At 32.2% G+C, this 239,390-nt stretch overlaps 9 protein-coding genes and 1 pseudogene across 26 annotated transcripts; 8 read left to right on the top strand and 2 right to left on the bottom strand.

The window, feature by feature from the left end:
- Positions 1-11,457: 11,457 nt before the first annotated feature.
- Positions 11,458-12,837, bottom strand: LOC148622271 (uncharacterized). Its single transcript, XM_088572007.1, has one exon. The coding sequence runs from the start codon at positions 12,652-12,654 to the stop codon at positions 11,566-11,568; it is 1,089 nt and encodes a 362-aa protein (XP_088428133.1). The 5' UTR covers positions 12,655-12,837; the 3' UTR covers positions 11,458-11,565.
- Positions 12,838-20,634: 7,797 nt separating this feature from the next.
- LOC148622270 (protein unc-13 homolog B-like) lies at positions 20,635-163,492 on the bottom strand. Of its 18 annotated transcripts, XM_088571995.1 has the most exons (42): positions 126,548-126,815; positions 121,665-121,694; positions 111,182-111,281; positions 102,885-103,002; positions 100,238-100,361; positions 94,118-94,200; positions 89,844-89,892; positions 86,851-87,373; positions 86,110-86,196; positions 76,295-76,460; positions 63,683-63,759; positions 62,677-62,764; positions 60,351-60,428; positions 59,639-59,858; positions 56,304-56,424; positions 55,559-55,665; positions 53,292-53,433; positions 52,696-52,737; positions 52,143-52,270; positions 46,284-46,399; positions 44,907-44,969; positions 44,253-44,350; positions 43,755-43,905; positions 43,412-43,480; positions 42,767-42,856; positions 42,400-42,411; positions 40,349-40,614; positions 38,837-38,922; positions 38,336-38,462; positions 36,782-36,878; positions 35,660-35,803; positions 35,007-35,084; positions 34,723-34,758; positions 33,347-33,424; positions 32,749-32,999; positions 32,292-32,346; positions 30,614-30,685; positions 30,346-30,375; positions 28,860-28,874; positions 27,493-27,814; positions 25,054-25,213; positions 20,635-24,523 (listed from the first exon to the last, which is right to left on the bottom strand). In XM_088571995.1, the coding sequence occupies exons 1-42, from the start codon at positions 126,696-126,698 to the stop codon at positions 24,235-24,237; spliced, it is 5,139 nt and encodes a 1,712-aa protein (XP_088428121.1). In that variant the 5' UTR covers positions 126,699-126,815; the 3' UTR covers positions 20,635-24,234. The 18 variants fall into 18 exon arrangements, with proteins under 18 accessions (XP_088428121.1, XP_088428123.1, XP_088428115.1 ...); XM_088571997.1 differs by lacking the exons at positions 28,860-28,874; positions 30,346-30,375; positions 126,548-126,815 and adding exons at positions 29,175-29,276; positions 163,357-163,492; XM_088571989.1 differs by lacking the exons at positions 28,860-28,874; positions 30,346-30,375; positions 55,559-55,665 and adding exons at positions 29,175-29,276; positions 54,794-54,900 and having other exon boundaries at positions 126,548-126,821.
- A 28,045-nt stretch (positions 163,493-191,537) lies between these two features.
- LOC148622269 (uncharacterized) lies at positions 191,538-193,955 on the top strand. Its single transcript, XM_088571986.1, has 5 exons — positions 191,538-191,603; positions 191,711-192,160; positions 192,402-192,572; positions 192,808-193,098; positions 193,351-193,955. The coding sequence occupies exons 2-5, from the start codon at positions 191,717-191,719 to the stop codon at positions 193,855-193,857; spliced, it is 1,413 nt and encodes a 470-aa protein (XP_088428112.1). The 5' UTR covers positions 191,538-191,603; positions 191,711-191,716; the 3' UTR covers positions 193,858-193,955.
- A 2,391-nt stretch (positions 193,956-196,346) lies between these two features.
- LOC148622268 (uncharacterized) lies at positions 196,347-199,167 on the top strand. The gene is made up of 5 exons (XM_088571985.1): positions 196,347-196,394; positions 196,962-197,411; positions 197,660-197,830; positions 198,020-198,310; positions 198,563-199,167. Exons 2-5 carry the CDS (start codon positions 196,968-196,970, stop codon positions 199,067-199,069), a joined length of 1,413 nt encoding a protein of 470 aa, XP_088428111.1. The 5' UTR covers positions 196,347-196,394; positions 196,962-196,967; the 3' UTR covers positions 199,070-199,167.
- A 3,315-nt stretch (positions 199,168-202,482) lies between these two features.
- Positions 202,483-205,295, top strand: LOC148622267 (uncharacterized). The gene is made up of 5 exons (XM_088571984.1): positions 202,483-202,522; positions 203,090-203,539; positions 203,788-203,958; positions 204,148-204,438; positions 204,691-205,295. Exons 2-5 carry the CDS (start codon positions 203,096-203,098, stop codon positions 205,195-205,197), a joined length of 1,413 nt encoding a protein of 470 aa, XP_088428110.1. The 5' UTR covers positions 202,483-202,522; positions 203,090-203,095; the 3' UTR covers positions 205,198-205,295.
- Positions 205,296-208,602: 3,307 nt separating this feature from the next.
- Positions 208,603-211,423, top strand: LOC148622266 (uncharacterized). Its single transcript, XM_088571983.1, has 5 exons — positions 208,603-208,650; positions 209,218-209,667; positions 209,916-210,086; positions 210,276-210,566; positions 210,819-211,423. Exons 2-5 carry the CDS (start codon positions 209,224-209,226, stop codon positions 211,323-211,325), a joined length of 1,413 nt encoding a protein of 470 aa, XP_088428109.1. The 5' UTR covers positions 208,603-208,650; positions 209,218-209,223; the 3' UTR covers positions 211,326-211,423.
- Positions 211,424-214,730: 3,307 nt separating this feature from the next.
- On the top strand, positions 214,731-217,551 carry LOC148622265 (uncharacterized). The gene is made up of 5 exons (XM_088571982.1): positions 214,731-214,778; positions 215,346-215,795; positions 216,044-216,214; positions 216,404-216,694; positions 216,947-217,551. Exons 2-5 carry the CDS (start codon positions 215,352-215,354, stop codon positions 217,451-217,453), a joined length of 1,413 nt encoding a protein of 470 aa, XP_088428108.1. The 5' UTR covers positions 214,731-214,778; positions 215,346-215,351; the 3' UTR covers positions 217,454-217,551.
- A 3,272-nt stretch (positions 217,552-220,823) lies between these two features.
- LOC148622264 (uncharacterized) lies at positions 220,824-223,679 on the top strand. The gene is made up of 5 exons (XM_088571980.1): positions 220,824-220,906; positions 221,474-221,923; positions 222,172-222,342; positions 222,532-222,822; positions 223,075-223,679. The coding sequence occupies exons 2-5, from the start codon at positions 221,480-221,482 to the stop codon at positions 223,579-223,581; spliced, it is 1,413 nt and encodes a 470-aa protein (XP_088428106.1). The 5' UTR covers positions 220,824-220,906; positions 221,474-221,479; the 3' UTR covers positions 223,582-223,679.
- A 2,393-nt stretch (positions 223,680-226,072) lies between these two features.
- LOC148622263 (uncharacterized) lies at positions 226,073-228,930 on the top strand (annotated as a pseudogene).
- Positions 228,931-231,196: 2,266 nt separating this feature from the next.
- Positions 231,197-234,160, top strand: LOC148622262 (uncharacterized). Its single transcript, XM_088571979.1, has 5 exons — positions 231,197-231,408; positions 231,976-232,425; positions 232,674-232,844; positions 233,034-233,324; positions 233,576-234,160. The coding sequence occupies exons 2-5, from the start codon at positions 231,982-231,984 to the stop codon at positions 234,080-234,082; spliced, it is 1,413 nt and encodes a 470-aa protein (XP_088428105.1). The 5' UTR covers positions 231,197-231,408; positions 231,976-231,981; the 3' UTR covers positions 234,083-234,160.
- The last annotated feature ends 5,230 nt before the right edge of the window (positions 234,161-239,390 follow it).

Here is a 239,390-nt window from a genome sequence, read left to right as displayed (position 1 = left end):
AGTCCTCTGCAGGTTAAAGTTAATGTGAAGTCCAGAGAAGCCATTGAATATTGTGAAATTAGCATAGAAGCCTATGGGAAGAGGAATTAGTGGTTAAGCTGAAGCCATGGCAAAATGAAAAGTTTCTTGAAATAGCTTTAAACTACTTGAAGATCTTGTTAACTTTGCCATGAGAGGAATACACTACAAAAATCCTTCAAAATATGCATTTTTTTAAGTTATAGGTCCAAATTATGGAGAATTGGTCTTTTTGGCTGATTTTTATGTCCTATCTTGTAAAAAGCGTAGAAAATTTAGTAAAAATATCAAATATTAAACTTTGAGGGCTATATTTACCTAAATATGGTGGTAATAAGCACTTGAAATCAAGTTTTGTGTAGATTTGAGCAAAAATTAGGTTAGAAATGAGGAAAAACTCACTTTCATTACTGCGGTTAAGGTCATATAAGCATTCCCCTATGGCAACATGGAAAATCCATTATTGAGTACTTTTTTTGCTTTGAGTAAAAACTTGAGACGCTTTCTGTCTCGTCTTGATGTATTTATAGAAAGCAGAAATATGGGAGGCTACGACAAAAATGAACAGCATATGATGTGTCCAGCTCCATGCATAATTGACTTTTCCTATCATTGCTCCATTGCTACTCGTGCCAAATATATCACCTTTTGTGAAAATTTAAAGATTTAGGATTTTTGACATGTGATCAAGAAAAAGGGGGAGGCATGTCAGAAATAAATTTTTAAAAATAGACCAATTTCTCAGAAAATGATTACTTTTAAAACTATTTCTTCATTAATATTGTTAAAAAACAAGTTGTGATATTGATATTTTTTATTTGAAAAGTCAGAAAAAGTTCTTTGCAAATATTTAATGCATTTAAGTATGGTAGAATATTGTCACTTTTTTGCTCGCACAACTTGGTTACCCTATATTTAAAAATCAAGTATTTAAAAAAGTGCTTGTCACATTTCACTGAAACTTTGCAAATGCATTCAGTATGTGTGTAGGAAGATACCAGTATAGTTATTAATTTTTTCTAAGACAAAAAGTGACTCTAGGTTACAGACCACCAATTCAACCAATGAGCATTTGGAACGTAGGCAAAAATAGTCCTACGCAGAAATTACCCCTGTTCCTCATAGTGCTGTGAAAAAAGTTCTCATCTTATTTAAAAAATTTAAACAGTTGCTGAAAGAAAATACATTTCTGTACATTTTATAGGTGCATTTTGCTTCTTGTGATGTGAAGCCTAATCTCCATAATGATTTTTAAATATACCCCTATCTTGTGAAAACACTGGGATTTCCCATGCTATTTATAGACCCTTCACTTCCGGTGACCAGTACTGCACTGCAAGTCTGCTAACCCCACATGCCATTCTGAGGATTGTGAGCTGACATATGTAGAATCATGCTGATATATAGTCCTCTGCAGGTTAAAGTTAATGTGAAGTCCAGAGAAGCCATTGAATATTGTGAAATTAGCATAGAAGCCTATGGGAAGTGGAATTAGTGGTTTTTAGCCTATAAATCTTCGGAAAAAAATTCTTATAAAATCATTTTTCGAAATAATTCAATTTTGCAACTGTATTTGGTTTTCTATAATGCATACGAACTCTTGAGAAATATTTTCAGAATTTTATCACAACAGACATAGAAATTCCCATTAGGCTTAATGCATTTTTAATTTTAAATATTTAAATATAACTTTGATTTTTATGTTTGAATGTTGGAACAGCTATTTGAATGTTTGGTGTAAATATAAAAAAAAACAGATGACTTTAAGTAATTTGAATATTTATACATGTCAATACAGTATTATAAAGGATGTTTTCTGATGTGCATAAGGGTCAGACAGAAGGTTTTTGCGTATATCCAAAAGTGTTAAGTTTAGCCAAATTCTGACTTTGAAAAAGTGTTCAACATGATGAGGTCTATCTTCTGTCGCATTTTCGTTTTAATCTGTTAAACCATGTTTGAGCCATTGCCTTCTGCTATTTTTTCTATTTTTAATGTTTTAATATTTCTTTCAAAAATCTTCACATCTGACACTACTTGACCAATTATAACCAATCTTGGTATGAATGTTACTGGGGTATTTTGCGTAGAACTGATGTGTTGATTTTTGATCTGTCGAAAAACATCGCCGACATTACTCAAAATAGAACATAAGAGTTAGTCCCATATATCAAAACCGCTAGGTTAAGCCAATCCTTTCATTGTCGAAATGATTCTTTTGACAAGGCCTACGCAAGTCTGCATTGAATCAAAGATGTCGGACGACTCCTTGTAAGAAAAAAAACACGACTTTTTTTTAGTTTTTAGTTAATATCTTGAAAACTACGATAGATAGAAAGAAACTATCCTTGAAATTATCCTTATGATAAGGCCTTCAAAAGTCTTCACGGATCAAGAATGTCGGACGACTCCTTGTTTGAGTTTTTGTCCTTGAAAGGTGAAAAAATGATGTCTAAGCAGTTTTCAGTCTTCATCTTAAAAACTGCAATAGAGAGTCTAAGAAATAAACTCAAGCCAAAGTACTTTAACCCCGCTGCATTTTTGCGCCTGTTCCGAGTCTGGAATTTCTGCCCTCTGCATGTCTTGTTTCGTTTTCACCTTTTTATGTTACGTGAGTGTATAGGAGCAGATCTTTCGCTGTACCTGTGTATATTGATGTTTTGGGGGCAGTTGCAACGTACCCTGTGGTATGAAGATTTCCTCGTTCATTGGTGGTCCCAGGCCAACATTTTCATCCCGGTGAGTTTTTTTTTTTGTCTCTGACATATACACCATACATATTCTCGTAATAGTTCAATTGATGAAATTAATATCCTTATATGTTCTGCCTAAGTCTATGTTTGAGTCAAAATTGTCGGACAACTCCTTGTTAGAGTTATTGCCCTCGAAAGGCAAAAAATGAACCAGGTTAGCGATTCAGGCTCCTGTTAAATTACGTCCGCAGCTTCACGATTCATGGTCCATGTCGTTAGCATCTATAAGCGATACACGTGCAATATGACTAGGCTCCGATATTAAAACATCTAAATGGAATGTCCCCATTCAATGACAATAAGCTTCTATAAATGTAAGTCCAATCCCTAACCGCTTCAATCTGGGCAGTGTTTAGTTTGACCGGTGATAATGGCTAATCAAGGTCCCCAAAGACTAGTTCGTGATATAGAACAACAGTCAAGTGTGTTCGTTTTTGGTAGTACGCAAACTTTAATGAACATAGGCAGGAGTGGCGCATGTAATTGTATCTCATTTTCTAACTTGGTGTTTCAATGCAGTATATATGGAATCACAACCTTCTTTTTGTCTCTATAAGATCCGACGTTTTCGTCGGGTTTCATGACAATTTTTGAAAGATGTCATTGGATGCCCTTCAAACTATTTCATGTCCGTATTCGAGTAATAATTATCCATGTTTACAATCTTTGGCTCGTTCTCACAGTGCTCGTTCTTCACTCAATGGATCTTTCCTTACGACTAACAATTATGAAACTACATAATGGCAAAACGCATAAGTATCCGATAGGTACTGCCTCCACTGATCTGATGCTAACAAACGTGACTAACCACTAATCTCCAAGTGCAACGCTGTGAAATGACTTACCTGCCCCCGTTTATGAAAGTAACCTTAACGGAAGAACTTTTTCACTTACTTTTAATATTGTGCTGGTTCATAGTCAGGAGATGTCGGTCATTAATGTGTCTTTGTGTCGTTACATTACTTTTCTCATTTCATCTGGAAGAATTTTACAGTAAACTTTATTACTTTTGTTGTCAGTGCCTTTCAGAGTTTACACTTGTTGAATAACTTTTGGTGATCAAATAATTACTATTTGAGATTTAGGTTGTACGCTGATGCATTTATTGCGTTTCACTATGACTGTTCTCTTTTTTTCAATTGCAAAGTTGCCCTTTTTGATATGTAGAACTACCTTAAAGGGATACCGTTTGAATACTATAACACCAGGTGAATATGGAATTGTTTGTTTGAATTTAACCCTATTTTAAATGAGTCTACCGCACTTGGCTATTAATCATATTTTGAGTATGGAGACTTGTTTTGGAAGTAGAATAAAAAAGAGAACAGATATGGTAAAACGTAACAAATACACCAGCGTATAACCTAAATACAAAATAGTAAATAGTTTTAGAGATCGCCAAAAGTTTTTCAACAAGGGTAAATACACACCTTCAAGTAAGCTCTGAAAGGCTCCAGCAACAAAAGTAATGAAATCCACGGTAATAGAACGATGACAATTCTTCAAAATCAAACTAACAAAAGAAATATACTGACACAAAGACACATTAATGACCAGCATCTCCTGACAGACGCACGAATGTAGGTTGTTTTGGCATTTTTGTCGATGAAGCTACGACAGTGGCTAAAATTGACCTAGGAATCACATGAAAATCTCGCTAAATATCATAATTTGCGGTAGCACTCTCGTGCATCCGCGATCAATACCATTGTGAATGGAAAAGAGTAAAACGTGAAATGGAAAGGAGTAAAAATAACAATGAAATTGATAGTTAATCAAACAGCATGCAAGGGAAAATTCGCATCTTCCATTTTATTTAGAAATCCTTGTAATATTTACGCATTATTTAATGACTTGTTTCTTCGGACTGTTGATCATGTGGTGAAAAATTGTTGCAGTCGCCGGCCATCTCATGCGCATGAAAATCTCACGTGGCCTTGGAAGAAAAGTTTCTGAAGCTGAAAGGGACGCCAAACGGGAAATTGTTTGAATAAATAAGGTGAGTTACTGCACGAATACATTTCCTAATGTAGACACAATTCTTTCATTACAAATGCTATTTGCGAACAAGTTTTGATTATCTTGAGAGAAAGCTTGGATATTTTTTTTTCTGTATCTGTATCCCCCGCGAGTACTCTAGCATCATCCCGCCATTTTGGATTTCTCCAGTTGAGCATCATGACAAATCTAAATGTATTCTTTAATTTGCCTGACAATATTTAGATGTAAACTTAAAATAGCTGAAAATAGTATTTGAGGGACAAAGTTTTATATATTTCAATATTGAAGGGAAAACGAATCCTTTTTCTCTGCCAGTCAACCCGTTAGTACAGTACTTTCGGGCCACCCCGCATGCATCTCAACAGACGAACATCATGTCAAATCTTCTGTATTAATCCTGTTTATTTTTTTTTATCTCATTGATGTACAATATTTGTAAAATGTTCTTTGTACTCTGTTAGTTTATGATAAATAGGTATGAATCTATCATGAGCACATCATAGTCGTCCTGGTAATTTACCTTTTTTTTTTGCTGTTTGAACTTTTTTAATCAGTTTATAATTATGCAACAACAGCTAAAGTATAGGTATTGCATGCTATACATTCGTTGTATGTACCAACAAATACTTGTAACATGTTTTTTTCCAGAATGAAATGTGGAAAATTATAAGTAAAAAGAACAAATTTTACTGCTTTGGCTATCTTTGTTTTTTGAAAGATAAGACTTGTTTACAAAGTGTTACTTGTAAACAGTACAAAAACCTAGTTTCAATTGATGTATTTTTATCATTGTCATCATATACACATATTTACAATTAACAACACATGTTGAAAACTGTGTAACGTACTTGCTTTTTGTCAAAGTTTAGAATAGATAGTAAAAATGTTATTTACCAAAAGTTTTCAGTTTCTGTTTATTTAGAATATTTTGACAGCATTGCATTTAGTAGGGATGGGATTTGCTAGTTATCTGATAAAGCCATTAAACAAATATACGAGGTCCATTAGTACTGAAAGATACAAGTTGTTTGAATAACATGAAAATACAGATTGTTTCTATCACAGTCTTGAAAACCCTTTTTGCGTCTCTCAGGACTGCTCCATTTTATGACTCTGTTAGTAATTTTATTTAGTAGAGGAGAAAGAACCTTGGTTTTGGATGAACTACTATGTTGATGCTTTGATCTGATTGTATGGTCATAATTCATTTTGAAAGTAATTAGACACCAAAAATGGCAAATTTACATGCTTTGACACAGGAACACAGGATTCAACAGTGGTTTAACTAATGAGTCTTTGTCCATGTATGACTAAGGGAGAACTTGGAGCTGTATAAATATTTGCTTCAATTCTATGATAAATAAAAGCAAAAACTATGAAGTGAAGTCATATGAAAAAGCAAAAAAAAAAAAAAAAAAAAAAAAAAAAAAAAAAAAAAAAAAACATGGCAGAGTGGATTAACATGTATATTTTTAAATGTGTATCGTCAAATCTGTGTGTGTGAAAAGTATAAAAAGATTGTGAGCCATTTCCCCCATTCGTCTTGTCAATTAAGGAAGCCATGGCTGCACATCTAATAAACGGTCTTTGGAAAAAAAATCTTCTAAACGAAAGAATGGTAAAAATATTACTTTCCCTAGTTGAAAATATTACAATCCTTTTTTATGATTAGAAATGTGATTGGGCAGTAAGAAACAGCAAAATATGAAGGCTTCATTGACTCAGTATTTCAGTACTTTGATTTTTTCTTTCTCATGCCCAGTGCTTAAACAATGTAACTGCATAACAACAGCGATAAGTCTAACTTAATCTGTTTAGCCCATGGAGGGTAAAAGTACGTTCGTATCGTATTATTATCACTGTATATGAGACAAGGATCAAGTTTTTTTTTCAGGAAAGTACCCTCAGTGCAGCTAGAACAAGGGGGTGGTTCCAGATACAAGAAACTATAATATACTGTAATATAAGTTTCATTCATGTTCGTAGATCAGAATTGATATAGCAGTCGCCAGAGCCTTTAGATTTGTAAAGCCTGTTAGCATCTGCAATTGTCTTGCACTACCGCAGGAAAATAGTCCCATTGGCTTACCTCGTTAATGTTCAAACGCAGATAGTTAGGTACTCTTTATAGGTATTTTTAATACATCATGATTAATTCGATGCTATTTACGCCAATAAACAAACCGAATAAACAACTTTTACTGCGAACTAAATATACTAATTTAATTTGGTTGAATAGACAATGATTCAATTAAAAGTAGTTGACATGTAACCTCTTATCAGTACCTGTTTATTTCTATGCGTTTACCCGAATAAACCAATCGCTCACTGTCGATATATTCAAATTGCCTATAGATGCTTTATTCCTAGTTAAAGACGCCAAAATGTTAAATATATAAATCCCTGTAGACGCTTAATAAAGCTTTTGATGATTAACTAGAAATGAAAACCCTGCGAGATTATAAATAGTCATCGTTCATAGAAATGAAATATAAAGAGGTATGCTGAGTACCAATTGGACGAACTGTTTTCATATATTTCATGCAGGCTCTGGCTGATCCATACACTAAGTATTTACAAAAATGTGGCAGTGGTTCCGATCAAGAAACTTGTATAAAGAAAGAGTATCCAGGGAGGGAATACACGTCCTGTTTCAGGCTATTATGTGCCGTTCATTTTTGCCAATCTTTTAACAAAAGGGTCGTATAAGCCCCGAAACTATCCTGATGTATTACCCATTGTATCGTGTATTTCTATTACGGTTACCGCCTCGTGACATCGGTGGTTGTCTAGAAAAGCAGTGGACGCTTACCCTACCGGTTCATCTAGTCCATGCTCCCTGTTTTAGTGGAGTCCTAGTTGCGTTTTTACTTTTGTTACTTTGTATGTATCGTGCTGGTGTGTCCGTTTTCCATTTCTGGTATTTGTCCTTGGATAGCATTCTTTTAATTTCCGCTAGAATGTTTGTTCCCTTGATCACTCTTTGACAGACAGATTCGACCTAGAGGTCGATAAAATGAATTTCGACTTGAAAATTTATTAACTGGGAGAGGCCAGCTAGTAGTTAGAGGTGTAATACCCCAGTTTCGGGAACCATTCGCCTGCACATATAAGAAAGTAGTTCGAAATGACATGAAGTAGTCCTAAGATTGTATCTCATTTTCTCATAGTTAAGTAGAGATATAAAACTTAGTATCATCTGAAAGCTGAGTGAATCAGCAGTAGTCTTAAAACTACAGTTTCTTTTCTAAGTAAAATAATTCTGGGCAAAAACTCTATGCCCTTGATATGACTAAATTTCAAAACGAAAGTAGTGATTTCTGCATCTGGCTACTTTGACTTTACGGTTCTTTCTTAGAAGGCACATAACTTAAAGGTATGTTGACATTTTTATGAGAGTTAAGATATAGGGTGCCCATGATAATGAAACCTCTCCAGCACTGTCTGTACTCATGTAAAATTTGCTATGAGTCTTAAAAATAACTGAATTTAACATAGAAAGTAATGGAGCCATGAAATGGTAGTATTAGGCCTTGTAGTTCGATTACAATATGCAATATGTCAAAGAGTTTGTGTTCATTTATCCAGGTGTTTCATGTAAACCAACATCAAACCTGAATATAACGCGAACCGGTGCAGTGCAACGATGCATCGTGGATTTTGGTGTGTGCGTTTTTTTTAATGGTCTTCGTAATCAGAATGATTAATTTAAAAATAAATCCAAGAATTCAATATGATATTAACCATTTACAACAATAAGCTTGTGTTAAGATACGTTTGAATTCGTTCCCCGAACTTTCCCTTTATACCCTATTTTTGAAATTTGACGATTATCTGAGGCGTAAAAATTCAAACGATCGATATAAATTGATGCAGTACATGAGTACTTTAATATACACCTGAAACTGCTGAACAAGATAAAACTTGGTATGAAGTAATGACACTGTATTACCAGTAAATATTGGAATTATGCCCATTTGAACTTTCTAGACATATACTATTTCATCATAATCGTTAATATTACTCCTCTGAACTGTTCTACAGAATTTTACACAACTTGATATGTTGTAAGAGCACAACAAAAGTTGTACATGCTACCAGAAATTTTACTTTCTCAAATTTGTGGTAGTTATGACACTTTGAAAGTTGTTTCCTGTAATTTGTATATTTTCTGGGGTATAAGCAAACGCGACTTGAGACAGTCAAACAGTCTATGTACGTAACAGACACTTTCCCACCTTACAATCACGCCGATTTAAAAAAAAAAAAACGTAATATTAGGAGGAAATCTGTGAAAAAAAAACAGCTTGTTTGAAAATTATTCATTGAGACGTCATCTAGTGCCACATTATTATTCCTTCTTGATAATGCTTCGCTGATAATTAAGATTTGTGATATTTTTGGGGGTGTATCTTTTCGAATGTTTAAGTTATGAACAGCGTTTTAGGTGAAACAACTGACATGAAGAGGTCATCGACTTAACATATAATATCACTGAATAAGTGGTTGGTGGAGTTTCCTTTCTCGTTTTATTTTTCTATTGTTTTGTAATTAGACCTCACTGACTTATAAAAAAAAATGTCGTTTAAAGAGATCGTTTTTGTTTAAGCAGACATATCTGTTATTATGCATCCGTTCAGGTTTTTTATTTATTTTTAGGATTCACATGGGCTTCTAATTCAATACTTTTAAGTTCATTTACATCGAACTATTATTAGCTGTTTGTTCCGGACTTAAAGGTTACATCCTTGAAACCAAATGTTATGTTTTTGATATTCCGGAAAGACCATACGTATCAAACTGCATAACATCATTGCTGATAATATCGATCAGAAATCGTTGTAATATGATTAATTATATCCATCGGGAAGTTTTGAGCAAACTATGTGTGTGTATGTTTTTTACCCTGATGTTGTCATTTTTTATACGGACATTCCTTTTCACTATTCCGTTGAAAACTGTCTAGATTTTATTACTTCGGTAATTTTGCTATTCCCTTGTGATTTTAACTAAGTGACAGATTCTTAAAAAAAAATCCCTATATAGCTTAGATGGCCGAGTGGTCTAGGGCGCTGGACTTTGTGCAGGCGGTGTTGCCATAGATGTCACAGCGGTATGAGTTCGAGTCCCTAGCCTAGCTGGCCGAGTGGTCTAGGGCGCTGGACTTTGTGCAGGCGGTGTTGCCATAGATGTCACAGCGGTACGAGTTCGAGTCCCGCGGAGGGAACGACCAAAAATTTGCATCGCAAATTTGACAGTTCTAACATCGTTGGGAATTTTTCAGACCCCTTTCTCTCTCTCTCTCTCTCTCTTTCTCTCTCTCTCTCTATATATATATTCTTACTGTAATGGTGCTCATTCCGAAATGATTACCACATTTTATTTCTGTTTTGAATAATATACTTTTTCAGATGCCTGTAATTTCAGTTTTGTTCCACTCAGTCGTTTGTGAAAATTCCCGTGCACACACGAGTGCTTAAAATGATCCCCGGAATTACTGATTAGTGACAACCTAGCTCATTGTACTCTATAATGGCGTGTATGTTGCAACCATACAACAGTAGTGTGAGTTAATTGAAATCAAATACGAAATATTCTAATGATAGAAATTGCGAAACGCAACAAAAGCACCATCGTATAAGCGGTATAAAAATAGTAAATATTAAAGAGATCACTAAAAGGTCTTCAATAAGTGTAAATACACCTTCAAGTGTAAGCTCTGGAAGCAACAAAAGTAAAAAAAAATCCACGGTAAAAGAACAACACTTTTTCAAACCAAACTAAAAAGTCAAATAACGACACGAAGAGGCATCAATGACTAACATCTCCTGACTGTGACAAATTCTTGTATTAGGGTAGATTTCCTTTACAGGGCAGTTTCCTACCAAATAGTTAATTCATATTTCAAAATATCGAATAAAAGTCAATTATAATTAATTTTTTTTATACAAAACTTTTCAAATATTCCGTCTATAATGTATGTTAAGAGCAAAAATCTAGGGTATTGCACGAAGACCGAAATGATAGTCGTTTTTCATTTTCTTGATGTTTTTTATCCAAGTCTTTGAATTGTCGTTCATGTACATCTCCGTGGAGTATTTGTTTAGACAGGGAATGTAGTATTTATTAAGACAGAATAACTCCAACAAAACAACTGACTCTTAATAAACCATTAGGGACTCACTCGATCGGCATTAGAGCTACTCACCAAAATAATTTTAGTCCATCTAAATGTTCTACTTCTCCTCATACATAGCAGATCAAAGATGTTTATTGTAGACTGCTATAAAAATCCTTGAGCAGATATATAGGGGTTTACCCAAATACTTAATCCATTTACTTCTGATCATTTTCAATGAAAAAAAGAAGTATATGTATTTATTCTGATTACTTCACTAAAGAAATACTGTATATGTCTATGGATTTCTTTTTTTTTGTAGAGGGTATGTACGAATATTAAATCTGGCTATTGTTGTGTAAATTTCTATCTTTAAAGTTAACTGACAAACATATGACGACTCCAACTACAGTAACACACGTTATTTCAATCTTTCTCTCTTATGGGTATATTTCAATGTGAAGTGAAGTGTCGGGTAAATATTAATACAAAAACAAACAAAAACAACAAAAACAATAAATAAATTCTTATACTGTTGACTTAGATTTTGGCTTATTTATCAACAAATTCATACCAATGTTTATTATTAGAAATCAAGAGTTTCAACAACTTAAAACAGTTAATTATAATATATAAATATTCAATAAAGCCGTAACAAATTATTCAATTATTTTTCTAAACAATGATATAACTACTGCGTGTTCGCCTTCTCCATGAGTTTCTGCTCACTTGTAACTCTCTTCGAAATCTTTGACTCATTATTAGATACAGCCAAAAATTAAAGAAGCAGCCGAAAGAAATAATGTGTGGTAGATACTGAAGAGTTTTTGTCATCCACGAGCTTGCTATTCTAAGATCGAGACTTATAGAAACTATTACGCTTGGGAGTTCCGATAGGATAAAAATTAAAGTTATGTAGATTACAATAACTGAAGATCGACGGTTTCTTGTCCGTACAGCTTTACTCTCTAACCATAGAGTTTTACGTAGAAATGTCAACCGTGAAGTAATGTACAATGTTGTCGTAATCTGTATCACTATGGAAACAAGCAGAATTCCAGATCTGAGGTAGTGAGATGAGTCGAAAAATTTTTTAACTGTTACATGATTAGTTCTAAGTGTTTTACAACATCCACCATTATTTGTAGGGCTAAAACGAAAGAAAAACGCGTACGGCATTTCTAAGCCCAAGCAAACTATTAATATCGATAGAGAAACAATAACAGCACATTTCTTGTTCAAGTGTGACTTACTGAATAGTGGAAAGACCATCACCATTATCTTCTGTAAGCCCAGCGTCGTTGTTATGACAATTGCAGACGAATGAAATCCTGAACTTAAAATATTCCTTGACCAATAACCAAACATACAGAAGGGAAACTGTTCAAACGAAGCTGTTACCATGCTATATATGCCAAAAGCAGTTCCATTGTACCAGTTAAATATGGCACCAATATGTTCAGGAACAAACCAGAAAAACACTGATAGTGTATCACAGAGCGCCAGAACAGACAGTAATATAGAAACTGGCGATAACAGTTTTGGCTTCAGAAAAATCCTTATAATTATAATGTTCTGTAAAATTAGAATGTATGCTAGTCCGGCTCCAAAATGTGACAGCCATTGCGATTTTGAAAACATAAATGGCAAAATATTATCCTCATATTTGCACAGATTGCTCGTTGAAAAGTTCATACCTGTGAAAACCGTGGCATTAAGCATCAATTCATATTCCAGAGTGTCAGCTGAGAATTGGCTGTCCATGACAGAGATGACTGCTGTAGCTATCTCGAACACCCCGTCACTTCCCAATTGTTCTCAACTGTAAACACGCAATTATTTGCTAATAAGGAAAAGTCATCTGTGGCTTAACAGTTAATTTCTGTTAAAGACAACTTATTGATTGGGGTCATTTCATGCATATTAAATCAGCATGAACATTATTACCCACACACTTTAAACTGAGGTTGTCTAGCATGTCTTTTTAACTTATATATAATTGTAGCTTCCGACCAAACAGGAACTTCAAAATTTATAACTGTGCTAACCTTTAGGTTAGTCAATACCAAATAAAACTGGAAAGATAATAAAATCGAACAGAGAAAACAAAACGTTGTGTGTGTATATAATTGGCTTTTATAGGAATGAATAGACATCCAGTGTTATTGTGATTTACATCCTTAAGCTCCTTTGAAATGTGAATGAAAAAATGTGAATACTGTCTAACCCAGTGTTATAGACTTCTGTAGATTTACATTGATATGAATTGATATGACTGCATATAATGATTAGCGAACACTCAGGGCACGGTAAAGACAGGTGTAGATAAGTGTTCCGTTTATACAGGGCTTGGTATATAGCAAATATTTGTAACGACAGATATAGAAAGGCATTCAGTTTATGTAGGGTTATGTATAAAGCAGAGTTCGTGAAAGACCGATAATGATTGGTGTTTGGTTTATTCAGGGTTCGGTATAAACCAAAGTTTGTGAAAGACAGATAAGGATTGGTATTTGGTTATTCAGGGTTCGGTGTAAACCAGTGTTCGTGAAAGACCAATAGGGATTTATGTTTGGTTTATTCAGGATTTAGTGTAGACAGGTTTGATCAAGACATGTACATTTCTATATACAATAGGTGTTTGTTTCACTTTTTCGAAAAAGACAGAGTATCATGAGACGATTAAAGAAGGTTTAGTCTTCGACGAATTTGCAGAGCTTAACTAATCACTGAGGACACTGAAGTCAAGTAAATAATCAACAGGACATTCACATAACAAGCTCCTGTTGAGATTTTCAACAAAAAAAATTATCACGGTTCTGAAGAAAGACAAACAAGTTTTCTATGATTTTCATGTTTTTGTCAAGACATACTTTACATTTCTGAATGGGTAAACCAAGCTAGTTATTAAGTAGACAGTTTTAGACATGATTCATTATATAATAAGTGGCTGTTGGGAGGAAATTAAAGACTGAAATGTTACAGATCTAATATATCACGAAATATCGCGTGTCTATTGACATCGAGAGGAATCTTCAATAAGAGCATTTACACTTTTCTTCGTGTAAAATTGTGTAACTTGTGTAACTTTTGGTTAAAAATATATCACTGCCGTATGTGGGTAGTACACACTAATATTTCAATTATTTAATTAGTCATTTCAGCATTGCTTCATTCCATAAGTATATACACATATTCAGTTACCCAAATATGGACCTGGAACGCTATTATAGTTTTACTGCCATTAATTGAGAAACAACTAATTAGCAACTCTGAAACTGCCAACTGAAGGCAATCGTAGACATTGAAGCTCTGAAAAGAGATGATTTCACGAGTACTTGTGGTTTTGGGATTCTAGTAAGATTGGTCAAAGCACTGTTTCCCTGCTAAGAGTAATTATGGGAACCAAGATTCTAGCGGAAATCAAAAGAATGTAACCCAGGGACAAAGACCATCACAACAAAGAACACAAAGCAACCAAAATAATACATACAAAGTAACAAAAGTAAATGAGCAACTCGGACTGCACGGAAAACTGGGACATGGATCAGGTGCACCGGTAGGGTAAGCGTCCTCTGTTTTTCTAGAAACACCCGCCGAGTTGCTCATAAAAAGTCAAGTCCGGGGTAGACAAACGAGGAAAGAAAAACTATGACCCGTCCGGTGAATAAATCGGTTTTCATGGTGCAGATGGATACACCATAACGATCCACGAGTTCCTGATGACGACCATATAACATCTGTAGTGATGACTTCAAACCTGTAGCAACATAACCCTGTTCCAGAAGCCTATTTGTTAGAGTTCTAGCGCGATATTAAAAGTCAGCAGGGGCGTAGCTAGGCCTGTTTTAGTTGTACGCAAAATTACGGCGAGGGGTCTTTGGGGGAGAGGTCGCTCAAGGCCCCCAGTGAGTCCGGCAAGGCACAGCCCTGAGGGAAACTCCTGAATTTTAACGATTTTGGAGCCAGTTTTTCAGAGCCTATACTACGTTCATGGTATGCATATGTGATAAAACGTAAACGTATGTATACGGAAAAGTACAAAATTTCAGGAATTGATGGTTTTGATATCGCGAAATACTTTATGGTGTATATTGGAGTATCATTATGCATTAAAAAGGATTTGTCATTGCATAAAACCTTTATTTCATCTTTAAAATGTGTGTTTTTATTTTTGTTACTTTTTCCGAAAGTACGCAACTGCATATTTGCGTATAGGCAGCTACGCCCCTGTTCTTTCTTTCGGATCAGATCAGCTATATAGCCAACCTCACAAGAGTGAAGGAATAGGTCAGCAAGTAGAGGAGCACAATTTGTACCCATTGGAATGTCGACCGTTTGTTGAAAAACCTGTCCACCGTACTGGAAGATTATGTTGTCGATAAAAAATTCCATGCAGAATTTTTGAAAAAAAATCTTCCTCTGTTTATTTGGAAGATGATTTGGAACTGTTTTCACAAAGTATGAGGAATCTCTACCAAGAACTATATATTTGTATCTAGTTGTGCCATCTTTTTTGGAGAAACGACGATATATAATGTTTTTGAGTCGGGATTTTAACTTAGTATGGGGAATAGAAGTATAAAGTGTTGAAAATCATAGGTTTTAATGTTATTATATTCTGATAATAATCTTGAATTGAGGGTTTCCAGAAGATCTTTCGAATTTTTCAAGATCCACATTGAATCAATATCACTTCGGTAGTAACATTGATTGATTGATTGATTGATGGGGTTTAACGTCCGAGCAGCAATGTTTCAGCTATATTCAGACGATGAACATGAGATTGATGATAAAATGAACATGAAATGATGATGAAATGAAAAAAAAGGGATGGGGCACAAGGATATTGGGTCGACAAATTTTGATTGCCACTAGAAAAAGAGAGGGATGGGTAAAGTCGGCAATTTAGCCTCCTATGGCGGAGCGCAAAGGTTCCTACTCCTATCGAATACCACAGCAGGGTTCTTTAACGTGCGAGGAACGTGACATCTTTCCCAACACGGTGCACGACTATGGTTTTTCGTATTATAGCCTGACAACCCCAGCATGTAACACGCCAGGGGTACTCCATTCCACCACCTGGGGCACGCATCCCAGTTGCTCCGTGGGCAGAGTGCCTAGTCCCCGACTGGGTTTATGAGCACTATTTAGTCGCCTTTTACGACAAGCTTAGCGCTGCTGCAGGCCTATTCTTTTAACACCAGGACTTGCACGGGAATTTGTAGTAACAAATGTTGTGGTAGGACTGGAAACCCTCTTCGACAGCTGTGAGTATAGAAGTTAAAATTATTGAAAGAGGTTTGGTGGTACATTTAGCAGATTCAGTTATGTAGCGTTGTTTGTATGGATTCCTGTGGAGTTTAGGAATCTAGTACATAGACGGTAAATCACAATCATCGTCTTTGGTAGAGTGACCAAAAGAGGATAGCACAGATTTATGGTTTCCCACTAGCTCTTTTTTGGTGAGTGTAGTGGCAATATAGGTCTTATCACTGCTATTATTTTCTACGTTTACCTCTGATAAACGCTGACATAAGGGAAGCAGGCAAAATAGATGATTTTCATACATGTCTGGGTGGCATACTGTGTTTTCTTAAGGGTGGTTCCTTATTTACGGTATTAGCTCATTGATAGTAGAACAAAACAGTGATGTCAGGCGTATTGACCATGCAAGGCATAAAAATATCTATTTGAAAAGGTGAAAGTATTATGCAACATATGAAACTATTCTGGAACACCATGTATATGTTTATGTTTGAAAACAAAGGTTATTGTCATTTCAAAGCTTATTGAACCTGGAAATCAGATTAGGTTTAACGTAAACCCACTGCGTAATTCATTCATACGTATTTGTGAATAAAAGGTCAATGAACGATTTGAGGATTTATTATCATGTTTTATGAACAATTCGAAATCATGGGAAAGATGTCGGAGATAAAAACAAACAAAAAAACAAACAAAAAAAAAAAAAAACAAAAAAACAAAAAAACAAAAAACCCAGGTGTTGGAATGAAGAATACTGTTGTTTCAGTGAAACAGAGGAACTTCGCCAATCTGAAGACATAAGAACAGATCTTACGCAACCTTGAATACTGATTTCTTCTAAATTTCTAAAATCGATTTTTAATGTGTGCGAACAAACCATAGTCTTGAATAAGTTATGAGTCACGTGAGAACATTACAGACTTTATCGCCGTCACAATTAACTCACAAATTTTAAAAACTTTTGTCCTAAGCCGCCACTTGAGACTCATTAGAGCAAATGGTTGAACGACTTACTGCAATATATCTGTACAACTAAGTTACTAAGCTATGGTGAGTAATGAGTAAGTTAATGTTTGACTCTCAAAAAGAAAATTTCACTTGAGTTAGGGAAGACTTTCAATAATCTAGGTACAACTATTTTCTTTCTCAATTAGTTTAAGACAGATTATGGAAAAAAACAAAAAGGTATATAAAATAAATAAATTTAAAAAAAAAACAAAAATCAAACAAAAAAAAAACGGTCTAATCCTTGATATCAAGAAGCCTTAATGGTATATCCATCTGCACCATGAAAACTGATTTATTCAACGGGTCATAGTTGTCCTTTCCTCGTTTGTCTACCTCGGACTTGAGTTTTTATGAGCAACTCGGTGGGTGTTTCTAGAAAAACAGAGGACGCTTAACCCACCGGTGCACCTGGTCCATGCTCCCAGTTTTTTGGTGGAGTCCGAGTTGCTCATTTGTTTTTGTTGCTTTGTATGTATGATTTTAGTTACTCTATGTTCTTTATTGTGTGTCTGTTTTCCAAGTCCGGTCTTTATCCGTGGATTACATTCTTTTGATTACCGCTATAATCTTGGTTCCCTTGATTACTCTTAACCAACTTACGAAATGATGACTGTGCTGGGATGGTAAACAGATGAAACACGATTCGGGTGGAAATCAAATGAATATATTCCCAGGATATAGACTAGACAAGAAAAATTGACACACACAACAAAGAATACGAAAAATCCAAAATAATACGTACGAAACCAAAGAACATGACCTACACGGGACTCCACTGAAAACTGGAAACATGGACCAGCTATACCGGTAGGGTAAGCGTCATCTGAATTTCTAGAAGAACCCGCCGAGATGCTCATAAAATGCCACGCCCATTGTAGACGAAAGAAAAAAGAAAAATTATGACACGGTGAACAAACCAGTTCTCACAGTGCAGATGGATACACCATAACGATCCACGAGTTCATGATGACGACAACAAAACTTCTGTAGCGGTGACCTTATTTTTGAAGCAACAAAACCATGTTCCAGAGGGCGAACTGTAAAAGATTTAGAACGGTACAAAATGTTTCAGCATAATGTATGAGTTGTGATATGAAAACCCCACGCGCAGGTGCTGAAATGTTGCCACACATGAAAGGAAGTTGACTACGGAATGATAAGTCATCGCGTTTATCGTATATTTCCCTGTTCTTAGATCTCTAAGTGTATATCAAGATATATTTTATCTCCAGCTCTTTGGGGGTATATCCGATGTAAAAAAATCCTGAAACTAATATTGTTTAAAGACCTTACGTATGGCACGAGAAAAAAAAGAGTTGCATTTTGCCTGAATATATAAAGTCCTTGAACTTAAAATTTTCAGCTCAAATGATAGTTTATCGTACTAATATTCAGGGCAATGATATTCTAGGTGACTAAGACCTAAACGAAAATAATTCAGAGGGTTTTGATTGGCGGCCGATTCTAATTTAACTGATGTAACTTAATTATAGCTTAGCGTCCAAAACGGAATAATGACTTTTATCTGGGGTTCAAAACCTATTTACTGGATTATAACTTATTTTGTACTGGGTCCTTAACTCATTTAGTGTATTTCAACTTATTTTTATATAAGTGATCGATTTTGACTTGTTTTTGACTGGGATCTGACACGTTTGCTTGATTTTGACTCGTTTTTGACTGGAATCTAACACGACTTGTTTAAACTGGATTTTGATTTGTTTACAGCTGGGATCTTTACACATTTACTTGATTTTGACTTGTTTATGAATGGGATCTGACAAATTTACTTGATTTCGACTTGTTTATAACTGGGATCTGACTCATTTACTGGGTATTAAACTCATTCATTGTTTTTTTTTTGGTTAAATACCAGGGTCCAGAACTCATTTATAGTATTTTGACTTGTTTTTTTGTAATACTAGGACTTATAGGAATTATTTACTGGGTTTTGAGTTGTTTTGTATGGGGTCCTGGACACATTTACTAGATTCCGATGTATTTGCCTCATTTCAGTCTTGGTTCTGTACTGTTTTATTTTTACCTTTGTGTCTGGGATCTTTACAAGCTATTCATCATAGTGTAATGTTACCAGAATAAGTAATATCTGAGGTACAGGTCAATGCCCCTCAAATCATAGTGTCTAAGAAAAATAATGTTAGGCTTTACTAATTTTAAAATTGAATGTGTAACAGAAAGATGAAGACTATGCTGAAGAAAAAATCCCCATGATCAATTTCTAGGCCTAATATTTAGACATTATCATGGATCAAGTAGGGCTCACACCATGTGGCAAGTACTTATAGGTTCTGAATCAACATGAAGTTGTATGCTTTGTCAAATTAGATATAACCTCACTTTCAGCAATAGTAAGAGGCTCACCTGGTAAAATTTCGCCTTTCAATGGCAATAAATTCAACAAGGAGTTGTCCAACAATTTTGACTCGATAAGACGTTGGCAGGACTTATCATAAGGATAATTTCTGCCATTGAAAGTTTCTTTCTTCCTGTCATCGTTTTTAAGATATTGGCTGGATTTTTCATTTTCATTTTTCACCTTTCAAGGGCAATAACTCTTACAAGGAGTCTGTAAATTTTGAAACCTTGGAAACTTTTGAAGGCTTATAATTAGGATAATTTCAGCAATTGAAATAATTTGGCTAAACCTAACGGTTTTGGAGATATATGCGAAGAACTACTGTCTGACCCCTATGTTCTATTTTTAGTAACGGTAGCCATATTTTTGATGGATAAAAAATCCCCACATCAGTGTTATGCAGGTCATCCCAAGAAACGTTCATACTAAATTTGGTTCCAATTGGTCAAGTAGTTTCAGAGAAGATTTTTTAAAGAAATAACATAAAAAATAGCTAAAAACGTCGAAAAATGGCAATAACTCCAACATGGCTTAACAGATAAAAAACGAAAATTTGACTACAGATAGATCTCATCATGCTGAACACTTTTACACTATGTAAGAATTGGCTGAACCTTACAGTTTTAGAGATGTTTTTTGACGGATCAAAAATCCCCACATTAGTTCTATGCATGATACCCCAGGAAACATTGATACAAAGTTTGGTCAAGTAGTGTCAGAGGAGAAGACTTTTGAAAAATTGTTGATAACGTTGAGGACGGATGCCAAGTGGTGGAAACAGCTCGCATGGTCTTCGGCCAGATGAGCTAAAAATGGCCTGTGGTGCCCATCTTTAAAATGCATCAGACAACAACAATCAGCCCTCTGTGATTCCAATATACCACCAAATCATTGAGTGGGGGTATAACTATTTAACGAACAATTATTTAGGTTCATTTGATACCTAGATCTCTGTTACATTTTTTTTATTCTTAACTTCAAACTTACTGCATAGCTCTTACATACCTCCTTGAATTGTGAATGAATGTAGGAGTATCAAACTTTTCCCTACATTTAAACCACCTACAAAAATCACAAATAAAGAGAGAGACTAAAAGATTATGAATATTTATTGTTAATAATAATATACATAACAAAAAAGATTAAAAAAAAGTAACAATGGATTTCAAGCTACCACAACCGTTTAATCCAGGATTATTTTACAAGAACATCGTCATATAAATTTGACAACAAAATAGACCTAAATATTCATAAATCTATATAAATAACTTTATAATTCTACAACCTTTAAATTGTTATTTCATTGGAAACAAAACCCATCACAATTATCAGGCAAGTCATTCTAGTGGTGGATTTAATCCAAACAGATTAGAAAAGCTTACCAGACCACAGAGAGCCATTCATGACATTGAAAAATGCCTACATCAGAGGAGATTATTACAATTTCACCAACTACAACCAAGGATACAGTAAAAGCATATTTCAAAGATGGTCTTGACAACTTTTACAATTAAAGAAAAGAATTCTCTTACATTGCTGTTGAGGGCTTTTGTACCACTTGAGAATTTAGAAAACTTCTGAATCTGACCACTTCTAATAAGTGAAAGTACATAACAAAACTCTGTCTGAATAGAAAAACAAAGGAGAATATATTGTAAGATGAATGCCTTGCCTGACTATCATTAAATATTCTAACTGTTATAATAATTTTTCAGCCTTTGTAAATGAACTCAAGCATCTACAAGTTTTATATACCTAACCATTACACAAACCAATATTAAAATCATGCTACATCAGGGGTTGGATAACATAAATGTAATTATCGAGTATCTTTCCTAATATATGTCAACATCATTTAGCAAATCTATATGATGTTATGTTAATACATAGATGGAACATAGAAAAGATTAAGTATAATTGAATATATGTCTATAAAAAAATCAGGATTAATCGTAACTGAACATGTACAATTTGATTCCATATAATATATTGCACTATGGAATGTTTTACCCCGTAAGTCAGTGAAGTGGAATTTCAGTTTCCCTGATTACTCTTCCTACATTTTCTTACATGCTTAATGAACTAAAAACAAAAAAACTTAAGAGCTCAAATTCTTGATATTGCACTTTTCAAAATATTTATCAAAACAGGACAAGAGCTTGTTTAAAAAATACCATGACCCAAAAGTCAAAATAAACCCTAGATAATGATTCCATGTGCTCTATGCCATAAAGCTTACTTAACACAGCTTATTTTCATAAGCAAGATAATATAAATCATCTGTTTTTCTGATAAGTTTTGTTTTGTCTCCAAATAAGAAAACATTACAAACTCAGAAGAAATTGCACATTAAAGTAAGTTTGCCTTTCTGGGACTGAAATCACATTTGCCTTTCTGATTTAAAAAACCAATTAGAAATGAATTACATCTCACTACAGTCTGCTAGAAATCACTGAGTTTAAAAGCATGAATAATTTATTTTTTATTTTTTCAACTGAAAAATTAATAAAACTAAGCTTTGTTTTATAAAACCCAATTGCTTCATTTTGACACAGGTATAATATTTACTTAAAGTATCACTTATCAGTAAAAAATAGAATATTTATGAGAAAAAAAACCCAAAACAATGTAAGTTCAACTGAACAAAAATATTAATTGGAGTTAAGTATATACTTTTTAAACACAAAGTTATAAAATACACTAGTATTTTACACATGGGCAAATAGCATATCAAATGCACAAACTATGGCAACTTTCAATCAGGGGAGTTTCAAAATGGTATGAAAAGAAAGTATAAACCAACTTGAGTTCAAATTTCAGCTCAAAATACATCAAACCATAACTCCAATGAAACAGATATTGATATATCAATTTTTTATCTACTTTAGCTGTTTTTCTTCAATTCATTATAAAATGTATTTGTACTTCTCATACAAATCTAATGTAATGAACCTATAGGTTCATGACATTACATAGTCACATTAATGTTCTTAAGTTAATTTGTTGTGCTGAAATAATCAGTCATTTTTATTTATACGTCTTGTGATGGAGTTTGGATTCTAAATAAATATTTTGACATGGTAGAGCTTTTCATTACTTGTTCTTAAATAAAAAATAAACTTTCATTACATGAAAATGACACCTAATGCATTTTTAATTCATTATTGATGTCCCATATTGTTTCAAATGTTAAAAGCATGTGCATTCTGAATTCATTCCATATGATTAAATTATCAAAAGATTTTACAATTATTAATTAGTAATATATCTACAAATTTGGCCCATAGCCAAACTGTATATTGGTAACTCAAGCCTACTTGTAAAATATTTCTGTGTCTATAGTAACAAATTGTACATTGTTTTTTTTTACATTTTCATAACTTGGCCTTAAAAAATAAAACTTCTAACAGCAATTCAAAACTATTTTGATCGAAATATAGCACCCAAAAATTTATCATTTTTTAAAGAGGAACATTATAAAAGAATTACGTTCAATGAGGAAAAAAAGAAGAGTCAGAAAAAACAGAATTTTCACTACATTGTTGAAAATTGGTAGCAATACAAACAACCATTAGACATGAAAAATATAACAGATTAACTAATGGGATGATTCAATAGAGACATTATAAACTTTGATTCTAAATATAGTAACTATATTATGATAAATAAATAACTCTACATCACATTTCTTGAAAAAAAAAAAAAAAACTTTACAACTACTATACCATGGTAACTGGAATCCTGCAATGCCTTAGAAAAATATGAAAACATCTGTCTTTTGCAACAGATTCTGCATCCACACAGTGATTTCAGGGAAACTGTGCACTTTGCAAAACAACAGTTACCGGAGATTGGTACAATTCACTACTATAGCAACTGAATACACCCGTTCTAAGATGAAGTACAAAGGTAGATATTAGAAAGATCATCATGAAATGTGTAGGACTTCAAAATTCTACTAACAAAGAGATTATCACAGGTTAGAACTAACATCAACAAGTTGACTTGGTTTAGAAAGATTAATGAATTCTTGGCCTACAGTTACATGTATTTTATGAAAAAGACTTATAAAAAAAAAATTTTCATTAGATATATCTAAACTTAAGATTTAAAGTGCAACATAAAAAATGAGTCCAATAGAAATTTAAATTAAAGTCTGACTAGATATAGAGAGTTCAAAATATTTCTTTTTAATTTCAAAAGTATACACTTTGTAATGCAAAAAAAATAACAATATTATTTTTACCAGTAATCACTGAACACTTAAAATTAATGAATAATTCTCTACATAATTAAGTCTTAATGAAGATCTTCATTGTCAGATAAAGCCTACAAAATAATAGCTGGATGCTTTACTATAAAACAAACCTAAATGTAGAAATGTATAAAAATGTCTATACAGGTATATGATACATGATTTGAGCATAATTTGTAAAGAATTTCAATTGGAGATGCAAATTTAACATATAACAATGACCATAAATTAAATAAATAACATATAAATTATAAATGAAGGAGAAATATTATGTTTGATTATGCAAGTCAGACATCAGAAAAAATCAGGACCAACATTTGAACTTCCTTACAAATGCTTGGTATGATTCTGGTACCCAAAACTACCTATCACCATGGAAACAGACAAGAATCCAGTAGGACCAGAGACAAAATAGAATCCCAATGACCTAATAATGTCATTTCATGACTTCCTCTGCATGTCGGACTTCTGATTTCAGTTTCACAAATTCTTTGGCAACTTCGTCGTTAGTTCTCTGTGACAAAATTCTAAGAATAGTCCATCCTGTTTCATCGAGATGTATTCTGGGACAGAGAGAGCACCAACATGCACAACTTCCTTGCTCAATAATGTTCTTCAACTGCATTACAGCAACACCTATTAAGCGATCTTCTCTAGCAAAACAATAGTCTTTGACACAAATATGGAGTTCATATGCATCAGGTTCATCCTCATTACCAAGAATGCTGCAGGAAATAAAACATTCATCAAATATATAAGGAAAAAAATATTCTTTACTTATTTTTAAAATTTTTTAATGTTATCTCAAAAGTGTCACACAATTTTACTCATCCTCTACTTTTCTATCATTTATGACCATGCAGTAAGTACTTTAAGTGTGATAATATTCCCAATTCCCACAACTAATCCCAGCATCTTAGTCATAAGTACTACTTAATTTAAAAAGTATTGTTGGTACCACTTAAAAATACAGCTAGTGGCAGTCAGTACATACTGCATTATGAAGATATATTTTAATAACTTGCTTTGTGAAATCTATGTGAAGTTCATAATTGCAGCTTTCCACAGCAACATTGTGCAGGAACATACAACTAAATGTATATACCACTTGTAATATTTTATATGTGGACAAGAATCAGTCCTATCCCATTTGTCATCGTGATTAATGTTTAATGGAATTTTCTGCAAATCTATATAAGTATACAGATACTGTAAAGCTGTAAGAACTTACAATAATCAGGATGTATATACTTACAATTGAAATGTTTCATTAAATTTTGGTGACCAGTTGTTACTTTTTGATTTTGTGGAATGTTTACGACGTTTGTCACTAAGGTGAGGACCTATAATGATAACTTCAACAAATGGTCGGAACATGGATGATGTCTGCCACTTCAGGTCATTGGCTGCCACAACTATAAACAAAAAAAAAAGAAGACTGAAGTGTAAGTTTGTAATTTTTACAAGTGGGGTTCTATGGATTCATTTATACACCAATAGCAATCTTGCAAATTTATTTTACTATGCAATGAACAATAGTGGAGAAATTGACATTTTTCATTCTCAAGGTTCCAGTCAATTTATGCTTGTGACATCAGAGGCACAAACCAGAAGTACAGATATCTAAAGACCAGTAAATAAGTTTTACAATGTAGGACCAATGTGGTCGGCAAATAGAAAAGCTTGTCAAAATTCAACTTATTTAGTTAGTGCACCATTTCATATTGTAAAGACCATAGACCTGTAATTGCAGATTTATGAAAAAAATGTAAAGATAAAATTGCTTTTTATGACAATAAATTTGTCACAGTTACAAAAATATTTTCTGTATTAGCAAGACTTACAAACGGGCATTTCTTAGTATGACCACAAATCCAGTTTATCGATCGACAAAGTTGTCATGAAAATAATTTACGTGGTGACATAGTTAATTATATTGTATATTGTAGCTTCTCAGGCCTAGACAGTCTTCCATTAGTAAATTCCCGGCCTGAGGAATAACACCACTTGGAGATACCTTAATTACAAATCAAACAATTAACCAGAGATTGTTCAATAAATGAATTGTCATCAATTTTAGCTCTGAATTAGCTTCAGATCACCATTTTATAACTTGTTGATACAGTACATGTTATCCTGTATCTTATCATATAGCATCAAATGAAGCAGAAACCGTGAGAACATATAATTTTTATTTTTTCCTTTCAGAAACTTTTTAAAAAATTGTACAAGCTTATTTGGGTATTAGCTTGGTCACTGATTTAATTGTTTAATTACTTAATTAAGCTATAACAACCTATCAGGTAGTTAATCGAAATATACAGGATGTGACTAGCGTGCTTGTCCACCCATGTAATAGCACGGTGACAATATACATGAAGTAACTGACATGGATGTTTAATGTATATCGTATAACCGCATACACAGGTTTAGGGTTACGGAACTCTTTATTACATGCATAAATCAGAAAAAGTCATATGACAAGTTTTCAGACAACAAAAAATTGTGCAAATATCTAAGTTAATCAAGACTTACATATAAGAATCAAAGTTCAGATAGACCAAGACAAAGTATTACAAATTAAAGTCTGCAAAAATTGCTTAAATAGGTAAATAGTTGAATTCAGAAATTCATGGATATGAATATAATGAGACATAATTTGTAAGATATTTAAATCATAAACAAATTAAGCATTGATATATAATTGATAGAGTTTTTTTTTTTCGTTTCCATCATCATATCATCAACCTAAGAGACTTTTATAAAAAAAATTGTTCCTTTTTGTCGGCACAGAAAACATTAGAAGAGCAAAAATACCTGAAAATATGTAGTCTGGTAATCAGACATATTGCTTTTAACGAAAAAGTCACATGACTGCTCAAGATTGAAAAAATGCATCCTTAAAATGTATTTTTCGCAGAAACTAGGCAGAAATGAATTAGTTTTCCTTGAAAACTAAAGTAAGCTCTAAGCATACCCAAATTTTGAAAAAAAATCTTGAACTTACACTTTAAGGTATGCATTTGAAAATATAAAAATAATTCAGTTTGTAATAATTAAATAATTACATTTACTGCCCATATAATTAAATAATTACATTTACTGCCCATATAATTAATAAAATGCTAGTCTAATTGGATATTCAGCTCTGCATGTGATGTTTCTTCAGTTGATGAAACACATCTTATAATGATGTATATATGAAGCACTAGCAGGCTTCATTGAAAATATGCTTAGTCAATGCTATAAACACACCAATGAAACATTCAATCCTTTCGTAAAACTGCACATTTTTTATTAAAATTACTGATCTATCATCAAGCCCAATTTTGTATGCCTCAAATGACATGTCATCTTAATATGTACAAAGATAGAAATCTGTTCTTCTCCTTTACATGTTAAAAATTTATCAAATCAAGGTCGCAAATTCTGAAAACAATAAACAAATCTGGCAGTAAGCCAAATAGCAGAAAGAGTGAACAAGTTGAATGCAAGATCCCCTGATTTAAGGCCTTTAACTGTAACTTTATGCTACCTGGTGCCTGGGTGAGTACTGACCTTTAACTGTAACTTTATGTTCCCCTGTGCCTGGTTGAGTACCTACCATTAAGGATAACTTTATGTTCCCAAGTGCCTGGGTGAGTACTGCCTTTAACTGTAACTTTATATTCCCTGTGCCTAGGTGAGTACCTACCTTTAACAGTAACTTTATGTTCCCCAGTGCCTGGGTGAGTAATGAGATCAACTTGAATGGACACCTCTCCAACAGGATCTTTATTGCCCAGCTCATCCTGGGAGGTCTGTGTGCTCACAAATGTCTTGATTAAAGTGTCTGTCGTCTGTGTGTACAGTGACAGTGCATATCTTAGGGACTGCAACTCAGGACTCTTGTCCAGGAATGTTTTCTTCAATCCTTGTCCTCCAGCATGGAAAAACTGTTTGATTGTATCTAGAGCCATGTCTAACACAGCACACTGTTTGGGACTTAGATTCTTCTCTGCTTCCCTAGACATGTCCTACAAATTGACATAGCAGAGTAGATATACATTCTAAATCAATTAAGGAAACATCAGATGAAAGATAAACTGTAAAATAATTTTTAATATCAATATCAATATTTGATATTTCCTTTTCTTATATATTGAAAATAAAGTGAAAATAAAGTGAACATATGTATCCTATTAACAAATGATTTCAGACTTTAAAACCTTGTCTCCTAAGACAGTTAAAACTTATTTTTTATAGAATGTAAAGTTGAAAAAAAAAGAACTAAAACATCTTTGCACTGTAATAAAAGAATCATGATTAAAACATCCCACTGTCACTAGCTTGAAATATGATAACTATGGTTATCTTAGATGGCTTCAGTAAGATAGACTAATGGACAGTTCATTTGTTATCTGGAATAATGACAGACATCTTAACAGTACATTATTCAATATGTACAAAGCAATAGCATTTGGCAATAAGTTTATCTCAGCCTATACAGACCATCTCCATTGATCATTGGAGTATACCATTACAAAAGCTTGAAATGTAATGATATGTCTATATGAGTTGAAGCACATAGAATTATATCAATGCTAGCAGTATTTGGTATATAAAACTTGAATCTAACAGCAATTTGATGCCATATCTGCTAAAATGTCATTATAGCTAATGATAATAAAATCTGTCTGTATCATTGTATATACATCTACTTATATCAAAAAAGTGATTACTAAGAAACATCAGCATGCAGCACTACAAAGCAAGGTTTAGCAGCAATGTTTGACATGCTATCACTCAAACATGCAGAAATAAGAACAGGTGATGCTAAAATGAACTGTAAAATGTGCTGTTGATAAATATAGTGCTGAAAATGATTACTGTTGAAGTGACAATTCTATAGCTAACTTATGAACACCTAGGACTTCATTTTGATTATTCCAATAAAAATGCTCACAGGAAAATTTTGTTAGTTAACAAATTAAATTCAAAAGCAGTTTCATGGTCAATATCTTAAATTTTCAGTTATAATATCCTAGTTGTTTTAATTCCTCTTCCAATAATAACTTTTACCTTGAGAGGGAACACCTTAAATTATACACATAATTGCTTTGTAAGCAATTCGTCTATAAAGTAGCAATGACTTCATACACAAAAAAAACCCCAATAAAATAAGGACTCCAGATAACACTTTTAGGATGTGTGTGCTTTATATATCAATAGTTTTTTCATCACTCTGCTCTACAAACTCATATAACTACAACAAAACAAAACTCGTAAATAAGGAAAATTCTGAAGACAAATAAACAGAAATAAAGATCAATACTCTAACATTGGTATGATTTATAAATAAAGGGAGACAACACAGTGGACAACATCAGGTTTCACCTGGATCATAGGCACATTCATAGGCATTTGGCTGACATGGTTGAGGAAAAGGCGAGAAACATCTTCGATCTTAGCCTGTGCTGTCCCAGGCAAGGGAATTAGCTGAAAGAGCAGGTCATAACACATTGTATTTACTTTCTGATAATTTGATTGGCATACCGTAAGAGTAATATTTCTTCATCTATGGGGCGTGAATTTAATGGACTGTCCCAAACCATTTTCTTGGTATAAATGATCAACAGTTTTCTGTATAAATCACATGATACTGTATTCCTCATCATTGAATTTATTAGATTGGCTGATCCATTATTTGAGGTTAACAGGACTTCATTTATTATTGATTGTGCCTGTCATATAATATTCTACAAGATTTCATGCCAATATCAATACATATATTTTGAAGAGATATTCATATATGACAAAATACAGTCTCATGCAAGGGAGAATGTTGATGCACAATGGACCTATCAATGAAATCTTAAAAAGCAAGGTAGAGGTCAAAGGGTAGAGACAATTCTAAGACTACAACCAACACTTGGAGATAATTAACTGAAAAATAAAAATAAATAAATTGACAATATCATGTTTCAGCCATCATATTCAAAAGCTGACAACGTTGAAAAAGAAAGGTGGTAATCTGGATTGTAGACTTACACCACCAAAGATAAACCGTCTAGGCTTATCAAAACCACCTTTGGCTGTTAATGTTAAATACTGAAACAGTACAGGAATAAAATCATCATCAGACACTATATAATCCACCCATATTTCACTTTGATACCATATCTACCAAGGAAAACTCACAGAAATTTACCTTGTAGATATAATTTGTTTCATCCAAGCTTTTCATAAATCATCAAATCAACATTTTCAATAAAATGGGACAAATATGGAAATATCTATCACCAAAATGCATTAGGGTAAAAAGCAATCAAATGACCAAAACCTACAATATATATTTTAGCATTTCTACCAAAAATATCTGTCATTCTGTATCTATTGGTAAGAAAACAAGAATGTCAAATCTCAGATACACTGTTGATCACAAGCCAAAAACATCATAGGGAAAAATTAATCAATTGAAAAATTTCCAAAATAAGATTCCAGAATGATAGATGTAAGATTATATTTCTGAAAAGCATTTCTTTCATTTATAAAACTGCATCAATACCCTTTGCTCCTTTTCTTTGTCATCCTTGGACTTTAAAACAAAGCATGGAGATTAAAATATATTTTAAAAAAAGAAAAAAATTCCCTAAAAATACTTAAATAAAAATTGACTCAGTAGGTGATAAACATTAAAAATAGCCATCTAACAATACTAGAGAAAACAATCCATTTGACCTTAATAGATGTCAGGTTAATGTTTATTTTTAAGTATTTGTTCACTAATATTCAACATTTGATTTGACACACACAATAAGAAGACAGATGATTACCTGTCTGGGATCAGAGAGAGGGGGAAGCACTACTATTTTCTCCATTGTATAAACCACTATCCTCCATAGTTCCTGGAAAATAAAAAAGATTATTTTCTTTCAAATTGTAATGTGACAAACTTGTCTAGATACCATCAAACAATTTATCCCATTTAAGTTTAGTACACACTGCTAGGAAATCCAAGTATGATACAGTGTTATGTCTACTAGGTAAGATTTCGTAGTGCCACTTTTGATTTGCTGGTTACTGACCAAACTAACAGGTTGCAAGTGAACTTATTTATGACTGCCAAATCAACAATAATCACTTCCAAAACCTTCAAATACATTGCATAAACAATTTTAGTCTAGTTTAAAAAAAGGAAGAAAGAGTTTGTACGGAAAGGAAATGTAAGGCTTAAACAAGCATTTTCTCTAGTTATGAGCCGAGTGCAAATCCTTTCTCTATTAGTTACCATAGCAATTTCACCTTAAAATATTTGACACCCTCTACTTAAACAGAAAGTAGCCAAATTGCAGGATAAAAATAAGTTATCGTCTATTAAAGTACAAATACCCAGACAATATCCTAGGTCCCAAGGAGTCTGAATCACTCACCCAGTTACATTTTTGCCTTTCAAGGGCAATAACACTAACAAGAAGTTGTTCAACAATTTTGACTCAATGAAGACTTTGGTAGGACTTATCATAAGGATCATTTCATCAATTGAAAATTTCTTTTTATTTATCATAGTTTTCAAGATATTGGCTGAAAACTGCTAAAAACACCATTTTTCTCCTTTCAAGAGTAATTACTCTATCAAGGAATCATTTGACATCTTTGATCCTCAAAGGCCTTATCATAAGGATCATTTCAGCATGAAAGTTTCAATGTTTCATCATAGTTTTCAAGATATTGGGTGATAACTGTAAAAAAATTGTCATTTTTTCACCTTTCAAGGGTAATAACTCTAAAAAGGAGTTGACAGACAATTTTGATCAAATGCTGAGATTTGTAGGCCTTATAAAAAGGATCATTTCAGCAATTGAAAGAATTTGGCTTAATCTAACAGTTTTGGAGGTGTATGGGAAAACCTCTAATTGACCCCTTTGTTTCATTTTTAGTAACAGTGTCCATGTTTTTTGACGGATAAAAAACCCCTCATCAGATCTATGCAGAATATCCTTAGGAATATTCATACCAAGTTTGGTTTAAATTGGTCTGGTTGATTCAGAGGAGAATATTTTTGCAAGTAATAATGTAAAAAATAGCCAAAAAAACATCGAAAAGGGCAACAACTCCAACATGGCTTCACAGATTAAAAGGAAAATTTGACCAGAGATAGATGTCATCACTCTGATCATTCAGACCTGTCGTCAGAATTTTGCTAAACCTAATGGTTTTGGAGATGTGTAGAAAAAACTTCTGTCTGACACCTATGCTCCATTTTTAGTAATGGCAGCCATGTTTTTCGACACATCAAAAATCCCCATGTCAGTTCTCTGCAGAATACTATAAAGAACATTCAAACCAAGTTTGGTTCTAATAAGTCATGTTTTCAGAGAACAGTTTAGAAAATTTGTTAACAATGACAGATGATGACGGACTGCAAAGTAATGGTAATAGCTCATATTGTCTTAGTCCTAGTGAGGTAAAAAAGAGAAGAAATATGACTGTATTATTATCTTGATTAGTTACCTTTAGCAGTCTTTTCAACACTGTCTTCTCACACACTCTAGCAAATAGTTGTAAACTGAAGCAAAACTAACAATGTTAGTAAAACACATCTAATTATTTGGAATTTTATTAATTAACTGAGCAGTAAACATGCAAATATGGAATAAGAAACAGAATTTTTATCAAAACTTAAATGATCCAAAGCTATTAAGTATGTTAGAAATTAGGTTGCCAAAATTTAAAACTCAAATAAAATCTGCTTTGGTTTCATTAGGTCATTAGTTCATACTTCATTATAAAAGGTGAAACCAAATAAATCCATTCTATTCTACATTTGTTTTGGCATAAAAAGTGCTATGGAAGCATCAGTAAATAAAAAAATAGTTTATTCATGTCTTATAAATGTACACAAATGCAATGCTGTGAAACTACCTTTATGAATGGAAACAGCAAGATACAACTTGCCAGAATATCCTACCTGCTATCTAAAACATCCATTAATGGTCTAAGAACAGTGTAACTCTCTTGCTGTATATTATTTCTCTGACTGGGTTGAGCCAAGGAGACCTGCCCTGCCCCCTTTACTTTGGCTAGTAAAGTACCTAACTCTTGCATACTCTGTTGTATTTGAGATTCCAGACTTTTGGCAAAGGCGGTAGCTAGGTTGTCTAGTACAGTGTTAAGCTTCTGTTGGAGTTCATTCAGTATTGTAGCTGCTGACTCATCCAACTGGAAGAAAAATGATACCAACATCACATAGCTTTGATGTGAAAAAATTACATCAAGAGTGTTATGTTTTCTTTCATAAAAATATCCAAGAAATTAGCAAATGTATGCATTTTAATACTAGTAAATTTTAAAATTTAAATACTAGTTTAAATTGTAAAGTATATACATAAAAAGCTTAACCATATGTTTGCAGCAAATATTTCAGTAGTGTAATAGGCTAGAATGTGGCTTGCTTATGTTACACATCTATATAGGTATAGTTTATTATCCAAGGCATTTTTTCTTTGATGTAAGTTGGGACTGATTACATGTATTGAGTAATAAAAGTACAATAAAGGTGATCATACCTTCTCTCCTCCCATAGACTCAAATACTTTCTCTAGTTGTACCCTTAATTGTTGTATATTGTTCATTAATGTACATGCCTGTGATGAAAAAAAAGGTATTACAGAAAATTAATTGATCCTGGCTAAAGATAAATCATTTAAACTACACCAATTTTGAAAGTCCATATTTTATTCAAAAATGCACCTAATACATCATGGTGACCATCTAGTTTTTTTTTTTCTAAAAGATAGTCCATGTTTATGCTTACCTACAAACCATGTTCATCATATTTATGCAAATATTGTAAAATTTTACTAGCAATATATTTCACATACACATTTAACTAAAGTGAAGTTCTAAATTTGTTTTTCTGATATTTAATTGTTGCTACCTGGACATTTTCTTACATCTCCTTTTAATTAAAATAATGACTGAAATCACTTTACTTGTAGAATCAAATGGTTTCTTAAACAATGTCTTGTAAACAATTCTCAGCTCAGTCCATGTTCAATAAAGAGCTGTGCTGTAAGCACATGATACTCCCGTTACCCTTTTAACTTGTCCTTATGCTTTGCTTTTAATGAAGTTATATGATCAACTTGAAATACTGTGAGCCCTGTCAAATATTCTCCCCCTCCCCCAAAAAAAGTAAATAAAAAATGCACAAAAAAGTCACTATCATAACAAATGATCCATTTTCAACGATTTTTCAACAAATAAATTTCCTTGGCCGTTTCTGCGTTTTTCTAAAGAGTAAAACTTCATAACACAGAATGTCAAATTTGACATTTATACAAATTGGAAGGAAGCTTACTTCAATAGATATGAACAATTCACCAAAGTTTCATAATAGTTAGTGGAAGTGTTGTACAGTTATTGTGCGAAAATTTGATAATCTCCCTTTTTTAAAGTATAAAATTTATAAAAATCGAAAGTGATTTAATGTCAATAGATATGAAAAAATCACCAAAGTTTCATAAAAGAAGGTGAAAGTGTTTTTGAGTTATTGTCCAAAAACTTGAAAATCCCCCTTTGTGGAGTATAAAAATTCATTACACGGAAATGAAAAATCTGAAATTTATAAAAATTGAAAGGGATTTTACATCAGATATAGACAATTCACCAAAGTTTAATGAAAGTTGGTGAAAGTGTTTTTGGGTTATTGTCCAAAGTGTTGACGGACAACGGTATACCATAATATGCCCTGTCTTAGACAGGCGTGTAAAAAAACAGAGGAACAAAAATTCTGTTGAACATCACACCAAAAAAAGTTTGAGTAAGTACTATTTAATAAAAAGTTCATAGTATTAGATTAACCCCTGTACTGCATGCTTATAATGAATGTCATTCTTAAAATGTAGTAATGTTAAAAAGTTACACGACACATGCAGCTTACCGATTTACACAAACATTTGTAGGGGTGATCTTGGAACTAAATAAATATAATTGATAGTAAAGCAATGTTAAAATGTCAGCATGCAGACTCTGAGTTCACTGTGAAGTAGGTTTCAGTCATTTCTCAAGTCTCAGTATACCGAAATCCACTATAATAAATGATATTTGTAAAACACTTTACAAATGAAATATTTCATTGAAAAAATTAAATAGAAAGTTTAATGCAATTTTAGATGGCATTCTAACTTATTCTAGGATTTATCATACATTATATGGTAAACTTACATCCTTTTGCTTGTGTGTGTATTTTTCAAAATCTCTTTTAACAATATCTGCATAGGCTAATAGTACTTTATTTACAGTCTGAAATTAAAAACATAGTGTTAATTACCTAAAAAAAAAAACAACCAAAAAACAAAAACAAAACAACACAATATAGACTAGGAACATATTTAGCTCTAGTTATCTCCCTTTTGAAACTTTAAGGACCAATGATGAAATGCTTAATAATTCAAACATGACACTGAATCTTAACAATATGCTCCATTCTTTTGGGACTTGATTTTTCCTGTATTTGAAGTGCTTTCTCCAGGAACACATTCTTATCCAATATCTATGAAACATTCTCTTTCAAGAATTTATTCCATCTCTATCAAGAATTTATTCCATATATACATAAGTTCATACATGTTCTGTTTGGCTATTATTCACATAGCACTTAGTAATTCTATTTCCACATAATACACATGCTATATTTTCTACTGCAGCTAACAATTACAAAAAGACTCAAGATAAAGATCTTGAATTACTTAGCAATACTAAGCATACCCCTGCAGAATTGTACTTGATCAGAGAAATGCTACAATACATCTGTTTCAGTCAGTTAAAGGATTAACAGCCCACCTCCTTCTCTTACAGAGCAGGGTATTAAAACTTACATTGGCAAATCTCTGCATGTAAATTTTGACGATGTCTGGGTCAGGACATTCTAATTTTTTTATGACATCACTACACTGATTTAATTGTGTAAATACATCCACAACAGAGGAGGAAAACAAAGCATGTTCTGCACTCTTCTGGAACTGAAATGATGATATACATATAATGAAATATGATATTGCTTAAAAATAAATGGAATATTCAGTTTTTTAAATAAAGTTTATGAGTGTAATAGTAATAAAAATACCTGTTATTCAATTTTGGAATAATAGGATTTTAATTGGTAAGAGTGAATAACTGTAATATGATCAGGAGTGCAAAAGAAAACAAAGATTTATAGAGTGTATGGAACTTGTTAAGCATACCAGTTAAATCTTCTTGGCATAAGTAATTATATCAAGGTTATTTGCAATATCTCTTGGCATAAGTAATTATATCAAGGTTATTTACAATATCTCTTGGTATAAGTAATTATATCAAGGTTATTTACAATATCTCTTGGCATAAGTAATTATATCAAGTTTATTAACAATATCAATTTATTATACAGATTTTCTCCTGAATTTATTGCTATTTTCTACATAAATTTTACATTTTTCAATTGGTGTATTAATACTTAATTGTTTTTGTAGGAGAAATTCTGAGAGTGAAATTACAGATTTATTTTACAGTGTGAATTATCAAATATTTTTAAGCAGGGAGTATTTGAAAAAAATCACTGCTATCTATATAATAATGCCATGTCATTGCATGCATTTATTGCTGTGAATATATATTTAAGCTCTCTTAAGTTTCAACATTTACTACTTTAGCAAGCTTCTCATTTCTGAAAATGGTAAACATTTCCTACTGTGCAGTTTGAATATTGCAATAGGAATTCCTTCACATATTTTACACCAATAAATCAAATGCAATGATCTCTTTAACTTTCAGTATCATTTTCATGACTTTTACCATGTTTAGTTCATGACAATAGAACATCAATGAGCACCAAAGTTCTATAGCATAGGACAACCAGATTGTATCCCACCTCATCACTTCAATAAATCTGTTTCATTGAATCTGAGCTTTTTTGAGATATTATTTTCTGATACTGGTATTATACAACATGTGAAGCTTACATCATCTTTCTTGTCTCGCTCATAAGCACTGTGTAGATATTCCATAGAGACATCATCATTCTCATTTAACCATTGTAGTACAAAAGGTACAAACCACCTGAAATAGACATAAATAAAATCTGAAATATACATAACTTCAGTAAAATCTGAAATAGAGAAACAGAGCATGAAACAATAAACAGCGACCAAAATTGTTTATCTATATAAAGTCTATAAACCACATTTGGAATCAATCTGTCCATTGGAAGCAGAGATTTTTGTGACCAAAGTTAGGACAGATGGACAGAATGATCTAATATGCCACCCACATGTTGGGTGGGAGGGGGGGGGGTGATGTAATAAAATCAGCTAATCAGTAGTCCAACCTTTGTTATTGTTTGTACTTAAAATTAGATAGGATTTCATATACATTTATCTACAAATATCATTCTGAGAATGATAACTAACTAAGGGGTCAGTATTGTCTGACCCAGAATTATATCCACGGATCCTGAAACGGTAAAAAATGCTGGTCATTGACTGACAAATTTTGCAAATGACCGATGACCATTTTCCAATATCGGACATAAAAAATTGCCAATCCTTATAAATTACAGTCTGCTTGGTTTTATTAGTGTATAAACATCCAGTCTACCAGTCTCCTAATTGTTTATTGGAAATTAATTGACAGGTGTGTGTTAATTTTAGCTGATGTGCAGCCACCTGTGACTGTGATTTACCTGTAACTGATAAGTTGATTGCACAATGGAATTAACCGAACACATGCAGCCCCATTGCGTATTTGAAATAATTGAAGTGTCTCTGAGAATTTTCAAACATTTAATTATTAGTTGATTAATTAAGAAAAAATATTGACCAGTCTATCATTTTCCCGCCAATCTTTCAGAGGTAACGAAAGCACATGGAACTGAAACTACGAATCGGTCGTAGTTTGTAATTATTAATTCATCTATTAAATTGTTTTAACACAGAAGTCTACAGACCATTTAATATACAACATGTGTTCGCGATTTTCTTTTATAAATAATCATCACTTGGAAGTAATCGGCAGTTTGTTTATAGCTATGTAATGAAAAAGTCCTAAAGATACAATGTTTTGTTTACTTGTTAGAACGTCCACATGTGGTTGAAACCAAATCTGTTCACCCGTTCGGTTATTTTGTAAAAGACAGAGCATGTGATGAAATAACACAATTTTCAATATTTATCTTAAAATAACTACATGGAAAATGTTTAAGTTTATTTTGGATCTGCTGAATTTTGATAAAATGTCCGGCATGGGCTGTCAAAATTTCCAGACCCTTGATTATATCATATTTTATTTATCAAAAATTTGCAGTATCCTTTATGACACATGTATCCAGGATGTCAGAACAATAACTCACTCTTGATACTCCGGCTGTCAGAATGATAACTTACTTAGGATACTCAGGATGTCAGAATTGTAACTTATTTGTGATACTCAGGCTGTCAGAATGATAACTTACTTAGGATACTCAGGATATCAGAATTGTAACTAACTAATGATACTCAGGCTCCAGATTTTTAACTTACTTTGGATACTCAGGAATTTCTCCTTTAAAAGTAGGCACATCATTTACATATTTGTTATACAGCTGTTTTACTTGGAAGTGAAGATTCATATATTCAGAACTTTTACATGTTCTTTCTTTTTCATGGACTGCAAAAAAAAAAGTACAAATCTAAATAAAACAAGACAAGAACCAAGATGTTTAAATAGTAAGTTCTTCCAATTAAAGGAACAAGTCATAAAATTTAAATTAAATAATTTGTACATTGATTTTATGCAGTTACTGAATAAAAATGTATTAAATTTCACATATGCCTGTTTGATAAAATTTAATCTAGAAAGTTAATAATTAAAATTAACCATATTGTAACTTTCATTCAATTAAAGTACAAACTGATATTTCAGTGCTTTAAATCATCTTGATTTTTGAAAGATAAACAGAAGATGTTTCCTGTATTATATTGGTACATTGTAGCTAGTACCTTTTTTTCAAATTTCTTTATCAAAGTTTCCATAAAACATACCTTGAAGTGCATAGCAGGCATCCTGTGCAAATAAAGTCCACATGTTAGAGGCACTGACTTGTCCCACATTCAATTCCTGTGGAAACCTGAAATTAAATAATCAATTCATATAGACAGTACTTAAAATTAGTACACTAAACAAAAAACTATTTTACAATTTCAAATCATTTCAACCTCAAATACCTCCTTTTTCATCATATATTACCAAACATTTTATTTCCCAATGAGATTTTGGCTTTTGTTAGGAAATGAAGATTTTATTACTTGATTTTTAAATCTTATTGTTTGCTTATCGGTTTTTTTGTCTTATGAGCAATGGGAGGATTGACATGACAATCAAATATAAACATTTCTCTCCCATCAGAAATAACTTTTAATAGGAATCATCAAAGTTGTCCTTTTGTGTATATCTTAAATTGCTGTCATATCTTCAACATTTTTTTGTCTAAAACTAGACAGTTGAAAGTAATAAACTCATCGATAGCCAAAACCACTGGATTATTTAAGGAATGTTTCTAATTTTCTAACAGGTAATACTAAATAACCTGGTTTGCAGCACTTAACATTTCAATTAAAGAAAGTGTAAACTGGCCCAAACCAGGTTATAAGTATAACCTGTTAAACAATTTGAAACTTCCTTATAATTTAATTTCTAATGGATGACAGTCCAAATATTAATTATTGATTTGTAATCCAAAAGTTATTTCGTTTGGGATTATCTGAATTGCAGAGTGTGGACCAATCAACATTAATGAAATCTTAATACCAAGCCAGGTTAAATAAGATATCCTGGGTTGCTCAAAGAGAACCAATCAATCAGAAAGGTTGTTACAAATCAAATTAAATTATTTATGCCCATACTATCTGGTTAATTGACTACTGGCCAAAGTTGCTGGTTAATCAACTATAGCTAATTCTGGGAGAGGAATTTATAATGGTGTTCAACACTTGTTTTCCAATTGCTGTTTATATACACTGTAATTGCTATAATATTTCTGAATAAGTACTGTTAACACTAATTGATTAGCTGGTTTATCAACCATAGTACAAAGTATCTGATTTATTGACCATCGCCAAATCTACCAGGTTTATTGGCAATTGCTCATACTTACTGTTTTATTGACATTGACCATTGCTCTTACTACTTTTTGATCACTGCATATATTTTCTAGTTCATTGAACACTGCTCCTACTTCACTGGTTTATAGGCCATTGCTCATACTTTACTGGTATATTGACCATTGCTCATACTTTACTGTTCTATGACCATTGCTCATACTTCACTGGTATATTGACCATTGCTCATACTTTACTGGTATATTGACCATTGTTCATACTTTACTGGTATATTGACCATTGCTCATACTTTACTGGTTTATTGACCATTGCTCATATTTACTGGTTTATTGACCTTTGCTTATATTTACTGGTTTATTGACCTTTGCTCACACTTTACTGGTTTATTGACCATTTCCCATACTTACTGGTTTACTGACCACTGATCATACTTACTGATTTAAAACAGGTGTATAACATTTCCTATCCTCCTCAATCACAGACACAATTAAAGCGATTAATTTCCTCCAGAATTCTAAACTATGAGCACTTGGTCCTTCTTGGTCGATATTTACATTTTCAGAGGTATTACCCTCTTGAAATTCTCGCTGATACAGTTCATAACAATTGTCAAACAAAAACTGATAAGTGGATTTTATACAAGCTATAACACAGTCTTTAACTACAATACTGGCACGTGGTGGACTCGGTAATTCTTGTACCTGAAGAAAATACAACAAAGACATATTTATTATTGTACAATGATAACAAAGAAAGCAAATACGTTTAAACCATTCTTTACTTGCAGCTAATAATATACGTGGAAGTTACAGGTGGACTTCCCATCCAATTTGCAGCCTTCAATAATATTTAAGAAAGTTTTAGTTCTTGAAGAAGATCATACCTTGTACAAATCACAGAATTTATTTTATTTTGTTTAGCATCTACCATTTTTGAAGGAAAAGGTGACGGTTATGGAACTTTTTTCAACTTGAATTACAGAAATATAGAAATATACTTATAACCTTATAAATGGATTGATAGATAATATCAGCCTACTCCATGTATAAAAACATGTCTAAAATCTACAGAGTACAGGTATGATCTACTTGTAGTTGTATGGTTCAAACATTTCAGCAGAAGATGATGAAATTCTTCACACATATGTGGTTAGTAATGATGAAAATGTATAAATCAAGCCAAACATTATTAAATGTAGTTATCTATTTACTTCTATCTTACAGGTATGACTTATATCAAATGCAATATCTTATTAAAGCAAGTAAGGCTAGTATACATCACATAAAAAAATGATGTCAAGTTAACTTTATAAATGACACAATATATTGACATACAACCAAAGTTCAGGGAAATGAGCCATCCCAACACTTTGTAACAATTTCCTAATGCACTATGGTGCAGCATTGTCCAATAACCTATGTAATGAAGTATATTTTATAATACACAATTTTATGAAAGAATAAGATCTATATAAGATTTTTATAGACTAAGTTTAGGCATTAAAAAAAACCTTTTCAAATATTAACTGTTCACTGATGAAATTCATGTATTTACCTTTAAAAAAAATAAAATACCAAAAAAAAAATTAAAAATAACATAGTTGTTAACTATAAATCATCTTCATGATACAACATCCTTTTTGAAAATTTCCAAATATTCTGAGTACCAGTATATATCTTTCTCCTGAAAATTTATTATTGTAAAAATTGATATGGCTGTCTGTTCCATATCCACAAAGCAAAGAAATAAAGATAAAGAAACTGTTTATGAATTGGGATCTGTAGCAACAGCCATAATATTTGACCTTTGGTATGTGAAGCAGGTTCAATTAAAGAGTCAAATTAAAACAGCTGTTTTTTTTCTTGATCACGGAAAGTAAAATTCAGTACTGTTTACAGGAAACAGTTTAATATAAGATGTATGGTTCTCTTTCTCCAACACAAATGATAAACCATAGACAGATACAATACATGTCAAACATTTAAAACAAAAACATCACTGAAACAAGATCTACAGAGAAACAAAGCATCATACATTGTATAGTACTGAACAGGAACAAACTTTGTCGAGATTATATGAACCATAGAAATATTGATCTGGCTTACTACATATGTATAAGTATAATATATGAATCTAAGCTGTCTACTCTAATAAAAATAGACGTGAAGAACCTTCTTGTTCTACTGAGTCATTAACTTTCATATCTTATAAAAAAAAAAATTTGATTCCTTTTCAGGAAGCAAATAACAAGATAATGTTAAAACTTGAAGCAGTTTCACATTGAAAAATTAACATTTAATATAAAAAATTAGCACTATAAAACAATTAGTCCCAAATAAAATAAATAATTCAACATCCACAGTAGGCTCCACAAAGTTTGATGCCTGCCTTCAATACTCTTAGGAAAGACTTCTAAAAGATGGCATTAGATACGTGTCAGCTGCGTTTAGATGTGATACGTTAGTCTGATTATTTAGTACACTTACTTGGCAGACAACCTGAACATAATATTTCATTATACATTAAAATGTCTATTCAAACTTTCACCATTTAATTATAATAATGATACAAAATGTAACAGTAATGACTATCCAAGAGGGGTTTGATGTTCTTTTTTTTATTTCAAACTATCGTTTAAAATTTAAGGCAATAAAAATACTTCGAATTATTTTTCATTAGCTTCGACTTGTAAAATTCTGTTGAACTACTTTATCTAGCAAAACAACTTCAGCACAGAGAAAAATAAGTTGTAGCTCCACTAAAATTGTAGGTCCATAGCTCTAGAAAAGTGAACTAATACTGCAAAAAAAAAAAATAAAAAAAATTCCCAATTTTTATACCAAATGTTCTTACCTTCATCCTAAAGAATGTTATACTGGTGAGCAAATCTACAGTGGATTTCAGATCCTGTAATCTGGCCTGGTCTGATGCTGGGAAATTATTCTGTCAAAAAAAATGTACAATTATACATTGTAAGCATGATGTAAAAATTTAACTGAAGGTTATCTTTGTAAAATTAAATATAAACATATCACATTTGGTATTTGCATACTCATAGAACTAGAATACTGATTAAGTAAGAAGTAGTGTCCCACCACAAAAGAAAGGGTTTAAAAATTCATGCACCTGTACACACATATTTACTTTAATTTACTCTAAAAAAGTCATTAGTTCACTACAATGCATAGTTAATTTGCCTTCTGAAAGTATGTTTTGATGCATATCAAATGAAATTTTCATAAAAACATTAATTTTAACAATAATTTGATACCCCCATCTTTATGGATGGATCTTTAAAATCAACCATGTTTCAAGACATCAAAATTAATGCTAACAGTAAATGGTGCCTTAAAAAGACAAATATAAAATATTTTTTAAGCCCTGTTCATTCTTAGGATACCAAACAGAATCATAGTAATGTCAAGGCTGTTTTACTGCATGCCACTGACCTATGCTGAAGTAAGAGTAACAGGTGTTTTCAGCTTCATTATTACTTACCCTGTACATGGACAGATCTATCCTGAGAGAGTTGTGTAACTGGTCAAGTAATTTGACAAACTTCTCTTTCTGTAATGCAGTCATTGGTCATTAAAATACAGAGATTATGGATAAAAGAAATCATTTCTTGTGTAATTGAAATTACATTGAAATAAATTTTCTTCCATAATTTTAAAAAGATTTTATATTAATTAATCTCAGATAGAGCTAAGATCATATTGGTTTATTCAATGTTTAAAACCATGTTGCAAATCCTTAGTTCTCATTGCATGTAGTACTGGATGTAGTCTATTCATAGTATATCTACTAACATGCATTTTCCTTAGCTTCCTACAATACTTACCCCAAAGTTAGATGCAGCAAATCTATCACTGGCTGATACAGCAGTTGAGGCGGTTGTATGTGCATAGAAAGCATTGATATTGGCAAGTAATGTACTCATCACTGCAGGGACTCCTGGACACATGTACTTGGTGGAAAGACACGAAAAATGACTGAAATGTAACATAAGATCATATAATGGTTCACACACCTTGTAAGGAATCATCACTTTCCATTATTTTATAACCAGTTTTTGGTATGACACTGACAACTAGGATTGAGACATCTATAATCTAAGTTAATTTCAAATCGTACAGAGTACATCAGAAGTACTTGGTTTTGTTGTAGTTGTGATTTGTCTTAGTTTTCTTTGGTCAAGTCCAATAACTTTTTTTATGTTAATTTATATACAGTAGATAAGGAGCCTATCAAAATACAGTAATTCCAGAAATAAATCTAAGTTAATACTTGTGTTTTGTTTTTGAAATGGAAATGACTTGTTAATATTCTTTGTACTTACGTCATAGCTTGATAGATGGATTCTATACCATATCTCATGGCAAACTCATCTACTATCTCCTGGGCTGGCTCATCAAAGTACACTTTCCATGCTTCATCCTGTACAATAGATATCATAGGAACTTAATCTCAATTCATCTATTTCAATGATGACACAGACATACAAGTCTTTTACTCAGCAGAATAGAAGTTAAGAACTTTAATGATGAAAACAAATACACTGCAACTCCAAAATGTCTTCATTCAAATGCAAAATTCGTGGTAACATGGAATTTCATTCGATAAATTTCTGGATGTCAGTTCCAAAATTGATTGTCTCACTTTTTTTTTGCATGCAGTTTATTTCTACAGATCTTTAATGGTTATTTTGATGAATGCTGCATTAGAATGGAGATAACCGTATCGTATTAGAAGATTTGTTGTTGCCAATCTAGATTTGACAATGGTAAATACCTTCTTACTGGCTCTGCTTACACAATACCAGTAAACTCAATTTATGACTGTCAAATCCAAAATTGATGAGTGTAAATCATCAAATACAATGCAGTTATCTCCTAGTTATCATAAGTCTTGAACATGTCTTTCCTTGTATAAACTGACCAAAAGAATTTTTCAGGAGCTATTAAGAAACCATATTAAAGCCACAATAACTTACCCCTTTAGCATCAGGCAGTTTGACAACTCCTCCTGCATGTTCACACAGATAATGGAATAGATTCTGAAATAAAATATTGTTTTAATGAATCCTGTTGGTTATAAACGAGTGAAAAACAAAAACAAAAAAACATCATTCTCACATCAATGCATTTGTATTATGATAAAATGATTTCTTTACCATTGTGTATGAAGATAAATAAATAATGCTACCAATGTTTGTTGATATCAGTTAATGATAACTTTCCAGCATTCTCCAGCAAACAGTGCTACAAGTGATCCAGCCAAAATTACTTAATTAGAAAAAAATGTAATTACTCATGCACACACAGTCAGGCTTACCTCAAATTTTTTAATTAAACTTATCAGATATCCAGGATTTTTTACCAAAAAGTCAAATACCAAGTTTACTCGGTGTCACATACATAACTTATCTTTCAAATTTGAAATAAAAATTGGTGAACAGTTCTACTGACACCTACCGATATTTAAAATGTGCTAAATAACTTGCTCATTCATATCACAAAACAGACTGTCCGTAAAATATGAATTGTTCAAATACAATGAGATTTTAGACCCAGATCACAATGTTTACATTGTTAAATTGGCCATGATTTTGTTACCAAGATGATTTTTGTTTGTTGGTGGTTTGATGAAAACAAAGATTTACTGCCTTATTTTGTGACAAAAATTCTTCTGAAGATTACTGTTTCTACTAAATAATTATTAATTTTCAAATTCGTGAGAAATTACATATTTGTCAACATAGAAGATAAAAAATACAATTATCAGTATTTTGTCAGCAAGCAGCACTTAGTAACAAAAATGGCAGAATTACAATGGAATTTCTTGTAAGGAATTATAAAATTCTTTTTGATTGTGCTTTTATAAACTGAGAAAGGTGAATAAAAAGAAAGACAACTCTGCCTCCATAAAAGAACGACTGAAGAAAATTATGATTAAACTGAAAATGGGCTTAAAGTGACGTCAAGTATAGTTTGTTTTTGTTTTCCTTTTGTATGGCAATAAATATATAGGCTGGAGATTTACAATATAAACCCACATAGGTCGGAGATTTATAACATAAACCCACATAGGCTGGAGATTTACAATATAAACCCACAAAGGCTGGAGATTTACAATATAAACCCACATAGGCTGGAGATTCATAATATAAACCCACATAGGCTGGAGATTTACAATATAAACCCACATAGGCTGGAGATTTACAATATAAACCCACATAGGCTGGAGATTTATTACTACCGTCATGATCATAATACTAATAAGACCATTGGTTTGGATATTTTAATGATTGTAAGCTTTTTTCATCCGGACCATAGATAACCTTGTTATGACTTTTGACCTTTATACAAACCTCATGTAGACAGGTATATTGGACATGATAAGGAGCAACTTTTTCTTCTCCTTTAATCTCTACACTAATGTGTAAGCGTATAGCACCAGAGACAGCTGATTTATCAGTCCTTTTCTCTGTAAAAATCATTAAAGTTGTCTCACTGCCTGACTGGCAAAACTTATCACATTCTATAATAATTCTTAGATAAAACAGTGTATCATTACAATGCAGATTGATAAAAAAACGGTAAGTATTGAGTGACCAAATGTTACTTGACTTATTCACTAAAATCATTACCAATACATTTTGTAAGCGGAAGAATTGATTTTTTTTTCCTTTTTCACTTTTATCTTTATATGAATATAGTGTCATTAATTTGAAATGAAATTTCACCTTATATTAAAATCAAATAAAATTCATAATAAAGACATTTTTTTGTTGCAAAAGGAACCTGTAAAAAAGTATATGCACATGTATAAAGTGTACGAAATCATGATCTTTTTACCAAATTCAATTTATCGACTTTCATCTGGAACGTATGGAAGACAAATCAATAAAAACATTTATACTATACACTGAAAGAATTTAGTGCCCCTTTTTGAGAGTTTCCATATTAATTTTCACTTGAAGATTGTAAATTCAACTCTAATCATAAACATCTGAGAGGGTATTATTATAACATTTTTATTTGTATTTTACCATTTTTTACTGCAAAAATAGTAAAAAATTATATTGCTGCAAATATTTTACAGTTTACACAACTTGAATATACAGTGAAACTTATCTAAATGAAAGCCCTTTTTAACAGTAGAATTTGAAGAGGTGTTGGGTTTATCCGAGATCAAAATACATTTAAAATGATGGGATTGTTTCTGGTGTAGAGAGGATGGGATTGAATCTGGCGTAGAAAGGATGGGATTGAGTCTGGTATAGAGAGGTTTTTGGTTTATGTAGGGTTTGGTTATATAAGTTTCACTGTACATACATTTATAATGCTAGTATCTTAATTTTACACTATAATATAACATCTCTAATCTAAAAAAAAATATCTATTTTACATTTTATGTAAAATAAGAAAATATAATGACTATCAAAGCTGGAACAAAACGTGTGTCTAGATGTATGATAACTTTGTGACAGACAGTCCTCACAATGCAGTGACATGCAAAAATCATATCATTCATCATTTATCTTGAATATCATCAGAACTTGTTAACTAAATGTGATATCATTTTCTACTACAAAAATAAATGTTTATAACATTGATAATGACTATGTGACATGCAGAAGATATTTTATATATATAAATAACATAATTGTATATTGATTTAACACAATTTTCCATGTAAAGTAAGACTTAATCAGGATTCTGTAACATCTGAACAAAACTTTGATCACTCAAACAAAAAATAGGTCAATGTAACTAACACATTGAAAGAGTGTTTCATAAAAAAATATCATTACTGTGATGCCAGAAAGGTCAAAACTTCACAATTTCTATTATAATCCATTGTAAATATTGTAATAAAACCTTTAATTGATAAAATACTAGTAGATTTGTTTCCAACCAAATTATTAACAAGTTGTACAGTCTTGTTGATCCACAATTATTTGGTAATATGAGAAGTCATAGTACAAAGTACAGAAAGTAAGTATAAATCACTTTCTTACAAAAATTAACTTTCTGATTAATTATTAGTAAAATACTGCCATATCTCATTCAATTTGTAGTCCCGTGCAGGTCCGGGTGTTAAAAGAATAGGCCTGCACAGCGCTAAGCTTGTCGTCAAAGGCGACTAAATAGTGCTCAGAACCCTAGTTGGGGGCTAGGCCGCTCTGCCCACAGAGCAACTGGGATGAGTGCCCCAGGTGGTGGAATGGGGTACTCCTGGCGTGTTGCATGCTGGGGTTGTCAGGCTATAAAACCTGACCGCAAACCATAGTGGTGCACCGTGTTGGGAAAGATGTCACGTTCCTCGCACGTTAAAGAACCCTACAGTGGTATTCTCCCGGAGTAGGAACCATAGGGCTCCACCACAGGAGGCTAAATTGCCCGACCCTACCAACCTCTCCCTATTTCCAGGGGCAATCAAAATTTGTCGACCCCATTGTCCTTGTGTCCCATCCCTATTTCATTTCATCATCATTTCATGTTCATTTTATCATCAATTTCATGTTCATCGTCTGAATATAGCTGAAATATTGCTGCTCGGACATTAAACCCCAACAAACAAACAAACATTCAATTTGTAATTATGAACAAAAGTACTTGAATACCATTAGTGTGTTTTCTATAATGTACAATGACAATCTGCTTTAATGATATCATTATTTCAATGTCAGAAAACAAATCAGGAATTAAAAATAGGGCAATAAAGGAACATTAAGTAATACCCTTCCACGTACATATAATAGTAAACAAGATGGATGGCAAAATGTTCAAAATAGTTTAACTTAAATACATTTTGGATTTTCCTGAAAATCAGTTGTAACCTATATCTCATGATACTAAACAACTGTGAAAAGTTAAAAAAATTGTTGATCTATTCTCAAGTTATTATCTGGAAACCACATGGGGGGCAGACAGATGGACACACAACTTTTCGGAAGGTTTCACATAATACCATGCCACCTCATGTGGTTGGGTATAAAAACCAGCTGACTATGAATTTATTTTGACATTAGCCCTTTAAAACTTGTCTAGTAAACTAAATGCATATTGATAACTAGAAGGCAATGACAGAAGTGATAGTACTTTTTTTTAAAACTAATCCAAAATTTAAAATGAACTAGTGCTGAAATTCCTCTGCACTGAAATTTTAAGTTGTCCTTTTACATTTAATTTCAATTTTCACTAGTTTGAATGTCATTTTCAAAATCCAATGAAAAAGTCATACCCTGCAACATAAACCTTTCAGAAGATATATATATCCGTCAATGTCTGAGGGTATACACATATATACATTAGTCAATGTTCTAGGGTATGTACATCGGTCAATGTCCTAGGCTATATATATCAATGTCTAAGGGTATATACATCAGTCAGTGTCCTAGGGTATATATATATATATCCTAGGACACTGACTGATATATATATATATATTATATATATACAAGTCAATGTCTGAGGGTATATACATCAGTCAATGTCCTAGGGTATATACATCAGTCAATGTCTGAGGGTATATATATCAGTCAATGTCCTAGGGTATATATATCAGTCAATATCTGAGGGTATATATATATATATATCAGTCAGTGTCTGAGGGTATATACATCAGTCAATGTCCTAGGGTATATATATATATATATATATCCTAGGACACTGACTGATATATATATATTATATATATACAAGTCAATGTCTGAGGGTATTTACATCAGTCAATGTCCTAGGGTATATATATCAGTCAATGTCTGAGAGTATATATATCAGTCAATGTCCTAAGGTATATACATCAGTCAGTGTCTGAGGGTATATACATCAGTCAATGTCTGAGGGTATATATATCAGTCAATATCTGAGGATATATATATATATATATATATATATCAGTCAGTGTCTGAGGGTATATACATCAGTCAATGTCCTAGGGTATATATATATATATATCCTAGGACACTGACTGATATATATATATATTATATATACAAGTCAATGTCTGAGGGTATTTACATCAGTCAATGTCCTAGGGTATATATATCAGTCAATGTCTGAGAGTATATATATCAGTCAATGTCCTAAGGTATATACATCAGTCAGTGTCTGAGGGTATATACATCAGTCAATGTCTGAGGGTATATATATCAGTCAATATCTGAGGATATATATATATATATATATATATATATATATATATATATATATATCAGTCAGTGTCTGAGGGTATATACATCAGTCAATGTCTGAGGGTATATATATATCTGTCAATGTCCTAGGGTATATATATCAGTCAATATCTGAGGGTATATATATATATCAGTCAGTGTCTGAGGGTATATACATCAGTCAATGTCCTAAGGTATATACATCGGTCAGTGTCTGAGAGTATATACATCAGTCAATGTCCTAAGGTATATACATCAGTCAGTGTCTGAGGGTATATACATCAGTCAACATCTAAGAGTATATATAACAGTCAGTGTCTGAGGGTATATACATCAGTCAATGTCCTAGGGTATATATATCAGTCAATATCTGAGGGTATATATATATCAGTCAGTGTCTGAGGGTATATACATCAGTCAATGTCTGAGGGTATATATATCAGTCAATGTCTGAGGGTATATACATCAGTCAATGTCCTAAGGTATATACATCAGTCAGTGTCTGAGGGTATATACATCAGTCAACGTCTAAGAGTATATATATATTAGTCAATGTTTGAGGGTATATACATCAGTCAATGTCCTAAGGTATATACATCAGTCAGTGTCTGAGGGTATATACATCAGTCAATGTCTAAGAGTATATATATTAGTCAATGTTTGAGGGTATATACATCAGTCAATGTCCTCAGGTATATACATCAGTCAGTGGCTGAGGGTATATACATCAGTCAATGTCTAAGAGTATATATATTAGTCAATGTTTGAGGGTATAAACACATATATATCATTCAATACCTGAGGGTATATACATCAGTCAAAGTACTAGGGTATATATATCAGTCAATGTCTGAGGGTATATACACCAGTCAATGTACTAGGGTATATATATCAGTCAATGTACTAGGGTATATACATTAGTCAATGTACTAAGGTATATATATCAGTTAATGTCTGAGGGTATATATACATCAGACAATAGTGCAGTTAGGTACAAAGGTTATATACTAATACTAGGGGTCATGCAATACTGATAATGATAACTACCTTCTACACAATGATATAGTTATTATCCATTAATTAGTTTTTTATTGTCTTCAGAGAATTTAAGTGATCAAAGTTGTTACTTCAGTGTTCCAGTTCAGTAGAAAATAGAACATTATCTCGATAATTTGATTCCTAAATATAAGCTAGATCTTTATATGTTCATAAATAATTATCTTTGAATAATGTATATAATAATAGTCAAATTACAGAGAGATGTCAAGTTGCTTGAACAGTCCATGACTGCAGTTAATTCAAATGGTTAAAAGCGCATCACCTAAAAACCTCATTATTTTTTTCTAAACCACTTTGAAATTTGAAATGCTTAAATAGTAACTTTATCATTATATTCTTCAAAGTATCAAAAAGAATATTTTCAAGTGGAGCACTGAAATAGTTCCCATAGGAAAATAAACAGTTTATGATTATTAATTCCAGTTGTCCCCAGAATTCTAAAATAAAACTAAAAAGTTCAGACTGAATTAATAACAAGGAAAACTAGTGAAAAAAGTATTATTTAGTGAGAAATCTAACATACAAAAAGGTGATATAAATAGAAGTAGACAAGAACACACTGGCATTGTGCATGGCTGACTGACCTAAATTATACCATACATCCATTTCACCACTCAAAGTTGTCACATCAATGATAGTTTGACCCAAAAAATCATCAGATTCTCTTGTAAATTTTTGTCTCAACTTTGATTTGATGTCATCATCTTCATCCCTGTAAATACAGAAGAACAACTGCCAACAAAGGGTATACAGCTAAAGCAAAAGAGTAGATAACCCAATATTCTTTCACCTGCAAAAGCCAAGCATTATGAAGGCACCACCACCAACTATCTCAATGATTTAGTTTTAATTTTACATTTACATTAACATTTTATGATTTTAATCAAGTTAGCTAAATTTTAACAATGTTCTTGAGTCTTGAGATAGCTGTTAGTCACCCAAACAAAGGGAGACAACTATAAGCAACTTTCACCAAGGGAGCTAACTTACCAAGATTATACCAGACATCCATTTCACCGCTCAATGTACGAACTTCAATTATAGTTTGACCCAGAAAATCATCTGATTCTCTAGTAAGTTTTTGACGTAACTTGGATTTCAAATCATTATCCTCATCCCTAGAAATTCATAATGGTGTACGCATCATTGGCAGTATTTTTTTTTAAATTGGTGATCCTTGCCAAATGTGTCTTAGGGTTTAAACAGAACAGTACCAATTTTTACTGACCTATTCCATACCCTGCCTTTAATTTCAATTAAGATAGTTTTACATGCATCAAGTGAAAAAATACATTAATTCTGCCGTGGTAATATGAAGTATGTAATCATAAAATCTGCTCAACCTACACTAAGTTCAAAATTATCATAAATTTATAAGAATAAAAATGTTTCAGTTGTGTTATTTTGCCATATGCAGTTCGAAAGTCGAGAATATTACTGGTACTTATTATGTCAATGTAAAAATAATTGTATATGTTTAAATTTGTGCTCATAATACTCATATCCTTCATGATATGATAAAAATTTGAAGAACTGTACATACCACACTCGGACTTTGATTCTATCTGAAGAATTATGGCACTCACTGAAAAAAAATTGGAAGTGTCTTATCAGAGAAAGTAATATTTCCTGATAGTAAATACTAAATTCCTATTACTATTGGTAAATCTGTTTTTTTTTCTATCCAAAGAAATAAAAGGGTCTACCAATGAATGAACATCTAATATTTTCACACAAACCAGAACAATTAACATATTTCTTAAAAGAAAAAAAAACCTTAACAGCAAAATCAATTTAACTGTACATTGTATAAAAATCTGTACAGCTACAATTTCTAAAAGATAAACATTGTAAAATCACTAGAAATGTGTTGATGGGACATAGATAGCCATGTTGTTTAAGCTTTCCCTCAAGTTAATAAAAAATCACTGCTACTTAATTCTAACTTAAAATATAACTCATTATGCTGAAGCTACATACCAAATTTTACATGATTTACATAAAGCATTCCCAAAATCTAGATTACAGAAATTATGGGACAAAACTATGATGTGTTTACACATAAAGAAAGCAGTAAAATGTGTATGCCCAATTCAAAATGAGTGAAGGCACAAAAAACATTATAGAAAATAATCATACAAGTAGAACTTTTCATTCCAGATAGGGTTGAGATCTTGTGGTACTGTTTTGGTTCGTTTCTTGACTTTACCCACTTGGACTGTTACATAGGGATCACTGGTACCAGTTTTATCTTTACCAATCAAACCTTGAGCACATTTCACTGAAAAAAAAACAAACAAGAAACACTTAAATATAAAGTAATAATTATCTTTCATGTAAATAGATTAAAGTATTCTAACTGTCATTAGGTGACATTCATAGCCATTCATATAACAGTCCAATGTAATTGAACATTCACTAGTTAATACATTATTTTGAATTCCATTTTTAGATATGGTCAAATATAATTTACATAACAGCCCAATTCACCCATGACATATAAATATCTAAATAGAAAAATATCTCTTATTGAAAAGAAATGACTTTAAAAAGTATATGTACTAAAAATTCTGTGGTTGTAAATGTGATTGATTGATTGTTAGATTTAACACCTGAGCAGTAAATAATGTGAGGGAAGTGTTAAAATGTGAAAAAAATTATGGTAAGGACTCATAACTACATGCAAAAATAAGGTTAGGTTTGATAAAGAAATGGTAAAGGATTCAGTGAATTCACTTCTGCAAGAATATCATTAGACAACAGCTATAGCAACTAATGTCAGTAAAAAGCATAAAAATCAGCACATACATGTACATCATGGTATAAGTAACCCTGGTTCATTAAAATTGCTTCAAATTTGTCTTTAATATCTCATAGAATATTAACCATTCATGATCAACAGGTACTTTAATTTGAAAAAAAAAAAAAAAAAAACTTTAATTCAAAATTTTGATCTTCGGAACTTAAGTTCAAAGCAAAATGAACAAAGCTCAGAAGACATTTTACTCAAAATTAAGGGAGTTGAGTCAAATCATGGCAGCAATTGGAGTTTGCTGGGAATCTCAGATCTTAAGTACTTCTCCGTCTAAGAATCAGGAAAAATATATATATAAGGTGTGGCACGTGAAGGAATAAAACATCGAGATTTTATTGCATAAACCAATTAATTATACCTGATCACCACCAGAAATAACCATCAAAGTGTTTGAAAAATTTGCCTTTTTAATACATTGATAGGTCAAATTTTATTGACATGCAAGACAGAAAAATGGCGGGAAAATGTTCCTGCACTCTCTCCCTATATAAGCAGTTATAACATATCTCCGTTACCCATGCTTCAGGATAAACTTAATAGATTTTTGGTTGTTTTCTAGATGTATAGAATATATTTTAGGCAAAAATGACTAAAATGGGGAAAATCATGTGCCACCCACTGTCTGATTCTTACACAGAACGGTACTTGGATAAGAAACACCAAAAGTCCAACTACTCATCAATCAAATGGATTTTTAATAAAGTACTAGGGAGATAAAAGCTAAGTAGTACTATAAGGAACTTTTTTTTTAGGAAATATTTAAATCCATTTTCATCACTTGGTGATAAAAAGCATGGCCACCACCTGCCAAAAGCCTGAAATCTACCTGTGATAGCTACTTTAGCTGACCATTTAGATGTGCCATCTAACACAGATTGTTTGGCTTGTTTAATATGCTCCTTGAAAATTTTACAATCAAACTTGTAATACTGTCTGAAATACACAGACAACATGCAGTTAATATGCAACATGCATACATCTACACAGTTAGAGAAGGAAGGTGGACATTAGGAGTTTACACCAGATATATGGCTTTAACACATTACTTGAAATTTTGTTTTCTTGTTATATTTTCATTGAGTTCCCTTCCTCTCAAAGATGTTTTGTAAATACATATTTTTACACCTATTGTCCACTAGTATTATAGAAAAGAATAGAGATCATTTATATTATGCAGATGTAGAGCATCATCAATCTCAACATATCTCATGTAAGTAAAGCAGTGCCCTGAAACTTATCATCCACTATCATTTATAACAACAACAAAAATGATTACAGAAAAAAAGTGAAATAGAAAAGTGTCCTCATTTTTTTTTATTAATTATCAAGTGTATTCTTTTTGTTCTTATTAACTCTACAATATTGACTTAAATCTACACAAATTATAAATTTTCTAGAATTTTATGTATTTGACAATGAAAATTGTAAAATGAAATTGCATAAAAAATCTAAAACCTCACACATAAACTAATTCTATATTTAAAAGAAAAATTCTATTAAAGTACTCAATGAAAAACTGAATTGTCATAAGGAGGAGATATGTTGAGATAAGAAGACAGAGCACACATACAGTCACAGTGTTGTGATATACCTGTGATGGCTATTTTAGCAGACCATTTTGATGTCCCATCAAGTACACTTTGTTTAACAGCTTTCATGTGACCTGTATGGGATTTTTTGTCAACTCCGAAAACTTGCCTATTGAAAATCATCATTATAAGATATAGTTAAAGTTCTATATTCATAACTGAATATTCTATGTTTGGTAAACAAGTACACAAAACCAGGAGTTTTTTAATAATTCAAAATGGCTTCCCATTATTTCACAATGTCAAATCATTATATTACATAATCATTTTTTTCTATACCTATCAGAACTTCTATTTTTACACTAAGTCCATATGAATGAATGAATTAAAATCTGGCTATCTTAAATTTGTTCATGGGTCAGAAGGTATCAAAGTATTTATAATATTACATGAAGATAAATACTAAGCATTTTCTCCAAATGAATTAGAAACTAAAATTCATTTTAACTATCTTTTCTCTTCAATAAAATCTTAGTCACTTAACATACAAATATATCATTTACATTGAAAAGGTAACATAATACTAAATTGACATTTCTAGAGTTAGAACATTTGTCTTCTTAAAATTTTTCAAATGTCAGATCCTTACGTAATCCAATATTGTTCCAACTACATTTTCTTTGCATAATTCTTAGTTGGAGTGGCATATTAACTTAAAATCTTTATACTGAAAATAAGTATCAAGCTATTATCACAATTATTGTTGACAATGAGATATGTTTAAAAACATACAATTGATAATCTTACCGGATCAGTTCGAATATTTCAGGCTTCACTCGCTCTCGTATCTTCATACGATCTTTCATTGCACTGATGATATTTTGTGTCTTATCCTCAGCTCCATGTTTAGAACTCTTTTCAGCAGCACCTAGAGGAAGAAATGAGGGGGTGTAATGTCACTGATTAAAAACAGTCTGTTGGCATCTAAACAAATACAGTGTCATCTTGGTTCAATTGGAATATCAACTTTATGTAATTATTGATAAAAAAAGTTTAATTCTTATTAATTGAGAAATAACAGTGCAACACAGTGCAATAACAGTACTTAATTGAGGAAATTGCATAAAGGTAATGCTAATTATTGACATCAAAATTGATCAATAAAATACAAAATTGGGAAGTTGTACATCCTATCCAATACATAAATATAATTTCTACTGAGTGAATGTACTACATAACTCGACTATGAATTAAAATTAAACAATATCTTGTGTAGGAACAGTGTTCATTTGAATAAAAGAGAGAGAGAGATTACTTTGAGTTGTAGGGAATCTGAATTGTTCACTTGTAAACATTAATATTTTAAATTATTTATAAGCAATTATTCAAAAATTGTTTTTTACACTACCCTGTTAATAGTACAATGTAAATATTAGCCCCCCCCCCATAAAAAAAAAGAAGAAAAAAAATTGTAATATTCGGTTTTGCAAGTGTAGGTACGAGGACACAATTAATTTCGTAGTGCATTACAACAGACCCATCTTGACATATAAAAAAAATTCCACCGCTTCAAACTTATTCAAACTTCACCAATATGGAAACATGTATAAAAGCAGATTTCTATAAGAGTGCCAGAAAAATTCACCATCATTTTTTATTTTTAGCAACTTTGCTTCAGGGACCCCGTAGACATGAAAAGTGACCACTGCCAAATGTCCAAAATTTTGACCTTCTTTCATAGGACCAAATTACAACTTCTACATAAAATTACACAATGAAAAAAAATCCCTTGTAAATTTGATCCTTGCCCTACATTTCTGCAGTTAATGCTAAGCAATAAAGTTTATGACAGCAAAGGAAAATCAGGAAGAAATACACTAAAAAAAGGAACTATATTTGTATACAACGAAAAGTCAAGGGGAATTAATTGTGATCTCGTACCTGTAAGAACTTTGTATCCAACTCATCCATGGAGACTAAGTAAACTTATCAGTTTTATATAAGTAAGGATAATTTCATCTACAACTTCAACTCAACATGAAATTGTTAACAGTTGACTCTTGCCTGATGAGCTGAACAAATACCATCAATCAGATGTTTATTTTAGGACATTGATACCTGGCTTCCAGCTTACATAGTCCTTAGAGGGAAAATCACTTCTTCAGGGTTTTCTAGTGGTTGGTGAATTCATTCAGGAAAATTAACTTTAATTTTTTTTATTAGATTAAGAAGTAGTTTGGCAATCACAACTACAACATCTGTGAAGCTGATTAATTAAAGTTATTTTACATAAGAAGAGCGAATTTACTTTTCAAATGAAAAAATATATCTAAGTTGGATTAATTCCCTTTGGAGTCCTCTGACAATAATTATATCCCTTCAAATACATATGCATAATGATGCTTAATGTTCCTATAAATCTTGCAAGAGGCAGAGGTGAGTTTACATGGTAAAAACTTGTAAACATTAAAATTTGATTATTTTCCTTGGTACAATAGTTATATTCAACAAATGATGACAAACTTTTATATATAGGTTATCAAACTAATATAAAAACTGTCCATTTCATTGTGGCTAACCTATAAATGGCTTACAGACAGTATGGGTTAAAGTAATGTTACAGAGATAAGAATTACCCCAGAGCTCAGAACACACATCCTTGGCAAAATCTGCAACTTGAAGCAAATATTATGTTTTCAATTTGTCAAGCAAAGCAAAAGCAACAATATTGTTCAAAATAGTGATAAGCCATCTATACTCTTAACTAAAGACGTTTACTGGTGGACAGTGATATATCATATCATGTACTTCAAGTAGTCATATGGAATTTGTGTCTATAAACTGGCTGTTTTCACTATTTTGAATAACATAAAAAATAATATAAAAGAAACGCTAGCTTTGGTTAAGGTTCAAAAAGGAGTTAGTAGTTGCATGCAAGTAAATTAAAATGAACAAGAACTAAATAGTGTGAAATTAATCAAAATATGTGTCAGGCTATCCAAATAAATAAAATGAAAAAAAAAAAAACATTAGAAAGATGTCTGCCATAAAATAACTCAGACAGATAGCTGATCCCATATTTCTGTATAGCTACAGAACCATACTTAGTCTGAAAAGTATAAAGAAAACTTTACATCCTATATTAAAAGAGAAGTGCTCCAATGTTCCCTGTCATGCTTAATTTTTAAACCTGCATGTGATTTTGATTAAGGTAACCTAAGATATATCAAACATAAGAAAATCCATTAAATAATTGGCATAAAACAGCTTCCAATGTGACTTTATACATGTATTTGAATTCATTTCAGATAAAAACTTTTATAAAAAAACAATCAATAACTGATATTCAAATTTGTCTCAATATTGATAAAAGTATCGTCTCAATCACATCAACAAGAAACATTGCTGTCACTACAAGCGGCAAAACTCCCACAAAAAAAAAAAATCAAACAGACCTCATTTTAAACTTGTCCCAAGACACTGGCAATGACTAAATAAACCTTATTCATAAATAGAACAATGAAGGAATATGAGACCTTACTCTGGAAAGTTCAATTAAATTATTGTTTCCAAGAGGCATAACACTTACCTAAATGATAAAACCTTCTGGTATCATAAGCTTCATCAACAGAATTGGAAAAAGATAACATTTGGAAGCAATTTTTCAAAAAATTACTAAAAGAATGTAGGCATTAAAGTGCAATGAAGAAAAAAAAACTTAGGGCCACTTGTTTTACTTTGTCTTCTATGCTGTCCTAAAAGTTCACAAGATGACGTAACTGTCACAAAACCCTTTTTTCAGCTATCAAGTGTAAAAATTCAGAATTTGTCATTAAGATACTGATAGTACATATTGAAAATTTTTATGATTTATTTATTAGTTATTTAACAGAATATTTATTCAACAAACTTATACTTCTTCAAATGATCAAACAACTTTGGATAGCCTAATCACACTAAAGACAAGAGCTATTATAAAACAGGTACACTATAACCATCACCAACTTTGGTGTCATGCTTTTAAGGAATGAACTTAAAATAAATGATGAAAAGAAATTAAGATTAAAAGAAGCAGTAAAGGAACAATATAAAATAGTGAAACTTGAAAGCTGTACTCAGGGAGTTAAAAAAATCATACTCACGTTGTAAACAATCTGCATTAAGCAAATCTTTACATTTTTCGTGACACTTGACCCCACACTCGGTACACCTTACTCCTTGTCTAACCATTCCCCACAGTAACCCCTCACACTCAAAACAATATGTTGGTGAGGTAGCAGTCCAAACCACAAAATGATGAGGTGTTGTACTGGAAATTGGATAGATCAAGGCTTGCAAAGTTTTCTTGTACACATGCATTTTCTGAAATCACATAAAAGTGTCAAGACAATTTGTACTTTCACATTTAAATGGACTTTCAATATCTTCTTCAGTTCTCCATACCCACTGATACTTACTATACAAATGAATTGTTATTTGAAAGAATCACATTTTCTTTTGACTTTCCTCATATTAAACTACCCTAACAAACTCATCAATGATAAGTTCCCACGTTATCTATCAACTAAGTTTAAAATGATGACATACAAGAATTATCTAATGTGACAGTATATTTCTGATCATGTAAAAAATGCTATATAGAAGTCAATTCCTTTTTTCCATTGTTATAAAATGGCAATAAAGGGTTTAATTTCAATATGTGACAGTGAACCATCACACAATATCAAAACATGTCTCTGAATGACTTTTTATAATTACCAAAGAGCCCTTTATCAGACATGGTCACTAAACTTAACAAAATTTATGTAAAATGACTGATTAAGTCTTTATAATGGTGTTGTAAAATGTACATACAAGCTCATCATCTTTGAGTGACTGTCGAGCAACCATTGCTGAAGGTACACCAGCATTCCTTGTTTTAGCTGCCATTGTCTGAAAATTTAAAAAATAATGTCAAGTAAATAAGTAACTACAGCTACGTATTATCAAGCTTAAATGTTTCAATAGATTGCTGCAATGGACATGCCATGAAATAGATATGTGCAATTACTACATATCATATATCTTGGTAATATTTTAAAGTAAAGTAGTATACTATGTTCCAAGAAAAGATTTTAAAAGGTCAAGATATAGGTCATGTTTTGTTTTGTATAAATCACAAATAAAACAATGCAATGTATCAGAATAATCAATTAGACTCATTATCACAATAAGTAATACATGAAGTAGGTAACTGATATGATTTACAATGAATGAATCTAAAAAACAAAACAAGATGAACAAGACACAATCTAAAGTGCAACTGTAAGCTGAAGAACATCAAACGGGTCCTCTATTTGTGTTATCTCAACATACCAACCATGCAGACACCACTTGTATACTGTATATCACATAAAAGATTCAATTGTGAAATTCATATACACTAAAGACATTAACTACAAAAAATACAATGTGTAGAAAGACTTAGAGCCTATTAATCCAGATAAAAACCCAATGAGATACAGGGAATGTGACAGAATATTGAGAACTTTTTTTTCAAAATTTATGTAGAAATATAGCAAGGAAATTCATTTTAATATACTGTGTTAGAAAATAAACTTTCTACAAGAATTGGCTTCCCCTAACAAAATACACCAGACCTTTTATCAGCTTTCATGTTCTTCTCTTTTATTACTTTACAAAACTAAATTATACAGTTATTTAAAATATGATGAATTTATACACAGATCATTGGAGGGTACTTTTTTTACATTAATAAAATTTATATTAAAAAAATTATGACATAATCGCAGTTTTAGAATACAAAACTAGAAAGTATTCAAAAATAAGTATATACCACAAAAATATCACCTGGTTTTAATTTTGATAGTACTAAAATACCCAAGAAACCCTTATACAATGCCTTTACTGAAAAAAGTGTAGAAAAACAAATAAAAGTGCTAAAAATTGTAAAGTTTCTAAGTGCCGCTGTTAACTCCATAACAGTGAAATTGAAGTGTGTTAAAATATCTAGCTAAACAGACTACACCACACACATACCTCCATCACCTGTTCATAAAGATACATTTATATTGTTAGTAACACAACAAGCTCTCTATAAGCATTAATACTGGCAATCTGAAACAGGAAGTAATAAATATCCATATCTACAAACCATGTACATAAATTAAAGCTTACATTATAAAAGTTTCGTAAAGCTTAATTCTGGAAGTCTAAAACAAGTACCAAATAGTATATCGACTGGGTCCTAAATGAATGCCTATTTAATGGGACAACCATTGAAAAAGCCAATGCTAAATTATCAGACCATAAGCAATGGAATCTTTCATTTTTGTAAGATTAATTGTAAAAGGAATAAATTATATCAGAACACATGTAGTTAAAAAGTGTCCCAATCTTCAGGATGATAAATGTGTAGTTTACAGTACAATATGTGTTTCATTACTGGAAGAAAATGCATTTTCCAAGGTTAAAGCACATTGCACATATATTTTTTTAAAGTTAAGTAAAAGTTACTGTAACAGAGTATCAGCATGTTCATTTCATTGAAACAATGCATATATTTGCAGGCATTTTGATATCTGTCATTGATTACTATAAAATGATGATAACCTTGCTACACTAAGCATACTGGGTTCAACATGCATTACAACCAGCAGCGGACATAAACTTTTGGGGGAGGGGCATAAACTTTCAAGATCGTTACAGGACTTTAAAATTAGCCGAAACATATATTTTACTTCTACACACAGGTCAAGTATATCACTTGAACTGATCAATGGAATAATTATCAGTCTAAGAAACCATACTAGTAATTAAAGCTGTAAAGACCTTTTAGAAAATTTGAGTCAGACTATGTTGTTTTCATGAACAGAATTCTAACTATTGAGTAAACTTATTTAAATCTATTCAAATAGTTTTAAAATTATTTCTAAAGCCTTAACACAAACCAAAGACACAAATATAACATAACCTAGTATAATATAGGGTACAAAACTAACACAATATTATCCACCAGCTGGTGATAAAACAGGAAATGTTGAAAGGGAGGGGGGGAAACAAGCTTGATGTTAAATATGGACCATAACTAGCATCTTTACAGCTGTCATTGAAGGAATATTTAATCTACTAGGTTCTAACACTGCACAACACTAGATAAGGAACTATTATTGATACATACCAGTTCACTAACGATGCAAGCTTTTCTACTGCGGGGTTTTATTTCTGGCATACTGTCTATGTTCTTGTAAAATTCATTGTTATTGGGTCTGCAAATTAAATGTAATTGGTCCTTTAGTTATAATCAACAGTCTTTTCCCCAATAAACCACAAAGCAGCATATTTTTAAAGGTCATATCCAGACGTTTTTTAATAAAGGCCTTCCAAAATAGATGTCTTATAAATTCAGGAAATATCTTTCGTGACAATTCAGTAAATGTGAAAATATTCAATCTAAGTGAAATTAATCAATTTATTGTACAAAGTGTGGAGTATAAATCAATTTGATAAACTGAGTACAAGCTATCATGAGATAGTGAATATGGCTTCGCCTTTCAATGGAAGTTAACATAGCATCTCCACAAGATTAAAGGTGTTAATGCTCCATTCCTGTTTTAAATCAATTTTTAATGAATTGTTACTGTATATTTTATTCTATGGCAATATTAGTTTTCCAAGACACTAAATCAGACATTAATCATTCCACTAAACCATTGCACTGGAGAAATATTTTAAAGATAAAGTACTTCTTGGACTAACATAATTAGATTTTTATATCTGAAGTATTCACATACATATTCATTGAATACAAGGTTTCCTTAATAAAACTGATATTTTAAGGTACTGTACAGCTGATCATGTTAAGGTACTGTACAGCTGATCATTTTAAGGTACTGTACAGCTGATCATGTTAAGGTACTGTACAGCTGATTATGTTAAGGTACTGTACAGCTGATCATTTTTAAGATTTGTTTGATTCGGTAACATTTTAAATAGATGTGGTCGCCAGTTTTTGTACGAACATAAGCTTTTATGTTGCAAAACATAAGTTTTCATGTGCTTCCAATCACCTCGGAAATAAAGCTAAAATCAAAACCCTACAAAAATTTCCCAATACTGTATTAACCACAAACTATGCAAAAAATTAGTCTAGGAAAGGAAGGCTACAAAGGAAGTATCTAACCTACCCTCCATTGACATGTGGCCAGGATCTCTCACGAAGATGTCCATCTTCATTTAACATATCTCCTTCCATTGAGCTTGTCTGAAACATAATGGACAGTCTGTTAACAGAGAACTAAAGAACACTTATTTTCCTGAACTGATAAATGCACCATAACATACTGAGCAAACATCATTTACTCTTAAAAGTGCATCATTTGAAATTTCACACTTAAATTGCGATAAAAGACAATATCTTTTGCCTGTAATAGTGAGAAACTGATCTAAAGCAATAAAATATGTATCTTCATAGAATGATGGATAATCAAATTTCTTCAAAGAAGAAACATCAAACAAATGTTCCTTTTGAAATATAACATATGAACATGCTGTTACAATAACCTCACATGGCCAAAATATATTCATTATTCTCAGTATTATCAAGCATTTGTTCCTGAAGAAAGTTAATTTGGAAAATGGAGTTCAGTTTTGAATAATTACCTGATAGATTCTGATTAAAAAAAGCACCTTCCATATCTAATTATCAAATAATATATAGCTATAAACTTCTAAAAAAAGTATAAATATTGTTTGCAGACATCTGCTCATACTTCTTTTCTACCCATCATAATGAAAAAATGCAAATTTTGTATAGAAAACAATTAGATTTTGAAAACGTAATCACTTAAATCAATGAATCAGTAAGAAAATTACTGCAATTAGGGGGGGGGGGTAGTATTGTCCCTGTCAGTTACAACAAATAGTGTCACTCATTAATGAATAGACATAACAGAACCATTTTAACTTCATACCTGAACGCACAAAGCTTATCATAACAAGGGCAACACAGAATATACACTTCCTTTGTCCTGTTAATTTGACCAAGTGACCCAAAATACACTCTTTCACAACTTCATTGATACGGGGGAAGGAAACCATAAACCATTCCTCTTCTGATCATACTGTATATCTTAATTGAGTAAGGGCAACAACTCACAAATAAAGCCAGGGAAAGTGTCAAAAAGTTTCACGTAGAATGTTATGTCGAACAGTTTCCACTACTCCAATCACAATGTCAGGCAAGACATTTACATAAGAGACACCAAAATACCAGCATAAACTTTTTTGAAAATCATGGCAGTTTTACACTTAGATCAAACCCTGTATTAAATGGAAGTTTAAAAGTTCCTTTTTATTGTTGTGTAACTTATTGCATATCAAATCAAACCAACCAATAAATTCATAACAAAATGCTTGTGAACATTTGGTTACTGTAAAGGATAGATTTTATGATCAAGTAAACACTTACTGTACCTGTGATGGTCCAACAATAATCATTGCATGGAGCTATAGCATGACAGACATCATTTAAGAAAATCTTCTCCTTGTCTTCAGAAGTAATGTGAAAGATAGAAATCAGACTGACAATGGTGCCTATGGACATGCTTTCCTTAGACAAAAACCAGATCATATTACTATGGGACTTTCAGAACTTAGTAAATAAGTCGCTCATAAAAAGTTACCAGTGCATGAAAAGCATACACATTTGACTAGACATTGAAAGACATATATTCTTTTTTTTAAAATTTTATTAATCTAAATACAAATGAGATAAGTATTATATGTGTTGAGACGTCCTCGTGCTTATGTGTATCAGTCAATCAATCCTGATGCTTACATTTATAGTCTAATGAATACTTTTTTCCTTCTAAGGTATACAGCATTTTGCCTTGATATGATTATGATGGATATGAATGGTTTTGTGATAAAAATCTTGACGATTTTTGAGATTTAAAAAAAAGAAACAACACTGCATCATTTGTTTTAGGTATTATGAGGGATGAGGCCTGCCTCCTGTGACTGCCCATCCTTGTCAAACAGTTATTACCATAACTTATGCAGCATTTAATCAATGATAACTTAAGAAAGTCTAAAGTTCTACTCTGTTGCGTTCTAATATGTGGTTTCATGTCCATAATAATAAGCAGAAAGAGAAACAAAACAATCAACAATCATTGGTAAGAAACAGAGTAAATACAATAAATCTCAAAGATGGCAATTAACATCTAGCATAATAATGAACTTTATATATATATATAAAGTGTTTACTTTAAATGCTGGTCAGGTATCATCCAAGATCAAATGACCTATAAATAAACCAGAAAATGATATAGTAATTTGGATTCTTTACAATTAAAACATGTGCAAAACTGAAAACCAGACTCAAGAAAAGTGGAAATGGGAAACACAGTACAAGCCATCAACAAAAGCAATATACCAAATATCAAAGCATTCCCTCCAATAGAAGCTGAGAAATATGTTACGAAAATTTCCTTCATCTGAATAAAATGATTTGCAGAGTGCAGATTGCTGAGGTCCAACCCTGAGCATTTGGGGCAAGTATGGACACACCATTCAAGCTTTATACAGCCTTGAAAGTATGAATTATGATTCAGAAAAGACAATGACACAGGATAAAAATTTGACCAGAATAGTAGTGGCCCCTCTATGGCCCTTAATTCCTAAATGGTTCTAGTCACATCTCCAAAATCAATACCAACCTTTGTCCTGATAATATGACATCTTGTGGTAGTAATTCAAAGAGATCCATTTACTAATAGTCAAGAATTTGACCAGACATCTGGAAAATGCTTTTCATAGTCCCTTTTAGGTCCCTCATGTGCCAAGTCTTAACCCCCTAAATCAACCCTTATCTGATCTGAAAAAATATCATAATTATCCATGTGCTTTTACTGGATTCTATACTTAAATGCTATGAAAAACTTATTTTTGGCAACATTTAGAACCCTAATTCGGCAATAACCAAAAATCAATACCATGCTTCCTTTGTTGGTTTGAAATCTTGTATAGATTTATAAAGATCAACTGATTAATATTCCAGTTATGCCATAAAAACCTACAGACTATGATGAAATGGACTACACTGACAATGACAGCACCATACCATTGTTTTGCAGTTGTATAAATCTAAGTTGCATGTTAACAAGATGTAGATGAGACGGAACCTGGAAAGGGGAGGCACAGTACAAGTCATTGTGCAAAAGCAATACACCAAATATCTAAGCATTCCCCTACAATAGATACTAAGAAATTTGTTACAGAAAAGTGTAATGGACAATTGAATATCTGAATTTCAGTTGCAATACCGTCACTTTTTGCATCTGAAGGGACTAAATGTCTGATAATAAAAAAAAAAAACTATTTAAAAAAACAATCAAAATGACATGTTCCAATAATCAAACATTTCACCAATCAATGAGTGAGTTCTATAAGGATCCTGTCTTTGGTGAACATAGTGGAAATGTCATGACAAATTTAAATTCATGAGAAAACTCAGACAATTGAGAAACTTCCTAGAATAATCATTTGTTAATTACATCAGGAGGTCTTGATTAGAATGGCAGAGCAATATATTCAAAAGAATTCCTTTCTCTCTTGATAATTATATGCCAATAATCCAACAGTTTGTTACCATAAAATATAGCAATCTGATGTAGCTGGCTAGGCTGGTACTAAACAAATATAAATACTATCATTACAAAGCAATAACAAATGATCATTAAAGCTGATGGCGGTCAAAGCTTAGACCGAAACTGATCAGAACCATGACTGGTAAAACCAGAGCTGCTTCAATAAAGCAGATTGATAATTATGACAAGGGTGTAAAAAGTTGAGTACAAATATGCAGAAAGGTATTAAATAAAACAGAAATGTCTTTTGTAAGTTGCTAATGCTACAGACTTAATATCTGACTTTTAAGTAACATACAATTTCTATTACCTTTATCAAGACTTAAATCATTAAAATTTCTGCACTGACAAAACCAAACCATTCATGTCCAAAATAAATTCTACATTTGGTATTAAAAAAATAGCTTTATACATTCCATAATAATAATGGAATAAAATAAAAGCAAAATAAACATACACAAAGACCTTTCAGTTACATATGTCATTAGTTTACATGTATAAATCAACTCACTTACCCAACAAAACAAAGACATTTATGCCATCAAAGTATATAGAACATTACACAATGAACATCCCAACATCTTCCCTCTGATTACCAAATTAATTTTCATCATTAAAATACCAAGATATAAACTAACTTCTTGACTGCTGGCAAAGCTGACTTCAAAACGTATAATTCAGAAGGCAATGTCATAACAAATCCATGGACTGCTTTGAACAATCATTCTAACCTAATGATCTATATAATGCCATGTTTTATCAGTTTTAAACTAGCAATAATTTAAGCTTATTTAAAAGCCTCAAATACTCAACAATGTATCATCTATGTATAAACATGGTGTTTGATTCAGTTCAACATTTACAGAAATATTAATTTATCATAGAAGTGATTAACAATTCATATTTCCAATTCTATTTTCCAATGTTCACAATGTTATCTAATACACATCAGCATGAGCAAAAATTACAATCACATGTCAGCAATACAGATCTTTACATCAGGACAGTAACAGTAGTAGACTTTCACAAAGTCATCCAACTTTGAAATTAACAAGAATTCAACAATATTTTATAAGACATTCTAAGTCCTTCCTTTTACTTGATTTCTAATGTGTGACAGTCCAAATATTAACGATTGACTCGTTATCAAAACGTCATTTTGTTTAAGATTATTTGAATCAAGGAATAGGGACCAATAGACATTAATGACGTCATAGTGCCAAGCAAAGATAAACAAAATAACCAAGTTTGCTCACATAGAACCAATCAGAAAGCTTATGACCAAGTTTGCTCACATAGAACCAATCAGAAAGCTTATTACAAATCAAATTATGTAAATATGTTTAAGTTGTTTTATGCCAAGGTCTGTAAACAAGTTTGTAATGATAACTAAAGAGACAACTGTATAAATATTGCAAAAAAAAAGAAGAAAAAAAACGACAACAACAAAAAAACACGTAACTTAAGCCCCAGAACTCCAACAAATTGTATCAAATCAAAATGACAACAGGTTATGATCTAGCACATATGGTGACTAAAATCCTGAAAAATTTGAAATAAATTAGAGCAGCAGTGCCCTAGGAAATAGGTCAACAAAGTGTTCCTATAGTGCAACAAGTTCAAATTCAAGAAGTTCCATAGCTCCTGTAAAATTGGTTAAATCAAAATGGCAGAGCAATATGATCAACAATGGTGACTACCAACCCCATAAAATCTGACAAAATTCATAGAGCAGTTGCGAAGGAGTTGCATGTAGAGACACCAGTAATTCTGTCTCTACCTGTGTCATGGCAGGGGACAAAAAGAGGGCCAGTACTATCTCAAAAAATATCACCTAATAGCTCACAAACTTTATTGGTAGAATGTATTAAGCAAGGAGGCACATTTTCCAATATTTCATTACATAGAAGCCAAATACCGAAAAAGAGCACACACAAGAAAACACCTCTATTTTTTGAAGGAAAGAGTATCTCAGTCTATAAAAGTCAGACTAATCCTAGTATTGGCAATTATTTTTTTTTCCTTATTAAAATATTAGTCAGAAGAAGACCAAAAACAAAAGCCACAGCTTCGTTCTTGGCAAATGAATAAAAGTACATAGCATTGCAACTTAAATGGGGGATGATAGGGAAATCTCATATAACATGCTAGAGTAAAAAAAAACATAAGTATTAGACAATGCTATATCTGCAACTGAAATGATTGGTAATCATTAGGCAATTCAACCTAAGCAGGAACTAATCATATTATTCTGAGATGATGAGTAGTATCATGGAGTTGTATATGACTTTAAATCTGGGTATTGATTATCCAATCAGCTTTTATCTTCATTTTAATTGGTTAGTGGGTAAGGTACAAATAATATATGTTGACTTTTGGAGGTAATCACAGGCAAGTATAAAAGCATGCCTCATAAAAAGTGTAAAATATGGATTTATAAATTTTGTAATGGTATAGAATTTCAAGTAAAATCAAATGCTGGGTAATGGGAACCTTTTTATTGACAATAGGATTCTTAAAAGCTTTTTAGCTTAAAAAATGGTAGAAAATTTTTGCAGCAAAATTTACTAATTACATGAAATTACTTAGTAGCACAAACAGTAACCTAACAAGCATGAAGAAGTGAATTCAGAGGCAGCCAACACTATACAAGATCCTTTTGTTTTGTAAATATCACACAGCTGTCAACTATTTGAATAATGATGCAACCAAAGAGTGCACGTTTGGTGCCATTTTACTTCTTAAGTCAAAAATTTATCAATAACTAAATTCAAATTTCAAATTTAAGAACTATGGCAGTAGTAACAAATTATACAAAGTATGTAACAATGATGGCATATACTGCTGAAAAATGTGAAAGTTCAACAGATAAAAATTCATATCAAATATTTGTTTTATTTTTTCACAATCCAATGAACAATTTTAATAATATAACAAGAACAGGTATGTATATATACGTCAAAGAGACAACAACCCTGCATGGATAAAAATGTTAGTCCAAGGCCATCCATTGATTTTCAATGAACAACGAGGAAATCCTCATACCACAGGGCAGGCTGCAGCTGGCCCAAAAACATCATTATTCACAGGTACAGTGAAAGAGTTGCCCCCATATCCTCAAGGTGAAACGAAACAATACATACAATGGCCAGAAATTCCTGACTTGGGACAGGCGGCAAAAAATGTGTTGGGGTTGAAGTGATTTGGCATGATCACAACCCTCCCCCTTTAAAATCTGGCCACTGTGGAAAAAATTATTACACAATTAAACACACCTATAAATCAATTCAAAAAGGTCCGAGTCCCTTGTTACAATGGAAATAAAGAAACTGAATATAAATTACACAATTGTACTAACTTAGGACCACTAGCAGTTGACTGACATGCCAGCTCCAGACCAGTTTAAACCTACAAAAGGTTATGTCCGCATCTTATGAAAAATCAATCCCAATTCTTCCCATGCTGGGTTAAGAATCATGGTTTACGTAAACAATAAGCAAAGTTTGAATAATATCGGTTTATACTATTTGAGTTACAAATTGAGACAAAATATGTACCTCAACAAATACAGAGTTAAACAACTAAAAACCTGCTTTCACTGATGGTGATACACACTAAACACAGAATATGTAAGAAAATTGTTAACTTCTTGAAATGTAAAGTGAAATGAACCCTGTATAACAGACCTATTGAAAAATACTATTTGATTGAAGGAGATACTTCACTGTCTGAAACTGTATTGAAAGTCATAAGCTTTGATTGCAAAGAAACCTTTGCAGATATTATTGAAAGGATAAAAGAAAACAAGGCTATGATAAAATGTGGTGTACTGCTGGTAAAACTGAACCATGACTTTTTTTTAGAGGTAAGCAACACATAAACAGTCAAAAAAGAGATAATGGAAAAAATATCCATAGCACAACAAATCCATAGTACAAAATGCTGACAAAATATTTTAAAAGGTTCAGCTTACATAGTACATAAATACCTTATAAATATTCAAATTTTCATCTTCATACTCATCAAATCCATCTAAATCTAACTCAGGATCCTCTAACTCCTCCTCACTGAACAAATATTTGAGCCCTAAGTCATCTCCATCATTCTTCAATTCTAGTTCCTCAATATCATTGTTAAGTTCCACCTCAACATCAGCTTTAAATTCCACAAGTTCATTGTGACACAACTCTGAAGTCCACAGAGGTTTACTATAAGCTGAGGTAGAGTCCGCTTCCCAACGCTGATTCTCTGGATTATCACTGATATAATTATCAGTAGCATCACCCTCAGGCTCCTCACAATAACTAGATGTCAAGAACGATAATTTACTGAAAACTTTTCCCATTTTGTCAAAATTAAATGTTTCTTAGTTGTAATCGAATCCTGCCAATATTAATTTTAGCGGACATTTGACCATTGACATCCAGTTCTGTAAATGACAGCATCCATTTTATGATCAATTTGTTCCTGTCAATTTCAAACATTACGGAAGTTTATAAATAGAATCTTGCTGGCTCTCCAAACTATTAATGTGACATGCAGCTGATATTTCATTTTTTATATCAAGAATTTTAAGTATGCGTCTTAAAAAAATTCTAAATAGAGAATCTTAGAATCATTCAGTAAACTGCTAAAGCTTATAAGTACTTAAGGATGTCAGCAAACTACAAACACAGAGTAAACAATAAGGAGAAATTGATTACGTACGAGGGTTTAATTACCGGTTAATTTTTCTCTGTTGAACAACATATTGGGAAGAAATAGGCTATTTACATAATTCCATCGTATTGATGGGTTTCGATAATAATTTAAAATTCATCTTATTTGATATTGATGAATACATCCATCTCCTAAATAACATTTTTCTTCATTTACCAACTTAGCAAGTGGTTATGATTAGAATAACAAAATTTTAGACACTCAATTTTTCTGATCTAGTATAGAATGTATATATAGGTCTTTATTTTGAAAAAAAAAGTGTTATATGCATGGTAAGTGTCATGTGCTTCAGGAAAACAATTATACTTCTATATCATATTTTTCATCTTTTAAATCTATTAGAAAAGTGCATTTCAAAACAAGTATTAGTTTATATGGGAACATCAAGACATAGGAGACAGGGGCATCAACTGAAGTTTGAATGAGTTTTTAAAAATCACATTTAATTAACTTTTGAGAAGTCCTGTTTACTTTCATGTAAATGTCTACACTTGTATGGACTTACTCATCCAATATCACTGACTTAATAGGATTTTTTCTTCAATACATCTGTTACTCAAATAAATTAGTTTTATCATAAATTATATACAATAGTTACATCATTTTATAACTTATAGATCTTTCAATAACTTTAAAAAAAATTGCTGTGTTAAAAGAAATAAAGTATTTTTAGTTTGACCTGTTCTGGTGTACCAATGTTTGTGCCTTTTTTTATAAAATGGACCTAAAAATTATTTTTGAAATGTTTGAAAGTTAGATTTAAACTCCTTGTCTATTTTGTTTTTTAATCATGAAAATTTAACATTTACTATAGAAGCCTATGGGGCAAAGAATACAAGAAACTACCATAGTTCCAGTGGAAACTGAGATTTTTAGTGACTTTCAATTACTTTAGGTGCTTTCAATCAGCAATATCATATTTTATACTAAATGGAGCAACTTTAAATGAAGAAAAGTTATGCTAGGCCTCATTTTTTTTTAATTTATGGCATAATTTTACTAAATTTGGAAATTAGCAATGTTTTTATAGATTAAAAGATGACCTACTGATTGCTTTGTTATTAGTAAAAGTTTTCTCAAAACTATCCTAGTTTTAAATTGGGTGATTTAAAGTGCTGAATTATAAACAGTTTTGAATTTTTGACATTTTAATACTTGGAGTAGAGACTTGAAAATGGTGGAATTGCACTTGTTACACATGACATATAAAACTGAAATATTTTTTGCATTTTCACATTTATTCTACTTAAGATGGTCAAGAAGTGCTTTACTACAGCCATTTGATTGATTTAAAGTGAAAACTGACCAATAAAACAGGTTTTATCTCATAAATGACCATTTCTAATGGTACCTCCATGCAAATTCTAATGCAGCTTATAAAAAAATGGTGGTAATGACATATAAAAATGGTGGTAATGACATATAAAAAGTGAATTTTCTTTAATAGTCTGTGAAGCAAGTAGAAACTTTGATGTTTTCTGTGTATGTTATTTACTGTTCTTGTAAAATATCTATCTGTGTCTGTGAGATAATTTTTCTTTTATAACTACCAAGTACATGTACATTTATACATGCCCAGGGTACCAAATTCAACTGAAAATCAACATTTTTGGCAACTAAGATGTCGTTTTCATTAAAATAATGGTAACTATACAACATTTTGACTCTACTTTACCTTTGTGTACACAAGAACTACAACTTTATGCAACTGGCTGTATCAATAAGCAGATTTTAGATTATCAAGAGGCTCCCTTGTGTTAAGGCTAAAAAGGGGGTCTGCAATTGACATTTTATGAATATTAGACAAACAAAATTGAGATTTTGAAACAATTTTGTATTCACAGAATAGTTAAGGCATTTGTCTTATCAATACTGACCACCTTTCATGTTTAAAAAAGAAACTAAATTATTTTTTATCAAAACTTCTCTTTTTTTTTTACAAAAATTGAGATATTTGACTGAATACTGTTATAGGGTTGGTAGTAACTATTCAAACATACTTAATAATTGAATTTCAATCTCAATGGTTTAAGTTTTATGTAAAACTACATCAATAATTTGTTCTTTTTTTCCAAATTTATCGGTTTATAAAAATATGGAAATTAATGTAAAATAGAATGTTCTTACCATTTGAATCAATACTGTGAGCTGGTTAATATATAAAACGTGTAGATAACCCTACTATAGGTGTATTGTAAGTCACAGACAAAATGAATCGTCTACTAAATGCTTACTTAGATAAAAATGTCCGCATATAAGGAGAATTATAGGTTTTTTTTACTGCCATATAAATCACAATTTTGAATAATACTAGTGTATATCATTAAGACTGCATTTGAGTTGATGCCCCTAATCAACAAAATTTTGTTAAAAAAAAATAAAAAATAATATCTTAATGCCCTATTGCGAGCAGGTATTTACTTACCATTCTACATGTATCTTGCAAAAAATTTTAAAATCTGTTACTTTAATATATAAACAGTCAACATTTAAATTTTAAATTTTGATTTTCACAATAATCAAGTGGTTCATTCTGTAACTTAAAGTGGAAGTCAACCTTAGAAATTCACCAACATTTATCAAATATTTTCAAGAATGTTTTGCATATAAAATCTTCACAAGGAATGAAATGAAGTTTTGGTTGTAGCCTTAAATACCTGAACATAAAGGATCTTGTCTGGAGAGCAGCAAGATTCTCAGAACACCACAGTCCAAAGAAAATATAAGTCCACAACACAGACATTTGGTATAAGAACGGTATCCATTGTTCTGGTACAGTGATATTGATCTATGAATCACATGTAACAGGTTGGTCTATTGAGTGATGTTCAGAAAACCCTTCTTATAGATCACTAAAACCCTTCAGTAGCAAAATCATCTCCTTGATCAATTCCTTGTCAATCATCTCTGCACAGTCAATCCATGTTTCAACATTTCAAAGAAGTTCTTTGTTTTATTTTGTTGTGTTTTATCAATAAATCAAATGTAACTCAGTTAAACAATGCATATACCTTTAGATCAGTCACAAAATGTCCAATGAACAAGATAACTAATAATAAAGATCTTGTAAGTTCACTGATGGATAAATCAAATCCAAATTCAAACGGAAAACACCAAAGAAAAGGCAGGTTCATGTAAGAAAAAGGTGAACAACACATATTGAGAAATCCAACAGCATATCATAAAAACACTATAACAAAATATTAATGAAATTCAACTAATTGCAGTAATTTTATGACTTGTGGAAGTAAGTAGTGAATTACATTTGTGGTTATGTATTCTGCTTCACTTACCATATGTATCGAAATGCATCAACCAGAAAATACTGTTATTTTAGAGATTAGTGCACCCGTTAATCACTTGAATATCAAACTTTCAGAACAATAAGCCAAGTATAGTTCTGTCATTATTAATGACTTAATATTTCATTAAAAGTTTATACAACACATGCATTGAGATGACCTCTCAATTTCATTATTGTAATTGTTTTTAGAAACCATTAACAGTTACATAGATATTTCTGTCTTCTGCTGAGTATAGGCATACCAATATATGATATTCACCAGAACAAAAATATTTGGTTCTCGATGATTATTCAATTAAATCAAATTAAGTTCTCTCTCAAGACAGATGACAGAATGACCATAAATTTCTTATTGCTATGGAAATGTATTAGGTATTGGCCATGTCAACACTAAGTCTCATACACACCTACACCTCAAACACACCTACAGCTCACACGCACCTACAACTCAAACACACCTACAGCTCACACGCACCTACAACTCAAACACCAACCAGTAGAGTACATCACTTGTAACCTAGACTAGACTCTCAGAAACATTCCATAGTAAAAACTTAAATGTAATGCCTTAAATCCAGTGCCTTCACGTAAATAAGCAGTTCTAAAGCTATAAAGGAGTGAATCTACAAAATATCACAGCAATTGGAGGCTAGTAGGAAATTCATTCAGAGAAAGGAGTTAATAGGAACTAATAAAATGTTAAACTTGCAGAAAACTTTTCAACACACCAATTGATCTTGCTAAATCACAGCAATACTTTGACCATTTTCTAGATATTAATTCTGATTGGTTGCTAAAAACATCAGCCTTAAATTAAAAACCTGTGCATCTAGCAGTGGTAGCCATGTATTGTGTATAACCTTTTATAAATAAAATTCTCTTCCTTCCGCAAGGGTATGAATTGAAAAAATGACCATCAAATATTAATATAATCCAGTTATTAAAGGAATTTCCAAAACAAGAACGCAAACTTTTCAAGTATACTTACTCACATTAGAAGACCTCTTGAAAGCCAGTGACATAACATGATTCCTGCTTTCTCAAAACAAAGGGTGAAAAATCAGGATAGACTGCTTCATTGAAGTGAGAAGAACATAGAACAGTGACCTTGATGGTATACAAACCTCTTGTAGTTTCTCCCTAACCCGGTTTACTGCATCAATCCATTTGGACCGTGCTGGAGAGGAATAATCTGGGTTCATCTGTGTCTCATAAAGGTCTGTTCCATCACTCACTTCCTGTATACTTCCACGACTTATATTTGTAGATGATCTCGTGCTATTTATAGGACTGTAAAGCAAATGAAGTATGATATTAGCCATATGTATCACCATACATCATTCCTTGTATCACCATACATCGTTCCTATATAATTTTTATGTGAAAAGCCACATAAACCTCTCTTTAGTTCAAGAAGTATACACTGCAATTCAGTTTGTCACTTCACAGAATTTTGTTGAAATTTAAAACAAGGCTGAATTTATAAAGGCCTTAAAATTATTTTTTTTATATAAAAGAACCAAAAACATAATTGAAAGTGCAAAACATTAAATTAAACTGTACATATTTTAAATTGCACATATTTTCAAGTTTGAGCTTGACTTAAAAGATCAGCATACAAGCACTAAATCTGCATTATTCCCATGAACTGTTTTCAAGTTTAATAAAGTTACATAAATTTATTATATAATGTAATTTCTTCATTTTAATGGCTTTGCTACTATATGTACTTTTATTACTTTGTCATGTTAGAGTAACAAAGTGAAGCCAAAGGGTTGGCTTAGACATAAATATCAGACAGCTTTACTTTTCAGGCTTAGGACATACAGTATGCATTAAATGTGACTAACTTTTTTTCATTTCCAAATAAATTCAAACCCACTATGAACTTTATATATCTTCAAGGATGCAAATGCACAGCTAAGCAACAAGCAATGATTCAACCATTCCCCCTAAAAACAACTCTCACAAGAACAAATGTAAATTGAAAGACAGGTTCCTTCAACAAATTCATGTGTTGAACCAACAAATAAAGATTTTTATACAAATCATTTCTGAGTTAATGTAAAATTTGTGGATGGAACAATATAAAAATTAAACTCTTGAAAGATTCATGGAAAATATATGCTACATTTAATCTCTCTGCTGCACTGTTACAAATAGCCTTAACCTTTAACATTATAAACGATAGCCCTCTATTAATGGCCTGACCCGGACATTTCAGCCTGAACAAAAACTACCAAATACAAACTGACCTTATATCAACTATTCCCAAGAGATAACTACCAGTATATATAAATATACTTTCAATATAAAGTATGCAAATCAGTACAAATACAAACCAGTGAAGAGAATAATAATTCAATTACAGATACTTTATGATCATCCAGTTTACATGCTACAGTCCAGTGAAAATAACGCCATGTTTATTCCATAATGAATTCTGCATAAATGGTAATTGCTCCAAAATTGACTAATCTTATTCTAATGTTGGGTGGTTCCTAAATAGCAATTTACTAATTACTAACAATAGAGTTATCCTCATTATAAAAACTGCCCTTTAGATGGTAAATTCTTAGTTTGCCAAGTACTTATAATAATTGTGAATTGTTTTATCTTACAAGAAATGCTGTGAACAACCTCTCAAAGACCAAGACTAATGGACTTGGTATATCTAGGATACGGATAATATTAGTCTTTCAAATGACATTAAATGGACAGATGTCGAGCCCAAGAAAGCATGCAGCATATAGAAAACAGACAGGTTTGGAGTAGGGAAATTTATTTTATCAGGGTAATCAAGGGAACCAAGGTTATAGCGGTAATCAAAAGAATGTAATCCAGGGACAAAGACCAGACATGGAAAACAGACATACACAACAAAGAACATAAAGTAACTAAAATCATACATACAAAGTAACAAAAGTAAATGAGCAACTCGGACTCCACTTAAAAAAAATACAAGGGTATCATGCCATTCTCTAGACTGTTGTTTCAGTGACTACTTAAAACATTACACTAAAAGTATCAGATGAGTATGTGTATAAATTGGTATCCAGCACAAAAGATATTATACTATAATCAATCAAATAATTTCCTATCCTAAGAAAAAGACCAATTATTTCTGGTTATCTTTATTAAATTTGCATACTATATTATGGCATTAAAAATTGCTTAATGCATGGTTTTTAAAGTTTCCTTCAACATGACTGATTTATGCTTGATGCATGGTTTTTTAAAGTATCCTTTAGCATGATGACTGATACCAGCTTTTATCATTGATGATAGATACAAAATACAAGTGCATCTAATTACAAGACTATGTGTACTTTTAACGTAAGTGGCTACTGATATTCCCATGTACATGTACATATATATGTACAGTGTATATTTTTTGTAACAATAGTGTCTAAAGTCTACATAAGTAAGAAAATACTATTAACTTGAATACTTTGTGTAGTTTCACTTTCAGACAACAATAAACATACCATCTCCTTGGGTTGTCAAAGTACCAACCATCATGAAAATAATACTTTACTGTGTCACTGAATAGCACATATAAGTGAAATCATACAGCTATGGTAATTATTGAATGTATAAATAAATACTCCACAAAATTCAGCTTGATATGACTGCAAATACAGAACCCTGAACAAAAGGGGAAGTCATGGCATATACTTTTCATTTGATAATCATAATTATCATTATGTAATATTTCAACCAGCAAAATTTCTTAAACGGATGTGAAAATCAGATTCATAATTTATCAAATATAGTTTTAGGGATTTTGAAAGAATACAAGAGGACCCCAGGAGCCTGAATCACTCACCTGGTAATTTTTTACTATTCAAGGGCAATAACTCTTACAAGGAATCATCTAACAACTTTTATCCCAGGAGACTTTTTTAGGCCTTACAACGGTTTGGAGACAAAATATGTGAAAAACTACTGTCTGACCCCTATGTTCCATTTTTAGTAACAGCAGTCATGTTTTTTGACCGATCAATAATCCCTACTTCAGTTCTATGCAGGATACCCTAAGGAACATTCATACCAAGTATGATTTCAATTGATCAATTAGTGTTAGAGGAGATATTTGAAAGAACATTAAAAATGGCAAAAGATGTTGAAAAAGGCAATAACTTCAAAATAACTTATTGCATTAACAGGAAAATTTGACAACAGACAGATCTCATCATGCTGAACACTTTTACCCTGTCAGAATTTAGCTAAACTTAATGGTTTTGGAGATGTATGTGAAAAACTACTGTCTGACCCCTATGTTCTATTTTTAGTAACGGCAGTCATATTTTTTGATGGATCAATAATGGCCACTTCAGTTCTATGCAGGATACCCCAAGGAACATTCACACCAAGTTTGGTTCCAATTGGTCAAGTAGTGTTAGAGGAGAAGATTTTTGAAAGAAATAACATTAAAAATGGCAAGACGTTAAAAAGGGAAATAACTCCAACATGGCTTAACAGATTAGAACAAAAAAATTTGACTACTGATAGATCTTATCATGCTGAACACTATTACCCACGTTAGAATTAGCTAAACCTAATGGTTTGGAGATATATATGAAAAACTATTGTCTGACCCTTAGGTTCTATTTTTAGTAATGGCAGCAATGTTTTTCGATCAAAAATTCCCACATCAGTTCTATGCAGGATACCCTAAAAGACATTCATACTACATTTGGTTCCAATTGGTCAAGTAGTGTCAGAGGAGAAGATTTTTTAAAGAAATAACATTAAAAAAAGCAAACAACAATGAAATAGGGCAATAACTCCAAAATAGCTTAATGCATTAAAAGGAAAATTTGACCACAGATAGATCTCATCATGCTGAACACTTACCCTGTCAGAATTTAGCTAAACTGAACGGTTTTGGAGATATATGCGAAAAACTACTGTCTGACCCCTAGGTTCTTTATTTGGTAACGGCGGCCATGTTTTTTGATGGAACAAAAATCCAAACGTAAGTTCTATGCAGGATACCCCAAGGAACATTAATACCAAGTTTGATTCCAATTGGTCAAGTAGTTTCAGAGGAGAACAGTTTTGAAAATTTGTTAACAATGACCACAAACACCAAGAGATGGCAATAGCTCACATAGTCTTCGGCCAGGTGAGCTAAAAAAAAAAAGTAAAATACAATTTCAGTTTCATGTCCTTTTATGACTCTTTTATAACATAATACAGATGATATACAACAGAAAACTACAAATACACAAGCCAGGTCTAGACCAAACCGTACAACATTAAGATTGGTCGAGAAATAATAAATTCTCACATGAAGTTTTATTTTAATATTTACTTTTGGCAACTTCTATAAATCATAAACAGTAAAGAATACTACCTCTATTATCAATACCAATCTTGATCTTTTGATAAAGAAACCTGAACTCACAAATCCATTTCTGACATCTAACATAAAACCCAAGGTCTACCAATGGCAATAAAAACCTTATCTTTCAAAACCTCTACCACGGGCAATTCATGTTCCATAATGTTATGACCAGATGCAAAAGAGCTTAACTAACAAAATACTTTTTAAAAGGTTTCAAACTGATGTGTCTCAGACACCTAATAAACATTCTTTCACAAAAATTTTGTGCAAGTATAGGACAGACTTAATTTTCAAAAGTCAGTGTATTAGACAGAGAGGATGTGACAGGATTATGAACATAGTCAATACTACAAGCCAGTAAAACTAGCTTCATTGATCTAGTTGATACATCTGTACATCCATTGATCTATCCAATACACAGTATGTATAGAAATGTATTGTAACATTTTGATCATGTGTCATAGGGAGTAATTAAAAACAAATTTTCTGTTTGTACTATTCTATTGACCACAGGTGTGACATGATCAATATCAACAAGGATGAAAGACTGTATCAGTCTCTTCATATGAAGGGGAATAACTCAAAAGTCTAGGCTGACAGAAACTAGGGGAAACAACTGAGAAAAAAAAATTGAGTTAAAATAAAGATCTGTAGTTCAAAAATTTAAACAGAATTAACATTGAGGCTGCAGATACCTTTCTGGTAACCCTCAAGCTAGGTGCAGTTATGCTAAATATTAGTCCTGTTGTGGTATGGAACCTAATGGTATATATCTAATAAAATATGTTAAGTAATAGTCAAGTTACTGCAAAATAACTGAGTGATAGCAAGCCAACGTGGACATAAATCAATATTATGTAATATTAGAAAATAACTTTTAATATTACAAAATCATTCTTTGAATATAAGAAAATATTTTTTAATATTAGAAATTCATTTTGTAATATTAATAAACTGTTATCACAGAAATAATTCATGCCTGTTCAAATTGTCAATGTAATTGTGTGTTTGTTAAATATTATTTTTTGTGTTGCTTCAATATTTGTATAATAATATGAAATTACAAAATAATCATTTCTGTGTTACTTCTACAAAATGCACTAGGTGACAGATGGATGAACACTCAACTAAACTTTTCTGAGACCATCACAAAATAACAACGCCACTTCATAACAAGAGGCTCACCTGGTTAAAGTTTGTCTTTCATGGGCAAGCAATTGTAACGAGTTGTCCAACAATTTTGACTTTAGAACATTGAAAAAAGGGCAATAACTCCAACATGGCTTAACAGATTAATATGAAAATTTGACCACAGATAGAGCTCATCATACTGAACAATTTTATCTGGGTCAGAATTTGGCTAAACCTAACGGTTTTGGAGATACATGCGAAAAACTACTGTGTGATCCCCTAGGTTCTATTTTTAGTAATGGCAGCCATGTTTTTCGACGGATCAAAAATCCCCAAAACATTTCTATGCAGGATACCCTTAGGAACACTCATACCAGGTTTGGTTCCAATTGGTCAAGTAGTGTCAGAGGAGAAATTGTTATTAGCGATGACAACAACGGACGCCAAGTGATGGCAATAGCTCACATGGCCTTTGGCCTGGTGAGCTAATAAAAATGTCTACATGAACTATAAAGACTTAATGTTAAACTTTTAACATTTAATTTTCTATGTCAATAGGCCATGACTTGGAGGGGGGTTAATATGAGTAAAATTGGCATGATTTTGTGATACAATGGTGGTAATGCATCTGTTAAATCTAAGTTTGTTGACGGCCTTGCCAGAAAAGCAAAACCTATGTCTTGACTTCCACAGATTTCTACAGAACTCAGTGAACTAAAACGAAGTAAGCCAGTATTCAGCACACATCCTACAATATATGACACTGGTTATTATCTTATGTCTAAATTTTTGACAGTTCCAGAAAGAGAAGACAAAAATCCAAACCATCAAATTGAAAGTGGGAAATGCATTGCATGCTATGGAAACACTGATGATAAAAAGATGTGGCCAAAGATTTTATACATGGCAAAAAGTTTATTAAGGATATACAAACAGAAGAATGCATAAATACAAACATTACTTCCAATCAAAAGGATAATGGTGTAAGAAATGACCCATTTAAGTGGAAAAAATCATTTTCTTATGCTGAAAAGATCAAATACAAAAATCAAACCTTTCGAAATAAAAAAAAAAAAAAAACTAGAGGCACCCAGGAGCCTGAATCACTAAACTGGTTAAACTTTTGACTTTCATGGGCAAAAACTCTAACAAGGAGTTGTCTGACAATTTTGACTCAAAAAAAAAACTTTGGTACGACTTACCATAAGAATCTTTTCATTCATCAATTGAAAGTTTCTTTCTATCTATTATAGTTTTCTAGATATTTACTGAAAACTGTTAAAAAATCATTTCTTGCCTTTTAAGGGCATTTATTCTAACAAGGAGTCATCAGATAACTTTGATCCCTGCACAGACTATTATAGGCCTTATCATATGGATCATTTCAGCAATAGAAATTTTCTTTCTACCTATCATGCTGAAATCTGTAAAAAAAAGTCATTTTTCACATTTCAAATAAGTCTAACAAGGAGTCATTTAATAACTTCAATCCAATGCAGACTTTTGTAAGCCTTATAATTAGGATCAATTTGGCTAAACCTATTAGTTTTGAAGATGTATGAGAAAAACTTCAGACAGACCCCCTTTTTTTTATTTTTAGTAACAGCGACCATAATAAAAAATCCCTAGATCAGATATATGCAGAATACCCTAGAAACATTCATACCAAAGTTGGTTTTATTTGGTTATACATGTATAGGTATTTTCAGAGGAGAAGATTTTTTTTAAAAATTACATAAAAACATTGAAAAAGAGCAATAACTTCAATATGACATAACAGATTAAAATGAAAATTTACCTAGAGATAGATCTTATCATGCTGAATACTTTTTAACTAGTCAGAATTTTACTAAACCTAATGAATTTGGAGAAATATGGGAAAAACTTCTATCTGACCCCTCTGTTCTATTTTTTGTTACAGCAGTCATGTTTCGCGATGTATCAAAAATCCCTGCATCAGTTCCATGCAAAATACCCTAAGGAACATTCACAAAATTTGGTCCTAATTGGGTCAAATAGTTTCAGAGGAGAAGGGTTTTGAAAAATTGTTTACAACGAAGGCGGAGGACGGACACCAAGTGATAGCAATAAAAAAATAGAGAAAAATTATACTTCCCCCACTCCCTGCTGGACCAACATTCACCATTCTATAAGTCGTTTTGCACAAGTGCAACACTGCCAAAAATATAACATTTTGGAAAATGTAACTATTTTAACGATTGTTGTAACTCATGTCTCATTTACTTTCAATTAGTCTAGACCAATCTAAAATAGTATTACAATGGAAAAGTCCATACACAAGTTATGTAATAAACAAAAAAATAAAGCCTTCTTTTCAGTTGCAGTATTGCTTAAGTAGTAAACTGAAGATAAAGTAATATTGCATGTTGTAGACAAGACTGACATTTAACATGTCATGTTTCTACAGTATAATCCATTATAATTATGTCTAGCCATACTGAAATTGTCTCTGCTATATAGTTGCTGACCAATCAATATAATTCATTAACTGACCAAAGCCAAGGATAAACCTGTTAACCAAATATGATTGACAGAAAACATGCCATACCATGTGACATCAATTTGTTATTACTAGAAATCTCTGGATGAGTATGTTACAACATCAGGAAATAACTTTAAAAATTAACTAAATGAATCAACAAGAGCAGCAAGATGAAGGGTAGTGCTCCTTACTTTCAATTATGTAAATTTTATAATAGTGTAATTTATTTTACAATAGTGAAAATTTTAGTCGCCTAGAAAATCAATTGAGTGCTAAATTGTCACTGCGTGTACCAAGTTTGGTCAAATGTTGATACTAGAGTTTTCACATTGGTGTAACAGACAGACAGACAATGTTATTGATTTCATCACATCTTCCTTGATGATGGGATAACAAAGACAACCTTCAATATATACTACTTCGCAGTAGTCTTGTTCAATGCTATTTACTTTTTATAATGGGGACATCAATGAAAGAATATTACAACACAAGGAGAACAGTTTCCCTTAAAAATGAAATGTTGCAAAAAGGCAATGTTTGACATGGAATATGGGCAAAAAAACACTGACGCTTGAACAATTGGATAATTCAAATATGTCAAACCAAATACAATAACCAGAATGTGAAAACAGAAAACAAAGATGATCTACATACACAATTTAGTGAACTGAATTAATATATTACATATATAAACTAAAGATAAGGAAGAACAAGATGTAACACAAAACAAGAGGCTCACAGGAGCCTGAATTGCTCACCTAGCTGAATTTTGTCTTTCAAGGGCAATAAATTTTACAAGACATTGTCCAACAATTTTGACTCAAGAAGACTTTGGTAGGACTCATCATAAAGATCATTTCAGCAATTGAAAGTTTCCTTCAATCTATCGTAGTTTTCAAGAAACTAAAAAAAATTCTTCTTTCAAGGGCAATAACTCTTATAAGGAGTCGTCTGATAACTTTTTTGACTAGATTTTTGTAGTCCTTAAAATAAGGATCATTTCAGCTATTGAAAGAATTTGGCTAAACCTAACGGTTTTGGAGATATATGCGAAAAACTACTGTCTGACCTCTATGTTCTAATTTTAGTAACGGTGGCCATGTTTTTTGACAATTCAAAAATCCCCAAATCAGTTCTATACAGAATACCCCTAGGAACATTCTTACCAAGTTTGGTTTCAATTGGTAAAGTAGTGTCAAAGTAGAAGATTTTTGAAAGAAATAACATTAAAAATACCAAAAAAAAACGATGAAAAAGGGCAATAACTCCAACATGGCTTCATGGATTAACATGAAAATTTGACCACAGATAGATCTCATCACACTAAACACTTTTATCCGTGTCAGAAATTAGCTAAACCTAATGGTTTTGGAGATATATGGAAAAAACTACTGTCTGACCCCTATGTTCTATTTTTAGTAATAGCGGCCATGTTTTTCGACACATCAAAAATCCCCACATCATGTAGGATAGATACATGTACCCCAAAGAACATTCATATCAAGTTTGGTTCCAATCGGTCAAGTAAGTCCAGAGGAGAAGAGTTTTGAAAAATTGTTAACGACGAACAACAACTTCAGACACCAAGTGATTGCAATAGCTCACTTGGCCTTGACCAGGTGAGCTAAAAACTAAAGCACAAGCAATATGATCTCCAACAAAAAAAAATGGAATTGATATCTGGAAAGGTAAGCATGTCCTGCTCTGCCAGCAGCACTCGTCTTATTACAAGTAAGCGTAATATATAATGCAAAGAGTATGGCCTAAAAAAAACTCAAAACAATGTGCTGAAATTAAAGTAAGTTTGTATGGAAATATGAGTACATTAAAATAACCACAGCCTGCCTTATCCAAGATGAGTACAAATATTCAGCCCTTAAAATGCAATCTTTCACATGTTCAAATGCAACTAAATGTCTTAAAAGTTCTCTCGGTGTGTGTTATTATCTTACCTATACTCCTGTGTACTATGTCTACTGATACTAATGTTTGTATTGTTAGTCATGTTAGTAAGAGAATCATGGCTGTGCATTGGACTTCTGAAAAAATATATATATAATGCAAAAGATTTGCTTTAGTGATAATTTTTGCCAGAACTGCAGACCAATTCATTGATTTTTTTAAATATTTCATAGACCCACAGGCCTATAAACCAAGAATTTAAGTTTTCAATGAAAATTTTATTTCCTCTAAACACTAAAATTGATATCCATGAAATTAAACGAAACCACAGTAACCTTCAGCAATTTCATTTAAAATATTATATACTAATCTCAATACAAATAAAATTTCACATCTTAAGAACATATGCTAGCAGCTTTCTTTGTTTTTTTTTCAGCTTCTTGAAAATTGTATTATTTTTTCTCTTCCATTATACCATTTAGAGTTATCTCCCTTAAAACAAGATATGGATTTACCGGTGAAGGTTTAAATCCTATTGTACACTGTACTTACTTATAATCAATATTAAAAATAAGTTCCAAATGTTGACTTGAACCAATACATATTGGTCAAGATTTACAAAAACATGTTCATCTATTCAGCCAAAACAAAATGACTGTACTGAATTCTAATATCCAAAAAGTCATAGTTTAGTTTAAAGATTCAGACAAGTCAGGAATCTATTACATGTAGTTGCGAAGACTTAGTACAATACTATACTCTATATATAACTGAAGACAAAGATAAATTACCCTTCAGAGATATAAGGATGGTGTTTGATTCTGCCTGGTGGTCGACTGTTATATGATAATGGTTCTGAGTCTGTATCACTACGCCCATGGTGGTATGGACTTTCCTGATAGTATTCTGTCCTAGGTTTATAATCGTCATGTTTATAAGAATCATAATCCTGACTGTCTTGTCGGTAATCCCGAACAGAATCAGATTCTTCATGTTCCACCGAAAGTTCTTGGTCAAAAGAATCTTGTTCGAAAGTACATGTATGTTCACGTTCATAGTCATCAGGTGTCCCATATCTGTCAAATGACTCTGCATGTTCAAAAGAATCATTGTGGTCAAATGACTCTCCTCTTTCAAATGACATACCTCGATCAAATGAATGAGGGTCATAAGGATCATACTCCTCTGAGTAATAATGGTCTCTGACATCAGGCATGGGGGTATTCCTAATCTGTCGTGCTGGGACATTGTGTTGGTTAGCCTGCTGGGGATAACTCATCTCACTTGTATAATCGCTGTCTTCTGATTGACCAGCTGTAATAGGCACAATGATATACATTAATTTCTAAAGCATGTCATGATAAAAATTCTTTGGAGTAGACAACCAATACCTGACCTATCTTAAGTTAAAAATGTACTTAATGCAACTTCCTGTTTTTACTTCAGGTAATGAAGAATACCTGGAATGACTTGAGGTATAAAAATACCATGAAACAGACTAATGCAGTTTCTTTTGATTGTGAATACATTAAAAATGGGAAAATTTCCATCCATTTGTAACGTCAAATTAAAAACCTTTTAACTGTAATCCAGGTTAGACAATGAAATATAAAATTTAATATTTGGTCTAAAACAGATTTCCTTGTTCAAAGAAGGGCTAAATGATTAATGTTAGTTGAGTCCATGTCAATCTAACAAGAGGCTCCCAAGAGCCTGAATTGCTCACCTGGTTAAATTTAGTCTTTCAAGGGCAGTAAATTTAAGAAGAATTTCTACTACAGTTTTCAAGATATTAGCTGATAACTTAAAAAAAAAAAACTGTCATTTTTCCCTTTTCAAGGGCAATAACTCTTCCAAGGAATCATCTGACAACTTTTATCACTAAAGACTTTTGTAGTCCTAATAATATGGATCATTTCAGCTATTGAAAGAATTTGGCTAAACCTAACGGTTTTGGAGATATATCCGAAAAACTACTGTCTGACCACTATGTTCTATTTTTAGTAAGGACAGCCAAGTTTTTCGACAGATCAAAAATCCCCACATCACTTTAATGTAGGATACTCCAAGGAACAATACCAAGTTTGGTTCCAATTGGTCAAGTAGCGTCAGAGAAGATTTTTGAAAGAAATAACATAAAAAATAGAAACAAAATGTTGAAAAAGGGCAATAACTCCAACATGGCTTCACAGATTAAAATAAAAATTTGACCACAGATAGAGCTCATAATGCTGAACACTTTTACCCAAGTCAGAATTTAGCTAAACTTAACAGTTTTGCAGCTATACTCGAAAAGCTACTATCTGACCCCTATGTTCTATTTTTAGTAACAGTGACCATGTTTTTCAACATATCAAAAATCCCTACATCAGTTCTATGCAGGATACCCCAAGGAACATTCACACCAAGTTTGGTTAAAATTGGTCAAATAGTGTCAGAGAAGAAGAGTTTTGAAAAATTGTTAATGATGACGACAGACGAAGACAACGGCAGATGCCAAGTGATGGCAATAGCTCACATGGCCTTCGGCCAGGTGAGCTAAAAATGTCTTACTGCAACTATATCTTAATAAAAACATAATCTGGGGGACTTGAAAACAGCTCTTCAAAATGAAGTCATGAAAAAGAACTTAAACAGGAGTGGTTCAAAGAGATAAGATAATTCAATAAATCTAATGGAACAGAGACTATACTACAATCTAATGTCATTCAGGTATTTTGGAAATACCAAAAGCATTAAACTTAAAAAAATTCATGCAACTAAAATTGAACTGCCTTCACAATGAAGTAAAAAGCTAATACTCATTACAAATGAAGAACAGTGAACTTAATTTCCTACAGAAAGTATACCAATTAAATTTTAAAAAGTAAATTTTCAGTGATACACTATAAATTGAATTGTACATTGAAAGAAAGGATACCCACACAGGTGGAAATTTTTCATTAATTACTACAGAACTCTGCATGATTACTATGAGAAGTAAAGCATACATATTACAAAAGAAAATGTCATCAATTTTTAATGCTATTTTAGGGTAAAGTTACATGGCTCAATACCAATATGTCCTATCTCATAAAATTTGTGGATAAAAATTGCAATGAATCAATTTCAGAATTTAGATATGATTTCAAGGACATTTGTGAGGGAACTCTGGGACTTAATGAAATTGAATATTGCAATAAAAAGAATTTGCATCTTGTGTTGCTGAAACATTTGAAAAGAGATTCACTTAAGGACATTTTCAACCAGAAATAACTCAATCATTTCTTGATTATTTGCAACAGCTTTCCCATTAACAGATTCAGTTTGTGAGTCGAGTGAGAGTAAATATGAGGATGTTGTAACTAACTCTTGTAATGTGAAACAAAATACAGCAGAAATGGAGCATGACCATCCATTTCATTTTCAAATAAAGCAATCGTCAGCACTGTAGAAGAAACCTACCAAACTGTTCAAATTTTAAATGTTCCTAGTTCACTCAATGTCAAATAACGTCAGAATTTATAGTAAATAGTCAGTTTGTTGAAACAGTTACAAATATGGCAGAATTACATAAATTACATAATGACATGGGATGTTTCATTAGGTATTATAAAATCACATGATGTTTGAGTTTTATAAAAAGAGAAATACAATTAGTAGGAAAGACAACTCTGGATCGAGAATATAACGGTTAAAAAAATTATCACTAAATCAATAAAGGACTTGAACTGACATTAAATATAATAGTTCTATTTGGTCTATTGTTGTATGAAAGATTTAGACATGACAGACTATTACTTACAAATGATGGAGGAGGCATGTTGTGGTCGTTGTCGTTGTAATTCTATCATCTGTAAAATAAGAAATAGTCAATCTGAGAAATTAAACATAAAGTCTATGTGATTAAATAGGAGTTTCTCCAAGACTTTGGCCAACATCAATGTATATATAACATGTAACTACCGTTTATTTCCACGCTTTTCAGTGTAATTTCTTAAATGAAAATAGCATTTCCAATATATCTTTTTAATTTACCCAACATTTCATTGGCATGTAATGGTTAGTAGTAAATCAGTGTAAAGTGATGATGATAATCATAATTTACAAGTACAAGTTTCTTCAATTATTTATACTATGAAATAAAATACAGAATACCATCTTCCATTACTAATGATATAAAAATAGTATCTAATCAAGGTTAAGAAAGTGTTGTTTTTTTTGTAATTCAAAAAGACAAGAACTTTCCATTGATTCTATACTGAGAACCAAAGAATACATTCATTCCATTTGAATCATTCTTAACAGCTATAATTTTCAATGAAACAACAAAATCCACTAAAACTGGTGTATAAATCACAAAATCAACTGATATATTTGACAAATGTGTATTTTAACCATAACTGACAGAGACACTAAAGATCCTAGAAAATTTCATTATTAGTAAGGGAAAGCTGTGACAGAGTGAGTTCTGATCACAACACACTCTTATGAAGGAGACAAAAGTCATAAACTGAATAGAGAGCTTTCTCTGGAGATTTCCATCCACTGTTTTTATTTACACCAAACATTTCCTGATAAAGACCATGAACTGGGGGAGAGTTCCCTGAAGAATGCGAAGTTGTTTCAGACAAAATAATTTCTAGAGCATTTAAGTCTGCAGGGAAAAATTTCCTTTTCAAATTTCAGGCTAAAGTGATTTTGAAGACCAACAGAGATATGGAAGAAAAGATGTTACTTCCACACTATAAGGCATCTTTTACATGAAATCATACAATGCAAAAATAATATCATGTTTAACTTGAAGATGCTGGTATATTGTGAGCTGAACTAGAGTATAATTCCATGGCTTCACCAAAAATGTAGGCACATAAAAATTATTGGAAAGTAGGTGAAAGAATTAATGTCAACCAGGAAGTAAATACAGAAACAAAACAATAACATGACACATAAATCTTATACAAGCATTTCTTGACAAAATTAATCTGGCTAAAATTCTAGAAATTAAAAGCAGCTTATAATGATTATAATGGTTTTAAATTTTCTTACGGTCTTATGCTATATTTTTAAGACAATGCTTAAACACAAAATCATTGGCTGATACAGGATTGTAGGTTGGTCTGGTTGTGAGAAAAAAGACACAGGCCTGCAATTTTTTGGGTTAAGTCATTAAGAAAGTTTGATCAATGCAAAATAAAAGTTTCCAAAATTTCTGGGCACCCTCAGACACCAGAAGAAAAGACTTTACAAAATTATCTATGCCAGAACAACCCACTTGACACCAAAAAAAAAACAAAAACAAAACAAAAAAAACAAAAAAAAAAACAAAAAAAAACAAAAACACAGAAAATAAACAGTATGAAGCCCATCAAAACCTGCGGACAAACTTGGGTGCTCTGAAAGATGAATAGTTCCTCTGCTTTCTGCAAGTCACCTGTCATGTTGCTCATACGTCATGTCTGACAAAATCGGAAGAATGCTTAGAACAGTTTGAGGTCAATGAAATATACTTTATTCAACACTGTATATCTAAGGTATTACTGCTTGCTTAAATTTGTTTAATACTTTTCGTCAATTATGCCAAAATTCAGAAGTCCACACTAAACCATCAATGTCTATTAAAACTCCATGTAAATTTTTGTATCATTTTACTATAACTGTAATTTAGCAGAACAAACTTTTAGAGCCTTTATAAACTAAAATGAATTTGTGATGTTGTACTATTGCCTTAAGCCCTCTCCACATAGGGCAATAATCATTAGTTCAATTTAGTTGACATAGTTGGCTTGCATACACATCACTTTTCAGGATATCAATTCCTTACGGAAAGATGGCAGAAAACTGCCCCAGACATTTATCAGTTAAAAGAACAAACAGACTAAATCAATCATTAGTGAATCCATTTTTATTTTGCCAATACTCTTTAATTTCAAGACAGAAAGAGAGTTTTTTTAACTGGACAAGCTTAAGCTCTACCAGTCTTAATTGGTCTGTAAAGATGAATGACTAAATAAAAAAGTTCCGCTTCCTACATGACACCAGACAACAGACAGATCAGAAAACTAGGACACTGAGAACATTTTATCGTATCATATGTAAAATCAATACCAACAATACCATTGCACTTATATATATTCAGTTGTGTTTTCAATTTACTCTTGTTTTGATATGGGATGAATATTCATAGCCATTCTAGCATTCACTGGTATAAAATGGTTAAAATAACATTTCTATTGACTGCATCATATGATGTTTACTGTAAAAATAAGTAATTAATTAGATGCTATGTGCTTTAGGGTCACCATAGCCTAGGTTTTGATCTCATAAGCAACTATTTATTGAGGAAAACATTTTTTATGTGGACAAATATAGCTAAGTTTCCATTTATGGTTCTAGTTAATTACTCATGATTTATTGCCTTTAAACAATAAAAGACACTTCTTCTATCTTACTTGTGAAATCAATGAATGCAGGAACAAATCCTGTCATTAGATTCTTTGAAATGCAATTTTTCAAGGGTCAAACGAGACAAAAGTTTTTAGTATCTCAACAATACCTGGCTCAATGAAAATAAACTTAATTATATGAACAGTAATGAAATGGAAGAAACTTTCCTAAAGAGTAGTTTTTCCTCATAAATGTTTGAAAACAAGAGAAATAAAAGCTTCCCTTTTTCTGATTTATAGAGAAGAACCTGACAATTATCCTCAAGTGGCCTAACCTATTCTTTTCTAATTCAAAATATGACCTTTTAAAAAAGAATTAATTTGAACAATGATAGAATTTATGTTTCTTGTAAATTTAATAGCACACCTGTTGAACAGCAGAACGTCCAAAAATAATGCTTTAACATGCCTTTTCCTTTAAAGTCAGATGATGTAATAACCAGGATTTGAAATTTGCCTTATTATACAATAACCTCGGAATTTGTTAATCATGGTTGCTGAGAAGTGTTTGATTAAACCAGTTTCACCTTTTCTATTCATACAGACTAGTATATTAGACTGAAAGGAAACTAATTACAGTATGAAATCTGTATGGTAATCTTGCATTATTGATGTCTGAATTGTTTCCGGGATTCTGCCTAGGATATAAATTCAGGTTAAATAACGAGGGAAGTTCTGTGAAACATAACTGAGCAACATAATTTAGTCTTCATAGCAATGCCACTATTTAGCATAAAATGAGTGATTGTCTCATTTTTACATCTGGCTTTTACATGTACTTTTATATTCTGACACCAGCTGTCATGACTTTATGATGGTTTAAAGGTGACAGACCAAAAAATCCATTACTTCAATAAAAGACAAAATTCAAAATATCAAAACAACTCATGACGTATGAGAAAATTTATTAACAACAACAACAAACAAAACAAAAAATTGAAAATATTTTAAAATTCATGATAACAATACACAAAAATCACAGATAAGTAATTAAATTTCAGATATCAGATTTTTATTTGTAATTTTTTACAAACTATTAAGACTGTTTTATTCACTTAGAATTTTTACTGGGTATGCACACACCAGAGAAACATTTAGCATACATGTTTTCATAAAAAGTCAATCCTACATCATTGTAAATGTTATTTTTGATTTGATTTACATAAAATAAACCATAAAATTTGTATTTGGTGTACATTAATACTATCAGGATAGGATAGGATATCCACAATAGTCCAATCCTCAAGATGGTACTTTTAATCTAACATAACAATGAAACAGTTACATTGTTTTACCTCTTTTTGTTCACTTGTGCAGTTTGTAGTTACATGATGTTCATGTGAGAGTTGGTTTTGAATGATTTTGTTAACAAGAGTTTGCTTATTTTAAATGAGCCTGACTGTGTTGACTGCTAGGAGACACTCTTTTGATAAGTAAATTGTTGTGGTTGTTACCTATTAGACATTTCCTCTATATTGTTTCATTTCTATAGAAAAAGGTATAAAATAAAAGGACATTTAAGAATCTAAAAAACTTGAACAGCAGACCTTAAAAAATTAAAGTGAATTCTACACATAATACAGATTTAAATAACTGAACATATTTTTCCAATCTCTAGTAAGTACAAACTCACCTCTTGAGCCAAAATGGAGTTGAAATATTCCAGTTTGTTTTGTAATTCTGCTGCCTCAGATTCTGGTAAATCTGAAACGAGATCTATAGAAAGTTATGTTTTGCTGAAACAAGCAGTGGCTGAGACTAATGTCTTCAATGTAATAATGGTACAGGACAAGAGGAATATTAGTCTTAAGAAGACAAGATAAGCAGTAAGCAGTATGCTCTACTGATCAGGATACATTCATCTATCATGGTACACTCCTAAATAAAAGTTTCTTTCTAGATTTACAATACAACAGCATCGTCTATTACGCCTTCTTATATTCTATTTGTTGTTCGTGTCTTCATTATTTTTCCTTTTATTTCACTTATTTTATATTCTTTCAACCAACTGTTCATCCCTTTACATTATTTATTTGCCATGCAGAGTGTGTGAAAACTGTCCCTCCCAATAATTGATTCTATTGACATTTTTCCTTAATTTTCTTTTTTAATGAAAGTAAGAAATCAATAACTGCAGGAATTAACAGGGAACCTATCTTAAGTCTAACTACTGATATAATAAAGGGCATACAAATTCTGTAAGTACAGCTAGTCCTTAAATCCCTGTTAAACATTCTCTCAGTGCAGCTATTAGGAAACATATCATTTTATTTCTAACCATGTAATAATATTCCCCAGATAACAAGATCAATATGAACCATTAACTGCAGTTTACTGCTCTGATTTCATTTATCATAGTTTGTATATAGGAAAAATGTAAGACAAAACTAGATAAATACACATAATTTTCTAGAGGATCTATCAATTTCTATATAAATCAATATATGTTTTAACAATTAATACTATTGTAGGAGATTCAACAATTGCTTGGGCGTTAATCCCTTGGGAAGAAAAACCTATATTCTGACCAGCCATTAGTTAATACTTAGTTAAATATTGGATCACTTAAATAAACACAAGCACCTTGACAGTCCAGTGTGCAAATTAATTTTTGTGTTTGTTCATTACTCCAAAAAAGATATAATGCTTCTTCTTTGTGATTTGTTCCATTAGCCGTGATTTGTACATCTAATAAAAATTCAAATTTTATTATCATAGCATATGAAATGGATTGAATAAATGTAATTTATGTTTAGTTACAAAAAGTAGAAAAAATATATGATCTAAATTAAACTGATACCTACCAGTTATTGAATGACTACCATACCCAGTTTCCATTCCAAAACTTTGTTAAGTAATGAGGCCATGATTAGGAACAAGAATCAGGAAAGTTTAGACTATTCCAAGGAATCAGGGAAGTTTAGATTATTCCCAGGAATCAGGATAGTTTAGACTATTCCCAAGAATCAGAATAAACATGACAAATAATACAGCTAGCTAGAAAAAATACACATTAACTAAAAAATAAATGAAAACCCACTACTCCACTAAAAACTGGGAGTATGTACTAGGTGCACAAGCATGTTAAAGTTTTTTTTCCTTTTTTTTTCAGAAACATCTGCCAAGTTCTTCATATGATCTCATAGAATGACAACTCTGTCACTCCAACTTGAGTGTGTTACCATTTTAAGGAGGATAATAGTAAGTTGTAGAAGACTGGGGAGAAGGTATACAAGATACTGTTAGAACTATATAACAATCTGTTCTCCAACACTTCGAGTCAATTTTCTATCATTTCATGTATCCACAAATTTATTTTTGGAAGTCTCCCATCTCACTCAGCTTTTCCTGCATCTTTAGTTTTGAAAACATAATTACAGCATTCCCACACTTAGCTCTGAATGGACAATTCCAATATTTTTGAAAAGAAAAAAACGGACATATTTCTATTCCATCAAATTACTTGCTTCAAATTTTCACTGTAGCAGTCAAAAATCCATGATACTTTCAACTGTGACAGCAGGGCTTAGAATATTGAGGAAATATTTACAAACACTTAACAGGAAAGTGACCAGGATTCTACACATTAATCACATACATGAATTCTGAGTTTACAAGAAAGATATTCAGAAGGCTGACATTTTATTTTTCACATGAATCTGAAGTCTTATTTATTTAAGTATTTGTTAAGACTTATTCCACTGCTGTTATTTTTTTTATGTGACACATAAAAGTGGAGTTAAATACTTCCCTCTTTCTTGGTTTTTATGTATTTAAAAAAAAAACATAGTACAACTTGTAGCATCATTTACAAGTCCTGTCATTAACTGTAGTATCTGTATATTATTTCTTTATCCCACAAAACAAGATGTCTACAACAGTATGTTTATCTAAAACAAAGTTTTGAATCATACATCAAACAACATCTCCATATGTTACATGTGTTGATGCCTTCTAGTGACATTATAACGAAGGCTGTTATGATCTATCACAAGTAACATGTATCTAAAATATCTAATGGGATAACAACTCAGTTGGAAAATCATTTGAATGTCATTAAAAAATGGAAAAAAGGTTGGTGTGAATTATAATGGTAATGGACACAAAGGTGGTCACATGTGTCACACAAGTCAATGCCTGCAAATGAAATTTTCATGATAAATTAATGGCAATTTTAACATGACAGTATTTCTTGTACACCTTTAATAGTCACACCTGGCTCAGTGTACCAATTCTGATAAAATTTAGTAGGTCATATATGAAATGCTAAATAAAGAAGTCATCCAGTATTGCGTGTAGGAGAAAGAATATTATACCAATCAACAGAAAAGTAGTTAGATTTGATGTTGGGTTCAAAATAAGTGACTTATCGTGGGCAGATCCATACACTTGGAAAACGAGGGATGGCAGGTGGGGTGCTAGACACTATTTACCATTTTTTGTAAATTTTACATGTGAAAATGACAAATTTTCCAATAAAAAGAAGGGGTGCTAATTCCATGCAACCCCCTAGATTCGCCACTGCATAGCATTACTAGAATAGTGGAGTATGTTGGAGTTCTGAACTCATATATCTGTAAACTAATTCAAGACAAATTCCATCATCAAGACAGAGATAGTTTTAAAACATCTCTTGTGAAAAGGTTAAATTTCATAGTTCTGAATTGTGACCTTTATATAATATTAAACACAAATTGTGCAGAATATTTTTCTAAGGCTTAAAGTAAATACATTTTTTTCATAAGTACTGAAAAATTACATAATGCATCAACGGATGTCTTAATGCTACTTGAAACCCCCAAAGAAACATCAAGAAGAAAGGCACAATGCAGAAAGAAAAAAACATCCCTAGAACTTCTATTAAACTTCAATTAAATATTCTCCCTACTATTTGTTTCTGAAAACAGTCATTATGTTTGACATTTTCATTGTGGATTGGACTTTATTATCATTCAACCCCATATAGTGCACACTTTTGCTTTCCACGAGTAAAATCACTTAGTATCAAATGCTACAAAGATGATTAAAGGAAGATATGGAGATGTAAAGTCAGGAATCTGTGATTCTGTAAATAAAATCACATTTCAGTTACTCATTCTTTAACATCAAAGTTCTACTAATCTAATCTGAATTTGTTGATATTTAAATAAACTGTGCAACTAACATATAAAATAACACCAACTAAATTTTGCTTCAGTGCTCAAGAGAGATGTACATTGATCAGAATAATCAAATTATTTTCTTCTAGATACAAGTTGTTCAGTATTTCAATAACATAATAAATCACGACTCATTTCTCAATAACATTAATATGACTAAATTAAAACTGCTGAGTGCCACTTTAAAGCAGAAATATTTTAGCCCATTTAGGAGAAGTCCTTATGTGATGGACAAGTGTTGGCAGTAAATTCATTCAAAATATAGACGATTTATTCTTGATGGAGACAGACTGGTACTTGATATAGATGGCCCATTTCAAGCACAAAAATATCCTGCAAATTAAGCCGTAAGTAAAACAGTTGATTATAGCCTCTAAATGGGTTTGAAAAATCTATCACTGACTGCTAATGGTAAAATGATCAGGGACATCCTATATAAAATAAGAATAATTTTATTGATCTTGTCATAAGCCCTTGTCGGACAAAATGCCAATGACCACTAAGATTAATCATTTTATAAATGATTGATACAATGTACGGTAAACAAAGACATTACCATTTAATATCAGTACCAAAAACCATACACATTCATGTCTTGATCTTTATATTGTAAGGCATGCAATGTACTGAAGATGCACAATCTATTATTCTACTTACAACTTCTAAATAGTTGCACTATCATATCATTCTACTTACTACTTTAAAATAATTGGATACATTTTTATATGATTGAAACCATTTCACTTTATTTTCCATCCAATTATATAATTACTGATCTAAAAAGGAGAACTGACAGAAAGATTGATAATATATTCTCCCTGTTTCTGTAACATTAGAGTTACTCCATGGAGACTTAACATTTCAATCTATCTCTGATTTTAGTAACCAGTATATATGGTTAGTATTTATTTTCCCTGGTGGTTTTTATGTAAGAGGTACTATTTATTATGTAACACACAAAGAGCTATAGGTTCCTCATACATGAATTCACACTAGTCGTTTCGCTCAAAATGACCCCAGATTTGTCTCTGAATAACCTTTTGACGTCAATGAAACAATGTACTCATTGATCTTTTAGTGGAAGGAGAATCCAGTAAGAAAACAATGGGGAAACTGTATCATTTTTTGTCAATCGACAATTGCGCCCACTAATGTAAATACGTTTAATACAGGACAACAAAATAGTGCAACTATGTACATAAATCACAGGTTATTATGCAAAATTATGGGCAAACTTCTTATTTCTTAGTCTTAGGAAAAAGAGGGATTTCCTTAAAATGGTTGACACATATTGAATTAGAAATACCCTGAAGTCATTCAGATTAAAATACAAAACAGATATCACTATGGTACCATCTGATGAAAGATGTGTTTCATCAAATTCCATTCTGTAGTTTCAGAAGAGATGCAGATAAAACTGGGGACAGATGGATGAACAAAGGAATGGAAGAAGGATAGCATGATCACTATACATCTCCTAGTTATAGGCAGGGGATTAGGTATATATACTAGGTTTCTTTCTCTTAGTTATAAAGTTTCATCAATAAGGTATATATAATAGGTTTCTCTATTAGTTATAAAGCTTTACCAATCCTGTAATGGATGTAATTTACAATTTCTATGTTACATAACAGCTCTATTCAAATTAGATGCATAACATGATCATGCAATTACTATCAGTATTATGATGAATAATGCAGTATATGTCGGTACTTCCACTCCATTTATCCCTATTTGTACTCAGTAATAACCTGAAATTCTACCAATACATATCATTTTGATTGATTAAAACTAAAATCATGATAAGTTGTCATAGTAAGTTGTTTGTTTGTAAACGCAAATGTCAGATGGAGGATGGCTTCTACACGTAGGCCTAGGGGCTAAATATTCTATAATTGAGATTTTAAATGTGAAATTTATTGCAACAACAGTTGGTGTTTATTACAAATATGGATGAAAATAAAACCATTAGATTATCCTTTGATTTATAATAATGAGTTATAAACACGATAAAAGACAACAAGGGAGATTTACTGATGCATTCAGAAGAAATATTCTCTTGGCCAAGGAAAACTGAAACAGAGATTCATGAACCCACCCTGCCATTCATTTATAACCTACTTTTCTGTAACAAAATGATATCCTAAATGTGAGGTTGTCAACTAGCCTACCTATCCATTAAGCATGGCATGAAAGTGGAAGTAAAATTACTTCAAAGCTTGACTCACTTATCAAAATATGTGTGTAGTAAGTCAAATAAACAGATAGGATTTCAAACCAGTCATAACATGACAGAATAAAACAAGATCTGATTTCAGTTTTGCTGTTTGACTGGACCCTGGACTCAAATGACCCCTACAAAGGGTAAAACCTTGGTTTAAAAGAATTTCTCACCAACTAATGTGCCTAAAGGTTAGTTTCTGTTTTTTTCAACTGGGTTTCATGATACATTCAAAAGTCAACAAGCAAAGTCAAGTTCTGAAAATTATTTCAATAAACTCAATATAATCATAATTGGTATTTAGCAGTATTTACTTTTGGATCATCATAAAAATATATGCTGATATATCTTGACCTTGCTATGTAATATTTACCATTGGGTAATTCAAATCTTGCATCAATGAGAATACTGTGGCCTGTAGGGTATCTGGTGCCAGCAACCACACCATTGTGCATAATAATTTCACTGTCTAAGGACAACCACTGACCATCCCCTTCCTGAAAACAAACTAAATGTTTATATAACAACACAAATATTACAAAAGCAAACATTATGAAGTTAAATGTTATGAAAAGTTCAAGATCATAGGAGCTTTGTCTGGACTTAATTATTAGACATTACTTACAGTAAGTCCTTGCAGGTTCCAACCATTAACCTCAATTAATCTCACTACTGTAATGTTATCATGACAAAATGGTCTTTGTAGCAACATAACAGTGCCATTATTATAGTAATGTCTTACTTATTTTCATATGGTCTATTAGTTAGTTCATTCATTGACCTTTAATAATTAATATCCTGCCAGCATATCATTTTGGTCCATGAGACTTTCTTGAGCAGGTTAGGCTTTATGCTCCAAAATCAATCAAATTATCCACTTATATGTATCCTTGTGGTACAATTTCATTGAGATCCATACACTTAAGTCATCATCAAGAAACCAAAAAATATTTGTTTTTGGCTCTTTTAAAATTTCTTAAATAGTTTGGGCAAAAACCATAAAATCAATCCAAACCTCCCTATCCAGGTTTGTAACTTTATAGTACAATTATAGACTCATTCACTTACTTCTAATTTATTGTCTGAAAACCAAATGTCTACTAACAACAACAGATCCTTTACATTATATGACTGTAGATTATTTTTCAAGCATGTAACAATTCATGCTTTCAATCATAGAGATACTTCTGCCAGTTGCACATGGTTGCTGTTATTAAAATATTTGAAATTTAATAGTGGGGTATATGCAAAAAACAGATATGGAAGTGTACTACAGAAATGCTAATGCAACTACATGTATTGACCTAGCACAAGTAGTTCATGTTACACTGACCTAATTAGAGAACTTGACAATTCAAAATTTGTGGGGTCATATGCATAAAACAGATCCTCAGTGTGATATAATGGTGCTAATGTAACTACATGTACATACCAAATATAACTGACCAAGCACATGTAATTCATATCAATCTGACCTAATCAGAAACTTTTAACAATATTCCCCCCAATTTCATTTGTGAGGGGTATTATAAAATCTTAACACGGACCCTGATGCTGAAATAGAAAAGCAATACCTTAGACTCACCTTCTGCTATTCTCATAGCTGGTGAGACAAAAAGTAAGCTTAGTCCAATACATTTGGTTGAAATAATGGTGAAAAGGTGAAGTAACATAACAAATAGTAGTAAATAAGATTTCCCATACCTAGCCTGGTGTTAAATTGAAAGCTTACAGCATAACACTTCTTATTCTTCAAGTCAATAGAAATTCTGTAACATATGCTAACTTTAAGTTAAACTTCAACAGATTCTTTAAGCAAGAATGGTTTACATGAACTAAAACCTCTATATAAAAACCTTTCCTTCTTCATGGAAGACATTAGTTTTAAATAAATAGCTGCAATACAATACAAATACAATAAATATGAATGCCTTTGGCAGCCTTAAACCATAATGTCATACAAATAGTTACTTTCATATTCTCTTGAAAATGAAAAAAAAATATCAAGTAAATTGTTGCATTGCATGCAAAGGGAATCATTTTAATTAACACTTAAACAGGAACACCATATAAATTATGCAGTTTCTCTAAACTTGAAGAGTATAATTCCAATCAAATGAAATCCTGTTCTAACAGTGTACTGAAGAGTAGGGTTTTAAAACTTTGGCCTTTAATCAAGCAGTTTGATGAATTTTTACATTATTTATGCAATGCAAACAATTTCAAGAAATATCCATGTACCCTCCTCCTCCTAAAAATTCAGGTTGGAAATGTTTTGTTGGTAAACTAGTTCTTGTGAAATAGGACTTTACAGTTGATCAACTAACATAAATGCACAAGCCTCTGTTCAATAAAGCTGTAATTTGGTATTTTCCATGAAAGCTCTTTTTGATTGATGGCAATATGTGTTGCTCTAAAACTTTAAATTGAATTTCGAGTCAATGTGCACTTTTATGAGGTCATCAAGCTATTGCTGCAAATGTAAATTGAATACGGGCCATCGTTAGTAGGAGAAGGGGAATAAATACATTAAGTCAATACAGAAGGACATGGGAGAAAAGAATGTCTTTACCACTAATGAAAATTAAAGGCACTAAGTTTACAAAATATATACTATTTTAACCCTGTTAAATAGTTGTTTTAAGCAATACACCCTACACCACTATGAGGTGCACTGTTCTCTTATTCTGACACAAAATATGGGTAAACAATGCAAACAAAACTGTTAAGAGAAACTTCCTAAAAAATCCCTTTCTTTGAAGGAATTTTTGAGATATAGTCAAATGTGTTGACAGACAGACAGACAAGCATCAGTAAAATACCTTCCTTAAAAAACAGGTTTCACCTTAGTTCTGGCAGAAGATGTAGTTTGATGTAAAAAAATACTACTTTTTTATTGAGTAATAAAATTCTTTTGAGAAACCAAATATTTTGACAAGCTTCCAACACAGCTTCATCAACCATTCATCACCTGGAAATATGTAACACTCTTACAAAAAAAAATAATAAATGATACAAACTGTATTTGAATGACGGACTTTACTCAATGGTAACCAATGGAGTCCAAGGAGTTTGTCCCACAGCATGCCTTTATTCCAAACTTCAATTACCAAGCCTGAGTCCAGTCTCATAGTCTCACTGAAATTGATAAGCTTGGTTAACTTGTTTCATAACATAATATCTATTCTATGCAAGTACATTAAATAGAAATTAAGAAATCTTAAAACTGAAAATAAAATGTTTTCATAATTTTGGTGATTAACAATTAGTGGTATGCAAACAAGAGGCTCTTAGGAGCCTGAATCACTCACCTCAACTCAATATTTGACTTTCAAGGGCAACAACTCTTACCAGGAGTTGTCAGACAATTTTGACTCAAAAGAAGACTTAGGCAGGACATTATCATAAGGACCATTTCTTCAATTGAAAGTTTCTTTCTTTTTAAGTTTTCAAGACATTGGCTGATATCTTTGATCCCATGCAGCCTTTTGTAGGCCTCATCATAAAGATCATTTCGGCAATTGTAAGAATTTGGCTAAACCTAACAGTTTTGGAGAAATATGCAAAAAACTTCTGTCTCTCCACTATGTTCTATTTTAGTTACAGCAGCCATGTTTTTTGATGGATCAAGAACTCCACATTAGTTCTATGCAGAACACCCTAAGAAACAAAGAAAAAACATTGAAAAGAGCAAAAAAAAAGTGGAAAAATGGCAATAACTCCAACAGGGCTTAACAGTTCAAAACGAAAATTTGACCACAGATAGATTTCATCATGCTGAACACTTTTATTTGAGTTATAATTTGGTTAAACCTGACAGTTTTTGAGATATATGAAAAAAAATTTCTGTCTGACCCAATGTTTTGTTATTAGAAAGGAGGCCATGTTTTCAATGGATAAAAATCCCTATTTCAGTTCTATGCAGAATACCTCAAGGAACATTCATACTAAGTCAATCTCTTATTGGTCCTGTAGTTCAGATAAAAAGAGTTTAGACAAGAGGCTCCCAGGAGCCTGAATTGCTCCTACAGCCAGGTGAGCTAAAAATTTGTTAATGATGATGACGACGACAGATGCCAAGTGTTGGCAACAGCTCACATGGCCATAGGCCATGTGAGCTAAAAAGACTTTTTTTTAATTCTGTTATTATGATGCAAAGATTTCTACAACTTACAAGGATGTTATTACATGTATATTAATGACTTTAGGACTGTTGTAAAAAATACTGCAAAGATAAGTCTTATCATAGTATGATAGAAAAGATCTAAATACAAAGGACAGGCACTTCATGCATAATGTTCTTAAAACCATATGCAATAGAACTCTTAAATGTCATACATGTATACCAGTATTACTTATTACATTACACCATAGTGGCTAGACAAAAGACCCAACTGAGCTATTTGACAAAATAAACAGTGTACAAGATTTAGGTTAAGATGTAAAGCTGCCAGAATTATTTGTTTCTAACTACAATGTACATCGATAGCTACATCTTAAAATGACATCCTCTCATATCCATGTACATGTATATAAGAACTTTACCAACAGGTCACAGTTGTCAAAAACACATTTTCCAATGAAATGCAACTGACTACAATCATATAAATGTACCATTGTTCATACATGTACACTAACAGTTTGACAAAAGGCAGATATTGACATTTGATCGAATGACTAGTGCTGAAATGACATGATATAGAATTGCCACAAGGGACCATTCACATTAACTTCCTTAGTAATGTCATATTTCACACAAACAGTTGGACAGCAGCAATTATCCTACTTATCATTAACAGATTTTTGTGGAAAAAAATATATCTAAATGATCAAGAACATGTACATGTATACAGCTCAATGTATAAATATAAACATTTTTCATAGGATGTGCTACATTATAAGCATGCAAAATATGTTTTTGCTATACTTAAATGTGAAACAAGTTACCGGTAGTTTTACTTAAATGAACAAATGCTCCTAAATATACTAAAGTAGGTCACCAATTTCGAATAAGCTTCTAAAAATATCTCAATATTAAATTAAAACTAACACCACAGACAAAACAATATTAATTTGTCACTTTGAAACCAACAATCTAATTCTCATTTACATATTTCAACCCTTCACAACAAGCAAGACAAAAACACAGAATTTAAAATAATAGAGCAATCTAAATTTCAATATCCCATTACTTGTGATGAACATTAGCCATTTTTCATGGTTAGACGATTACCATTAATCATCAAATATCACTGTGGAGTTTTCCTCATTCAAAGCCCACAATGGGATCAATTTTTCCATAGCTCCATCATAGTATTGTTTTTATTGCCAAGAATCCTTTCCCTAGGTATATGGTAATGATGGAACATCTGATATGAATGTAGCTGTATTTAGATATTACTATACAAGTCTTTGCCAGATTTTCTCACAGTTGGTGTAAGTTACGTGTACATGTAGCATTTAAATTTTATTACATCAACTGATACAAATGAACACTAAAGAACTCTGACATGTGAAACATCTACAAGTATACACTGCAACCATGGTCTACAAAATATCCTTTTATACTTATTAGTCTTCAAATTATTCTCAGTAAGTCTATAAATTAACAAGATGCTTCCAGGAGCCAGAATCTCTCACCTGGTTAAATTTTGTCTTTCAATGGCAATAAATTTTACAAGAAATTGTCTTACAATTTTGACTCAAGAAGACTTTGGTAGGACTTATCATAAGGATTATTACATGGTTGAACAGATAAAAATGAAAATTTGACCACAGATAGATCTTATCATGCTGAACACATAAACCCTATGCCAGAATTTGGCTAAACCTAACGGTTTTGGAGATAAATGTGAAAAACTACAGTCTGACCCCTATGTTCAATTTTTAGTAACGGCGGCCATATTTTTTGACGGATCAAAAATCTAAACAAAAATCATGTGCAAGATACCCCAAGGAACATTCATATTAAGTTTGGTTCCAATGGGTCAAGTAGTGTCAGAGGAGAAGATTTTTGAAAGAAATAACATTAAAAATAGCATAAAAATGTCGAAAAAGGGCAATAACTTTTGAAAGGCTTGACAGATAAAAAAAAAATTGACCACAGATAGATCTCATCATGCTGAACAATTTTATCTGTATCAGAATTTGGCTAAACCTTACGGTTTTGAAGATATATGCAAAATACTACAGTGTGACCTCTATGTTCTCTTTTTAGTAATTGCTGCCATATTTTTTGATGGTCGAAAAATCTAAACATAATTTTGTGCAGGATACCCTAAGGAACATCAGTGCAAAGTTTCATATAATTCCGCTCAGTAGTTTCAGAGGAGAAGATTTTGAAAAATTAACGGACAATGACGATGACAGACGCAAAGTGATGGCAATAGCTTATATGGCCTATGGCCAGGTGAGCAAAAAATGGGAACAAATATTTCATTGATAAGGGTGACTGTGCTAGTTGGTTTTACAAAGCAGGCCCTGAAAAATACTGACAATGATGCAAATGGATGTGCTAAATTAACAAGACTAGCAATAAAGTTTTAAAACAATAACCAATCAAAAATCAGGAAGCTAACTGCCACTGGTGTTAAATGTTATTTCACAAATTTGAAAGCCCTTGAATCCATTTACATGTTATTCAGAAACTGTATATCACTCTACCTAAGTATAAATTATTAGCAATAGAGTTGTAACAAACAAGAACATTCAATAACACCTGCTATATCTAAGAAAAACATGGCTCTCAAACAGCCTGCATCGCTCACCTGGCAAACTATGCCCTATTAACTAAGTAAGTAAAGAACTGCTGAAAAAGAGCATATATTGATGAATGCTGTATGTTCAACTTACCTTACACCGTTACATGTAAATATTGGAAATGCCTTCAAAGTGTATTAGAACTTTTGAAATAAAAATTGGGTAGGGATCCCTCTATGCCCTGTTATTCCACTGGATCTGAGGGGGCATTAGCCCAATATATATTTGCTGAATAAGAACATAAGATGAATTAAACCATAGCTATACAACATTTTGAACTCAGGAGACCTTGTTTACAAAATATTGTTGAAATCAAAGCAAGTATAAACATTAGCAGGAAAATGACTGACAAGAACAAACTCACCACCATTCAACTAAGAACACAATGTTTCCTATCGAAACCAAAAATCATTGGAATCTAAGCATCTGGTGAAAATAGTCGCAAAATGGCAGCCATTTTGAAAATGGCCACCTAAAAAAAATTTCAATACTGCCAGTCAACTCAGAATAATATATTTATTTTAAGCTTTAATCTTTATTATACTTCTAAAGTTGAGGAAAAAAAAGCAAAAAAGCACTTTTTTTAGTAATGACTGCCATGTTTTTTGACTGACAAAAAAATTTAAATGATCAAATGGGAAGGGTATCCTAAAAATGGTTTTGCAAATTTTCATTCAATTTTGTTGGATGGTTTTAGAAAAGAAGATTTCAAAGATGTACTCATAAAAAACTACAAAAATCTGTTTCAGGGGCCATCCAGGGAATAATCATTTTGAAAATTTTGGCATAGGTCTGTCTACAATAATACCATCCATCAGAATTTTGCTAAATTCAAGTTTTTTTGGGGGGATCTTAGCAAAAAAAACTGTATTTTGACGCCTATGTTCTTTCCTTTGGTAATAGCCCCCATGTTTTTCCATGGACCAAAAATCCAAATGGTCATTTAGTGCAGGATACCATAAGAAGCACTCATACCAACTTTCATTGAAATCTGTGCAATAGATGTTGAAAAGAAGATTTTTGAAAGTAATAACATAAAAAAAGCAAGAAACATCCAAAAAGGGTGATAACTCAAACATGGGTGAACAGATTTTCACCAAAATCTGACCATAGATAGATCTTAGGCTGAACACTTTTATCCTGTTAGAACATGGTTAAACTGAACGTTTTGGAGATATAGGAGAAAAACTGCTGTCTGACCCCTATGTTCTATATTTAGTAATGGCAGCCATTTTTCAAAGGATCAAAAATCCAAATGGTTATTTTGTGCTGGATACACTAAGAAACAACCATGCTGAGTTTCATCAAAATTCATTCTGTAGTTTCAGAGGAGAAGATGTTTGGAAAAATTGTTAATGGCAATGACACCAAGTGATGGCTATAGCTCAAATGGCCTAAATCCAGGTAAGCTCAAAAATACATCGATTTCAAATTAAGAGCAAAATAAATCTGTACATATCTATTTGCAGAATTAACAACCTTGAACTTCGCTCTCAACATTAACAGTTTATGAAACTCTCATTCATAGTGCTAATATGTGTAGACTACAACTGAACTTGAATTCTTTAACTCATGTATTTCTAATAAGTAAACAGTATTGACAACCTTGAACCGTTCAGATGCTGAAACTGTTTATTTCTGGGATAAAAAATACATGGTAAATATTTCCCTCAAAATGCATTCTATTCATGTACATGTAGTATGTTTAATACTATTAGTCAGTGAACAGCCTTATCCAGACATTAGGAATATGCCTCTTTCTAACCTTTCTAACACCCCCTCCCCGCAAAAAAAAAACAAAAACAAAACAATATTTTCAGCCTTTTGTTTGAGATGTGGTGCCTCTGGGTAAATTCCATCCATAAAAGACCCAAATGGGTAGTAAGGACTTCAAATTTACCACTTCAATCCACTTCACTGTGGTACACTTTCAAAGTTCCAGTCCTGACACCAAATGTCTATGAATAATGACAACAGCACAATAACATTATTTTTATTGTTTTTTTTTTTCAGGTTGAATAAAAATATGTAACTCCTAAAGTTATTTCAATGGCTAAATGAGATCACATTAAATATGACTAAATGATGATGACATGAAAGTCAGTACTTTGAATATGAATTAACATTTTCATTAATGATATTAGCAACCCTCTAACCTTAACAGTTTTAAGTTTTGGATTTATCCTACAAGTTACATGTATGTAAGTGCAGTTCAATACAATGTCAATGATAATACCCACATTTCATTGTATAATAACTATTAGTATTATTGTGCAGCCACTGTCCTAATTGACAACATAAAACAACCAGAACTATTACATTTAATTACATTGGAACAATCATAGCAGTTTAGCAGGTGCTTAGTTTTAATGGAAAACTGAATTGGACAAAGATAACCATAGAAAGAAATGTTTACAGATTTCTGTCATTTGAAGGTACATGGTTGATGCTGAAAACATCTGCTCCTTTTCTGGAAATACCACAATATCACTAACAGCTAACATCAGAAAATCTATTTCCCTTTCAAACAATTCATAATTAGCTATTGGATTGTGACTATAAATTTTCCTACTTCTAATCAATTAAAAGGAGATTGTCTCCCACTACTACTCAATATATATAATCACACTCCTACTAACTTCTTCTACATCTATCTAGTCCTCCAAACCAGTCTACTTAGGTTAAATAAACCTTTAATACAGGAAACTTGAAAATCCAGTTAAAAGTTTGTTTCAGAGCAAAGAACTTTTTATTACCAAGTACATTAGCAACCTGCAATATTGAGTGAATCTAAGTCATTCTCTGACAAGTACTTAAACCATTAGTACCTTGAACTAGACTAGATATTAGTGAAGAACAAGATTTAAATTAGAACATACAGGGCATGGATTACTGTTGTAATTTTTAGAATTGTCAATTTAATAGTGACATTTTTCTACAATTTTTCTGACCTCATCTAACTTTTTATGCTGACTAATACCTACTTCAATTTTAGCTTTGAATACTGAGTTTCTGAAACATGATTAATTTAACAATCAACATTAAAAATGATTCACTGCCTTGGGAATTATTTTTTTTATCGATTCTACTTACCATGACCCACTAGAACTATTATTTTCATTTTTTTTTCTACAATGTACCTATACACATTATCCACTTCTGTAAGAATCCTTTTGTTTTCATAGTTTGCTTTCAGAACGTTTTTGAGTAGTTCACTGTTTTGTTGAAAATTCAGGTGTACATGTTTAGTATGATTGAATTTATACACAAATACCATTTAATTTGGTGTCCTATGCAGAATAGTGCTTCCAAAGTACCATTTAAGTACATATATACCTAACAAAGAAGGTCCACAGTACTCTTAAATACATTCATGTAAATGTACTTTTTGTTTCAAAGTTTACATTCTTCTAGTAATGGCCCTTTGCAAGTTGAGACGACCAGTGTAAGATGAGGTCATGTGCCCTTGTCTTAGCTTGTTCTATTAGCCAATGAAAAAATTCAAAAGTGGAAGTGTCATAGCATATTCAAAACAAAGGCAAGAGAAACTTTGACGTCACTTTAAACTATGTTTCCAAAAATGGCGGTGTTCTCTATGAGAATTGAACACAATATACACATTTTGACAGAAGAAACAAGTACTTATACTCATTGAAGATCAAAGATTGGGTTATCTCTCACTCTTTGGTCTTTTCACTTGTTACGCTATGCTCCATTTATGAAAAAAAAAAAACCTAGAATTTCTCAAACTCATGAAACATGACCTAAGGCCTAAAAAAAAATTCTGTGTTTCCGGTCACATCACCTTCAAAATTAGGGTGGGTAGGTAGTTTTTTTTTGTTTTTTTTAAACCCTACAAGTTTTGCTGCCTCTATTATGACACCCTTGAATATTGAATTACTTATAGCCACAGTCATGTTGTTCAATTTTTTTTTAATAAATTCTGAACCTCCACATCGGAGAGCAAGGCGATTCTAGTAAAATTCAAAAGGAAATGCCAAAAATCCGTATTTTTTGTTTTTGTTTTTTTTTGACACCATAACAAAATTAGGGTCGGCAGGAGATAAATATAGGTCAGGTTACCAGAAACACAGATTTTTTTTTTGGAAGGGGGGTGGGGCTAACCAGTAATCTTCACTCATGTAAGAGCCTATCAATCTTTCCATATGAATGCAAATGATTTCAATAAAATATAAACTTAAAGAGGCATACTCATACACTGTCTCAAGTTATATAAAATATTTTTAAAATATCTGTGTTACAGGACTTTAGTATCAGTGTTTTGGCTCAAATATGTAAGTAAACTGTATACATGTACATACACATGTATAGCTACAAATTTACGCTCAGGGGTCAAAGAAGTGAAATTCTGAAATCCAGCACCAAAGTACCTTTGGGCTATGAACCACTCAGCCTACTGAATAAAGATTACAAATGTATTAAGATTTTATTTTTGCCACATCATGTGGACTACATCTCTTGATCTTGAACTGGTCCTTTACATTTTTCATTGTAAGAGTATAATTTGAATCCTTTTAATATGTCTGTGTATACTTACAACATAAAATCTTGCTCCCAACATGGATTATTTCCTTTGACTTGTATGGTTGTAGATTTGACATTTTGTAGCTTCAAGGTCACATACGTGTTAAAACGTTCTGAAAGCAAACAAAGAATGCATATATTAATAAGTCATTCACTTCCAATGCATTAACAAACAAACAGTTATCAGAAATTCTCAGAAGAAAAATAGGTAATAACACCTCAGAGGTAAACAAATAACAAATGGATCACAATATAGCCCAACTCATTAAGTGGGGGAATAATGCCCTTTATTAGAAGGTCCAAAGCTTGTGTTATAGTGTAATGAGATAATCTTATTACCAGTACTTAGTATAGTATTATTATACAGTTATCAGACATAAGGCAGACAGAAGAATGGACATGCATATGAATAAAATACTCTGCAGGTCAAGTAGTTTCAATGCACAAGTACAAGGAATTGCATGCATGAAGTTGGATAATCATTTTCATATTGGCAGCTTGCAGCAAACATGTAATATTACTCTTTATTACTATTTTGTTTAAAATCCCTTTGATCTTGCAATACGATAATTTTCAATCTCACGCCAGTCGAGCAAGAAAGAAAATTATCGTATAGCAACATACATTACGTCACGTAGCACTTCGCAGAAAAATAGTCCTGAAAGGAAACTTTGCAGTGCTTAAAAAACTTACATATTTAGGTTAGGAAAATTGAGAATAAAAGAAAACTAATACATTACACTGCAGCCAAACAGTGATAAACAGATTATTTTATATATTTTCAACTTGCAGGAGTTTCTCATGCTCGTCCTGTCTCGCAGCAAAGCTCCTCAACAAGATCAGAATGAGAAACTCCCTCTGTTGAAAAAATATTACATAATCTAATAATATCTGAATTTCAGTGGCTTTATACACCTTGTAATCAGACAGATGTACTATGGTAGTACAACCTCATTATAATAACGTTTTCTTGTGCAGTTAATATACTTTAAACAATACATTTCATACAGTTGGGTGAACTTGAATAGCACACGACCATCTTACAAAAAGATTTTTCCTATATAATTTACAACACTCGAACTTTCATAATTTCATAATTTTGAAGTACAAAAGTAATACAGTTTTACACCATAACTGAACAATCCTTAAACAATTTGAATAAGAGAGATTACCCATAGTGCTTTCTAACACGATTTTCACAATGCAATTTATCTTTCAATATTTTTAAAATCCAATTTCTTACTAAAGATTTCTCCCTTATCCTGTGACAAAAATAAAATAGTAAATTTAATTCAATCTAATTCTCGAATCTGATCCTTAAATTTGTCACACATTTTAAGACAAGTAGACAAGGACATTCTAATTAGGACCATCTATTGCATTTTTTCAATCATTTCGTTCTACTATCTTCCAAGTTATTATTTACACAATAGGGGATAATTCAGTGTAAATTAGAAAATTAGAAAGAATGGTCTGTCCCACTGTGCTATATGGCCATCTAATGAGTTATACTGAAGCCATCAATCATTGGGTCCTCATATAATCAATTCCTTTAAATTCTTTAGCTCCTTTAAATTGAGCAAACCCATACAAAGCAAATGGAAAATCTTGTGCTTTCTGACAAAATGTCAAGATATGTTTATTAAGCAGTATTCAGAGCTATAGCTTACTTGGTATTAGTTGTAAGCTCTTGTAAGAATTTATATGTCTCATGGAAACACATAGTTGAAACAGATGCAACTGACATGAGTGATGAATAACAAATTGATATTGACCTAAATGTATCAGTTCAGCTGCAGGGTTTTATCTGCAACAAACCCTCACAGAAAAACCAATATAAAATATTCTATGACATTTTACACTTGAAGTAAATAAAAGATTTCAAGTATGAGGAATTAGTGGAACTTCATATTTTTTTCTGTAAATGGCTTTAAAGGGAATAGACAAAAATTTACACAGTACTGTGAAGGGCTTTAAAAGATCAAGACAAAAATTTACAAACTGATATAAAGACTTAACCAGAAAGAATAGTTGATACTACATTTTTTAACAAGGACACAAACTGTTAAATGTTTGTTTTTTTTTGGTAATGCCATGACATTTTGAGATGCCAAAAGTCGGTAAGATCACCTTTAAAGAATAAGTATGATTTAGAAAGATTTTGTTGTATTGAATTTCTTTGATGGATTTGACAGAACCAAATCCTCCTACACTTATAATCCTAAATTCTGTATAGTTGTACACAGAAGCATCAAAACAGATAATTCAGAGACATGCATCATAGTCTGTCATCCTTTTAATGATGGTCAACAATCCAAATGTAGTTATACTTGATATATTTATTTAGGAAACCCACAATTTCTACTTACAATGCAATACTTTTATTTATTTAGCTGTCAAATTCAATAACTGATGAATGATGGACTCAAGTCCTGATCATTTTCATTGTTTTCTTTTCATTAATTCTTTGAATTCATTATTTTCCTGGAATTGTCAGGAGCAGTACATCAATAACTCAGACATTCCTTCATTTTACATCTTGGAGTGCCAGACACACACCAAACATGACAATGACAACAGAGGCAATTAGTTTTCTTGTCTGTCAATATTGGTCCATTTGTAATTATCTGAGATGATACCTATAGAAAAATATTGGAAATGCACTAAAAAGTGACAACACAAACAACTTAGTGGAAGAATAGACTAGAATTTCAAGGTTCTATATAAATAATTAGTACATGTACATAAATTATCATATGTGTTTAATTTTTCTAATATGTGTGTATGAAAGCTTACTCGGGCTATAAAAAAAGATTAGCTAATGCATTATTCACCAAAACATTGCAAATTCATGCAATAGCTTTAAAGTAAATGTATTATCAGTTCAATTAATTAATACATAAAACATTGGGTTGGGTAAGAATTTTATTTTTTTGAAGAATGAGTAGAAAAATATTTCAGTCATAAAAAGTGATAATAATTAAGTTAGTTATTAAGTCATATTATTAATTCCTTTCATTCATCCTTTTTTTTGAAATACTGACCATACATGAACTACCAAAATAAATAAATAAAAAAAAAAAAACCTAAGTGCAACAGCCATGAATGCAATAATATTGTATAATCACCACCATATGTCTTTGTTCTGATATAAATTGATTCCTTTAACTGTTCTGATGCTGAATACCCAGACCTAATGAGTACAATAAAAATATCAATCTGAAGCTGGATTTGTCTTAATTCTATAGTAATTGTATTGCTCATCAGAAGTTCACAATGTTGGGATATAGGTCATGCCATCATTGATCATGTACTAAGAGCTAACAAGATTATTATTTAATGAAACATCAAGGCAAGCTTTCAGTCAAATTATGGTCACCAGAAAGTTCATCCAAAATGGATTCCAACTTGATCAAAATGAATTGGTAAAGCTAATGAAAATTACTATGTCTAGATGTGGTATATATCAAATTAACCAAAGAGGCTAAAAATGTCATGTTAGGCCAGCTAAGACATAAACTGATGCTGCTTCTATAAAAGCTTGAAAAGAAAAGGTCATAGTGTCATCATTCCTGTCAACACATCTGTGATGATTACGATTCCATGGAAACAGTTTCTATAGAAAAATAGCAAACTAATTCATCACTTAATCTTATGTTAAAGATTACAAATAATTATATTTCAAATATCTCAGATTGCACATGTAAGAATAAAATGGGTAATATAATGTCATTGTCTGTACTTCAACTATTAGTGTTCAAACTCACACAGTGAGGTAAAAAAAAATACGGTTGGCTGGTCATAGAGAAGTAAGAATTAAGTTGGACCAACAAAATTTATATATGTATCTCAGCTGGTCCATTTGCCACTTTAAATTATCCATTGTTTGGTCCAGGTACAGTTTAAGTTGAAATGGCATTGTTGTAAAACCATATTTTATTTGTTATTGTAGTACTAAACAATTCATTAGTTACAAGTTACATGTAGCAGAAAATTCTTTGATCTGTTCAAGAACAGACACATACCTGTCAATTTAAAAAAAAAAGTATCATGTAAAACTATGGCACTATGTACACCATTCAAATTTATTTTTCTTATGACTTAAATCATTATTTGGCATACATGTACTGTCATGTTGACGATTGAACATGTACATGTGTAATCTACAATGCATGTTATTTTTATAAAAAATTAACAATATCATGAATGAATAATTGATTCAGAAACTGATTACTCATTGGTTAGAGTAGTTAGACTAATTTTGAAGATACTGACTCATTACTTCAATATTAGACTTACATTGTTGATACTGACTCACTCCTTCAATGTCAAGTAACAAATACATGAAGTAGATAAAACAATTATTTGATGAACTAACATCATGTGGACTGTCAATGAATAGTAAATACATATTATAATTCTTAAAATTCTCTCAAATTATGCCAATATAAATGGGGTTTTGGCTGATATATAATGTCCAGTGTTGGTACTGAAACAAGTTTTAGCCACTACAGACATGATGTATGTCTGCCCTATGAATTAACTAGATGCAATAACCTCTGGAAAAATTTGTATGCTTCATAAGATTTGCAATCACTGTCTTTGGTGTATTGATTATGCAGGAATTATTTTCCCAGTATAAAATTGATTTCCATTTATTCTGTATTAGTCTGATCTGTCAAAAATCAATGGCCTGTATCAAGTTATTAACTGAATCTTAAATTTTCATGACTAAAAAACATATGATTGTAATCAAGGATTCCTTCAGTGAAAAAGTGTGGGTAGGTTATAAGGATTATATGAGCAAAACAATGATTACATTTGTACAAACATGTATATGTACTACACATATAATACTAAATATGAAAATTATATTCTATCATACATCATTTCCATTAATTTGTAAGCCAAAAAAAATTTTAAACTGCATTACAATGTATTACAATGAACATGCATTATGCCATCTTAAAAAAATAGGGCATTTTGAAAAAAAGGGAGTAGCAATTTGTCACAAAATTTTCAAAAGGGCCTCACTTGAAAACCATATATACTTGGATTTTGCTGAAAATTGAAATTAACCTGTAATTTTTGGTACTAAACAACTGTGCAAAGCTACAAAAAATTTGACTGAATTGTTCTCAAGTTATCATCAGAAAATTGTCGGAGGTCTGACAGACAGACACTGTATCACTAAATACTCCCCACTTAGCATGGCAGTGTATAAAAAAATGGTTTCCTATGTAATGACCTTCTCTTTTAATCATCTGCATGTATAAGCTCAGAAAAAAACTAGTATGTCAATTGTTTGTTAAACAATTGAAAGGTCTTTCCCTTGAAAACTTTCTCTGTGCAATCTACACATTAAGATATTTTGTTTGATACATAAAATGTTAACCTTCTACAACAGTTTGATTTTTGCACTTGGTGACCTTGTCAAATGCAATTGTCAATGTTTCCATCATGATTTTTGTAATGTAAACTGGGTGACCTTTCGTTAAATATACAACAACCCTACTTTCTGTGAACTTTAGAATTTGGCACTTATTAACCCAAACTGGGTTCTTTTTCTGTATAAAAAAATTAAAACTTGAGATGTACATACTATGACCTTTAATTTGATATGCGACAACCTAACTATATAAACAACTTAAGTTTTGAACTCATTGACCTCACCCAACTCATTTTTTTCGAGACAAAACATCGATATTTCAGATGTACGCTTTAAGACCTTTCATTTGATACGCAACAACCTTACCCTAAAAGAAATTTTTGCACTTCATGACCCTGCTCTTTGAATATGTATGACTTATCATGGTTGAAACTGAGATTTTTGAAGTATACTCATTTAGACCTTCAAAATGATATATCAAATGACCTCCTTCGAGGAAGTTGAAAAAATGATGCAATATCAAATCTATAAATAGGTATTGATGAAATATATAAAACAATCGAAAAATATGAAAATTTTAAGTTGTTGTAGTATCATTGTTTTTTTTTTTATTGGTCCTTGTATTTTGTCAAACAGTTGTACTTGTGCAGATCTTTCATTCTTTGAAATGATCATTTGTGTGTCTGTTTTGGATCTTAAAATATATACCCCTGCTTTCAAAACTTAAAATTTCAATAGATCCAAAACTAGACAAAATACCTCAAATCTGAAAGCTGCATGATAATTTAAAGAACATATACAACAATATTATTGAATAATTTGGGCAATTCTGGAGCTCATTTTGAGCTAAATGATTATTAAAATATGATGTAATAACAAACTCCAGAACCGGAGGTCGTAGAGACATGAAACTACCACCATACATCTTAGAATTACTTGACCTTGATAAAAACTAACATCGTCAAGGTCACAAACCGGATTCTGCAAAACATTTAAATTGTCATAACTTTTGAACAAAATGAAGGGCTTATCGAGAAGATCATTTCATACACTGTATTATTGCACTTAACTTATATCGTTTTCTTAATATCAAGGTCTGTAATTTGCAGTGAGAAAGCTTTCTAGCACTCTATGACCTTTGTCCTTGGATGCAAATAAACAGTCACATAGACCAAATTCATTGATGAAGGTCCTATATTTCTACAACTTCCCATTCTCGAAATATAAATTTTAAAAACTTAAGTATGATACATTTTTGTATTTCAAGGGATATAACTCCTGTATGGTTTGATAATAAAATACAGGTTTATGTTTATTCATTAGTTCTTTATCGTGTGTACATGAAACAGTTTTTAGATTGATCCTATGTTATGATTTCAAGATATGAGGGATTAAAAGAAATTGTTTTAAGGGGACATAACTCTTAAAGATGATAATGAAATCCTTAGCATGGTCATTTCCTAATAGATCATGATGACATCTACATGTTCATCAAGTATGATAATGATATCCTGAAAAATGAGTTCGGGGGACCATGTTCACCATAGTGATAAGACGCTAATAAACGGGAGATAACTTCTACAATGGATGATGAAATTCTTCATGGGGTTATCCGGTAAAAGTCCTATAAAAAATCTATCGATGGTCCAAATTTCATAATGCTATCTTGAAAGATGACGAAACACGGCAGTGTCAAAGTAAATGTTGCATGGTAAAAAAAAAAAACACTCTGTGACCTTTGAGCTTGGGTGCAAATGAAAGGTCACATAGACCAAAGATCATTGATGAAGATACCATATCAAAAGAAAAAAAAAAGAAGAAAACATTAGAAAAACAATAAGGTCTTTTCCATGTAGGGAAAGCCCTTAAATCCTTCATTACCAAAGCATTTTTTACTGCTTATTTTTAAAACAATTTTTTTTACAATTACATCCTTTTTGCATCTATCAGAGAAAAATCAGAGTAATTAGTCAATCCTTATTAAAAACTTAAAGTTATTGGACAGCAAAATATCCATGTAATTGAAGGGATAATATGAAAAGAACCTTTTTTTACTTAGTAGAAACAAATCAATCATTTACAACAATTTTTTAACCAAGCACATGTGCATGTAATTATTCATGTAAATACTGAATGCATTTATGTAAATGTACATGCAATGTACATGTATGCAGAGATCACTTTGTGGCAGCATACTGCACCATTGCAGCAAAGTTTATTTAAATAGGTAATTCTGATTTCACATGTATGTACATGTCCACCTCATAATGGAGCATACAACAAGCACCAAGTCCCTTACATTAAAAGTCACAGACATCAATTTCACTAAGAATTTCTCTACATTTCCATTAAAAGGCAAAGAAAAATACAACATTCCAAAACACAGAATGATGAAGTGCTAAAAATAATGAAGAATCTACCTGGACTAAGTCAATACAGACTTTGAATTGAAAATTCTTGTACTACCAGTATTCCTTGCTGTCAAGTGTTCCAACTGTACATATATTTAATGGTATCTACTTTGAAGTTATCGGTCCCAGGTGTAACATATTGATCATCTACATGTACTTTAATGCACTAATTATCTTGGACAAAAGTGTGCACCGACTATCCAAAAAAATCTACATGTCCATGTACAAGCCCCTTGGATTTCTAAATATCAAAATTTAACAAGTTTACAGTTTATTTAACTGGCCAGGACCAATGGACTTGTGCCTAAATATGAAGACTGTCAAAAAGGAAAAATAACTCTGTCAGTTATACCTGTTGATTATGCTGCAGTTCAGGATAACAATGACCCAAGAATATACCCCGGCAAACATCACAAGAGTAGAAACTTACAAACCAGATGGTTATTGTATGATGGAATGTTTATATATTACAAGTGGTACAAAACTTGAAAGCATGGAATACATTTACATATACAAATGTTTATTTACAAGTGGAATTAATGAATTTAAAACTTCCAATGTACAAATGTAAAGTTCTATGTACATGTATATGAAAACAACTGACCACCAATCAACACTGGCACAACAAAAACCTGCAACATCATTCCCATGTCTGAAGATCATAAAAAAACCTGCTCTAGAAACTGAATCTTAACCCTCTCAAAATCTAAAAATACATTACAGCCAGGGGATCTTTGCCTCCCTGATCCTTCCATACCAGGGTGTTACACAGGGAGGCCAATGGCCCAAACAACTAAAATTTCATGTTCACATCTTTTTTGCAGATCTTGACCATGGATCACACTGTATTTAAACATACATGCACTTACAAAATCAGTAAGGGTTTTTTTGGAAGACAATACAATAATCAATAGTAAATAGGTGGCAATGTCCTTTTATAAGCATTAATCGAATCCTTATGATATATTGTGTCTGGCAGAATAAATTGCAGTGACATAAGCAATGGCACACTATAGTGAAATTAATTGAATCATATCAAGACAAGCTGATTACATGTAATCTATATGTATTTTACAATTCAGAACATGTAACCAATACATGTAGTACTTCCATTCATGTTCTCCGTGTAAATATAATTCCTAGACAAACATAACACTAAGCAGCAACGCTGAATATTTCGCAAGCACTGTGCTATGATATATGTTCATGCATTTCAAAACATGAATAGGAGGACACTAACATTAAAAATACATGTATCAATCATATATACATTCATGATGTGAACAATACACATGATACATTTACATTTAATCTTCTGCACTACACTTTTTTGCGTGGTATGGAGTTCTTGAATTTAACAGGGTAAACTACATGTACATGTTGATTGTACTGTGTACATGTATTTCTTACAGAACTTACAGTAAATTTATAGGCTTTTTTTAACAATTTACATGTAATTACATGTTAAACTACCCATCAAATCCTGTACAAAATGGGCAACATAATACATTACATGGTATAGTAAAGTACATGTACAATATACACTGTCAAAAGTATCAACTGTTACAACCATGCCTTTATATGCATACATGAATATTGTACTTTAAGTTTGCGTCTGTCAATTTTTAACCTAAATAGTTATGGAATGCATGATATTTCTACTCCACCAAAGACAACATAAAACAGATATGATATGCTAATGAACTAAACCTGGTTGGAGCATGATTGTCAAACAGGATGAACGATTATTTAAAATATGCCTTCAGTTGAAAAAGGATTTCCTACATATCAATAGCCATGTTGCAACTTCTTGAACATAAATATACATGTATAAAGCTAGTTTTAGCTTTGAAATGTCAGGATAAAATTAAATTCATCTAAACATGATAAGATATTTTAACATTTACATTTGTAAATTTGTACATGTACTATAGTACATACAAGTAGGCACTACAGTTGGTTTAAAAAAATATGACCATCCATACGTATATTGTACGTGTACATCCACGGACTTTCTAAGTGATTGATTAATTGATGTAGATAAATGTACTTTCATGTCGTTTGTAAATAAATTTTGTATTACATGCAAGAATACATGTATTTTGAATTATCAAATCTTATCAAATCATTGTGAAGTTTAACTGATATAACTTATATTGTACATGTAAGCTATGCGCATGTACATTTGTACACTGTACAAGTGCATGCAAAAATACTTCAATGGTATACATCACATACAGATGTGCATTATGTCATACATGTATGTAAATTAATTTTAAAATAAGGATTTCATGCTTCATCGGAATGTGGACTTGGGTGTTTTTGAAATGTACATGTATACATTGTATGTTTATGTTAGTTAGTTTACACTTACTTTGTAAACAAAGTTTGACACTAACAGTAGTCTGGTAGTCCTGTGCCACCCTAATTTGAGAGAGAACTACCTTCAAATTTTAATGGGTATTCCTTTGGGCTACCTAAATTAATTCTTAAAATTTCACTATACCTAAAGACAGGGCTGCAAGATAATTTTGAGGACTACCTAATTAATTGATCAGAAAGTCATTTGGGCTACCTAGCTAAAAACTTAGTGTCAAACCCTGGTAAACATGTAAATGTATACACAAAGTAGACAAATTCTAAAATCTAGTATTCAAGTATGTACAGTTTATGTAAATATAATGGGATTTACTCACCTGAAGGTCCAATCAGTCTTGCCTTTTTCACTGAAAAAATATAAGTATTTATAATATGAAGTATACTACACATATATAATGTGGATACAAGGTGTACTAGTACAATGTAATTTTAGACACAAAATTAATTGTTTTATTTCCTGCTACCAGTACCAGCATGAAAATCTTTATTTTACAAAGACATTTTACATTGAGTTAATGGGGAAACAATCTAGACTTTGACAGCACTTGATCATATTAAAGTGGCCATAAGAAATGTTTTAGGGTAGGCACAAAAACTAGGGTAAATAGGGTAGCAGGTAACACACATATTTGTTTTACCATGCTGTTAGTGTTACCAATTAAATTGGCAATTAAGTACAGTCTGGGGCAAAATCATTTTGTCATTCTGTAAGTCAACTTACATGTACAGATTGTACATGTACATGTATGACATACTGGTCATTATTTTAATATCAAATCAGGCATCTGGACAGTTTTCTTCATTTTTATTCTTTTGATCAGCATTTCTACTGCAAATGGGATTTTTTCTTAAAAAATGACCCTCCAAAGTGGAGTTGGAATAAAATGATTTTAAAATAAGTCTCTAGTTTACAGTGAACCTACATTGTTCATACATTCTGCCTGTATAGTGCATACATTTGTACCATAAATAGTTTGTGATTATGAGATTTATAACAATTCAATAATATATATACACTGTATGTTAATGAAAATGTAATTTCATATTGGTCTGGTTATAGGTTTGAGGTCTGTCATTTTGGTCGAGGTGGTCGTATTGAACTCGAGGCATCGCCGAGGGCTATAATGGCTGTCGAAGGCAAAATGATTGACCGAAACCTATAACAAGGCCAAATGAAAGTACATATTTTTTGACAATTTTATTAACCAACTCAACTAGATGATTTGTAAACAGTTGTTTTCCTGTTTTACCAAGGACATGTAGGTTTATTTGCATTATTCAGTCTTAAATACCCCTTTTGTATAAAAAGAAAGATTTTTTTGTGTTTCTGCACCTTTCAGTTCTGGTGATCAAAGTTCATTAAATCCAATTATTACTCAAAATGGTTGTGTCAAACGACTGAAAGTTATGATGCCGTATTGGCCCCGTATAGATGCCCGGTTTGAATTCATATCAATTGGTCAGTTTTTGACATATTTTAACATATTTTGGTTAATTTTGTACTCATATGGGAAAAGATATTTAAATTAGTGGACATGGCAGATTTGCAATCTATAATGTATGTGTAGAACATAGTGACTCCACTCTGGAAAATAGAGAAACTAAAATCAGTTACAGTACATAATTTGTACATGTAAATCAAAATGTACAAAATGTATGTCACCTAAATCAATGTTTTCAGTTTTATTCATTTAAATTTCTTGGCAGTTTCAAAATGGCTATTACACAGTCCCTGCCTACTACATGTACATGTATCTGTAATCCCTTCGGAAGAGAACAGATCATTAGTAATCCTAACAAAACCAGAAGTGCCACAGGGTTTTAAGAGATTTCATTGCATGCTAATAACATTCATGTAAATGTACATTTTTGAACATATATTTTTTGACACCTTGCAATATTTAAAAAATTGCTAAAATATCTATTTTATTGTACATCTACATTTTTTGGTAGATTGTTATTCACTAATTAGCATAAATTTTGAATATTGAACATGTACACATCATACAAGTACAAAAAGTACAAATGTATATTTACACATGTATATACATTATGACATGCAAATGTACATTACTTTACATCTGTTGAAAGTACAATCAAAATCAATGTACATGTAAGTACAATATTGTGATAAAAGTGGAACCTATTGATTACAGAATATCAACAATCTGTTAAACATTTGGTCTTAAATTTTGGACACTGACTTGCTAAACAGGAGAGGACGAAAAATCTGTTTTTTGAGAATTACTCGTGGGTGAGAACTACCTGTGTATTGTACTCTTTGACCAGTACATTTTAAAATTAAAAAAAAAATAAATAAAGCAATTCATCTTTAAAAAAATAAGATATAAAATAAATGAAATTAAAAAATTAGCAAAAAATATACATGCATAATCAGTGTTCTCCCCATGAAACTAAGAAAAACAGAATTCATAAAGTTAGTTTTATTTTTGAAAATTTCAATTATTCAACAAAGTCTGTTGTCTCCTCTATCTAAACAAATGTACTGTATGTACCACAAAGAAAAAAAAAACACTAGACACAATGACTTCAGTTCATTTTCCATTATTGCATTTAGGTAAGCTCAAAGAGTTGTGACAGACTAGCGCTTTAGAAACGTTATCTCAGTTCTATGTTGACAGAAACTAGAAAAAAATATGACATGAATGAATGAGAAAAATTATACGTTGTTTGTACAAAACATTATCACACTGTTTCTGAGCTTTGACAAACTTACCGCAAACGCAAAATAGCGACATTATGTCTTCTCCTTCCATTTTAGCGAAAATTTATTCAACAAAATTCCTAAATCCATTTAATCGACATATCAAAGGGGTCTTTCACTCTATCCATTCTCGCATCTGTCATGAACAGTGACCGAAGCCGCCATCTTGTTTACGTGACGTCACATGTCAATCATAAATATTCATCATATGTAATTTCTTTTTTTTTATTATGGGAAAAGTTCTATAACTCTATATGGCGTGGAATATTATCGCTATAAGTCAACGGAACCAAACAGAAATCGTAGCATTAGAATGTGAGATTTCAGTTCACCTCAATATTTTATAGGAAGGAGTAATCAAGGGAACCAAGGTTATAGCGATAATAAAAGAATGTAATCCAGGGACAAAGACCAGACATGGAAAACAGACATACACAACAAAGAACATAAAATAACTAAAATCATACATACAAAGTAACAAAGACAAATGAGCAACTCGGGCTCCACTAAAAACTGGGAGCATGGACCAGGTGCACCGGTAGGGTAAGCGTCCTCTGCTTTTCTAGGAACACTCGCCGAGTTGCTCATAAAAAGTCAAGTCCGGGGTAGACAAACGAGGAAACGAAAACTATGACCCGTTGAATAAATCAGTTTTCATGGTGCAGATGGATACACCATAACGATCCACGAGTTCATGATGACTACCATAAAACTTCTGTAGTGATGACTTCAATCTTGTAACAACATAACCCTGTTCCAGAAGCCTATTTGTTAGAGTTCTAGCGCGATACAAAATGTCTGCATAGTTTCGGCAAGCTCTTGCATAACGTATGAGTTGTGATATGAACACTCCATACGCAGGTGCCGAAGGGATGTTGCCACAGATGAAAGGAAAGTTGACAATTCTGAATGAAAAGTCATCACGTTTGTCGTAAAGTTTGGTCAATAGTTTTCCTTTACCATCGATTTCTAAGTGTAGGTCAAGATATGAGGCTGACAGAAGTGTAACAGGAAGTCCCTGGTTCATATCACAAAATTGAATAATGTTGGCCCCTGTTCTTACACGGTTCCTTTATGAATAAACAAAGGTTTCGTATTTCTTATAATGATTCATTTGTGGTATAAATGTGTATTTCATATCTATTTTGTAAAGAATTATAATGAAGGCAAAAAACAATAAATGGGATTCGTCCTCCACTTGGTCGACACAGAGTTTACAAGATCTTTCATTTGATGGAATTTTTGGTTTGGAGTATCTACCAGTTTCAAAAGCTTATGAAATAAATCCTTTAAGTATGATACAATTAAGGTATTGTTGTTGCTCGAATTTTGTAATTCTACAGCAAAACAGGAGTTTGCCCTATGCCTCAGTCCTCTTTTAATTTTTGAGAATTCAGACAAATTTAATTCTAGATCACTATAATTTTGAAGTTTTGTAAAATAGTTGCTACGAAATATTAAGGGAATCAATTTTTATCTTTTTTAGTGAGTTTTTTTTTTTTGACATATCAACCATAACAGTGTTTTGTACTAGGAATTGCACAGGGAAGAATCGGGCTTCCGGTGCCCTCAATTAACAACAAACAATGAATTATATTACTCTATGTAATGAAGACACATTCCTAACTGATATCACATTTCACAGATTTTTTAAATACTCTACCAACGTAAATTTAAGAGTATTTACGTTGACTGCCCGGGCTACCCCTTGGACTTAGCTACTCAGCAGCAAGGTTCGGGTAGAGTGACTGGGTATGCGTTGACTATGTTTAAAAAAACACATGCCGCACTTCATTTGTCGCCAGGTGATCTGAAGAAAAAAAACGAAAGGAAAGGAAAAGCACCCCAGTATTGATCAAAACTTTGTGTTTGTGAATTTTTCAAAACACCATATTTATTCTTAATTTTGGCACATCCAATACATTTGAATGAATTTCTTACTTCGGTCAATTTTCACACATGAGTACAATATGCATTCACCGCTCAAATCTCTAAGAGTCTGGAAATACAGTATCAAGGGGAAATATGTTAGAAATCTTTACAAAATGTGTTTATTACATGTACATCTGTGAGATGTTATAGTTAATGTCAAATGTGAGTATAGTACATACACATCAGGGAAATATAACTACCAATGTTTCTACTGACCCCTGAAGCAATCATAGAGGTTCAGCCAGAAACGCCATCACACATCAAAAACGTTTACAAGTAAAAAGTGCATTGAGCATATTGTTAAAATTGTAATTTGAAAGAATTTTGTTGACCAACAGATAAGTCATAATGGGTAAAAATATTTAGAGATACCACAAGTTAAGGAAGAAGATGCCAAAGGGGGTGGGGTGGGTGGGATTGGGGGGTAAAGTTCGTAAAAGTTGGTAGGTTTATGGAATCCGTATTCTATACCTTTTGATAACCGTTTACTTCCTTGCACCTGCTCAGCCCTAACATCAAGATTTTCTAATGTATAATTATTACCTCTGACGAATTCACGTAAAGGACTCGAAATACAAAGAAATTCCTCATTGACTAGGACACAGTTCCTATCGGCTACTCGCTCTTTCTTCAGTTTCAAGCGAAGGAAACCTTCCACAAAAAGTGAATTCCTTAGTATGTCTGTCAAACACATACTATATCAAGTTAGAATCGCCTGGTCTTTATTTCTCAATGTCACTTAGAAATGTTAATTCATAGAAGAACCTGATCACTAGTACATTATATTCCATTATGCATTTTTGCCACATTTATTCTGTTAACAAATACATATTTCAGACGTCCAGACCGAGTCACACATTTAGGCAGTTAGGACATATGATTTTTAATTTCAAAGAGACAATCATTTTAGTATTAACATATGGTGACAGGTACGTAATTTGATAACAAAACATGTTTCCATTAGAAAAAAATATAAACGATCTTTTCAAACGATTTAGGTATAAATTTGAACACATTTTCATCTGTAATAATCGATAGCGTGTGTCATATTGAGAGCAATCCGTATGTTTTAGTCGAAATGGTATATATCCGTATACGCACAGCCTTAACAAGATTATTTGGCCATCGTTCGATCTCCGCATGAAACATGAGGACGATCGTGTTCCTCTTCAAGAGGGACTCTGCAAATGAGGTTAAATACTACATAGAAAAATTGTCGGACACATAGTTGTTTGAACAGAAGGACGGCCAGTCTGCTGTTGCCTCACACTTTGAAATGGCATACAAGTGAATAACTATGGGGCCTATGAGGAACCTATTAGTACATTGTCGGAAATGTGGTTGTCTACAGATGGATCATCCTAGCATTGTCAGATATTGTGGGTGTTTCTATAGAGAACCATAGGATCCTCCATACTACGCATAGCCTCCGTAGACCTTCATCTTATTGTATTTCTCACGTCAGGTTGCCCTAACCATTTAATTTGTTTGTGTTACTCACATGCTTATTTTTCTGTCCATAAATATTACACTTCGAATCAAAATATCATGGCTAAACTTCAGTAATGCGTTATGAACCACGAATACGAAATAGCATGAATGTTCGGTAACAAGCTTTTTATTTCGTTTTTTAAACACGCCAAGAAATGTCAAGTGCGTGCCAGTCAGTCTATTCATCCCCGAAGTCATACGTCGGATACGTTTAGCTTTGCGTCTAAGTTACGGAGTTCCTGAAATGACTCAACATCACTAAAAATGAAACTAATATACATTAGGAAGTATATAGCAATACACTCAATGTTCTGACCGGATATTGCCTTCGTCGTCTAACTGATGTCGATTTCGTTACCATTTTCATAATCGATGATTCAAGAGAATATCTAAATGATTTTTTTCTCGTTTTTTTATGTCACACATAAAGCCCTTAAAAAGAAATGATTACTGTAGCACTTTCTTTTGCATATTATCTAATTACGTTGTGAAGTCCCTAATTGGTGCAATGATAACGTCAGTTGTTTTTATTTTTCCACGGCCTCTTGTTTGGCCATTAAATAATCAAAAGAAAAAAATGACTTCATTATTGCAAGAAAAACTGAGACATTAACTGCATTATGCGAAAGAAAGCAACATGTTTGCGCACAGACAACAATAAAAAAAATATGTACTACTTTCCTATTTGCACATATATTTTTTTCTAAGTTTTGTGAGTAGTTGAACCATAAAAAAGTTCCAGCAACTTATGTAAGGTGAGTTACAACAATGAGTAGCCACTACCAGAATCAATGGCTGACTGTTTGGAAATTCGGTGGGTGTTTGTAGAAAGCAGAAGACGCTTACTCTACCGTTGCACCTGGTCCTGCTTCCAGTTTTTAGTGGAGTCCGAGTTGCTCATTTAATTTTGTTTCTTTGTATGTATTATTTTAGTTACTTTAATTATGTTCTTTGTTGTGTTTGTCTGTTTTCCATGTCTGGTCTTTGTCCCTGGATTACATTCTTTTGGTTTCCGCTAGAATCTTGGTTCCCTTGATTACTCTTCCAATTACAGGATCTATGGTAGGACTGGCAATACAGAATTATTCGCTAGATGAGGAATACCAGTATCAAGTGCTACTTGGTCGACCACTACATAGGAACAACATTCAATTTGACTTTGAAATATTTAAGGGCCTTTGTCATTGACATATAATTCATTGCCTAGCCCATTATGATAGAAGTCTATGATACCCTTACATGGTGAGGCATCTGACTTTCTTTATATTTTATTTACTAGTTTGACAAATGTATGTATTTCGTCCTTTTTATCTAATGTTTTGCTATCATATTTCTATAATATTTGATATTTAATTTCATGTATTATATATAAGAATAAAAGACAGAGGAGAGCCCTTTTGCTGATCAAATATGTGATATTAAAATAAAAAATTATTTTCATTACTATTCACCAGCTCAAAACAGGAGGCCAAACGCCTGGTACCAATGTGATGACTTGACAGGAAGTGACCTTAAAAAAACAACAGAACAAATCCCTTCTTCATGCAGTAAAAGCCACGAGATTTATTAGAGGTAAAATAAAAGATTGGTTTCAATATAAGATTTCAAAAATAATGAGATTATCACCAGTCATGGAAAGGTATGTTGTTTCTACCAATCTCTGTAAAAATATCGACTTAAAATAAAAATCCATGTCCCTAGAAAACCAAATGATTGCTGCCTTAAAATTAGTATGATAGACCACTTGATCTTTTAAAGCGAGCAATGTAAGTAGTAAAGTGGTATAACTCATGTATGGAAGAACATTTACTTCAAAGGAATGTTGAGTAAACTTACTACTAAGTACAAATACCCTCAACTATTTTTTTCATAACTACAAAACTGGTTGACATCCCTGACTCACTGACCTCAACGAAAGTAAGATTTACACATCAGTATAGTGGTGAGTAGAAATGAATCATAAAAATATATATCCTTAAACATCGAATCATCATCAATACATCAATATAAAGATACGTCATCTATTGTGAAACCAGTCGATTAAATAACAAAAGTTAGTTAAAATCCTTACAAAATACATCGCCAGAAGGCCATAATTTGTCACAAAACAAATAGTATGTCGGCTACAATTAAATGTGTCCGACCTTTTCAAATTTTGTTCTTTTGTCTCTTAACGGACATAAAAATGGTCGATTGACATTTGTAATGATATATAACATAAATTATACTTACACGCAGATAAAAAATACTAATATGTAACATTCGCCAATAATGCATGCATATTATTATTGCAATTAACAGAAAATGGAAGTTTTTCAACTACAGTTTTGTCTAACAATGCAGGCTAAAAAAACTTAAATCAGACATTACGCAGTCAACGCTTGGTAATGCTACAAGACGGGAATAGAATTCTAACGTTATTAAGATCGAGAAAAAGACAATTCGTTCTAAAGCGATTTGCCGACTGAGCCAAGGAAAATTGAGTTACAATATACAAGACTAATACCATTGACAGTCAAAAAAGGAACGAATATGGTGAAACGCAATAAATGCACCAGCGTATAACATAAATACAAAATAGTAAATACTTTCAAAGAACACCAAAAGGACTTCAACAAATATAAACACACTTTTAAGTAAGCTCTGAAAGGCACCGACTACAAAAGTTATAGATTACAAGATAACAGAACAATGACGCTAAAAAGTAAAGACATATAAATGACCCATAACATCTCCAGACTCAACATGGGCATCCGCATGTCTACGGTGGGATTTAACGGAATTGTAATTTTGCTTTGTTTTGGCATCGTTTGTACTTGGTTGTTTAGTTTTATTTAGGGGTGTCTATATTGATTTGTGTTACATTTGTTATACGAACACAAAAAAATTGCGGACGTATATTGGTATGGCGCTGTCGTCGTCGGAAGACACTTAGTTTTCGTGTGATAACTTGAGTATTAGATGATTGATTTTTATAAAATTTTATAACAAAGTTACAAAAGCAAAGGGAAGATTGGTATTGATATTTTGGGTTATAGGCTATAACCCTAACCGATTTAGAATTAGGACCAGAAAGGGACCTAAAACAAGCATTTCATACAATTCAATTATATTACCCCAAGCTTAGGAGTGACATTGTTCCACAATATTTTATACCACAATGGTCAGACTTGAAATGAATTTTGGGGTAAAGACTAGAGTTTTTTTTTAGAAATTAGGGGCCAAAGAGGGAGGTGGGGTGGTGCGACAGAAACATACATTTTCCTGATGTCCAGGGAATAACTTGACTATTATTTATTTTTGCCCCTATTTAAATTTTTTTATTTGATAACTTATGAAAACTCATGCCTATGTTTTTTTAAATCATATTTCAGATACTTCTTAATTTAAGGGATCAAAGGGGCTTCACCCCCCAAAAAATCAACTTTTTTGTTTTTGGTCCGACTTTGAAAAAAGAAAAAAAATGGATACCTTAGGAAAATCCACCTTTGTGTTTTTTACTTAGACATCTCTTACTGTTTTCGAGTTATAAAGGGGCCAGACTCCAAAAAATCGGCTTTTCAATTTTTGGTTTGAATTTGAAAATTTTCAATTGAATTCCAAGTTTTGTGCTATTTTGTGCCCAAACCATTTGTTGTGTCTATAATGAATCGCAAGTCCCTATGCTTAAGTGTGTCAAAAAGTGTGTCCACACTTGCCACAGTTGTTCTGGTTCGACCACTGCAAAGTTTTTATTGGAATATTCCTACTGGAAATGTCAAACATTTCATTGATTATAAAAATAGTAAAGTTTTGATAGTGTGAAAGGAGCTCACATTGCCAAATACCTTTTAATTCAATGTTCAACAGACAACATAACAATTTTCCACTTTAACTTCTACTGATACGGTCACTAGCCCCATAGATTCCACAGACAAAACTATCAAATGATTTCGGGTTTTCAATTGCTCAAACAATAGCAGCAAATGCATAGAAGAGAAAATCTGGTCTTGAAATTCTCACGCCCAATAATTGGGAATGGAATCTACCGCTGATACCAATACCATTATCTATTGGTGCAAACTAAAGCAAAAATGTCATAATAAAAACTTATATTTGTTTTTAACTTTGAACATTTCAGCAAATGCAACATAAATATATGTCTATAGAAATGTCATGAAGGAAATAAGTAATAATATTCTAACGTAAGCTTGTCTGTTTTGCGACGTATTAAATTCGGAATTGATTGATTCTATATGTTCTTGTGTTATATCACAATATCCATAGCCATTCCGCTATTGTGACGCTCTTACTATGTCTGTCAGCTTCATAGCATGGAAAAGTCATTAAGTTCTTTGAAATGTTACGCAGCCAGTCTAGATTTAAAAAAAGTTGTTAATGACAGGATAACATAGGAAGAATGACAGTTTGTCGTTAAGACAAAAACCAAGACCAAGAACGGTCGAAGAATGCATTTTGAAAACATTTTCCGCAATTCGACAGTTTTTCGAGTGAGTAAGCAAAGTATTTTAGTGTTACAAAACCGTTCTACAGTTGTTTATACATTGATCGTCAAAGTTTCCAGTTAAATTAGAAAATAAATAAATAAATAAATAAAATACTTGTAATGTAATAGGATTGTCGAATGGTACAGTCATAAGTCGTTTACGAAGAGGAGGCAATAGTATGAGGTAGAAATGTAGACTTAACTAAAAAGATTCCATATAATATTATCAATTTATTCATTAGTACACATTTCATATAGCTGTTTATCCGCTGACCAAAGTCTGCAGCATGGTTATGTTGATACAAGATTAAACTCATCACTGCAAAAATATATGGTCGCCATCATGAACTCGTGGATCGTTATGATGTATCCATCTGCACCAAGATAACCGATTTGTTCACCGTGTCTGAATTTTCCTTTTTTCTTTCGTCTATCGTGGACGTAACATTTTATTAGCAATTAACTCGACGGGTATTTCTAGAAAAGAAGAGGACATCTACCCTACCGGTGCACCTGGTTTTAGTGGAGTCCGGATTCTCATTTACTTTTGTTTCTTTGTACGTGATATTTTGGTTATTTGATGTTCTTTGCATGTGTGTCAATTTCCTTTGTCTAGTCATTATTCTTGGATTATCTTTTAATTACCGTTCCAATCGTGGCTCCCTTAATTTCCATTTTTGATTTATAAGTCGACGATAAACAATTGGAGTACTAGTGTCTGATTTACCGAACACTAACTTAACTTGTATTATTTCAACCATCAGCGAAAATTTCAAGATTAATGTCAAAGAACGTCAGGACGTCATTTTACAGTATTTCTTTTGTCAAAAATATATAAGATTTGTCGAAAAAAATATAATCCAATGAATAAATGAAAGATTTTTTTTATTCAGTGGAACGGATTTATACTGGTGCATATGAATCTAAAGTATTCAATTAAAAAAATGTTTAATCCACAGACAAGAGACGTGAGAAAGAGAGTAATAATTTAGTTCCCGGGGTATTACATGAATCAAAAATACGAGTAATTATACATTATCAAGCAACACGAACTCTTTCAATATACCAACAGTAAAGTGAATGTCCGTAGTACATGCAGATCTGACAAGCAAGAGATCGAGAAGGAAATAAAACATTTTCCTTATAAGCTCAGTTTTGTCATATATGTATCCAAATGCTATTTATAAATGGATGCAAAAAGTTAGAAAACTGTATATGCTCTGACTTTTATAGAATTTTTTTTTCAACAAATGCTTTGCATTATCAGATTAAAATCTGTATCAATAAAAATAGAAATAGGTCAGCTAGTGAATGAGTACCTATTTATCGCTAGGCGACGAAAAAAGATAAATATTTAATGTTTTATGTCTGTAAATAGAATGGCGCAGTCCTATAATTATTTTCAAAGCATTATGTTTCCTCTATCTAATTAATGGGGGATAAATCAAGGCAAAAACTGCAAAAAGCTAAAATGCATTATCATTCGGTGTTTCCTTTACAATCCACGAAAACGTAACTACAGTGAAATTGTAATTAGATAGAAAGCAGCTTTTACGTTTGTCATCCTTATTTAAAATCTAACAAAGAAAAGTGCCACTAGATTAGTTTTAATAAATGATGGAAACCGAATACAACCAAATAGAGTATCCGTGTGTATAGATACGGTTTCCAATAAAGTGTCAGTTTCACAATAGAGGACATCTATATAAAGGGGGAGGCCAGTATTGTAATTGTAGAGTGGATTGTAACCTTTATTTCCCTATCAATGTTAAATTTCCTAAGAAATAAAGTGCATGGAATTTCCATCTTCACAAAGGATCATCTACCAGAAAGCAATTTTTAAAGAGTGTCATGAATAACGACAATATATATAAACGTCTCAGAATGTGATGGCTCTATTCGCTACACTGCTCCATCGGATCAAATTGATACAGGGAAGATATGTAAACGTATAGAAAGGTCCAAAAAATTTCCCAAGGATGTTAGAACTGTCAAATTTGCGATGCAAAGTTTTGGTCGTTCCCTCCGCGACCAGCTAGGATATATAAAATATATCCTTCGCTGGCCGGGTAATTCCTCTTCGTAGCGAAAGCTATATTTTTATAAAGCCTAACTGGCCGAGTGGTATAGGGCGCTGGATTTCGTGCAGGCGGTGTTGCCATAGATGTCACAGCGGTACGAGTTCGAGCCACGCGGAGAGAACGACAAAAAATTTGCAACGCAAAATTGCCAAGAGCTGATTTTCGATTTTGTTCAAAATTAAGATCACTTGCAGTGTAAATTCCCACAAAAACAGGCAGTTGCTCCGAAAGTGACCCCCGTGGCACCGCAAGTAAAAAATTGTAATTTCGGTAACTTACATGTAAGATCTGGTACATAAACACTATATATCGGCTAATAAAATTGTGATTACGACTATAAAACTTATGCAGTTATAACAAAAGGTGAACGTACTCCTGTCTAAGTAGTATATTTGACAGCATTTTCGCTCTACTAAAACAGCGTAGAAATCACATGCATATACTCCATAGGATGGAGATGTTGCTATATTGCCACTAACAGAGGGAACGTTACGGCAGTGAGGTCTTCAATTTTATACGTATCAAAGTTTTAAGTATGTCTATATGAGTGTCAATGTTACACCAGTTTTCAAAGACCCCCATGTAGCAAAAATATTGTCCACTAAACATGACGAATATGTTGTCGAAGTAGCAGTAGAAGCCCAAAACAACATTGCTTTTATCTGCAAAACGTATTACATCCAATGTTTATTATCAGATGTAGACGTTGAAAATGATAGCAGTAATAATACCTATACTGCTACCACTCTGTCCAAAGAAGAGATAGTGGAAAACCATAAATCTGTGCTATCCTCTTTTGGCCTCTCTACCAAGGACGAGGATTGCAATTTACCGTCTTTGTACCGGATTCCTAAACTCCACAAGAATCCATACAAACAACGCTACGTAGCTGGAGCTGAAAAATGTATCACCAAACCTCTTTCAATAAAAAACTTTTTAACTTCTATACTCACAGCTGTCAAGATTAGTATCCAGTCCTACCACGACATTTGTTACTCGCGTTGTGATATTAATTTAATGTTGATCCTGGAAAACTCGAAATATCTTCTGGAAGAGTAATCAAGGGAACCAAGATTTTAGCGGTAATCAAAAGAATGTAATCCAGGGACAAATACCAGACATGGAAAACAGACATACACAACAAAGAACATGGAGTAACTAAAATCATACATACATGGAAACTTCCAATTGAATATTATAACCAGAAAACAATTACCATTAAAACCTATGATTTGTCAACTCTAAAATACTTCTAATCTACATACTCAGTTAAAATACCGACTTAAAAACATTGTACATTGTTATTCCAAAAAAGACGTGCACCTAGATACAAATATGTAGTACTTGGTCGATGGTAAAGGAAAACTATGGACAAAACTATACGACAAACGCGATGACTTCTAATTCTGTATTGTCAACTTTCCTTTCATCTGTGGCAACATCCTTATAGCACCTGCGTATTGAGTTTTATGATCGTCATCCTGAACTTGTGGATCGTTACGGTGTATCCATTTGCACCATGAAAATGGATTTGTTCAACGTTTCATAGTTTTTTTCCCTCTTTCGTCTACCTTGAACTGGACCTTTTATGAGCAACTCGGCGGGTGTTTCTAGAAAAGCAGAGGGCGCATACCCTACCGGTGCACCTGGTCCATGCTCTCAGTTTTTAGTGGAGTCCGAGTTGATCATTAATTTTTGTTGGTTTGTTGTGTGCGTCTGTTTTCCAGGTCGGGTCTTTGTCCCTGGATTACATTTTTTCATTTCCGCTAGAATTTTGGTTCCCATGGTTACTCTCACAATTATATATGTAAGCATTGAATTAAATCATAGAAACCAATTGGTTCAGCACGGCTTGGTTACTAGTATATATTTTTAGAATTCTTTTTTTTCAATTGTAATTTTCGCTGCTTTATTTTTTTCAAATACACATATTGATTGAAATATAATTTGATTCCAATTCTGTTGAAGTATAATTTTTCCAAGATTAATAAAACAAGAATTGACAAAGAGTTGATGTAATATCGGTTTTTTCCCAATTACAATCTTGTCATCGCTAAAACTATGGAATTAATTTGGTCAGTAAATAATAAATGTGAAATTTTTACAATCATGTTAGACTTTTAAATTTTAAATTGTAAAACAGAAACGTTAATAAATGTGAAAATTATTCATTTGTTTTCGTCATTAATTTTGCTGATTTTTTTATCCAAATTGTGAACGATTAGTTTTCAAGGACTAGAATTAATTGATAACAGTGAGGGCAATACAAAAAATCATTAAAACTTAAACGATTCTGTTTCCAATATTACATTATCAATCCCAACCAAAGCTATGAAATATTCACAAGAGGTCCCTATCAGACTTGGTAGACGCGTACTTGTTGAAAGTAAGCTGATAAAGTAACATTAAAAATGTCTCACTTTAATTAACACAACGTCAGTGTGAAATGATATTAATTTGATACAAGTTACCAGTGACACCACCGTGTGGAAACGATACAAAATATATTATTTTTTCACACAAAAAAATCTTTTGTTTTCTTTTTCAAAATTGAATTTTATTTTGTAGGTTGAATTATTTGTACGCATTATCACAGTGTTTTAGCATGTCTACGATGTAGAAAATGACTGATTTTGACAAAAAATGTCACTTTTTGTTGCCATGGGAACACAATATTTGCCGTTTATTTCTCTTAAAAGCACGGTGACATATACATTTATATGCATTTTTTTTCATTTTCACTACACATACATTAAAATTTGCGAGTTTAATGGAATTGTGTAATTTAGTTATCTTTTTTACCATATTTGGTAATAGAGGGAATAATTGCCCTAATATTCTTTGTTAAATTTGAGTGAATTATATGGAAAATGACCTATATGTAAGAGGCGGATAGCCAGCTTAGATGGTCGTTGCATTTTTCTAATTCATATATTACAAGTTTTCAAAATGTAAAGTTTGAGAAGAATCTGTAATTTCAAATTTATACCCTCGAGGCACCTTAATGCATCTTTTTATAGGAACTGGGCGTCAGTCAGGTCCTATGCAGGGATCCGAAATATGAACGACTAAAATCGAGTTGCAAAAGAGGTAGGTAATTCGGAAGTGTTTGGTTTTTAACACAGGTTTAGAGCGGGTGTTCTAGGAAGCCTTGCACATTCATCGATAACTACATTATCAACCAACTCGTTATTTAAGTATAAATAGCTCCTTCTTACAAAGCCTGAATACATATTACATGTAGCTGATAGTACAATTTTAGATTAATTATAGTAGCTACGCCTATTCTGTATCAAACAATTTTTCACTTACTTCCAAGATCAGAAAATATACATCAATCTCAAGGGAATAATAACCATCAAACGAGACACTAGTTTGGAATCAGAGCCAAATATGGAATCATTAAAGAAAAGATGCAGAAATAAATATCATTTAATTGTTCGCCATTTCTTGGCCTTTCAGCATATGTTTAATCAATATTCTAAATGAAACAAAATTTCTTTGAAGAAACATGGAAGTATACCGTTAGTTTCCGGTTAATTTGAATTAACAATAAAAAGGATTCATAAAGTAGATTTAATCTGTGTTTTTATAATTAGAATATATCAGGATAGTATTTAGTCAACAGGAAGTAATAATCATAGTGCCAGATTGAAGACTGACAAATACGATATCATATTATTTTCAATACCATTTATATTCAACAAAAGGAGATCGATAACATGTCTGTCAAATATGCGTTCAATCATCTAGAAATACCTCAGTTACGGATTGAAAAAAGAAATGCAACAAAGCAAAATTCAAGATCTTAAACATGACAGGACACCTAATGTGAATGATCATGTACACAATATAAAGATCTGCCATATAAATCAGTGTTTAATCCTACTTTTCTATTTATATCTGTCTTACAATTCTTGATTAAGTGATGATCTCCATCGTATTAATCCATAATAAAGGTAGTCATAATAAACACCACAAATATTAACAAACAAGCAAGATTACCACTGACGGGATCGAAATCCAGGAAAGAGAATGTTTTATGAACAGTATGACTTTTCATCCCTCTAAGTATGGAGTATTTATCTTATAACTCATTCGCTTTTCTATAGACGAAGTTAAACGAATTAATTTCGGCGCGGCTATTGTAAGTTTAACGAGAGAGCATGATTTGACTCACAAAATTATATTCCGCCACTGAGGATCGAACCCTAGATCTCTTGGTGACAGGAAGGCGACAAATTGATTCGGCTAATGAATTAATGATTGATTGATTGATTGTTAAATGGATGAAGTGGATGATAAAATGAACATGAAATGATGAAATGAAAAATGGGATCGGACACAGAGATAATGGGGTCGAGAAATTTTGATTGCCACTGGAAATAGGGAGAGGTTGGTAGGGTCGGGCAATTTAGCCTCCTGTGGCGGAGCCATATGGTTCCTACTCCGGGAGAATACCACAGTAGGGTACTTTAACATGCGAGGAACGTGGGATCTTTCCCAACACGGTGCACCACTATGGTTTGCGGTGAGGTTTTCCGTATTATAGCCATGTCAATTTACTCGCTATATAAATATCACTACCAACTACAACGCAGGTAGGCAGTCCTGCCACATAAGTTAGTAATATGGTCAAAAGTATAATGATATTATGTAGCAACCTTCACTACGAGCCTATAAGATACCATGTTTGGAGTCCGATTAATTTGCTCATTTATTTAGTACATTGTATAATAAGTATATTGTTCATTGCTTTCATGTTCTCGCCTTTTTATGAATTTAACGAGTATTACGCTTTAAAATGAAAAACATGACAAGTTCGATGATTCAACACATTGTATTTACGAAAAAAATGAAATATTTGCGTTAATCCATTTAAGTAACATGCTTAACTTTGCAATAAGCAGTATTCTTACAGATATCTGACAGTGGATTGTATGTGATAACATCCTTTAAATGCATAAATGATATGGTATACAACAGTTAATAGTCCTATTACTTTGTGTTGGTAAAAGGAAAACAAAATGTTTAGTTAAAAGAACACATATAAAATTGTCTTGATGTAAATGATTCTGCTCACTCTATCTACCAAAAACTTTATAACAAGATTTTTATATAGAAGGAAATAATTCAGATTTAACGCAATTATGACTAAAACAATGTACTGTGAAAAAAAAACTGACATTGATGATAAGTGGTTTTGGAACTTGTTCAAGAAATGTGTTTGCAAAATGAATAGTCAAAGTACTGATATTACTGATCGACGGGCTAAGTTTGAAACTGTATCAATTCTTTTATTTGTAAGCACTTTAGCAATTGAATCCCATTATGTTTCTACAAAACTAGGTCATAATGTTCCAGTTTAATATTCAAACAGAATGTTGACCTTCATCGTCGATAAAATTAATTTTGGATATGAATTATAACCAAGAAATGATTATCTGATATTTTGTCAGAAAATAATTGACATACATAATTGCTCTAAGAAGGAATGTCCATAGTGAAAAGTACATTGAACCCTCAGGCGCTTGATCGTTACATTTCATCATCAGTGTTAGATAAATGTCTCATTAAAGTATATTAAAATCAGAGATAAGTGAAGACTGTCTTTATCAATATCGATATGTTATCTATAGGAATCGTCGATATCGATATGTTATCTATAGGAATCATCGATAACGATAGGTTATCTATAGGAATCGTCGAAATAATACTAATCAAATGATAACTTGTTTAAGACCAAATGGCTTCAGTGACAATTCATCTGAAAGTCCATTTACATTCAATATTAGTTTTACAAATACCATTTGATATTTATAAACGATATCACCATACTACCATACTTTCTACAACATGAATTTTATACTAGATTCGGACTTTGCAAAAAACAATAAACATAGAATATCACTTTACCCCGCATTTAAATTAAAGTAACCTGCAAACAGTTTAAACATACCGTTACCATTTGATTCGACATGAATATGAAATTATGTAATCACTTGGACAATAAATATGTTTGCTATTTGCACTGCGTTATCAAAGATAAAAGTAATACATAAAATTACCGAACTCATAATCACAAATAGGAGGGACATACTTATTAATTATTGACTTCTCACGAAGTCAATACGTTACTTATGAACCCATCAAGACTATATTGACCGAGGACGAAGAAGATCTCGGTTAACATACTAGTACATTGTATTCAAACGGGTCCATATATGACGTATTGACCAAGAAAAGTCTGTAATTTAAGTGCGTTTTTGGAAATGCACCTTAAAATTTTTACCTTAATTACTAAATTTAATCCAAGACGAAGCATTTGGAAATTTTGACGGATTATCGGTTGGCCGCTATGTGCCTTACTTGGTACAGGCATTTCAAAATGAAATGGTGGATTAAACCAACCAGGTTTTATGGCTGACCAAACCCGCAGCTTCTACAGTGGCTATACGAGTTCTGGCATAGGTTTGTGTTGTGTACACAAAGGTCAAAATTGGTAATACTGTAGTCACGAACTTAACCAAAAGACTCCCATGTCCGCTAAAACGTCATTTCTTCTCGATGTAATAATAATAATAATGTACTTTTTGTTCAAACATTTAAATTTACAACCAAATGTGTTCATTTAACGTAATGATTTAGTCTCTATACTTATCCGTATTTCAAAATATAAACATAAAGATACTGAATTCATCTAGGTAAGTTACTTGAACTTGATAAAGGTTAACAGAATTGTCGTGAAGGGAACTATCTACTGTGGTTTTGAATTGTAATAATTGCGTACAAAATGTGTTTTTTTAACTTAATAGCTTGTGCGCGTTTATGGTAATTTGAAGTAAGATATCACAATGAATATTTTTTGACGCTTATTTCGTACAAAAATCCCGCTATACATTATCCGCTTTATGGTAGCGATTTATAATGCTTTAGCTATATGTGTATAATAATGATACTTTTAACCAAGATTGGAAAAAAAAGCCTCACCATGAAATTAGCAGTAAAGCACTAATCATGTATGTTTTAAACTGTTAAATGAATCAATGGATAAGTCGAGCAACAGAGCATCGAAATGAGCTCATGTAATTCTGATGTGTATGTAGTTCCTGTCTTATTTTTTAAAAAAGACACTCGTCGTGCAATTCTTTATAGTTTAATGGCTATGAAAGAAAACTATAGCTATGATATATGGAGGCCGTTTATCGTAAGAAAAATAACGCACCCTAGCGTTCAATCAGGATATGGCATCGACCTGGGAATTTCGACTTTTTCAACGCAAATCTGAAGCAAAATACCAAAACAGGATGTTCATTATACCAGTAGGTTGAAAATAATGGTGGTGGGGACGTATTTACCACTTGGACATTACGTGTAACAAAATTGAATGAGGATGTTTTGGACCAAAGCCCTTGTAACATTTCGTGTACCAATGGAATTACCACAAGCATTACTTAATAAAAAAAAACATTTTAATTTTTAAGAATTCGCATCTCATCAGAACAAGGATAAAAAAGTTGGTGTTTGTTTATGAAAATAAATGTTGAACGATTATATAACAAGCTTATAAACGATAATAACATTAAATCATCAACATCTAATAAACACTGGATTAAGAAATATTCCCAAGAATGCCGTCCTTAAGTACTCCCCCATTCTGGATAAAGCTAGACGTGTAAATATAATCTTGTGGAATTCAAGAAGCAGCCGATTCGCAGCAAAATGCTATATATCACGAAATCTCCACAGCATAAAATTTGAAATACACTTGATAGTTTGTATCAAAGAATAACAGTATTGCGGGTTAATTCGGTCACCTATTTTTTTGTCAGTCCCTATTACGACTACCAAACCAATAACCTCTCTCCCATGGTGTTACATTCTGACGATAAATCTACACAAAATATAGGCTAGTAACTGTATGTTACACTGTATGATGAAGATCGTGTGATAATGTGTTTTTGATATTTATTCTGGTCAAAATTTGCCTGATGGAAAAAGAACAATGTCAAATAAAGAGAGAAATCACATTGCAGTCAACTGGCAGACTCTAGATTATAGTTATATCTTTGAATTTCACCAGAAAAAAAACTAACGAACAGACCTTCAGTTTATCTGGTTTTATTTCACAGTTGGGACTCAAAGTACGGATTAAAATATACCTGATTTCATTTTAATATTTACGAGGGAATTATCCACATCAAACATTCCGAAAGTACTGCTAAGGAAAAGAATAGTTGTCCTTTATTTATTCTGAAAACATTAAAACAATAAAACTTATATGACATCATGATACAGAAACAAGGGTTTAAGTATCAAATATATTATCACATTTTCTTCTAAACTTTTATGACAGTCAACATGTGTAAAATCATAAAATTCATTTATCTTGACTTTTTGAACAAGAAACCCAAATGAGATTTGTAAAATCAAGGACTGAAGTCATCAAAGTCGCTAATCGTCAAATGTTCTCTGTAACTGATTTTGGCTTACTTGTTTCTTGGTTCCATTGATATGGTTGCGTACTCTTTCTTAACCGCAATGGCCCGAATGTTTTCGACCCTTACCCTACCGGTGCACCTGGTCCATGCTCCCAGTTTTTAACGGAGTTCGAATTGCTCATTTACTTTTGTTTATTTATACGTATTATTTAAGATACTTTATGTTCTTTGTTGTGTTTGTCTGTTTTCCATGTCTGGTCTTTGTCCCTGGATTACATTCTTTTGATTTCCGCTAGAACCAGATTAAACAACTGGCAATGGCTATAGATAGATATCGGAGTCCTGATAATATACATGACATATATTAAGTCAATTGTAACGAGACCATGTGTTTGAATCGGAAACTGGGTAATATTACGTTCATACAATTCAATGCTAACAGATCATTTCATATTTTAATGTAAATTTCCCGTTCTCATACTAGCAAAAAACTACTTACAGACATGTGCACAGATCTGCAGCAGTACGTGGAGTATAGATATATAATTATGCAAATCATATGAGAGTATAAAGTACTAAAATTACGAGTGCAAGAAGTCGCAAACAATATTAATGACTAAAAAAGTAATCAAGGGAACCAAGTTTCTTGTGAAAATAAAAAAAAATGTATCCAGTGACAAAGATCAGGCAGCGAAAACAGACACACAAACAGCATAAATACATAAAATAATAATAAAAAAATACGCACAAAGCAACATATTGAGCAATTCGGACTCCACTAAAAACTGGGAGCATCGACTAAGTGCACTGGTTGAGTAAGCGTTCTCTGCTTTTAGAGAAAAAATGAATGGGAATTATTGTGAAAATTTTGCAAAAATATACCGTCATAACCAAATACATTTCTTTAACGTTACTGGAGATGAATAAAATATTTGTCAACCTCATTCACTCACTTTAAGATAAAAAAACCCCGCCCGTTTGAGAACAATAATGAAGGCCTATCAAGATGATATTAGGAAATCGAAGAAATCACTTTATCAATCAGGGAAGGTGACTGGCAGATAAATAACAACTAAAACCCAGAACGAAAACTGTTCACTATTCAATAACAGGAAGTGTCAAATCTTATTAGCCGAACAAGTAGAGTGGTTTATGCTAAATATTAAGAAAATGTTCAACACGTGGAAGTTTTGAAAGTCTAGACTGTACGACTTTAAGCTAGAAATTACACGCAAACACACAGAAAAGAAAAATTAAGCAAGTGATAAATATAACAATGGATATAAATTTGCTGACACAACTCTCTGTTCACACATTTTCGCAGTAAGATTACACAGACTTCATTTCCTATCGTGTTTTACATTTTAAGGAGCAACACTGCAATTGATTGGCGCCTTGGAATCTTTTGTTTCCGATTAAAACATAAATCATATCAACAGCCTGTTAGAAATTATTACTTTTGCATGAAACATTTGAAAGACTTCGCATGGGTTAGAATTTTATGATTGACTTCGCATGGGTTAGAATTTTTTGATTGGGTATCATGAACTTACAGTCATAAGTTCCATCCATCTGAACTATGTAACGTTACCGAAACAGGATGCTGAATTTTACGACACTCCTGGGATTCTTCAATTTAATTTCCTGTTTATTGTCTAACCCATCCGTATAAACTTACGGGAATTAGTGCAACTATATGCTACAAAGCACGTGTATGACACATGAAAAAAGAACAATAATTGTTCATCAGGGTCGAACGAACTTTAAATCAAAGAATGCCACTGGGAATTTCATTTAACAATTAAGGCTAGCTTTCAACGACGAAAACAGCATGTCTTACATGTGTATGTAAGTGAAAAGGAAATGCAATGGTCCATACTGTCATAAAGGGTTAAACTCACCCTCAAAATTGTCATTTCCTTATAGAATTAGTCATATTCTTAGAATTTTACACAACGTTTAATTGTTTGAGCATTGTCTTTTGGTTTCTGTGTTAGTTACTTTTGCTCTCTGCTTTGTAGTTGTCCCTTGTATTTGATATTTATGCATTATCATTACCATGGTGTTCCCATTGATTTCGCTATCAAAATACATAATAATGTTTACATGTTTTAAATGAATCCAGGTCATGACTTCATCAAAAGGTAGTTAACGTGTTACTTCTTAATATTTAAGAGCTTTCTATAGAGTTTTGTAAAAGACAATCTCCTTTTAATCTTGGTTAACTTAACAAAAAAGCGAAAGTATCGGAGTGTAAATGAAAAGTGGAATATCAGAGAGAGGATATCTATGGGAAAAGCAACTTATTATTCTACAAACAAAACTTTCCATCAGATAGTTCCAAAGTATTAGCTAATGAAAAGAACGAAAGAACGCATGTTGATTCGTTTAGAAGCAATAAGCAAGAAATGCACAACACCATCATTTCATATCAGCCTAGTTATGGGATTGATACGATACAGTAGGTATATATTTGCTTTGCTACACACAGTACCAATAATAACATATTAGTATGAGAATTACTGTTGATACTGTTAATACATAATCCTATTACAATCTAGTAAGAGAAGACAGAAAATGTTCTATTGAGCTTTAAGTTAAAGTTTCGATTAATTTTTTCTGTAACTTGCGTCATTTGATTTTCCATGATATAACCTTGTCAGGCTGATTATACAGCGTTCATGCAAATTGACTGTTTGGAATAGACTACATGATTAAAGCTAGTCTCTAGCCAATGTTATATACTCCAAGGTAATAATTATGCAAGAGACAATCATAACGTAATGTTCAACAACACGGAAGATCTTATATCGGGAAAAACGTATACTAAAACGAACTGAACAATAGATAATTCTTATCGCTTCGAAGTTGCATTGAATACATTTTGGTGTGCAGAATGTGAAGAAACTGTTGTTAAACATGAAAATACTGTTTAATGCTAAAAATAGAACAAAATAAAACAAAAGATTTAACATAAGTTGACTCAAAAGTTTACACGAATTTTCGTCTTTTAAGGAATGTATTTTACGGTCGTTTAATATCTAGGAAGTTTGAACTTTGTTAACTTTCTACTTTTCTCGTTTTCAACAATCTATTACTGTACTTTTAGCAGTACATAATAAATCATTTCTATGCATTCTTTTCAACAGTGATATTTCTGACACTTTTCTAGCTATATTGGCAATCATTTATTGATTTTATGTTCTAGATGAGCTAATGATTTTTGGAGCAACTAATTAGAGAAGCAATACATTGTTTTATTTTTCACAAGTTAAAATTGCTATATTATTTTATAAGTCTCATGGTTTATTTTTTCAAAATTTTGTCTCCTATCACAACAAGTGCGTGATTCAAAAATTGATCGTCAATGCGACAATACAAATAGCAGAACTACTACAATCCAGAAAAATGCTCATAAAATACAAGGTGAATACCTGTCTCAATTCATATTATCTAAATATAACACAAATACGCGCACCAAAAATGTATGATGTTATAAATGGAGACGAATATACTTTAAAAGAAGGAGTTTATTGAACTTAATTGCCCCGTTCCTAATTTCCTTATTTGAAATTTAATGAAAGCATTTCATCTCGTTTAATAACAGCTTGGTAGTTATTCTTAAAGATAAATTAGCATGTCTTAAAGCAATAGATTATCAGTCTGATATTTCTTATTTCGGAAAGTCCTATCAAGGATTTTGATATATATTTACAGTAACTTGCAACCCATCTTACCAACCGGGATTTATAATAAAAGTTGCCTGTAGTCTGAAAGAGATAAGCTTACCCAATTATGATTAATCAACAAACATAACCCGTATCTATAACAAAATAAATGTTGTTTTGTTAAGTATCCTTCTCGCACTCTTGCGAGATGATATCGACGCCTGTAATTGAATTATTTCCAATGTGCCTGCAGTATTTTTGATTATCACCATTCTTCATTACAGAGCTCTATTTAATTTACATATCACATGTTTCTCCCCCGCAATATCGACTTTATTGTGAAGAAGATTGGTATAACGTAATTCACAAGTCTATTGCCGAATATAGTATAAATGGAATATTACTTTTGATTATTTTCACTAATTTTACAAGTAGAGTGTACATGTTTATGCCACGGTCTTTTCATGATTTAAGGCTAAAGTACAAAAATCATTGATGTAAGCGATAAGCATCAAATATTGAAAATAACGTGCAATATCATTCTACCGGTGCATATTTCAAATATTTAAGATAAGGCCTGAAAAAAAAAAGGAAACAGGAACAAGTACAATAAAAAAAGTAAACAAAAACGAAACAAAACAAACAAAATTGAAAAAGAAAAAAAATGATTGGATTGTGAAAATCCGTGTCGCATGATGCATTTTGCTTCCTATTTCGATAGTTAACGTTTTGGTTTTGAGTACATTTCATAAGCAATCAAGTTTAAATTTAGTTCTGCCCATATATTTGATCTTAATGCTGATAATTAGATGTTACTCCTTGAAACAAGTGTACAGTAATCAGAAATTATTCATATATATATATATATATATATATATATATATATATATATATATATATATATATATATATATATATATATATATATATATATATATATATATATATATATATATATGATTCACAATTTTTTTTTATTTGATAACCACTAGGTTGATGTCACTTCTCTTAGAATCCCGAGGGTTTTCACAAACCCATTAGTCAGATTTTTCCGACCCCGAATTATATAAGATTTTATTCATCATATTTATCAAACTTTGCAATATTACAAATTTTAAGATACCTAAAACCCCGAGGCTTCATACTTCTATTGTACAAGATGGAACCTCTCGTAGAATCTCTCGGCCTTGATGTTGGTTTTGAGTGCTTCTTGTATACAATCAATTTTAGTTTTACCTAGATCTTCCTATATACTTAATTCTAATGCTACTGATGAGAAGTTACTCCTTAAAACACGTGTACAACATTTCGAAATTTGCAATACATATAATTGGTATTTTTGTATTGATTGTATATAAAAATGTACTAATACAACACATAACATAATTTTCTCGAATTTTGCTTCAATTTTCATACCGCTTGACCGGCGTGGAAAAAAATGTTCTCATCACTAGTGACTTTTTTGTTCTCAGAGTTCGATTGGCTTAGAAATCGATTGTCTTGGACTGCATTTTGAATCGCCTCGATTGCCATTGTAGTTATATTTCAGTTAAATGAGATACTTTTGGTGTTTTCTTACCTTAAATAAGAATTATGAAGGAACTTGGGTAGATTTGAAGTGAAAAAGAAACCTTTGAAATCGTCTGGTTTCTTTTGTTTGGAATGTTTGCATTTGTGTAATGTCTACGAATCGGAATCATAACGTTTCGCGCGCTTTTCATTTTTGGCGCGATCAAAACTATAAAATTTATTTCACTCGATGTGAGAAAATCCATAATCAACAACTCGTTATCGTTATATTTATACAATTAAGATACTATATCAAATGTTTATATCAAATAATGCAGAGCATGACAAAATAATATTTTATTTATAAACATGAACTTCTAAAATATTTACCTTTATTCAATTCTTCAACATATCAATTTATACGCCGACGGTTTGTTACAATGATAAGCCCCCGAATGGAGCGTAAATTACTGTATTATCAACTGGGTCCTGAATACTTATGGGCAGAAAAACCAGCAATATCTGTGCATGTAAAATCGGGAGCTTAAAAACAATATAAATAATGGAAACTTTATTTTTCGTATACTTGGTAAATGCGATTGAGGACCACACAAGTCTAGGAAACATAAACTAGCTTTGATGATTAAATACACATAGAATCTGATCTTTTCCTAATATAGGAATGGTCAAAACATGGCACCCGAATGTTTAAGAAAATGACGTAATCAATACCGGATAATTCGACCCATAGACATTTCGAACAAAGACAACCCACAGTTCCTAATCAAAACTGAACATTTTGGCCGATAATATTTCCGACCATGACAATAGGAGACTGCATAAGGACAATAAAAACCGTATATCATTACACATTTTACCAATTACAAAAATTATGACAGGACTTAGGTGCTTGAATTCATATGTTTCTTCGAGAGCGTTGAAGGTTTAACCTTCCCCATATTATGGCTTTATATATTTAAGACGAATAGATCTATATTATGTACTTCTCAATATGAAGTGATATTCATTTTCTATTACATTATAATTATAAGTCTACATATTCATGCACTTCGTTCAAGATCGTAATATCTTCCAGTTTCAATAGCTAATGTGGGGGGGGGGGGGGGCACTAATTCGATATTTTATACTTATAGACCAACTTCTATTCAAGGTTTTTACTCACTCAACTATTTCATTCTCATGTAATTGACTGTCTAATTATGAAAAAAGTACAAGAGTTGTCGACATCATCACTTCGATCATCATTATCGTTCAAAGCCTCAGTGTTCAGTATTTATCTTCTTCATTTAAAAAAAATTATAGAAACGTCTTGAATTCACATTTTACATGGATCTGGGAATATCACCCTGTCGATTTATATATCGTCTTTTTAGGTTATTGTCAGTCGTTTTTTTGACTTTGCTTTTTCAAATTCAATTTAAGTATATTTTCTTCCGAGTGATTTTCGTTAAAGTTTTTTTAATGCACATTTGTAATAAGGATAAAGTGCCTTGCAGGCACCTGTCATCCATGATTTATCTTTTTTTTAATTGTTTTTGTATGTTTCCGACTATTTTTAAAATTGTCTCACAAAATGATTCGCTCAACATTTCATTCCGAGTAATTCTCAAAAAATATCTTTAAAACGTTTGTATAACTCACGGGTTCATCAACATCACCAGATGTACTTCTATAAAATTTATCACGCAAACGTCTGGCATTAAAATCTTCTTTTTACCGATCTCTGCATTCATCATTCTTTTGTGTCGTATCACAATTTTTAGTTTTACGTGTACATGAGTAATATCGATACAGATTTTAAACCGTTACACTTAAATTTTTCAAAAAGGTGCATGACATAAAAATGTTGGAAAATGTAAAATAGTTAAGTTTTTAAATAAAAAAAAATCATTACATGCTTTTAATCTGTAATCTATAACGCCACAACTGTTCTTGATTTGAAAAAGTATAATGACCACTTTTATCAACAAACCTCCCATTACAGATTCGTAGTCCAGAGGCTAAACATAGATCAATATTCCGCTTGCCAAAAGTATTTGTCATTTTCACGTCTTCAATTACTCTTAAGTTGTCAATGCTATTAGTAAATTCTCCGTTCATCTTATCTTGAACAATATAGTTTGGTTCTTTCCCAACTCGACCATTTAAGTCACTAAAATACGGCCACATTACCGAGTCCTGAATTTTGTTCATTTTTCTGTTGTAATACATCAAAAACGTCATAATCATTCATTCTAAAATAAAACAAATATGTGTGCGGTGGCATATCTATTGTGCAAACAAGTAAGTTTTTGCGATCAAACATTATATTTTCATCAATTTTAAACAACGTCGTGCAATTTATAAAGATTCAACGATTACTATGTATACGTTTACCCACCATTTACAAAACACCACTACTCAAAACAATTTTTAGACATAAGTCATCCTCCCTTCCATCTTCACAGTTATCCTTTTTTGGAATATTATAAGTAATAACTATTTCCTTTGTTTTTTTCTAAAACATCATGTGGACAGTGTGGTCTTATTCCATAATAAGAACTCTTCAATCGACTATCCTCACCATTTCACGTTCTGCAATATCATCATATTTGACCACTAGGTGTGTCGATTTCACGGCGTTTGACTTTTTCTTGCCTAAGCGATATGAGCGTTCGATTCTTAACCCTGCTTTTGCATTTTCAATCTTGAAAACAGATCACATACGCATGCTTACAAGTACATAGTTATTTACAAATTTGGGTTTTAAATAAAACTATATAAAGTAACGAAGTGGCAGACGCTCTTAATTTTTGATACAACTCACTCTCTAATCATGATCACTCGAAACCTTTTTTACAAGTCGATAAGAGGTTACACACTACCAATTCAACCAATGAACACTTGAAACGTACGCAATAACAGACCTACGCAGAAATTAACCCCTGTTCATCAAATCGCTGTGAAAAAAATTCTCATTTTATTTCAAAAATTAAAACTGTTTCTGAAAGGAAACATTTCTTCACATTTTATAAGTGCATTGTTCTTCTTGTGCTGTAAAGCCTTATCTCACGCATGAATACTAAATAAACCCTTATCTTGTGCTATTCATAGAACCTTTACTTTCGGTGACCAGTGCTGCACTGCAAGTCTGCTAACCTCATATGCCATTTTCAGGATTGTAGAATCATGCTGATATAAAGTCTTCTGTAGATTAAAATTAAGGTATAGTCCAGAGAAGCCATTGACTATTTGTTAAATTTGCATTGACGGCTACGGGAAGTGGAATTAGTGGTTTCTACCCTAAATCTAGCCGTATCAACGACTATATTTGCATGGTGTTTAAGTGCACAAAATTAAAATTTTAGTAACTCTTTATAACATTTATTCCATGAAAATTCCAATTGTTAAAGGTGTTTTAGTATATGATATTTAAGACCATTTGCAAAATTCAGGAAAAAACCATTTAAAACAAAATATGTTATGATATTTATTAATTCTGGCCTTATAGAATTACATAAATATATTCGTAATTAAAAGGAGTTCGAGTTGACAGATATAAGACTGGATATTTAAACGTATTCGTGACTTTTAAGGTAATAAGCTTTGCAACGAGAATACAGCATTGAAACACGACATATTTAGTAGGAATCGTTTTCTAGAAAGAAAACAAATATAGCTAGACTATTAGCAGATGTTTAATTCAAAGCAAAAGAGGTTATACAACGTCATTTGAATTGACTATTTATTCTTTATGGCTTTTATAATCAAAATCAGCATTCAGAAATGAATTGTTTGAATTCAAAGCATAAATTGAATATAATTAATGACTTCTAAGTTATTTTAGTAGCGTTACTTGTTTATGATAAAATACATGTTGGCAATAACTGACAGCACATATTACAAAACCATAATATACAGAACAATCAAACAATCAAAAACTCGATGTATTCTATACCTGATAAAGATAAAAGATGTATTTTGCTTTTACAGAAAATGCTTATTCCCAATAGGAAATACTTTTGTCATATTTGTATTTCGCCAGACTATCTAAACCCGTATTAAAATTAAAAGCCCCCAATAAACTATATCATAGCTGTGAATGATTATGTTGCTTCTATTTTTCATGGCGAATCTAGACATAAGCATTCTTTTTGTGGATGAAATGAAAATTAAATCAACGACACCGGCTGTGCTCTATGTTGATTACTTATCATGTCTTGTCAGCAATAACGCCATTGTAGTATTTTTTTATATTTTCATACAACCATAATAGGTAATAACAAAACAACTGATAAATATTGGTAATAGTCAAATACGAAAGTCTATATAACAAATGGCAATATAAAGCCTTGAATTTTGAAACCACCGAAACAGTCACGCATGCAATGTAAACTAGCAGCATGAAATTGCCACCGACCAAAGTTGGTGAAATCAGTAGTCTAAGCAATACCAAAGATATAAGGAGAATGGATGTGGTGAATATATCAAAGAAACAACAATCTCATCGGTATGTCAGCTCAAGCCCACACATTGATCTTCAATGAACGAGGAGGAAACCTTTACAGCACTGGACAGGTTGCAGCTGGCTTTAAAACAACATTATACAAAGGTACAGCGAAATAGTTGCCTCTTTATACCCCAGCAATATAAAGTTCAGTGATAGTGAAAACGAAGCAAGATATACTTGTACCTAGCGTTTTGTCGTAGCTTTGATGAGACCCGCTTGCTCGAGAGTGCTAATCAAATGACGAACATTATATTCTTGTCGATTGTCATAGCTTATCAGGACGTATTTCCAGCACGTGACAAGATACATGTACATAGACATAAAAAATATACATGGAAAATATCGGTAAAAGAAGTCTTTTGAAAGGAAATTTTATTTGCCGTCGTCTTCAGATGAAAGTTTAATTGCCTGTCAAGAATTACATAACGATAATTATAAAACCTAGGAGTTCCAAGTTGTTCCATATTGTCTGTCTTACTAAATATTACGTAAGAAGGGAGAAGAAGAATAACATTTCTCTAGTATCAAAGCATCGTATTGAACTGAGTTGTAACGTTTATTGGCATCTTCATGAATATTTCATATTTAATAGTCGATATCTGGGAGTTATAAATGAAACTATCTCGAGACTGTCCCTTTCATTTTATATAGACGATGACAGAGTCGTTATTTACTGATCTGGATTTATATTAACATTGTTTCCTCCGCCTAAAATAATAATAAAATCAATCTAGAAATATATTATATATATATAGAACCATCTAATTACTGCACTATAAGATCATATCATACTTTTAATGCACTTTTTCACTAGAGTGGCTTGGTTTATCGGATTTTGCTTCATATTTTTAAATTTATGTAAAAATCTATGAAACTATTTGTGTAATTTTTTGTGCCCTTTACGATGTCTTTTATGTCTTGTACTAATAGTCGCTATAGAATAAGATAATATTAATTCTTATAATCAGTTTAAATTGGAAATGCAAAACAAAGATAACAAACCATGTTTACCGTATTGTTCAGTTTTGTGGAAGAACTAAACTTCATAATTATTAAGCATATACTTTACTGTGTAATAATTTCTACGATCTTTCTAATATGCGTCCATCTAAAAAAAGGCATAGTTCGTGTATAGAGAAAATGCCTTGTGAAAAAAGACCCTTGCATGTATAAACAACCCCATCGGAATGAAAAATGTCAGCCCAAGGTCACCCTTAGGTCTTCAATGAACGACGAGAAAACTGAAATTGAAAACAAAAGAGATTAAATCAATATTAAACATGTTTCAAGGTCACGCTTTAAGATCTTATGAACACTGCTAATTCACCGTGCCTACTTTTACGAAACAATTTTGCAAAATCTTAATAAAAGATTGATGCCGTTTCATTAATCAGTTTTAAAAAGTTTTTGTTTCTTGTAATATGGAATACCCTTCACAAATTCAATATTATATTGAATGAAATTAACGCCGCCATGAAATTGAGCTTTTAAAAAAAATGGAGACAAATTAAATGAAGTTTCACTTAAGATTAATAATCTGTTAATTTGGGCCAAGAAAATTTTCTGATAGCCGGATGTTGGTTTGTTGCATGACTGAATGAAGCTTTAAAGTCAATGCAATTATTTCTCCAATAAAAACCAAATCAAAGAGTTCCCTCTCATCAGCAGCATTAGATATGAATGTATAATAATATCTAAATCCAAACATTAAGTGTATACAAGTACTTAAAAGCAAAACTATCGAAATAGGTAGCAAAATCCATCACCAAGGGATCCTACCATGTTCAATACAAGGAATGAAGCCTAACGGTTTTTAGGTATATTGAATTTTGTAATACTTCAAATTTTGATTAATATGATAAGATGAAATCTGATATAATTCTGGGTCAGACAAGTCTGACTACTGAGGTAGTGAATACCCTCCGAGACCTTATGTACACCAGCAGTGACACAATGTTTATAAAATACAAAAGTACCAATCAAATATACTAGTATTTCATATTTCGATATGCTGTGCACGTATTTTAACCTAACATCAGAAGCATTAGAATCAAATATAAAGGATGACGAATTTTACTTTAAAAATATTTTCGTATTACTTAAGTTACACAAATGTGTGCCCTGTCCGCTTTCATATGGAGTGAAATAATAAACAATCATTATAATATAAACACTTTCGAAAACTACCATAGAAATGATGTCAATAAAAAACTAGAACGTAGCGATCTTAAGTGTAAAATTAGTCGTAAGTTGTGACGTCATAGTAAATAAAAGTACTGTGACGTCATAATTTACGACTAATTTTACTCTTACGTTTTTTTTTGTGTGAAAAGGGCCACTGCTGCATATAACAGACTTCCATAACTCTGCCATTCAACTTGGGCTATAAAATTCGTATCTTTAAATCATCAATGAAACAGCCGGAAATCAGTTTATACTTTATGTTACTTTTGCCTTAATTTACATTTGATGCTAGACTAGAAAGACATCAATAATGTTGCATAAGGAAACACTTAAACACTTTGCTCTTTGTAAGGCATTTTAAAGTGCACTTTTGTATTCTATCAATAACAAAATAATTTCATTTTATTCAAAGACGATGACAGTCATTTTCAAGACATTATTCATAGGTATGATGAGCTATCCTACTACATTGACAAAGAGTTTGTTTCTGCAAAACTAAACTGTTGGAATTAAGGGTAGAAAAGTGGATAAGTGGATTGACAGATTCATATTTATATTACTACAGTTTACTGCATTTTTAAATTGTTTGTGCAATTGATTAATTATCCCCCCCCCCAAAAAAAACAAATTGCATATCTATGCAATATTGCATTGAGTATTATATTTTGATAATGAAGCATACAATTTCAAAACATGAAGTGTTATGTGTGCTTTATAAAATAACACAGCGGATGAAAGAAATAGTGATGGTAGTCTCAAGGTGTAACAAGGATGCCACTGACAAGAAATATTGCTTTAAAAATATGTATCACAAAAACCATATTGATTGCAAACTGTTTGGAAAAGAAAATTTAAGGAAGTAGCTAAATGAACAATGTAAAACAAATAATACACGTGCAAACTTTAAAAAAATAAGGATCGATTATAAGAATCTTTTACTTTTTTTTTATTGAAATCTTCCTTTGTATTTAATTCTATTGTTGCTGATGAAAGATTACTTATTGAAATATGTATAATATTGAAAGTTGCAATATATATGATTGGTATGTTTTTAATAATCACTGGGCCGATGCCATTGCTGGTGGACCAAAGACCCTCGCAGGTATTCAACACAGTAGTCAAACTTATTTAAACACGAGTCATTTCATACGTTTTTTTTAATTAAAATTTGCAGTATTACCAATTTAAAAAAAAAAAAAAGCTTCCTTCCTTTTATTGCACATGGTTGAACGTCTTGGTGCTGGCTTTGTATTTCGATACTTATGGATTTGAGAACTTCATGTGTACAATAATTGTTGGGGGATATAGATTTTCCTTGGTTTTTAATTGCTATGCTGCTGAGGAGAGGTTACTCTATGAAACAAGTGAACAGAATTGAAATTTGCATTCTTAATGATTTGGTCGTTTTGTCTACAACTTGTACGATTAGATATCTTTCAATATCACATCACGGGACGATGTGATATGAAAAATTCTCCGTTGTGATTGGTTTTGTGTGGTTGTGTATCATATCCCACATACCTAATTGCTCGAAAGCGACACTTTGACATTTCTAACGTTGTTCTACCGTGACAACGTGACGTCATAGACGGAGGATCGTTAAAATCAAGGAATTTGTAATATTACATAATTAGTACATTTGTATTTGTATTTCTGAACTGCAGTTATTTACACGCACAGGACACATGTGAGACATATTCATGCCTTTTTGTTCAGCCGAAAAAGCGTTTGATTCAGAAGGGGAAAATGAATAAATACTTTAGAGCTTAACCTTGCTTTTACTTCTGCTCTGCACATTTTTCAATCCAGCCTGATTTTGTATTTTGGCTACACAATATGTTTCCCGATAGTAGTTCTGTCAATGTATATTCATTAAAAAGTGTACAAGAAATGATTATATATCACGAAACTAATTCAGGGCGAAGTCTTCCTAGCTATCATGATTTTTGATATTTGAATTAGCGAGAGTTTGATTTCAGCATGACCGAAAGTAAATAGTAAATCTACTGCGCAAATAAAAACAACTGAGGATCTACCTAGACATCGTGCATAAATTTGTAATCTAGAACATAAGAGAAACTTTGCCCCAATATTTATGATAACGCGCATTTCTATCAATATGAGAACCAGGATCGAAATTTCAAATGATGCTTTGTTTTGAGTATTCAACAACATATTATTATTGTGACGTTTTCGTCCTTTTGCATGTTATACCTGTCTATATGATTGTCTGTATAACTAAAATTCATATTTTTCCAGTGCAACAACAAATATATTGTTGATGTGGCGCATTTGGCTCTTATCGCCAAATTTTATAGAAAGACAAAAAAGATTGATTACCGGTTCTGCTATTTCAACAAAAAACAATATGTCAGGCATGCTGACTATTCCACAAAAAACACTTTAAAAAAATACTTGAACTGCATTCCTGGTACTCATTTATTTATAGATATATGGTTGGAAGGTGCTGAGCCTAAAGTAACCTAGAACATAACATAAATAAACCTAATCACTGGGCTTATTTATATGTCATGATAGTGATTATATGACATATACCTTTCTGTATGCTTAATTTTAAACGTACTGTTTGTTAATTATTTATATAAAACAAACACGATATAATCGCATTGATCAGTCATGATACCATACAGGTATTAAAATCAATATACAATGATATCTTGATCTGCATGAGCTTCGTGTGTATCTATACAGCGTTTCTAAGGACACACCTTATCAATTCGTTTAGTTGAATTAAGTCATTTAGTTTCTACTTTAGAAGTCACTTTTTTCCACAATTATTTAACTAATATAACTTTTCCCGAAATCTTATTTAAACTTAATTTGTCGTTGACTACTCTTGTAACTCCTGACACATGTGATTTAAAAAAATCGCGAATATTTCTGCGTCTGACGTGATGGTGATTATTTGAAATCGCTGCATTTATGAGTACATGTGGGTTTTAATGAAAGCAAAACATCAAATTAGGAAGTTTTTGTTTTGAGTACTTAATTAACCTTTTAATTAAGATCGTCGTATGTAGCTGATTCTAATGTTGCTGATGGAATTAATGCTTGGATCGTGTGTACAGCAAATCGGAAATTGCCATACTTATCAAACCTAGCAGTACTTGTAGGTTTGGTACTGTTGCGTTGTATGGACACGGTGTAACGGAATTTTAATGCCATGGTTAACATGAATTTCACAAAACAATATCATAATTAAGATTTACTGGTTAAATTATGGAAAGAACACCATCAAAATTTTGAAAAAAAGTAAAAACTAACAATACAAAATCTTTATCTAATATATACCTTCACGTTCTGGCGAATTAGTGGATTGAGATTGCTTTCTCATTACTAAAGTAAGAACATCATATCGAAGTATGCAATTCAAATTTATTCAATAAGAAAACTAAAGCAGAAATATAAACAGAGACACTATACGTTGATCAGTTTATGAACATTCATTCATTTATTGCATTTTAAGAACAATATATTGAAAGAAAGGTAATATTTTAATTTTATTCAATTGTTGAATAAAGCATAATTCAAACAAAAACAAAAAAAACAAAACAAAAACAAAAAAAAACAAAAACCAAAAAAACATTACATCTCTGGATGGTATACGATATATCATTAATTATCCTTTTTCTAAAGACAGCGTAGGTTATATTGACAATAGGATTTAATTTGCTGATATCGAAGGTTTGATTTTTTTCGTACTGGTTGTTAAGGGATTTAATGGGCTCCCCCGCTAGATAAAATTTATTGAATTAAGGCGCGTCTTACCATAGATAGTGAATAATTAAGATGGGTAGGTAACAATAACTGTATATTGTAAAGAAAATCTTTATACTGGTTATTAAGTTTAACACGGTCTCAATGGCGCTTAACCGAATTTTTATAGATGCTTGTGAACGCCCAGAAAAGCATGCACTTAAAGCGACATTTTTTTCCTATAATATGAAGCAATGTCTTCTCACAGACATTTTATTTTTTCACTAAATCATAAAATAGCCTCTGTAAGTTGAAGTTTATCAGCGTGAAGAATAAGGGAGTTTTAGGAGTCGGATTAAACAGGGTTTATAAAACTGACTTAAAAACGAAAATAGGAATCTACAACATTGTGAAAAATCTGTTCCATGGTGTAGTTAAACACATGGTAACGGTCAGCAAGCTCATGGTTTCGCATGTACATTTTTTTAAGTTGATCTTTAGACTGAGTGTGATAGCCAAAGTGAAAGTAACATTTTAAGCGGTGCTATGAAAATAAAAAAAAAGTTAACAAATCAGCCTGAATCTCTCATCTGGTAATTTTTTTGCCTTTCAAGGACAATAACTCTAACAAGAGGTCGTCCGAAAACTTCGATCCCTACAAACTTTTGTAGGCCTTGAGGATCAATTCAACAACTGAAAGTTTCATTCTGTCTATCATAAGATATTGGCTGGAAACTGTAAAAAAGTCATTTTTCACCTTTCAATGGCAATAACTCTTACAAGGAGTCCTAAGACAACTTTGATCCAAATGAGACTTTGTGGGCCTTATAATAAGGATGATTTCAGCAATTGAAAGAATTTGGTTAAACCTAAAGATTTTGGAGATATATGAGAAAAACATATGTCTGACCCCTATGTTCTATTTTTAGTAATAGCAGTCATGTTTTTTGACGGAACAAAAAATCCCTCGTCAGTTCTATGAAGGATACCCCAACACACATTCATACTAAGTTTGGTTCCGATTGGTTAAGTAGTGTCAGAGGAGAAATAACATTAAAAATAACTAAAAAAAGTGGAAAAAAGGGCAATAACTCCAAAATGGCTTCACATATTAAAACGAAAATTTCATGAAAGATACATCTCATCATGCTGAACACTTTTAGCTCTGGTTGTTGAGGGTATACTATTGGACATAACATATTTCTTTGAAATATTTAAGAATGATGGATATAGAGTTTGGTATGAATTTAAACTTTCCTACACTTCGAGGTCGATTGTAAAGGAACACTATCAACCAAACTATATGACAAACACGATGTATTTTCATTTCGTATTGTCAATTTCCTTTTCACCTTTGGCATCTTCCCTTCAGCACCTGTGTATGGAGTTTTCATATCACAACTCATATAGGATTCTTAAAGGGCAAAATCATGATGCATGTCGTTCAGATTTGAAGAGTAGTTATACAGGTTACCCTATATAGGTTGACTAAACTGATACTGCAGCACCTACGATTGTCATAGTCACTTAATCAAACAATGCTTGTAATCCTAATGTTCTGATTAGAACACAATCTTTGTCAGAGACTCAGAGTAAAGCAATTTAGTAGAAATTTGTCGGGTTTAAATTGATTAGCTAAATGTTAGATGGGTATTCAATTAGATAAACGAGTTTCTTCGGATGTTATTGGATGATTAAGATTTTTAATGTTGCGATAGGTTACTCCATAATGTGAATGACATTGGAATTATCAGAGTAATATATACTAAGTTAAATGACGTGTTCATGCAAGAGGCAATATATATATATATATATAGGTTTGACCCGGCGAACAAAAGCTATATTTTTATATAGCCTAACTGGCCGAGTGGTATATATTATTTTTAAATGTTTGAGTGACATCTTGCAATTTGCCTGCGGTAGTCAATGCATGATAACATAATTTCTAAATAATTTTTATCTCCTTAACGTTTTTATTATAATTCAAAAGTCGTGGTGAAAGCAAGTCAAGAAGTTTTCAATGAAGTTATCGATTGAATGTTGGAGGCAATTTAGAATTCAATGGGGAATAACCCAGTTTAAGCGTAAGTAGTACAAATACAATTTACAACGCATATCATAATTAAAGGTAATCATTGAATAATCTTAATTCAATATAATATTACCAACTAATTGTGTAAAACGATAAGATAAGAAAATGAAAACCCATGTACAATAATAAAAAAAAACCATGTAGACACCTAAGAAACTTTACAATTCTACCTTTATAATCTATAAAGGAAACTACTTAGTTTAATATTAAAGTCAAGCACAAATTAAAAATATCATTTTTGATAAATTCAAGATAGTGGTGTAAAATTTCCCAGCCAAACTGAACATTAAAGAAATCCTGATTACCCGGAACAGTTTTACTATTCAAAACTAAGGAAAAAAACCTGAAAGACATAAAGTTCGGTATATTTTCTTTTACTCTTTCAAAGATTTTGTCTGTGTTAATAAGATTTTCTAAATTTCATAAGTCAGTATATATGTCATTTTTACGTCTTCGACAAATCAGACCATTCTTTTGAAGCTTAAGTGTTTGAAAAATCAGACAAATGGGAAAAATCAGCAACATGCATGTCAAAACCCCACCGATCTGACAATATGATTCCACTCAAGGATACTTTCTCCATTTGAAAAGACAACTATTTTATCTCTGCATCACTGGCTTTGCGCAGAAATTTTTCAATAGAATCTTAGAAAAATGAAGTTTATCTACCCTTGAAATGTTCAGTTTCAGTGTATTTCAATGAAATTGAAATTCAAAGGTCCAGCATGATATGGAAATTCTTGTCTGTTTTCCTTGATTCTGATGGTGCAAATAGTCAAATTACACTATTAAAATGGAGTTATTTCATACCATGTTTAACCTGCTTCCTGATTCTTACAGGGACTGATACTTAATGATTGACAACCAAAGCATTACAGAACTGTACATGCTTATAACTAACGACTTAAAAAACTCTTTCAAAAATAGTACGAGACATTTAAGTCTATTTCAGCCAACTATCGTATTAAATGAACCTCTTGAGAAGCTACCTAAACGTATTTGTTCCCAGGAATTTCATTATACTCATATAACAATTGTGTAGGGAATTATGTAGAAATGACAACGTGATAAAATGACCTATTCTTGATCTAGGGAGTCGTCAAACATTCATTCTTATCTCTTTACACTTTTCTAGTTTTGTAAATCTATATCAATAGGCACTATCTTAAACCACGTGGTATATTATTTCGCTCTGTGATCGTTTCTAGTGGTAAAAAACATGATTTTAGTTCTTTAATGAAAAAAAAAGGAATTAATTTAAAAAACCCCATGAACGAAAAACGTAAAAGGCAACAGAAAATATTGCACACAACATGAGTTTTTGCAAATCTAAACATAAATCATTACATTTACGGGATGTAACATACATGCATATTGAGCTTAAAATGTTCGAAATATACAAATGCAATTTAATTTCAATTCTACATTAAAAAATTACGGGATTTTTAACCGTCTGTTTACAATTAATTCTTCAACACGCATGTATTATTAAAACAAAGACGAAGTATAGGTCTTTTCAATAAATTGGAAATATACATATAATGTATTTGAATGATATACATTGAGCAAATATCTGACTCATGTTTATGTTAAACACTATTTAAAAAAAATACGCCGGATAAGATGTTTGTTAAATTAGTTTCACGAGCATTTTGTCTTGACATTTTATGATGATATTCCCATGTCTTTAAACGAAACACCTTAAAAGCATAATTACCATCAACTTCAACAGGTGAAGACCAACCCTGCAAAACAACGTTTTATCTTAATTGGCATCGTTTCGAAAGCGAGAATGCTGATGCGTAATTAAACTTTTAGGAAACTTTTACACGTAAATGTTTAACGATTTTTTACATCAAATGTGCATTAATGGTTTATGTTTTTATATAAACATTTAAAATCACAAGTACATGGTTACCCCTTCAAATTCACTTTCAAAAAATAAAATAATAATAAAAAAAACAGCAACAAAAGTAACCATAACAATAAAAAAAATCATTTTAATGTTGAGGAAAAAAGCATAGAAATTAGCATGGAGTTAGTGATAAAAAACGAGTAACATGATAGCTATTCGATGACTAATACGACAAAACACGATAACTGACAAAACGTGATTAAAAAAACATACGTTCGTTAAGCAACATCTACCCATATAAGAAAGAAGGTATATACCTTTGTATTTGCAGAGTAGGCTTGCTCTGATAAAAACTCCCGCTGAGGTTCTCGGCGAGAATATGAAGCTACATGTGGAGTATAATCATTGAGAGAAACAACGGTAACGTGAACAACTCTGTCTTGCGGAGTTTGCTGCACGAAAAAGATCAGCCGGTTCATGTGTAACAATAGAGTAACTTAACTATGACTTATTTTTTTTATTCATTCTCAATTATTTTGCTGTTCTCGCTGTAGCAATAACAATAGTTGTGTCATGAAAATTCATGTATAAAATTTAGCATATGGTAGATTCGAAACACAGGCTTTTGAAAACTAATGTATTACCTTATATAGAAGATCTTAGGCTTTTTATGAGACAGCTTTAAACAAACAATGTCGATGCCGTATTTATTTATCAATTATTCAACCTGTTATAGCTTCCAATGAAGTTTGTTTACTCACTCCGAGATGAAAACGAGCATTGCCTACTTAAACAATGTAGTAAAGCCTTTGATGTACCACTTAAAGGGTTCTTAAATAAACAAGGTGATGAAAAAAAGATTATATTTTAAAACCAGAAAAATGGATGTAAGGAGCTGTATGAATATCATTAAATTGCTTTAAACAATCAGAACGAGGTCAACTCAGAAATAAACTTTACAAATGAGTTGGTCTGTTAAAAACACAGTCACTTTTAAATCTCCATTAAATGAGTAAAATTTTAAATCATTTGTTTATATGAAAAACGGCATAACTGTACGGAATTTTATAATTTACACATGAAACTTGGAGAAGAACATTCTGTGTTGTATTGTTGAATGCAAATTGAAGAAAAATAAGCAATCTCAAATATTTATCGACTATGACAATTATTTGAAAATTACAACTAATTACTTGTCTTAACTTTTCTCTGACTATGATTTCGATGGTCAGCATGCCTATCTACCTAAATGTAAAATCATCCTTACTCCCTATTGACAGCCAAGTCTATAATACTCAGTAAGATTAACACTACTCACCATTAACAGTCACGACGGTGGTAAACATCGTACTCCATTTGTTTTTATCCCCGATCCGAGACATACCATTCTAGTTGTAGGCACTTCTAGCTAGATATGAACTTTATTAAACTATCACCACTGCTACACGTCACTCATAAAAGTTCTTTCGGTTGAATATGTTTACATCCATTTTATTGAATTTAAGGCACACAAATGATTTTTCCTGAAAAGATCATGAAATTTGAAACATCTAAGCCCAGTATAATTCGTTTATTCATTTTTGTGATAGCTGTACTGAAATTGATTCTCAGATTTTAAATCGAGATGCAACAACAATCGATAGTTTTCTCGGATCATGCAGTCTATTAATTTTTAATGTTTGTTTACTTATTTTTTTCCAACTTTTACTTCAAACATCGATACGCAAAAATGCACGTGATATTGCCTGATGTCTGTCTAAAGAAGTTTTCATTGATTGGTTTCTCCTAGCTCACTATCTACAGAGCTAAATATTATACAATTGTCTTAAGTTATACCAATTACTATTGATATATTCAATTGGTTATTTTCTAAGGGTACCCACGTGTATAAATTGGCGTAACGACAAGTTAATATTGTCTATGTAATAATGTTTATCCTTAATTTTGCATAGAGACAATTTATTCCATAGTTCCATACTTGAATAGAGAAAGCGTCTGTTTTGTCACTTTCAACGTGACCTTGTTTTGCATTATGAAATAGGGACTCTACAGCAAATGTTAAAGTTTACGTTTGAAGCATCTTTTCCATTTCTTTGCTTCAAGACAAATTTTCAATTGTAAACCTACTGATATTTTTTTCAAATTACTTGTATCTAGCAATAAACACACACACACACACACACACACACACACACACCCCACACACAAAGAAAATAAGCATAACAAACCTTAACAAGTCACTATGACTGCCATCGGAGTTGTTCGTGAGTATCATCTCAAAGAAGGTAATGTTATAAGTAGATAGGTTTCATTTTTTTTTATATAAGGTGAATTGAGCCGGAACTTGTTCAATGAATCCCGCTGTCGATACAGCTGATAGCATGGTACAATAAAAGTACCATAAAAATGCTAATTATACTCCAAAGTTTTAGTGGAATCTGAGTTCCTTGTATTTTTATACGTGTTATTTTGATCATTTCATGTTCATCGTTTTGTGTGTCTGTTTTCCCTGTCCAGTCTTTATCCCTGGTTTCCATTCTTTTGATTTCCGCTAGAATATTGGTTTCCTTGATTACTCTTTCATAACTAATGTAAGTTGTGTTAATCAGCTTTATGAAATAAGGTATTTTTAAAGAGCGACTCAGCTTTTTTGTCGCTATATAAAAAGTACACTAACTTTGCATAGATACAATGTCTTAATAGGGCACACTGGCAGAGGGAACAAAACCCTGATTGAAAGATGACTATGTTTCCTATGTTGCCGAATCGCTGCCCACGTATATATATAAATGAATGATAATAAACAAAGAGGGTCGCAACTTTGAAAAGGAAGAAAGGCCAACACTAGTGAGTATAACTGTTTCTCTGAAAAGCTGTGAAAAGTTTCAACTATTGCCGGTTTTGAGTTTTGAATTATTGGGTTTATTTCCAAATTAACTTTAAATTCTGATAAGGGTAATAAAAACTTTCGAACATTACAGAATTATTTGTATATTCTCCAATTATATTTGAATAAAAAGCAAGTTGAAAAGTAAGGCATATTTACACATAAACCCCAAGAGTAATAATTTATACAAGCTATTACTCTTGACGAAATAGCAAAGAAAAACTATTTTGCAATACATTTTAACAACGCTTCACCGTTGGCTTGATGTCTTCGATTCAAACTAACATTCAAAGAGATAAGCGTATGACAATGTAGAGCTATATACATGACATTTGTTGATTCACTATATAAAAGATTCATTTTTTATACAATAACAAAAACAAATATTAGTATCTGTTTTCAGTAGAAGGGATTTGCCGCAACAAAATACACAATATACATTAAGATGCATTCAAAATTGGTAGACACAAGTTAATTATTGAAATCAAGGGTAAAAAATAATAAGAAGAAATCGAAATTTCATAATCCAAGAAGCTATGATGAGAAAAACAAGAGGCTCTCAGGAGCCTGAATCTCTCACCTGTTAAAGTTTGTCATTCAAGGGCAATAAATTTAACAAGTTGTTCAACAATTGTGACTCAAGACGACTTTGGTAGGACTATCATAAGGATCATTTCAGCAATTAAAAGTTTCTATCTATCATAGTTTTCAAGATATTGGCTGAAAACTGTAAAAAAAAAAAGTCATTTCACATCTTTATAGGGCAATAACTCTTATAAGGAGTCAACTGAAAACTTTGATCCCTGAAGACGTTGAATGCCTTATAATAAGAGTCATTACAGCTATATAAATAATTGTGCTAAATCTAACGGTTTTGGAGATACATGCTAAAAACTACTATCTGACCCTTATGTTCTATTTTAGTAACGGCGGATCAAAAATCCTCACATCAGTTCTATGCACAATACTCCAAGCAACATTCACACCGAGTTTGGTTCCAATTGGTCAAGTAGTGACAGAGGAGAAGATTGTTGAAAGAGGTAACATTAAAACAACAAAAAAAAAAACGTCGAAAAAAAACAATAACTCCAACATGGCTTAACAGATTAAAATGAAAATTAGACCCCAGATAGATCTCATCTTGTTGAACACATTTACCCCATGTCAGAATTTGGCTCAACCTAACGGTTTTGGAGATATATGCGATAAACTACTGTCTGACCCCTATGTTCTATTTTTGGTAACGGCGGCCATGTTTTTCGACGGATCAAAAATCCCCACAGCAGTTCTATGCACAATGCCCAAAGAAACATTTATACCAAGTTTGGTTTCAATTGGTCAAGTAGTGTCCGAAGAGAAGAGTTTTGTTAACGACGACGGACGACGACGACAGATGCCAAGTGATGGTAATAGCTCACATAGCTCACATGGCCTTCGGCAAGGTGAGCTAAAAATGAAACAACAACACAACAAACAAGAGACGTACACCAAAGAAAAACACACAGGTATCTTGTGCATGACTTAAATTGTGAACCAGGTGCGCTGGTAGAGTAAGCATCTTTTTCTTTCTTGGAGCCTCTCGAATTGCTCAAGTCATATCCAATATAACATGGAAAATAAGCACCATGAAATTTGGATACATCAATCTAAGTGATGGAAATAAACTTGCAGTACTGGCCGTCAAGTTCATAATGGCAGTCGTAGACTATATTACTTTATTCTTATGATAACATCGCCTTGTTGCTATAATATATCTGTAAAACATTATCATTTGTGTTTTTTTTTGCACGACACAAACTGAAATATGAGTTTAGAGGTGAAAATCTCTGTTCACTGAGGTGAGTGGCATATTTCTTCAGACCTAATGTAAAATATAGCGAAATAGAATTAAAAATTAGCAAGTTATAGGTAGATTTCAGTCACCAAGTCCACTTTTACACGGTCTGAAATGAATCATTGATTATCAGAACATTTTTGTGTTTATGTTTTATGAAGAAAATTAAAAAACTATCATTTGTCAAATGATACCAAGAATTGATACTCTTCGCGTACAATTACTTGCAGATCTGTGCCCTTTTTTATTACGGATCTAAAATTGAGATTTTCCACAAATCTCAAAAGTCGAGCAATCAAATCAATTGAAAATTTAAGAAAAATTCATGGATATGAGCAAAATCTCAAGTTGAGATTCACAATAAAACACAGGCCTGAACACTTGCAAAATCTTAAAAGAAACCCATTTCTTCGATTGTATTTTGGGGATAAAATGTAACTATGAAATGATGAAGAACTCAGCCTAATTTTATTTAAGACTTACGCAAAAATCACTCTTTTCAAAATGTATTACCCTTGTCATGAAATTGTTGAAAAGTTGTCAACTGATCCTGTTTATATAGAATATTAACCTGGTTGGCAAGAGTTTTATTTTTACATTTATCTTAAATACCGTGTCACAAAGACAATAGGTACCAAAAACCATCAGTTTCTTGAAATTGTTTCTAGCACCTATTGTCGGTATGAACTGTGACACGGTATTGAAGTTATGTGTCAATCCCTCCATTTCCTTCAGTTTTGCCACCCATAAAGAACTAAGAAGCTGTAGGAACCGAAATACATAAACCGGGTTTTAGAACCAATTAGAACCAATTAACCAACCGTTTATAAACATTGGCTCTTATTGTACTAAAATCGATACATATTAAAGAAATGAATATTTTATTTTTCTTGTATATGGAGAAATAACCCAGACTCATGGTGTACAAAGCATGTGAATTTGAAGTTTACACTATGGTAATTGAGGTCACCTCAAATAGACAGAATATACATAATATTACTGTTATTTCTTATATTTTAATTTTAGTATTACAATTTAACGATTAGATCATGAAAAAAGTCTGGTGACATCACAGTCACATAACAAAATTTGGTCCATGAGATGATAAACAATTATTTTTATCCAATAAGAAAGCGTGTTACTTCTGACATTCAATTATGTCTTTGGTGACAAATGAATCTTACATGTCAAAATACAAGATATCTTAAGATAAGTTAAGATTACACTATGGGTTTGCTTGGTAGTCCTTTTAAGTTCGTGTATTAATTATGTATCATTGAAAAAAATACCATTAACAATATTTTTTTATACACATATATAAATCTTTGACAAAGCAAAAATCTCAACATAGTATTGACATTACTAGTACATTAAATTAGACAGCAAATAAATTACAAAGCCATCTAGAAGGAGAACAGACATATCTGAAATTTATATTGAGTTAACATTTATTTAAATTGCATCTTTGCAGTCGCTTTACAATAAATTCTGCGAATAATTGATCAAGTTCGTAAACATTCCCAGCGGATGTCTTGTTCTGTGTCAAATTGATCTGATACAACTAGACATTAGAAAACAAACATTATCCTGCACATTAAGCAATTTTGCAATCATGGAAAATAAAAAGAATCTTCGATATAAATACCAGAAGATAAATGATAACAAAAATAAAAGTATAATACATTATGTTACCAAAGTTACTGACTACTTCAAGTATAAATACAGACTCAAATCATTCGATGTTGGTTAAAAGTTGTCATTTATTACATTTCATATTAACACAATATAGTTATGTTTCATATTGTATTGATTTTATTCAAGAGATATTTCCACGTATATCTTACCATTTCTAGCCTGTCATCTAGAAGAAAAACACAAAGGAACAAACGGTTAGATTGATTAATAATTCAAAAGTCCGGTTGTAAAAATTAAAAATGATAATAAACAGAAATTACATAACATAGGTTGTCTATTAGATATAAAAATGATGGATTATTTTCCATATTAAACAATATATGATAACTACAGTAAACTGAATTTAACTCATCAAAAATGTTGATGAGACAATTTCTTACGTTTTTTGTTCACTCTTAAGCATTGAACACTCCAAATAAATAAAAATTCATTCGTGATGTATGGACAATATTTTTGCTATGGCATACCTTTTATTCATTTCAAGACAAGAGCCTTTTATCATTCGAACAGACCCTATTATTTGCCAGCATGTCACTGAACCGGATTTGATAAGCTAGCTGATAGAAGCAACAGTTCGAGGGTAGTAATATCTACAATTTTTGACGGATACACTGTTGAAACCGACTAGTCGTCAATATATCTTGTTTTCTTATTTACGCGTGCTTGACAAAATGGGATAGCAGCCATTTTTCAGTCTTTGATAAAACTCGCCGGGGCTCAAACCGACAATCACCCACACTCGAGGTGAGAACGTTACCACTAGACCATTTAGCGGTTTAGTAAACATATGATGGACGTGTATATGATAATCGAGGAATGTAATTATAATGTAATCTAAATTATCTTTAAACATGTATGAAAGACATGTTTTGTCAAACTGATGAATTAACTCTAAACAAAAAGTTAAGTGCATCTTCAAAACTTTTTTGTTGCTACAAAAAATCTTAACACCCCCTCGTTAGTACGCTTGGAACTGTTAAACGTCAATATGTGAATATGTGAATAATTCTAGAATTTATAGTAAACACAGCTGCTCCACACATTCAACACATTTTAATGAATGAAAATTTCAGTTTTTGAAAATTTCCTATCCACAAAAGCCTTTGTTCAAAACAAAATAGTAGCACATTATATGAAGAAATTTATTTTTTATGACTTTATAACTCAAATAGACTTTAAATTTAATTTCAATAAAACAGACCCTTGAACTTTTGGGAAATTAAACATTGAAGTAGTTACTTAAATATATTCAATGTACTGTTAACGATGCATTTCAAGACAAGTGGTTTCACTCACGATCTTCACTATCAATACGTTTCATACAAATAGCGATCGCTACGTAGCGACGTCACAACTATTGTTATGTATCATTATGCTAAATGATGGTATAATATATGGTGAACAAAAAGTGATAACTGAAAGTAATGAATCAACTATCTCACAACATTCTGGGGCTGTACAATTTAAAGTCTATCTATTAATGTTTAAAATGTTTTACATTGTTTTACTAAATACAGTTATAATTCAAGTGGAATTAACTTACCCACTAGTCTTGTTGTTACAAGTACCTTGGCGGCACGTACAAGTTCATCATTCCCCATGATGGTATCTTCTATTACAAATAATTTCCACAATGGTCTTGGAGACTGTTCCCTGAAAACTACTCTTATCTTTACTTGGTTTCCTGCTGTATCATCATGTCCATCTACGCGATAAAACTCTCGTAACGCATAGTGGTGTTCTGCTTACCACCGCTTAGAAAAGTGTTCGATCATTTGAGTTTAACAACGTAAGAGACTATTTAGATAATTCAACGTTATGTGATGGTCATTATCGTCCTATCGTTTGTGGAATCAGTTAATCAGTTACTACATCCCGATTAGACAATGTCGTCCTCGAAGAATTTGTGCCGAAGTAAAACAGTCATAAACTACACGGATTTGAGTAGTAGACAATTCTTTCCTCACAGTGTGATGCAGCATATAATAGACGATTCTTTGTGCTTCTTGGTGTTCTTTCTCGGGGGACATTTTCTCGATAAAGACCTTTTTTTCTTGGTCCTTTGTCATGTAATTTCACATTTTGAAAATTTCTGGGTCGATCCTTATTCAAACGTAAAATATTAAATTAAGTATTCTCATTTTTGCAATGGTTTCGTTGGTAGGCCACTCTTGGTGATCTCGTTTCTAAAGAGACCTCGCTATACACATGTTATTCACAAAGGAGATACACAAACTTTGGTATGCGTTCATTCGTATTTCACATTTCTTCTTTTGATTTCAGAGTTGGTTTTCCTCCCGGCATTATCTATCTCCCTCCCGACGATGAGTACTTCTATACGTATATTTTCAGTGTTTGACATCTTTAATAGACGGTAGCGATCTGTTTACTAAGTTGTAAGTGTCTGACCCTTTTGTAAGATTATTTGATACAGGAAGTAGTAATTTATTCTATTTTATGTGGTTGCAAGTTCAATTCAATTCAAATACTTTTGGAGTCAAACCGTTTCCCATTTGATGAAAAATGTGGTATCGCTGTTTTCAAGAGTACACAGTAGATGAAGAAAAATACAACACTAATATTGTACAAGCAGCTTTTTATGTAATTAATTTCTGTTGTGATTCCTCATGCTTTTTTGGGCTCTACTTTGGTACATATGCTGGCGTGAGGTCGTTTACATGGACACTTCTTGCAGGTTATCTCAGATTTACATTCAGCAAGTTATGGTTCTTCAAACAGTTGTAACACCGCTACCTCTCTTTAGTGATCTGATTTTTTCCTCGTCCGTAATTAATTATTTAGTACACACTGACGGCGCATGAACATCGTTACAGTAGGTGGATTTTTTTCTACTAAGGTTAGATTTCACGGGATATTTCGTAGCATAAACTATAAAAACAGATGCAGTTGTGTACTCAGTAGTTTGTACTGGATATTTTTTTTACATGATCGGCTTGCTTCTTTGATAAAGACTTCTTTTTCTACAGCGTCGTGTAAAACAGGAAGAACTCATTTGTCGCTTCTGTGTTCATGTTACAAGTTTTCTTTTATCGTCTGTGGTATTTCATTTAAGATGATGGGGACGACCTATAGGCTCCCATATGTTTCGTATGTTTTACACATGATCTCAAGACCTTGTACCATTTATATCATCATAGAATGTCTTCATCTAAGTGATATTTTACGTAGCATTAGGTAACTCAACAAGTTGATAAACATTTCCATATGCGACAGACTAAATCTGCGTTTCAATACGTGTAGTGCTTGTGTGTAATTCGTTTTTGTGATATGCAGTCTAGCGATACTTTTACTTGCTTCTTAACTGAGATATGAGATAATTAAACATTTGCACATCATTCAGTGATGCATTGTCGTGCACTGGGGTCGAAAAGGAAAAAAAAGGTTGCCATTCCAATATATCCCCGCCGAAAGACGGTAGACCAGGCATAGGCACTTTATGATACATGCTTGTATTCGTACATGCTAATCCTGTGATACTTGTGGTAGCTTGTGGAATGATTGATTGATTGTTGGGGTTGAACGCCCGAGCAGCAATATTTCAGTTATATTCAGGCGATGTAGCTTGTGGAAAGGACTGCGTAGAATTTGCGGGTTGGTGTTGGTCAAGGCAGTGACCCGCACATCCTATGTAGTTTTTTCTACTTAAGACTTCTTGTTTTAGTATTTCTGCATGAATAACTACAATAAAATATTACGTTTGGAATAAAAAAGTTGTCTCTTTTCATCTCGATTCCGTACATGTACATTTAAACTTAACCTTCTGTGTTCATTTAATGTGATAGAAATTTTTCAATGCATTTTGATTACATTAATAGTGAAAGTATGGACTAATTATGACTTTCAATGGTACCTGAATTAAAAGTGTAACACATCTTTTTCAGTGATTCCACTCCGACTAGATAATTCATCCAATAATCGCTAATTTATAGGTTTTTTAATTAAAAATTACAATTCACATGCACAAAACGATTTCAAATGAGATAAAAAATAAAGGCGGAGGTCATTGAATATAATTTGCATTACTGTCATGGAAACATTATTTTAATGACTTATAGCATTTTTCTCGAATATTTCTTGCAATTATGTTTTAAACTATACAATAAAATGAAAATAAGAAAATAGTTTTGAATATATCATAAGAAAGATATTTCTTATGTGACATGAGGGTGAATAAAATTCAACGGTTTCTTATTCTTACAATAATAATGAGCTACGAATGTGTAATATGTTCCTTTGCACATCGACATGATTACAATGTGTTTCAATTATTAAAGAAGAGGAAATTTGAGTGTTATGTCATTTAACAATCAAAATTTATTATTTTGTGTAAGTTATAAAATTAATACCAGCACGTAAAAAAGATGTATAACAAATCGTTTTGCCCATCGCTGAAGACCGTGTGGTGACCTGTAGAAGTTTAACTGTTCGTTGCTTGACTTTTGGTGGTTGACTATCTCATAAGCAATTATACTACATCTCCCATTCTTATATAAGAAGTAGAAGAATTGTTCATTAAAGTGTAACCTGAATTAATATAACATGTGTACATATTTAAATCTTCAACCAGTCAAATAGGCTTATGATGATGCTCTGTTAAATCATTATATTAAAACAATACAGAGACTTTTACTTTGAATTTTAAGGTGTCATGTACAATTTATCATGGATTTCAAACAGGAAATATTATCAAAATAAAATTAAAAAGAAATATTTAGAAAAAATATAGATATATTTAGTGTGTCTGATATAAAATTTGCTATAAGTTTGCTAAGTTTGTGACTAGAAAGTAATTTATACAACTTATCATCATCAGAAAGACAGGAAATGTTACCATAAACTTTGTATATATCTTCGAACAGTTTGTTTATTTCAGCGTCATATTTCGGACAAGGAATTAGGAAATGTGCTCAGTCTTCAACTGAGTTTATTGTACACTTTCTGTGTACTGTTCTGTGTTCAAGAGGACTTTTCCTACGTCGTCTTTTTTCGATTTCTAAAGAGAAGGTACCACATCGAATTTTTGAAATAGAAGATCGATGGCTTCTAGACTAACAACTTTTCAGAAAAAGGCTCTGTTCGAAAGGATTTTAAAAAATTTATATGTTCTAAATTTTGGCATTTGTTCAACACGGTCTTTGCAAAATTGGTTGTGTCTATCAAGTATGTCTCCACGGTATCTATTAAAAGCGACGATAAGATATGTTGATTCTCTGACTCGAATAAATCACTTAGCCCGCATGAATCGAACAGTCTCTTCACGTGATTAAACCTTGTATCTCTATATCTCCTGGTCTCACAAGAAAACTTTGTGCAAATTCTAGTGTTTGGTGCTAGTCTGCAGAATAGACAGACAACATATTTTTGAGTTCTGTGATAAATCGGTACCTTCCCACATTACCCGTGATAGCGGGTATCGGAGTAGTCAGACCGACGGCACGAAAAGTATGCATTAATCGGTATTACAGTCTCTTTAGCGACTCGAATCATTTGTTTCCCCACACTCATGATATTGAACCGTCGATTTAAATATCTTTGTATATATGTCAAAGTCCATTTCATCTATCGTAAAGTATTTCGATACAACTGAACCTAATGACCGGCTTATGTTTGAAACTAGTTCGTTTATTGTTTCTGTATAATCCTAATGTTTACCAATAATGACTCCAAGATATCTGTATTTCGATACAATTTCAAGAGTCATGCCACAAAACTGAAACACTTGCTGGGATCTCGGTCTCGGGGCTTTACGCACTTGCAAAATCGTTTTGTCCGCATTTACTATGTCGCCATGTCTTTGACCATTTGCTTACACAATTAAGTAAAGATTGTAATTCATCTATCGAATACGAGAATAGCAATACATCGTCCGCATAGAGAAGACAGTTTAAGGTTTCTGTTCCGATGTTGATTCCTCTTCCAATACGGTTTATTTCCGGCACTGGATCGTCTAAGAAAATAGCAAAAAGAGAAGTGCTCAGTTGTCGCCTTGTCGAACTTCCGCTTCTATATCAAACCAGTCTGTCAGTATGCCATTTAAATGTCTTGATGCCTGAAGCTGTTCGTATGTTGATTTGATGGCTTTATACATGTTTCATATTGACAACAGTTTATAACTGAATAGGCTGTGATCCTCTTATATCCCTTATACAGCTTTAAACGGCTTTGTATGTATAGTATAAATATCTCTATAAAATGCAAATTACAGGAATGGTACATATGAAAAAAAAATACATAGAAAGAAGAATATGGGTTTCTATATGGACAGTCTCTTCAAAAGTTATGTTCTACGAAATTAATAATTCAGTAAGTGAAATGAAACATTACATTATAAATGTACACAATATTTACCACAGAAACCGACAAAGTGTAAGCGTGCAATAGTGTTTGCACTGGTGTAGATATAACTTCAAATTTACTACGTCATTGACAACAAATCAAGACACCCAAAAACGTGTTATGTTTTCTACGAGCAATATAAGGCTCTTGCATTAATATTGGATGATACTAACAAATGGCAAACATGAAGTAATATTGCACGGGTGTTAATATAGCTTCAAATTTTTGATATCGATTACAAATTAAGGCATTTAAAAATTGTTTTATGCTTTTGATTTAAACATATATGTTCAATCAAAAAGCTCTTAAATTAATTTGGGTGATGTATACATATGTTGTCCGCGCAAGTTGTTATTCTTCGGTGCCCATGAAGTTAATCTTTTTTATATGATATTATGTGTTTTATGTTGATGGTCAAATTTAATCAAAGGCACTACAAACACAAGTAGCCGTACTTCTTATCTTTACCTCCATCTCGATGTTGATAAAATAGAAAAAAAAAAAAAAAAAAAAAAAAAAAAAAAAAAAAAAAAAAAAAAAAAAAAAAAAACAAGCGACGAATTCAATTTCCTCTTATTCAAATCCCCTTTTCTAGCAGTATCTATGCAACTACTCTAGCGTATGGAGTTTTAATCTCTCAACCCATAAAATAATCTACAAATTATGGCTATTATACCGATTTACCAACTTTCGCAAAAAACAAGGATATGTTGCTGATAAAATAAAGTAATCATTTCAAAAGTTGTACAAAAACAACTTAGAAGGGATATCATCAGAAATTTGCACCGAGAACAAATAAATGAACAAAAAGAATAAAATAATAATTGATTAAGCAGCATTAACTTTTCTTAGTTTTTCTGTGATAATTTTAGAAACAGGTGACTGACCATTCGCTACCTTTAGGATGGACAGTAAATCAATGTAATTTTGAATACAAAGTCTTGTTAATGATTCCGACCGCCAATACCTGTGGGCACATGTCATTATGTGTACGTGATTTTCATGTTGATTAGTTATTCTTTAATTAAATTCCTCTAATCCACTGGGACTTTGATGATTTAATGTCAATTATCTCTGACTTGCTTGTATCTTTATTTGGATACAAGTCTAAGCATCGTCTTTACATGTCATTTAGGAGATATTGTTTAGTTATGGTATTTTTATTACGCTAATTTCCTTTGAGTCATTCTGGCAGGTACTCTGCAAGACCATTAAATGGTGACGTTAACGGATTCCTTTAACGATCACGTGGCTTTGTTAAGGTAGTCTAGGATAAGAAGATAACCCCTGACAGAATTTCACGCAGTGTTACACAACCCATTTAGAGGTTAGATTTAAAGAAACAAAAACAAATTTTGTTGAAAAACGGTTCAGTTGTATTTCAAAACAGGAAGTATTCTAGCAAAGATCGAAATGAATGTTTTGTCTGCAACTTTTATGATTGTGTTTTTTCTTCTTGGCTTAAACACTATCGATGCTGCTTTTTTACCGTCATTTCGGAATCATGGAGACACATTATCAGGAGATGTTAATCAGATCCTTGCAGAAGACTTTAAGGAAACGCATTGCCTTTACCGCTCTAAATGGTACCTTGTTACATCGAAAGATTTGGCACTTAAATGTGTGAGAAATCCATCGTGCTATTGTGTAAATAGCCTCAGTAATTGGATATGGTAGAGGTTTTTCTCAAGAATATGGCCTTCTTGACATTTGTGAGAAACTCTGTTTTCTGAATTACAAGGAAATATTATAATTTTATCGTTTTCATAATTTATGACAATTAATATGCAGCAAAAGTCTAGAATGAAAATAAGTGAATTCTGCAAGTGGACTAATTTAGGGAATGTTTACCTCTTATATTAATGTGAATATAAAGTAAACCGTAAGATTGGCTTTATTTTGAAAAAAAATACAACTTACATATGTTTTATTTTATGTTTTCATATGTTCATTTTAAAGTGCAAAGTCTCTTTTTTGTTAACTTAAGTTTATACTAAGATGTTTATAATACCATTGCAAATGTAAACTATTAAAGTTAATAAACAAAGAAAGTGTTTTAATGGTTATTAGTTAATTTATTTCTTCATTATTTTACTCTTTTTGAATATATTTCTTTTCAGTACGTACTTCCTATCAAGTTTATACATTGTTTAATTATTATTTAATAGATTTATTATATTTGTTATCTTTTTTCGTCTGTTGTATTTCCAACGTAACAAGATTAAATTTGTCGATTTATAAAGTAGTTGAGCACACTACACACGTGTGCTGTGCTTCTAGTTTATTATGGTTGTTCGTTTCAATTTTAGTTTAATGTGTGTTACCACGATTATTTTTAAATGAAAGAGTTGAAAAAAAACAAAAATAGACGGAAACAAAAACAACATAACATCAACAACAGCAACAAAAACAAAAACAAAACTAAACAAAAACAAAAACAAAACAAAAAACAAAACAAAACAAAACAAAACAAAACAAAACAAAACCAAACCAAACCAAACAAAACAAACAATACAACAAACACAAAGCCTCAAACACATAATAATAACAAAAAAAAAAAAAAACCCACATAAACAAATAAATAAACAAGCAAAGATGACAATAAGCGAATCAAACATTAAGTACTTTGATTGCTTTGAAACATAGAACAGGTGCATATGTAGTCTAAAAAATTTTTATGAACTCGACGGGTGTTTCTAGAAAAGTAGAGGACGCTTACCCTACCGGTGCACCTGCTCCAGGCTCCCAGTTTTTAGTGGAGTCCGAGTTGCTCATTTACTTTTGTTACTTTGTATGTATTATGTTAGTTACTTTATGTTCTTTTGTCTGTTTTCCATGTCTGGTTTTTGTCCCTGGATTACATTCTTTTCCGCTAGAATCTTGGTACCCTTGAGTGTTCATTGACTTTTTATCAGTTATTGAAACAAAATACAAAACATTAATCAATTTAAAGAGTAATCAAGGGAACCAAGGTTATAGCGGTAATCAAAAGAATGTAATCCAGGTACAAAGACCAGACATGGAAAACAGACATACACAACAAAGAACATAAAGTAACTAAAATCATACATACAAAGTAACAAAAGTAAATCAGCAACTCAGACTCAAAAACTGGGAGCATGGACCAGGTGCACCGGTAGGGTAAGCGTCCTCTGCTTTTCTAGAAACACCCGCCGAGTTGCTCATAAAAAGTCAAGTCCGGGGTAGACAAACGAGGAAAGGAAAACTATGACCCGTTGAATAAATCAGTTTTCATGGTGCTGATGGATACACCATAACGATCCACGAGTTCATGATGACGACCATAAAACTTCTGTAGTGATGACTTCAATCTTGTAGCAACATAACCCTGTTCCAGAAGCCTTTTGTTAGAGTTCTACCGCGATACAAAAAGTCTGCGTAGTTTCGGCAAGCTATGGCATAACGTATGAGTTGTGATATGAACACTCCATACGCAGGAGCCGAAGGGATGTTGCCACAGATGAAAGGAAAGTTGACAATTCTGAATGAAAAGTCATCACGTTTGTCGTAAAGTTTGGTCAATAGTTTTCCTTTACCATCGATTTCTAAGTGTAGGTCAAGATATGAGGCTGACTTCACAGTGTCTGTAGTATCCTTTATCTCAAGTTCTTTTGGGTAGATGCGATGTATCAAATCCCCGAAATTAGGATTGTTTAAAGATAACACGTCATCTATATAGCGGAAACTGAGATTGAAGGATCTAGCTTAACAATATTCTTTCTTTCTGATCAGATCAGCTATAAAGTCAGCCTCATAAGAGTGAAGGAATAGGCCAGCTAGTAAAGGGGCACAATTTGTTCCCATTGGAATGCCGACCGTTTGTTGAAAAACACGTCCACCACACATGACAAATGTGTTGTCGATTAAAAATTCCAGCATTTTGTAAACATCTTCCACTGTATATTTGGAATCTCTACCAAGAACTATATATTTGTATCTAGGTGTACCATCTTTTTGGAAAAAACAACGATGTATAATGTTTTTAAGTAGGGATTTTAACTGAGTATGGGGAATAGAAGTATACAGTGTTGAAAAATCATAGGTTTTAACGCTATTATATTCAGATAATAGTCTTGAACTGATTGTCTCCAAAAGATCTTTCGAATTTTTCAGGATCCACATTGAGTTAATACCACTACGGGAGTAACAAGTGTTGTGGTAGAAATGTAGACCCCCTTTGACATTGTGAGTATAGAAGTTAAAAGTTTTGAAAGAGGTTTGGTGGTACATTTTGCAGATCCAGCTATGAAACGTTGTTTGTATGAATTCTTGTGAAGTTTAGGAATCCAGTACATAGACGGTAAATCACAATCATCGTCCTTAGTAGAGAGACCAAAAGAGGATAGTACAGATTTATGGTTTTCCACAATCTCTTCTTTGGAAAGAGTGGTAGCAGTGTAGGTCTTATCACTGCTATTATTTTCTACGTCTACCTCTGATAATAAACATTGGATATAAAACGTTTTGCAGGCAAAAACAATGTTGTTTTGGGCTTTGTCTGCTGGTACGACAACATACTTGTCATGTATAGTAGACAATGTTTTTGCTACATCGGGGTCTTTGAAAACTGATGTAGCCTTGGCACTCATTGACCTACTTAAAACTTTCATTCGTTTCACAATTAAAGACCTCACGACCTTCAACCATTCTGACGGAGAATCAATTTCTTCTTGTTCTCGTTTTATCCATTTTCTTGCATACTCCTCGATGGCATCCATAAGGACTTTAAAGTTATAATTCCAATTTATGGAGCGTGGTTCTCGGTACTTGGGACCTTTAGAAAGGATATTACGCAGAGATTCGTTTCCGATAATGGTTAAATCTCCCGTAATGACGTGACAGAAGGACCATTTTTGAATGGAGAGGTTTTGCAAGAACAGTCAGGTGGTTTAGCCTTGAAGTCCTCAATCTCGAGGTTCTGCAATAGCCTTTATAATTGAAAATTTTGGATGAAGTATAGGAATATGAAATAATTGGTATGGATTTGTCTGAAATATGGGGGAATTTTGTTGGTAACGTTTTTGTGATGGAGGATGTTAGCCAAATTAATTGCATCTATACCTTTGTTGACAAACGGCAGTGGAAGAAATGATCGTTTTTCTTCATCTTGACTTTTCACACAAACTGGTTTAAAGAGTCTGTGGAAACCAATATCCAAAATGATGGCAACAAGTCTGTATAATGATGAGGTGGGGTCAGAAACAGGAGTGTCAAGACTTGTTTTGTAAAGGGAGTGTAGTAAAATGAGAGGTATAGAACAAAGTTTGGTTTTACTGTGATGAAGTCCGAGAGGTTTTTATACGAAAGGAAGGAGGCCATATATGGTGACATCATGTAACTCAGGTATAGTGGCGATGGCCATGACTCCTTTCCCGTCTTGGATTTTTGTCAAATAAATTCATCACATTTATGCTATTGTTATATTGGCTTGAATGGTTTCCTATACTTTTGATGTTGTCATTGCATCCGTATGGTATTGCAGCACTTAATCTGCGTATCCAGTACTTCTCTCTTTCCCTACGATAGTTTTTACTTAGAATGGGACTGTTTGTAGGCTGGTAAGTTTTTTTCTAAAATACGAACTTTCATAGAGAGGATTGAATGATCTTGTTGATTAAAGTGTTTATAAATTGTCGGGAATTTGGTGGTGTTAATTCCCGAACGATGACCGCACATTCTTTTATTTAATCGTTCTTGCGTTTCTCCGACATATATTAAACCACATAAGTTGCATTCTAATCCATATATTAAGTTTTTTGATTTGCAACTTAAGTCATCGTGACTTCTTGTATGGAATGTTTTGTTTGTAAGGGAACTGGAAAAGTAAGGGTCGGTTATAAGAATGTTGCATGTTTTGCAATTTTTTATACCACATTTTGATATGGTACAGTCTGGTTCGCCATCGTTGTAGTCAAATATATCGTTTAAAGTGATGGAACGTGGTTTGATAATTTTAAAATAGTCAGAATTTTTGTACTGGAATAGATGGTCTGCAGACTGAACGTGTGATTGGGTACTTTTAGTTGAATTGGTCGGGGCACTTTCCATACAAGATGTGAGTGTGCTAAGATTTCCATCTGGGGACACCACATACTTACAAGACAACAGGGTGTCCGATCTGCTGTCAGGTTCGGATCTTTTTATACTGGGCGAGGTCCGAGCCAGTTTTTCTTTCATTCCTCTTGTTAAAACCATTAATTTCAAAAATTGTATTACTGGGTTGATGATACCCTCGGGGACAAAATTCACCAGCAGAGGTATCGACCCAGTGGTGTGAAAGAGTAATCAAGGGAACCAAGGTTATAGCGGTTATCAAAAGAATGCAATCCAGGGACAAAGACCAGACATTGAAAACAGACATACAAAGTAACAAATGTAAATGAGCAACTCAGACTTCACTAAAAACTGGGAGCATGGACCAGGTGCACCGGTAGGGTAAGCGTCCTCTGTTTTTCTAGAAACACCCGCCGAGTTGCTCATAACAAGTCAAGTCCGGGGTAGACAAACGAGGAGAGGAAAACTATGGACCGTTGAATAAATCAATTTTCATCGTGCTGATGGATACACCATAACGATCCACGAGTTCATGATGACGACCATAAAACTTCTGTAGTGATGACTTCAATCTTGTAGCAACATAACCCTGTTCCAGAAGCCTATTTGTTAGAGTTCTACCGCGATACAAAAAGTCTGCGTAGTTTCGGCAAGCTCTGGCATAACGTATGAGTTGTGATATGAACACTCCATACGCAGGAGCCGAAGGGATGTTGCCACAGATGAAAGGAAAGTTGACAATTCTGAATGAAAAGTCATCACGTTTGTCGTAAAGTTTGGTCAATAGTTTTCCTTTACCATCGATTTCTAAGTGTAGGTCAAGATATGAGGCTGACTTCACAGTGTCTGTAATATCCTTTATCTCAAGTTCTTTTGGGTAGATGCGATGTATCAAATCCCCGAAATTAGGATTGTTTAAAGATAACACGTCATCTATATAGCGGAAACTGAGATTGAAGGATCTAGTTTAACAATATTCTTTCTTTCTGATCAGATCTTTGTCTTCAAGTCTTTGATCAATGACCATGTACCTCACATGCAAAATCCATATTTTTAAATATTATAAAAAAAACTTCCTCTTTTTCTTGGCAAATTCATCTTTCACAACTGTATCAAAATTTTAGTTATTCCAAAAGAATAAAATGGCTATTTAATTGCTTCATGGTTATTCATTTGATGACAATGGTAACTGCTGGTAAACAGATAAACTGACCAAAAACATATCTTGTCGTTCTAGTGATTGAATGCTTTATTACGCACTAGTACTATATTGGATTTATCTAATAAAAAGTGATTTTTATTTTTAGATAAAACCAAGTAAAAAAGTACGTAGAAATCAAAAGCACACACACAAAAAAAACAACAAAAAAACAAAAACAAAAACCACAAATACCTCGAATATATGTTTTGTATAAAAATATGCTATTCTATGAAAGAGTAATCTATGAAAAATTCTTTTAATAATATGGATTTCATTATATTTCGCATGAATTTAGATTTAGTATATTACTATCCGCGTTATCTATTTAGGCCTTTACCTTAGTTAAAAAAATCAAATGCCCAGTTTTTATCGAATCTAAAAAATCTTAAACTGCCTCGTTAGTCTCGTAGCAGAGTGCGAGAAGTTGTAGGTTCAACCATTGGCCAAGACATATCGAGACTTTAAAACTAGTAGTCCGTGGTCTCTCCCTAAAAACGTGGCTAATAGGAAAAGAGTGGCTACTGGTCAACTTTGGGTAACAAAAAAAATGTCCAATCTTATCGGCGGATTGTTTCTTCTGCATGCTAGTACAATATAAATCCAGCTCATAATCTCGGCGAAATTAAAGCAATGTTCGATTAATCAAATGTTCTCATTCTGAAATAAAAAAAATATTCCATATGACCTACCATACAGGTGTTGTAGTTGAGATTATATATGACTAAGATCAGTACCAGCTTGACAACGAATCTGCGACCATACAACCATATGTTCTTTAAGCTAACTTATGTGACAGACTGTTATTATTATTTATATATTTTGTTACGTTATGAAAAACTTTTCTGTTATTACAATGAAGTTGATATTTTAAGCATAATTCATAGCATAATGCCCATACACCTTTAAATATACAATTCAAAAGCAACTCGGCGGGTGTTTCTAGAAAAGCAGAGGACGCTTACCCTACCGGTGCACTTGGTCCATGCTCCCAGTTTTTAGTGGAGTCCGAGTTGCTCATTTACTTTTGTCACTTTGTATGTATGATTTTAGTTATTTTATGTTCTTTGTTGTGTATGTCTGTTTTCAATGTCTGGTCTTTGTCCCTGGATTGCATTCTTTTGATAACCGCTATAACCTTGGTTCCCTTGATTACTCTTTTATTAAGAGGAAAGTTGGAATGAAAACGAGTTTTGATGGTTTGTTACTGCTAATTTTATTTTATCTAGACATCCCACAATTAAATTCATACAACATTTGAGGAATACGATCAATCGAATAACCCAAAGTGTAAAATTTTACCAAAAAATGACAAATGAGTGATTTGGTAATATTCTGCATAAGAAATATTTTTGGTGAACAGGAAAACCTGCCATATTCTGATTATTATTTGCACAAAATGAAGTAATCTTTACATAGCATAAAATATGAAACACATAAAACAAACGGGTTATTTATTATATCAGTTTACGACCCTGTAATTTTGATATTTTAGCCTACTGATTTATAAGATTTACCTGACTTTATTCACAACAAAAATGGCAGAAATCAAACATAAAATATTTGTAAACATCAATATCAAATATGTGTAAACATATGTGTTTTCTCTGCTTTGAAAACATCTAGCATATTTTAGCACACAAGCATAAATTACAAACAAAATGATGAAATAGTAATAAATTATAATTTTTTATTTAGCACATAAATTATGCAATAATCCAAAGTTTTTATTTATGATTGCAACATGATTTGGTTAGATTTAAAACACATATTAAATCACATTTACTGTACCAATTTTGTTTAATATACTTAATAGAAATTTTGTGTTTACTGTCAGCACAATTAAAACGTGCAAAACATCAAAACATTTGCCTTTTATATTTCAAATGTAAATATAAGTTGAAATAAACGGGATAGCATTTTAAACTTATTTCAAAATTTTATTATTATTTCAGGATTTAACAATTTGAATGAGGTCATATCAAGACAAATATAAACAGTTGGAGCCAATTTTGTGTTTAAATAATATGAATGTTATAAATAATAATGCATATGGGGTGACAAATGTATATTATGTGTACCTTTAAAGATCCTTCTCAATTAATGATGATAGAGTTATTAAAAACAGTTTTTTAAACAACTTATTAGAATTTGGTCAATACAATAAAAAGCTAAAAGAACAACATTTCACAATAAAAAGAATGTATCAGAATTCTTTATAGATAACTGTAGAAATGAAATACGCTCTCACTGAATTAAAGAGTGTTTAAGGAAAGCAATATTACATGCACAAAATCAAGGATTGCTTGTTGATTTTAATTTCCATAGTTGGTAAGAGAACTTACAAGGGCTTTTCTGTTTCAAGATATTCACATGATGCGTAGCTTCGTTATTTTTTAGCACCATCAACTTCCTTGAAATGCTGTATGTCAATTTCTTTAATAACTATTATTATATAAAAAGAATTTCACAGAGCATCGCTTCCCTTGATCGAATATTATTTGATTTAGTTAGAAATCCGAAAATGTAACATTTGGGTACATAATCCCACTTGCTTAAGTTATTTATTAACTTAAAAAAAAGTCTGCTATAACATTAGTAGATGATGACATTAATCGTCCTGTAGGCTTTTTTTAGTGTATTGACCAAAGTCTTAAGATGACTTTTTATTCCGTATTATCAATTTTCCTGCCATCTGTGGCAACATCCCTTCAGCACCTGCGTATGGAGTTTTTATATTACAATTCATACGTTATGCCAGAGCTTTCCGTAACTTTGCAGACTTTTTGAATTGCGCTAGACTCCCTACAATTAGGCTTCTGGAACAGGATTATGTTGCTACATGTTTGAAGTCATCATTACATAAGTTTTATGGTCGTTCATCATGAACTCGCGGATCGTTATGGTGTATCCATCTGCACCATGAAAACTGATTTGTTCAATGTGTCATAGTTTTCCTTTCCTTTTTCGTCTACCCTGGACTTGACTTTTTTTTGAGTAACACGGCGGGTGTTATAGAAAAACAGAGGACGCTTACCCTACCGGTGAACCTGATACATGCTCCTAGTTTTTGGTGGAGTCCGATTTGCTCATTTACTTTTGTTACTTTGTATGTATTATTTTGGTTATTTTGTGTTTTTGGTTGTGTTTGTCTGTTTTCCATTTCTGTTTTTTTTTGTCCCTGGATTACATTCTATTGATTTTCACTAGACCCTTGTTTCCATTAATTACTCTTAAGTCATGACAAGGATTTAATTTTATATAATATAAACATGCTCTATTTTTTTTTTATAAATAAGCATTCGTGAAATGCCAAAAATTCTCCACAAATTGGTGCTACATGTGTACAATTTATCAATTGAGTAAATAAGGGTAATAACAAAATTACCGAACATTAATCCGATTCATAATCAAGTCAAGTCCAAAATAAATCTGCCAAAATAGATGTTATACCACCGGAGCTGCTGGTACCGCAATGGTTATGGCTTGGCACAGGAACTTCAAACGAAATGGTTGGTTAAATCGTGATTGATCCAAATTCGCAAGTCTCAATTAATACCAGCATTGGACCAATACATACTATTATATTTGTTCCAGCAGAACAATTAAAAAAAATATAGAGGACTTCGTAATACACTGGACATTTTTGTAATATCCATATCTATATTGCCCTATCATAGGAGTCACATTATCAGCTGAAAGGGTTTTCTATCTATACATCTAGCTACAGCATGTACTTGAAGCAATATGCATGGTTTTCAAGATAAAAATTGAACCCTGTCTGTGTTCACTCTACACACAATTACTTGAAAACTCTTCCACCAATTTTAATAAAATTTGTTTAATTGTGTTTCTTTTTCGACTTAAATAGATTTGCTATCACATAATGATTTGACACTGTCCTGTTGTCAATGCATGTTCATAGACAATTAGTTTCGTGTGATAATTATATGTCATATAAGTATTATATAAGAAATGACCTCAATCATTAAGGCCAAAGGCAAGCATTTCCTAGATTTGAACTATGTACATGTAACTCATGTAAAAGCAAATAAATGTCTCCGATGTTGCTCTACAATTTTCTATACTACTAAGTTTAGACTGGTTTTGAACCTTTAAGAAATGATGGACCAAAAAAGGGCAAGTACCAGGTACAAGTAAATTGATTTTTTTGAGATTGTACTACAAGGTGCCATTTTGGGGTTTGTGACTTGCTCTAATTACGAACTAGGGGTCAAAAACAAGCATTTTCCTGATGTCTAGGTGATAATTTGAGTAAAACAGAACTGATTTCTTTGCAATTGTACCACAATTTGCCTTTTCTTCAAAGGAAGGTTCACACTGATTTGAACCAAAAAAAAAAATGCTACAATGATTCTGGTGAAATTATCATCCAGTGTCAATGCAATCAAAATTCAAAGCTTTTCAACCTTGAATAGTGTGTCCATACTTGCACTTACTTTTTAAAAGTTCATCCCAGCAGTCATATAGTGGACATATTTTACTGAATTACGGGAGTTTGCATTTTTTCAGAGTACAAAGATTTAACTGTCTGGCATGCACTGTGAAGATGTGTTATTTATTTTGCAGGGAATTACAGTGTAGTTGTCACGGTGTTACTGCAAGTCATTAGAGAAAAAGTTTATTCTGACAAAGAGCCCTACAGAGGTATGTTTCTTTTTATACCATGGCAGTTTCATATTTTCAATCAATTAAATTGGAGTACATTTTGAACTAAATTTAACCATAAAATCCAATTTATATTTTCAATAATAATTTTTTTTTTATTTTGCAGTCTCTGAAGAACCAGTACTGACGAAATGCACAGGAAATAAGTTATTACTTGCAAGAAGTTTCTATGTGTTCTTTCTCCTAAAGATACAAAATGTCAGAAAATTGGCACCAACTTTAATGCTTTGATTTTCACACGAGAATGTAAGAAAAGTTCTAATACATGTAAATTCATGTAATCTATAACAACTATGCAGCTTCTTTTCAGAGTTATGGAACTTAAAAACGTCAGTACAGAAATATCCTTTTTTCATGTAATTGATAGATACCACACTGTTAGTTTCTTTTTAACTTAAATATCTTAAGAGTCCAGATTTAGAGCAAGAAACTTACATTGTCAGTCATTAACATGAAATTGCAAAGATCAACACATCCACCAGGAAAGAAGCATTGTAATTTATATGTGTTTATTAACTTATCTTTAAATTTATAAATCTAAACTTTAAAAACCTGAAAAACAAGTACCCTACATTCCCTCTATGTGTAGCAGAGGAAATTTTAGCCCTTCATTTTAGTGTTGACTTATTGTGATAGAGGTGTCCATCCTTCCTTCCGTTACGCAGAGGAGTTCCAAAATCTTTATTTTATTCATACTACACCACCAAATGGAATTTAATGAAACTTTCAAAGAATCTTTTAGTTGCGAAAACTGGATATTTTGCATTTCAATAGGGTGGGGTTACAGAATCAAAGCGGCATACCCCCCTAGGCATCATTTGCTGTTAAATACCAAAACATTTTGTTTTCTAGCTAATGCAAACACATTCAGGACAAAACGAAATTTGATCTTCGGACAATACCATTCAGCGTCCATACCTACCACTCGGGGAAATACCAGTCATTGTCCACACTTGTATGGATATAAAAAGTGTTCTGAATGTTTTAAATCGCTTTCTTTGCGTATTATAATTTACTTGTTTAAGTATGTTAAAGTCAAATACGGTTGTCTTTCCCTATTGTTTCATTTTCTATTAAATCAACATTTTTCAAATTTCCCGGTATAACCAAAACATAGGCAATGCTATCCCGGTATGTGTTTTTGTCTATCAAATGTATATCGTATTAACTAATTTGTCCTTAACACTAATATACAATGATGCTATGTACGATTAATAGTCATATTTCGAAATACTTCTAATACTTCATGTGTACAGTTCTAGGAAAAGTCCTTTCATTTCTCTGTCCTCTCCAAGCGTAGTCAGTCATAATGTAAAGTTTTTCAGATGATGTTCTGGGTTTTGTCAAGAGATATCTTCTCACAAACAATCTGCGTTCTTTACTCAAAATGTCTCCTACAAAAATTTAGATTCCCATGATGTTTTGCTTTTAGAAAAAAAAACATGTATTGCATTAAAAGTAAGCAACGTATTTTTCACTTTTCTATGTCTGTTCTGCAAATTCATGGATAGCTGGCTTAACTGTATCCCAAATAAAATATATTCTGTAGTTTCTAGTCTGTTGGCAATTCTCGTATCGCACGAGAGTTCTTACAATTAGGCTTCTGGAACAGGGTTATGTTGTTACAAGATTGAAGTCATCATTACAGAAGTTTTATGGTCGTTCATCATGAACTCGTGGATTGTTACGATGTATCGATCTGCACAATGTAAACTGATTTGTTCAACGTTTCATAATTTTCCTTTCCTTTTTCGTGTACTCTGGACTTGACTTTGTATTAGCAAAAAAATTTTAAACAGGAGAGGACGCTTTCCCTATCGGTGCACCTGGTTCAAGCTCCCAGTTTTAAGTGGAGTTCGATTTGCTCATTTACTTTTGTTACTTTGTATGCATTATTTTGATTATTTTATGTTCTTTGTTATGTCTGTTTTCCATGTCTGGTCTTTATCCCTGGACAACATTCTTTCCACTAGATTTCCGCTAGAATCTTGGTTCCATTGATTACTCTCTCCCCCCGTGGATTCTTGAAGTGATGACTATTTCCCATTTAGACAATGGTGCATCATTCAAGATGTAGTATGTATCTGGTACTTTCTGTCTTTTCAATATAGGTAAATTTTCATCTATTAATTGTAGATATGGACTTTCGTCAATCTTTTAGAATGTAAATTGGTCATTTAAAAAATCTGTTATTTACAAAATTGTAATGAAATGAGGTTCAATTTACGGATAAATGTAATTAAGAATGCGTTTTATTAGCAATTATTCAATTGCATATTTGATGTTTCATGATAATAATTTCTAACTTTACTTATTGCTCTCATTTTATTGTCCATAATTATATGTGTACCTTGTATTTAGACAACCTGACGCCTTTCCTGACGCATGCAGTCCGAGTTTATCCTGCTGAACAGGCCATTACGTTATATGCAAGTTTAATATCTTTGGACTATTGAGTTTTAATAGGTGATAACATCTTGGCGAACCTTTACAGGGGACGGAGGAGATGTATCCATAATTTCCACTGTATCACCTCTTGTGTTTTCCGAACAATTCTTCAGGATCGTTGTGAATATTAGTTCCCCTTGCTCGAACCTCGGCTTCATAGTTCTGTAAAAAATAATTACAAGCTATTTTGTCATCTCTATGAACATCTAATTTTTATCATGTCTACCGTTGTATAGCTTTTTAAAGGAAAATTTCAGTTTTGTTTGCATTACTTCTGTCGTTATCTTGCGTCCAAATGACCGCCCTGGAAATATGAATTGAAGGAACTGAACTTGAATTAACAGCTGATGATAAAAATATGCCTTTTTATAAGAGGTGTTGTAATAATTTTTAATTTATTTTTTTATATTACTATGAATGATTTAGATCAAGACCAAATACGCACGTAGACTTTTTCACATTAAATTTAAAAAAAAATGGTGCTTAATTAGCAATATCAAAAAACTGCTTTTCTTGGGATAAATTTTTACTCATATTTTATGTAATGGGGAATTTACATTTGTAGCTCATCACAGCACTTTAAACTTTATCACCTACTATACTCAAACAGCATGTATAAATACTTACAGAAAATCCTCAAGGATTGTGATTTGACATTAAGAACATTATTAGCGCCAATTTCTTGCAGATGTTTACTAAAGCTAGTTATGACTGTATGGTTGAACATATAAAAAATCATCTCCTAAGCATATTTTATTTATTTTCAATTTATTATATGCATGCAAGGTGTCGAGGATGTTAGTTGCTTCTATAATTATGTAAATGGTACCAAATTCAGTATTGCTCTTTAAAAATGTGTATTTACAATTCCAGTTAATTCTGAATTTTTTTGAAAAATGGTTCAGTAAGTAAAATTAAATATACTAAACCTATCAACAAATTCAAAATTATTTTCATTTCATTTTCTGTTTTACATGTATGAAACTATTTCAACTGTCTTAAATTCCCCAACAAAATGTTCTTAAGTTAAAGAATAATGTCCACTCTAGGTTGTTAAAGAAGCACGATTTTGTAATAGGACAAAATTTTACCTTTTACCCGTGTATTTACCATTTTATATTTACTTTTATATAGTAGGTTGTAAAAAATCCCTCCGATAGTGGTTTCTGTCGATGTTATGGGATTATGAATCTGATTGATTCATGCTCCACGTAATTTGTTGACGTTTGTTTCCTCTATTACTAGCTGCTGCAGACAGGCTTTTCGAAACTCTCGGGCGTTATTCAAATCATATGTCGTTTGAAAATCGGAAAACGTCGCTAAAAATCATTCATTTTTTCCCCACTTTTCAGGATTCTTGCATTTTCTGTGAGGGCTGGTGGTAAACGTCTACAGTGAATTTCGAACGTCAGACGCTGTTCGGAGCTTGTGATTGATTTACCAAACAGAAACATTTTCCAATACGTTTGTAGACACCAATGTCCACAAGAAAATATGTTACCTGAGTGAATGGTTTCTAGTAGTTAAAAGCATATTCAAACACTGTACTCATACGTGTTAAAGTTTTCAGGTACCGTGTTTAAGTCGGGAATTTGATCAAGTTTCAGTTTAGTTTTGTTAAAGCAAGCTTTATACTTTTCCTGAATAGACCTGGCTAATGCATTAAGTTTTAAATAAAAAATCGGTGTCTTGTAGCATTTAGTTTGGCAGAACAAAATGTATCAAAACCTCCAAATAGATGTTGAATCCTGACAAATGTGACAGAATTTAAATACTGGTATATTTAACATAGTTGGAAAGTCGTCCTAATATTACTGCTTTTAATAAGCCAGTAGTTTTCGGTAGTAAGTAATATATATTTTCGTGTGTGCATATTATACACCTACGGAAGAATGATTTATCATTGTTATGAGAATATGAAATATTCCGAATTTCACAAGAATCAAATGCATGTATACAGAAAAGACTGGGTAATTATATGTACAGTGTCCAGGACACTATCCTGAAATAAAATAATCTACATAAACCCGATCAATGAATTTCAGACAAAATCATAATTTGCAGAAGGTCTTAAAACCTGACTAATTTTCTAAATATATTTGTTTTTGAGTTGGGAGAATTTGACATGATTTTTCTCTTATATAGGGTAATAAATTTAAATCTTTTATGATTTTACACCTTCATCTCAATAACGTATTTGGAATATCTCAAAACTTTTCCTATAATAGTAGTATCCTGTTTAAACTTGCTAATGACGTAGCCCTTATGTGCTTTATAAATAGGGTAAAAACCTTACTTAATTCAAAATATTACAGATAGCCACGTAAAGAAAGTGTTAAAAGTCTGCTGATAAAAAACTTGATATAATCACTGATATTTCAGGTAAGTAAGATAACAAAAACAAAAATTCAAAAGTTTATATACATCATATCAGTGAAACAAAAAGTATGATAACACTTAAAATTACATAGGAAATATTTGTATTACAGTTTACAATGGCACTACCCGGAGGACCAATGGAAATATGTTTCTCCTTTGACACCACAGGATCTGTGAATAGTTGCATCAATGAAGTCAAGGGCAAAGTTCAGGATATGATTAAGCGTCTCCAAGTTGACATACCCGGAATACGAATGGCTGTCCTCGCTCACGGCGACTATTGCGATTACAAAAAGTATGTTACAAAACATATTGATTTCACGACAAGTGTCGCTGACTTGTGCTCATTTATTAAAACTGTTGATGGAACTTTTGGAGGTGACGGAGATGAATGCTATGAACTTGTCTTACAAGAAGTTCAATCTTTGTCTTGGACACCAGAGTCAAAAAGGGCATTGGTTGTGATTGGAGATTCAGACCCACACGAACCGGGATATAGCTTTGGTGGGAAAACTTACAATATTCACTGGCGAAAAGAAACTTACAACCTGTTAACAATGGTGAGGTTTATTTTTTCTATATGATCAAGTAATTCTTGGAATATTTTCAAAATACTTTATGTTAAAAGTATTTAAATATTCAAAGTTTTGATTAAGCAAAATCATCAATAAAAATGAAATACCATACATTAAACAAGATGATTGAAAATAATTAGAAAGACCATAAAATGTTTATGTTCATTTCAATATTATCTGAATTTTGAGATATTTTTTGTAATTTTTCGTGATTCATACTTTACAGAACGTTAGAATATATGGAGTACAGTGTGGAGGATACGCTTCATCCACTGACTTTTATAACAAGATCTCCAGTGCTACAGACGGAAAATGTCTAAAACTTGAGAATTTCGCCAACATGTTCGATTTTATGATGGCTATTTGTTATAGAGAACATGATGAGACCCTTTTACATGTAAGTCTTTAGAAACATAATCACAAATATTTAAAACTTTTTAAAATCACAATTTCATCAAAATTAATTGAACTTAAAATACTGCTTTGCAAGAAATGTCAAAACTAAGAAAGTAATTCGAAATATCATATAAAATAATTCTTTTTGGATAAACTAGTTTGTTTGTTTTTTTTGTTTTTTGTTTTGTTTCGGTTTTTTTTAAGTTAACAAAATTGCACGTTGCTTTCTATTATAGAACTATGAAGCTGAGGTTCGAGCAAGGGGAACTAATATTCACAAAGATCTTGAAGAATTGTTCGGAAAACTCAAGAGAGATGATACAATGGAAATTATGGATACATCTCCTTCGCCCCCTGTCGCTTTAGCCAAAATACCATCACTTACCAAACCTCCATCATTCAAAGTTCTAAAGCCTGTATGTAAAATGTCATCTCGAACTGCAAGAAAACCTCGAACATCACACTTCAGGTCAAAACATGAAAGACTGATGGACAAAAGGAATGAGGAGAGGTTGTCTAAGTACAAGGTACTAATATTAGATAAATTACAAAGTATACACTTAAAACACGCTGCGAAATTTCATAAATCCCTGTAGATTTATCCCTATATAATCATATTTATTTGTTTATTGTGTATCACATATTTTTTCAATACAATGTCGTATATCAAAGATTTTTGAAAAAGGTAATTGTTTTCTAAAGTAGGTAATTATCGTATAATTCGGGTTTGTACTTAATAACAAAACTGTAATTAATTGGATTTTTTTTTACAATTTTAGTTGAAGAATTTACCTAAATTGAAAAGAGAGAAAGTACCAGAAACAAACTTCATGTTGAATGATGCACCATGGTCTAAGTGGGAAATAGCCATCACTTCAAGAATCCCTGAAGGAGAATTGCCAACAGACTATACTCCACGGAAAGGAATATATTCCGGATACAGGAAAAACAATATTTGTGGTGGGGTATACGATAAACCAGCTCTCTATGAATTTGCTGTTCAGACATTAGAAAATGGTAAAAAATACGTTGTTTACTGTAAATGCAACAAAGGTTTTTCTAAAAGCAAAGCATCATGGGAATCTAAGTTGCTGTCTAAACCAGAAGTTAAAAAAGAAGTAGAAGGCATTTTGAGTAAAGGAGGCAGATTGTTTGTGAGAAGATACCTCTTGACAAAATCTAAAACATCATCAGATAAACTTGGTGATTTACGACATTATGACTACGCATGGAGAGGACAGAGAAATGAAAGGACTTCTCCTAGAAGTGTTCAAATCAAGTATTAGTAGTATTTGGAAATATGACTATTAATCGTACATGGCATCATTGTATATACATTACATCTTAATCTGTATTAAATGTTGTATTAAAATGCTTTTGATGATTTATGTGCATTATTTTTGGCTGAATCTCTTTGCCAGCAATTTGGACATTAATTTGGTGTAGTACACACAGTAAGTATGAATACAGCAACATTGTTTAAACACACTTGTGTGGGCGAAAATCAAATTTTAGTCGAGACACAAGGATGAGTTCTCCAAATTTACATATGAGAATGTCGACGCATGGTGGAATGTTAACCTGAGATCGCGCTAGAATTTTAACAAATAGGCTTCTGAAACCGGGTTATGTTGCTACAAGATTGAAGTCATCATCACTACAGTCGTCATCATGAAGTCGTGGATCGTTACAGTGTATCAATCTTCGCCCTGAAAACTGATTTGTTCAATATGTCATAGTTTTTCTTTCCTCTTTCGTATCCCGGACATGACTTTCATGAGCAAATCGGTGGGTGTTTCTAGAAAAGCAGAGAACGCTACCGGTGCACCTGGTCCATGCTGTAAATCCCTACCACAGAGACAAGGTGCCTTTCAAAATTGATCTTGATCATTATGAAATATACGTAAAGTTCATGATGAAAATTTCTAAAACGAAAAGCAGTTGAAAAGCGGGTTATGGTGATTAAATAATGCGAGTTTATGGCATCCATTCCAAAAGGGTGGACAGTCCAAAGAAAGCTGATGATACGCCGTTCTCGGAACTTTCATCATGTTTTCAGTTACTTTCATGTCGTTAATTCTGTGGTTTGCCTCCCGAAAATGTTCACCGATTGGACAATCCTTTCCATTGGTGACGCTTAGTTTGCGTTCTACAAAACGATCAGCCAACCTCCGATAGGTCTCGCCCACGTAAACTATTTCACAGTGTTTTTGGAAACCACAGCGTAGACGACGTTTTCTGAGGTACGTGTGAAACCATCTTTTAATTTAAAGACCTTTGCTGGCCCGACGACCTCATCAGTTTCCCAAGTAAATAGGCACATCGAACAGCTTGTTCACTTAGAGTGCCGTGTGTCTTTGTAACTGGCAGGGGGCGTCTAGTGGCACTCTTGAAAGAACTCGACATGCCTTTTTTCTTTGGAAAATGCTTTTCATTTTAGAAATGTTTATTTTGAACTAGACTCATATTTCATAATGATCATGATAATTTTTTTAAGGGCACATTGTCTCTGTGGTAGGGATGGACAGTTTTCTTCTAAATACTCTTTGCCCCTGACGAAGGCCGTAAATATTTTTCAATATTTTTACGTTTATTCATATTTTATTTGTATTTAGTTCCTTTTTACCTTTTAAACGTGGTAATTGTTTACTAATTCATTATTCTTAAGATTTGATGAAACCGAAAATATTTTTTTAGTTTAGCTCTATCATCTTTCATTGGTCTTTGATTAAGATCCCACATACTTTGTAAACATTATTAAGTATACCGGTATGCAACTTTAAAATGACCTTCCTGGACTACATTCTTTTGATTATCGCTATAACCTTGGTTCCCTTGATTACTCTTTCTTTCTTCATACGTACATGGTAAATTCAATTCTTTATTCATCTAAGACTATGAACAATAAGGGGAGCAAATAATTCAAATGAAACATTGGAATGGTTGTAACGTTTTTTTTTTTTTCAGTTACCTCAAATTTTCGAAGTAAATACAGTTCAAGTAATTTACTCAGTTGTGTAAATGGAAAAGATTATTTCTGTGGTGCTACTATTATTAGGTGGAAATATATGGTAATTGCAATAAAAGAAACTTAACCGAAACTTAAGTTCATCAATTCCATCAATTTAGTAAAAAGATACATGAAATTATTCATCTGTTGTTGTTTGCAGTGTGTTTCACTTTGACAAACTTTGTAAATATTGATAACCCGTATCGAAAATTATTTCATTGTTATGAGAATATTCTGCGTGATGGTTAAAACTTATATTCAAAATCAAGAATATGCATAATGAAATTCAATGTTTCGAGGAAATATTATATTCTAGTACCTGTTTGATTGAATCAGGTGATAAACATACACACAATTCTTTTTTTTTAATTAAAGATTGCAGGTAATCTTGACCATAGTGTAGAAATAAGTTCAAACTCTCTCAACAAGATAGTGTTAAAACAGGTCAAATTCTCCCAATAAATCACATGTAATGTGTTGGGAGAATTTCAGATATCAACGAAGAGATTTGAAATAAAGAATTGAAAACAGAGCAAAATCTAATGAAAACAATTCATTTCGTTGTTTCGTTTTCTTATTTTGAATTTAATATGTAAAATAAGAATATGCAACAAGCAAATTACTTGCTTGTTAATAATGTACTCCTTAAAACCCTATTCGGAACATCTCCAACTTTTTCCATACTTGCAGTGATCTGTTTTAACTTGTAAATGACGTGACGCCCATGCACTATATATATAGGATAAATGTTCACTTGATAGTGTTAAAATAACTGTCCTGAACGAGGATCATCGAACACGGAATATTAAAAAAGTAAGTTTGACAGTAAATATAATTTGCTGATATACTCATTCAGAATTCATATTAGTTCAGTACAATTTAGCCATCTTTTAAGAGCACTATTTTGTTAAAAATTGTGAAATCTGGCGAAATTCTATATAATAACTATTGATTATAAAAGAATTCATAGTAATTATTACAGCCTATTCTATAATCTAAAATATCATTTCCTACTATCAAAATATGTATTTCAACACAATATATGGTTAAATCTGTTAAATCTGGCTTTGGACGATGTTCAATTATATTAATGTTAACGTGAGTTCTCATTGTGCGGAAACAGAGTGATTTGTTATTAACCTTATAAAATGAACTATCCTGATAAAAATACCATTTTCACCTTCTTGTTTTAAGTAGGAGCCAAAATTATATACGTATTAAATTAATAATTCATAATACATGTATAAGTGCTTGTAAAAGAACGATGAATAAAAAATAATATTTTTTCCCGTAAAACATTTGGCACAAATGAAAGATAAAAAGGTACAAAAATGCAAAACGCAGATAAAAAATTATAAAAGAGAATAATTTGTATTTTAGGATACAATGGCACTACCCAGAGGACCAATGGAAATATGTTTTTCCTTTGACACCACAGGATCTATGAATAGTTGCATCAATGAAGTCAAAGGTAAAGTTCAGGATATGATTCAGCGTCTCCAAGCCGACATATCCGGAATACGAATGGCTGTCCTCGCTCACGGTGACTATTGCGATTATGACACATATATTACCAAACATATTGATTTCACTACAAGTGTCGCTGACTTGTGTTCATTTGTTAAAACTGTTGATGGAACTTATGGAGGTGACGGAGATGAATGCTACGAACTTGTCTTACAAGAAGTTCAGTCATTGTCTTGGACACCAGGGTCAAAAAGGGCATTGGTTGTGATTGGGGATTCAGACCCACACGAACCGGGATATAGCTTTGGTGGGAAAACTTACAATATTGACTGGCGAAAAGAAACTTACAACCTGTTAACAATGGTGAGGTTTATTTTTTCTATACGATCAAGTAATTCTTGGAATATTTTCAGAATACTTTATGTGAAATGTATTTAAATATCCATATTTTTGATTCCTCAATAAGAAATGAAATATCATACATTTAACAAGATAATTGAAAATAATTAAGAAAGACCATACAAGTTTTATGTTCATTTCAATATTATCTGAATTTTGAGATATTTTTCGCAATTTTTCGTGTTTTAACTTTAGACATTCATACTTTACAGAATGTTAGAATATATGGAGTACAGTGTGGAGGGTACGCTTCATCCACTGACTTTTACAACAAGATCTCCAGTGCTACAGACGGAAAATATTTAAAACTTGAGAATTTCGCCAACATGTTCGATTTTATGATGGCTATTTGTTATAGAGAACATGATGAGACCCTTTTACATGTAAGTCTTTAGAAACATAATCACAAATATTTAAAACTTTTTAAAACAACAATTTCATCAAAATAACTTGAACTTAAAATACTGCTTTGCAAGAAATGTCAAAACTAAGAAAGTAATTCGAAATATCATATAAAATAATTCTTTTTGGATAAACTAGTTAAAAAAATTGCACGTTGCTTTCTATTATAGAACTATGAAGTTGAGGTTCGAGCAAGGGGAACTAATATTCACAAAGATCTTGAAGAATTGTTCGGAAAACTCAAGAGAGATGATACAATGGAAATTATGGATACATCTCCTTCGCCCCCTGTCGCTTTAGCCAAAATACCATCACTTACCAAACCTCCATCCTTCAAAGTTCTGAAGTCTGTATGTAAAATGTCACATCGAACAGCAAGAAAACCTCGAACATCACACTTCAGGTCAAAACATGAAAGACTGATGGACAAAAGGAATGAGGAGAGGTTGTCTAAGTACAAGGTACTAATATTAGATAAATTACAAAGTATACACTTAAAACACGCAGCGAAACTTCATAAATCCCTGTAGATTTATCCCTATATAATCATATTTATTTGTTTATTGTGTATCACATATTTTTTCAATACAATGTCGTATATCAAAGGTTTTTGAAAAAGGTAATTGTTTTCTAAAGTAGGTAATTATCGTATAATTCGGGCTTGTACTTAATAACAAAACTGTAATTAATTGGATTTTTTTTAACAATTTTAGTTGAAGAATTTACCTAAATTGAAAAGAGAGAAAGTACCAGAAACAAACTTCATGTTGAATGATGCACCATGGTCTAAGTGGGAAATAGCCATCACTTCAAGAATCCCTGAAGGAGAATTGCCAACAGACTATACTCCACGGAAAGGAATATATTCCGGATACAGGAAAAACAATATTTGTGGTGGGGTATACGATAAACCAGCTCTCTATGAATTTGCTGTTCAGACATTAGAAAATGGTAAAAAATACGTTGTTTACTGTAAATGCAACAAAGGTTTTTCTAAAAGCAAAGCATCATGGGAATCTAAGTTGCTGTCTAAACCAGAAATTAAAAAAGAAGTAGAAGACATTTTGAGTAAAGGAGGCAGATTGTTTGTGAGAAGATACCTCTTGACAAAATCTAAAACATCATCAGATAAACTTGGTGATTTACGACATTATGACTACGCTTGGAGAGGACAGAGAAATGAAAGGACTTCTCCTAGAAGTGTTCAAATCAAGTATTAGTAGTATTTGGAAATATGACTATTAATCGTACATGGCATCATTGTATATACATTACATCTTAATCTGTATTAAATGTTGTATTAAAATGCTTTTGATGATTTATGTGCATTATTTTTGGCTGAATCTCTTTGCCAGCAATTTGGACATTAATTTGGTGTAGTACACACAGTAAGTATGAATACAGCAACATTGTTTAAACACACTTGTGTGGGCGAAAATCAAGTTTTAGTCGAGACACAAGGATGTGTTCTCCAAATTTACATATTAGGTCAGAATGTCGACGCATGGTGGAATGTTAACCCGAGATCGCGCTAGAATTTTAACAAATAGGCTTCTGAAACCGGGTTATGTTGCTACAAGATTGAAGTCATCATCACTACAGAAATTTTATGGTCGTCATCATGAACTCGTGGATCATTACAGTGTATCAATCTGCGCCCTGAAAACTGATTTGTTCAATATGTCATAGTTTTTCTTTCCTCTTTCGTATCCCGGACACGACTTTTCATGAAGAAATCGGCGGGTGTTTCTAGAAAAGCAGAGGACGCTACCGGTGCACCTGGTCCATGCTCCCAGTTTTTAGTGTAGTCCGATTTGCTCATTTGCTTTTGTTACTTTGTATGTATGCTTTAATTTACATTAAGTTCTTTTTATGGTGTATCCATCAGCACCATGAAAACTAATTTATTCAACGGGTCATAGTTTTCCTTTCCTCGTTTGTCTACCCCGGACTTGACTTTTTATGAGCAACTCGGCGCGTGTTTCTAGGAAAGCAGAGGACGCTTACCCTACCGGTGCACCTGGTCCATGCTCCCAGTTTTTAGGGGAGTCCGAGTTGCTCATTTACTTTTGTTACTTTGTATGTATGATTTTAGTTACTTTATGTTCTTTGTTGTGTATGTCTCTTTTCCATGTCTGGTCTTAGTCCCTGGATTACATTCTTTTGATTACCGCTATAACCTTGGTTCCCTTGATTACTCTTTGATTACCGCTATAATCTTGGTTCTTTGGTTCTCTTGATTACTCTTTGAGTGAACATGCGATTAAACTCCCTTTTGACTCTAACCGCCTGATAGTACATATTTTTTGTAGAAACAAGGAAATTTATTCCCTACTCGTAAGGGAAACTGAGTATAAATTTTTGGTAGATTATGTTACACGTAAAATTGCTTCCACAATTTCCGGAAGACAATTTTTCATGAAAATGAGCTGTAAATTGAAAAAAAGAAAAGGGAATAAAATCTCAATATAACTACAAAACAAAACCAAAATTTATAATTCTTAAGCGAACAAGTTTGATAATTCGGCAAGTGAAAATCTTACTCAATTATAAAATTTGTTTCAACCTTCTGTTTAAGTTTGCAAAAAATAAAAATCAAAACTAAAACAAACAAAGAAAACAAAAATGCAAATAAAAACAAACAAACAAACAAAAAATTGTGTCCTCCTTAGTCATGTTAATGTCGTAAAGATACAGCTTGGTCATGGGTTTGCGGTTCAGACATTAGAAAATGGTAAAAAATGCCTTGTTTATTGTAAAGTAAGAAAGGTTTTTTTCTAAAAGCAAAGCATCATGGGATCCCAAGTTGTTGTCTAAACCAAAAATTTATACAGAAGTATGTGAGAAGATACCTCCTGACAAAATGAAAGGACTAGAAGTATTGCAGAGAAAATTGTAAATCCCTACCACAGAGACAAGGTGCCTTTCAAAATTGATCTTGATCATTATGAAATATACGTAAAGTTCATGATGAAAATTTCTAAAACGAAAAGCAGTTGAAAAGCGGGTTATGGTGATTAAATAATGCGAGTTTCTGGCATTCATTCCAAAAGGGTGGACAGTCCAAAGAAAGCTGATGATACGCTGTTCTCGGAACTTTCATCATGTTTTCAGTTATTTTCATGTCGTTAATTCTGTCGTTAAAAGGGCATATCGAACAGCTTGTTCACTTAGAGTGCCGTGTGTCTTTGTAACTGGCAGGGGGCGTCTAGTGGCACTCTTGAAAGAACTCGACATGCCTTTTTTCTTTGGAAAATGCTTTTCATTTTAGAAATGTTTATCTTGAACTAGACTCATATTTCATAATGATCAAGATAATTTTTTTAAGGGCACATTGTATCTGTGGTAGGGATGGACAGTTTTCTTCTAAATACTCTTTGCCCCTGACGAAGGCCGTAAGGCCGAAAATTTGGGTTAATATTTTTCAATATTTTTACGTTTATTCATATTTTATTTGTATTTAGTTCCTTTTTACCTTTTAAACGTGGTAATTGTTTACTAATTCATTATTCTTAAGATTTGATGAAACCGAAAATATTTTTTTAGTTTAGCTCTATCATCTTTCATTGGTCTTTGATTAAGATCCAACATACTTTGTAAACATTATTAAGTATACCGGTATGCAACTTTAAAATGACCTTCCTGGACTACATTCTTTTGATTATCGCTATAACCTTGATTCCCTTGATTACTCTTTCTTTCTTCATACGTACATGGTAAATTCAATTCTTTATTCATCTAAGACTATGAACAATAAGGGGAGCAAATAATTCAATGAAACATTGGAATGGTTGTAACGTTTTTTTTTTCAGTTACCTCAAATTTTCGAAGTAAATACAGTTCAAGTAATTTACTCAGTTGTGTAAATGGAAAAGATTATTTCTGTGGTGCTACTATTATTAGGTGGAAATATATGGTAATTGCAATAAAAGAAACTTAACCGAAACTTAAGTTCATCAATTCCATCAATTTAGTAAAAAGATACATGAAATTATTCATCTGTTGTTGTTTGCAGTGTGTTTCACTTTGACAAACTTTGTAAATATTGATAACCCGTATCGAAAATTATTTCATTGTTATGAGAATATTCTGCGTGATGGTTAAAACTTATATTCAAAATCAAGAATATGCATAATGAAATTCAATGTTTCGAGGAAATATTATATTCTAGTACCTGTTTGATTGAATCAGGTGATAAACATACACACAATTCATTTTTTTTAATTAAAGATTGCAGGTAATCTTGACCATAGTGTAGAAATAAGTTCAAACTCTCTCAACAAGATAGTGTTAAAACAGGTCAAATTCTCCCAATAAATCACATGTAATGTGTTGGGAGAATTTCAGATATCAACGAAGAGATTTGAAATAAAGAATTGAAAACAGAGCAAAATCTAATGAAAACAATTCATTTCGTTGTTTCGTTTTCTTATTTTGAATTTAATATGTAAAATAAGAATATGCAACAAGCAAATTACCAAATTTGCTTGTTAATAATGTACTCCTTAAAACCCTATTCGGAACATCTCCAACTTTTTCCATACTTGCAGTGATCTGTTTTAACTTGTAAATGACGTGACGCCCATGCACTATATATATAGGATAAATGTTCACTTGATAGTGTTAAAATAACTGTCCTGAACGAGGATCATCGAACACGGAATATTAAAAAAGTAAGTTTGACAGTAAATATAATTTGCTGATATACTCATTCAGAATTCATATTAGTTCAGTACAATTTAGCCATCTTTTAAGAGCACTATTTTGTTAAAAATTGTGAAATCTGGCGAAATTCTATATAATAACTATTGATTATAAAAGAATTCATAGTAATTATTACAGCCTATTCTATAATCTAAAATATCATTTCCTACTATCAAAATATGTATTTCAACACAATATATGGTTAAATCTGTTAAATCTGGCTTTGGACGATGTTCAATTATATTAATGTTAACGTGAGTTCTCATTGTGCGGAAACAGAGTGATTTGTTATTAACCTTATAAAATGAACTATCCTGATAAAAATACCATTTTCACCTTCTTGTTTTAAGTAGGAGCCAAAATTATATACGTATTAAATTAATAATTCATAATACATGTATAAGTGCTTGTAAAAGAACGGTGAATAAAAAATAATATTTTTTTCCGTAAAACATTTGGCACAAATGAAAGATAAAAAGGTACAAAAATGCAAAACGCAGATAAAAAATTATAAAAGAGAATAATTTGTATTTTAGGATATAATGGCACTACCCAGAGGACCAATGGAAATATGTTTTTCCTTTGACACCACAGGATCTATGAATAGTTGCATCAATGAAGTCAAAGGTAAAGTTCAGGATATGATTCAGCGTCTCCAAGCCGACATATCCGGAATACGAATGGCTGTCCTCGCTCACGGTGACTATTGCGATTATGACACATATATTACCAAACATATTGATTTCACTACAAGTGTCGCTGACTTGTGTTCATTTGTTAAAACTGTTGATGGAACTTATGGAGGTGACGGAGATGAATGCTACGAACTTGTCTTACAAGAAGTTCAGTCATTGTCTTGGACACCAGGGTCAAAAAGGGCATTGGTTGTGATTGGGGATTCAGACCCACACGAACCGGGATATAGCTTTGGTGGGAAAACTTACAATATTGACTGGCGAAAAGAAACTTACAACCTGTTAACAATGGTGAGGTTTATTTTTTCTATACGATCAAGTAATTCTTGGAATATTTTCAGAATACTTTATGTGAAATGTATTTAAATATCCATATTTTTGATTCCTCAATAAGAAATGAAATATCATACATTTAACAAGATAATTGAAAATAATTAAGAAAGACCATACAAGTTTTATGTTCATTTCAATATTATCTGAATTTTGAGATATTTTTCGCAATTTTTCGTGTTTTAACTTTAGACATTCATACTTTACAGAATGTTAGAATATATGGAGTACAGTGTGGAGGGTACGCTTCATCCACTGACTTTTACAACAAGATCTCCAGTGCTACAGACGGAAAATATTTAAAACTTGAGAATTTCGCCAACATGTTCGATTTTATGATGGCTATTTGTTATAGAGAACATGATGAGACCCTTTTACATGTAAGTCTTTAGAAACATAATCACAAATATTTAAAACTTTTTAAAACAACAATTTCATCAAAATAACTTGAACTTAAAATACTGCTTTGCAAGAAATGTCAAAACTAAGAAAGTAATTCGAAATATCATATAAAATAATTCTTTTTGGATAAACTAGTTAAAAAAATTGCACGTTGCTTTCTATTATAGAACTATGAAGTTGAGGTTCGAGCAAGGGGAACTAATATTCACAAAGATCTTGAAGAATTGTTCGGAAAACTCAAGAGAGATGATACAATGGAAATTATGGATACATCTCCTTCGCCCCCTGTCGCTTTAGCCAAAATACCATCACTTACCAAACCTCCATCCTTCAAAGTTCTGAAGTCTGTATGTAAAATGTCACATCGAACAGCAAGAAAACCTCGAACATCACACTTCAGGTCAAAACATGAAAGACTGATGGACAAAAGGAATGAGGAGAGGTTGTCTAAGTACAAGGTACTAATATTAGATAAATTACAAAGTATACACTTAAAACACGCAGCGAAACTTCATAAATCCCTGTAGATTTATCCCTATATAATCATATTTATTTGTTTATTGTGTATCACATATTTTTTCAATACAATGTCGTATATCAAAGGTTTTTGAAAAAGGTAATTGTTTTCTAAAGTAGGTAATTATCGTATAATTCGGGCTTGTACTTAATAACAAAACTGTAATTAATTGGATTTTTTTTAACAATTTTAGTTGAAGAATTTACCTAAATTGAAAAGAGAGAAAGTACCAGAAACAAACTTCATGTTGAATGATGCACCATGGTCTAAGTGGGAAATAGCCATCACTTCAAGAATCCCTGAAGGAGAATTGCCAACAGACTATACTCCACGGAAAGGAATATATTCCGGATACAGGAAAAACAATATTTGTGGTGGGGTATACGATAAACCAGCTCTCTATGAATTTGCTGTTCAGACATTAGAAAATGGTAAAAAATACGTTGTTTACTGTAAATGCAACAAAGGTTTTTCTAAAAGCAAAGCATCATGGGAATCTAAGTTGCTGTCTAAACCAGAAATTAAAAAAGAAGTAGAAGACATTTTGAGTAAAGGAGGCAGATTGTTTGTGAGAAGATACCTCTTGACAAAATCTAAAACATCATCAGATAAACTTGGTGATTTACGACATTATGACTACGCTTGGAGAGGACAGAGAAATGAAAGGACTTCTCCTAGAAGTGTTCAAATCAAGTATTAGTAGTATTTGGAAATATGACTATTAATCGTACATGGCATCATTGTATATACATTACATCTTAATCTGTATTAAATGTTGTATTAAAATGCTTTTGATGATTTATGTGCATTATTTTTGGCTGAATCTCTTTGCCAGCAATTTGGACATTAATTTGGTGTAGTACACACAGTAAGTATGAATACAGCAACATTGTTTAAACACACTTGTGTGGGCGAAAATCAAGTTTTAGTCGAGACACAAGGATGTGTTCTCCAAATTTACATATTAGGTCAGAATGTCGACGCATGGTGGAATGTTAACCCGAGATCGCGCTAGAATTTTAACAAATAGGCTTCTGAAACCGGGTTATGTTGCTACAAGATTGAAGTCATCATCACTACAGAAATTTTATGGTCGTCATCATGAACTCGTGGATCATTACAGTGTATCAATCTGCGCCCTGAAAACTGATTTGTTCAATATGTCATAGTTTTTCTTTCCTCTTTCGTATCCCGGACACGACTTTTCATGAAGAAATCGGCGGGTGTTTCTAGAAAAGCAGAGGACGCTACCGGTGCACCTGGTCCATGCTCCCAGTTTTTAGTGTAGTCCGATTTGCTCATTTGCTTTTGTTACTTTGTATGTATGCTTTAATTTACATTAAGTTCTTTTTATGGTGTATCCATCAGCACCATGAAAACTAATTTATTCAACGGGTCATAGTTTTCCTTTCCTCGTTTGTCTACCCCGGACTTGACTTTTTATGAGCAACTCGGCGCGTGTGTCTAGGAAAGCAGAGGACGCTTACCCTACCGGTGCACCTGGTCCATGCTCCCAGTTTTTAGGGGAGTCCGAGTTGCTCATTTACTTTTGTTACTTTGTATGTATGATTTTAGTTACTTTATGTTCTTTGTTGTGTATGTCTCTTTTCCATGTCTGGTCTTAGTCCCTGGATTACATTCTTTTGATTACCGCTATAACCTTGGTTCCCTTGATTACTCTTTGATTACCGCTATAATCTTGGTTCTTTGGTTCTCTTGATTACTCTTTGAGTGAACATGCGATTAAACTCCCTTTTGACTCTAACCGCCTGATAGTACATATTTTTTGTAGAAACAAGGAAATTTATTCCCTACTCGTAAGGGAAACTGAGTATAAATTTTTGGTAGATTATGTTACACGTAAAATTGCTTCCACAATTTCCGGAAGACAATTTTTCATGAAAATGAGCTGTAAATTGAAAAAAAGAAAAGGGAATAAAATCTCAATATAACTACAAAACAAAACCAAAATTTATAATTCTTAAGCGAACAAGTTTGATAATTCGGCAAGTGAAAATCTTACTCAATTATAAAATTTGTTTCAACCTTCTGTTTAAGTTTGCAAAAAATAAAAATCAAAACTAAAACAAACAAAGAAAACAAAAATGCAAATAAAAACAAACAAACAAACAAAAAATTGTGTCCTCCTTAGTCATGTTAATGTCGTAAAGATACAGCTTGGTCATGGGTTTGCGGTTCAGACATTAGAAAATGGTAAAAAATGCCTTGTTTATTGTAAAGTAAGAAAGGTTTTTTTCTAAAAGCAAAGCATCATGGGATCCCAAGTTGTTGTCTAAACCAAAAATTTATACAGAAGTATGTGAGAAGATACCTCCTGACAAAATGAAAGGACTAGAAGTATTGCAGAGAAAATTGTAAATCCCTACCACAGAGACAAGGTGCCTTTCAAAATTGATCTTGATCATTATGAAATATACGTAAAGTTCATGATGAAAATTTCTAAAACGAAAAGCAGTTGAAAAGCGGGTTATGGTGATTAAATAATGCGAGTTTCTGGCATTCATTCCAAAAGGGTGGACAGTCCAAAGAAAGCTGATGATACGCTGTTCTCGGAACTTTCATCATGTTTTCAGTTATTTTCATGTCGTTAATTCTGTCGTTAAAAGGGCATATCGAACAGCTTGTTCACTTAGAGTGCCGTGTGTCTTTGTAACTGGCAGGGGGCGTCTAGTGGCACTCTTGAAAGAACTCGACATGCCTTTTTTCTTTGGAAAATGCTTTTCATTTTAGAAATGTTTATCTTGAACTAGACTCATATTTCATAATGATCAAGATAATTTTTTTAAGGGCACATTGTATCTGTGGTAGGGATGGACAGTTTTCTTCTAAATACTCTTTGCCCCTGACGAAGGCCGTAAGGCCGAAAATTTGGGTTAATATTTTTCAATATTTTTACGTTTATTCATATTTTATTTGTATTTAGTTCCTTTTTACCTTTTAAACGTGGTAATTGTTTACTAATTCATTATTCTTAAGATTTGATGAAACCGAAAATATTTTTTTAGTTTAGCTCTATCATCTTTCATTGGTCTTTGATTAAGATCCAACATACTTTGTAAACATTATTAAGTATACCGGTATGCAACTTTAAAATGACCTTCCTGGACTACATTCTTTTGATTATCGCTATAACCTTGATTCCCTTGATTACTCTTTCTTTCTTCATACGTACATGGTAAATTCAATTCTTTATTCATCTAAGACTATGAACAATAAGGGGAGCAAATAATTCAATGAAACATTGGAATGGTTGTAACGTTTTTTTTTTCAGTTACCTCAAATTTTCGAAGTAAATACAGTTCAAGTAATTTACTCAGTTGTGTAAATGGAAAAGATTATTTCTGTGGTGCTACTATTATTAGGTGGAAATATATGGTAATTGCAATAAAAGAAACTTAACCGAAACTTAAGTTCATCAATTCCATCAATTTAGTAAAAAGATACATGAAATTATTCATCTGTTGTTGTTTGCAGTGTGTTTCACTTTGACAAACTTTGTAAATATTGATAACCCGTATCGAAAATTATTTCATTGTTATGAGAATATTCTGCGTGATGGTTAAAACTTATATTCAAAATCAAGAATATGCATAATGAAATTCAATGTTTCGAGGAAATATTATATTCTAGTACCTGTTTGATTGAATCAGGTGATAAACATACACACAATTCTTTTTTTTTAATTAAAGATTGCAGGTAATCTTGACCATAGTGTAGAAATAAGTTCAAACTCTCTCAACAAGATAGTGTTAAAACAGGTCAAATTCTCCCAATAAATCACATGTAATGTGTTGGGAGAATTTCAGATATCAACGAAGAGATTTGAAATAAAGAATTGAAAACAGAGCAAAATCTAATGAAAACAATTCATTTCGTTGTTTCGTTTTCTTATTTTGAATTTAATATGTAAAATAAGAATATGCAACAAGCAAATTACCAAATTTGCTTGTTAATAATGTACTCCTTAAAACCCTATTCGGAACATCTCCAACTTTTTCCATACTTGCAGTGATCTGTTTTAACTTGTAAATGACGTGACGCCCATGCACTATATATATAGGATAAATGTTCACTTGATAGTGTTAAAATAACTGTCCTGAACGAGGATCATCGAACACGGAATATTAAAAAAGTAAGTTTGACAGTAAATATAATTTGCTGATATACTCATTCAGAATTCATATTAGTTCAGTACAATTTAGCCATCTTTTAAGAGCACTATTTTGTTAAAAATTGTGAAATCTGGCGAAATTCTATATAATAACTATTGATTATAAAAGAATTCATAGTAATTATTACAGCCTATTCTATAATCTAAAATATCATTTCCTACTATCAAAATATGTATTTCAACACAATATATGGTTAAATCTGTTAAATCTGGCTTTGGACGATGTTCAATTATATTAATGTTAACGTGAGTTCTCATTGTGCGGAAACAGAGTGATTTGTTATTAACCTTATAAAATGAACTATCCTGATAAAAATACCATTTTCACCTTCTTGTTTTAAGTAGGAGCCGAAATTATATACGTATTAAATTAATAATTCATAATATATGTATAAGTGCTTGTAAAAGAACGATGAATAAAAATTAATATTTTTTTCCGTAAAACATTTGGCACAAATGAAAGATAAAAAGGTACAAAAATGCAAAACGCAGATAAAAAATTATAAAAGAGAATAATTTGTATTTTAGGATACAATGGCACTACCCAGAGGACCAATGGAAATATGTTTTTCCTTTGACACCACAGGATCTATGAATAGTTGCATCAATGAAGTCAAAGGTAAAGTTCAGGATATGATTCAGCGTCTCCAAGCCGACATATCCGGAATACGAATGGCTGTCCTCGCTCACGGTGACTATTGCGATTATGACACATATATTACCAAACATATTGATTTCACTACAAGTGTCGCTGACTTGTGTTCATTTGTTAAAACTGTTGATGGAACTTATGGAGGTGACGGAGATGAATGCTACGAACTTGTCTTACAAGAAGTTCAGTCATTGTCTTGGACACCAGGGTCAAAAAGGGCATTGGTTGTGATTGGGGATTCAGACCCACACGAACCGGGATATAGCTTTGGTGGGAAAACTTACAATATTGACTGGCGAAAAGAAACTTACAACCTGTTAACAATGGTGAGGTTTATTTTTTCTATACGATCAAGTAATTCTTGGAATATTTTCAGAATACTTTATGTGAAATGTATTTAAATATCCATATTTTTGATTCCTTAATAAGAAATGAAATATCATACATTTAACAAGATAATTGAAAATAATTAAGAAAGACCATACAAGTTTTATGTTCATTTCAATATTATCTGAATTTTGAGATATTTTTCGCAATTTTTCGTGTTTTAACTTTAGACATTCATACTTTACAGAATGTTAGAATATACGGAGTACAGTGTGGAGGGTACGCTTCATCCACTGACTTTTACAACAAGATCTCCAGTGCTACAGACGGAAAATATTTAAAACTTGAGAATTTCGCCAACATGTTCGATTTTATGATGGCTATTTGTTATAGAGAACATGATGAGACCCTTTTACATGTAAGTCTTTAGAAACATAATCACAAATATTTAAAACTTTTTAAAACAACAATTTCATCAAAATAACTTGAACTTAAAATACTGCTTTGCAAGAAATGTCAAAACTAAGAAAGTAATTCGAAATATCATATAAAATAATTCTTTTTGGATAAACTAGTTAAAAAAATTGCACGTTGCTTTCTATTATAGAACTATGAAGTTGAGGTTCGAGCAAGGGGAACTAATATTCACAAAGATCTTGAAGAATTGTTCGGAAAACTCAAGAGAGATGATACAATGGAAATTATGGATACATCTCCTTCGCCCCCTGTCGCTTTAGCCAAAATACCATCACTTACCAAACCTCCATCCTTCAAAGTTCTGAAGTCTGTATGTAAAATGTCACATCGAACAGCAAGAAAACCTCGAACATCACACTTCAGGTCAAAACATGAAAGACTGATGGACAAAAGGAATGAGGAGAGGTTGTCTAAGTACAAGGTACTAATATTAGATAAATTACAAAGTATACACTTAAAACACGCAGCGAAACTTCATAAATCCCTGTAGATTTATCCCTATATAATCATATTTATTTGTTTATTGTGTATCACATATTTTTTCAATACAATGTCGTATATCAAAGGTTTTTGAAAAAGGTAATTGTTTTCTAAAGTAGGTAATTATCGTATAATTCGGGCTTGTACTTAATAACAAAACTGTAATTAATTGGATTTTTTTTAACAATTTTAGTTGAAGAATTTACCTAAATTGAAAAGAGAGAAAGTACCAGAAACAAACTTCATGTTGAATGATGCACCATGGTCTAAGTGGGAAATAGCCATCACTTCAAGAATCCCTGAAGGAGAATTGCCAACAGACTATACTCCACGGAAAGGAATATATTCCGGATACAGGAAAAACAATATTTGTGGTGGGATATACGATAAACCAGCTCTCTATGAATTTGCTGTTCAGACATTAGAAAATGGTAAAAAATACGTTGTTTACTGTAAATGCAACAAAGGTTTTTCTAAAAGCAAAGCATCATGGGAATCTAAGTTGCTGTCTAAACCAGAAATTAAAAAAGAAGTAGAAGACATTTTGAGTAAAGGAGGCAGATTGTTTGTGAGAAGATACCTCTTGACAAAATCTAAAACATCATCAGATAAACTTGGTGATTTACGACATTATGACTACGCTTGGAGAGGACAGAGAAATGAAAGGACTTCTCCTAGAAGTGTTCAAATCAAGTATTAGTAGTATTTGGAAATATGACTATTAATCGTACATGGCATCATTGTATATACATTACATCTTAATCTGTATTAAATGTTGTATTAAAATGCTTTTGATGATTTATGTGCATTATTTTTGGCTGAATCTCTTTGCCAGCAATTTGGACATTAATTTGGTGTAGTACACACAGTAAGTATGAATACAGCAACATTGTTTAAACACACTTGTGTGGGCGAAAATCAAGTTTTAGTCGAGACACAAGGATGTGTTCTCCAAATTTACATATTAGGTCAGAATGTCGACGCATGGTGGAATGTTAACCCGAGATCGCGCTAGAATTTTAACAAATAGGCTTCTGAAACCGGGTTATGTTGCTACAAGATTGAAGTCATCATCACTACAGAAATTTTATGGTCGTCATCATGAACTCGTGGATCATTACAGTGTATCAATCTGCGCCCTGAAAACTGATTTGTTCAATATGTCATAGTTTTTCTTTCCTCTTTCGTATCCCGGACACGACTTTTCATGAAGAAATCGGCGGGTGTTTCTAGAAAAGCAGAGGACGCTACCGGTGCACCTGGTCCATGCTCCCAGTTTTTAGTGTAGTCCGATTTGCTCATTTGCTTTTGTTACTTTGTATGTATGCTTTAATTTACATTAAGTTCTTTTTATGGTGTATCCATCAGCACCATGAAAACTAATTTATTCAACGGGTCATAGTTTTCCTTTCCTCGTTTGTCTACCCCGGACTTGACTTTTTATGAGCAACTCGGCGCGTGTGTCTAGGAAAGCAGAGGACGCTTACCCTACCGGTGCACCTGGTCCATGCTCCCAGTTTTTAGGGGAGTCCGAGTTGCTCATTTACTTTTGTTACTTTGTATATATGATTTTAGTTACTTTATGTTCTTTGTTGTGTATGTCTCTTTTCCATGTCTGGTCTTAGTCCCTGGATTACATTCTTTTGATTACCGCTATAACCTTGGTTCCCTTGATTACTCTTTGATTACCGCTATAATCTTGGTTCTTTGGTTCTCTTGATTACTCTTTGAGTGAACATGCGATTAAACTCCCTTTTGACTCTAACCGCCTGATAGTACATATTTTTTGTAGAAACAAGGAAATTTATTCCCTACTCGTAAGGGAAACTGAGTATAAATTTTTGGTAGATTATGTTACACGTAAAATTGCTTCCACAATTTCCGGAAGACAATTTTTCATGAAAATGAGCTGTAAATTGAAAAAAAGAAAAGGGAATAAAATCTCAATATAACTACAAAACAAAACCAAAATTTATAATTCTTAAGCGAACAAGTTTGATAATTCGGCAAGTGAAAATCTTACTCAATTATAAAATTTGTTTCAACCTTCTGTTTAAGTTTGCAAAAAATAAAAATCAAAACTAAAACAAACAAAGAAAACAAAAATGCAAATAAAAACAAACAAACAAACAAAAAATTGTGTCCTCCTTAGTCATGTTAATGTCGTAAAGATACAGCTTGGTCATGGGTTTGCGGTTCAGACATTAGAAAATGGTAAAAAATGCCTTGTTTATTGTAAAGTAAGAAAGGTTTTTTTCTAAAAGCAAAGCATCATGGGATCCCAAGTTGTTGTCTAAACCAAAAATTTATACAGAAGTATGTGAGAAGATACCTCCTGACAAAATGAAAGGACTAGAAGTATTGCAGAGAAAATTGTAAATCCCTACCACAGAGACAAGGTGCCTTTCAAAATTGATCTTGATCATTATGAAATATACGTAAAGTTCATGATGAAAATTTCTAAAACGAAAAGCAGTTGAAAAGCGGGTTATGGTGATTAAATAATGCGAGTTTCTGGCATTCATTCCAAAAGGGTGGACAGTCCAAAGAAAGCTGATGATACGCTGTTCTCGGAACTTTCATCATGTTTTCAGTTATTTTCATGTCGTTAATTCTGTCGTTAAAAGGGCATATCGAACAGCTTGTTCACTTAGAGTGCCGTGTGTCTTTGTAACTGGCAGGGGGCGTCTAGTGGCACTCTTGAAAGAACTCGACATGCCTTTTTTCTTTGGAAAATGCTTTTCATTTTAGAAATGTTTATCTTGAACTAGACTCATATTTCATAATGATCAAGATAATTTTTTTAAGGGCACATTGTATCTGTGGTAGGGATGGACAGTTTTCTTCTAAATACTCTTTGCCCCTGACGAAGGCCGTAAGGCCGAAAATTTGGGTTAATATTTTTCAATATTTTTACGTTTATTCATATTTTATTTGTATTTAGTTCCTTTTTACCTTTTAAACGTGGTAATTGTTTACTAATTCATTATTCTTAAGATTTGATGAAACCGAAAATATTTTTTTAGTTTAGCTCTATCATCTTTCATTGGTCTTTGATTAAGATCCAACATACTTTGTAAACATTATTAAGTATACCGGTATGCAACTTTAAAATGACCTTCCTGGACTACATTCTTTTGATTATCGCTATAACCTTGATTCCCTTGATTACTCTTTCTTTCTTCATACGTACATGGTAAATTCAATTCTTTATTCATCTAAGACTATGAACAATAAGGGGAGCAAATAATTCAATGAAACATTGGAATGGTTGTAACGTTTTTTTTTTCAGTTACCTCAAATTTTCGAAGTAAATACAGTTCAAGTAATTTACTCAGTTGTGTAAATGGAAAAGATTATTTCTGTGGTGCTACTATTATTAGGTGGAAATATATGGTAATTGCAATAAAAGAAACTTAACCGAAACTTAAGTTCATCAATTCCATCAATTTAGTAAAAAGATACATGAAATTATTCATCTGTTGTTGTTTGCAGTGTGTTTCACTTTGACAAATTTTGTAAATATTGATAACCCGTATCGAAAATTATTTCATTGTTATGAGAATATTCTGCGTGATGGTTAAAACTTATATTCAAAATCAAGAATATGCATAATGAAATTCAATGTTTCGAGGAAATATTATATTCTAGTACCTGTTTGATTGAATCAGGTGATAAACATACACACAATTCTTTTTTTTTAATTAAAGATTGCAGGTAATCTTGACCATAGTGTAGAAATAAGTTCAAACTCTCTCAACAAGATAGTGTTAAAACAGGTCAAATTCTCCCAATAAATCACATGTAATGTGTTGGGAGAATTTCAGATATCAACGAAGAGATTTGAAATAAAGAATTGAAAACAGAGCAAAATCTAATGAAAACAATTCATTTCGTTGTTTCGTTTTCTTATTTTGAATTTAATATGTAAAATAAGAATATGCAACAAGCAAATTACCAAATTTGCTTGTTAATAATGTACTCCTTAAAACCCTATTCGGAACATCTCCAACTTTTTCCATACTTGCAGTGATCTGTTTTAACTTGTAAATGACGTGACGCCCATGCACTATATATATAGGATAAATGTTCACTTGATAGTGTTAAAATAACTGTCCTGAACGAGGATCATCGAACACGGAATATTAAAAAAGTAAGTTTGACAGTAAATATAATTTGCTGATATACTCATTCAGAATTCATATTAGTTCAGTACAATTTAGCCATCTTTTAAGAGCACTATTTTGTTAAAAATTGTGAAATCTGGCGAAATTCTATATAATAACTATTGATTATAAAAGAATTCATAGTAATTATTACAGCCTATTCTATAATCTAAAATGTCATTTCCTACTATCAAAATATGTATTTCAACACAATATATGGTTAAATCTGTTAAATCTGGCTTTGGACGATGTTCAATTATATTAATGTTAACGTGAGTTCTCATTGTGCGGAAACAGAGTGATTTGTTATTAACCTTATAAAATGAACTATCCTGATAAAAATACCATTTTCACCTTCTTGTTTTAAGTAGGAGCCGAAATTATATACGTATTAAATTAATAATTCATAATATATGTATAAGTGCTTGTAAAAGAACGATGAATAAAAATTAATATTTTTTTCCGTAAAACATTTGGCACAAATGAAAGATAAAAAGGTACAAAAATGCAAAACGCAGATAAAAAATTATAAAAGAGAATAATTTGTATTTTAGGATACAATGGCACTACCCAGAGGACCAATGGAAATATGTTTTTCCTTTGACACCACAGGATCTATGAATAGTTGCATCAATGAAGTCAAAGGTAAAGTTCAGGATATGATTCAGCGTCTCCAAGCCGACATATCCGGAATACGAATGGCTGTCCTCGCTCACGGTGACTATTGCGATTATGACACATATATTACCAAACATATTGATTTCACTACAAGTGTCGCTGACTTGTGTTCATTTGTTAAAACTGTTGATGGAACTTATGGAGGTGACGGAGATGAATGCTACGAACTTGTCTTACAAGAAGTTCAGTCATTGTCTTGGACACCAGGGTCAAAAAGGGCATTGGTTGTGATTGGGGATTCAGACCCACACGAACCGGGATATAGCTTTGGTGGGAAAACTTACAATATTGACTGGCGAAAAGAAACTTACAACCTGTTAACAATGGTGAGGTTTATTTTTTCTATACGATCAAGTAATTCTTGGAATATTTTCAGAATACTTTATGTGAAATGTATTTAAATATCCATATTTTTGATTCCTTAATAAGAAATGAAATATCATACATTTAACAAGATAATTGAAAATAATTAAGAAAGACCATACAAGTTTTATGTTCATTTCAATATTATCTGAATTTTGAGATATTTTTCGCAATTTTTCGTGTTTTAACTTTAGACATTCATACTTTACAGAATGTTAGAATATATGGAGTACAGTGTGGAGGGTACGCTTCATCCACTGACTTTTACAACAAGATCTCCAGTGCTACAGACGGAAAATATTTAAAACTTGAGAATTTCGCCAACATGTTCGATTTTATGATGGCTATTTGTTATAGAGAACATGATGAGACCCTTTTACATGTAAGTCTTTAGAAACATAATCACAAATATTTAAAACTTTTTAAAACAACAATTTCATCAAAATAACTTGAACTTAAAATACTGCTTTGCAAGAAATGTCAAAACTAAGAAAGTAATTCGAAATATCATATAAAATAATTCTTTTTGGATAAACTAGTTAAAAAAAGTGCACGTTGCTTTCTATTATAGAACTATGAAGTTGAGGTTCGAGCAAGGGGAACTAATATTCACAAAGATCTTGAAGAATTGTTCGGAAAACTCAAGAGAGATGATACAATGGAAATTATGGATACATCTCCTTCGCCCCCTGTCGCTTTAGCCAAAATACCATCACTTACCAAACCTCCATCCTTCAAAGTTCTGAAGTCTGTATGTAAAATGTCACATCGAACAGCAAGAAAACCTCGAACATCACACTTCAGGTCAAAACATGAAAGACTGATGGACAAAAGGAATGAGGAGAGGTTGTCTAAGTACAAGGTACTAATATTAGATAAATTACAAAGTATACACTTAAAACACGCAGCGAAACTTCATAAATCCCTGTAGATTTATCCCTATATAATCATATTTATTTGTTTATTGTGTATCACATATTTTTTCAATACAATGTCGTATATCAAAGGTTTTTGAAAAAGGTAATTGTTTTCTAAAGTAGGTAATTATCGTATAATTCGGGCTTGTACTTAATAACAAAACTGTAATTAATTGGATTTTTTTTAACAATTTTAGTTGAAGAATTTACCTAAATTGAAAAGAGAGAAAGTACCAGAAACAAACTTCATGTTGAATGATGCACCATGGTCTAAGTGGGAAATAGCCATCACTTCAAGAATCCCTGAAGGAGAATTGCCAACAGACTATACTCCACGGAAAGGAATATATTCCGGATACAGGAAAAACAATATTTGTGGTGGGATATACGATAAACCAGCTCTCTATGAATTTGCTGTTCAGACATTAGAAAATGGTAAAAAATACGTTGTTTACTGTAAATGCAACAAAGGTTTTTCTAAAAGCAAAGCATCATGGGAATCTAAGTTGCTGTCTAAACCAGAAATTAAAAAAGAAGTAGAAGACATTTTGAGTAAAGGAGGCAGATTGTTTGTGAGAAGATACCTCTTGACAAAATCTAAAACATCATCAGATAAACTTGGTGATTTACGACATTATGACTACGCTTGGAGAGGACAGAGAAATGAAAGGACTTCTCCTAGAAGTGTTCAAATCAAGTATTAGTAGTATTTGGAAATATGACTATTAATCGTACATGGCATCATTGTATATACATTACATCTTAATCTGTATTAAATGTTGTATTAAAATGCTTTTGATGATTTATGTGCATTATTTTTGGCTGAATCTCTTTGCCAGCAATTTGGACATTAATTTGGTGTAGTACACACAGTAAGTATGAATACAGCAACATTGTTTAAACACACTTGTGTGGGCGAAAATCAAGTTTTAGTCGAGACACAAGGATGTGTTCTCCAAATTTACATATTAGGTCAGAATGTCGACGCATGGTGGAATGTTAACCCGAGATCGCGCTAGAATTTTAACAAATAGGCTTCTGAAACCGGGTTATGTTGCTACAAGATTGAAGTCATCATCACTACAGAAATTTTATGGTCGTCATCATGAACTCGTGGATCATTACAGTGTATCAATCTGCGCCCTGAAAACTGATTTGTTCAATATGTCATAGTTTTTCTTTCCTCTTTCGTATCCCGGACACGACTTTTCATGAAGAAATCGGCGGGTGTTTCTAGAAAAGCAGAGGACGCTACCGGTGCACCTGGTCCATGCTCCCAGTTTTTAGTGTAGTCCGATTTGCTCATTTGCTTTTGTTACTTTGTATGTATGCTTTAATTTACATTAAGTTCTTTTTATGGTGTATCCATCAGCACCATGAAAACTAATTTATTCAACGGGTCATAGTTTTCCTTTCCTCGTTTGTCTACCCCGGACTTGACTTTTTATGAGCAACTCGGCGCGTGTTTCTAGGAAAGCAGAGGACGCTTACCCTACCGGTGCACCTGGTCCATGCTCCCAGTTTTTAGGGGAGTCCGAGTTGCTCATTTACTTTTGTTACTTTGTATGTATGATTTTAGTTACTTTATGTTCTTTGTTGTGTATGTCTCTTTTCCATGTCTGGTCTTAGTCCCTGGATTACATTCTTTTGATTACCGCTATAACCTTGGTTCCCTTGATTACTCTTTGATTACCGCTATAATCTTGGTTCTTTGGTTCTCTTGATTACTCTTTGAGTGAACATGCGATTAAACTCCCTTTTGACTCTAACCGCCTGATAGTACATATTTTTTGTAGAAACAAGGAAATTTATTCCCTACTCGTAAGGGAAACTGAGTATAAATTTTGGTAGATTATGTTACACGTAAAATTGCTTCCACAATTTCCGGAAGACAATTTTTCATGAAAATGAGCTGTAAATTGAAAAAAAGAAAAGGGAATAAAATCTCAATATAACTACAAAACAAAACCAAAATTTATAATTCTTAAGCGAACAAGTTTGATAATTCGGCAAGTGAAAATCTTACTCAATTATAAAATTTGTTTCAACCTTCTGTTTAAGTTTGCAAAAAATAAAAATCAAAACTAAAACAAACAAAGAAAACAAAAATGCAAATAAAAACAAACAAACAAACAAAAAATTGTGTCCTCCTTAGTCATGTTAATGTCGTAAAGATACAGCTTGGTCATGGGTTTGCGGTTCAGACATTAGAAAATGGTAAAAAATGCCTTGTTTATTGTAAAGTAAGAAAGGTTTTTTTCTAAAAGCAAAGCATCATGGGATCCCAAGTTGTTGTCTAAACCAAAAATTTATACAGAAGTATGTGAGAAGATACCTCCTGACAAAATGAAAGGACTAGAAGTATTGCAGAGAAAATTGTAAATCCCTACCACAGAGACAAGGTGCCTTTCAAAATTGATCTTGATCATTATGAAATATACGTAAAGTTCATGATGAAAATTTCTAAAACGAAAAGCAGTTGAAAAGCGGGTTATGGTGATTAAATAATGCGAGTTTCTGGCATTCATTCCAAAAGGGTGGACAGTCCAAAGAAAGCTGATGATACGCTGTTCTCGGAACTTTCATCATGTTTTCAGTTATTTTCATGTCGTTAATTCTGTCGTTAAAAGGGCATATCGAACAGCTTGTTCACTTAGAGTGCCGTGTGTCTTTGTAACTGGCAGGGGGCGTCTAGTGGCACTCTTGAAAGAACTCGACATGCCTTTTTTCTTTGGAAAATGCTTTTCATTTTAGAAATGTTTATCTTGAACTAGACTCATATTTCATAATGATCAAGATAATTTTTTTAAGGGCACATTGTATCTGTGGTAGGGATGGACAGTTTTCTTCTAAATACTCTTTGCCCCTGACGAAGGCCGTAAGGCCGAACATTTGGGTTAATATTTTTCAATATTTTTACGTTTATTCATATTTTATTTGTATTTAGTTCCTTTTTACCTTTTAAACGTGGTAATTGTTGACTAATTCATTATTCTTAAGATTTGATGAAACCGAAAATATTTTTTTAGTTTAGCTCTATCATCTTTCATTGGTCTTTGATTAAGATCCAACATACTTTGTAAACATTATTAAGTATACCGGTATGCAACTTTAAAATGACCTTCCTGGACTACATTCTTTTGATTATCGCTATAACCTTGGTTCCCTTGATTACTCTTTCTTTCTTCATACGTACATGGTAAATTCAATTCTTTATTCATCTAAGACTATGAACAATAAGGGGAGCAAATAATTCAATGAAACATTGGAATGGTTGTAACGTTTTTTTTTTCAGTTACCTCAAATTTTCGAAGTAAATACAGTTCAAGTAATTTACTCAGTTGTGTAAATGGAAAAGATTATTTCTGTGGTGCTACTATTATTAGGTGGAAATATATGGTAATTGCAATAAAAGAAACTTAACCGAAACTTAAGTTCATCAATTCCATCAATTTAGTAAAAAGATACATGAAATTATTCATCTGTTGTTGTTTGCAGTGTGTTTCACTTTGACAAACTTTGTAAATATTGATAACCCGTATCGAAAATTATTTCATTGTTATGAGAATATTCTGCGTGATGGTTAAAACTTATATTCAAAATCAAGAATATGCATAATGAAATTCAATGTTTCGAGGAAATATTATATTCTAGTACCTGTTTGATTGAATCAGGTGATAAACATACACACAATTCTTTTTTTTAATTAAAGATTGCAGGTAATCTTGACCATAGTGTAGAAATAAGTTCAAACTCTCTCAACAAGATAGTGTTAAAACAGGTCAAATTCTCCCAATAAATCACATGTAATGTGTTGGGAGAATTTCAGATATCAACGAAGAGATTTGAAATAAAGAATTGAAAACAGAGCAAAATCTAATGAAAACAATTCATTTCGTTGTTTCGTTTTCTTATTTTGAATTTAATATGTAAAATAAGAATATGCAACAAGCAAATTACCAAATTTGCTTGTTAATAATGTACTCCTTAAAACCCTATTCGGAACATCTCCAACTTTTTCCATACTTGCAGTGATCTGTTTTAACTTGTAAATGACGTGACGCCCATGCACTATATATATAGGATAAATGTTCACTTGATAAAGTGTTAAAATAACTGTCCTGAACGAGGATCATTGAACACGGAATATTAAAAAAGTAAGTTTGACAGTAAATATAATTTGCTGATATACTCATTCAGAATTCATATTAGTTCAGTACAATTTAGCCATCTTTTAAGAGCACTATTTTGTTAAAAATTGTGAAATCCGGCGAAATTCTATATAATAACTATTGATTATAAAAGAATTCATAGTAATTATTACAGCCTATTCTATAATCTAAAATATCATTTCCTACTATCAAAATATGTATTTCAACACAATATATGGTTAAATCTGTTAAATCTGGCTTTAGACGATGTTCAATTATATTAATGTTAATGTGAGTTCTCATTGTGCGGAAACAGAGTGATTTGTTATTAACCTTATAAAATGAACTATCCTGATAAAAATACCATTTTCACCTTCTTGTTTTAAGTAGGAGCCAAAATTATATACGTATTAAATTAATAATTCATAATACATGTATAAGTGCTTGTAAAAGAACGATGAATAAAAAATAATATTTTTTTCCGTAAAACATTTGGCACAAATGAAAGATAAAAAGGTACAAAAATGCAAAACGCAGATAAAAAATTATAAAAGAGAATAATTTGTATTTTAGGATACAATGGCACTACCCAGAGGACCAATGGAAATATGTTTTTCCTTTGACACCACAGGATCTATGAATAGTTGCATCAATGAAGTCAAAGGTAAAGTTCAGGATATGATTCAGCGTCTCCAAGCCGACATATCCGGAATACGAATGGCTGTCCTCGCTCACGGTGACTATTGCGATTATGACACATATATTACCAAACATATTGATTTCACTACAAGTGTCGCTGACTTGTGTTCATTTGTTAAAACTGTTGATGGAACTTATGGAGGTGACGGAGATGAATGCTACGAACTTGTCTTACAAGAAGTTCAGTCATTGTCTTGGACACCAGGGTCAAAAAGGGCATTGGTTGTGATTGGGGATTCAGACCCACACGAACCGGGATATAGCTTTGGTGGGAAAACTTACAATATTGACTGGCGAAAAGAAACTTACAACCTGTTAACAATGGTGAGGTTTATTTTTTCTATACGATCAAGTAATTCTTGGAATATTTTCAGAATACTTTATGTGAAATGTATTTAAATATCCATATTTTTGATTCCTCAATAAGAAATGAAATATCATACATTTAACAAGATAATTGAAAATAATTAAGAAAGACCATACAAGTTTTATATTCATTTAAATATTATCTGAATTTTGAGATATTTTTCGCAATTTTTCGTGTTTTAACTTTAGACATTCATACTTTACAGAATGTTAGAATATATGGAGTACAGTGTGGAGGGTACGCTTCATCCACTGACTTTTACAACAAGATCTCCAGTGCTACAGACGGAAAATGTTTAAAACTTGAGAATTTCGCCAACATGTTCGATTTTATGATGGCTATTTGTTATAGAGAACATGATGAGACCCTTTTACATGTAAGTCTTTAGAAACATAATCACAAATATTTAAAACTTTTTAAAACAACAATTTCATCAAAATAACTTGAACTTAAAATACTGCTTTGCAAGAAATGTCAAAACTAAGAAAGTAATTCGAAATATCATATAAAATAATTCTTTTTGGATAAACTAGTTAAAAAAATTGCACGTTGCTTTCTATTATAGAACTATGAAGTTGAGGTTCGAGCAAGGGGAACTAATATTCACAAAGATCTTGAAGAATTGTTCGGAAAACTCAAGAGAGATGATACAATGGAAATTATGGATACATCTCCTTCGCCCCCTGTCGCTTTAGCCAAAATACCATCACTTACCAAACCTCCATCCTTCAAAGTTCTGAAGCCTGTATGTAAAATGTCACATCGAACAGCAAGAAAACCTCGAACATCACACGTCAGATCAAAACATGAAAGACTGATGGACAAAAGGAATGAGGAGAGGTTGTCTAAGTACAAGGTACTAATATTAGATAAATTACAAAGTATACACTTAAAACACGCAGCGAAACTTCATAAATCCCTGTAGATTTATCCCTATATAATCATATTTATTTGTTTATTGTGTATCACATATTTTTTCAATACAATGTCGTATATCAAAGGTTTTTGAAAAAGGTAATTGTTTTCTAAAGTAGGTAATTATCGTATAATTCGGGCTTGTACTTAATAACAAAACTGTAATTAATTGGATTTTTTTTAACAATTTTAGTTGAAGAATTTACCTAAATTGAAAAGAGAGAAAGTACCAGAAACAAACTTCATGTTGAATGATGCACCATGGTCTAAGTGGGAAATAGCCATCACTTCAAGAATCCCTGAAGGAGAATTGCCAACAGACTATACTCCACGGAAAGGAATATATTCCGGATACAGGAAAAACAATATTTGTGGTGGGGTATACGATAAACCAGCTCTCTATGAATTTGCTGTTCAGACATTAGAAAATGGTAAAAAATACGTTGTTTACTGTAAATGCAACAAAGGTTTTTCTAAAAGCAAAGCATCATGGGAATCTAAGTTGCTGTCTAAACCAGAAATTAAAAAAGAAGTAGAAGACATTTTGAGTAAAGGAGGCAGATTGTTTGTGAGAAGATACCTCTTGACAAAATCTAAAACATCATCAGATAAACTTGGTGATTTACGACATTATGACTACGCTTGGAGAGGACAGAGAAATGAAAGGACTTCTCCTAGAAGTGTTCAAATCAAGTATTAGTAGTATTTGGAAATATGACTATTAATCGTACATGGCATCATTGTATATATATTACATCTTAATCTGTATTAAATGTTGTATTAAAATGCTTTTGATGATTTATGTGCATTATTTTTGGCTGAATCTCTTTGCCAGCAATTTGGACATTAATTTGGTGTAGTACACACAGTAAGTATGAATACAGCAACATTGTTTAAACACACTTGTGTGGGCGAAAATCAAGTTTTAGTCGAGACACAAGGATGTGTTCTCCAAATTTACATATTAGGTCAGAATGTCGACGCATGGTGGAATGTTAACCTGAGATCGCGCTAGAATTTTAACAAATAGGCTTCTGAAACCGGGTTATGTTGCTACAAGATTGAAGTCATCATCACTACAGAAATTTTATGGTCGTCATCATGAAGTCGTGGATCGTTACAGTGTATCAATCTGCGCCCTGAAAACTGATTTGTTCAATATGTCATAGTTTTTCTTTCCTCTTTCGTATCCCGGACATGACTTTCATGAGCAAATCGGTGGGTGTTTCTAGAAAAGCAGAGGACGCTACCGGTGCACCTGGTCCATGTTGTAAATCCCTACCACAGAGACAAGGTGCCTTTCAAAATTGATCTTGATCATTATGAAATATACGTAAAGTTCATGATGAAAATTTCTAAAACGAAAAGCAGTTGAAAAGCGGGTTATGGTAATTAAATAATGCGAGTTTTTGGCATCCATTCCAAAAGGGTGGACAGTCCAAAAAAAGCTGATGATACGCTGTTCTCGGAACTTTCATCATAATTTCAGTTACTTTCATGTCGTTAATTCTGTGGTTTGCCTCCCGAAAATGTTCACCGATTGGACAATCCTTTCCATTGGTGACGCTTAGTTTGCGTTCTACAAAACGATCAGCCAACCTCCGATAGGTCTCGCCCACGTAAACTATTTCACAGTGTTTTTGGAAACCACAGCGTAGACGACGTTTTCTGAGGTACGTGTGAAACCATCTTTTAATTTAAAGACCTTTGCTGGCCCGACGACCTCATCAGTTTCCCAAGTAAAAGGGCATATCGAACAGCGTGTTCACTTAGAGTGCCGTGTGTCTTTGTAACTGGCAGGGGGTGTCTAGTGGCACTCTTGAAAGAACTCGACATGCCTTTTTTCTTTGGAAAATGCTTTTCATTTTAGAAATGTTTATCTTGAACTAGACTCATATTTCATAATGATCAAGATAATTTTTTTAAGGGCACATTGTCTCTGTGGTAGGGATGGACAGTTTTCTTCTAAATACTCTTTGCCCCTGACGAAGGCCGTAAGGCCGAAAATTTGGGTTAATATTTTTCAATATTTTTACGTTTATTCATATTTTATTTGTATTTAGTTCCTTTTTACCTTTTAAACGTGGTAATTGTTTACTAATTCATTATTCTTAAGATTTGATGAAACCGAAAATATTTTCTTAGTTAAGCTCTATCATCTTTCATTGGTCTTTGATTAAGATCCAACATACTTTGTAAACATTATTAAGTATACCGGTATGCAACTTTAAAATGACCTTCCTGGACTACATTCTTTTGATTATCGCTATAACCTTGGTTCCCTTGATTACTCTTTCTTTCTTCATACGTACATGGTAAATTCAATTCTTTATTCATCTAAGACTATGAACAATAAGGGGAGCAAATAATTCAAATGAAACATTGGAATGGTTGTAACGTTTTTTTTCTTTCAGTTACCTCAAATTTTCGAAGTAAATACAGTTCAAGTAATTTACTCAGTTGTGTAAATGGAAAAGATTATTTCTGTGGTGCTACTATTATTAGGTGGAAATATATGGTAATTGCAATAAAAGAAACTTAACCGAAACTTAAGTTCATCAATTCCATCAATTTAGTAAAAAGATACATGAAATTATTCATCTGTTGTTGTTTGCAGTGTGTTTCACTTTGACAAACTTTGTAAATATTGATAACCCGTATCGAAAATTATTTCATTGTTATGAGAATATTCTGCGTGATGGTTAAAACTTATATTCAAAATCAAGAATATGCATAATGAAATTCAATGTTTCGAGGAAATATTATATTCTAGTACCTGTTTGATTGAATCAGGTGATAAACATACACACAATTCTTTTTTTTAATTAAAGATTGCAGGTAATCTTGACCATAGTGTAGAAATAAGTTCAAACTCTCTCAACAAGATAGTGTTAAAACAGGTCAAATTCTCCCAATAAATCACATGTAATGTGTTGGGAGAATTTCAGATATCAACGAAGAGATTTGAAATAAAGAATTGAAAACAGAGCAAAATCTAATGAAAACAATTCATTTCGTTGTTTCGTTTTCTTATTTTGAATTTAATATGTAAAATAAGAATATGCAACAAGCAAATTACCAAATTTGCTTGTTAATAATGTACTCCTTAAAACCCTATTCGGAACATCTCCAACTTTTTCCATACTTGCAGTGATCTGTTTTAACTTGTAAATGACGTGACGCCCATGCACTATATATATAGGATAAATGTTCACTTGATAAAGTGTTAAAATAACTGTCCTGAACGAGGATCATTGAACACGGAATATTAAAAAAGTAAGTTTGACAGTAAATATAATTTGCTGATATACTCATTCAGAATTCATATTAGTTCAGTACAATTTAGCCATCTTTTAAGAGCACTATTTTGTTAAAAATTGTGAAATCCGGCGAAATTCTATATAATAACTATTGATTATAAAAGAATTCATAGTAATTATTACAGCCTATTCTATAATCTAAAATATCATTTCCTACTATCAAAATATGTATTTCAACACAATATATGGTTAAATCTGTTAAATCTGGCTTTAGACGATGTTCAATTATATTAATGTTAATGTGAGTTCTCATTGTGCGGAAACAGAGTGATTTGTTATTAACCTTATAAAATGAACTATCCTGATAAAAATACCATTTTCACCTTCTTGTTTTAAGTAGGAGCCAAAATTATATACGTATTAAATTAATAATTCATAATACATGTATAAGTGCTTGTAAAAGAACGATGAATAAAAAATAATATTTTTTTCCGTAAAACATTTGGCACAAATGAAAGATAAAAAGGTACAAAAATGCTAAACGCAGATAAAAAATTATAAAAGAGAATAATTTGTATTTTAGGATACAATGGCACTACCCAGAGGACCAATGGAAATATGTTTTTCCTTTGACACCACAGGATCTATGAATAGTTGCATCAATGAAGTCAAAGGTAAAGTTCAGGATATGATTCAGCGTCTCCAAGCCGACATATCCGGAATACGAATGGCTGTCCTCGCTCACGGTGACTATTGCGATTATGACACATATATTACCAAACATATTGATTTCACTACAAGTGTCGCTGACTTGTGTTCATTTGTTAAAACTGTTGATGGAACTTATGGAGGTGACGGAGATGAATGCTACGAACTTGTCTTACAAGAAGTTCAGTCATTGTCTTGGACACCAGGGTCAAAAAGGGCATTGGTTGTGATTGGGGATTCAGACCCACACGAACCGGGATAAAGCTTTGGTGGGAAAACTTACAATATTGACTGGCGAAAAGAAACTTACAACCTGTTAACAATGGTGAGGTTTATTTTTTCTATACGATCAAGTAATTCTTGGAATATTTTCAGAATACTTTATGTGAAATGTATTTAAATATCCATATTTTTGATTCCTCAATAAGAAATGAAATATCATACATTTAACAAGATAATTGAAAATAATTAAGAAAGACCATACAAGTTTTATATTCATTTAAATATTATCTGAATTTTGAGATATTTTTCGCAATTTTTCGTGTTTTAACTTTAGACATTCATACTTTACAGAATGTTAGAATATATGGAGTACAGTGTGGAGGGTACGCTTCATCCACTGACTTTTACAACAAGATCTCCAGTGCTACAGACGGAAAATGTTTAAAACTTGAGAATTTCGCCAACATGTTCGATTTTATGATGGCTATTTGTTATAGAGAACATGATGAGACCCTTTTACATGTAAGTCTTTAGAAACATAATCACAAATATTTAAAACTTTTTAAAACAACAATTTCATCAAAATAACTTGAACTTAAAATACTGCTTTGCAAGAAATGTCAAAACTAAGAAAGTAATTCGAAATATCATATAAAATAATTCTTTTTGGATAAACTAGTTAAAAAAATTGCACGTTGCTTTCTATTATAGAACTATGAAGTTGAGGTTCGAGCAAGGGGAACTAATATTCACAAAGATCTTGAAGAATTGTTCGGAAAACTCAAGAGAGATGATACAATGGAAATTATGGATACATCTCCTTCGCCCCCTGTCGCTTTAGCCAAAATACCATCACTTACCAAACCTCCATCCTTCAAAGTTCTGAAGCCTGTATGTAAAATGTCACATCGAACAGCAAGAAAACCTCGAACATCACACGTCAGATCAAAACATGAAAGACTGATGGACAAAAGGAATGAGGAGAGGTTGTCTAAGTACAAGGTACTAATATTAGATAAATTACAAAGTATACACTTAAAACACGCAGCGAAACTTCATAAATCCCTGTAGATTTATCCCTATATAATCATATTTATTTGTTTATTGTGTATCACATATTTTTTCAATACAATGTCGTATATCAAAGGTTTTTGAAAAAGGTAATTGTTTTCTAAAGTAGGTAATTATCGTATAATTCGGGCTTGTACTTAATAACAAAACTGTAATTAATTGGATTTTTTTTAACAATTTTAGTTGAAGAATTTACCTAAATTGAAAAGAGAGAAAGTACCAGAAACAAACTTCATGTTGAATGATGCACCATGGTCTAAGTGGGAAATAGCCATCACTTCAAGAATCCCTGAAGGAGAATTGCCAACAGACTATACTCCACGGAAAGGAATATATTCCGGATACAGGAAAAACAATATTTGTGGTGGGGTATACGATAAACCAGCTCTCTATGAATTTGCTGTTCAGACATTAGAAAATGGTAAAAAATACGTTGTTTACTGTAAATGCAACAAAGGTTTTTCTAAAAGCAAAGCATCATGGGAATCTAAGTTGCTGTCTAAACCAGAAATTAAAAAAGAAGTAGAAGACATTTTGAGTAAAGGAGGCAGATTGTTTGTGAGAAGATACCTCTTGACAAAATCTAAAACATCATCAGATAAACTTGGTGATTTACGACATTATGACTACGCTTGGAGAGGACAGAGAAATGAAAGGACTTCTCCTAGAAGTGTTCAAATCAAGTATTAGTAGTATTTGGAAATATGACTATTAATCGTACATGGCATCATTGTATATATATTACATCTTAATCTGTATTAAATGTTGTATTAAAATGCTTTTGATGATTTATGTGCATTATTTTTGGCTGAATCTCTTTGCCAGCAATTTGGACATTAATTTGGTGTAGTACACACAGTAAGTATGAATACAGCAACATTGTTTAAACACACTTGTGTGGGCGAAAATCAAGTTTTAGTCGAGACACAAGGATGTGTTCTCCAAATTTACATATTAGGTCAGAATGTCGACGCATGGTGGAATGTTAACCTGAGATCGCGCTAGAATTTTAACAAATAGGCTTCTGAAACCGGGTTATGTTGCTACAAGATTGAAGTCATCATCACTACAGAAATTTTATGGTCGTCATCATGAAGTCGTGGATCGTTACAGTGTATCAATCTGCGCCCTGAAAACTGATTTGTTCAATATGTCATAGTTTTTCTTTCCTCTTTCGTATCCCGGACATGACTTTCATGAGCAAATCGGTGGGTGTTTCTAGAAAAGCAGAGGACGCTACCGGTGCACCTGGTCCATGTTGTAAATCCCTACCACAGAGACAAGGTGCCTTTCAAAATTGATCTTGATCATTATGAAATATACGTAAAGTTCATGATGAAAATTTCTAAAACGAAAAGCAGTTGAAAAGCGGGTTATGGTAATTAAATAATGCGAGTTTTTGGCATCCATTCCAAAAGGGTGGACAGTCCAAAAAAAGCTGATGATACGCTGTTCTCGGAACTTTCATCATAATTTCAGTTACTTTCATGTCGTTAATTCTGTGGTTTGCCTCCCGAAAATGTTCACCGATTGGACAATCCTTTCCATTGGTGACGCTTAGTTTGCGTTCTACAAAACGATCAGCCAACCTCCGATAGGTCTCGCCCACGTAAACTATTTCACAGTGTTTTTGGAAACCACAGCGTAGACGACGTTTTCTGAGGTACGTGTGAAACCATCTTTTAATTTAAAGACCTTTGCTGGCCCGACGACCTCATCAGTTTCCCAAGTAAAAGGGCATATCGAACAGCGTGTTCACTTAGAGTGCCGTGTGTCTTTGTAACTGGCAGGGGGTGTCTAGTGGCACTCTTGAAAGAACTCGACATGCCTTTTTTCTTTGGAAAATGCTTTTCATTTTAGAAATGTTTATCTTGAACTAGACTCATATTTCATAATGATCAAGATAATTTTTTTAAGGGCACATTGTCTCTGTGGTAGGGATGGACAGTTTTCTTCTAAATACTCTTTGCCCCTGACGAAGGCCGTAAGGCCGAAAATTTGGGTTAATATTTTTCAATATTTTTACGTTTATTCATATTTTATTTGTATTTAGTTCCTTTTTACCTTTTAAACGTGGTAATTGTTTACTAATTCATTATTCTTAAGATTTGATGAAACCGAAAATATTTTCTTAGTTAAGCTCTATCATCTTTCATTGGTCTTTGATTAAGATCCAACATACTTTGTAAACATTATTAAGTATACCGGTATGCAACTTTAAAATGACCTTCCTGGACTACATTCTTTTGATTATCGCTATAACCTTGGTTCCCTTGATTACTCTTTCTTTCTTCATACGTACATGGTAAATTCAATTCTTTATTCATCTAAGACTATGAACAATAAGGGGAGCAAATAATTCAAATGAAACATTGGAATGGTTGTAACGTTTTTTTTCTTTCAGTTACCTCAAATTTTCGAAGTAAATACAGTTCAAGTAATTTACTCAGTTGTGTAAATGGAAAAGATTATTTCTGTGGTGCTACTATTATTAGGTGGAAATATATGGTAATTGCAATAAAAGAAACTTAACCGAAACTTAAGTTCATCAATTCCATCAATTTAGTAAAAAGATACATGAAATTATTCATCTGTTGTTGTTTGCAGTGTGTTTCACTTTGACAAACTTTGTAAATATTGATAACCCGTATCGAAAATTATTTCATTGTTATGAGAATATTCTGCGTGATGGTTAAAACTTATATTCAAAATCAAGAATATGCATAATGAAATTCAATGTTTCGAGGAAATATTATATTCTAGTACCTGTTTGATTGAATCAGGTGATAAACATACACACAATTCTTTTTTTTAATTAAAGATTGCAGGTAATCTTGACCATAGTGTAGAAATAAGTTCAAACTCTCTCAACAAGATAGTGTTAAAACAGGTCAAATTCTCCCAATAAATCACATGTAATGTGTTGGGAGAATTTCAGATATCAACGAAGAGATTTGAAATAAAGAATTGAAAACAGAGCAAAATCTAATGAAAACAATTCATTTCGTTGTTTCGTTTTCTTATTTTGAATTTAATATGTAAAATAAGAATATGCAACAAGCAAATTACCAAATTTGCTTGTTAATAATGTACTCCTTAAAACCCTATTCGGAACATCTCCAACTTTTTCCATACTTGCAGTGATCTGTTTTAACTTGTAAATGACGTGACGCCCATGCACTATATATATAGGATAAATGTTCACTTGATAAAGTGTTAAAATAACTGTCCTGAACGAGGATGATCGAACACGGAATATTAAAAAAGTAAGTTTGACAGTAAATATAATTTGCTGATATACTCATTCAGAATTCATATTAGTTCAGTACAATTTAGCCATCTTTTAAGAGCACTATTTTGTTAAAAATTGTGAAATCTGGCGAAATTCTATATAATAACTATTGATTATAAAAGAATTCATAGTAATTATTACAGCCTATTCTATAATCTAAAATATCATTTCCTACTATCAAAATATGTATTTCAACACAATATATGGTTAAATCTGTTAAATCTGGCTTTGGACGATGTTCAATTATATTAATGTTAATGTGAGTTCTCATTGTGCGGAAACAGAGTGATTTGTTATTAACCTTATAAAATGAACTATCCTGATAAAAATACCATTTTCACCTTCTTGTTTTAAGTAGGAGCCAAAATTATATACGTATTAAATTAATAATTCATAATACATGTATAAGTGCTTGTAAAAGAACGATGAATAAAAAATAATATTTTTTTCCGTAAAACATTTGGCACAAATGAAAGATAAAAAGGTACAAAAATGCTAAACGCAGATAAAAAATTATAAAAGAGAATAATTTGTATTTTAGGATACAATGGCACTACCCAGAGGACCAATGGAAATATGTTTTTCATTTGACACCACAGGATCTATGAATAGTTGCATCAATGAAGTCAAAGGTAAAGTTCAGGATATGATTCAGCGTCTCCAAGCCGACATATCCGGAATACGAATGGCTGTCCTCGCTCACGGTGACTATTGCGATTATGACACATATATTACCAAACATATTGATTTCACTACAAGTGTCGCTGACTTGTGTTCATTTGTTAAAACTGTTGATGGAACTTATGGAGGTGACGGAGATGAATGCTACGAACTTGTCTTACAAGAAGTTCAGTCATTGTCTTGGACACCAGGGTCAAAAAGGGCATTGGTTGTGATTGGGGATTCAGACCCACACGAACCGGGATATAGCTTTGGTGGGAAAACTTACAATATTGACTGGCGAAAAGAAACTTACAACCTGTTAACAATGGTGAGGTTTATTTTTTCTATACGATCAAGTAATTCTTGGAATATTTTCAGAATACTTTATGTGAAATGTATTTAAATATCCATATTTTTGATTCCTCAATAAGAAATGAAATATCATACATTTAACAAGATAATTGAAAATAATTAAGAAAGACCATACAAGTTTTATGTTCATTTAAATATTATCTGAATTTTGAGATATTTTTCGCAATTTTTCGTGTTTTAACTTTAGACATTCATACTTTACAGAATGTTAGAATATATGGAGTACAGTGTGGAGGGTACGCTTCATCCACTGACTTTTACAACAAGATCTCCAGTGCTACAGATGGAAAATGTTTAAAACTTGAGAATTTCGCCAACATGTTCGATTTTATGATGGCTATTTGTTATAGAGAACATGATGAGACCCTTTTACATGTAAGTCTTTAGAAACATAATCACAAATATTTAAAACTTTTTAAAACAACAATTTCATCAAAATAACTTGAACTTAAAATACTGCTTTGCAAGAAATGTCAAAACTAAGAAAGTAATTCGAAATATCATATAAAATAATTCTTTTTGGATAAACTAGTTAAAAAAATTGCACGTTGCTTTCTATTATAGAACTATGAAGTTGAGGTTCGAGCAAGGGGAACTAATATTCACAAAGATCTTGAAGAATTGTTCGGAAAACTCAAGAGAGATGATACAATGGAAATTATGGATACATCTCCTTCGCCCCCTGTCGCTTTAGCCAAAATACCATCACTTACCAAACCTCCATCCTTCAAAGTTCTGAGGCCTGTATGTAAAATGTCACATCGAACAGCAAGAAAACCTCGAACATCACACTTCAGGTCAAGACATGAAAGACTGATGGACAAAAGGAATGAGGAGAGGTTGTCTAAGTACAAGGTACTAATATTAGATAAATTACAAAGTATACACTTAAAACACGCAGCGAAACTTCATAAATCCCTGTAGATTTATCCCTATATAATCATATTTATTTGTTTATTGTGTATCACATATTTTTTCAATACAATGTCGTATATCAAAGGTTTTTGAAAAAGGTAATTGTATTCTAAAGTAGGTAATTATCGTATAATTCGGGTTTGTACTTAATAACAAAACTGTAATTAATTGGATTTTTTTTACAATTTTAGTTGAAGAATTTACCTAAATTGAAAAGAGAGAAAGTACCAGAAACAAACTTCATGTTGAATGATGCACCATGGTCTAAGTGGGAAATAGCCATCACTTCAAGAATCCCTGAAGGAGAATTGCCAACAGACTATACTCCACGGAAAGGAATATATTCCGGATACAGGAAAAACAATATTTGTGGTGGGGTATACGATAAACCAGCTCTCTATGAATTTGCTGTTCAGACATTAGAAAATGGTAAAAAATACGTTGTTTACTGTAAATGCAACAAAGGTTTTTCTAAAAGCAAAGCATCATGGGAATCTATGTTGCTGTCTAAACCAGAAGTTAAAAAAGAAGTAGAAGACATTTTGAGTAAAGGAGGCAGATTGTTTGTGAGAAGATACCTCTTGACAAAATCTAAAACATCATCAGATAAACTTGGTGATTTACGACATTATGACTACGCTTGGAGAGGACAGAGAAATGAAAGGACTTCTCCTAGAAGTGTTCAAATCAGGTATTAGTAGTATTTGGAAATATGACTATTAATCGTACATGGCATCATTGTATATACATTACATCTTAATCTGTATTAAATGTTGTATTAAAATGCTTTTGATGATTTATGTGCATTATTTTTGGCTGAATCTCTTTGCCAGCAATTTGGACATTAATTTGGTGTAGTACACACAGTAAGTATGAATACAGCAACATTGTTTAAACACACTTGTGTGGGCGAAAATCAAGTTTTAGTTGAGACACAAGGATGTGTTCTCCAAATTTACATATTGGGTCAGAATGTCGACGCATGATGGATTGTGAACCTGCGAAAAATAGGGGATTTCAAATAAGTTTCAGGGAACATTTAATTAAACTCCCTTTTAACATCAACCACATGATAGTACATATTTTTTATAGGAACAAAGAAACTAATTCCCCACTCGTAGGGGAAACTGAATATTATTTTTGGAGATTTTTATACACGTAAAATTGCTTCCACGTTTCCTTAACAATTTGCGGAAGACAATTTTTCGTGAAAATGGGCTATACATATGAAAAATAGAAAAGGGAAACAAGACCTCAATACACCTACAAAACAAACAAACAAATCAATACTTATAATTATAAAGAGAACAAGCTTGATAATTCGTCAACTGAAAACCTTACTGAATTATAAAAATTGTTTCGACCTTTAGTTTAAATTAGCATAAACAAAATCAAGAGAAAACCAAAAAGGCAAATAAAACAAACAAACAAACAAAAAATATGTCTTCCTTATCTATATTAATGTCGAAAAGATACAGCTTGGTCATTTCCAATTTCATAAAGGACATTAAAATATGACAAGTAAATGCCTTTACAGGAAATGGAAGAGTAATCAAGGGATCCAAGAATCTACCGGAAATCAAAAGAATGTAATCCAGGGACAAAGACCAGACATGGAAAACAGACCCACACAACCAAGAACATAAACTAAAATAATACATACAAAGTAATAACAGTAAATGAGCAACTCGGACTCCACTAAAAACTGGGAGCGTGGTCCATGTGCACCGGTAGGGTAAGCATCCTCTGCTTTTCTAGAAACACCAGGCGTTGCTCATAAAAAGTCAAAACTGAGGTAGACGAAACAGGAAAGGAAACCTATGACACGCTGAACAAATCAGTTTTCAGGGCGCAGATGATCTGCGTAGTTAGGGGGGACGACCATTAGATTCTCGAGGGGGGGGCTGGGAAATTTTGTCAGTTCAGAAGTTTTATGTCCAGCTGGTGCAAGTCAGATTATTTATTTTCATCATAAACTTTGCTAAATTTTTCCATACTCATAAAAAGAGTCTATTTTTTCCACGAAAATTTAAATGTGCATATCCGGGTTACCAAAATATGTGGTTTGTTTTCTATATCAAAGCATGTGTTACTTTTTATGTTTATTATTAAAGACATTATTAAATGAATTTCATTCTCTATAATACAAGTCACAGTCTCTACTATATCCGACTGGTGGCATTCCTGGATCTGAAATATGTCCCAAATTTCGCGGGAAATGTTGCGAGGGACTTTTAAAGGGACAGGTTTGCATATCTATGTATATGAGTGAAATCTACAACTGCAATATTCAACTACACATTACCCCAGTAAAGTCATTTATGTACAGAGGATTCCACTTAATTGCATACCTAATTATTGCATATTTCTGTTAATTGCATAACATTTTCAAGAACCAAATTACAACCAACAAGGTTGAAACAATGCCTCTCATTAGGAATGCAGACCACGACATTGTCTATACTGAATTTAACATAACACTGAAAAGGAAAAAAACATGCAGAAATGTATATGAGTACAAAAAAAGCAAATTGGTCAAAAATAAAAGAGAACATGAAAGCACAACTGAAATCAAAGATCAAGAACAGAAGCAAATTGAACGTCCAACGATCTGTGGAAAATGTTTAGAGACACTTTGGTTAAATCTATTGATATAAACAACCCACAAAAAAAGGTAACAAGTATAAAGAAAATACAATGGATTGACAACAAACTCAGACTAAAAATTAATATATCAAAACGTCTTTATAGAAAAAGAAACAAGAGTGCAGAGTATACAAAGAAGTATAAAAAATAATAAAAAATCATTACAACAAGATATTAGAAAAGCCTACTGGTGCTATGTCCAAAATCTTATATTTGACTTACTAGCATGCAAGCCTGGTGAAAACAGGAAAAAATATCCAAAAAATCTCTCTACTTACATCAAGTGTATGAAAAACGACAACAATGGTATAGCAGCACTACGAAATAATGGCACTTACTGAAAATACATCTGAAAAGGCATACATACTCAACCGTCAATTCGAAAAAGCATTCTCAACTGGAACTACTGATAAACCAATACCAAATAAAGGCAAATCAACCATATATATATATATACATATATACACCTGGAGAGTAACAACATCTTATACGACCTTCAGCATATTCCGCCATTCAAGATCCTGCGAAACCCAATTAGTTTCATTGATTCAAGAACTTGCTCAAAATAACAATAGCAACATTCAGACGGATGTAATTGTAATGGACTTTGCCAAAGCCTTTGACAAGGTCCCTCACAAAAGACTCCTATATTAACTCAGTCACTATAGCATAGATTATCACACCTTAAAGTGGATTGAAGATTTCCTTACACTTAGAACACAGACAGCCTTTGTTGATGGTGAGAGTTCAGAAAAAATTATGTTACATCCGGCGTACCACAAGGAAGAGTACTGGGTTCCATACTTTTCTTGTATACATCAATGATTTTAATGACTACATCAAACATAGTACCTTACGGCTTTTTGTAGATGACAGCATCATATATAAAACTATCAAAAACAACACAGATGCTGAACAGCTCCAAGCAGATCTATCAGTTGCAACTCAATGGGAGGAGGACTGGCTAATGTCCATCCATTCTGACAAGTGCACAGTTCTCCATGTTACAACCAAGAAAAATCTCAAACTACACACTCCACCAACATGCACTACAAAAAGAAACATCTACAAAATATCTGGGAGTAACCATTCAAAATGACATCAAATGGAACAAACACATAGATGACATAACATCAGCAGCCTCAAAGCAACTAAACTTTATCAAATGTAACCTAAAAGTTAACTCACATGCTGTCAAGGAGAAAGCATACACATCAATCGTTCAACCAAAACTAGAATACGACAGCTGCATATGGGACCTCGAAACAAATCACAAACACAACAGCTTGAAATGGTACAACGGAGATCAGCACGCCATACTTGCAATAAATACCACAACACTAGCTCTGTAACGGACATTCTGAACCAACTTAATTGGCCAACTTTACAAATACGACGAACAAGAACATGTCTCATCTTCTTTTACAAAGTACTTCATCACTTAGTAGCTATTTAACCTACAAATATGCTCACTACATCAGACATCCGTACCAGAGAACATGCACAGACACATCCAAACACAGAAAGACACGTACAAATACTCCTTTCATCCGAGAAAACAACACATCTGAACATCGTATCGGCAACTATTGTACACTGCACAACCTTAGAGAGCTTCAATCAGCAGAACACAACATCTACTCTTGATAGCCTCTTCAAACAGTGAAATAAAACATTGTACATAGTTTTGACTCTAATTGCATAGTATAAAATAATAAAACAAAAATATTTATATTAATACTTTGTCAAATTATGTTTCGTAAATTGAAACCCACGAATGCACGGCATGATGTGCGGAAAATCAAAGAAGACGATAATTTCCCATCTCTTCTATCTTAAATATTCCTCTTAATTGCATAGGTCTAAACAGACATTCCTGTTTATTGCATAATTCTTCCAAAATGTTTTAAAAATTGACATTTGGCCACACCGTTGTATTTTAAGGTGTAATTATGTTGGCTAATCAATACCCTGCAGTTGTTTATATAGGAACAAGAAGATGTATAGAAGAATAAGACCATTACACCATACCAAATTTAATATAAAAAAAATAATAGCATTGCCATATTCCTGTTAATTGTATATTTTTTCTGACAAATTGGGTATGCGATTCACAGGAATCCACTGTACTTAATATTGACACTGGAGACTATTAGGGTGCTGTATAAAACTTGTGGAGTATTTAAACATTTTTTAAAGGTTTTGCGCAAGTCAGAATATTTATTTTCAATTTACTAGCCAAGATCAGAATATGTATTTTCAATTCAATAGCTAAGGTCAGAATATTTATTTTCTAGCGATATGAAAGTCAGACTATTTATTTTGTGATGTGATGAGACCAGATTCTCAGAGATAATTTATTTTCCCAATTTGCCAGTCCCCCCCTAAGAATCTAATGGTTGTCCCCTTACAGCAAGCTTTGGCATAACGTACGTATGAGTTGCAATATGAAAACTCCATACGCAGGTGCTGAAGGTATAATGCCACAGATGAAAGGAAAGTTGACCATTCTGAATGACAAGTCATCGCGTTTGTCGTAAAGTTTAGTCAATAGTTTTCCTTTACCATCGATCTCTAAGTGTAGGTCAAGACATATTGTTTTTTTTCTGTTTTGTTGTAGGTCATTTTTAAGCGTTTTATGGGAAATATACGTTCTGATATCAAAATCCCAGGACATACAAGGGCTTATAACTGCACAACAGGAACTTGCGTACAGTGAGTATTCAAGATCGACAACAAACCCTCTACAGTACAGTGGTTGGGGTTATTTTATTTTATTATTTAGCTAGATAACGTCCTTCAAATGTTAACGTGGAGATACCACTTTTGAAGGACTCTAGGGAAGGTGACATACAGATAGTTTCTTGGAGATTGTTCCAGTCTGTTATAGTGTTTGGGTAGAAGGAATACTTATAGAATTTTTTGTTAGTATAAACTTGCCTAAATTTATGTTGGCCTCTAGTGCGCCTATCTGATTGTATGAGCATATCATTTGTAACTTCCACTAACCCCCATTTATCTTCAAAATTAAAACAAGCCTGGCTTTTGTTCTGCGAGATTGATGACTCTCCCAATTAAGAGTGTTTATCATGCCAGTCACTGCACCTGATGTCTTATTTGTGTAGTCATTGAAGACATACTTTTCTGCTTTTCTCTGAATCTGCTCAAGTTGGGCAATTTGGTTTTGTTTATATGGATCCCAAACTCACGAGGAGTACTCTACGATCGGACGCACAAGTGATGTGTACGTAAGGCATTTAACCTTACGTGTGCAGTGCTTCTTATTTCTACATTTATTGTTAATATGTGGACCCCAGTCGAGATCACTACTTAAAGTGACACCTAGATATTTGTTGTCTG

Source organism: Perna viridis, chromosome 3 (assembly GCF_037379345.1).
Source record: "Perna viridis isolate PV_CMFRI_1.1 ecotype Kerala chromosome 3, ASM3737934v1, whole genome shotgun sequence".
Taxonomy (NCBI): domain Eukaryota; kingdom Metazoa; phylum Mollusca; class Bivalvia; order Mytilida; family Mytilidae; genus Perna; species Perna viridis.
This window is presented reverse-complemented; position numbering and strand designations above follow the sequence as displayed.

What these genes read in the sequence shown, in the direction of transcription:
- LOC148622264 (XM_088571980.1), top strand. Translation starts at nt 221,480, where the DNA reads ATGGCACTACCCAGAGGACCAATGGAAATATGTTTTTCCTTTGACACC. An exon ending in ATGATGAGACCCTTTTACAT is followed by an intron (nt 222,343 to 222,531) that starts GTAAGTCTTTAG and finishes TTTCTATTATAG; the next exon opens with AACTATGAAGTTGAGGTTCG. An exon ending in AGAGGTTGTCTAAGTACAAG is followed by an intron (nt 222,823 to 223,074) that starts GTACTAATATTA and finishes TAACAATTTTAG; the next exon opens with TTGAAGAATTTACCTAAATT.
- LOC148622269 (XM_088571986.1), top strand. Translation starts at nt 191,717, where the DNA reads ATGGCACTACCCGGAGGACCAATGGAAATATGTTTCTCCTTTGACACC. An exon ending in CTTACAACCTGTTAACAATG is followed by an intron (nt 192,161 to 192,401) that starts GTGAGGTTTATT and finishes CATACTTTACAG; the next exon opens with AACGTTAGAATATATGGAGT. An exon ending in ATGATGAGACCCTTTTACAT is followed by an intron (nt 192,573 to 192,807) that starts GTAAGTCTTTAG and finishes TTTCTATTATAG; the next exon opens with AACTATGAAGCTGAGGTTCG.
- LOC148622266 (XM_088571983.1), top strand. Translation starts at nt 209,224, where the DNA reads ATGGCACTACCCAGAGGACCAATGGAAATATGTTTTTCCTTTGACACC. An exon ending in CTTACAACCTGTTAACAATG is followed by an intron (nt 209,668 to 209,915) that starts GTGAGGTTTATT and finishes CATACTTTACAG; the next exon opens with AATGTTAGAATATACGGAGT. An exon ending in AGAGGTTGTCTAAGTACAAG is followed by an intron (nt 210,567 to 210,818) that starts GTACTAATATTA and finishes TAACAATTTTAG; the next exon opens with TTGAAGAATTTACCTAAATT.
- LOC148622268 (XM_088571985.1), top strand. Translation starts at nt 196,968, where the DNA reads ATGGCACTACCCAGAGGACCAATGGAAATATGTTTTTCCTTTGACACC. An exon ending in CTTACAACCTGTTAACAATG is followed by an intron (nt 197,412 to 197,659) that starts GTGAGGTTTATT and finishes CATACTTTACAG; the next exon opens with AATGTTAGAATATATGGAGT. An exon ending in AGAGGTTGTCTAAGTACAAG is followed by an intron (nt 198,311 to 198,562) that starts GTACTAATATTA and finishes TAACAATTTTAG; the next exon opens with TTGAAGAATTTACCTAAATT.
- LOC148622271 (XM_088572007.1), bottom strand. Translation starts at nt 12,654, where the DNA reads ATGGACAGCCAATTCTCAGCTGACACTCTGGAATATGAATTGATGCTT.
- LOC148622262 (XM_088571979.1), top strand. Translation starts at nt 231,982, where the DNA reads ATGGCACTACCCAGAGGACCAATGGAAATATGTTTTTCATTTGACACC. An exon ending in ATGATGAGACCCTTTTACAT is followed by an intron (nt 232,845 to 233,033) that starts GTAAGTCTTTAG and finishes TTTCTATTATAG; the next exon opens with AACTATGAAGTTGAGGTTCG. An exon ending in AGAGGTTGTCTAAGTACAAG is followed by an intron (nt 233,325 to 233,575) that starts GTACTAATATTA and finishes TTACAATTTTAG; the next exon opens with TTGAAGAATTTACCTAAATT.
- LOC148622265 (XM_088571982.1), top strand. Translation starts at nt 215,352, where the DNA reads ATGGCACTACCCAGAGGACCAATGGAAATATGTTTTTCCTTTGACACC. An exon ending in ATGATGAGACCCTTTTACAT is followed by an intron (nt 216,215 to 216,403) that starts GTAAGTCTTTAG and finishes TTTCTATTATAG; the next exon opens with AACTATGAAGTTGAGGTTCG. An exon ending in AGAGGTTGTCTAAGTACAAG is followed by an intron (nt 216,695 to 216,946) that starts GTACTAATATTA and finishes TAACAATTTTAG; the next exon opens with TTGAAGAATTTACCTAAATT.
- LOC148622270 (XM_088571989.1), bottom strand. Translation starts at nt 126,698, where the DNA reads ATGTGTTTGACAGACATACTAAGGAATTCACTTTTTGTGGAAGGTTTC. An exon ending in TAATGCAGATTGTTTACAAC is followed by an intron (nt 56,425 to 59,638) that starts GTGAGTATGATT and finishes TTCTTCCTCTAG; the next exon opens with GTGCTGCTGAAAAGAGTTCT. An exon ending in TGGAATGAAAAGTTCTACTT is followed by an intron (nt 52,738 to 53,291) that starts GTATGATTATTT and finishes ATTTTTTTTCAG; the next exon opens with TGAGTGCCATAATTCTTCAG.
- LOC148622267 (XM_088571984.1), top strand. Translation starts at nt 203,096, where the DNA reads ATGGCACTACCCAGAGGACCAATGGAAATATGTTTTTCCTTTGACACC. An exon ending in CTTACAACCTGTTAACAATG is followed by an intron (nt 203,540 to 203,787) that starts GTGAGGTTTATT and finishes CATACTTTACAG; the next exon opens with AATGTTAGAATATATGGAGT. An exon ending in AGAGGTTGTCTAAGTACAAG is followed by an intron (nt 204,439 to 204,690) that starts GTACTAATATTA and finishes TAACAATTTTAG; the next exon opens with TTGAAGAATTTACCTAAATT.